General features: G+C 47.4%; 1 protein-coding gene and 1 long non-coding RNA gene across 4 annotated transcripts; one reads left to right on the top strand and one right to left on the bottom strand.

Moving 5' to 3' along the window:
• Positions 1-45,597: 45,597 nt before the first annotated feature.
• LOC119979058 lies at positions 45,598-47,389 on the bottom strand. The gene is made up of 2 exons (XR_005463630.1): positions 47,279-47,389; positions 45,598-45,871 (listed from the first exon to the last, which is right to left on the bottom strand). It is a non-coding gene; the product is annotated as an uncharacterized LOC119979058 (long non-coding RNA).
• Positions 46,761-272,055, top strand: abat (4-aminobutyrate aminotransferase). 3 transcript variants are annotated; one of them, XM_038821033.1, is made up of 16 exons: positions 46,761-46,934; positions 136,854-136,983; positions 160,551-160,648; positions 165,592-165,621; positions 197,768-197,885; positions 211,576-211,625; positions 238,325-238,405; positions 239,446-239,538; positions 243,158-243,220; positions 244,253-244,316; positions 248,570-248,718; positions 255,798-255,935; positions 266,391-266,558; positions 267,538-267,684; positions 270,026-270,137; positions 271,191-272,055. In XM_038821033.1, exons 2-16 carry the CDS (start codon positions 136,914-136,916, stop codon positions 271,310-271,312), a joined length of 1,503 nt encoding a protein of 500 aa, XP_038676961.1. In that variant the 5' UTR covers positions 46,761-46,934; positions 136,854-136,913; the 3' UTR covers positions 271,313-272,055. The 3 variants fall into 3 exon arrangements, with proteins under 3 accessions (XP_038676961.1, XP_038676963.1, XP_038676962.1); XM_038821035.1 differs by lacking the exon at positions 46,761-46,934 and adding an exon at positions 47,433-47,639; XM_038821034.1 differs by lacking the exon at positions 46,761-46,934 and adding an exon at positions 94,941-95,289.
• The last annotated feature ends 3,249 nt before the right edge of the window (positions 272,056-275,304 follow it).

The raw sequence follows: 275,304 nt of genomic DNA, 5'->3' as shown, positions 1-275,304 counted from the left end.
TTGTAGAACATCTTTGAGCTGCTACATTATTCTGTTCAGTACATTTTGTTGATTGGAACTTATTCATGCATATTGTAGGGATAATAATGTGATTTTATTCTTTGATTTTGAAAAAGATTTCATCCCTACATGCTTAGCTTTATATTTAATTTGAAGGGCTGTTTATCTTAATAAATGCAAGGCATAAACCATAGCTTTGTAAAGGAATTACATAGTTATTCCATCCTAGAAAAAAATATGACCAGAATTGAACACCCACAATGTAGAATTATGACTCTGACCCTTCTGACTCCCCAATATGCATACCCTTTTGAAAAATAAAGACCTGTCTTAGAAACGATAATCCGACACAAAATTAACTATCGCTTGGACAAGTGTAGATTAATTAAGGAAAGCTAACATGGATTTGTAAAGAAAAATCGTGTTTAATTAACTTGATTGAGTTTTTTACTGAAATAACAGAGGGTTGATGTGGCGGACATGCCAAAAGCCATTTGAAAAATGCAACACAATTGGCTTGCCAGAAAAATTGAGGCACATGACTTAAAAGGGACAGTGGCATCAAAGTTAGCCGAGTAACAGGAAACAAGAGTAGTAGTGAATGATTGTTTTTCAGACTGGTATACATTGAGGTTTGCCAGGGGTTGGTACAAGTTCCACTGCCTTTTATGATATATATTAATGACTTAAACTCGTGTGCAGAGGGCACAATTTCAAAATTTGCAGATGACACAAAACTAAGGAGGATAAGGATAGATTTCAAGAGGACTTCATCTCGTGGAACAAGCAAACAAGTGACAAATCAAATTTTAAGTATAAATGCATGAAGTGATACATTTTGATCGAATGTAGAGAAGCAATTTGAAGTAAAGGGTGCGATTTTAAAGTGGGAGCAGGAACAGAGAGACTTGGGCTATACTGGCACCAAATCATTGAAGGTAGCATCACAGTTTGAAAAAGTGGTTTAAAAAGGCATGTGGGGTCATGGTATATAGAGATTTGTAAAACAAAACCAAGAAGATTATTGTAAACATTTATAAGAAAAACTAGTTGAGTATTGTGTCCAATTCTGGGCACCGCACTTGTGGAAGGCTTCAGAGAGGGTGCAGGAAAGCATTACGACAATCGTTCCAGGGACTTGAGTTATGCAGAAAGATTGAAAAAGCTGCGATTGTTCTCCTTAGAGAAGAGAGGCTTAAGAGGAGGTTTGATAGAGGTGTCCAAATTCATGAAGGTCATGAAATAGTAGATAAGATTCCCGTACCAGCCTCCCCGGACAGGCGCCGGAATGTGGCGACTAGGGGCTTTTCACAGTAACTTCATTGAAGCCTACTCGTGACAATAAGCGATTTTCATTTTCAAGAGAAACTGTCCTGTTGGCGGAGAGGTCAAGAATTAGAAAATACTGATTGAAGGTGAATGGCAAAAGAAGTAATATGGCATGAGGAAGAACCTGTGTTTATGCAACAAGTGACTCCCTTGGAGTATGATGGAAGCTGATTCAAATGTAGCTTTCAAGAGGGAATTGGATAATCGCCTGAAGATAAAAAGGTTTGGGGGGAAAAAGCAGGGGGGTATGACCAGCAGAGTGGTGCTTACATAGACACAACAAGCCAAATTACCTAATTCTCTGCTGCAACTATATTATGAGTAAACCCTTCACACAAGTTTATCAATATTCATGGTTGGCTCAGGTTTTCGAGGCCTTCTGAATACCTTGATAGTCATGAGTGGTGGTGGAGGAAGAGGGTCAATCCGGGTAGGTGATCCTGGGGTTTCAGGAGTCGGGTGAATGAGTACGAATGGAGGTCTGGAAGGGTGAAATGATCACCAAGTCTGGGGGAATCAGTGACCTGGGGGGGGATTCGAGGGCTGCGGTTTGGCCTGAGGCCTTTCCAAGAGGCCTTGGATGTGGGGATCAAAGGCTTCAAAAGAAAATATAGGGGTGGTGTCACTGATTGTGGGAGTTACTCGAGCAGGAACGCTACATCCAGGAGATGTGTGTAAAGGCACTCAACCAGCAAGCCCCATTGAGATGCAGCTGCCAGGTTCCTTGAGGCTCAGAAAAACTTGGCTGACCACAGGTAACGTTGAAAAGAACAGCGCCAACTTATAAAATAGCCTTGAATGGAATTAAACATCCCAAAGTGCATCATTATACAACAGTATGACAACAAGCTACATATGGAGATATTAGATCAAATAACCAAAAGCTTGGTTAAAGTGTGGTGGCTCGAGACACATACTGGAGGCTTCCAGCAATTAATAAGGGGTTAACTGATGAAGGGCAAAGGCAGGTAAGTGACAGGCACAGAATTCAATACAAGTCCGGTATTGGTCATGGTTTGTGAACCCTCATGCGATTGGCCCCAATTCAGTCACGTGGCCATTAAGCCCGCCCCTTTAACAAGGCCGTGCTATACATCCTCTGCCTCCACCCCTTAAGTCCCTTATATATGTACTACACAAAATCCATAGAGTTATATACACTGCCAAGGACAACGGGAAAGAGTTCATCAAAAAGTCAATGTATCCGTAGACAACCGAGTCCTATTGGACCTCCGCAGTCCATTACAGGCTCAGCATCATTCATGGTAGTCAAGCCGTCAGCAGTCGGTGACACTTCAGGAGGCACCGCTTCAACGACAGAAGAACTGGCTGCACCAGCTTCCACAAGTGCAGCTGGCTGAGTGGATTCAGGAGTCCTCAGCTCCCTTTGGTCCGAAACGTATGCAGGAGTGTCCATAGTACCAGTAGAACTTTATGGCTCCAAATTGAAGGTCATCACACCCAACTCCTCAAGTGGTCAATGTGCTTTTTTGAAGTTCGCGATAATATGATCTCCTGTGGTACTGGTGGAAGCGGAATGCTCTTTGGCAGGGGAAGCCGGTTCAATGCATCTATATTAGTAAACTGCATGCATGGTCGATGTTGGAAAGCGTAATCGTAGGTCGCAAACAGCAAGGCACAATGTGCACAAAATTATACTGTCTACAAGTTTTGTTCCCATTTTCACGTTGCGCAGCCCCCCTCCACCCCACCCCCTCCCCGCAACAAATAACTCCTCATGCATGGCCATAAACAGTCCCCACCTTCTCTCAAAGCCCCCTGCTGAGCCCCTCAGTCCATACTTGATTTTCTCCAACCAGAGGAAGTCATACAGGTCCCCTAACCAGCACGGACATTGCCAACCACCATTCCAATAGAATTTTCCACCGGGCACTCAGAGAGGTGAAGGCCACAACATCGGCCTTTCTCCCCTCCATCAGCTCCAGCATCTCCGATATCCCAAAGATCACCACCACCCTAAGGAACACTTGACCTCCTCACCCACAACCTTTGTTAGTGTTCCGAACACTCCCGCCCAATAGCTCTCCAGCTTCTCATAGCCCCAAAACATGTATGCGTGATTTTCTGGCTCCTGCTCACACTCGTCTTCCACCCCCTGGAAGAACCCACTCATCCTCGCCCAGGTAATATGACCCTACATGCCACCTTAAACTGTTTCAGGCACACCCTCGCCCATGAGGAGGTCAATTTTACCCTGCGTAATGCCTCACTCCACACTCCCCAATTTATCTCTCCTCCCACTTCTCCTTGATCCTCACAACCTGAACAGCCCCTGCTCTCCCAATCATCCAATATATGTTCCCAATACTGCTCTCCCCTTCCACGTCTGGAAGCATCAACCGTTCCATTGGGGCATACTTCGGCAGCTTGCCGAACCCTTACTTGTAAATATCTAAATTTGCTTCCTCTTGGGAGCTCTACCCTTTCCCTCAGCTCCTCTATATTTGCAAACCACTCTTCCAAGTACAAACCTCACCAGCCCCACCTCTCTCCACTTCCTACACATACTGTCCATCCCCCCGACTCAAATCAATGGTTCTCACATAGCGGCGTTTGCATCAACATCCCCTCTATCCTAAAATGCCTCCTCAGCTAGTTCCACACCTTAATTGTGGACTATACAACCAGGCTCTCCATATATCTCCTTGGCACCAGCGGTAGCGCCGTCGTCCCCATAGCCCCCTACAGGCTTCTTCGTCCATCCTAAACCATTCTGCCCCCTCTCCCTTGCACCACTGCCTCACCTTCTCACCCTCGCCACCCAATAAAAGTGCAACAAGTTCAGGAACGCCAATCCACCCCCCCCCCCCCCCCCCCCCCCTTCTGCTTCTGCCTCTGCAACAGGGTCTAATTTACCCTTGGTTACTTCCCTGCCCATACGAACTCTGAAATAACTGTTTCCAACTTCCGAAAAAAGGCCTTTGGTACGGAAATCAGATGCGCCTGGAATATGTCTAAACCTTGGCAGGACATTCATTTTCACCACTTCGACCCTCTCTGCCAGAGTCAGATGCAGCATATCCCACCTCTTAAAATCCTCCCTGATCTCCTCCACCAGCTTTGTTAGGTTCCATTTATGCAGCATCGCCCACTCTCCCATCACCTGGATCTCCAAATACCTGACCCAGTGTTAATGTAAGCATACTTGTGACAATAATAAAGATTATTATTATTATTGGTCTTATAATGTTGAGTCATTGTCCATGGCTGTTTTAAACTGCAGGTGGGTACAGCTTTTAAAGCACTATAGTAACTACTTTTCAGAGTCTTTACACGTTTGTTACGAATTGGAGTGCTCCCATGGCAATGGCTGTCTTTAGCTCTTTGTCTCTAGTTTTGTGCAACAATTTACTCAAGGAACTATTCTGAGCCTTCACTGAGATATTGGAGGATTTTTGAATGTTTTTCGATTGACGACCAACTTTGTCTGAGATTTCTAAGCTATCCACTCCTTTTTTTCTTCCAGCAATCTTGGCCACCATGTGGTATGGCTTCGTTTCTGAACTGGGGCAGGCCGCAATTGTTTCAGAAACAGGCTACTTTGATTTTTTTACAGCACGTTGCTTTTTAAACTAGTCCTGGCCTAGAGCTGAATTTTGTGCTCACCCCTGCTAGGTTCTTTGTCGCTACATTCTGTGGGCATTCTCTATGTACATCCATGAAATGTTATGCAGCCATCAGCTGCATGGTGGAGTTTTTTCACTGCCTTCCTGCTTCCAGTTCTGCAATGGGGCTTCTTTCAAGCCATCTCTTTACGTGCTTTTAGTCAGTTCAGAATGCTGCTCCTTTAGTTTTCCAGCTTTTGAATTCCTGCTGCAGCTTCTCCGAGGTTGTGGGTTTTTCCATTAGTTGCCGCCATCTTGTATGTTGCATGTAGTTCTCACAAAGAGGTTTTTGAGTCTTGTATAGTTGAACATTAAGCATTTATTGATAACACATAACTATGCACATATAAAGAGGGTACTGCCTAAATTATGAGTTGACTCCATGCATGCTTCTACACAGGTCTCTGCCCAGTCCACAACTGACTTTCGTCTCGGGTCATGTGTCTCTTTACATCACACTATGGACAGTACTGTTCCCAGTCCCGCATTAATCCCTGCTATGCCAACTACGTTTTTACTATAGTCACCTTTCCATGATAAGCACCACATTGTTTATCATGTACAATGTACATTGTCCCACAGTACTGAACAGGAATTACCCAGCCACTTGTCTCCCATTATCTAGGCATATATATTATCCGTATGTAAAAAATGTAAAAGTCCCATTTGGTATATGGGCGGCACGGTAGCAGAGTAGTTAGCTATATATCATATTATATTATATCATTATAATAATAATCTATAAGAACAATAGGATATACCTGTGCATCCTGGATTTATTTGATTTGATTTATTGCCACATGTACCGAGGTACAGTGAAAAGTATTTTTCTGCGGCCAAGGGGACGTACATAGTATGTACGTAGTAGACTAGAAGAATAATCAACAGAGAACATTAACAAATTGTACATCGACAAACAGTGATTGGTTACAGTGCGGGACAAGGGGCCAAACAAAGCAAATACATGTGCAAGAGCAGCATAAGGCATTGTGAATAGTGTTCTTACAGGGAACAGATCAGTCTGAGGGAGAGTCGTTGAGGAGTCTTGTAGCTGTGGGGAAGAAGCTGTTCCTATGTCTGGACGTGCGGGTCTTCAGACTTCTGTACTTCTGCCTGATGGAAGGATCTGGAAGAACGCAATGCCTGGATGGGAGGGGCCTCTGATAATGCATTTACAGGACTTCAGCTGAATAGGAACAGAATCAAGACAAAACTCGGAGCAAGCTAGGTTTCCATGTCATAATAAAGATATATTGAGGAACCAGACCAATCCTTAATTCCCTCCTCTAAGTCCTCACGAAGAAACTATCTGAAATTTACTAATGAGTATAGCTCGAGGGATGAATGCTGCCTTACCCAACTCGCTGAACCGTCTTATCATAATTAGTCCGAATTGAAATAAATGGAATCTACAAATCTCAGATCAGTTGACTCTCGAGCTGATGAATAATTAATTGTTTCTCACCCAATCATCAATGAAGCTGCCAAATCACAAGTCGCACACTAAATCAGAATTATTGGTTCCAGATCACAAATTAAAATTAAATTTGGCTACATAAACACTTAATAGACATGAATAATGTTATTTTGGGTAAAGCGCCATAGTAATCATGGGCTGGATTTAACACTTGGACTGAAAGCAGGCAAGTCCCATTAAATCCAGTAGCTCACCTGCCCACCACTGACCTGCCCACAAATGTATTAGTGGCAGGGGTGCTGTCAATTGAGGCCCATGTGAACAATCAATGTCAACTTAAGCATCTCTTCCTGCCACCACCAGGGCATTTAACTGGCGGCAAGATATATCCATGCCAAGTGGCCAGCCCAGTAGGTTTCCCCGCACAGGTGGGCAAGGATGTCCCTCCTTAACTGGCCCCTGTGGTCCATTAGAGGGCCACCCCCAAGGTGTAACCCCACCCCAGATTGCCCTCCCCATGGCCTTAAAAAGCAGCTCCAACTCCCTTTGTTGAACTCCCTCAACCCTCAACCCTCAAAAAGTTAGAAATTTCCAATTCATCGATGCTCGTCTCCTCGCCACATTAATTCAGTACCAGTAGCGGCCACATTCTTACTGGTGGTGCCACTGGTAGATTGGGAGCTGCTGGCCTCTGATTGGCAGGCAGCACTCTGAAGTGGGGATTCCTGGGTTGGATTCTCCGCCCCGCCGCGCCACATTTCTGCCCCGACCCGTCGGCGGGATTCTCCGTTACGCCGGCCGGTCAATGGGGTTTCCCATTGTGGGGCAGCCCCACGCCGTCGGGAAAGCCCCCGGTGCTGGCAAAACGGAGAATCCCGCCGGCGGAGAATCCTGCCCCCCGTTCCTGAGTGGCGGAACACTCGCCTTCAGGCTGTTGACGGCCAAATGACTGTGGGGCAGCCATACTTTCCTGAGATGGGTTTCCACCCCCACTAATGTTTTACCCCAGAGAGACAGGTGCCATGGCCTCATGCAGCCCAACATAATTCAACTACTAATATGGAGGGCTGGACAAATGAATAGGAGACATGAGTTCAAATACTATCATGGGGACTAGAAGTTTAAATTCAATTAATTAAATAATATCTGGGATAAAAAAGCCTAGAGTCACTAATGATGACCATGTAACTACCCAATTACCATTAAAAAAAACATTTGTTTCAAGAATGTTCTTTCGGAAGGGAAACTTACCATCCTTACCCAAACTGACCTAATGTGACTTAAGACCCACAGCAATGTGGTTGACTCTTAACTGCCTTCTGAAATATTTGATTAAACTAATTTGGTTGTATTCATGAAAGTGGTTCAATGTCACCTTCACAAGGGCAAATGGCAATGTGCAATAAATTCAGACCTTACAAATACCACCCACATCCCATGATTATGTGTGGAGAGAAAATCAGTTACCTAACAGTGAAGTAACAATCCATTAATGAACAAAGTTGCCGAACAAAACAAGTACTAAAGATCACTACATAGAAACTTCAGTCAATCATGAATGCTTTGAGCAGGGTAATCTTTATTTCCTGGGAGCTTGTGGAGTTCTGCATCAGTGAACCCCTTTGCAGCACTGTTCCCTGATTCACTTTGTGGGGCACAGCAAAGGGCAAATCATATTCATAACTTTAAACATGCACTGTATTTGTTTGGAAGCTTCTAGAACTGCCTTTATTTATTTACAAAATTGACACTGGTGAATGTTAAAATGGCTGTCAAGAGTGTCAGGTGACATTTGCAACTTCAACCAAGACTATCCAACTTCTGAAAAGTTCTGAATTGAATTAAAATGGGTGTGGGTCTCCCCCTTGAATGGCCATGCCCAGACTGCACTCCATTATGGAATTCGTGTCTACCATTGTTTGAAGCTTACTCCAAACCACTGAGTCAATGGATTCCTCGACTTTATGGGCAGGCTTCTCCCATCTGGCCGTGGTGGGTTTCATGGCGAGTGGGAATAGAGAATAGAGCTGGAGTGAAAAATGTTAGAAACCTGCAGTGTAAAAAAACAAGCTGTAATTCTCCCAATCGCGGGTTAATGGCAGCTTGGTCTTCCCAGTGCCTGGTAGAGTGATCGCCATCTTGTATCACACCAACGGAAAATCAGGCAGGTCACAAAACTGTTTGAAAAGCAGTGACGTGCACAAGTCGGTCCTCAGTTCGCTTGGCACTTTGAGGTGAGTGCAGCTTACATAGCCTGCCAGTGCGCTGTGCCACTCTTGTTACGTTGAAAGGCACATTGTTGGGGAAGAACCATTCACACCCTCCAGCTCTATCCCAACGTTGTCTGCAAGAACAGCACTGTGCTGCTGGATTCATGTACCGCGCCCGCAGTTGGGGAGTGTCGGGGTCTCCTGCTCCCAGTGCCTGACACAGGTGTCTGTATGGACAGCACTGTACTATGGGACTCATGCAGCCTCCACTTTGATCAACTTGAAGTTCAAGCAGGGGTGAAGTGTGAGGTGAGGATAGGGTTGACAAAGACAATGGGGAGCAATGAGGAAGGAAGGCAGTGCAAAGGTGCGGGTGATAGAGCAAGCACAATGGGGGCAATGGGGAAGGATGGCTGACAAAGGTGTATTAAACACTGACCAACGAGGGGGATCAAATTGATATCACATGGTTCACTGGAAGGGAATGCACGCAGACTCTTGAATTGGCGAGAAAAATGCTTGTTAGAATGGGGCATTAGGGATGGTTCGCACAAAGACTCAGAGGGTGGGGATCTGGGGGGTCACTGTTGTCGTTATTCCTAATTGCAAAGGGGAACCCTACTTGTGACAATAAAGATTATTATTATTATCATTATTGTGTGGACCTCACAGGCAGAAGTCAGAGTGAGGAGATAGTGTGGAGGTGTACTGGGCATGCAGTAGGAGTAATTACTAAAATAAAAGCAAAATATTCAGATGCTGGAAATATAATAATAATAATCTTTATTATTGTCACAAGTAGGCTTACATTAATTACACTGCAATGAAGTTACTGTGAAAATCCCCCTAGTTGCCACATCCCGACGCCTTTTCGGGTACACTGAGGGAGAATTCAGAATGTCCAATTTACCTAACAGCTCGTCTTTCGGGGCTTGTGGGAGAAAACCAGAGCACCCGGAGGAAACCCACACAGACCCGGGGAGAATGTGCAGACTCCACACAGGCAGTAGCCCAAGCTGGGAATCGAACCCGGGTCCTTGGCGCTGTGAAGCAACAGTGTGATGCACGATCAATTGCACAAAGACGAGAGTTGAATACAACTGAGGCTTCCTACAGCAGCTGGCGAAATGGCTGCTGAATGGGGAGCACACATATTTATACTCCGCCTACTGGGCAGAGCCAGCAGGCAGTGGGCGCCGCCATCTTCCCCTCCTCGGACCACGCGCGGCCAGTGGGCGCTGCCATCTTACCCTCCTCGGACCATGTGCGGCCAGTGGGCGCCGCCATCTTCCCCTCCTCGGACCATGTGTGGCCCATGGGTAGTACAGGGTCTTATCACACACCTCCTAATATATACAACAGTCGTGATTACCACATTCAGCCCCTGTTAAAATTAAGTACGGTAGGGGTTGCGTAGAACTATATACAGAACATGTTTAGTATACAGAGGCAAATTAAAAAAAATTTTGAAGTCCAGTACATGGTGCTGTAACAGTCCCGAACCAATTACAGGTTTAGCCGGTCCGGGGCCTTGATCTGACATTGGGAGCGACGCAGTGGTGGCGGCGATTCCGGTGGTGGTCTGATCCTCAGTGAGTCCGGGTGCGTGCCGAAATCCTCCTCATCCTCGGGCGTGGGCGGGGGGGGGAGGACTGATGGTCCCGGGGAGGTGGCTGCTTGGTGCGCCGGGGGAGGCGAGGGTCCTGGAACGATGGTGGCGCCCATGTGCCATGGGGGAGACAAAATGGCGGCGCCTGATGATATTGGGGTGGACAAGATGGCGGCGCCCATGGGCCACACATGGTCCGAGGAGGGGAAGATGGCGGCGCCCACTGGCCGCACGTGGTCCGAGGAGGGTAAGATGGCAGCGCCCACTGGCCGCGCGTGGTCCGAGGAGGGGAAGATGGCGGCGCCCACTGTCTGTACGCGAGGGGGGTTGGAGCGATAGCAGCGACTGCGCGGGCCTGGCACACCGCAGCGAAGTGGCCCTTTCTGCCACTGGCCTTGCAAAGGGCGCTGCAGGCCGGGCAGCGTTGGCGGGGATGTTTCTGTTGCCCGCAAAAGTAACATCGGGGGCCCCCGGGGTTGGCTGGCTGGCGCGTGGCACAGGTGTAGGGTTGGCTGAGTGGGGTCCCCAGTGGGACGGCCGACGGTGGAGTCCACGATGCGTAGGAGGGGTGAGCCGCGGGGCTGGGGGTGTAGGCCTGAAGATTGCGCGACCATCATCGATAGTGCCAGCTTTTTGGTGTCTGCGAGGTCAAGTGTGGCCCCTTCTAAAAGTCGCTGGCGTATGAGGTCTGACCCTTCCCTGTAACGAAAGCGTCCGGCATGAGGAGTTTCGAATGTTCCGTGACCGTGACGGCCTGACAGTCACAGTCTGTGACCAGAAGAATTAAAGCACGCCAGAAATCTTCTACGGACTCACCAGGGAGTTGCCTACGAGTAGAGAGTACGTGTCTGGAGAAGAGCGTGTTTGTCCGCTGGGTGTAATTCTCTTTCAGTAGCGCCATGGCTTCATCGTAGGTCGGCGCGTCCTGGATAAGAGGAAATATTTTGGAGCTCAGCCACGAGTAGAGTATCTGGATCTTCTGAGCTTCCAGAATTGGGTCTGGTGCAGACCTGATGTAAGCTTCGAAACAAGCTAGCCAATGCTGAATGTCCTTTTTGGCGTCGCTTGATTGCGGATTCAGCTGCAGGCGATCCTGCTTGATGCGGAGGTCCATCTTCTGAAAACTTTAGTGTAATAAATTGATGCACAATCAATTGCACAAAGACGAGAGTTGAATCCAACTGAGGCTTTATTACACTAAGATGTGTGGCCTCCTACAGCAGCTGGCGAAATGGCTGCTGTATGGGAAGCACGCATATTTATACTCCGCCTACTGGGCGGAGCCAGCAGGCAGGGACTACCCCCATACCTGTAGTACAGGGTGCTACCACACATCTCCTAATATATACAACAGTGGTGATTACCACACAGTACGAATCTTGTAATCTGAAATAAAACAGAAAATGCTGCATTTACTCAGCAGGTCTAGCTGCATCTGTGAAAGAGAAACAATGTTAACATTGCAAGTCAGTATGACTTCTTCAGAGTTAAAGAGAGGGAGAAATGTGATTGGTATTATACTTTTAAAGAGGGGAGAGTGGAGCAGAATAGAAGGTCCGTGATAGGTGTGAGCTAGGAGAGATTGTACAAAGATGTTTGGGGTGCCCCAAACATCTGCTGAGTTTATCCAGTATTTTCTGTTTATATTACCGCACAAGCAACGACTAAGAGGATGGTGTACTCCAGCTGCAGGGAGGGGAAAGGGCTGTGTGCTCCATGGGAATAAAAGCACAGCTTGATGTACAGGTATGTCTCACAGTCACTGTCCCTGGGCTTGAGAGAATGGTAACGGAGCATTTGTAGCCTGTAGTTAGGGAAGATATACGACACGGCAGAGGTATGTGAAGCTCTCACGGGAGAGGGTTGGAATGCGCCCAAAACAATGGCATACAGTGTTATAGGAGAATAACAAGGGGGTAGTTCTGCATCAGGCACAATGCAGGCATGGCACCCAAAGCTGTGGAGGCCAACATTACCCACAGGTCTCTCAATTAGAGCTTCTCTTTCTGCACCCTTTACTTATTATCTTTGATGTTTCATGTCACATCTTGAAGTTCCAGTTAAAGTGGAGGCATGTGGACAGTGAGGGATGGAGCATCAAACATCATCCGAGAGGTGTAGCAGCGCCATTGTGAGGTCCCTTCCCAGAACACATCCATCAAAAACAAATAGAACTTTGGTTCTGTCCGGGAGGCGTATGATGAAGTGTGAGAGGATAGCTATGCTGGGCTATGGGGCTCCTTCTTGTGATGCACAGTCACTTATTGATGCCACTACAGTGGACAGGACCCATGCCAATTACAAAGGAGAGAGACCTCATTGTCCAGGAAGCAACTGAAAGCCAATCATTTCCTTCAGCACTGTTAAAGGGATAGACAAGACTCAATAGCCTCATATCAAAGTCTCAATATTGATAGAGTAAAAGGTAGGAATGCAGCCTTGGAAAATGAAGGCATTAGTGAAGGGGGCGCATCTGCATCATACTTGGCAAACCAACAATGAAGGGCATTCACAGATTCACAATGAATGCCTTTCCTCAGTGGCCACTCATTGACCATTAGCAACTGAAAGGTCATTAATATGCCACAAAGAATGGAGCACAGAGCTATTTTGGTTTAATCAACTCATTCACATTTTATCACTCCATAGAGGGCTCCAGATGTCGCATTTCTGGGAATCGAATGTGTGCGCCAGCTTCTCAGGGGAAAGACTGCATCAAGCACAATGCAAGCAAGGCACCCAAAGCTGTGGAAACCAGCATTTTCCACAGGTCTCTCAATTAGAGCTTCTCTTTCTGCACCCTTTAATTATTATCTTCCATGTTTCCTTTCTGAGGTAAGGTAAAATGATTCATGGATCCAAGGCTCAATGCCAAGTTTCTCAGGATCCTCATTTATGGGAAGAAGCAAAGGAAGGAGAGGCATCACTGTGGTAACTCCAGCAGGAGGCACCACATGGGGGTCATGGTCAAGGGGAGCAAGATCATGGCCAGGAGGGTGAGGGGGAGAGACCCAGACGACAGTGGAGGAGACTATCCACACTGAGGGTTATCATTGACGGGTATGCTACTTAGTGAGAGGCAGTGCTGGGCAGGCCTGCAATAGTTCCAAGAGCTTGTACGTTACATACGCCACATTCTTCATGAAAGCCTGACGCCACTCGGGATTGGAGGCTTCCTTCAGCCAGGGCCTTTGAAGGTGTTAGCAGCGCTCAATCTCTTTGCCTCTGACTCTTTCCAGGGAGCAACAGGGAACCTGTGCAGCATCTCTCAGTCCGGAGGTCACTGATGCCCTTCACAGCAATATCAGTCATTATGTCAGGATTGCTCTGGATGCACAGCGCTGAGGACACGGGTTCGATCCTGGCCCCGGGTCACTGTCTATGTGGAGTTTGCACATTCTCCCTGTGTCTGCATGGGTCTCACCCCCACAACCCAAAGATGTGCAGGTTAAGTGGATTGGCCACACTAAATAGCCCCTTAATTGAAATGAAATGAAAATGAAAATCACTTATTGTCACGAGTAGGCTTCAATGAAGTTACTGTGAAAAGCCCCTAGTCGCCACATTCCGGCGCCTGTCCGGGGAGGCTGGTACGGGAATCGAACCGTGCTGCTGGCCTGCTTGGTCTGCTTTAAAAGCCAGCGATTTAGCCTTGTGAGCTAAACCAGCCCCTAATTGGTAAGATGTTTTAAAAAAAAGTTTGCTCTGGATGAAGATAGCCAGGCTCAGAGACTCACTGGCTTTGCCGCTATCTGAGACTTCCCAAGAGTGCAGGTGCAATAGGCTGCACCCATGTGTCCACGGCACAGCCCCTCATGCCTATAAATGGCAACGGCAACCATTACATCAATCTACAACTACTGTCTGACCACTGGAAGCACATCCGCCATGTGTGCGCAAGGTATCCTGGGAGTTACTGTGACTCCTACATCCCTGGTGCCTGAGATTGTTAAGGAATCAGTACGACTGCAGGAATGGCTGCTTGGGGATTAAGAGTACACTCTGAAACACTGGCTGATGACTCCAGTGCTCACAGTCGTTACAAGGAGAGGTACAACACTGCCCACAACTCCACACGCTCCCTTATAGAGCAGACCATAGGATTTCTGAAGATGCGACCTGAGTTAGCTGCCCTTTCACTTTTTCTAATGTCAGACTGTGTGAAACTAAATGTCAGTCGTAGCTCTGCCAATATTAAACTAGTACTGTCACAAATTAATTTCAACCTTTGACACTCCTTGAAGGTACTTTGCACTGGTACGGCTATCTGTGCTACGTGAGCGTTCTTACACAACAGATACAATAAATCCTTCTGGTGGTTAACACAAGGAAACTATGAAGTACTGCTACTTCTACTCAAGAAAAAGCAAAATGATTGCTCAAGGCTGAGATAAACATATTTGTAATCGGTAAAGGAATCAAGGGTTATGGGGATAAGGCAAGAAAGTGGAGTTGAGGATTATCATATCAGACCAGTTGTAATCTCAGTGAATGGCAGATAAATCTTGATATGCCAAATGGCCTACGTCTGCTCCTACGCCTTATGGACTTATGTTTCTGAGTGAAAGGCTTGTCACTAATTGTATCAATCTTCCCAACAAGTTGGCACTGAAAGGTGGATTGCCGATCAGATGGCCTCTACATGTCCAAACTACCCCTCCCATCCCTACTACAGCTTTACTATTAACGAAGAAAAATTAAATATTTCAGGTGCTGGAAATCTGAAATAAGAACAGAAAATGCTGATAATACTCAGCAGGTTAGGCTGCATCGGCGGGGAGAAACGAAACAGGGAAATTAGGAGCATGTGTAGGCCATTCGGCCCCTTAAACGTGCTCCTCTTTAATATGACCATGGCTGATCCTCCACCTTCACGCCATAATTCTGCTTTTTCCTGTTGTCGCCTCTACCCCTTGAGTGTTCACAGCTGACATGTTACACAAACTACACAAGACTGACAGTATTCACTTAAAGACTCTATTTGTACTAATGTATCACAGAGTTCAAATTCGATAAATGTCACACAGACTATTTTGTCACGGCAGCAGGGTACAAGTGGCTAGCACTGTGGCCTCACAGCGCCAGAGTCCCAGGTTCGATTCCCTGCTGGGTCACTGTCTGTGCGGAGTCTGCACGTTCTCCCCGTGTATGCGTGGTTTTCCTCCGGGTGCTCCGGTTTCCTCCCACAATCCAAAGACGTGCAGGTTAGGTGGATTGGCCATGCTAAATTGCCCTTAGTGTCCGAAAAGGTTAGGTGGGGTTATTGGGTTAAGGGGATAGGGTGGAAGTGAGGGCTTAAGTGGGTCGGTGCAGACCCGATGGGCCAAATGGCCTCTTTCTGCACTGCATGTTCTATGTCACACAGATTCTTTAACTCAATGAACGTCATACAGACTCTTTAATTCAATATACTAATGAAAGTGGCTCAAGTCACAAATCAAACTCAAATATAACCCTTGCATAACAGGTGGCCAGACTCTTCTCTGGGGGTACTTCCCTGGTCTCCGATCCACTGACTCAAGGTCGACTTCTGCAATGGTTGTTCCCAGGGTTGTCAGTCTTGGGGCTTCGTTCTCTCATACATTTATACCAATTTCTTCAGTATTCTAGAATAACATATAAATAAGACCCTCATGTGGCTGAGATAATTCTTCCTGATGTCTGGCAAATAAGACACATCTATTTCATTACCCCTAAACAGTTTTTTTTTTTACCTTAACAGGTCTTTGCAACCACAAACGTGAGATGACCCTCCTGCTCAAGGTCTGCAAATATCTGCTCCAACATTCCTTCCTCCTTTTCGCTACAACATTGCTATATTTTGCTTATGACCCTTCTTGTGGTTTTCCATGATTGTTCACTTTTTATCGTAGCACTGAGCCAAATTTCCCATCATGCAATCTGGATCGGCTAGACTCTCCATTCCCCGTGACACCTTTGCTGTCTCAATATCTATCAATTTCCTCAAATATATTTGGTGGCTTGGCCTCCACAACCTTCAGTGGTACAGATTTCCACAGGTTCGCAACCCTCTGAGTGAAGACATTTCTCCTCATCTCAGTCCTAGATGACCTACCCTGCATCCTAAGACTGTGACTCCTTGTTCTAGACGCCTGTTCCCTGTCCCTTCAATCCAGGGGCAACATCATCTCTGAATCCACTTAACGTTTCGGGTGAAAAGTCAGGGATCTAAAGTGTTAACTCTGTTTTTTTTCTCCACAGATGCGACCTGCTGAGTATTTCCAGCATTTTCTGTGTTTTATTAACGCAGAGATATATTCAAATATGAGGCACTATTGTGACCTATATGAAAATGAGGGGTCATGGCCTGTTTACAACTTACTAAGTGACTAAGTGCTTTTTTCCCCCTGAATCTAAGCCAGAGTTAGTGACTTGACAAATTACATTCTTAGAAATTTGTATTGAGTGTTTGGAAGTCTGCATTGATTGTTCATTTACGAGCACTCTGTTCAATTGTTGATCTCCAAATTGCATGACCATCTGATGGCACGGTGGCACAGTGGTTAGCACTGCTGCCTCACAGCACCAGGGACCCGGATTCAATTCCGACCTTGTCTGTGTGGAGTTTGCATGTTCTCCCCATGTCTGCGTGGGTTTCCACTGGGCGCTTCGATTTCCTCCCATCGTCCAAAGATGTGCAGGTTAGGTGGATTGGCCATGCTAACTTGCCTCTTAGTGTTGAAAGATGTGTAGGTTAGCTGGGGGTACGGATATAGTGGGGGAATGTGTAATCAGCTGTGAGCTCCAGATCATTTACTGTTGTGTTCTAGAAAGCTGATTTATTTTTTTTATTTTTAAAATAATTTTTATTGAAAATTTTTTACAAAATATATAACAACAAACAGTAACAAACAGCAATAAAACAACATAATAAGCATAACACCCCCAAGACCGTCACAACGCATATATCGAGCCCCACCCCCCAAACCCGGTAAACAACAAGAGAACTTGAAAATAAATTTAATTAAATAAACATAGTCAACACGCCCCCCCCCCCCCCCCCCCCCCCGCCCCCGGGTTGCTGCTGCCGCTGACCTAGTTCCCTATCGCTGAGCCAGAAAGTCGAGAAAAGGCTGCCACCGCCTAAAGAACCCTTGTATCGATCCTCTCAGGGCGAATTTGACCTTCTCCAGCTTAATACAACCTGCCATGTCATTGATCCAGGTCTCCACTGTAGCAAGATCCTCTGCCAGGCTACTAGGGACGCAAAGGCCAAAACACCGGCCTGTCTCACCTCCTGCACTCCCGGCTCCACCGCAACCCCAGAAATCGTGAGTCCCCAGCCTGGCTTGACCCTGGATCCTACCACCCTCGACACCGTCCTCGCCACCCCCTTCCAGAACTCCTCCAGTGCCGGGCATGCCCAGAACATATGGGCATGGTTCGCTGGACTCCCCGAACACCTGTCACACCTGTCTTCGTCCCCAAAGAACCTACTTATCCTAGTCCCGGACATATGGGCCCGGTGCAGCACCTTGAATTGGATGAGGCTAAGCCGCGCACATGAGGAGGAAGAATTAACCTTCTCCAGGGCATCCGCCCATGTCCCATCCTCGATCTGCTCCCCCAGCTCCCCCTCCCACTTAGCCTTTAGCTCCTCTACTGACGCCTCCTCCACCTCCTGCGTTACCTTGTAGATATCAGATATCTTCCCATCCCCAACCCAGACCCCCGAAAGCACCCTGTCCCTCACCCCTCTCGCGGGCAGCAAAGGGAATCCCTCCACCTGCCGCCTAGCAAACGCCTTTACGTGCAGGTACCTGAACATGTTCCCCGAGGGGAGCTCAAATTTCTCCTCCAACTCTCCCAGGCTCGCAAACCTCCCGTCAATGAACAGATCCCTCAGCTTTCTGATGCCCGCTCTGTGCCACCCCAGGAACCCCCCATCAATTCTCCCCGGGACGAACCGATGGTCCCCCCTAGCGGAGCCTCCATCGAGCCCCCCACCTCCCCCCTATGTCGCCTCCACTGCTCCCAAATCTTGAGGGTAGCCGCCACCACCGGACTCGTGGTATACCTCATAGGAGGGAGCGTCAACGACGCCGTTATCAGGGCCCCCAGGCTTGTGCCTCCACAGGACACCATCTCCAACCTTTTCTATGCTGCCCCCTCCCCCTCCATCACCCACTTGCACACCATCGACACATTGGCCGCCCAATAATACCCCGAGAGGTTGGGTAATGCCAGCCCCCCACCATCTCTGCCCCGCTCCAAGAAGACCCTCTTCACCCTCGGGGTCCCATGCGCCCAAACAAAGCTCATGATGCTGCTAGTCACCCTCCTAAAAAAGGCCCTAGGGATAAGGATGGGCAAGCACTGAAAAAGGAACAAGAACCTCGGGAGCACCGTCATTTTGACGGACTGTACTCTACCCGCCAGCGATAGTGGCACCATGTCCCACCTTTTAAATTCCTCCTCCATCTGCTCCACAAGCCTGGTAAAATTAAGCTTGTGGAGAGTCCCCCAACTCCTGGCCACCTGCACCCCCAGGTACCTAAAACTCTTCACTGCCCTCTTAAATGGGAGCCTACCAATTCCCTCCTCCTGATCACCCGGGTGCACTACAAACACCTCGCTCTTACCCAGATTCAGCTTATAGCCCGAGAAGCCCCCAAACTCAGCCAACAGCTCCATCACCCCCGGCATTCCCCCCACTGGGTCCGCCACATACAGCAGCAGGTCGTCCGCATACAGCGATACCTGATGTTCCTCCCCACCCCGCACCAGACCTCTCCACCTCCCCGACTTCCTCAAAGCCATAGCCAGAGGTTCAATTGCCAGTGCAAAAAGCAAGGGGGACAGTGGGCACCCCTGCCTAGTCCCACGGTAGAGCCTGAAGTACTCTGACCTCCTTCCATTAGTAGCTACACTCGCCATCGGGGCCTCATAAAGCAACCTCACCCATTTGATGAACCCCTCCCCAAATCCAAACCTCTCCAGCACCTCCCACAGGTACTCCCACTCAACTCTATCAAAGGCCTTCACTGCATCTAGCGCCACCACTATCTCCGCCTCCCCTTCAACCGCCGGCATCATAATAACATTTAACAATCTCCGCACATTCGTGTTAAGCTGTCTTCCCTTGACAAATCCTGTCTGATCCTCATGTATCACCCCTGGCACACAGTCCTCTATCCTGGTGGCCAGGATCTTCGCCAGCAACTTAGCGTCCACATTGAGGAGCGAGATTGGCCTGTTTGATCCACACTCCAGGGGGTCCTTATCCCGCTTCAGGATCAAAGAAATCAGCGCCTGTGACATCGTCGGGGGCAAAGCCCCCCCCCCCCCCCCCCCCCTCCCATGCCTCATTGAAGGCTCGCACCAACAGGAGGCCCACCAGGTCCGCATACTTTTTATAAAATTCCACCGGGAACCCATCTGGCCCCGGCGCCTTCCCTGACTGCATTTGACCAATCCCCCTGACTAGCTCCTCCAACTCTATCGGCGCCCCCAGCCCCTCCACCAGCTCCTCCTGCACCTTTGGGAAACGTAGCCTGTTCAGAAAGCTCTCCATCGACCCCCCCCCGGTGGCTCCGACCGGTACAGTTCCTCGTAAAAGTCCCTAAAGACCCCGTTCACCTTTGCTCGCCTTCTCCCCATACTCATAAACCGTGCCTTGCGCCTTCCTCCACTGTATCTCCGCCTTTCTGGTGGTCAGCAAGTCTAACTTGGCCTACAAGCTACACCGTTCCCCCAACAATCCGTCCTCCGGGGCCTCCGCGTACCTCCTATCCACATCCAGGAGCTCCGCCACCAGTCTCTCCCTCTCCCTCCTTTCCCTATGGGCCCGGATGGAAATCAGCTCCCCCCAGATCACTGCCTTCAGAGCCTCCCAAACCATCCCCACCCAGACCTCCCCCATCTCGTTGGCCTCAAGGTACCCCTCAATACTTCCCCGGACCCTCCTACACACCTCCTCATCAGCCAGCAACCCCACGTCCAGACGCCACAGCGGGCGCTGGTCCCGCACCTCCCCATCTCCAGATCGACGCAGTGCGGAGCATGGTCTGAAATTGCTATGGCCGAATACTCGGCATCCTCCACCCTCGGGATCAATCCCCTGCTCAGAACGAAAACATCTATTCAGGAGTAAACCCTATGCACATGGGAGAAAAAGGAATACTCCCGCGCCCTCGGCCTCCCAAACCTCCAGGGATCCACCCCTCCCATCTGGTCCATAAACCCCCTCAGCACCTTGGCCGCCTCCGGCCTCCTACCCGTCCTTGAACTGGACTGGTCTAGTGGGGGATCCAGCACCGTGTTAAAGTCTCCCCTCATGATCAGGCCCCCCGCCTCCAGGTCCGGAATGCGGCCCAACATACGCCTCATAAAGCCAGCATCATCCCAATTCGGGGCATACACGTTTACCAGCACCACCTTCCCTCCCTGCAGCCTACCCTTCACCATAACAAATCTGCCCTCCTTGTCCGACACCACCTCAGCCGCCTCGAACGCCACCCTCTTCCCCACCAGAATTGCCACCCCCCGGTTCTTCGCGTCGAATCCTGAATGGAAAACCTGCCCCACCCACCCCTTCCTCAGCCGAACCTGGTCCGCCACCTTCAGGTGGGTCTCCTGGAGCATAGCCACGTCCACCTTCAGCCCCTTCAAATGAGAAAATACCCTAGCCCCCTTAACCGGCCCATTCAGCCCCCTCACGTTCCAGGTGATCAGCTGGATCAGAGGGCTCCCCGCCCCCCTCCCCCACCGACTAGCCATAGCTCATCGACTGCTCGCCCCAGGCCAGCACACCCTGCCCGACCCGTTCCCCATGATGATAGCGCCTCTCCTCTACCCTCCCGGCCCACACCAGCTCCTTCCTGGCCATTCCAGCAGCAACCCGGTATCCCCCCCCCCACCCCCCCACCACCCCCAGGCTAGGACCCCTCCTAGCCACGACGCACCCTCCATGGTACTTCCGTGAGTCAGCTGACTTCTGCTGACCCCGGCAACTCCCGCCAAAACCCGATCCCTCCTGCCACTCCTCCTTGGCACCACTCCAGCGCGGGAATAAACCAGTAGAGGCCACGCCCCCACCACCAGCTCCACCCCTCCTGCCCCGCAGCGCAGGAAACCAGAGGAAAGCCCGCGCTTTCACACTGCCCCACCCCACTCTTCTGACACAGCTCCCAAATTCCAGCTCCACCCCATCCCCCAGCCCTGTACAGAAAAAAAAACAAACCCCCAACATCCCCCACATAACACAAAACCATACCCAACAGAACCACCCGGAAACAGAGCAAGAACCAGCATAGAAAAAACATATCAAAATTACAAAAACAACAACAGCAAAAACAGCAACAACCGTAGTACACAAGACCCCGCAGCCCCCAAACCCTAGTTCGAGTCCAGCTTCTCCGCCTGCACAAAGGCCCACGCCTCCTCCGGGGACTCGAAGTAGTAATGCCGGTCCTTATATGTTACCCACAGACGTGCAGGCTGCAGCATTCCAAATTTCACCTGCTTGTCATGCAGCACCGCCTTCGTCCGGTTAAACCCGGCCCGCCGCTTAGCCACCTCCGCACTCCAGTCCTGGTAGATTTGCACTACCGAGTTCTCCCACTTGCTGCTCCTCTCCTTCTTGGCCCAGCGCAGCACACACTCCCGGTCACTGAACCGATGGAACCGCACCAGCACTGCCCGCGGGGGTTAATTCGCCTTGGGCCTCCTGGCCAGCACTCTGTGGGCTCCCTCATGCTCCAGGGGCAGATGGAAGGACCCCGCCCCCACCAACGAATTCAGCATCGTGGCAACATAGGACGGTAGATCCGAACCCTCCAGCCCCTCCGCAAGGCCCAGGATCCTCAAATTCTTCCGCCTCGTGCGAAAGTCCAGCTCCTCAAAGCGGTCTTGCCACTTTTTGTGAAGTGCCTCATGCATCTTCACCTTCCCCACGAGGACCACGGCCTCCTCCTCCCGATCAGCGGCCTGCTGCTGCAACTCCTGAATGGCTGCCCCCAGGGCTGCCTGGGTCTCAAGCAACTTGCTGGTAGTCGCCTTTGTGGTGAATGTGATTCACACCGGATTATAATCTGTATATACATGTGCCTATATTGTAAGTGCAGTTGCACTACCTGACCACCAGGGGGAGTAGCTCTGGGACTGCTCGAGAATTGTACTGGGCTTCTCCCTTGGTTCCGCCCAGGACTCCTCCCCCTGAGGCTGCTGTATAAAGATCAGTGCCACATGGTCAGCCGGCCAGTTCACCGAACGTTCAATGGCTAACCGGCTGGCTCTGTTGTGAGTATATTAAAACCGCTATTCTAATCCTACAAGCATGTGTCCGTAGAATTGTTGGTTCCAACAGCCTTCAGAGAGTCCAGCAACTCAGCCTTCAGCTCCGCAAAACAGCGCAGGAGAGCAGCTTGCTGCTCCTGCACCCACTGCCACCAATTCACGGGTGCTCCGCCGGCCGCCATTTTGTCCTCCTTCCCCCGCTTTTTCTGGGGAGCTGCTGCAGCCTTTTTCTTTGCCCCACTCCGGGTGCGCACCATAAATTCCGGGGAATGTTCCTCCAAGCACCTTCCCCCACCGGGAATCGTCGAAACAGTGCCGTTTGGGGCCCTGAAACAGGCCCGAAAGTCCTTTGATAGCGGGAGCTGCCGAACGTGCGGCTTAGCTCCGCATCACCGCAACCAGAAGTCCAGAAAGATGATTTATTAACAAACACGTGGAAAGATAACACAGGAACTTCATACAGGTCACAATCCTTCAAGCAGACACCCAAGTACATTTTGAATAACTTGAGCACTTCTGCCTTTACCAAATTTTCAGGCAGTGAGTTTCAGACCCCAACCAACCTCCGGTGAAAAATGTTTCCTCAACTCTCATCTAATCCTTGCAGTAATTAATTTAAAACTATGCGCCCTGGTTTTTGATTTCTCTGTTACAATAAATTGAATATCCCTATTTACTCTATCCAGGGCAGCCCCTTATACACCTCAGTTAAGTTGGCCCTCGGCATGAAATGAAATGAAATGAAAATCCCTTATTGGCACAAGTAGACTTCAAATGAAGTTACTGTGAAAAGTCCCTGGTCACCACATTTCGGCACCTGTTCGGGGAGGCTGGTACAGGAATTGAACCGTGCTGCTGGCCTGCCTTGGTCTGCTTTAAAAGCCAGCGATTTAGCTCACTGTGCTCAACCAGCCCCTACATCCTAAACAGAATCCTCTGTTTCAAGAAAAACAATCCCAGCTCAACCAGTCTTTCTTCATTGCTAAAATTTGCCAGTCCTGGCAACATCCTTAGAAATCCCCTCTACCCTTCTCCAGTGAAATCACATCTTTCTGTAGAGTGGTGACAAGAACTGCATGTCGTGCTCAACCTGTGGTCCAACTTGTGTTCATTGCTACCTCACAGCTGCTGTATTCTTTACCTCGGCTAATAAAGAACAGCATGGCATATGCCTTGTTAACCACCTTGTCGACCACTCCTGTGCTTTGTTGCTCCATACTACCCAGTACCTTCCTATTTATCGTGTATTCCCTTGCCTTGTTGCACTGCCCAAAATGTATTACCTCATACTTCTCATGATTAAATTCAGTTTTCCACTTCTCGGCCTAATTGACCAGTCAATGGGAGGCATGATAGCACAGTGATTAGTACTGTTGCTTCATGGCGCTATGGTCCCAGGTTCGATTGCCGGCTTGGGTCACTGTCTGTGCAGGGTCTGCACATTCACCATTTGTCTGCATGGGTTTCCTCCGGGTGCTCCGGTTTCCTCCCACAAGTTCCAAAGATGTCCCGTTAGGTAATTTGGACATTCTGAATTCTCCCTCCCTGTACCCGAACAGGCGCCGGAATATGGCGACTGCGGGCTTTTCACAGTAACTTCATTGCAGTCTTAAAGTAAACCTACTTGTGACAATAATGATTATTATTATTATATTATTATCTGTATCTTCACTCTAAAACTTTCCTCCCCATTATCAACAAGACAACCAATTTGTGTCATTTACAAACTTCTTTATTTAAATATATTGAATGTAAGTTCAATGTATGTAAATCATTTATAGAAACTACAAATAGCACAGTGGGCTGAACAGCTGGCTTGTAATGCAGAACAAAGCCAGCAGCACGGGTTCAATTCCTGTACCAGCCTCCCCGAACAGGCGACTAGGGGCTTTTCACAGTAACTTCATTGAAGCCAACATGTGACAGTAAGCAATTATTAAAAGCAAGGAATCGAGTTATTAAGCCCTGTGTAATGCCTTCAGTCACAGAAACACCCACCAAACTATTGCTTCCCATAATTGAGCCAGTTTTGAATCCAATACTCCACTTTACCTTGGATACTAAGTTTTTTTTTAACCAACCTGCCACGTGGGACCTTGACAAAATCCTTTCTGAAATCCAGGTGGACCATAGCCGTAGCATTGCCCTCATCAACCCTACTTGCCGTCTCCTCAAAAAATTCAATCAGAAGATTCAGACATGACCTTCCCTTAACAGATTTGTGAAGAATGGTCATCTGAGTAGCGTACAAGAGAAAAGTTCACATCCTAATTTGAGTAAGGCATCCTCGAGAAATACAGAGGGAAAAATGGGAAAAAAAAATTGGATTGTTAAATAACATGGGTGGCACTGTAGCACAGTGGTTAGCACTGTTGCTTCACAGCTCCAGGGTCCCAGGTTTGATTCCTGGCTTGGGTCACTGTCTGTGTGGAGTCTGCACCTTCTCCCCGTGTCTGCGTGTGTTTCCTCCGGGTGCTCCGGTTTCCTCCCACAGTCCAAAGATGTGCAGGTTAGATGGATTGGCCGTGTTAAATTGCCCTTAGTGTCCAAAAAAGTTAGGTGTGGTTACTGGGTTAGGGGGATCGGGTGGAGGTGTGGGCTTGGCAGGGTGCTCTTTCCAAGGGCCGGAGCAGACTCGATGGGCTGAATGGCTTCCTTCTTCACTGTAAATTCTATGATTCTATCAACATCCCAGCCAGTAAACTTGGCAATTATATTTAGAGTACATTTTGTGCTGCCAAACAGAAGCCAATGTCCAGGAAATATAAGTGGAAGATTCAAGTCTGTAATATAGCTTGAAATACGACCCACACTCCCTTCAAACGTGGCTTTCCAGCTGTAACCACATGCTCTTTATAGTTTGGCTGATATGAAATTGCAATTTCAGTTTGATCTTTATGTTTTGTTGAGTGGCCAGTAGATGGCAGGCTGCTTTTGCTGCAAATATAATTTCTAGTACCATATAGTTAAATGAGCCCAGCAAGGAACACAATGTAGCATAAATTTAGCATTCAAATTGAACAAAAACAACCATTTCATCACAATATAGATTGTGGCAGCTGTACAATCGCCATGGCAAATGGGAGATAACCTCAGCCCATCTGTTGGTGATTCACATTAACCCGAGCAATTTGAATATCTATTATAAAAGTGTTCACTGCTATCATCCATTCAAAATCCATTTGTGAGTGGGTCACTGCACTTCATTTCAAAATGCACTGAAAACTAATATCACCTGTCCTCAATGTGAAAATCCATAACAAGTTTGAACCATTGAAACTGAGTTCTAGTGATGATGTGATGGGACTTAGTAATTGGCACCTAGCATGCTCATAAATTACCAACTGTTTATTGCTGTAGTGTCTGGTTAACTGTGAGAATCCACCCAACACAACCCCCCCCCCCCCCCCCACCACACACACACATACACACCCTCCCCAATCAATTACTCATCTCTTTCCCTTGCTGTTAAAGGTTTGCAATTACCTCACTCTCTTGCCCATCCCTTTCCTGTTGCACATCATCATCTTCCTCCTCTCCCCTCTCTTCTACTTCTCTACCCATCGCTCCAGTCATTCCTTGCACTTCAATCCCATCACTCTCCCTCCTTTCTATTCCTTCCCTCCCTATACCGCTACCCCCCCCCCCTACCCCCCGCAATGCTCCTCACCTCTCTTCTCTCTGTCCCCTTGATTTCCTCACCTCACTCTACCTTGTTCGCTCCATATGGGTGCGATTCTCCGGAAAGATTTCTCAGTGTGGTAGCGAGTGGCAATTGCCAGCGAGGCCAGCAACGCAATTCAACGCTAATTGGTCTACTTAACGAGGCCTCACGGGCTTCTTGTCACAAAAACGGTTCGCCAGCTGATTCGCCACCTGATTCGCTGGGAACGTGCTCGCCAGCTCCCCGCTATCACAGTCGAGCAGCGTTTAAGCTGCACTTGATCAGTCAACCCCAGCCAGCTCACTAAAATGGCATTGAGGAGACTGTCATAATATACACTAGTATATCATGGTGCACATACTCTTATTGGGCGCACCGAATGAGGGGACGGCAACATCGACAAACGTACTGCGCAGGCGCGCACCAGCATGATCGCACCGCGCATGCGCGGTGGCACAACGCACGCACTGACGTGACAGCATGCGGCAACTGTGGCTCTGCCCATTTAAAGCGGCAGTGTGCTGCCAAATCCCGACGATGCCTGCAATGTGGCAAACTTGGCCACTCTGCTGCCTTATGCAGATCAACTCAACCTGCCAGCTTTCGTCGCTCCAGCCAGCCTCGCAGGGATGTCCGGGCCATTCAACCCACAGTCACCGAGCCCAATTCAGACCTGTCACCTGAGTTTGACACCGAAGACGGCATCATAACAAAAAACAGGGTGTCCCCGAAGCACAGAATCAAGCCTCTACCAATACACAGCATCGATCCGGATGATGAGTGGTGTGCCACCCTTACGGTCAACCAGAATTCATCGCCCACCTCAGAGACTAAACTTATGAACTTTACAAATTTATGGACTCTCTGAATTGTTTTGTTGTGTTGTTTGATCGTTTTCCTAGTTTGTATGTAATGTTGTTCTTGTTCCTCTTGTTGCATACTGTTTCTCTGCACCAGGCGCCTTCCCTTGTAAATAGCTTAGTTTTCATGTACATAATCCTGTAAAAATGTCTTCGCACCCCACACGTAGTTAGGAACATTATCACCACACATTATTTATTGCCAGTGTAGCCACCTGGGGTGGCCACTGCCCAACACAAAATGGAAGATTGCAAGGAATGCAGGGAAAATGGACATGTTGTAAAGCAAGCAGCTTGCAAAGTGCTTGTATATTGGGACGGCTGCAGAAACCAGTTTTGACTGCTGCAGAAACCAGACAGCACTGTGAAAAGAAACCAGTTAACATACTAATGAGGCGATACCGGGCTTCCCCAGATACAATGGAAACAAGTTAAACACAGATCGATACATTGAATGGGAGGCCAGACCTTTAGGCGTAAGAGAAGCCCAAATCAATAAGTCCCAAGAACCGCCCCAGTGACTGAGGAACTGCCCCATGATTGGGGGATTCAAACATATCGATTGGGTCTCTTCCCAATCGATATGTTTGAATCCCCAGGTGAGACAGCAGTCGGATGTCATCTGGATCCCAGGACCCAGCTGGGTCCAATCCTGATGCTGAGCCTCTGAAACAGGGTTACCCGGAGCTGATGGAGATGTTAGGGAGCAGCTGGGACATTCAAAGGGAAATGTCAGTATCACTCCAGCAGATCTATAGCAGCCTGGAGCAGTCCCAGAGGCAATGGTGCAGGAGATGGCGGCAGCAATGAGTGGCACCGAGGCCAACACTGCTAGTGACCGCTGTGGACAGCCTGATGCACGACGTCAGTACCATGAGTGGTGTCCAAGGCGTCACGCAGTTGATGACGACCATGGCTGAGGGTCTCAGCAGAATGTCAACCAGTACCAGGCTAACCTTGATGAGGTTCTGCGGGACATGTCCCGCTCTCAGATGGGAATGGCCGAGACACTGAGGAGCTTGTCCCAGTCCAGGTGGGCATGGCTGAGGCGCTGCAGAGCATGAGGAGCTTTGCTAAGGGTGTCGACACGATGGTGTGGACCATGGGGAACTGCCAAGCCTGACAGAGCCAGACGATGCAGGAGCAGCTGGGTCTCGAACCAGCTGCCCCTCCGTCCCAAGGGGGAACGCAGAGCCCTAAGGGCACCAATTGGGATGAGGGGACGCTGAGTGCCAGGCTGGACCCGTCCCATGGAATGGTGATGGTGGGCGCCAGCTGCCCCCTGATTCCACCCCTCTGATGAGGCCACGTCTCCAGGTCAGCACAATGGACTGGGTAGCACGGCTGTGCATGTGCCGCCAACAAGTGAGTCGGGGCCCTCCAGCCCCAGAGCCTCCACCTCTGATCTGCATCCTGGGGAGACACCTAGACGTAGTGGTAGAGGTAGGAGGGCCAAGCACGCCAAGCACCAGGAGAGGAGGTGTTGGGAGGTAGGTGGTGGGGGAGGGTATTGGGGCTGGGGGCTAGGGGGGGAAGCACCATTGGGTGTTGGGTATTGTACAGCACATAAAACTCCTTTTTGCACAACTTTTCTGATGCGTTTGTCACTTTCTTCTGCAATGCGGACCGATCTCTGGAGCCTTTGCCCATCTCTCCAGACATTCCCCCTCCTCATGACGCTCACCCACCCACCGTTTGGCGCCTGGTGCAGATCTCGTTTCTGGCCTTTCCCTCTAATCACCGGCCTCATTACGCTTGAACACGCACAACGAGGCTGGTGAATCATGCCCATAATCTCTCTTCCTCTTTCCAACCTCTCTTCCTCCCACCAACCTCTCTCCCACCCACCAACCTGTCTCTCCGTATTCTCCGCTCCCCGACGCCGGGATCGCGTTCAGCGACAGGGCAGAGAATCTGTTTTGGCGCCAAAATCGGGAGCGGCGCTGGTTTTTGAATTCTCCGCCCCTCCTGAAAAGCAGCATACTCTAGGAGTGCACAGTGCTGATTATCTACGGCCTCAGGTCATTGCCTAAGGCCCGCTAAGCGATGCTCCGTCCCCGTCCTGCCGAGTTCCCGACGGCGTGGCTTACGTGTGCTCATACTATTCGTGAACTCGGCATGGCGACTGCAGACTCAGTTCGGGGCCGCCACAGTCGGGGGAGGGCCGATCTGTGGGCAGGGGGGTCTTCATTCCAGGCTGGGGGCACTGTGGGTGGGCGGTCCGTGGCACGTGAGCGGCCGAAGGGGAGCACTACTTTGGTGGTCCAGGTCCGCGGGCTGAGTCCGTCATGGAATGGCCACTGCTGAGGGCGATATCGGCAGCTAGAGATATGAGCTCTACGCTGCCTCCCTGCGAGAACCCAGCAAAACGGGGAATCGGTGATCATTTTACGCCAGTTTTTCTGCCGTTTTCACGCCAGCATGGGACTCCCAAAGCAGAGAATCCAGCCCCCTTTATCTCGCCATCTCTCCATCTCCAATCTTTTCTTACTCTTGCTCTTCCCATTCTTTCTTTCTTCTCCTTCTCGCCCTTCTTTGTCCATCATTAGTTCAGATACCCACCCCACCACCACCCTCTGATCCAGCCTCAAAACTGTTGGGATGGTGACAAGCGTTGAAATATTCCAATTATCTTTCACTTATGTTTCTTTAGATCAGTGCGCCTTTTCTTCTTTGTTGTACACATGATAATAAACCTCAGTTCTTCTGGTTGCGGTGATGTGGAGCTAAGCCGCACGTTCGGTGGCTCACGCTATCTTCGGACTTTTGGGCTCTTTTAAGGGCCCGCAGCGGCGCTGGTTTTCCCGGTGTGGGAACACATCTGCTGCGCCTATCAGCCGGTGGATGGACTGGACCAGGAGCGGGGCGGTCAAAAAAATCGGCTTTGGAGCAGAGAAAGGTGCGAGGCAGGAAGAACAAGATGGCGGCGGGTGGGGAACTGGCAGCGTGGCAGCAGTGGGCGGAGGAGCAGCAGGAGCTGCTCCAGCGCTTCTTCAGAGAGCTGAAAGCAGAGCTGCTGGAACTGCTAAAGGCCTCACTGGATAAGCTCATGGCGACTCAGACGGCTCAGGGTGCAGAGATCCGCGAGTTACGGCAAAAGGCCTCGGAGAATGAGGATGAAATCCTAGACCTGGCAATGAAGGTGGAGTCACACGAGGCGCTCGACTAGAAATGGCAAGCGAGGATGGAGGAAATAGAGAACTGCTCGCGGCGGAAGAACTTGGGGATCCTGGGCCTCCCGGAGGGGCTGGAGGATTCGAACCTGGGGGCCTATGTGGTCTTGATGCTGAACTCGCTGATGGGAGCGGGGTCCTTCCAAGGGCCCTTGGTGCTGGAAGGTGTCCATCGGGTGTTGGTGAGGAAGCCTAGCCGAACGACCCGAGCCACCAAGGGCGGTGCTGGTCCATTTTCACCGCTTCGTCGACTGAGAATGCGTGCTGCGAAGGGCTAAAAAGGAGAGGAGCAGCAGGTGGGAGAATGCAGAGGTGCGGATTTATCATGACTGGAGCGCGGAGGTGGTGAAGAAAAGGGCTGGTTATAACCGGTCGAAGGCAGTGCTGCACAAGAGAGGGATGAAGTTTGGCCTGTTGCAGCCGGCACACCTCTGGGTCACTTATAAAGACCGCCAGTACTATTTTGACTCCCCGGAAGAGGCCTGGGCCTTTGTCCAGGCAGAGAAGCTGGACTCAAACTGAGGATTGAGGGAGGGGTTGGAGGCTGATGTACGTTGTCTGGAGGCTCTGTTCTCCCTTGTACTTTTCTGTTTTCTGTTGGGTTTTTTTGGGGTTTTTTATTTCAGTTCCTTTCTTTCTGTTGGAACGCTGGGGCGATGTTTTGTAGGCCCGTTGGGCCGTGCGCCTTTTTCTTTCCCGCGTTTTGGGTTCGGGGGCGGGGTTTAAGTTGGAAGCGCGGGCTTTTTCCCGTGCTGAAGTCGGAATGGGAGGGTTCTGTACCGGTCGGGGGGAGGGGTGGTTGGCTTACCCGGGGGGGGGATGGGGGAATCGTTGGGGTGGCGGGAGCAGCCGGGGTCAGCAGGAGCCGGCTGACTTACGGAAGTACAATGAGAGGGGCAACGCAGCTAGGGGGGCCCTAGCTAGGGAGGGGGGGGGGGGGTGAGAGAGGGGGGTGTTGGGGGGGGGGGAATAGGGGGGGTACCAGGTTGCTGCTGGAAGGGCCGTAGGGGAACAGATGGTGCTGGGGGGGGGGGTCGATATGAGGATCTGCCACCGTGGGGAACGAACCGTGTGGGTTTTGTGGGCACATGGTGGGTCGAGGGAGAGTTATGGCTGACCGGCGCAGAGGGAGGGGGAATAGCCCCCCGATTCAGCTGGTCACATGGAATGTAAGGGGGCTGAATGGGTCGGTTAAGCGGGCCCAGGTGGTTGCGCATTTGAAGGGGCTGGGGGCAGATGTGGCTATGCTCCAGGAAATGCACCTTAGGGTGGCGGATCAGGTAAGGCTGAGAAGGGGGTGGGTTGGGCAAGTGTTCCATTCGTGGTTGGATGCGAGGAACTGGGTGGTGGCGATTTTGGTGGGGAAGAGTGTGTCGTTTGTGGCATCGAGTGTGGTAGCGGATAGCTGTGGCAGATACGTTATGGTGAGCAGTAAGCTCCAGGGGGAGTGGGTGGTGCTGGTTAATGTGTACGCCCCAAATTGGGACGATGCAGGCTTCATGCGGCGCATGCTGGTCCGGATTCCAGATCTTGAGGCGGGGGGCTTGATAATGGGAGGAAATTTCAATACAGTGCTGGGCCCGGCACTGGATCGTTCTAGGTCCAGGATGGGTAAGAGGCCGGCAGCGGCCACAGTGCTGAGGGGGTTCATGGACCAGATGGGAGGGGTGGATCCTTGGACGTTTATGAGGCCAGGGGGTCGGGAGTTCTCGTTCTTCTCCCATGTCCATAAGGTTTACTCCCAGATTGACTATTTTGTCCTCAGCAGGGCGCGGATTCCGAGGGTGATAGGGGCGGAGTATTCGGCGATCGCCATATCTGACCACGCTCCGCATTGGGTGGACCTGGAGCTGGGGAAGGGGAAGGACCAATGCTCACTGTGGAGGTTACAGGTGGGGCTGCTGTCGGACGAGGAGGTATGTGGGCGGGTCTGGAGGTGCATAGTGGGGTATTTGGAAACTAATGGCAATGGGGAGGTGCAGGTGGGGATGGTCTGGGAGGCGCTGAAGGCGGTGGTTAGGGGGAACTGATTTCTATTAGGGTACACAGGGAGGGGGGGAAAAGGGAAAGGGAGAGGTTGGTGGAAGAAATGGTAAGGGTGGACAGGAGGTACGCGGAGGTCCCGGAAGAAGGGCTTTTGAAGAAGCGGCGTAGTCTCCAAGCGGAGTTTGACATATTGACCACCAGGAAAGTGGAGGTGCAGTAGAGGAGGGCGCAAGGGGTGGTATATGAGTACGGGAAGAAGGCGAGTCGGATGCTGGCCTACCAGCTCCGGAAGCGGGAGGCGGCGAGGGAGATAGGGGGAGTTAGGGACGAAGGAGGGAATCTGGTGCGGAGTGCAGGGGGCATTAACGGAGTGTTCAGGACCTTCTATGAAGAGTTATACCGGTCAGTGCCCCCTGGGGAGGAGGGTGGGATGGACCGCTTTTTGGACAAGCTGGAGTTCCCGAGAGTAGGGGAGGAGCAGACGGAGGGTCTGGGGGTGCTAGTCGAGCTGGAGGAGCTGGCCAATGTGATGGGGAGTATGCAGGCAGGGAAGGCACCGGGGCCTGATGGGTTCCCGGTGGAATTTTATGAGAAGTTTCCAGACCTGTTGGGCCCGGTGTTAGTGAGGACCTTGAATGAGGCCGGGGGGGGGGTGGGGGGGGGGGGGGGGGGGGCCTTGCCCCCGACGATGTCTAGGGCATTCATTTCATTGATTTTGAAGCGAGATAAGGACCCCCTCCAGTGTGGGTCTTACAGGCCGATATCGCTTCTCAATGTGGACGCGAAACTGCTGGCCAAGATACTGGCCAGGAGGGTGGAGGAGATGGTCCCACAGGTTATTCGCAAGGACCAAACGGGTTTTGTGAAGGGGAGGCAGTTGAACGTCAATGTGCGGCGGCTTCTCAACGTCATAACGTGCCGGCGGAGGACAGAGAGGCGGAGATAGTGGCATCGATGGATGCGGAGAAAGCCTTTGACAGGGTGGAGTGGAGCTACCTGTGGGAGGTATTGAGGAGGTTTGGGTTTGGTGAGGGATTTATTAGGTGGGTGAGGCTGTTGTATAATGCTCCGGTGGCGAGCGTGGTGACGAACAGGAGGAGGTCGGAGGACTTTCGGTTGTACCGGGGGAAAAGGCAGGGGTGCCCCTTGTCTCCTCTGCTGTTCGCGTTGGTGATTGAGCCCCTGGCTATGGCACTGAGGGAATCGAGGAACTGGAGGGGGATAGTGCGGGGGGGGGGGGGGGGGGGGGGGGGGGGGGGGGGGGAGCACCGGCTGTTGTTGTACGCGGACAATTTATTGTTGTGCATTGAAGATCCGGCAGGGGGGATGCCGGAGGTGATGAGGATTCTCTGGCTATAAGCTCAATGTGGGGAACAGTGAGCTGTTCGTGGTGCATATGGGGGACCAGGAGGAAGCAGATGGAGGAGGAGTTCAGGAGGTGGGATGCGTTGCCACTCTCCCTAGCGGGCAGGGTCCAGTCGGTTAAGATGACGGTGCTCCCGAGGTTTCTGTTCCACTTCCAGTGCTTACCCATCATGATCCCGAAGGCTTTCTTTAGGAGGGTCAGCAGGAGTATTATGGGGTTTGTGTGGGCGCAGAAGACCCTGAGGGTGAGGTGGGTATTTCTGGAGCAAGGTAGGGAAGTGGGTGGATTGGCACTGCCCAACCTGTGTGGGTATTACTGGGCTGCGAACGTGGCAATGATTCGGAGGTGGGTGATGGAGGGGGAGGGAGCCGCATGGAAGAGGATGGAGGCAGCATCCTGTGTGGGCACGAGCTTAGAGGCGCTGGTGACGGCAAGGTACTCTACGAGTCTGGTAGTGGTGGCTACCCTCAAAATCTGGGGGCAGTGGAGGCGACATAGGGGGGAAGTGAAGGCCTCAGTTTGGTCCCCGATACGGGGGAACCACCGGTTTGTACCAGGGAGGATAGATGGAGGGTTTTTGAGCTGGCACAGGGCAGGTATCAGGCGGATGGGGATCTCTTCCTTGACGGGAAGTTTGCGACCTTAGAGGAGTTGGAGGGAAAGTGGGGTCTCCCCCCAGGGAATACCATCAGGTATATGCAGATTAGGGCGTTTGTTAGGTGGCAGGTGGCAAAGTTTCCGCTATTGCCACCAAGGGGGGTTCAGGATAGGGTGCTCTGGGGGACGTGGGTCGGCGAGAGCAGGATCTTGGCAATTTATCAGGTGATGCAGGAGGAGGAGGAGGCCTCGGTGGAAGAGCTGAAAGCGAAGTGGGAGGAGGAGCTGGGAGAGGAGATAGATGAGGGGACGTGGGCAGACGCCCTGGGAAGGGTGAATTCCTCCTCCTCTTGCGCACGGCTTAGTCTAATCCAACGAAAGGTGCTGCATAGGGTGCATATGACTGGGACCAGGTTGAGCCGGTTCTTTGGGGGAGAGGACAGGTGTGGCAGGTGTTCGGGGAGCCCGGTGAATCACACACACATGTTTTGGGCGTGTCCGGCGTTGGAGGGCTTTTGGAAGGGGGTGGCGGGGACCTTGTCAAAGGTGGTTGGCTCCAGGATGGAACCAGGCTGGGGGCTCGCAATTTTTGGGGTAGCATCGGAGCCGGGAGTGCTGGAGGCGAAAGAAGCCGGCATTCTGGCCTTTGCGTCCCTGGTAGCCCGGCGCAGGATTCTATTACAGTGGAGGGACGCGAGGCCCCCGAGCCCGGAATCCTGGATCAGCGACATGGCTGGGTTCATTAAACTGGAGAGGGTCAAGTTTGTCCTGAGGGGGTCGGTGCAGGGGTTCTTCCGGCGGTGGCAGCCTTTTCTTGATTTCCTGGCAGAGCGTTAGAGGGTGGTCAACTTCAGCAGCAACCCAGGGGGGAGGGGGTGATTGTGGGGTGGGGGGTTATGGGTTTGTTACAGGGATTTGTTTTCATGATTCTATGCCTATTTTTTTTCTTGTTAATTTATTGATTTTGTATTTGGAGGGGGAGGTTACTGTTTTTCTTTGTTGGGATAAAAAATTTTGTTGAAAATTTGAATAAAATTTATTTTAAAAAAATGATAATAAACCTCAGCACCATCTATTACCCACCCCCTAACCACGCTGAGTACTTCAACTCCATAGAATTTTGAAGATTATAAAATTGTTTGAAAGCCATGGAAGTTGCAATAGGTGTGTGATCAGTACAAACTTTCTTTTCTTTTTTCTCTCCCTCCCTCTCTCGTTTTATGAATTAACTCAACACACATTTCCCCAAATAGAGCATTTAAAATTTGTTTTTACTCGAATAATTTTGAAATCAACTCAAGTAGATTTTAGTTGGACACCGTGATGCACGTTATCATCTGGCTCACTGAAATGCTGCTGAGGCATCTGGAGTATTGTACACATTGCAGAGTCCGGCAGCAGGATCTACTTTGAACTAACAAAGTGACTCATCTGGGCAAAAATAGAGTCCAAGCCCATGCTATTGTGAGTGGTCGTTCAACATTCTGAACTGCGTATTTTAGATTTTGTTCATTCCTTATTTTGGACGTTAGAACTTTTAATTCCTGTTGAGAAATAGGGCAGTGAAAATAATTGTTGCAAAAACATTTTGAGTCAACCGACTGGTCATCAACCAGCCGTGTGGATGAAATGTGTGACATGTACATTTAGATATGGCTTTGCTTCATTGTTTATGTTGACAACTTCCATGTGTTGGTGTAAAATGTGTTACTCTAAGTGTTACATGTTTGGAATCTGCCTCAGATATTGTCTCCAAAGTAATCGTCAAAGAATATATGCCTTTTATGGGTGTCAGTCTGTCTCAGCTCTGAGTCACTCCAGGACTTGAGCACAAAAATCCAGGCTGACCCTCCAGTGCAATACTGAGGAGTGCTGCACTGTTGGTGGTGCCAACTTTCAGATGAAATGTTAAACCCCACAGGCCCCGTCTGCCCTTGCACATTAGCTGCTGTGTTTCTTACGTTACAACATTAATTGTACTTCAGAAAAATACTCAATTTGCTGTAAAGCACACTACGATGTGAAAAGCGCCATATAAATGCAAGTCTTACTTTTCTTTTTGTTTAACTTAATCTCACTTCTCTCCTCAAAATTAGGGGGAAAAAGTAATGTGCCATTTTTAGGAGCTGTTTTTCTCCAGTTTTAAACTCTGGTTTTCTATCAAACCACTTACAACTCTAAAAGTTGACTTTGTGCCGATTTGAAACCTGCAACTTCTCTTCAAAACCTCACTCTTCATGGTCTTTTACTTTTCACCCTAATTTTCCAGGCAGTTTGGGGGCAGTGGCACCCAGTTCCATCCCGCTGTAATGGTTCACCAGTAGGAGGTCTGTCAATAAAACCACTATCTCTCATCCACTCTTTGGGATGGGAGCTTAAAGAAGGGGACCACCCTGACTAATGGTCCCTGGATGAGAGCATCAATGGTATCAGTTTGAAATGAACTGTGATCTATGGCATTCCACAAGTTGATCTGTGCAGCATGCAGCCTGCGCTGAATTCACTCTGTTTGAAAACATAGAAAAAAAACGTACTCAACTCTAAAATCCTTTCAAAGAAGAAAATAGCCAAAAGTCTTGAAATGTGACGGAAGGTTAGACCAGCAACATGGAGGTGACGAGCTCATAGCCAATTCTCGCAAGTTCGGAAATTTACTTTGTGGCTGGGACCATGAAAAGTCACTTAGAAAGCTGTCACGTCATCACAGTAACCCAACTGATGTGCTTCACGAAAAGGGCCCTGCCACTGCATCTCAGTCTGGCCTATGCTTGAATACACTATGGGGCTGATATTTTGAACGAGGGTTAGACAATAAATGCTGTTGTTGCCCATATCGAAGAACAAAAATAAAATGGAAACTATTGAATTAACCTTGTCTCATTATTAGTCCTCTGGCCTCTGAGCCTGGAGGCTGTGGGTTCAAAATCCATATCTTCAGCACATAATCTAAGCAGAAAATTTAGTGCAGTACGCAGGGAGTACTCTGTGCTGGTGGAGGCACTGCCGTCTGAAGGAGGCATTAAACTCAGGCTTTGTCTACTCGCTCAGCTGCTCGAGAAACTATCTCGCGGTACAACTCATATTAAAGCAAAAGTTATTTCAGTTTGCTGGCCAGCATGTAATTCTCAACCATCACAACATCTATCATGTATTTAGTTGCTTTATGTGTATCTTGTGGGCAAATTGGCTCCTGCATACAACAGTGGTTACACTGAAAAGGTAATTAATTGGCTGTGGAGCAATTGGCAGCCTCCTGAAGATGTGAAAGGTGCTATACAAATGCAATTACTTTATTATTCAGCATTTGATTGCGGAAATGGTTCACCCATTGAATGACTTTTTTACTTCTAGCAGCTGGGGTTTGAATCTATCTCTGACCACCACAGTGAATTCCATCTACTTCCCTGCCTATTGTACTGCTACATGAAAATACTTTGGAAAGCCTCATCCAAGGACGTGGCTGGTACAAGTTCAGAACTATAAATGGCACCCTATAGTTTCCACAGCAAAATCCTCAATTGAGAAGAAACTGTGGGCTTGTTAGTATATTGGAAGGAAACAGCACCCAAAGAGAAATCTCTCTGGCCTAAATTTCAATTGCTCGATCGACAATTGAGACCAGAACAATGGTGTGATTATAAGCAAGCAAAAGTACATGACAGATTACAATTTCCAAGAGGAACACAAATAGAACTTATCCATAATGGAGAACACGTCAGCCATGAAAGAACACCCACACTGCACTTTCTATTTGACTTTTATTTTCATTTCTAATCGTGCACAGCAGGCTCGGGTGTTACTCTGAAATTACAGAACAAAAACTGCCTATTTGATTCAACTGGCCTATGCCAGTGTTTGTCCTTGACACCAGCCCTACTTCTTACCCGACTGCATCTACCCCTATCAGCTTAGATTTGTATTCCTTTAACGCTCATGTATTTATCCAGCTTCTCCATTAAACTGAAAGAACAGGCACTCCCATAGCTTGAAGAGTTTATGGCAACCAATTTATGTTGCTGTGGAATACTGTAACTGCAAAAGCTCCACTGTCCTCTCATGTTTAATGTGTCCTGAGAATCCAGTTAGATAATATCTTCTGTGTCGCAGACTGATCTACGTAGACAATGTTACAATCCTACTTGGTGTTACTTCTGAATGGAAAGATTTCAGAATGGAACCCAACTCAAAAGATTATGGATGGGATTCTCCATTGCCCGACGCTGAAATTGGGAATGGCAATCGGGCGGAGAATAGCACCCGACGGCAAAATGGTGGCAGGTGCGGGTTTGACGCCGAATTACGATGCTCCGTCCCCTCCAAAACGGCGTCAATGTGACACGCGTTGTGCGTAGTTGCAACCGCATTCACATCTCATTATCGGGCCCACCCGCGATGCTCTGCCTTCGATGGGCCGAGTTCCCGACAGGGCAGTCCATGTGTGTTCTCAACAGTCGTGAACCTGACGTGGTGGCTGCAGAGAGAGAGGGGGCGTATGGACAGTGTCCAGCACCGCCGTACGTCGCCGACCGTTGTGCCACTGGCCAGGGGGCTTTGCCAGGGTTGGGGGAAATAGTGGGGGTTGGCCGAGAGGTATGCTGTGATGGGTATCTGTGCAGCACAACCAGCGCGATTGGTGCATGTATAGGGGTGTATAGTGTATGCGCGGCTGCAGCTTGTCAGCCCTGCACGTGTCCTTCACGGACCCGGTGAATCCCACATTGTTTTTCGAGTGTTCTGTGGGTGTTCCACGCGGCGCAGGTTCTAGCTCCTCACGGAATCGGTGTGGGTGTGGCGACGATTTTTTCGACGTGGAACTCCACAGATCCTCCATTGGCGCCAGCACTTAGATGCAGAAGCGGAGAATCCAGCCCTTTAACTTGCTTTTTTAAGAAAGCGTGAAGGAACAGAGTCTGTGGACTGCTAATTATCTTTTAACAACAAGAAAATTAAATAATTAAACAACAAAAGTTTGATTATAATGCTACGCAATAGTCCTCAACTTCCCCTTAGCTTTACAAATTTAATAATAATCTTCATTAGTGTCACAAATAGGCTTACATTAAATAGGCTGCAATGAAGTGAGACTTCCGGTGGCGGCCATGGAGTGACCAGTCGCACATTTGATAGCTCCCGCTCAAGGTGAATTTTTTCGGTCCTTTCCCCATTCAAAGGGTGGAATTTTGGATGGAAAAAGGTGTTGGAGTATCAGGAGAAAGTGTGACTCCTCTGGTGTGGTTGGTGGATGGATCCACAGACTAAGAGTGGGTCAAGAAGAAGGAAGCTGGTGAAGCAGGAGAATCTTTGTGCGACATAGGTCAAGGTGGTGAAGGGCAAAGGGCCTGTTCTGCCCGCCCAGTAGTCAACGGAGCAGCCGGTGGACTTCTTAAATGAGAAGTTCAGCCAGCAGAGAAGGGAAGCCCTAGAGCACCTGACCAAGGTGGTAGAGGCGTTCAAAGCAAGAATTGGCAGAATGGAGCAGAGGCTAAAGCCCCAGGGTCAGGCGATCCAAAAGGAGGAGGCAGTTGGGGAGAACAAGGAGCAGCTCGTCTCATTGGGGTAATGTGGGAGACCCAAAAGAGGCTGAAGAAGTAAGTGGGAGATCTAGAGAACCGCTCCAGAGGCAAAATTTGAGGATTGTGGGGATGCCCGAAGGCATTGAAGGAGCAGAGGTCGGCACGTAGGTGGCCAAGATGGTGGAAAAGCTGATTGAGGAGAGGACCTTTGACCGGCCTCTGTTAGTCGACCGAGCGTACAGGGCACTGGTGATGAGGTCACAGGCGGGCGAGCTGCCAGGGCGATGGTGGTGCCGTTGCACCTCTTCTTTGACAAAGAGAAGATCCTTTGCTGGGCGAGGCAGATGAAGAAGTGCACCTGGGAGGGGAGTGAGCTGAGGGTGTACGAAGACCTGGGTGCAGAGCAGGTGAAGAGGAGAGGCAGGTTTAATCAGGCCAAGGCTGCCCTCTTCAAGAAGGGGGTGAAGTTTGAACTGCTGTACCCGGCCCGCCTCTGGGTGACTTTCCAGAATCGAGTGTACTATTTTTATGCCAGAGGAGGCAATGGAATTTGTGAGAGACAATGGACTGGCAGGAGAAGGAGGAGTTTGAATTTTGGAAGAGGCGTGAGGAGGTGTTTTCGTTTGGTGGATGTTTGAGATTTTTTGGTGGCTTTTTCTCCTTTGAGATGTTTTGTTAGGCTTGGTGGCAGAGTGCTTGGGGAGTATCAAGGGTGAGCGCATCTCTTTCTGTTTTTTTGTTTTTTATTTGCTGAGGGGGTGAGGACGGAGAGGAGGGAGTCGGGGGGTAGGAGGTTGGGGGCCTTGGGCAGAGGCTGCCATGCTAACTGGGCGGGCTAATTAATGGGAGCGCAATGGGGGGGTGGTCAGGTGGTTGGTTTAGGGGAGGGGGATGGACTTGTTGTTTGGTTTGGGGGAGAGGGGGGATGGGGGAGGGGATGCTGACAAAGGTGTGGTTGTTGTGGTGCAGTTGGAAAAGGAGTGATGACGGTGGACGTCTGAGGGTGGGCCTGGAGGGTCGCGTGACATGGGCCAGGGGCAGGCCCGAAAAGGGATATGGTTGATTAGCAGGTGACAAAGGGATGGGGAACCCCCCTACTAGGTTGGTTATGTGGAACGTGAGGGGACTGAATGGGCCAGTCAAACAGTCACGTGTGTTCGCACTCTTGAGGAGTCTGAAGGCAGACGTGGCTTTTCTACAAGAGACGCATTTAAAGATAGGGGCTTAGACAAGGCTGAAGAAAGGATGGATAGAGCAGGTGTTCAATTCGGGACTGTACAGGGGAGTGGCGTTGCTGGTAAACAAGCGGGTGGCTTTTGAGGTGGGGAACATAGTGGCAGATTCGGAGGGGGTGGGTGGTTTGTGGTGGTTACTGGGAAGCTGGAGGGGATGCCGGTAGTCCTGCTAAATGTTTAGGTCCCAAACTGAGACAATGTGGAGTTTATGAGGCGGGTTTATGAGGAGGTTATATGAGTCGGAGAACCCGGTCGGTGGGGGGGAGGAGGGGGGGGATGCGCTGCTTCCTGGATGGGTTGGAGTTTCCCAGGGTGGATAAGGAGTTGGTGCAGGGATTGGGGGCCCCTATTGGGCTGAGGGAGGTGATGCAGAGTATGGGGGATATGCAGGCAGGGAAGGCCCTGGGTCTGGATGGGTTCCCAGTAGATTTCAATAAAATGTTTGGGGGAGATCTGTGGCCGCTGCTGGTGAGGGTATACAATCAGGTTATAGGGAAAGGGGGGAGCTCTCCCCTACACTATCACAGGCACCCATCTCCCCGCTACTGAAGAAAGATAAGGATCCGGAGCAGTGTAGATCCTACCATCTGATATTGTTGTTAAATGTGGATGCTAAGTTGTTGGCGAAGGTGTTGGCTTCGCGAATTGAGGACTGTGTCCCAGGGTATAGATAAGGACCAAATGGGCTTTGTGAAGGGGAGGCAGTTGTCAAGAAATGTCCGGAGGTTGCTTAACGTGATTATGATGCCCCCAGAAGGGCAGGAAGTGGAAGCGATGGATGTGGAGAAGGCTTTCACCCGGGTGGAGTGGGAATATCTGTGGGAGTTGTTGGGCTGGTTCAGAGCAGAGGGCAGGAGAGGGGGTTGGGTGGGGGCGAGTTTCAGATACTTGCGCATCCAGGTGAAGCTGGGTTGGGCGCAGCTGCATGAGTTCAATTTGGCTCGGTTGGTGGAGCAGATGAAGGGGATTTTAAGAGGTGGGATGTGCTCCCACTGTCATTGGTGGGACAAGTGCAGACAATGAAGATGATGGTGCTGTCAAGGTTCCAGTTCATATTTCAGAACCTTGTGATCTTTGTCCCAAAGTAATTCTTTAAGAAGGTTAATGCGTTGATCTCGGGGTTTGTGTGGGCGGGGAAGACCCTGTGGGACAAGCGGGTGTTTTTGGAGTGGGGATGAGGAGGAAGAGGGCTGGCATTGCCGAACATAATGAATTACTACTGGGCAGCTAACATCGCTATGGTCAGGAAATGGGTATGGGTAGAGGGGCAGAGGTCAGTATGGGCGCAGATGTAGGTGGCTTCTTGTAGGGGAATGAGTATAGGGGCATTGTTGACAGAGCCTCGGCCATTCTTACCAGTCAGGCACTCTGTGAGCCCAGTGGTGGATTTGAGACTGGAGGGTGCCTTGGTGTGGGCACCAATTTGTGATAATCATAGGTTTGCACTGGCGGGGGCGGGGGCGGGAGGAGAGGGGGGGGGGGGCAGCCAGGGATTGAGTGGTTTGGGGATCTGTTCATAGGGGCAGCTTTGCAAAATTTGAGGACGTGGAGGAGGAATATGAGCTGCCCATCAGGAATGGTTTTAGGTACACGCAGTCTGGGATTTCGTGAGGAGGGAGGCACCTTCCTTTCCTGGTTTGCTGCCTATGGTGCTGCAAGATAAGGTGTTGTCGATGGAGGCGGTAGGGGAGGAGAAGGTGTCCGAGGTTTACAAGGAGCTCGCAAACTGGGAGGAAGCCCTGATGGGGGATGTTAAACGGAAGTGAGATGAAGTGCTGGGGAAGAGGTGGAGGCCAGGATGTGGGAGGACGCCCTGCGGAGGGCGAATGCTTCCTCGTTGTGTGCAAGGCTCAATCTCATCCAGTTTAGATTAGTCCACAGAGCACATATGACGGTGGCAAGGATGAATAGGTTCTTTGAGGGAGTAGAGGACAGGAATGGGCAGTGTGCGGGGAGGCCTGCGAATCATGTCCACATATTTCGGGCATGTCCGAAACTGAAGGGGTTCTGGCATGGGTTTGCAAAAATAATGTCCCAGGTATTGGGGGTGAAGCTTGCCCCGAGTCCAGAGGAAGGGATATTTGGGGTGTCAGAAGACTCGGGAGTCCAGGAGGTGAGAGTGGCCAATGTTTTGGCCTTTGCCTCCCTGATAGCCTGGAGGCGGACTCGGAGCAGCTGAAAGCGGGTGTGTGAGTGGACACTCTGGCGGGATTCCTCATGTTGGAAAGGATCAAGTTCGGCTTGAGGGGTTGGTCGATGGGTTCGCCTGCTGGTGGACGCCATTCATTGACTTCTTTAAGGAGGATTGAGGTGTCAGCAGAGGGGAAAGGTGGGGGTAAGGGGGTTAAAATGGGGCAGGCACGACGGGAGGTGGGGTAGGGCAGGGGGCAGTGGGTGCTGGTTATTTACTATGTTGTACAATTTTGCTTCTGCTCGTATATGTTTTGTTTGTTGTTTGTTTATATAAATGCCTGAATAAAATATTTAAAAAAAACACTGCAATGAAGTTGCTGTGAAAATCCCCTAGTCGGCACATTCCGACGCCTGTTTGGCTACACTTGAGGAAGAATTCAGAATGTCTAATTCACCTAACACGCACTTCTTTCATGTACAGTTTTCAAAGACAACATTCCACTTTGAAACCACGTGGATAATGCCACTTAATTGATCTTCTGTGATTTTTTCTCTCACAATCCCCCCAGATGGTTGTCACGTGTGTTTCCGAACTCCACTCCCAAAAAGTCATGCTTTAAAGTCTTCTTTCAAATAATGCTTTCCTTCAACTGTTTTCATTAAGAATCTACCCTAGGTTTTCCAACTATCCTTTCAAAAAAAACTTCTGTTCCACTTTTAACAGAGGATCCAGAACCAGGATTTCTACCTCTCCTTTTCAGGCTTCCTTCATCTTGAATTGCAATACGCATCCTAAATTCTACACAAACCCAGGTACTTAGTCCCCAACAGAATACTAGATATTATAATAATAATAATCGCTTATTGTCACAAGTAGGCTTCAATGAAGTTACTGTGAAAAGCCCCTAGTCACCACATTCTGGCGCCTGTTCGGGTACTATTGCTTCAAAAACTGGAAATAAGAACACCAAACGTTATGGTTGGTTTAGATATGTGGCTTGTCTGTAGCCAACATCATCAGCTTTACTCTTCCCAGGTTTGACTTTGTCTTCCATGAACAGTATCCTGTTCTCAAGGCAGTTCCTCTTGTTCCTTTTTACCTCAATAATCCTGCAGCTTCTTTCCCATTCTTTGGTTTCTAGAAATAACTCATTTAGTTCATTTGGAGCTTTCTTTAGTGCACCTTAGTCCATTGTCTGGCTTTTCTGTCCAGGCAGAGCTGAGAGCCTTTCACCCTCTCATTTTCTAGCCCCAACTGCTATAAATCCAGCTAAAACTAAACTCAAAAAGTATTCCTTCCCTTAAGGTGTCCCTGGTTACTAAACAATGACTTTATATTTCTCCTAGCTTATTTTCATGCCATAATCCTCTCTAAGCATAACAAAAGCACAGTTTGAGCTGACCAAACCCCCACACATACAAACACCTTTGTTTAGCATGAATCTAATTATATGTTCACCCATCCTTACACAGAAACACTAAATTAAACCCACTTAAAGCTTATTTCTAACATTTAACAATACAAATATAGATCTCTTAAAACTACCTCTGTTTGACTGACAACAATTTAAATACTATTGCTCCTTTCGGAATGGCCATTTTGAAATGTCTGTCATGTTCTTTTTATTTTATTGAAGCACCTCAGAGTGCAACATGATCCATGTCGAAACCTTAAATATCATTGCATTTTCTGTGATTGCCATTTTGAAGTGTTTGTAATGTCTTTTCGGATATTTTATAAATAACATATATTTTTGAAAAACAGAAAACCTTGTGTATTGCACATTCTAACACCCTGGATTATGTGCCAAGGGACGCACTACAACTTGAGGCAATCACTTCAGTGGCGCAATGGGGAACATTTGCTGGAGATTTTGTAGAACCTCTTGGGCTGTATGCCTGACATTGAATGTACTTTGCAAATATCAAGAGTATTAAAATTGTATTGAGGTATCTCAGCGAGGAACATGCTGTGTAAAGGAAAGTTGAATTCTATTGCACTTTCTGTAATTATTTAGTTTGAAATGTTTTGCCCTCTGACTGTATGGAATGTATACTGCAAATATCAAGAAAATGACAATTGCAGAGGCACCTAGCTGAAGTACATAGTGTATAGAGACAAGTCGAATGTTATTGCACCTGCTGGAATTTTCAATTTGATATATTTTGTAATGTACTTTTACAAATTTTATGAATAAAAGTATTTTTGGGAAAAAAACATCTTCTAGGTTTCACTTCGCAATGGTCATGTCAAACTATAATTCACTGTAGAAGTGACTTATGCTATGACATGCATTTTTTCTATCAAGTGGGGAATCACATTGGATGTTGAACTTGCATGCAAACAATCTTGGTTGAACCACGATGGAACTGCCAAGTCAAAGATTAGCCTGTCTGTTTTCTTCTCTTTCCCCTCTTTGGAGGACAAGTCATTTGGAGTCACATTGGAGCAATTGCTACAAGTGCATCATATGTGCAAATGTTTGATAGGTAACAGAACCAACCATCTAGCAATTCAATAAGTATAGGAACCACTGCCCTTGTTGACGGCCAGTTTGACCACATATGTAATGACTTGGACTTTGCTCTACCAAATTTTAACAGACATGCACAATGATTCAGTGATGTTATTGTATTTGCTGTGAATGATTGACACATGTCTCAAACACGATCTTGCAATGGTTGGCACATTGAGGCACTTCAATGTTCGTTGCACCATGAACTATGGAACACCCGGGCAATTACTACTTTTTTTTCAGAGCAGGCCATTTCTAGAAAGTAAGGATAGTCCAATGATCTCGCCAATGTTAAATTGAAATACTGTGGAAAATAAATAATAAATCAAAATAAAGAAAAAAACAGAAGACTGGATAATCTCAGCAGGTCTGGCAGCATCTGTGGGGAGAGAAACAGAGGTTAATGTTTCCAGTTTTCGTAACTCTTCTCCAGAGAGCTCATAGTGCACAGCTGCTGCTGCACCTGCTGACTTCCCCGCCCTACCATTTTCTGTTTTTACTCCCACCAATACCAAAAAAGGGGGGAGGGTGGGATGGTAACATTTTGGGAAGGAGGAGGATACAGAAAAATTGCTACGTGGACGGCACAATTCCTAGCACTGCTGCCTCACAGCGCCAGTGACGCGGGTTCAATACCAGCTTCAGTGACTGCATGAAGCTTGCATGTTCTCCCCCATGTCTGCGTGAGTTTCCTCCGGGTGCTCTGGGTTGCATCCCATGCTCCAAAGATGTGCAGGTTAGGTGGATTGGCCATGCTGGTGGGCATGCTTAGTGTCCAGGGCTGTGCATGTTAGGCTACAGGGCTAGGGGGGGGGGGGGGGGGGGGGGGGGGGGGGCGTTCTTTCGGTAAGACGGTAGATGTAGACTCGATGGGCCGAATGGCCTCCTTCTGCACTGTCGGGGTTCTATGATAACATGCGCTGTGCGGAGAGATAGCCACACTGACACGTGTGTGTTTTTTTGATGCACGGGTGATGTGGAAATCATAGAAAGATGTAAACAATCTGCCTGCCCTGTTCAAGGCGCATTCAGCTGCCTGAATTTGTCTCGTTTTTGCAAAGCGACGCCAAGAGAACTTGACGAAGGGATGGATGGCAAAGTTATATATAAAAAAAACGTGTATGTGGAGCCGGCTTCCGATGGGGGGGGGGGGGGGAGGCTTGGGATTCGGGTGAACAGCAAAAACATATGACAGTGGGGTTTTGTTTGTCACTCACTGGCGGGGCTGAGGCGTCATTGGTCCGCACACTCTTCCGCCCCAGCTTGCAGTTTGACACTTGATTGAATTTGTGCAGCGACTCGAGGCTAATCATTAAACGACGCTGCTTACAATAACTGCTGTCTCACACCTCCTCACACTCACCCAGCCTCCCTCCCCACCCCCTCTCCCCCGCTCTCAGCTGCGAATGCTGATTCACGTCTGAAGGCGCAATCGGCAGAAGGTAAGCGCCGCCTGCTTTCTTATGCTGCCACAGATCTTTATTTCCTCTCACCGCTTCTTAAGTGTCGCGGAGCGGAGAGGGCGCTGAGCATCCAGCGGGGAATGCTTGTTGGTGCTGATGTTTAATTGTTTTTGAGGGGAGTCTGTGTGAGGGGGAGATGGGGTTGGCCACGGTTGGGTGTCGGGGGCTGGGGGGGGGGGGGGGGGGGGTGGACAATCCTGTCAGCTTGGGGGAGCTTCAGCCTCTACCCCTCCAGCAGGATCCGCTCTGTGGGAAATGGGCGGGCCGTGTGTGGTGTCTCCCCTCCCTCACCGCCCACCCACATACACACATTCAATACTCACAACCGCAGCGTTTTGTTCAGAGGACCGGCGAAACGGCTTGATGGATTGGAATTGCTTCGTTGACATTTCCCCCGGATTGCCTCTTTGAAGCATCCGGCCAAATGTGTAGATAATCGTGCTTTACGGGTGGAACCGCTCGCCGAGGCACGGGCCACACCGCAATTCCAGGAGTGTGTATGTGTGTGTGTGTGTGTAATGTTGGAAAGTGTCAAACCTTTTTCAGGATGTTTACAAGAATGGGACATCACTGCATGACCATGGAGATGTTATTGTGCAACGAGCTCTTCCCCTTTCCAAAGAGCAGTCGTGTCCCTTGTCATGGCTGTTGTCCTGCAATGAACTCCACTGTGTTATATGTCAGGTAATTTATAATGAATCTGAATCTATTTGTAATTTCATTCCTATCTCCAACTCCCCACCCATCTTGCCCCTCCGACCCACTCCCTCACCCCATTCTCATGTAAGTATTGACCATCCACCTTCCCTTATGGGCCCATTGTAAATGGTTATCCTTTCTGCACGGGTTTCCTCCCGGTGCTCTGAGTTTCCTCACACAAGTCCCAAAAGATATACTTGTTAAGTGAACTGGACATTCTGAATTCTCCCTCAGTGTACCCGAACAGGCATCAGAGTGTGGCAACTAGGGGATTTTCACAGTAACTTCATTGCAGTGTTAACACATTGCATGAAAGCAAATGTAATGTTAGCACTCTTGTCAACAGGGCTAGAATACAAGACCAGGGATGTACTTCTGAGGCTGTGTAAGGCTCTGGTCAGAACTCATTTGGAGTATTGTGAGCAGTTTTTGGCCCTGTATCTAAGGAAAGATGTGCTGGCCTTGGAAAGGGTCCAGAGGAGGTTCACAAGAATGATCCCTGGAATGAAGAGCTTGTCATATGAGGAACGGTTGAGGACTCTGGGTCTGTACTCATTGGAGTTTCAAAGGATGTGGGGGGATCTTATTGAAACTTACAGGATACTGAAAGGCCTGGATAGAGTGGACGTGGAGAGGATGTTTCCACTTGGAGGAAAAACAAGAACCAGAGAACACAATCTCAGACTAAAGGGACGATCCTTTAAAACAAAGATCAGGAGGAATTTCTTCAGCAAGAGGGTGGTGAATCTGTGGAACTCTTTGCCGCAGAAGGCTGTGGAGGCCAAATCACTGAGTGTCTTTAAGACAGAGATAGGTAGGTTCTTGATTGATAACGGGATCGGGGGTTATGGGGAGAAGGCAGGAGAATGGGGATGAGAAAAATATCAGCCATGATTGAATGGCGGAACAGACTCGATAGGCCGAGTGGCCTAATTCTGCTTCTATGACTTATGGTCTTAATGTAAGCCTACTTGTGACACTAATAAAGATTGTTATTATTATTATTTATTAGGTACAGTTCTCCTCCCATTCAAAATCTTAATCATTCCCCCCCCCCCTGAAAATTGGGAGTGTTTTAGAAACCAGCACAAAGCCATCAAAAAGTTGACAAAAAAGGGGAAAAAATAGAACGTGGCGGTAAATTAGCCAGAAATAAAAAACAAATTGTAAGAACATTTGTAAGTATATAAAAAGGACGAGTGTCTAAAGTAAATGTTTGTTCCTTAGGAACAGGGACAGAAACATATCATGGGGAATGAGGAAATGGCAGAGGCATTGAACAAACATTTTATGTCCGTCTTCATTGTTGAAGAGTCAAATTTCATAGCATAAATACCCAATCTAGGCATTAAAAGAGTGAAAGAATTAAGGAAATTAATAACAGCAGAACAAAGGACTAAAATCTGACAAATCCCTTGAACCTGATTGCCCACACCATGTGTTCTCAAAGAGAGAGCTTGAACAAAGTTTGTTGACTGGATCGACTCAAACATGGCATTGCAGGAAAGAAGGGCATGGATTCTGAAGGCAACAACACATTCAACGGTCAGAATTTTGCCAAATCACAAGTTGTCCCATCGCCGAGACCAAACCCGAGTGCCCAGCCCCTGTTGATGGACCACAGATCCCAGGCAAGATATCAATGGATGCAACCAATTAAAAGGCCACTTCTGGGACTGCTGTGAATAGAGCTCATTGAGCCTGCTCTGCCATTCAATACAAACATGGCTAATCATGGGGGGTTTCAACTCTATTTATGTGCCCGCTTCCCATATCACTTAATTACCCAAAAGACCTAAAGTCTGTCTGTCCCAGTATTAATGTTTTCAACTTTGGGGCATCCGCAACCCTTTGAGGTAGAGAATTCCAATGATTCACAACCCTTTGAGTGAAATAATTCCTCTTCACCTCAGTCCAAAATGTCTTGTGTTTTAGATTCCACGATCTCTCAGTGTTTACACTCTCAAGTGCCGACAGAATTTAGTTATGTTTCAAACAGATCACCTCTCATGTTACTAAACCCCCACTGAATAAACTCCAGCCTCTCATCAAGGGCAACCCCCTCATCCTAGGGACCAATTTAGTGAAGCTTCGCTGTACTGCTTCTAATACAAGTATATACGTTCTTAAATGTGGAGACCAAAACTGCACACAGTATTCCAGATGTGCGCAGAATTCTTCCATGGCAGGGGCAAGATGTGGAATGTTTCCGGCTGCTAGATTTATCATTGTACAATCTTTAAACATTTAACTTTGTACTTTGACCCTGTTTGCTCCTAGCCCTTGTTTCTGCCTTACACTTTTGCTTTCTGCCATTCTATATTTAATTCTATGCTTGTTTCCCTCTTTTCTGTCTCCCCATTTAGGTTCCTAACCCCTGCCCCTCTAGTTTGAACCCTCCCCAACAGCATGAGCAAATACTCCTGTGAGGATATTGACCTGGTCCTGTTGGTTTGCAACCCAACCAACTTGTACGGTTCCCATCTTTCCCAGAATCATTCCCAATGCTCCAGGAATCTAAATCCCTCCCTCCCACACCATTTCTCCAGCAACACATTCATCTTATTTGTTCGCTTATTCCTGATTTTGCTAGCAAATGGGATAATCCTGAGATTACCGCCTTTGAGGTCCTGCTTTTTAATTTATTTCCTAGCTCCATCTGTTATGGTTGCAGGACCTCATCCCTCTTCATACCTCCATTATTGGTACTAACATGGTCCACAGCCTCAGGCCGTCCACCATCCCCCTTCAGGATGCCATGCAGAATCTCAGTGACATCCTTGACCCTGGCATTAGGGAGGCAACAGAATATCCTAGTATCACGTCTGCAGCAGAAATGCCTATCTGTTTCCCTTATGATAGAATCCCCTAGCACTATTGGTACCCCACTCCCACTTCCGTGCACCTGAGATACCCGTAGTGCCACAGACTTGGCTCTTGCTGTATTCCCCTGAGAAACTACCTCCTCTAGCAGTATTCAAAACTGAAAACCTGTTTGAGAGGGAGATCGACCAGGGGACTGCTGCACAATCTGCCCAGTGCTTTCACTCTGGCTGGAAGTCACTCATTCCCTTTCAGTGCACTCTTTCTGAAATGTGATCACCTCACTGTCCACACTATCCACAAAGTTCTCCGTCTTGCAGATGCTCCACATTGATTCCAGCTGCTGCTCCAGATACGAAACATGGATTTGGAATGGTTACCGCTGGAGACACTTGCTGCACACATGGTCACCCTGGACACTGGAAGTGTCCCTGATTTCCTACATCACACAGGAGGAACATTCCACGTGGCTAAGCCACTACTTAACCTTAAATTACTCTGCTTATGTTTATTTTCTCTAGTTTAAAAAATATTAAATATACAAGCGATCTTACTTCTCATACCTGAAATACTACTTAATCTAAACTCTACTAATTTTTACTTTAAAAAGTGTACAGTAGAAAACTCACCCATAGCTTTTGTTTTATTGTATCTGCCCACCCCTCTAGGTGCTGCTGACTGCCTGTCTTACACACACATTTAGCACTGTTACATGTTTCATGCCAAGGTCATGCTGTAAACTAGGACTGCATACATGGGTAGAATCTTCCATTCTCAGTGGGTGTCCAATACACTGCCTGGAAAAGTGGTGAGACATCCGTGCTGATTCTGAGGAGGAAGACCTGCCATGTCGTCTACCCATCGGGCAGTGAAGTGGACAGTGATGGGCCTTCCACTCGATCGTCTCAGATTAGTGCAGATTTAGGGAACGCCCCCTCACCTCAAGCCGACATTCAGCCAGCACAGTTTTACCAATCATTGGCCACTTGAGGGACTCAAGTGGAAGCAGACCAGGAATGTCGACCCTGGGCCTTTTCATCCAGATCTTACTTCCAGCAAAGGCATGAAGCCGACGGATATTGGTCCAGATACAAACCACCAGATTTCCAGGCCCACCCGCCCACGTCCATGCCTCCTGTGGGGGGCTGATGATTCCATACAATGTCTGTGTGAAACTGGTTTGTGCAAAAGTCTTGAAGTCAGCAAACAGCCCTTCAGCACCTGCCACAGCACTTCCAGTAGGCATTGCAACTCAAAAAACCATAGAGTGGATCAAGCACTTGTAAAAAGAAATAAGCCAGCAACCAAGCTGTAAGTAATTGATGATCCTTTTAAATTGTGCTTGTGGGGACATCCTTCCTGCTGCTGAACACTCATTCAGTCGTGCAAGGTTAGGAGAGGATGTTGCCTGGAGCGTTGAGGCCCAAAATGGTACTGCTGACATCAAATTAGCATTGCACGCCGATTGCCATCATGATCATTTTGCTCTGCAGTGGATGCTCACTGTACATGCATTAATTAATGTGATGCCTGCCACAAAGTCACCTCACAAATGTGAGGTAGCACAGTGGTTAGCGCTGCTGCCTCACAGCGCCAGGAACCCGGGTTCAATTATAGCCTGGGGTGACTGTGTGGAGTTTGCACTTTCCCCCCATGTCTGCATGGGTTTCCTCCCACAGTCCAAAAATAGGCAGGTAGGTGGTTTGGCCATGCTAAATTGCCCCTTAATGTCCAAAATGGTTAGGTGCGGTTATGGAAATAGGGTGGGGGAATGGACCTAGGTAGGGCACATTTTCAGACGGTCAGTGTAGACTCGATGGGCCGCATGGCCTCATTCTGTACTGTAGGGATTCTATGATTCTATGTATGGCCATGTAGCCGATGCCATTTAGGAGCCTTAAGAGCATCCATGTCACTCAAAACACGACTGCTAACAAGTACAGTATCTCATTATGTTTGTGTGTATATGTTTGTGCAGAGCGGCCTATTGATTATTTTTCAAAGAAATTGAATTCTCACCAGAAAAAGTATTCAACGGATTAGAAGGAGACGTTGAGTGTGGTGCTAGCTTTGCAACATTTTCACATTTATTTTGATTTGATTTGATTTATTATTGTCACATGTATTAGCATACAGTGAAAAGTATTGTTTCTTGCATGCTGTACAAACAATGCATACCGTACATAAGGAAGGAAGGAGAGACTGCAGAATATAATGTTACAGTTATAGGAATGTGTAGAGAAAAGATCAACTTAATACGAGGTAGGTCCATTCAAAAGTCTGATGGCAGTAGGGAAGAAGCTGTTCTTGAGTCGGTTGGTACGTGACCTCAAATTTTGGTATCTTTTTCCTGACGGAAGGAAGTGGAAGAGATTATGTCCGGGGTGCGTGGGGTCCTTAATTATGCTGGCTGCCTTTCTGAGGCAGCGGGAATTATAGATAGAGTCAGTGGATGGGAGGCTGGTTTGCGTGATGGACTGGGCTACATACACAACCTTTTGCAGTTTCCTGCGGTCTTGGGTAGACAGCTCCATACCAAGCTGTGATACAACCAGAAAGAATGCTTTCTATGGTGCATCTGCAGAAGTTGGTGAGGGTCGTAGCTAACATGCCAAATTTCCTCAGTCTTCTGAGAAAGTAGAGTCGTTGGTGGGCTTTCTTAACTATATTGTCGGCATGAGGGGACCAAGACAGGCTGTTGGTGACCTGTACACCTAAAAACTTGAAGCTCTCGACCCTTTCTACTTTGTTCCTATTGATGTAGACAGGAGCATGTTCTCCACTATGCTTCCTGAAGTCAATGATAATCTCCTTTGTTTTGTTGACATTGAGGGAGAGATTATTGTCTTCGCACCAGTTCACCAGATTCTCTGGGCGCGATTCTCCGCACCTGCGGAAAATCGCGAAGTCGGCCGTGAAAACAGACGACTTTTGCGACGGCCCGACACGGCCCCGTTCCCGACGTATTCACGTCCGGGAAATGGGCTAGGAACGGAGCCGCGTCAATCACGTGCGCGATGACGCCGGAACGCGGCGACGACACAAACACGCCCACGTGAGGCCGCCCGACGCTGTAAAAAGGCGCGGGCGAGCACAGAAACTGTAGGCCAGGATGTCGGAGCAAGGGAGAGCAGCCCCGCGATTCTTGGAGGCTGACGTCGAGACGCTGCTGGATTCAATCGAGCAGAGGGGCATCATCTGCCCGCGTAGAGGGCATCGCCACCCTGCCAGCGCGGTGCGCCAGGCCTGGCGTGAAGTGGCTGCTGGCGTCAGTGCTGTGGGGCAGACCCCTCGCTCTGCAGAGCAATGTCGGAAGAAGATACACGACCTCACCAGGGCTGCCAGAGTAAGTGCCAAGAGGGTGCCCCCGGGTCACAACCATCCCTCCCCCCTTTACTTAATCACCCACCTTCCCCCCCCCCCCCCCCGGCACGGGGGGTGGAGGGGGATTGGGGGAGAGTGAGTTGAGGGTGGTTCACAAAGTAGTCACAGACCCAGCGCTCTGGCCCCCGTGGAGAGATGCAATGGTCTTATTACAACTTGACCCCCAAACTGTGCCAGTATCTGAATGGCCTGCTGATACCTGCCATATTGTAATGATCTACCTATGCCCCCTCCCCCAACAGGACAAGACCGCTCACAACACTCATGAGCGGAACAAGACTGGAGGGGGTTCGCCCATCCTGCACCCCCTCACCACGTTTGAGCAGAGGGCACTGGACCTTGTTGGGGGATCTGCCACCCGGGAGATCGCGCAATGTGAGGTTGGCGGAGCTGCAACAAGTGAGACAACCCTGCATGACAAACACCCCCCCCTCCCTCATCCTCTGTCCCTTCACACTCTGCCCACTGGAACACCTACCCCATCCTCTGTCCCTTCACACACCCTGCCCACTTGGACACCTCCCCCATCCTCTGTCCCTTCACACACCCTGCCCACTTGGACACCTCCCCCATCCTCTGTCCCTTCACACCCTGCCCACTGGGACCGTCCAGCGCCCGGCTGAGCGTCTCTAAATAACCCGTTTCATTCTCTTCCCGAGGATGTGATGCCGAACGACCAGGGCTGTCTGCCTCCAGGCGGACACAGGCATCTGCCCCCACCGCACCCAGGGCCGCACGACAGAGGGTGCCCGATCAGCGGGGAGTCCCATCCTCCCCAATCGAATCTGTGGAGCAGCATGCCCCGAGGGCGGCGAGAGAGGAAGAGAGAGAAATGGCCCGCGAACACCCTGCGGCCTCTCAGCGGGCCGATGACATAGAACATATAGAACATAGAACATAGAACAGTACAGCACAGAACAGGCCCTTCGGCCCTCGATGTTGTGCCGAGCAAATGATCACCCTACTTAAACCCTCGTAACCCGTATCCCAACAATCCCCCCATTAACCTTACACTACGGGCAATTTAGCCTGGCCAATCCACCTAACCCGCACATCTTTGGACTGTGGGAGGAAACCGGAGCACCCGGAGGAAACCCACGCACACACGGGGAGGACGTGCAGACTCCACACAGACAGTGACCCAGCCGGGAATCGAACCTGGGACCCTGGAGCTGTGAAGCATTGATGCTAACCACCATGCTACCGTGAGGCCCCCTATAGAGGAGGCGTCCACCCAAGACGACCTCAAGCTTGCGGCACAGCTGTCTCCCACACCATCCACCATCCCAGAGACACTCACCCCGGTTGGCCTATTTAGTGATGAGGCTCCTGGGTCACAGTCTGGGTCGCACATTACAGCTGAGCAGGTACAGCAGGTGGAGGTCGGAGCAGCCGTGGGCCTGGACTGGCGGAGGGCAGGCCAGGCCCAGGATCCAGCTGGCTCCCAGACGTTTTCCGAGTTCCTGGAGTTTCTCAACCCACCCGCACAGCCGATGCATCAAGAAACCCAGGGACACAATGACGGGATGAGGGTTGTCTTCCAGACTCTGCAGACGCTGTTAGAGGAGTCGAACCGCGTCCAGGAGCAGGGAGTAGTGCCGCTCATGGCAGCAACCCAGGCCGACACCGCACGGGTGGCATCCGCGGTGTAGGCAATGGGTCAGGTTATGCAAGGCGTTGGGCTTAATGTGCACGCGTCATCCTCGGCCCTGGACATGGTTGCCCTCTCACAGGCAGCAATGCGCCAGAGCCAACAGGACATTGATGGCGCGCTGCGGGCCTTGGCCGAGTCGCAGCACGCCATGGCACAGTCACAGCAGTCGATGGCACAGTCCCAGCAGTCAGTCGCGGAGAGCATCAACCGCCTGACACATGTGCTGGATGGCGTCGTGCACTCACAGGTTGAGATCGCACAGTCCCTGGCGGGAATGTCTAACTCCCTGGACTCCGTCTCTGCAAACCTTCGGATCCTGGTGGAACGTCATGTGGGGGTCGCATACCACCTGGATATTCATGGAGTATGTCCCCCTCCTGTTTGTGAACACCTCCCTGTCCCCTGCAGGCCTCCAGGACTGGAAGTGCCAGGTGTCGGTGGCGCGACGGGGCACCTCCCCGCTCGCACCTCTGTCCCAAAGTGAGGCCCAGGGGCCACCGGGCTCCCCGGGCCTCACTTTGGGACAGAGGTGCGAGCGGGGAGGTGCCCCGTCGCGCCACCGACACCTGGCGCCATGAGACGCCTGCAGAGCAGCCTGGCCCATCAAGGCCACCGTGTCTCCCCGGAGGAGGAGGTTTCGGGGCCCGTCCCATTAACTCCATCACGGGACGTCCCGGAATTCCCGGCCTCCCACCGTCCCATCCGTGGTGCATCGGGTGGGCAGCAGGCAGAGCAGGGTGGCACGTCACCCGAGACGCCTGCAGAGCAGCCTGGCCCATCAAGGCTGGGTCACCCCAGGAAACGCTTGCCGAAGGAGAAATGAGTCGAAGGGGGCGATTCGCAGCAATCCTCCTCCACTCCTGCTGTATCATCTGGGGAATCACTTAGAATTAGTGGTAGGGCCCGTAAGGCAACAAAGAGAGACACTGGGTAAGTTGGCATGGGTGAAGGACACAGTTTAGTTGTAGGGGCTAGGGCACCTGTAAATTATTGTTAACATTAAACGCACTGTTCCACCTTACTTGTAATACCGTGTGATTGTTCCACAGCCACAGGAATCGTGATGGTGACCGAGTGTTGCTGGGGTTGACGAGCGGTGAAACTGGAGCAGTGTACACTGAGAGGGGGTGTGGAGGGGGGGGCGGGGGGGGGGGGGGGGGGGGTTGTGGTGGTGGCAGTCGTGTGTTGACCCTCTGCACGGCTAGCGATGCAGGTGGTGGTTTGGTGTTCAGCGGGGACGTCGCATGCGACGCATGAACTGTGCTGCCACCAAGGCGTCGCGTGCCCGCTGTCCTCGCCGGGTCCGTCGTGCCGCCTCCTGGACATCACCAACACCTGGGTCGTGTCTGCGTGCTGCGCCCGCCACTCCGCCAGCCTCCTCCTCCTCCTCCCTCTCCTCCTCCTCCTCCTCCCTCTCCTCCTCCTCCTCCTCCTCCTCCTCCTCTGTGCTGGCACCACTGCCACTAGCTTCTCCCTCCGCCTCCTGCAGCAGGTCATCTCCCCTCTGCATCACAATGTTGTGCAGCGCACAGCAGACCACAACAATGCGAGCGACCCTGTCGGGCTGGTACTGCAGGGCCCCTCCGGAGCGGTCCAGGCACTCATCTTCAGGAGGCCAAGGCAGCGCTCCACCACACCCCTGGTTGCTGCATGGGCCTCATTGTATCGGGTTTCCGCATTGGTCTGAGGCCTCCGTATAGGCGTCATCAGCCAAGACCTCAGCGGATAACCCCTGTCGCCTAGCAATCAGCCCCTCAGCCGGGGGGGGGGGGGGGGGGGGGGGCGGTGGGGGAGGTGGTGGGTGGGGGGGGGGGGGGGAGGTGGTGGGGGGGGGAGGCGGGTGGGGGGTGGGGGAGGCGGTGGGGGGTGTGGGGGGAGGCGGGAGGCGGTGGGGGGTGGGGGGGGAGGCGGTGGGGGTGGGGGAGGCGGTGGCGGGTGGGGGGGAGGGGGTGGGGGGAGGCGGTGGGGGGGGGGGGGGGGAAGGCCGTGGGGGGTGGGGGAGGCGGTTGGGGGGGGGGAGGAGGCGGTGGGGGGGGGGGGGAGGAGGCGGTGGGGGGGAGGCGGTGGGGGAGGCGGTGGGGGGGGGGCGTCCCTCAAACATTGCAGGGATGTACGACTGCGCCAGTATGTAGGAGTCATGCACACTCCCTGGGAACCTTGCACAGACGTTCATGAACGTCATGTGGGGGTCGCATACCACCTGGATATTCATGGAGTATGTCCCCCTCCTGTTTGTGAACACGTCCCTGTCCCCTGCAGGCGGGCGCATGGGGACGTGACCACAATCGATTGCCCCCTGCACCGTCGGTATCTCGGCCACGCTGGCAAATCCACGGGCTTGTGAGTCTTGAGTTGCTCGGTCCTTGGGAAAGGTGATGTAGCGGTCCGCGATGGCATAGAGGGCGTCGGTCACATCCCGGATGCACCTGTGGACCGATGACTGGGAGATCCCGGAGAGGTCCCCACTCGGAGACTGGAAGGAACCGGTCGCGTAGAAGTTAAGAGCGACTGTCACCTTGATGGCAACCGGGATCGCGTGTCCTCCCCCCATTCCACGTGGGGCGAGGTGCGCCACGAGGTGACAGATATGTATCACCGTCCCCCTACTCAGCCGGAGTCTCCTCCTGCAGGTGATGTCCGTCATTGTTAGGAAAGAGATCCGGACACGGTACACACTTGGCCTTGGTCGTCGCCTCTGGCGCCGTGGCTGCACCCTCACTCTCTCCTCCTCCCTCTCCTCTTCCTCCCCCCCATGCTGCTCGACGACTGGCAACTCCTTGGCCCTTCTCTCTGCTGCTGCAGCTGGCCCTGCATCAACTGCGGGTTGTGGCTGTGGATGCTGCTGCATCTCCAAATGCAGTGCAGCGGCACCAACCACTGCGCAGAACATAGCCGTTCTGTTCGCAGACATTGTGCTAACCTACAGAAGGGTGATGGGGGGCAGAGAAACGGGACATGTTAGACGGAGATTAGTCGACACCTCGACAGCCGCCTGCCACGGGATACCTGTGTGTCCCGGTGGCCTGGTCGCGCTGCTGACACGCGGGCAGCCTAACCCCTGGTCACTTTCTGCATCCAACGGGCAGTTAACTACGTCCTCTTCACTGGTGCGTCAGTGGCCTGTGGCCGTAAGCCACAGGGCAACCAGCGGCCGTGTCCTCGTGTCCGGCACGCCATGGCATGGTGGCAGACATTTTGTAACCGGGGTTGGAAGAGTCACTCGCTCACTCTCTCCCTACCCCCCCCCATTCCCCCTCTGTCTCACCCACTCCCCCCTCTGTCTCCCCCACTCCCCTCTCTGTCTCCCCCACTTCCCCCTCTGTCTCCCCCACTTCCCCCTCAGTCTCCCCCACTCCCCCCTCCGTCTCCCCCACTCCGTCTCCCCCACCCCGTCTCCCCCACCCCCCTCCCGTTCTCGGGGATGCCTTCCCCGCTGTGGCCAGACTCCAGCAGTGCGCTGAGCGGTGCGCTCACCTCCTCGAAGCTCTCGTCAGCCAGCACGACTGGTTGACGAACTTCAAAAGCAGGTGTGTTGGCCGCCGTGAAAACATGGCGTGATGACGTTGGGACTTGGGCCCATCCGGGCCGGAGAATAGCGGGGGGCCAAAAAGTCGGGATTCTTGTCGTGTCGGGGGGTCTTTCGAGGCCTTTGCTGGGAATGCCGACGTGTAGTTTGTGCGGGGTTCGGAGAATAGCGGGAGGGCGTCGGACCGGCGCTGCCATGAAAATCTGCACGGCCCGCTATTCTCCGAACCGGCGTGAGAGCGGAGAATCGCGCCCCCTGTCTCATTTCCTATACTCTGTCTCGTCATTGTTTGAAATCCGACCCACTACGGTGGTGTCATCAGCAAATTTGAAAATAGAGTTGGAAGGGAATTTGGCCACACAGTCACAGGTGTATAAGGAGTATAGTAGGGGGCTGAGGACACAGCCTTGTGGGGCACCAGTGTTGAGGATTACATGACCAGCAGTCCGTCTGACACCATTATATATACTGATCATAATCCGTTGACGTTTTTGGAGTGATTCCGGAATAACAATGCAAGGCTGTTTCGCTGGAGTTTATTGTTACAGCCATTTCATTTAAAAATAGTACATGTGGCTGGACGAGAAAACGTGATAGCCGATGCTTTGCCACGAATGTGATGAATGGAAGCAATTTCAGATGGAGGAAGAAGAACGAACAAAAAATGGACTATATTGTTGAACCTATTTGTGTGTGTTGTTTGTTTTGAAATGAAAAATAATATTTACTGTGTGCATTTCTTAAAGGATAGTGAAAATGTGAAAAATGAAACCATCTTGAAGTTGATGGTTTATTTTTTTTTCTTGGGGGGAGATGTCATGTGAGAGTACCTTTTAAGAAATGGGTGTTTATAAATGGGTATGTATATAAACATCTGTATTGAGAGTACCTTTAAGAACTGGGTGTTTAAGAAATGTACCTTTAAGAAATGGGTGTTTATTACTGCAGTGATGTCAGAGTGGGTGGACCTGGGCTGTCTGTCAGCTTTTTACTTTTGTTTTAGGATGTTGCTGCAGGGTGTATTTTAGTTTCGTTTTCAGAGTTGGCTAGCTGCAGACACAGCCAGAAGGTGCATGAGTCTCTCACTGTAATCTAAAGAATGTAAAGAGATCCATTGGTGATTTAAACTATTAACTGCTCTCAGTAGTGACTTTAACCTGATGTGCTTCTGTTAAGAGTTCTTTTTTAAGTCTTCTGTCACAAGTAGGCACAATCGTTTATTGTCACAAGTAGGCTTCAAATGAAGTTACTGTGAAAAGCGACAGCTTAAGGATTACGTAGTGTTGTATTCTTTGGGGGTTGTATTTGAATTTATGGTTGCTAAGATGTTCACTGTATGTTTTAAAAAGGTTAACTTGAGTTCATAGAATAAACATTGTTTTGCTTTAACAAATACTTTTCCATTTCTGCTGTACCACACCTGTAGAGTGGGCCGTGTGCTCCCCATACCACAATCTATTAAAAGTTGTGGGTCAGGTGAACTCCATGATACACTTTGGGGTTCTCTAAACCCTGGCCCATAACAATCTCTGTGTGTACGCATGCGTGTGTTTTTCAGTTCCAGTCCAATCTGGTTGCAGTTAGCCTGGATAATTCCGTTGTTTGATCTATTTATATGTTAAAACCTAAGGCACAGAAAATCAGCTCCGGAAGTGGTGCACAATGGGCATAACTGCAGCAGCGTACTGTCATATGCAGTGCCTGCTATTTAGTTCCATTGGCTGCACATGATGGAATATCAGGTACTGCCGATCCAATATTGCCCATTCTGCACTGCCAGAGGAGTTGAAAATTTACCCCTGGTTTTCTCGGAATCTAGCCGAGGAAATGACTGGTGGAAAAAGGAAAAGTCGCTGTCATGGCACTGGAAGGATTGATTGAAATGAGGCACTGACATAGAACCTATTCAAAGGTATGAAGATTCTCATTTAATACCATGGATAACATTGCTGTATGTGTATGTGACTCATACTTTCTTATTTTTAATATACATTTTTAAAAATATAAATTTAGAGTACCCAATTATTTTTTTTCCAATTAAGGGGCAAGTTGGCATTGCCAATCCATCTAACCTGCACATCTTTTGGGTTGTGGGGGTGAGGCCCAAACAAACTTCCACTTTGAGGTGTTACTGGGTGTTAATGGTACGCTAAATTCATAACTATTGGCAAACAACCTCTCTAGCCTGGAAAAACTAATGTCATATTTGTGACATGTCAGATATCTGCATTCTGATCAATTAAAGATATTTTGACACATTTTAAAAGTTTCAGGCCCGTTAACACCAAAAAGTGGAGAATGTGCAAATTCCACACGGACAGTGACCCAGAGCCAGGATCAAACCCAAGGCAGCAGTACTAACCACTGCACCACCATGCCACCCCCGCGCATACTTTCTGATGATGTAGAATGCAAGCTGGTTCGAGCTGTATCAAATGTGAAGGATTTTGGTGTTAATTCGACCAATGGTGTTCCACTTTGTTGTTTTATGAATGCAGCTTGATTTGTAAACTGTGCTCATGATCACTGCTGCAACAATTTATTTTCTGTCTGTGTGTAGAAACACTGAGATAAATTGCAGCAGCACTACCAGCTACCAACACTGTGCCTGAATATAGCTAACTTCACACAGGCTAGCAATCAAACTCAACACGTTCTTAGTCTGTGCGGCTCATAGCACAGCGCTTCCCAAACTATTTCCTGCTGTGATCCCATTTTGAGACTCCCTGTGGGAGTTGTGAGAGTTGGAGAGGGGGGTTGGGCAGGTGGGAGGGTGCAACACGGCAGTGGAGAGACCTGTGAGAGCGCGGCGGGGGGGGGGGGGGGGGCAGGGAGGGGAATCTGTGGGTGCAGGGGACAGGAATATTTAATCTTCCTTTTTTTCAAAAATCTATCTTTTCAGTGTGATTTATTTTTACAGCAGGAGCCAGGCTTCAAACATAAGAACCACACCTACCATTTAAAGAGAGTGTGGTAAATGTGATTCACACTATATATAGTTGCCAATTTCACTCCATGTATATATGTTCGTTATCTACCCGTTGTAAGATCAATGCTGTATATAGTTGCCAATATAACTCCGTGTATATATGTTCACTATCCACCATTGCAAGTGCAGTTGCACTATCCGACCACCAGGGGGAGTCGCACTGGGAGTACGTGAGAGTTTGTACTGGGCTCCTCCCTTGGCTCCGCCCAGTGCTCCTCCCCCTGGGACTGATGTATAAAGATCAGTGCCTTAGAGCCAGCCTGCAGTTCATCTGGAGTTCAACGACGAATAGGCTGGCTCTGTTGTAGGTGTATTAAAGCCTCTGTTCAGATCCAACTACACGTGTTCGCTGAATTGATGGTTCCATCAGAGAGCATGGCTTAGAAGGCGCCTCACAGCAGATAACATTCAATCAGAGCTCTGTTGCAGTGACTGCATCTGCCCAGCTTATGAGAATCTCATAAGGTCGCGGCCCCCAGTTTGGGAAGCCCTGTCATAGCATTTTTGATAATATATTAATCCATTGTGTTGCCAGGAGCTGCACTAACATTGCTTTTGCATTGTTGCTTGTAAGACTGATACTTATCAATAATTTAAAAGAAACATACCTCAATCCCAAAATCTGTAAGATAGGGAATATTGAGACAGAGTTGAAATGGAAGAGTCTCGTGCTGTTGAACACATTGTAAATTGAATACATCAAAAGCTCAAGTTAACTTTTGCTTCAAAAGAGGACTGTTATTGAAGAAAGTATAATGTGTGGCGTGTACTTGCATCTGCTGTCAGTCTCGTGCTAATCAACAGGAATCTTGGGCGAGATTCTCCGCACTCTCGACGGTGCGGAGAATAGCGTGGCTCGTAAAATTTTACGGCCACGCTGTTCCGACGCCCTCCCGCTATTCTCCCCCCCCCCCCCACGCCCAACTCCCGACACGAATCGCTGCCGCCGTTTTTTTACGGCCGGCAGCGATTCACAGCTGATAGATGGGCCGAGTTCCCAGCCCTTTACGGCTGTTTTTACGAACGGCAAACACACCTGGTCTGGCCGTTCGTAAAAACGGCCGTAAACACTCGCATTTTATAACCATGGCACCGATTGGCACGGCAGTACCACGGCCGTGCCAAGGGTGCCATGGGCCCGCGATTGGTGGGCACCGATCGCGGGCAGAGGGCCCGATGCCCGCGCACTACTTCTCCTTCCGCCGCCCCGCAGTACCCATTCGCAGGGCGACTGAGGGGCATCCCGGCCCGCACATGCGCGGGTTTCGCGCAAATACGCGATGACGTCATCCGCGCATGCGCGGGTTGGAGTCTTCCAATCCGCGCATGCGCGGCTGACGTCATATGACGCGTCAGCCGGCGCAAACTCAGGCAAGCGGGCTTAACGAAATTCGTTAAGCCCGTGATGCCGGAGCTTACGGCGTCGGGCTGCTAACCCCGACCGGGGACCAGAATCGGTTCCCGGTCGGGAAGGGGGGGGCTTACGATTTCTCCCGTTTTGGGAGAATCGCGCCCCTTATTTTTAATAAACTGGATTTGTAAAGGTCTGCTGTCAAGCCCCGTTTGGGTAAGCATTTAGCAAAGCATGTGGAAAGCATAATATCATAAGGACTTCCCTTGCCACGCACCTATTCCAAAGGATCATAAATGCAAGGTTTATAAGTATTTTTGCAATGCTCTTTTATCGCCTGAGTAATTTGTTTCTAACTGTTAACAAATGGAAATGTTCTGTCATGAGATAATTATCAAAACAAAACTCACTTATTTCATTGCTGTGCATCAAACATGCTGCAAATTCCTCTTGCCATATGTCAACCTGGCAGGTACTTACTCCACTCAAAGTGATTCAAACTGTGGGGTAACTGTGTCAGTTTGGAAGCATAAGCAATGATTGAATCAAGGTTTACGTGCATGCCTTACATCAAAGTGGCTGATCTTTGTGAAGGTGGCTCCCATGCCACCGTCCGGCATTACCCACAGTGAGCGGATGGCTCATTGTCAAATAGCTGATGCATTGGCAGTGATTTTTCATCGATTAATGTCAGTGGATGGAAAGCACGGGCAGTTCACCAACACATTTCTGAGAAATCACAGGGCCTGAGAAAGTTATTGGGATAAACAGGACCATGAAACATTTCAGCACAGGAGATTGTTTTTAAGTTATGTTGCTGTTGTGGTCTCAACAGCCACTTGTCTGCCGTTCCATGTCTTAATAATGCACTGTGTGATTAACCAAATTGCTAATATCTTCCCTCATTCTTCAGTTGTTGAATCCCTTTAGTTTTGGATTCACCAACCCATTCAAAGATTTTCTTTCACTCTGCCATTGCTTTGAAAGACACTTTTAGATTCTTTCCTAAATCATCATTGTCCCAATGAGGAAAAAAATATATAATTTGTGAGTCCATTTTTACATAATTGGTCATTCCCGAAATAATTCTATGCTGTATTATTTCCATGGAGCAAACATCTAAGCTGTAATAGGATAATCAGAACTCCTTGGTGACCTAATGTTTTCTCCACGGTGATTCCATTTTGAGGCTTGAAGATTGTAGAAGTTAAGGATCACTTTCGGGCCAATGGCCCATATAATGTAGAATCCAATTTTCCCATTCTTTTCCACCTGAATTCCATCTTCACAGTATACTGGCACCTGGGTGCAGACAGGAACAGAGGCACGTGGCCGATAAAGCTGAGCATTGAGCCGAGTCGATATTTCCCTGGCACAGTCCTGCTACCAGGGAAATATTGTAGAGGTGGATAGATGCCGCTCCACTCAGGCACAATGAAGTCCCTTAATAACGGCCATTTACTGTTTTTCATTGGAATCGATTGTTTTCCACATGTTGCCGGTGCTAGCCCCTCCACAGTCGCTGCATCCGTCCAGGTTTGGCGCCAGTTTTGCTGTTGTGAAAGTTCATGAATTCTGCCTTGGCGTCAACACTTAGGGCTGGATTATCCAATTTTAAGGCTATGGCTGGAGCATGTAGGGCAGCACGGTAGCACAAGTGGTTAGCACTGTGGCTTCACAATGCCAGAGTCCCAGGTTCGATTTCCCACTGGGTCACTGTCTATGCGGAGTTTGCACATTCTCTCCGTGTCTGCACGGGTTTCCGCCGGGTGCTCCAGTTTCCTCCCACAGTCCAAAGATGGCAGGTTAGGTGGATTGGCCATGCTAAATTGCCCTTTGTGTCCAAAAATGGTTAGGAGGGGTTAATGGGTTAAGGGGATAGGGTGGAAGTGAGGGCTTAAGTGGGTCAGTGCAGACCCGATGGGCCAAATGGCCTCCTCCTGCACTGCATGTTCCATGTGTCTAAACGTACGACCAAAACGTCGGCGCCACACATGCACCGATACTCCGCCCAGTGGGTGGCTAGCAGCCTTACAACATGGCGCTGGGCGCGTGCGGACCCAGCCTGCCAGATAGTGCCCTCCCTGTAAACCCTCTTGCCACCCCCGGATCACCCTCCACCAGTCCTCCCAGCCCCTGCCGAAGCCTCCCCAGCCAGTGAAATGGCTCCCGCCCGAATGTGGCGGCGCTGGACACAGTCCGCAGATGCCATGCGAGGTCCCTGAAAACTGTGAGCACACATGCCTCACGTCGTCGGGATGTTGGCCCATTGGGGTGGATCATCAGGGGAGGGCTTCAGGTGACGTCCTATGGCCGTGCCAACGAGGTGCAGTGTACTCAGCGGTGATGCCGATTTTTGAGAGGGCGGAGCATTCAAAAAACAGCGCCGCACCCGATTTCGCCGTCAAAACGGATTCTCCCGCCAATCGCTGAATGCGATTTAATGCGATTTCGGCATCGGCAATCGGAGAATTCAGCCCTTAGTCTCAGAAATGGGGAATCCCGCCCAGGATCTCCTTGGTCTTGGCTGCACCGAGGTGTGCATTTCAAAACATTTAGAAATCTAATTACATAAGTAATATTAACAGATAATAATTGTTATTATCTGTTTCCCAATCTCAGCAAACTGCACCTCTGTGCGACAGGGGCTAGCAGAATCTGTAAAAGATGCACAGATCTCCAACAGTCAAATTAAAAATATAGCACAAAATATTTTAAATTTCTCAATAGCTCATGGGGAAGAAAATAAAGCATTCTAATGGGATGATCCATGGTGAAGCTCTGGACCTTTTAAAAATATCACTTTGATTTTCAAATGTCATTGTACAGAAGATGTAAATCTGCTGTCATAACCTCAGTGACCGGACTGTGCTGTCTATGCTCGTGTGCGCATATCCAAGCAGCACATAAAGTAATCCATCCCTTCTCCATGTACAATCACTAAGCATTTGCATTAGCCACAGAAAATGCTTCACCAGCTCACACATTGCAGAGGGAGGCATGAATATGAAATCAAGAAGCCCATTTGCTTAGATTAAACTATCCCGCATTTCATTTGAAGTCGTCAAATTAAAAATATTCCTTATGTCAGGGCTCCACTGATGGTTCGATGCGGCTGCTACAATGATTTCACTGTCTCCAATCGAGGGAGGAGATAAAAAGGCCAGAATCGCTGCAAGGAAGCTGTCGGGTGACTCAATTCAGCTTGATTCTCGATGCCCCGCACTTCTAGTTTATGCATGAAGATTACACTGACATTGCCAAGCGCAAACAAGTTATTTCATGCTCTGTTAAGAATAATCTGACCATAGTATTTCCATGATATGAATGATTAATTGTATTTCAGAACAGTGTAGGGATCCTGCAAGTACAGTTTTTGAGTCTCCCTCAGCTTCCAGCTGGGTTTCAGTTGCGCTGCCTGATTTAGCTATCTGTTTTAATATCCCTTTTCAGAGCACTGCCTCAGTTGCAGCACTTGCAATATGACCATCCAGTTGTACATATTCATTTCCATGACACTAGCTTTAATGATTTTTTGTTGATTGCGCGGCCTGTTATAATGTCATGTTTTTCAAACCACAACAATTGTAAAATGTCCTTGTTACAGCTGGTGAATAAGGAAGCCTCAGTGCTTATCCCTGGTGTCTGGCAGATATGTTCCTGTTGACTCTTGAGAAAACCTTTTTCATTGTATCCAATTAAGTTAACTGCAGGTTGGAATAGAACAATCATAGTATTGGCTCTACTGAGTTTTCAGTATGAATATGGAACTGATACAATCCAAGAGGGCACATAGCGCTGCCTCAACTTAAGGCAGGGATTTAAAATGAAGCCACAAAGGAACAGTATATCGATGACATTTAGTTTGCAAAATGCTGGAAAATTTATTTTAGCTTGCATGATAGTTAACATTATTGAATTAATGGCTACAATGAAAATCATGTACGATTACCTAAACTTGGCATCCAGTCTCGGATGAGCTGAAGCTGAATAGCTAAATCGGCAGACCCCAAATAACTTCCATGTCATTCCTACCAATTCCAACCTCTTCCTCAGCCACTATCCCATTGGGAATTAAACTGTTTGTGACCCTAGTATTTAATTCATCCCGAAGCTAATCTTTCAGTACCCTCCTCCTCACAAAGACCGTCTGTTTACTGATCTTCCAGTACCCTCCTCCTCACAAAGACCGTCTGTTTACTGATCTTCCAGTACCCTCATCCTCACAAAGACCGTCTGTTTGCACCTCTACCTCTGCCTCTACTTCAGTCGATCTGCTGCTAAAACACTCGATGCTAATATCACCTCCCAGTTTAACTACTTTAATATACTCCACTCCAGCCTCCCATTCTCCACCTGGGGCTGGTTTAGCACAGTGGGCTAAACAGCTGGCTTGTAATGCAGAACAATGCTAGCAGCGCGGGTTCAATTCCCGTACTGGCCTCCCCGGACAGGCGCCGGAATGTGGTGACTAGGGGCTTTTCATAGTAACTTAATTGAAGCCTACTTGTGACAATAAGCGATTATTATTATTATTACCTTCAGTAAACTTCCATTTATTCAAAACACAGATGCTCATATTATATCACACAATGTTCTGTTTTTTCATCATCCTTGTTTTAACCAATCTATATTGGGTACCAGTGTCCGAGTGCCTCAAATTTAAAATTTCCATTCTTATTTTTATGGTCTCACCATACCTATCTTTGTAACTTTTTCTGTACCAATCTGCAAGATGCACCACAACAACTCATCTATAGCACCTTCCGAATCTACGAGCTCTAACACCTATCAGGAGAAGGGCAGCAGACACCACTATCTGTAAATACCCCTCCAGGCGAACACACTATACTGATTTGAAACTGTATCATTGTTCCTTCACTGTCATGGTTTCCCTCCCTCACAGCGCTGGGACTGCAGCAGTTCAAGAAGGTGATTCGCCATCACCTTTTTAAGGGCACTCGAGAATGGGAAACAAATGCTGGTTTGCCAGCAACACCCCAATCCTGTGAAAGAATTAAAAACAGTTATCCGGACCTCCCACCTGAACTCTCCACTCCACTGACTCTGGAATCTTGTGCATTATGCCTCGCACCCCTGCCCCCACCTTCATTCATCGCAAGAAGGGTGATATTGCTGCCCATGCTCCATACTCCAGCAACTGCTCACTAACTTTTGCTTTCTTTCAGACCCTCCTTAAGACTAATTTATTTGGTCAGGCTTTTGGTTCCATCTCCTAATATCTCCGTCTGTATGTCAAATTCTTTATATTATGCCTTTCGGAAGCATTTTCGACGCATTTTTCACATTATTATCAGCGATACGATTTGGCCCAAGTGGACTGGGAACAACTACTTGCAGATACAATTGTGTCAGGGCAGTGGGAGGCCTTCAAGGAGGAGATAGCGAGAGTACAGGGCAAATATGTTCTCATAAAGACAAAGGGCTGGATTCACCGATTTTGGGGTTATCTCCAGAGGATCAGTGACGTTTTACGTGGGAAAAATCAACAAGGCCCCAGCGCCGATCCCCCGACCGGTAAGGGGCTAGCAGCCATGTAAAATGCATGACCATCCCGATATAAAAGCCTGGAGAATTGGCTGGTGCGTGGCCGCGCATGCGCACGGCGATAACCTGCAGCGGTCGCACCGTACCCCTGCCGGATAGTGCCCCCCTGATCAACCCCCCTTGCCATCCCCTGGTCACCCCCAACCAGCCCCCAGCCCTTGCCGAAGCCCCCCTGGCCAGCAGCACCACTCCCTCCTGACTGTGGCGGCGTTGGACACAGTCGCCAGCCACCACGCCGGGTTCACGATCGCCGAGACTATGAGTCAACCGCGCGGTCGGGAACTCAACCCATTGGTTGTGGAGCATCGGGGGAGGGCCCCTTGAGGCCATCCCAACGGCATGCGGTGTGCTCCTCGATTATGCTGTTTTGGAGGGGGCGGAGCATTCGAAAACAGGCGCCGTTCCCGATCCCACCGTAAAAAGGGTTTCTCCGCCCGATCGGCAATTATGAAATCGCCGTCGGGGAACTGAAAATCCTGCCCAAAGAGTTTGGACCAAGACCTGAGAACCCTGGATGCCAGATGACATAAAGGTCAGGATTACAAAAAAAAGAGAAGCTCATGGCATTTATAGAGGGCTCAATAGGGCAGATTCCCTAGAGGGGTATAAAAAGTACAGGGGGGGGGGGGGGGGGGGAACTTAAAAAAGAAATTAGGAAAGCTAAGTGAGTGCATGAAAAATCTTTCGTGGGTAGAATAATGGAAAACCCAAAGGTTTTTGAAAAATATATAAAGAGCAAGATAATAACTAGAGAAAGAATGGGGCCAGGTATGGACAATATAGGTAACCTGTGTATGGACCCAGAAGGCATGGATATAGTCCTCACTGAATACTCTGCGTGACCTTCACAATGGAAAAGGACAACAGGTGTAGACGTCAGGGTGGAGGACTACGAAATATTCCCAGAAATTTACACAGAGAGAGAGGGTATACTAGCAGGTTTAGCAGCCTTAAACGTGGATAAATGTATAAGCCCGGATGAGATGTATGGCTGTTGAGGGAGGCAAGGAAGGAGATATGAGTGGCATTGGCATTAATTTTAAAATCCTTTCTGGCCACAGATGAGATGCCAGAGGGCTGTAGGATAGCTGACATTGTCCCAGTGGTCAAAAGGGAGGTAGGGACAGACCAGGAAATTATAGTCTGACAGTTTAACCTCAATGATGGGAAGTTCCTGGAAATAATTCAGAGGGACAGAATATCTCTGCACTTGGATAGACATGGATTAATCAGGGATAGACCGCATGGATTTGTTCGGGAAGGTTGTGATTGACATTTTTTGAGGAGGTAACTCGAAGTGTTGACATAAGGTATTTGAGTGGCCTATATGGGTTTTAGCAAGGCTTTCAATAGATCTTCATAAGATCCCTCATGACAGACTGGTCAAGAAAATGAGGGCTGATGGAATCCAATACAAAGTGGCACATTGGACCCAAAAGTGGCTGAGAGGCAGGAAGCAAAGGATAATGGTAGAGGGATATCTCTATGACTGGAAGCCTATTTCCTGTAGGGTTCCACAGGGCTCAGTGCTATTTGTGGTGTACATTAATGCGTGTCGCGTCTTTTCGTCCGACGTAATTTCGTCCAACGACACTTCGTCCGCGTCTTTTGGTCCAACGTCTTTTTGTCCGCCCGTCTTTTGGTCCAACGTCACTTCGTCCAATTAACCAATTACAAATCAACTCCGTATAAAAGCATTTAATTGATAGAAAGCAGGCACAATACAGCAAGTGAATTTAATTGCTAAAATGCAAGTAATTGATGAAATGCAAGAAAAATGCAAGCTGAAAAATGCAGTTAAAAAGTTAAAAAATCTAAAAATGCATTTAAAAAGATCTAAAAGTTTACTAAGGATGAATTCCCGAAATTACTTAAAATTGATGTAAATTGTGAGCAACATTCCTCAAGAAATCAATTTTCGCTGTAGGAACATATTCAACGACCAATCTTTTGAGGCGTTCAGTTATTTTCTTGTATCGCGTACATGAAGTCGACTGATCTCCCCGAAGAATTTGAGCCTTTTTGCCTATTATTAGCCCTTCCTCTTCCTTCAGAGTTTTGATTAACCTCCAGATATTCAAATGAGCTCCACCCGCCGAACGCTTTATCGCAGAATGAAACCCCTCAGCAGCATTATTTGTTCTCGGTAGATCTTGTAGAACACGCTGATTAACATTCCATACAGCTGTCGGGAATGTAGGTGTTTCCTTCGTCTGGCACCACGTCCTCTCACAATGCCTATGTAAGTCAAGTCGAAGTAAACGATGAATTCAGCAGGTATTTCTTCATCGTCTATCAAATCTTCATAAGCCTCTTCGACATCTTCAATGGGGAGGAAAGCTAATGCTGAGAAACATCGAATTTTAAGACAGAATTCAGAGTCTGTGTTGTATTTTTTTTGAGGCCTAAATCGGTAATTTTTCGAAACACAGATTGGCTCAAATGAAACAAACATGCCACGACAGATGCATTAAGGAATGATGAATTAATTGCCTTGTGAACTGCAACTTCGAAATCTGCCATGATATCAATCGGATCTGCATTAGGTTGCATAATTTTCAATTGGTCAAAGAATAATTCGTATGTCTGCTTCCTTTTATTCGGCAGTAATGCAAAGACCCTTGGTAGATTGCTACCTTTAACTTGTACATGAATGCAGAACAGTTGAAACCACTGTTGTGGCACAATCTTGAATGTTCCATCACATGCCCAATGAGGATATGATGCTAAATCCTGAACAGCACTTTCTGATGCGAATACTGGTAAGCGCTGTTGATCCTCGACGCCCGAATCGTACCTCAGAAATTGCTCGCCATTGTCAAGTTTGCAATATTTTTCAGGTATTTCAAAACCGTGTCTAGCCACTGGATTAGCGGGAAATCCAGAATTTTTTTGTCGGCACCTTTGAATAGTCCTTGAGACGACGGGCAACCTTGGGAGTTGAGAGCAGGTATTTTCTGATAGCTGCGTAAACTTGGCCGCTAGTATGCTACGCGAACTTGCTGCTATGTTTTCCACCGCTTCAGGCTTTAACTTCTATTTCTATTTACAAAAGTTAAAGTGGAGTGGAGTGCTACTAAGCAAGTTTGGTCATGCTAAATTACTAAGCTACTAAAAAAGTCTTTGACAAAAAAAATCATCCGACAAAAACACGTAAAAAGTCACAAAAATTCTTTGACAAAAAAAACCATCCGACAAAAACACTTAAAAAGTCACAAAAATTCTTTGACAAAAAAAATCATCCGACAAAAACACGTAAAAAGTCACAAAAATTCTTTGACGAAGAAAATCATCCGACAAAAACACGTAAAAAGTCACAAAAATTCTTTGACGAAAAAAATCACCGGACAAAATGACGTTGGACCAAAAGACGAGCGGACAAAAAGACGTTGGACCAAAAGACGTGGACGAAGTGTCGTTGGACGAAATGACGTTGGACGAAATGACATAGCACCACATTAATGTTTTGGACTGATCTGTAGGGAGTACCATCAAGAAGTTCACAGATGACACGAAAATTGGTAGGGTGTTAAATAGTGAGGAGAACAGCCGTAGACTGCAGGAGGATATCAATGTCAGGTGGGTAGAGCAGTAGCAAATGGAATTCAACTTTGAAACGTGTGAGGCAATGTACTTGGGGAGGGCTAACAAGTATTACACTATGAATGGTAGGACCCTGAAAAGTACTGAAAATCAGAGGGACCATGGAGTACATATCCAAAGATCTGTGAAGTTGGCTGGACAGGTGGATAAGGTGATTAAGAAAGCCAATGGGTTGCTTGTCTTCATTAGCCAAGGCTTAGGATACCATAAGACCACAAGACATAGGAGCAGAATTAGCTGTTGTATTCTAGCTCTCTAGACATGAATACAGAGTTGTATTTGCCTACCTAACTGCCGACTGAACCTGCACGTTAACCTTAAGAGAATCTTCAACAAGGACTCCCAAGTCCCTGTGTGCTTCTGATTTCCCAAGCATTTCCCCATTTAGAAAATAGTCTATGCCTTAATTCCTCCTTCCAAAATGCAGAACCTCACACTTTTCCACATTGCATTCCACCTGCCACTTCTTTACCCACTCTCCTAGCCTGTCGAAGTCCTTCTGCAGCCCCCTTGCTTCATCAATACTACCTGTCCCTCTCCAGATCTTTGCATCATCTGCAAACTTAGCAACAGTGCCTTCAGTTCCTTCTTCCAGATCATTAATGTATTTTGTGAAAAGTTGTGGTCCCAACACGGACCCCTGAGGCACACCACTAGTCACCGGCTGCCATCCTGAAAAAGACCCCTTTATCCCCACTCTCTGCCTTCTGCTAGTCAGCCAATCTTCTATCTATGCCAGGATCTTATCCTTAACACCATGGGCCCTTAACTTATTTAACAGTCTCCTATGCAGTACCTTGTCAAAAGCCTTCTGGAAATCTAAATAAATCAAGTCCACTGGTTCTCCTTTGTCTAACTTCCTTGTTACCTCCTCAAAGAACTCTTAACAGATTTGTCAGACATGACCTCCCCTTGACAAAGCCGTGCTGACTCAGTCCTATTTTATCATGCACTTCCAAGTACTCCGCAATCTCATCTTTAATAATGGTCTCTAAAATCTTACCAATGACCGAAGTCAGGCTAACTGACCTATAATTTCCCGTCTTTTGCCACCCTCCCTTCTTAAACAGCAGTGTTACATTTGCCACTTTCCAGTCCTCTGGGGCCCTTCCTGCCTCCAGCGATACAAATGCAGGGAGGTCATGCTGGAAGTGTATAAAATGCTGGCTAAACCACAACAGGAGTACTGCGTGCAGTTCTGGTCACCACATTATAGGAAAATTATGATTTCACTGGAGAGGGTGCAGAGGAGATTGACCAGGTTGTTGCCTGGGCTGGAGGGTCTGAGCTATGATGAAAGATTTAATAGGCTGGGGCTGTTTTCCTTGGAGCAGTGAAGTTTGAGAGGGAACCTGATGGAGATGTATAAGATTATGAGGGGCATAGATAAGGTGGATAGGAAGACACATTTTCCATTAGTAGAGGGGTCAATTCGAGGGGGCATAGATTTCAGGTAAGAAGTAGGAGGCTAAGAGGGGAGTCTGGAACTCACTGCCTGAAAAGGTGGTCGAGTCAAAAACTCTTGTAACATTTAAGAAATATTTAGGTATTCACTTGTGCTGCCCTAACCTGCAGCTCTCTGGCCCAAGTGCTAGAAAATGGTATTTGTGCCGTCAGATCTTTGTTGACCGGCCTTGACACGATCGCCCAAATAACCCGTTCCGTGCTGTAAACGTCTATGAATCTATAATATCTATGAATGTTGTTATGAACATATTTTTTCTCCATTGCCTGACCCATCAAAGATGCATCATATAGTAATTTCCACAAAGAAAATATTAAGATTCCATCAACAGCACCGAGACATTTTGACTCACCTTAATTATTTTGTCGTTATATGCAGTTTTAACATTTTTGTTGCAATATTGGACAACCAAAATCTGAAGTCAGTATGTGATTCAGAACTATAGGAATTGTTTTCAACATATCTGCGTAGCCCACTTATTAACCGACCTGGGTTGAACTGGATCGGTAATGTTTTGACACGGCGTGATATGGTACATGTCCAATGCTACTTAAAGAGTAATGTTCCTTCTTTGGTGACAATCGTATAATAGGATTGGTTTAAATGGAAGACATTCAGTGCAATGATCATCATGCCATATATTATTTAATAAAATGTATTATATGTAAACGTGTCAATATATGTAGGGACCAGCCTGAGAACATATGAACCGTTGCAATATTCAAATCTGACTTTTTTGGCATCCATAAATTCATGGTTTGAATGACTTATGTTGAACAAAATGCATCAGCCGAACAAAAGAATAGCAGCAAAAGGTATGATCCAGTGTCTGAGAGTGTAATGTATCTTTAAGAATACATATCATTTTGACAATTGTGTTCTAAAAATCAAGATGATTGAGAGAATCCTGATGCTGATGACATTCTTTAATAGTATTTTGTGTCCCCCCCGCCCCAAAGAATGTGCACGTAGTTCAGATCAAAGCTTGGGGTAATTCTGTTCCACCTCAATGACAGTCGCTTTTTCTATGGGTTTTTCCATATTTGTTACCATAGAAACTACAGAATGGTTTCATCGAGAGTCGCCCTGTCAACTGGAAAACTGGATCTATTTCTCCTTTACATTATTTTTCCTCTTTGCGCTGTGGTTACCATAGTGATGCATCAGTGATACTCTCAATGTGTCTCTTATTCCTCCAAACAACAGTGAACGGACTAAGATCCCTATTTTACACATTGCAGAAAATCTATCTTGTGAGTGTTTTCTTTTTTTTAAATATAAATTTAGAGTACCCAATTATTTTTTCCAATTAAGGGGCAATTTAGCATATTCAATCCACCTACCCTGCACATCTTTGGGTTGTGGGGGTGAAACCCATGCAAACACGGGGAGAATGTGCAAACTCCACACGGACAGTGACCCAGAGCCGGGATCGAACCTGGGACCGCGGCGCCGTGAGACTGCAGTGCTACCACTGCACCACCGTGCTGCCCCTTGTAAGATTTTTCAATGATTAATGAGTGAGAGCAAGTTGTCAGTTTTTAGTGAGAAAACCTACCAATAATCATCATTATTTTGCATTCTAGAACATTGCATTCTGTGCAAAGACATGGACAATTGATGTAATGTATGTGGTATTTGCTATATAAGGATGGTGGATTTTGTTTTTGGGGGTTTCCAGCCATTTGGCACATTGTTTGGTAATTCATAATTCATAATACTCTGAAGCAAACTTTTTATCACCAACAGAGCTTCCTTTGCATTGTTCATGGTAAAGAGCATAGAAAGAAATGTAGATCATTCAGCACCTTGAGCCGGTTTCACGTCCATGTAAATTATGGCTGATCCGTATATTAATTCTATCAACCTGCCTTGGTCCTTCTACTCTTGATTCACCAGACAAACAAAAATACATCAACCTTAGCTTTTAAATATTCAATTGAGCTGGACCAACTTTTTGGATGAGTGAGTTATTGCTTTTAAATGGCTTAGCTCTAATTTTCAGTTTATTCCCCCATGTTTTGGATTTGTTCACCAGAGAAACAAATTTCTCCCGCCAATAATCTTCTCTACAGAAGAAAGTACGTGCCCAGTCTTTGCAACCTCTTCTTAAAAAGTCACTTTTTTAGTACAGCTATCATTTTGGTGAATCTGCACTGCATTTCCCCCCCAAGGCCAAAGCATTCCTTTCTGCGGCGAACTGCCCAGTACTTTATATTATTCCAGGTGCTATCTGAACAGAGCTCTCTACATAATGTCCACCCCTTTGTACCCTAGCCTCCGGAGCTAAATGCCAGCATTCCATTAGTCCTTTATCATTTTTGTAACTGCCCATCAGTTTTTAGCGATTTATGCACTTGGAGCCCTGTTTGTCTGCAGTTCCTAGCTTCTCAGCATTTAGAAAATGCTCTGATCTAACTTTCTTAGGTCCAAAGCGATACTTCCCTGAACCCCATCTGTCATGGTTTTGCCAACTTACCTGATTAATCAATGTCCTTTTGAAACTTTCCGCTCTCATCCACGCTATATCAGGAGTGACATGATACAATGATTCTCTGCTTGTAAAAGAAACCCTGATTTACCACACAAAATGTTCCCTTCCTAACAGCACTGTAGGTGTACCTACACCACATGGATGTAGCAGTTCAAGAAGGCAGCTCACTGCCACTTTCACAAGGGCAATTAGAGATGGCCAGTAGATACTGACCTTGCCATCAATGTCTGTCCTGTCAAATAATATAAAAAAAGATTTAAAATAGTCAAATCTCCTGGGGCTTTTGGGTTACACCCTAGGGTATTAAAAGGGGTAGATAAGGTACTTGCTGATATGTTAGTCAAGTTGTGTAAACAGCTCTCTATTCCTTCATCCAGGTCATTTATAAACGTAGTGAGAAGCTAAGGGACGATCTTCCGGAAAAATTTCCAAGTGTTGTAGCGAGCGAGAATTGCCATGTGTTTCCCGGCGTTCAGCCCAGCGAGGCTGGCAACACTATTCAATGTTAATTGCTCTACTTAATGAGGCCTCATGGGCTTCCCGTCCGAATGCCGCTTGCCAGCTGATTCGCCTTGACTGCGCTCGACAGCCCGCCGCTAACAGGTTCAAGCAGCACTTAGGTTGCCAACCCCAGCCAGCTCGCAACAATGGCGCTGAGGAGACCATCCCCAAGATTCAGGAATGCTGACCTGGGGAGGCTCCTGGACGCGGTGGAAGGCAGGAGGGAAGTCCTGTTCCCCCAATGGTCCCGCAGGGTGAGCCACAAGGCAGCCAGCGCCTCTACCTCTGATCTGCATCCTGGGGACACAACTAGACCTGGTGGTAAAGCTAGGAGGGCAAAGCACATCGAGGATCACTGAGGGCAATGTGGGAGGGGAGAACAGGGTGGTAGGGCGTGAGGGGGGAGATGCACCACCAGTAGAGTGGGGGCATATATTGAACAATAAACACCCTTGTGCACAACCAGTAGGAAGCCTCTGTCACTGTCTCTCGCAATGCATTTCCACGTGCAGGTGATGGGTGTGAGCGAGCATTCAACACACAGGTAGGAACCAGATTATGGCATAGATTGCAAAGCAGCAGTGCCCAGCTCTCTGTGGGTTATCATCACCCCCTGCCCTCGACAGTACCGACATAATCCCAGCACCCTGGAGCGATGTGACACATACCCTGGGAAAATGGGGAATGGGGTGGCGGGTGAGTATGAATGCGATGATGGACCAGGCCATGACCCAGGTGAATCAGGCCAGTATGAGGGCTCCCTGGCCCTCCAGACTTGCCGGGCCACTGTCTGTCCTGCAGCTTCTGGCTGGGCCTCAGGTTCCTCCAAGGTTTCGTCCTCCAGCCCCTGCTGATCCGGTGCCTCATCATCATCCTCGTCCCCGTCCTCCTCCTCTGAGTGGCCACATGTTCCTCGTCACCAACCTCCAGCTCATCGCTGCGCTGCTGTGCGAGGTTGTGGAGGACACAGCAGACCACAACAATGCGGGCGTACTGGTGGGAACCTCCGGAGTAGTCGAGGCAATGGAGCCACAGAGTCCGATGAATCGCTCAATGACAGTCCAGGTGGCTGCATGGGCCTTGTTGTAGCGGGTCTCCGCTTCAGTCTCCGGCCTCCATACTGACGTCATCAGCCAGATCCTCAGCACATATCCCTTATCCGCCAAGAGCCAGCCGTCCATCCTGGGGTGCTCCTCGGCAGGGATAACTGACTGCACAGTCCCCGGGACGCGGGCACACATGTGCATTATCTGCATCTGGTGGTCGCACACAAGCTGTATGTTGAGGTAGTGGAACCCCTTTCTGTTAACATAGGGCACCCCCAGATGGCCCGGTGCATGCATGGCATCTATGACTCCCTGGACCTAGCACATCCCGGCGATGGTGGAGAAACCTGCTGCCTGGCGATCCTGTTGGGCCTGGCCCATGTCAAAAACGATGTAGTCTTCCGCCCGGACATACAGGGCATTGGTGACCTGCTAGATGCACCTGTGGGCTGTGGCCATGAGATACCACACATGTCCCCACTCGAGCCCTGGAATGATCCTGTGGCATAAAAGTTCAGGACTACAGTGACCTTGCCAGCCACCGGGAGCGGGTGTCCTCCACCTCCATGTGGTGCCAAGTCCGGGAGGATATGGCACAGATGTCTTCTTGTTGAGGCGGAGCCTCCTGCGGCACAAGCTGTCCGTCATTTGTTCGAATGACCAGCGGTGCCTGTACACCCTGACCCGTCGTAGGACTCCCCCTCTGGGTTTCTCCCTAGCCGGGTGGGCGGCCCGGTCCTCAGGGTGTGGGACGGGGTCTTGCACATGGATCGCTGCCTCATCAATCTGCTGCTGCTGCCGTTTTCTCCAGCGTCTGGCCGAATCGCGCAACACCAGCATCACTAGGGCAACCTCTGCGTCCAACATCCCTGCCATAGCGTTCAATATCTGTAAGGCATTGGGAGAGGGTGTTAGACTGACAAACAGCGGTGGCTTCCACCCTGGGACCCTCCATTTCCCCCATTGATTTCCCCCCAACCACCCTACCCGGAACGCCCTCCCCACATACTTCGGACCGGGTGCTAGCCCCCTCCCCGTGGCACTCACCCACCCTCCGGCTGTGGACATGTCGCTGGAGCTGTGCCCAATTCCCTGGGTGTTTGGCTGTTGGCTGCTGCGTGTGTGGTGTTGCCTCCGGCAGTGTTCAGGTATGCTGTCCAGGCATCATGGTCTATTTGGGATGCCAGACAACAACTCCCACATGCTACATGGCCTGTCCAGCCTCGGGTATACACTTGGGTTATGTAAAGTGCTTACTTAACCACGATTGCTAATTCCCTATCCTTATTAAGGGAGATGTGCGTGGAAAGCTTTTTTACGCAGAGGGTGGTGGGTGCCTGGAATGCTTTGCCAGTGGAGGTGGTAGAGGCGGGTACGATAGCATCATTTAAGATGCATCTGGACAGATATATGAATGGGTGGGGAACAGAGAGAAGTAGACCTTGGAAAATAGGCAACAGGTTTAGATAAAGGATCTGGATCAGCGCAGGCTGGGAGGGCTGAAGGGCCTGTTCCTATGCTGTAATTTTCTTTGTTCTTGTTCATTTCTGAATTAATAGAGTGACGCTTTTCCAATCCAATGTGACAATTCTTAGCCGAGAATTTTGGAAGATCATGACTAACACATCATCAATTTCTTCATCTTCTTTTAATGCCCTGAAATGGAATCCACTAGACCGTAGAAATTTGACTAGCCTTAACATTTTTTAAAATATTCTTTCACAGGATGTGGGCATTGCAGGCCAGGCCAACATTTATTGCCCGTTCCTAATTGCCTTTGAGAAGGTGGTGGAGTCACCTTCTTGAACCTCTGCAGTCCATGTGTTGCAGGTACACCCACAGTTCTGTTGGGAAGGAAAAATCTCAATAGGTAAATTTCAGGATTTTTTTTAACAAGTAATGAATCATTATATTGTGTCACTCACAAAATTATTCTGCTGGCAAAGTGGAACTATCTCTGATCTTGCATATCCCAGACAACATGATACAAGTGCTTTAAGTAAATGTCCTGAGACTCATTAGAAGCTAATTGCTGAGAGGTAGATCCTGCAGTCGACCACAGATAAATTTCTGGGAAAGCTCCTGTGTAGAGAAGCAAATGCTTATAAGTGGCTAGCTTGATGAGGAGAAAAAAAAGGAAATGTGTCTCTGTGTATGTTTTAAAAGTACAAAGTCATTTTTAAATGATAAAGCATAATCTCTAACCTTTCATGAAGATATTATTGGACCTCCTGTGGCACTGATCAGAGTAAATTGGAGGATACAATATTATATAATTACAGGTGCTGTGGTGCGTTAGGCCAGAACCTTTATCTGATAAAAGTAAACAATCTGGTAATTTGAAGTTTATTATTTTGGTCAGAAAATGTTGCAGATTGGAATGTGTTGGCAGGACCAAGCTGTAGCTTAGAAAACAACTCAGATTTGTAAGGTTATTTTGTACTTCAGTGTCCGCATGCTGAAAAACCATCTTTAATATCTATCCAGATCGCTTATACCATTACCCGTGATGAATGGGTGTGCTGTCTTAAGGGTGGGGTGAATGTAGAAATAGTTATACATTATATTTTATATCTGTAGCAATAACCCGAGTTGAGGTATGTATTTATTGCAGTAATATTATTAAATATTCAATATGGTTTAGCTCATGTGGTGAGACAGCTGATTCATAAAGCAGAGTAAGGCCAGCAGCACAGGTTCAATTCTCGTATCTGCTGAGGTTGCTCATGAAAGCCCCTCCTTCTCAACCTCACCCCTCGCCTGAGGTGTGGTGATTCTCAGGTTAAGCCACCACCAGTCAGCTCTTCCCCTCAAAGGGGAAAGCAGCCAATGGTCATCTGGGACAATGTTGACTTCACCTTACCATTATCTTATTATTAAGGAATCTAGAGTATGTACCCAGACTGTGTATCTGCTAAGGCTGAAATTAAGGAGTCAGCAAAGAGTGAGGTAACTTTTGATTTTAATCACTTACTTGGTTTCAGATAAAGGGTTAATGGAATTGTGTTTTGATTGCTGGATATTTCATGGACTCTAGATAATTTAAGGGGGAATGGTGTTTAGTTCTAGCTAAACAGGTATGGAACACACTGAGACACAGATGATGTAATTAGCTTCAAAAATGTAGTTTTGAAGCTTGCCATAGGATTTGAGTTTGACAGGTTAGACTTGTACTAGATCTGCTCTTTATAGGAAGTTTCAAAACGTCTCAACTTAATTAAGCAAGCAAACATGTTTGTTAATTTTATTTACACCAAGTGGCATTTGAACTGTATTGGGTTGCTTAATTGGAGTTAGTAGCAGGTATAGGTAGTAAATTTAGGATTTTCCTTGTGTTTATAAACTGTTTAACAGATAATTGTAAAGCTATTTCTTTGATGTTAATGTGGTGTTTACTGTCATGTGAGAGTACCTTTAAGAAATGGGTGTTTATCAGTGATGTCAGAGTGTGGGTGGAGCTGGGCTGTCTGTCAGCTTTTTACTTTTGTTTTAGGCCGTTTGCTGCAGGGTGTGTTTTAGTTTCATTTTCAGAGCTGGATAGCTGCAGTCACAGCCAGAAGGGGTATGAGTCTCTCTCTCTAATCTAAAAACTGTAAATTGATCCTTTGGTGATTTAAAACTAATAACTGCTCTCAGTAGTGACTTTAACCTGATGTGCTTCAGTTAAAAGTTCTTTTTTATTTCTTATGGATATTAAAAGGACAGCTTAAGGATTACTTAGTTTTGTATTCTTTGAGGGTTGTATTTGAATTAATGGTTGCTAAGATGTTCACTGTATGTTTTAAAAAGGTTAACTTGAGTTCATAGAATAAACATTGTTTTGCTTTAAAAATACTTTTCCATTTCTGCTGTCCCACACCTGTAGAGTGGGCCGTGTGCTCCCCATACCACAATGTATTAAAAGTTGTGGGTCAGGTGAACTCCATGATACACTTTGGGGTTCTCTAACCCCTGGCCCATAACATTACATTAAAGTTTGTTTTAACATAAAAGATACCTAATGGTCAGAGTCATCATTCTTGAGATGAAATATTGTTTCCTCACAGTTTTACAAATTAGAAACTTTGTTTGGGGTTCTTGTCCGGTATCCTAGCAAATGTTGGGGCCTGGTCCAGTATCCTAACAAAGTGAGGTGGTAGCGTAGTGGTATTGTCACTGGACTAGTAATCCAGAGACCCAGGCTATTGCTCTGGGAACCTGTGTTTGAGACACACAATGGCAGATGGTGAAATTTGAATTCCACAAAAAAGGGGAATTAAAGGTCTAATGATGATTATGAAATCATTGTTGATTGTCGTAAAAACCCACCTGGTTCACTAATGTCCTTTAGGGAAGGAATATGCCATTCTTACTTGGTCTGGCTTACGTGCGATGTGGTTGATTCTGAAATGGCCTAGCAAGTCACTCAGTTCAAGGGCAATTAGGGAAGGGCAACAGATGCTGGCCTCAAATCCCATAAATGAATTTTTAAAAGCATGAATAGCTGTGTTGTCAGGGAAATGATTTACCAAATGTTACATTTATTTTTTTATCAATGCTTTCTCAATAGACACACCATGTTACACGTATTGAACATTATGGGGTAATTTTTCTGGTCCCGTAGCGGACGGGACGGAAAATTTGGCGCACCATTTAAAGGTCTGTTGACCATGGGCAGGCTCGATCGGAAAATAACGCGCTGTATATTTTTCAATTCATTCTTGGGATATCCTGTTGTTGGCATTTATTGTATCAGAGTGACATGGATGGTGGACCTTCTTGAAGATTCTTCCCTTCTACAACTAGATTCCATCCTCCTGAGTATCGAGAGGGCTATTTCCTTCTTCCTACTGCTACACACATATTCACTTTGATCAGTTTCAATCCAATTCGACGGTGGAGCGCACAAAAAGCTGCAGCACAATTATCCAAAATTTGTTTCCCAGTTGGGAGTCTCCACTCAGGTCAGCCATTGTGGGACAGTGAGTGCTTTTAATATTATAAGTGTGTATTATAGGGCACTTTGACAAAGTAAAGGAAACTCTTTCATGTACCTGATGCAGGCATTATCCACATGAGAATATGTGTTGCTGATGCTGTTAAAGAGAAATGGTATTCCATCTCTCAAAATGACATTCCCCACCTTGAGGAGATCAAAAACAAATTGAAGCATGTTTCCTTCTGCTGCACTGTACTTTTATCTCTTACAGTATGTAATAACCACAAAATGCTGCAAATACTGTAATGCTGGTCATTTATCAAGCTGAGTTGCACTTAAGAATGTGCACACGGTAGTGATGGATCTCAAAAAAATCTGCTGATTAATGCACTTGTACATAAGCATATGTATCATTTGGCACAAAGGTCTGTTCTGATATTTCTTAAGCATATCAAGGTGATTTGTACATTTCCTTCTAGGTTAGAAAAAATTGTGATTTGCAGGCTTGTAAATGTGATAATTTACTTTGTTATTTACATGTTTCAAGGTAATTATTTAGCTGGTTACCTTTAATTACTGAATTAGACAGAGTGGATAGTAAGAGGCTTTTCCCCAGGGTAGAGGAGTCAATTACTAGGGGGCATAGGTTTAAGGTGCGAGGGGCAAGGTTTAAAGTAGATGTACAAGGCAAGTTTTTTTTATACAGAGGGTAGTGGGTGCCTGGAACTCGCTGCCGGAGGTGGTGGAGGAAGCAGGGATAATAGTGACATTTAAGGGGCATCTTGATAAATACATGAATAGGATGGGAATAGAGGGATACGGACTCAGGAAGTGTAGAAGATTGTAGTTTAGTCAGGCAACATGGTCGGCACGGGCTTGGAGGGCCGAAGGGCCTGTTCCAGTGCTGTACTTTTCTTTGTTCTTTGTTTGTTCTAAAAAGCCTGATATTAATAGGGGTGCATGGGAGCTCGGTAGAGGATGTTAAATCTGGCAGGATTGGGGACATAGAGACCTATGTAATCTTAGTGACGAAGCCTCATTTAAATAAATGCAGATTCACATGTGGCCAAATGAACCGCCTGCCCGGCAGTCAAATGCAGGAACTTGGAGCAGGAGATCACAGAGATCAGTGGGGCAGCTAGTGCGGGGAGGAGACTTTTGTCCTGATCTGGGTAAAGATAGTAGCCAGGTGCCAAAAAAAACAGATCCAAAGCTTCCTGTGAGGATTGGCGGAGACTCTTCCCCCTCCTAACCAAACAAATAAATATTAAAAATAAATGCAAAATGTACCTTTGGGCCTCCTTTGACCCAGGACCTGTTGGAGGAGTTAAGCCAATCGCCTTCCTCAGGCCTTTGGATTGACATTTCAGGTGGAGTCATGGTGACATTGTGGTGAATGTAGGAAAATCAAATATACTCTATTAAATGTGGTTGGTACAGTAAGCGTTAAAAGCCTGGGTTAGTTTGTGACTGCTGCAGTCAGGTGTTTAAAAATCCTGGTTTGAAAGGCAGCAGGCTTTTTGGAGACATAGGTGCAATTAAAGCATCATAAATGTTGGGCTAATTAAATTTTGCTTGTATCAATGAGATTTCCTGGGGAGTAGATAATTAGAGACATGTGTTTAGTTTGGTAAGATTATGTAGTTAATGGGAGGAGCCAGAGTCTGAAGCAGTCTGGCTGTGGAGTTTGCAGTTTTTGAATTTAGTTAAAGATTTGACAGGGGACAGACCAACAGCTACTCTCAAAACAGTGAGTTAAAGAGTTGCCTGTGAACAGGACAACAGCAGTTCCTCAATGGCTGGTAGGTTAAATAGTGGTTTGTGACAAGAAAGAATCTGTAAGCTGGTTCCTGAAGAATATCTCTTTGTCAAAGCAGGGTATCCAAAACATCTTTATTAAGTAAGTATTCCCTGGTCTGCTAACTGTATTGAAAAGTGGATTTTGACTTGAGATGGGGTATATTTGAGTGGAGATAAAAGATAGCAATTAGGATTTAGTGTTTCAATGCAATGGTTAAGCATTGTTTAACTGGTAGTTATAAGATATGGGCGCGATTGAACAGAAATGAAACAGGAGTCCCTTGTCGACTGCGTTTAGCTGGATGTTACCACCAGGGTGTCCAGGTGGCACTGCCAGGGTGCCAAGGTGCCATTTGGGGTGCCAGTGTACCACCTTCCAGAGTCCTACCGCGCAGGAGTCTCCGATCGCCTGGGAGACCCGCCTATGGCATGGAATACGAGGAATTCCCAGGGAATTCCGATAATTGGCCATATTGCTTTATTTTATACCTTTAGTTTGGGGCCTTTTTTACTATTTGTTTTTGTAACTTTTTGTAAGCCTCACCTCCTGGCGCGCAATGGGGGCGGCACCAATCCGCATATGCGCAGTGGCTTTACAGAATGCGCCGGTCCCGGCGCAACATGGCGCAGGGGTTCTGGTGCCGGACGTGCAACAAAGTAGGCCCGGGAAGGTGGAAGAGGCTGACCAACCAATCGGTGGGCCAGCGGCCAGGTGTGGATTGCGCCGGCGGGACTCTGCTTTCTCTGCGTGGCCGCTCGGCCCATCCGGGCCGGAGAATCCGCGGCCCGGCCTCGTCCAGCGGCCCGCGACTGGTGCCACACCAAACGCGCCAGCACAAATGGCGCCGGTTTTCCGCACTTCGGAGAATTGCGCGCCGGCATCGGGGCGGCATGGCGCGGTTGCAGCGATTCTCCGGCCCGGCTGTTTAAATAACATGCAAACGTTACAGACAGAAATAAACGACTTCATCCATCGAGCCTGCGCCATAACATCATGGTGAGCTTAGCCACCACCGTCATTTACCATCAAACCCTAAACTCTAGGCGAGATAAAATAACGACAGAGTAAAATAACCTTGGTCAATTCGGAGAAAGAAATGTGAAATTCCTCTCTGACCCCAGAACGAATCAAGCATATATGCATGCCTCCTGATCCTCGCTACCTGCCTGAACTAGTCCATAAACCTGAAGCAAGTCTAATTACCTTCATTACCTTTAAGACTTTGATCAAATCTCCTCAGAGTCTGTGATTTTCTACAGTAAGAAGAGACAGCCGTTTAATCCGATTATGGCAATTCCCATCTACCCCCTTTTATCTTGTTCGGGTTTGCTGCTTTTCAGTCAAGCGCCTCTTCCTTCAACTTTTTCTTTTTCTGTTAACATATTTTGTCCAATTCACCCGGTGTTCCATTTTTAAATCTCTTCAGATTATGCTTTCCTCAGCTCGTTCCGTTCTATGTTGTTTCATCTTGATGTGGAGGCATGTATTGACACACAGCTCTTCTAAGTATTGGAGTTCAGTTCAGTGTAACATAGAGAATGTAATATAAAATGACACAGGAATTTAAGCATATTGGTTACAAGGCGACATGGAGCACTGGTCACATAACTTAGTTATATTTATACCATCACATGAGTGTGAATAGGAATAAGGATGGACTATTCAACTTTATTAGCTTGGTCCATCGTTCAGTTCGATTGTCACTGCTTTGTAGCTCAGCTTTGCTCCATAACCCTTGCCACCTTGCTTAACAAAAAGTCAGGAAAATTTCCGTCTCTGCCCAACCTCCTCAGGAGAGAATACCTGCAAAGGCGGGATCTTTATTGACGGGGACTTGTTGCAGGCTGGAGACTGGATAACCCACCTGGGAAGAAATGTGGAGGCAGCCACAGGAGCTGCTAGGTGTGGAGGCGAGCTGTTTAAAAGATCCACCTTGGTGCTTTGTGGCAAAAAGCACCATGTCCTCACCCCTCATGCCCCTTCATCCTACAAACACACCCCATGCCTCATCGATGTCACTTTATGCCCCACACACTCCCTATATCTCCTCATGCCTTCTATGCCAAGCTGTTCCTTCCACCCATACCCTCAGGCTCCTCATGTGCCCCCGCCAAGCTATGAACTTCCACCTAGCCCCTCATGCCCTCTGTGCCTCCTCATGACTCATATGCCAAATTATGGCACTTCCATCCCATTGACCCACTTTCTGGAACCAATACACCTTCCAGTGTATTGTGCGATGTGTAAACAAAATGGCTTTGCTGAGAGCACAGACAATTTTTACAATACAACATTGTAAAAGACAGCTCAGGCTCCATGATCTCTTTGGTTAATTTCAGAATGTTTGGTGACACAAGCTAAGAACTTTTAATGGTTTGTGGTTTGTGTTTTTTCAAATTTTAAAGAACCTGGGTGATTGACACTTTTATTAGCTTGCAGCCCACACTTTTTTTCAAGCAGAGGTGAACGTTATCAATGGATTACTTTGTTGCAAAGTATTTTTTTCCATATCTCACTATACAATCTGGGGTTCATTGGTTCTAGAAAGTGTACAGTGGGATAATGGGCATGGAAGTGCACAGGATGTACCAGGGGCCTGAGAGTGAAGGTGGAGGACAGATTGGCATGGGGGCAGGAGTAAACATAGGGGATGGGTGGAATGACAGAGCTTGGCATGGAAGCATGAAGGAACATAGGGGTGAGTGGGAGCAGAGCTTGGCCTCGGCTTCATGAGAAAGACAGAACTTACCTGTTAAAAGGTCCCTTCATGCCGTCTAGTGTCCACAAGTCCTCTAAGGTGCAGAGGAATAGGACATACTGATCTCCGCAATGGAACTGGCTAGATCAGGAATGCCAGATGTGGGCTCTTGGCAGGAACCAGCTCGTACTCTTTAAAGGCACACCCAAAAATGGGACAGCCCGGGAATTGGGTCAGAAATCCCAGAATCGCGACTCGCCCACTATTTATAAAAGGACTCACTTTTAGTAGCTGTACACTAGCTTTGAGTGACTTGTGTACATGTGTTCCTCCTGTTGCTGGTCCACAGATCTTGGTCTCGTGTCATGAAGAAAATATTTTGATTTATCATTCCCAGATTCAAACTGATTGACCTCAGACTTCCCCATTTGGGAACTATGGCACCATCTGCCATAGTTTTGCCCACTCGTTAGTCTTTCCATATAGTTGTAAATTGCTGCTCTTATTTACACAACATATTGAGCTTAGTGCCATCTGCAAACTCTTGTCCTTCATTCAACCACTAATATATATATGATATATATATAAACACCGGAGGCCTCGGTACAGATGCCTAATCACATCCCATGAATTAGTGGATGTTCCTTTTATCCCTATTCTCTCCTCTTCCAGCCCAACCATTTAGCAACCTATAAACCAAGGTTATCTTGAATTTAGTGTGCTATCATTTTTGTCAATAGATTTTTATGTAGAAAGTTATCAAATGCCATCTCTCAGTCCTCGGAGAGTTTGCAACATCTGAACCATTACATAATGATTTCTAGTTTTAACAAAACTGTGGATCTTTTTTGATTGTATTTGCGATTAACTAGAAATAGTACATAAAGGAAATCTTTATCCTTAACACATAACAACCAGAGGAAATCGTCCCCAGAATGGTAAAAAAAGAATAAAATTCTCTTTTGAGCATCAATTTTCAAATTTTGTGCAGAATGGATAGAAAACCTTAAACCTGAATAGTATACAGTCTCTCAGCATCATGGCTTGTGGCCAGATTTCCTGCTGGTGGTGTGAATTTAAATAATCCTCCCTTGATACCTTTGGCAAATTTGCAAGAAAAGGGACTTCACAACAAAAAGAAACGACTTACTTTAAACAGTTCAAACAGCATTGCTATTCTGGTAACTGATACCCTATAACAAGATACCTGTTTTTTAAATAGCGTGGGGTTATGAACAAGCTTCAAACTTTGCTGCCTGAATTTTGAAAAACTCAGCATATTTCCTGTGATGATTGCCAGGGTGCCAGGCTGGCCAGGGGACTGCTGGGTGCTCCCCTGCCTTATTCCTGACCACCTGGGGGTCCGTAATGGCCTGCGACACCCCACTAGGTACCATCACACCTGGTCCTCGTTTGTGGAAACCAGTACTAAACAACGCCCAGTTGAGGTCTTCCAGGCACGCCGGTTGACTCCTGGGCACTGGAGGAAAGCAGCTTTTGGCTATTTAAATTAACCTAATGGCCCATTTAAATATCACAATCTGGATCACGTCCAGTGAGGGCGTGATCCAGATTTCGGCAGGCGGAGCGAGTTGGGCAATCGGCCTTGCTTGGAAGCCGATTTTGGCTCTCGCGGGAAGGCGGGGGGGGGGGGGGGGGGGGGGGGGCAAGACGATGGCTAAATCATGCACTCAAATTTTGTTTTCCTGACATGTAGTTGATTAACTGGATATATTTGGTGTTTAACACTGCAAAATTTGATAATTCAGAAAATCGACATGTTGATCGCAATGTACAGTTAACTCGCATCAGGCTGTACCGCTGCAGGCAACATGCAAACTTTGTGCTATCCACTCATTTGAATCGTTAAATCATGCAGACAGCTGTGAAGGGGATGCAAGCCTGATAAGGTGATGCTAAATTGTGAGATGCTGGTCTGAGTTAAAGCTAGCCTGCACCATTTAAAGGAGAGGGGCATTTATCTGGAGTAGATGCTGGAAGTCAGTCTAAAAGTTACTCAAACCCGGTTTCTCCCTACTTTCTCAGCTCTGCAGCCTCTCTCACCCCCACAACCTCCAAACCTGGTTCCACAGGGATGGGGAAATGTGAGCCCTGGGTAGGGTGGCTCAAGATGTTCAATTATCTCATAGGAGTGATTAAAATCAGTGATTCACTGCTTGTGTAATATTTCACCAATAGCACCGGACCTCTTATCATTCACATACTCACAATCTCTATTAACCACAACTCATAACTAACATTCATAGCATCGTCCCACCCTCACAAATGTAGCACTGCTGCAAGCCTCACACCCATATCTCACATCTTGCACACACTGACAGCCATTCAATAATGACATCCATGTCACCCAAATACATTGCAGCACACTCCCTGACACACTTCCCGCTCTCTTGTAGGACAAGACAGCACCTAACCTTTGGGAGACAGGCCTGGGTGCGTGACCTTATCCCCAATGAGGAGACAGTGCTCATCATCATTGGAGCAATCAAGGTTGAGCCCATGGTGCAGATGAAACCAGCAAAGATGAAGGCGAGCTCATATTGAATTCTCTTTCTCACATCCCACTTTCCTCTTATTGCGCAATCTCTTTGGATTTACATGCTGCACCTCTTGCTTGCTCCCCTTCTCTCACCACAATGCTACCTTTGTGCCTTTCTCCATTCAGATAGCCAAGAACATCAATCTGACAAGGCAGTGCTGGAAGAGCAAAAAAACGACAATGAGAAAGAAACACCATCACTCGTTCTCCCAGTCAGCCAGCAGCTCAGAACTTTAGAGGGTAGCTTACTGCTGGAATTTCCAGGTGGGGAGACTTTGGGTACGGGTGGCTTGCAGCTATCAGACAGGACAGGGATAAAACAGGTACCAGCTAGCGTTCCCTCTGAACTGTGTGGTAGCCCAGCCACCCAAGATTCCCTGTGGACGTCACAGAGAGGATGGCTCCTTTAAATTACTTTATGTGTGCAGCTGCCTCAAGAAATTGAAAAGGGCTGTGCATTTAAACAAGCCATCCGTGCACTGAAACAAATCGGAGGAAACATTTGTGCCAGCTCGCCAGAGGATCAGGTCATGCAAGAGTCCTGCTGCAGAAGACTCAGATGAGGACTTCCTAGGCTGGCAAATAGGAGAAAGTTGATTGTTACGCACACTGAAATATTTCTGTCAGAAAGCCTACAGGAGCAAGAAAAAGAATGCCAAAAAGTAAGCACAGGGTATTGTGCAAAGCCCCAAACCCGTCCTTTCCAACATGGAGATTGTGTCCAGCTCCACTGAAATTCTTGTGGAACCAACCACGATACAACATCTAATGGCCCATGTCTTAGCTTCAATTGCAGAACAAGCAGAAACTACCCAACATCTGTGTGCTGCAACAGGAGCCCAGAGCACTGCCAGCATGTCTGCGGTGGGTAGGGGCTTCCAGGGTCCTAACTATCCTGCAACCCATTGGTCAGACTGCCGAGGTATCACTCCAGGGACGTGGCAGAATCGGGAAGCACATACCTGCTGTCCTCTCTCAGGATAACAACATTTATTCTTTCACCACTGCCAATCTGCCAGGGCTCTTGCTAGTGACCTTCAATCAAGCAGTCAAGACTGCTGCCACCCATGCCAAGGTGGTGCTTTCGAAGTCAGGTTTTCGCAGGCTAGAGATGCTCGAGGTCATTCTCCTAAGCTGTTGGCAGTTTCCTCTACTGAAAATGCACAGCTTTCTGCTCAATAAGGAGCACCAGGACAGAAAACACACAAGAAAGGCAGGCATTAAGGGTGATTGGTGACTATTTGAATACAATATGGCAATGCTTCATTTATACATTTGGTTTGCAGTATTTATTTTGTGTTCCTTTTATCTTCATATTGTGGCCAAGGGAACACTGTGATGGTTAGTAATAGAGGGAAGGCTAAATGTGGGATTTTCAGTGAATGGTGCGTGTGGTTGCATTTACTGGTATTGCTGTCAAATTAGTTGATCACAGACAACCTGGCAAGAATAGGGCTGTACTGGTTCCTGCTCGCTTACTCCTCCTCCTCAGCTGGCCACTATTCAGATGGTTCTAAGGGCTGTGCCCTCATGATGACAAGGTTATGCAGCATATAGCAAACTACCACTAATTTTGGCATGTGTATTGCAAGACTCTCCCAGGGCGGTCCAGGCAGTGGAAGCTTTGTTTAAGCAACCAAATGGCCCACTCAATGCTTTTTCAATTGGCTTTTATTATCTGCATTCTGCCGAGGAGCACATGGGTTACACATGGAAGTCAAGAGCCATGTGGTCAGTGGATAGCCCTTGTCACATGTAACCACGCTTTGGTTTGTCATTGTGGTTCAAATGTAGCTGGAACAATGTACTGCTGCAGAATGAAGGTATCATGACTTCTGCCAGGATTCCAGGCATGAGATCGCACAATAACTGACATGTACCAATATACAAACATTGGAATTAGGAGCAGGATTAGGCCATTCGGCCCCTCAGGCCCGCTCCGCCATTGAAAAGATTACAGCTGATCTGATTGTGGCCTCAATTTCACTTTCCAGCCTACCACTGATAACCTTGCACTGTCCTGTAAGGTAAGATTCTATCTACCTCAACCTTAAAAATATTCAATGATTCTGCTTCTATCACTCTTTGGGGAAGAGAGTTCCATAGACTTAGGACCCTCCAAGAGAAAATGTTCTCCACATGCCTGTCTTAAATGGGAGGCCCCTTATATTTAAACGATGTCCCCTAGTTCTAGTCTCTACCACAAGAGGAAACATCCTTTCAGCATCTACCACATCAAGTCCCCTCAGGATTTCAGATGTTTCAATAAGGTCACCTCTCAATCTACTAAACTCTTTTTTTCATAAACTCTTTTTATTTGTATTTTCAAGAATTATAAACAATTATGTACATCGCTGGTCATGTTCAATCACTGTACAATACAGAAAGGTTTGTCTTTTCCTTCCCTTGAGTTTTCCTATATCCAGTCTGCTGCCATCTGGCTCCATGTGGTCTCTCCCTGCCCCCCTCCCCCAGCCCACCCTTCCCGGTGTCCCCCCCTGTTTGGTCTGGGGAGGGGCGGGGGGTTCCCCCCTCACTTCCTCTCCCATTCCCTCCTCCTTATTTTCTTCCCCCTTTGGCTGCATTTTCCTTGTGGCGGGGAGGGATGGGGGGGTGGGGGGTTGCCCTCAGCATTGTTCTTTTATAGCACGGTAGCCTTGTGGATAGCACAATCGCTTCACAGCTCCAGGGTCCCAGGTTCGATTCCGGCTTGGGTCACTGTCTGTGCGGAGTCTGCACATCCTCCCCGTGTGTGCGTGGGTTTCCTCCGGGTGCTCCGGTTTCCTCCCACAGTCCAAAGATGTGCGGGTTAGGTGGATTGGCCATATAAATTGCCCTTAGTATCCAAAATTGCCCTTAGTGTTGGGTGGGGTTACTGGGTAATGAGGATAGGGTGGAGGTGTTGACCTTGGATAGGGGGTAGGGTGCTCTTTCCAAGAGCCGGTGCAGACTCGATGGGCCAAATGGCCTCCTTCTGCACTGTAAAAAATTCTATGTAAAATTCTAAAAAATTCTTCTATATCTCTCTAGCCCTTTCTCATCTTCTCCCCCCACCCTCCAGGTTGCATGTTCCTATGCTTTCCCCTTGCCTTTCTTTTCTTTTTCCTCTCTCTTTTCTTTCTAACTTTCCTTTTTCCCTATCTATTTATTGTTGCTGTCCTGGCCTCCATCAGGTTGTGGAACATGCCGGCGAACTGTCCCCATGCGTTTAGGAAATCTTCCTCCGACCCTCGGATGGCATATTTAATCTTCACCAGATGGAGGAATTCTGAGAGGTCAGCGAGCCAGTCTACAGCTCTAAATGGTGCTGCTGATTGCCAGCTGAGCAGGATTCTTTGGCACGCGACCAGGGAAGTGGGAACTAGGGCGTCGGCCCTCTTCCAATGTGTAGCTCTGGCTGCTCCGATACCCCGAAAATTGCCACTATCGGGCATGGCTTCACCCTCACCCCCACAACCTTGGAAATTGCCTCAGAGAAGGCTGTCCAGAACCCAGCAAGTTTGGGACAAGCCCAGAACATGTGGGTGTGGTTGGCTGGGCCCCGCTGGCACCGTTCATATTTATCCTCCACTGCCGGGAAAACCTGCTCATTCGGATTCTGGTCAGGTGTGCTCTGTGCACCACTTTGACCTGCATGAGGCTGTCTTGCGCAGAAGGAGGTGGAGTTAGCCCTGCTCAGTGCTTTGCTCCAGAGTCCCCACCCCACTTTTGTTCCCAGTTCATCCTCCCATTTCCGACTGGTCTCATCCAGTGGTGTTCAGGCTCTGTCCAGTAGCTCTCCATATATTTTCCCACAGTCCCCCTTCTTTATTGTCTGGATTTATCAGGTCCTCTAATAGTGTAGTCTCCAAGCTAAATTCTAATGGAAACAGGCCTAAGCTGAACAACCTTTTTTCATAAGATAACGCTCACACCCACCAGGGGAATAGAGTTAATGTCAGGGGCAGGAATTTTAGAGGGGATGTGAGGAAAACCCCTTTCACCCAGAGGGTGATGGGAGTTGGAATTTACTGCCTGAACGTGTGGTGGAGCAGATAAGAAATATTTAGATGTGCACTTGCGATGCCAAGGCACACAAGGCTATGGGCTGGTGTTGGAAAATGGGATTAGAATACTTAGATGGTTGCTTTTGACCAGCCTGATGTGATGGGCTGAAGACTTCTATGACCCTGTGACCTCCTCAATCCAGGACTCAAGTGAATCTTCCCTGAACTGCTTCTAATGCAATTATGTCCTTAAGTAAGGAGACCAAAACCGTACACATACCCTCAATGTGACTTTGCCAGCGTCTACATGGTAGCACAGTGCTTATCACTGTTGCTTCACAGCTCCAGGGTCCCATGTTCGATTCCCGGCTTGGGTCGCTGTCTGTGCGGAGTCTGCACGTGTCTACATGGGTTATCTCCGGGTGCCCCGGTTTCCTTCCACGAGTCCCTGAAAGACGTGCAGTTAGGTAAATTGGACATTCTGAATTATCCCTCCGTGTACCCAAACAGGCGCCGGAATGTGGCGACTAGGGGCTTTTCACAGTAACTTCATTGCAGTGTTAATGTAAAAGATTATTATTAAATGCAGCAAAATTTAAGTGTTACCGGGTCACATTTTGTGCAATAATTATCTATGGGCTCAGTGCGACCCATCTGTCCCCAACAGCAGATGCCATTGGCTGAGGTTTGTGTATTGCATGATTTAATGACATTAGGCTGAACTCGGGACTGCGTTCTGCGCCGACTGTTTTGCGAGATAAGAGAATTTCATTGCTTTAATTTCTGAAGTTTTGTTTGAGAAGCCTGGAATTTGTTTTGAAGCTGCTCACATAATTGACAGCAATGCTCCGTGGTTGTGAAAACTGAAGCTAATTAACATCCTAATGAGCTGTGTATAATCACAAGGCACGCAGAGATAACTGGCTCAATAGTTTCTCTTCTTCACAACTATGGAAAATAAAGTCCAGCGTTCCTGTTGGTGGGAAAATCTTTCCGACAAGCCCAATGCAGTTTTCAATTTCTTTCCTTGCGTCCACTTCACCTGATGATGACAGCAGTGGTCTCAGTGTGCTGCCTGTGTGATAATTTTCTGTGCCATTACATTGTACTCTGTTAAATGGTTTTCCAGCAGCAGGGGAAAACGTTGCACCCAGCTTGAATACAAAACAGCCTGCTGTACCTTTTAGAGCAGCAGCAATGCTTTTCACTCAATTATTTAACTTTAACAAATCGCATCCAGGAGTAATCTCCCGAGTCAAGTGATGAAGGTAAAAATGTTAACTATCATTGCAGGATCTGCTGATGTGTTTAGATTTCGGTAATTTTGCATTACCAGTAGATATGCATGCGTTTCGATGGTGACGATCGTTTTCTGATGTTGATTCATCACATACCTCGGAAAAGCCTGAATGGGATATTTGAATCGATGAAAATACCGGGGACGCAACCACAATCCTTGGCAAGACTTAATTCATCCTTGATTAGCACTCCCGAGGCAACCTTGCTTTCATGAAGCCATTTCGATACATGTGAGAAATTGACATGTTATTTTGACGCAGCACAGAATGACATTTTGATTGGGGTATCTTGGGAGTCCCTAACATATCTTAGTAATGGAAATGTCTTCATGGTGATATGATGTAACTAATTCCTCGCTGCTGCACCCTTTGGTTCATAACCTGAGGCAGTAGCAATTGTACATCATGCGTGGGATTTATTTTCCAGTCGAGACTGGGACTTGTCCCCGAGAAAATGTTGATGTGTAACACTTTATTTGATATCACTTCCATTATCCAAATGTTTTCTAATGTTACATGCCACTTCATGTCAGAGAATATATCCTACCACGGAGGACATAAAAATAACTTGCATATTTTGTAGCAATCTATTAGCATAGAAATACTTCCTCCTTGACTATTACAAAACCACTGTACATTTTTGTCCACTAAAGTTACATTTGGTGATATGAGCATGATACTCAACACCGGTTGCAACAATGTTTTAAATAGATTTTCACTTACGTTAAAATAGCTAAGGAGTATGCTACAAATGCTTTAAGTTGCTGATATTACCAACATTAATTTGACCTTCCCATGGATGTCACAATCTAATGGCGTAATGTAAAGAATAGCTTAGATTTACACTAACTGCCAAAGCTTTATTCTTGTCATTAGAAAATGGCTGGACACATTCCTATGTATTGTGTGATTTACGGTCTTGATGTTTCTGGGACTAGAATATGATGATATGTGATAGTTGGGATCAGGAATACATGTGGAATACATGAGGATCATAATTGGGGGGTAGGGTGGGGAGAGGTTATTGGCTGGAAACTGTCCCCGGTCTTGTGCCAACTGATGAGGTCTCACATTCAGTGGAAAATCGCAGTTGCATAGCCTGCTATTTCCTCCCACTAAAATGGACAGACTATTGCTGACAGTACATCTATCTAACCTGCCAGACCCCACTGGTAGAAAGTTCCATCTGGTGTGTATTTACATTTTCATGTTATTGGGGACTAAGAGCTATATTTAATCCCTAGCCGTATCCTAGCCTCCAAAAATAAAAAGTGGAAACACATGGATACACTTTCGCATACACTGCTGGTCCCTCTCTGACGAATGGACATTTAGCAAGGTATGGTGAAATCCTTGTACTTTGATTTGACTTCATTAGCAAGTAAAATTGAACTATTAAGTTTCTTAGTGTAAGGGATACAGATTCCAACATTAATTGGAGCGTGATTTAACGGGGGGGGCGGGGGGGGGGCGGGGGGGGGGGGGGGCTGTGGGGAGAAGAATGCGGGATTCTCCTGCTTTACCCGCCCGGTGACCGGAAATTCCCATCCGAGTTCAATGGAACGTTACATTGTCCGCGTCTCGCCCGTGGCGATCTTGCGCCGGACGAGGCGGCCCTATCAAATGGGGCTCTTTTTATTTGGCCTCAGTGAGGAACACCCACCAAGGCCAGACTTACTTTCATTCAGTGGCGTGCAGAGGTCTGGTGATGCCCGGGGCAAATCTTGATTGTATGCCCCAAAGACTCAAGTATAAGGCCTAATATACTGAGAAATATTATTAGAAAGGAAAACATTTTGAATATATAAACACAGATGAAACATGAAATAAACGCGTTATTCGATTTTAATATAAATCAATCAAATTTATTAAGTTCTTTTCCCCAAATGATACCTTCTGTCACAAAACACCTGAATTACTTCACTTTTTACATCAGCTGTGAGAAATTCTTTTTCAATGCTTATTAAAGCCAGGTTGGTCAGTCGCTCCTGTGACATAGAAGACCTCAGATATGTTTTTATTCATTTCAGTTTTGAAAATGACCTTTCACAACTTGCGACTGAAAATGCGATTGTAAGCAGTAATCTGTATGAAACACACAGCATCGGAAAGACATCCCTCCCATACTGCAGTAAAGACTCCAGAGCATCTTTAGGATCAGGGGAACTCTATTCCCTCCAGCTCGAAGGAGCATCACAAAATCAATAATTTTGTCATATAACTGAATTGCAACCACATCATTGTCATAATAATTTGCAAAGTCTGAACATTCCTTTTTTAATTTCTCTCTTTCTTGTTCATCTTCAATCACTACTGAATTCAAGTTCAGAAGAAAAGAAAATCGGTCACTGAGTCTTTGAAGACGGACACTGCGGTCTTCAATTTCAGTTTTTAATCTGTTCACAATCTCTACCATTACTCTATTCATTTCTTCTTGTGCCGTCAGTCCACTATCTCTTGCTTACTCTCCAGGCATTATTCTTCTTCTCCTTGTTCGTGCAATTGGTATTCCCCAATTTTCACAATATTCATTGGCTAAATCTATTGCATTGTGGATAATTTCGTCATTCTTCAAATTCAAGATATGAATAAGTCCTCTCAGATCACAAGAAGCTTCATGGAACCCCATTTTCGGATCCTGCAAACGTTTTGAGACTTTCTCCACTGATGATAAAACTGAGTACCAAAAATGTAATAAAGCTATAAACGGGAACTGTTGAATAGAGTTCAGTAGCGATCCTGCATCAGATTTAGTTTCCCTTGAAAATTCTCCTTCCAGCATGTGTTGAGGGCTTGCAATAACGTTGTCACACTCTTCGTGGATTACTTGCACAGCATCATGGCTGGAACTCCATCTTGTGTCACACTGTCTTTTCACAGTCCAAGTGACAAATGATTTTAACACTTCCCAACGAGAAGTAGATGAAGAAAAAAAAGTAAAGAGTTTTTCTAGAATGCCAAAAAATGTAACAACAACAGGTTGCACCTCACTTGCATGGACACAGGGCAAATTGAGGCTGTGGTTCTCGCAGTTCACAAACACAGCTTTTGGGTTAACATCAAGAATGTTTTGTTGAACACCTCCTCTCACTCCAGCCATAACTGCTGCGTTATCATATGCTTGACCACGACAGTCATTCATGGAAATTTTGTCTTCTTCCAATTTTTCCTGAATTTTATTTACCAGGCTGACTGCATCTTTCTTGTTGACTTGAAAAAATCCCAGAAATGTCTCCTTTATTTCTACTTTTATGTTTTCATCAATATGAACGTAACGCAGAATTTCAGAAACCTGATCTTCATGGGCAATATCTGGAGTTGAATCCAGCATTATGCTAAAATATTTTGCGTCCTTAATTTCGGAAATTATATTTTTATTGACAGTTTCACCAAGAAGATTGATTATTTCGTTTTGAATTCTGTTGGACAAGTAGGTGACACTTTTTGGTTTCTCTTTCCCTCTCTGCAAGTGTTTTGCTAAGATGTCACCATATTTGGCCAAAAGTCTGATTGTTGCTAGAAAGTTTCCTGTATTTTCACTGACTGTCTCCCCTGGCTCTGATAACCCAGATATTCCTTCTCCTCGATGTCCACGATAGGCCAGATTCTGTTTTGCCAGAAAGGATATAACCTCGACAATCCGTTCAGTTATAGCTTTCCATCTTTTCTTTTCAGCAGACATTTGCTGTTGAAGTTCAGCATCTATCATAGTTGAATGATGGAGTCGAACTACGAGGTTCAGGTATTCCCTCATGTGAGCTCTATGAGAAGAGCTTTTCTCATGGTCAAGTATTGTTGGATTTAATTTTCTCCAAGTTGAGAAACCGTCTTCCTTTCCAAAGTTTGACACAGACGATAAATGCTCCTTTGAAAACAAAAAGCAAACAAAACAGTAGCATGCTTTCCGATATGGAGAGTATAACAACCATTTTCTCTCCACAATTTCTCCATTTGTGGAAACTTTATCAAACCACTGTTTGGAAAATGATCTCCCATCCTTCTCAGCAAATGGACCACTTTTATTCTGATATCTTTCAGGGCCATGTTGTAATATTGTCATCTTCAAATGATCTGGAATCGGTTTCTTCAAACAGCCAAAATCGCTTCTTTACAAAAATATGCTAAAATCTTCTTTATTTTCTTCACATGGATCATCATCCTGACAACGAGACTGAGGAGAGAGAGTATTATGTTCTGACAGAGCTGAATCCGTATCAGAAAAATCCTTCTCTGCACACACATCATCTTTTACTTCTCCAGGTTCTCCTACTTCTTCTTTACTTCTTTATTTCCATGCATCTAATGCCCCTCTTTGATGGGACTCTTCTTCGACTCTGGCCCTCTTTTTTTTCCTGTTCTGTGCTCCACTCGGTTGTACACGAAATACTCGTAACATTTCATTTTCTATCTCAAAAACCGTAAGACGCATGAGAAAATGGGAAGAAAATGGTAAACAATCGGTCAGTTGCAGACGGATAAACCATATGTCATTTCTTTGTTCCTTCGTATCAAATTATTTCACACTGATTCTCCACTGATAATTTTGTGCAATTTATATCATAGAATTGCAAATTAGTGGTATCTGTATTCGAATATTAGCATGTTAAGGAATAAATGTCTCCTATTCCGAGATTAAATGCCATAGCAGTCCTCTGATCATCCAGGCTTCACTCTTACTACATCCCACGTAAATATTTCATTAAATATCACCAAAAAACTTATAAAAAACGTAGTTGCACCCGTTCTAGAGCTATTCACTGACCTCTTTATCTTTACAGTAAGAAGTCTTACAACACCAGGTTAAAGTCCAACAGGTTTGTTTCAAACACGAGCTTTCGGAGCACGGCTCCTTCTTCAGGTGAATCCATTCACCTGAAGAAGGAGCCGTGCTCCGAAAGCTCGTGTTTGAAACAAACCTGTTGGACTTTAACCTGGTGTTGTAAGACTTCTTACTGTGCTCACCCCAGTCCAACGCCGGCATCTCCACATCATGGCTCTTTATCTTTGCCATCTCTAAGGTATAGGACGGCTGCCTGAGGTTAAATTGCGCTGTATGTTAGTCAATTTCCCCTTAGCGCTGGGATTCTAGGGATATTGTTCTCTTCTTCAGTCATTTTGCTTTGCAGCAATGGGTGAGATGTTATGTCTCAAAAGTTGTGCCTCCCTCCTCTGCAACCCCCATGGAGAAGGATAAGAGCAGCAACGTCATGGAAATACTATTATGTCCCTTGTGGAAACAACTATAAACAACCCAACTAAGACCAATATACAAGACTTCACTTTTATATTAGCAATCACACCAAAATCAACGTAAATTAAACATGAATTAACAGGAAAATTGCAATAATATGACCGATAAATTACACATAGCAGATACAAAGACATATCTCACACATTTCGGTCAGCTCATTCAGCACGTATCGCTTTCATTTCAGCCACAATATCCTTCAAAACATTGAACTTCTTCAAATCAAATTCCATCTTCATTTCTCTAAAGCTTTAGCACCAAGTCTCATCAAACACCGGCATAACTTCACCCAATTTCCACAAATATAATTTTCACAGTCAACACATTTCCAGATCCCTTCTTCTTCACAAAACCCTGGTCATGTGGGGCCTGTTTTTGCACTATGCCAGTGCATAAAGGGTCCCCAAATCCAGATATAAAAGCTCTGTTCAAGATCCGAGCTCCAGCAGCTTGCAGTCAAGTCTCTGAGAATCTCCCTGGGCTTTAAGTATAAAGGGTAAGAGGGCAAAAGTTAAGAGGCCATGATGAATCTTTATAAAATACTGGTTCTGTCCCAAATGGGTGCCCCTGGCCCAAATGTCAAATTCTGGGCACGACAGTTTAGTAAGTTGACAGCTACAGAGAAGGTGCAGAGAAGAGTTATAAAATAGATCAAAAGATAAAGATAAAGAATAAATAAAACTCACCCATGGTGGCATTGCCGTCGATTCTGGAGAATTCGAGCCCTTTCTGTTCCCTCTCCAGGCTCCGAGTGCAAAGCCGCCTCTTCACCAGCGGCGAATGCGGTGCGCAGGCGCGCTCCACCCGACCGTGGTGCGCAGGCGCGCTCCACCCGACCGCGGTGCGCAGGCGCGCTCCACCCGACCGCGGTGCGCAGGCGCGCTCCACCCGACCGCGGTGCGCAGGCGTGCTCCGGCCGACCGCGGTGCACAGGCGCGCTCTGGCCGACCGCGGTGCGCAGCCGCGCTCCGGCCGACCGCGGTGCGCAGGCGCGCTCCGGCCGACCGCGGTGCGCAGGCTCGCTCCGGCCGACCGCGTGCGCAGGCGCGATCCATGCTCTGCACGCCACTGCCCCCATCCAATGGCTGCCCGGGGCCAGCGCACCGTCGGCCCCCCCCCTCTGCACGCCGCTGCCTTCATTTTTAAACTGTACCTGTTAGCGGCTCTTTGAGCCCTCCCTCACCCCACCTCATAAGGGATGGGCACCTCCAGGCCCAATCCCCAGCACTGCAAATGTGGCACCTGGGCACCCCACCTGGCACCCTGGCAGTGCCCATGCCAGCCTGGCAGTGCCAGGATGGTATTGCCAAGGTGCCTGGGTAGCAGTGGGAGTGTTAGGGTACCACCTTGGTGCCTCCGATTGCCTGGGAGACCCCTCCCCCAGGTGCTGTTAAGCCTGGTCCATGTTTATTTGGACCAGTGCAAAATTACACCATAGCGAGGTCTCCCAGGTGTGGGCATTCATTTCCAGCCCTTGGGAGAATCCGTGCCAACATATTTAAGTGAGCTGAACTGCTCACTTAAATATGTAAATCTGGATGACGCCTAGTGAGGGCAAGATCCAGATCGCAACGTCTTGTGAGATCTCATGAGGCGTTCCAAGTGTTGTACATCTTGCAAGAGGCCTCTCACGAGATTTAATGGCCTTGTCACGAATCCGAGTCGAGCGCGGCCTTCATTTAGCTATTCACTGACAAATCTGGCTGGACCACATAAAACACCATCAGTTTCTGCTGTCTTCTGCCAAAGCTAATTTACATCCCTACAGTGCCAAGTCCAGCTTCTCTTCCCCACCAGAAACAATTTTCAGATCCTCTCCCCTGATCCTTCCACCCTAATCTCCAGCCACATGGTAGAGGAGCTCGTGGATTTCTTTGTCACAAAGATTGAGATCATCCAATCAGCTGCCTGGGTCACTTCACTCCCCTCTCCCAGACCCCAAATGCCAACTTCACTTATTTTCCCCTGCCCTAGCTCTGAACTGAAACCTTTCTCAAGCTTCTCACCTACCTCCTCTTATGCTCTCTCAGAGCTCAGTGTGTTTGTTAGACCTACTCCCTTGGATCTACTCCTGCCAAACCATTGACCATCCAAATTCCTTCCCTGGCCTTCGTATTAACTGACATTTGTTAACAGCTCCTGCATCTGCTCAAATATGTTATCATCACCCATCTTCTCAAAAACCCACCATTTCACTCTCTGTTCTTGGGACCTACACATTTAGGAAGTTCTGCAACATGTTGTTACCGTCAAATTAGTACCCATCTTGGTGCAATTCCATGTTTGACCACCTTCAATTTGGTTTCTGTCTTTGTCACTGCACTGAACCAGCCCTTATCAAATTACATCCTATGTGACTGCAATGTGGTAAAATATCCCTCCTCATCCATCTCAACCTATCTGCAGCCTTTAGCATGATTGGCCACATTATCCATCCTCTGCATACTCTCGCCCATTGTCCTGCCATCTATTTACGGTTCTTACATGGGATCTGGGCATCACTGGCTAGGTCTGCACTTATACCCATCCCTGATTGCCCTTGAGAAAAAGGTGGTGGTGAGCTGCCTTCTTGAACCATTGCCGTCCATATTGTGTATGTACATCCATGGTGCTGTGAGGAAGAGAGATCCAGGACTTTGACCCAGCGACAGAGAAGGAATGGTGATATAGTTCCAAGTCAGGATGATGTGGACTGGGAGGGGAACTTGCAGGTGGAGCTGTTCCTATGCACCTGTTGAGTTCTAGGTGGTAAAGGAGAGCGGAGCTGGGAGGATTGCATGAAGAGCAAGAACGAGCAAGACTGAGAGTGGAGCCAGGGAGATAAAATAGAGTGGGAAAGAGTGAGACTGAGAGCGGAGCCAGGGAAGAAAATGTGTGCAAGAAAGGACAAGACTGAGAGAAGAGCTGGGGAAATAAAAATGTGCAAGAAAGAACAAAAGAATGAGACTGAGAGCGGAGCCGGGGAGATAAAAGAGTGCGAGAAAGAACGAGACTGAGGGGGGAGATGGAGAGATAAAAGAACGCGAAAAAGAACAAGACAGAGAGGAGCCAGAGAAATAAAAGAGTGAGACCGTGTACCAAACTTGGAGAGCGCATGAAAGAGGCAGACTGAGTGCTGAGCTGGGAGGATAAAAGAGCACGACATGGAGCGAGACTGGGAGCAGAGACAGGGAGATAAAGGAGCGCGAGAAAGAGTGAGACTGAGAGTGGAGCTGAGGAGATAAAAGAGCGTGAGTGAGAGCAGAGCCTGGAGGATAAAAAAGCATGAGAGAGTTAAGGCTTTGTGTCTTAATGAGCAAAGCATTAGCATTAAAATGGACAAATTAATTGCGCAAATAGATGTAAATGGGTATTATATTGTCAGGATCAGGGAGACATGGCTGCAGGGTGACCAGGGATGGGGTATTCAGTATTTATGAAGGACAGACAAAAAAGAAAAGGCTGTGGGGTTGCCCAGATTAAAGAGGAAATTAAGGCAATAGTGAGGAAGGACAATGTCTTCAATGATATGAAATCTATGTGGGTAGAGCTAAGAAACTCCAAGGAGCAAAAAAAATTAGTGGGGGTTGTATATAGACCCCCAAACTGTGGTGCTGATTATGAGAATAGCATTAAACAGGAAATTAGAGTCACTTGCAATAAAGGAGCTTCTGTAATTATGCGTGATTTTAATCTGTATATAGATTGGGCAAATCAAATTAGTAACAATACTATTGAGGAAGAATTCCTGGAGTGTATTCTAGAGAACAGGTGATCCTAGACTGGATATTGCATAATGATGAAGGAATAATTAGCAATCTAGGTGTGCGAGGCCCCTTGGGGATGATCAACCATAATATGATTCTTAATAAAAGCAAATTACTGCGAATGCTGGAATCTGAAACCAAAGAGAAAATGTTGGAAAATCTCAGCAGTTCTGGCAGCATCTGTAGAGAGAGAATAGAGCTAGCGTTTTGAGTCCAGATGACCTTTTGTCAAAGCAAATCTATGATTCTTCATCAAGATGGTGAGTGATGTAGTTGATTCTGAGCCTAGAGTCCTGAATCTAAATAAAGGAAACTACAATGGTATGTATTGTGGAATAATTCTTATAGATTAGAGGGTAGCTAATGTAACCCCACTATTTAAAGAGGGAGGCGGAGAGAAAACAAGGGATTATAGACCAGTCAGCCTGATGTCAGTAGTGGGGAAAATGCTAGAATCCATTATAAAGATTTAATAGCAGAGCAGTTGGAAAACAGTGGCAGGATCGAACAGAGTCAGCATGGATTTACGAAGGGAAATCATCCTTGACAAATCTGCTGGAATTCTTCAGAGATTAAACTAGTAGAGTTGACGAGGGGGAGCCAGTCAGTGAAAGTGGCGTATTTGGACTTTCAGAAGTCTTTTGACAACACAAGAATCCATAGACTCATAGAATTTAGTGTGCAGAAGGAGGCCATTCGACCCATCGAGTATGCACCTTGGAAAGAGTTCCCACACTTCTACCCTATCACCGTAACCCAGAGACTAGCGTGTAAAATTAAAGCACATGGGATTGGGGGTAGTTATTGAGATGGGCAGGAGGTTTAGAGGAGATGTAAGGAAAATCTTTTCACCCAGAGGGTGGTTGAAATATGAAACTCTACTTCCGGTGCCGGCTATGGAGGAGTAAGTCGCATATTTGGTGGCTCCCGCTCTGGACGGACTTTTGGACCTCTCCCCCGGACTTTTTTCCGGTTTTAAACAGTAAATTCAAAGGCTGAGGCAGTTGGGCACTGTTTCCTTGCATCGGTGTATGGAGAAAAGGACCAGAAGTGCACGGGAGGGCAGAAACAAGAAGTCAGTAACGAGCTGTGTTGAAGCTGCAGCGTGAAACAGTGTGGCCGAGGGCCGGACCCCTATGGTGGCAGCGCAGCGTCCAAACAGAGCCAGTGATGCAGGCCATTCAGGATGGTTTTGCCAGGCAGAAGCGGGAATGCTTGGACCCGATTAAAGAATCAATTGATCGGCTAGAGAGCAGACTGGACGCCCAGGACCAGGCGATTCAGAAGGTGGAGAAAGCGCTGCTTGAACAAGAGGAGCATCAAACAGCAGTGGAGCTGGACGTGGAGATGCTTCAGGAACAGCACAAAAGGCTCATGGAGAAGGTGGAGGACCTTGAGAACCAGTTGCACCGGCAGAACCTAAGAATTGTCGGGCTCCCGGAGGGAGCTGAGGGAGCAGATGCTGGCGCATACGTGGCGGGTATGTTCGAAACGCTGCTGGGGAAAGGGGCATTCCCCCGACTGTTGGAGGTGGACAGGGTGTACCGGGTGCTTGCTAGGAAGCCGCGGGCGGGAGAACCTCTGAGGGCAATGGTGGTGAGATTCCACAGGTTCAGGGACAAGGAATGCATTCTTCGGTGAGCTAAGTGCATATGGAGTTGCAAGTGGGATAACAGTATCCTGCGGGTGTACCAGGACCTGAGCATGGAGGTGGCGAGGAAGATGGCAGGCTTTAACCAAGTCAAGTCTATTTTCTTTAAGAAGCAGGTGAAGCTCAGTCTGCTGTATCCGGTGCATCTTTGGGTCATGCATGAGGACCAACATCACTACTTTGAGTCGCCCGATGAGGCACTGGACTTTGCGAAAAGAAAAGGACTGGTGGGAGTCTGAGAACCTTCGGACTTAGAGACAACTTGTTGGCCTATATTGGGCCCCCTTTTTTTTCTGTTTTTCTGTGGGGTTTTTGTTTGTTTTCTTCTTTTCTCCCCTTTGGTTTTTGGTGGGTTTTGTTTTCCTGTTGTTAAATTGGTTATGCCTTCTCGTATGGTTTTGTGTCTGTTTTTTGGAGCTCTGCTTAGGGAAAAAGGGGGAGGGGGAAAAGTCAATTATTCGTTTTTTGGTTCTTTTTCTCAGTAGATGTTGGCAATGTCCCTTTTGTGTTTTATCTTGTGTGTTTTTATTGATGTGCACGTTTGTGGGATGGAGACGTGCCTGTCTGAGTTTCGGTGGGTGGTGCTTTTATTTTTGTGTTTTCTTGCTGCTGGGTGTTCTTTTGGGGATTGTTGGATGAGGAAATTTGTTTACATGGGCGGGAGGGAGGGGAGCAAGGGAACAATAAGTGGGAGACTTCTTGGCGCCGCGAGCCACAAGCTAGCTGGGTGAGCTAGCTCACGGAAGCACAGTGGGGGAGGGGGGGGTGTATATGCTTAGTTCATTAGATGGGTTGGGTTTTAGTGTAGTGATGCTGGGGTGGGGGTGGGTTCTGCTGACGTGGGAGGGACTTCGATGGAAGGTCACTGAGGGGGTAGGGGGTGGGGGCAGCCATGGGGCGGGCCATAGGAGGCGCGTGCATGGGCTGGAGGGCGGTGCAAGAAAGGGGATGGCTGACCGGCGGGTGGGAGGGGGGGCACATTGCCCCCCCCCCCCCCCCCCAACTAGGGTGGTCACCTGGAATGTCCGGGGGCTAAATGGGCCGGTAAAGAGGGCACGTATGTTTGCCCACCCAAGGGGACTGAAGGCGGACGTAGTAATGCTGCAGGAGACACACCTTAAAGTAGTGGATCAGGTCAGGTTGAGGAAAGGCTGGATTAGTCAGGTTTTCCACTCGGGGCTGGATACAAAGACTAGAAGGGTTGCGATCCTGATTAACAAGCGGGTGGCATTTGAGATGGAGAGAATAGTCTCGGATGTGGGAGGTCGATATATCATGGTTAGCGGCAAGCTGCAGGGGATGAAGGTAGTGCTGGTCAATGTATATGCGCCAAATTGGGATGTTGGGGATTTTATAAAGAGGATGCTGGGGAAGATTCCGGACCTGGATTCACAAAGACTTATTATGGGAGGGGATTTTAATACGGTCATGCTCAAGAACGGGCAGGGTGCCAGCAATGGCAAAGGAGCTGAAAGGGTTCATGGAGCAGATTGGGGGGGGGGGGGGGGGGGGGGGGGGGGTTCGGTCCATGGAGATTTAGGCAGCCGAGGGCCAAGGAATTTTCTTTTTACTCCCATGTACATAAGGAGTATTCCCGGATCGATTTCTTTGTCGTGGGTAGGGCCCTATTGGCGGGGGTGGTGGACACGGGGTATTCAGCGATTATGATCTCGGACCATGCTCCGCACTGGGTGAACCTGTAGGTTAGTATGGATAGCAATCAGCGCCCGCAATGAAGGTTGGATGTAGGGCTATTGGCAGACGAAGCGGTGTTCGAGAGGCTGAGGAAGTGCATGCTGAACTACCTGCAGGTAAATGATACGGGGGAGGTCCCAGCAGCGGTGGTCTGGGAAGAGCTGAAGGCAGTGGTGAGAGGAGAGCTGAACTCGATCCAGGCTCACAGGGACAGGACGGATAGGGCAGAAACGGGCCGACTGGTAAAAGAGATTCTATGAGTTGGTAGGAGGTATGCGGAGGCTCCAAAGGCCGGGCTTTTAAGGGAACACCGGAGGCTACAGGCGGAATTTGATTTGTTAACCGCTGGGAGGGCAGTGGAACAGCTCAGAAAGGTGAAGGGGGCGATTTACGAGCCTGGGGAGAAGGCCAGCAGAATGCTTGCACAGCAGCTCAGAAAGAGGGAGACAGCTAGAGAAATAGGGAAAGTTATTGACGGGGATGGGAACTTAGTTGGGTACTCGGCAGGGGTGAGGAAAACCTTTCGGGATTTTTATAGCAGGGTGTACAGGTCGGAACCCCCTGAGGGGCCGGAGAGGATGAGGCACTTTTTGGATGGGCTGACTTTCCCAAAGGTGGATGGGGAGCTGGGTGAAGGGCTGGGGGCTGGAGCCCTTTGATATTGACTTTACTAGGCTGTGATCGACAGCCTAGTGATTCACAAAAGCCCAGAGAATATGGTGCCCAGCCTGTTAATAGGATGCAAATGGGTCTCAATGACCTATTTTCATCCCCCTGCTGGAGCGGGGCATGAACCTCGATACAGAGGCCAGCAGGGGACTGGAGCATTGGGAATGGATCAGCGGCAAGTTCCCGATGTGGCAGAGAATCCAGCCCAATATTTAGCTTTCAGTGGTGAGCGTAATGGGCAACTAATGTGGAAATGTGACTACTTCGTAATACTCACAGGGATACACAGTTTGAGATGTAATTTTCATAAAGCTAACGCTGGAGCTGTGCAAATTGACCAGAATTGTGCCACTTTGCAATTCACAGGGCATCTGTCCCTTGCCGCGAGTGGCTGGCTGCTTTGTGCATAAGTAATGGTGTAGAGTGTTCTGATAATGTTATTTTGGCCCATGGCTTGTAACCAATTCACTTTTCCATGAATGCCCATCCATTCTCCTCATGCAGAAAACAAATTGGATAACCCAGAAGTATCACGTATTCTAATATTTATCCGTTGCCACATTTATGTTCCACTTCTGTGAAGATCTCTGGTCCTGGAAACGGGGAGCTTTGAGGTCTTTTGGAAGCACTAGTGTTGGAGCAGCACAGTAGCACAAGTGATTAACACTGTGGTTTCACAGTGCCAGGGTCCCAGGTTCGATTCCCTGCTGGGTCACTGTCTGTGCAGAGTCTGCACGTTCTCCCAGTGTCTGCACGTTCTCCCCGTGTCTGCGTGGGTTTCCTCCGGCTGCTTCGGTTTCCTCCCACAGTCCAAAGATGTGCAGGTTAGGTGGACTGGCCATGATAAAATTGTCCTTAATTTATTAAAAAAGGTTAGGCGGGGTTATTGGGTTATGGGGCTAGAGTGGAAGTGAGGGCTTAAGTGGGTTGGTGCAGACTCAATGGCCCGAATGGCCTCCTTCGGCACTGTATGTTCTATGATTTGAAGAAGGTCACACTTGTGCCAATATAAACTTTATTGCTGGATATACAGGTTGAAATCTTAACTCTACTCAACAGCCAACTTGTATTTGTCGGCTGTCAATCCATTTTTTTCACTTGCTGATCTGTCGGCACCTTGGTAAGCCACACCGGCCAGGAAAAAATTGCTAGTTTAACGGGATTGTGCACACATCTTGCTACTGTCAGCACGGAGCTAGCAATGTAAATGCAGCCGAGCTAATGTGATCCTTGAGTGCAGTTATGTCATGTGTCTCAGCTGACTGAAAATCTCTGGACCTGTGGAGAGGGACAGGAGTTAGCATTTCAGGTGTTTCTCATTTTTTAAATCACTATCCACAGATGCCGACTGAATATTTCCAATGTACATTATCTTCCTTTCAGTACTTGTGTCTCGATCGCCAGTTTTATGGGTCAGGGCAGAAGCAATGGGAATTTCTCCAGAAACTGAGCAGTGTCACGAAGATGGAGGTGATTTTATCCGCAAAATCTCTCCTCCCAGAATTCACTTTTACATCAGCTCATCCCAGATGCTCCCTCTTGTCAGTTTTCAGTGTGGGTTTGCACGGCACACAAGCTTTCTTTCATGCTTGCTGCATCAGCTCCTCTTGTTCTCAATGTCCAAACATGCCAGGTTGGAAAAGGTTCATTTTTATTAGAAAGCTGACTCGGCCCCTGAGAAGCTGACTGTATAAATGCAGCCTCAAATATATGTTCACAACTTGAGAAGCAGTTGTTATTTCTTCGAGCTTAAGGCTAGATTACGACGTTTGGAGGGAAGACAGAAACAGGACAGAAACACAGATTGATCAATTAAAAAATATTTGCAGTCAATGCCAGGACCAGTGCTCCAGACACCTTTGCTGTTCTCACTCTGGAAATTCCAGTTTCATGTGTGTTAAGATTTTTTGATTCGGGGCCATAAATACCAAAGATAGGCTGTCGCAGTGGCGTGCGTGCGGGGGGGGGGGATGGTGCATTGGCCTCGGGCATCCATTGGATGGGGGCATCCAATCAGAGAAGGAAATAAAAAAAAAAATTTAAATTTAGATTACCCAATTATTTTTTTCAATTAAGGGGCAATTTAGCGTGGCCAATCCACCTACTCCGCACATTTTTTGGGTTGTGGGGGCAAAACCCACGCAGACACGGGGAGAATGTGCAAACTCCACACGGACAGTGACCCAGAGCCGGGATCGAACCTGGGACCTCATTTCCGTGAGGCGGTTGTGCTAACCACTAGGACACCGTGCTGCCCCAGAGAAGGAAATAAGACAGTAATTTTAAAATTTCAGCGGTGATAAATCAATTTTTGGAGGCTCACCGCACTGCAGAGGCAGTTGTTAGCCCTTTATTCCTTTAACATGGTGTACCCTTTCTGTCTAGAGAAAATGGTGCTTCTCCCCATCCCCCCACACGCATGCGCATGATGTACATTGTGCAACCATCAAAAGCAACAAGCAGACGTGGCTGTTCGTTCCTGCGTTTCCTCGAGTCATAACTTGTCTTTTCTTCAGCTTTTTGTGCATCTAGATTAGTTCTTTTACCTACTCAGGTCAGTGAATAGCTCTAGAACGGGTGCAACTACGTTTTTTATAGGTTTTTTGGTGATATTTAATGAAATATTTACGTGGGATGTAGTAAGAGTGAAGCCTGGATGATCAGAGGACTGCTATGGCATTTAATCTCGGAATAGGAGACATTATTCCTTGACATGCTAATATTCGAATGCAGATACCACTAATTTGCAAGTCTATGATATAAATTGCACAAAATTATCAGTGGAGAATCAGTGTGAAATAATTTGATACGAAGGAACAAAGAAATGAAATATGGTTTATCCGTCTGCAACTGACCGATTGTTTACCATTTTCTTCCCATTTTCTCATGCGTCTTACGGTTTTTGAGATAGAAAATGAAATGTTACGAGTATTTCGTGTACAACCGAGTGGAGCACAGAACAGGAAAAAAAAGAGGGCCAGAGTCGAAGAAGAGTCCCATCAAAGAGGGGTATTAGATGCATGGATAAAAAGAAGTAAAGAAGAAGTAGGAGAACCTGGAGAAGTAAAAGATGATGTGGGTGCAGAGAAGGATTTTTCTGATATGGATTCAGCTCTGTCAGAACATAATACTCTCTCTCCTCAGTCTTGTTGTCAGGATGATGATCCATGTGAAGAAAATAAAGAAGATTTTAGCATATTTTTGCAAAGAAGCGATTTTGGCTGTTTGAAGAAACCGTAGTTCGACTCCATCATTCAACTATGATAGATGCTGAACTTCAACAGCAAATGTCTGCTGAAAAGAAAAGATGGAAAGCTATAACTGAACGGATTGTCGAGGTTATATCCTTTCTGGCAAAACAGAATCTGGCCTATCGTGGACATCGAGGAGAAGGAATATCTGGGTTATCAGAGCCAGGGGAGACAGTCAGTGAAAATACAGGAAACTTTCTAGCAACAATTAGACTTTTGGCCAAATATGATGACATCTTAGCAAAACACTTGCAGAGAGGGAAAGAGAAACCAAAAAGTGTCACCTACTTGTCCAACAGAATTCAAAACGAAATAATCAATCTTCTTGGTGAAACTGTCAATAAAAACATAAAAGTAGAAATAAAGGAGACATTTCTGGGATTTTTTCAAGTCAACAAGAAAGATGCAGTCAGCCTGGTAAATAAAATTCAGGAAAAATTGGAAGAAGACAAAATTTCCATGAATGACTGTCGTGGTCAAGCATATGATAACGCAGCAGTTATGGCTGGAGTGAGAGGAGGTGTTCAACAAAAAATTCTTGAAGTTAACCCAAAGCTGTGTTTGTGAACTGCGAGAACCACAGCCTCAATTTGCCCTGTGTCCATGCAAGTGAGGTGCAACCTGTTGTTGTTACATTTTTTGGCATTCTAGAAAAACTCTTTACTTTTTTTTCTTCATCTACTTCTCGTTGGGAAATGTTAAAATCATTTGTCACTCGGACTGTGAAAAGACAGTGTGACACAAGATGGAATTCCAGCCATGATGCTGTGATACTGAAATGAATAAAAACATATCTGAGGTCTTCTATGTCACAGGAGCGACTGACCAACCTGGCTTTAATAAGCATTGAAAAAGAATTTCTCACAGCTGATGTAAAAGTGAAGTAATTCAGGTGTTTTGTGACAGGAGGTATCGGGCGAGATTCTCCCAAAACGGGAGACATCGTAAAGCTGGCGTCAAACCCGGGCGGGTTTGACGCCAGCGCGCCCCTTCCCGACCGGGAACCGATTCTGGTCCCCGGTCGGGGCTAGCAGCCCGACGCCGTAGGCTCCGGCATGACGGGCTTAACGAATATCGTTAAGCCCGCTTGCCGGAGTTAGCGCCGGCTGACGCGTCATATGACGTCAGCCGCGCATGCGCGGATTGGAAGACTCCAACCCGTGCATGCGCGGATGACGTCATCGCGTATTTGCGCGAAACCCGCGCATGCGCGGGCCGGGTTGCCCCTCAACCGCCCCGCGAATGGATACTGCGGGGCGGCGGAAGGACAAATAGTGCGAGGGCATCAGGCCTGCTGCCCGCGATCGGTGCCCACCAATCGCGGGCCCATGGCACCCTTGGCACGGCCGTGGTACTGCCGTGCCAATCGGGCTGAGTTTTGGCGGGCGACGCCGATGTACCTTTACTGGGCAATGCTGGTGGTTTGCATTTATACTTCCCATCTATAATTATATGTTATTGGATTATCTAATTACACATTATATTTGTTATTTTTTCCATAAGAGGCTGCATTGCTCTTTTGACATAACTTCATACATTTTGTCATTTTACCCCAGCAGATGGCAAATAGTGTCCTTGACCTCAAAGGCCGGTAGCTGGCACACTCAAAAACTGCCAGCAGTTGTCTGTAAAATCTACAGTTCCCTCATCTCTCCCACTGAGGTTCATAGACTGGCATAAGGCAATTATAGCACATTGTTTAAAATGTCCTTTAAATGTATTGCTATACCCTATGAAATAACTTTAGCATGATTCCTGAACTGCAGATACATCAGCAAAGTTTTTATCTGCTGGGTTCGCTATTCGCAAGCTATCCACTGCAAATCTCTGAATGTAGAAGTGTTTGCTGAAGTATTTAAGAATAGGGTATGGCTGTAAGTTAAAACATTGGGGTACAAATTCAGGTTGGGTGGTGCTAGCACCAAATTGGCAATAGCTGAGATCCATTTCTTTACAATTCAGGTCACCATGGCACTGGCTTTGCACCAATCCCCTAACTTGGATGGAATAGTTTTGACTTTGAAGGATAATGCCAGAGGTAGATTTCAGATCAAGCCATTAGGCAGCTCTTCCAATTTAAATTTGCACTGATGTCATTGGAAGGGAATATTGGGCAATTGTAAAATGGGTGACTGATCTGATATCGCCCATATATTATCCCTCATTGAGTGGAAACTGAGTGTCAAGGCATGAATTGTCTCTGAAGTGGTTGGACACCTCCTCCAAAGAGTCTCACTGCTTTTTGTTTGGGTTCAACCTTGACTCAAGATCCGGCCACATTTGACACTATATTTGCAGTTAAAGTGCAAAAGAAAGTTGCATTGCATTGACACCACTCTTACAGTGTGAACACATCCCGACAGATACTGCTGATCAATTTTAAACTGCACCTAGCTGAGGATGTTTAAATTGGAGGCTGGATGTAAAAATTGGGAAAATGTTATTTTTCCACTGACACTTCCATAAGATGAAAAAATTCATGAAGAATAAAATCTCATTTGGGAAATCTTCCATCTGAAATGTACAATCATCAATTCTCTTCAGTTAAATCATATAGAAAGAATTCACAAGATTCTGCATGGTCAGGCTCATCCAGTTGAAGTGTTTCCTTTGGTCACCCTCGTAGCTGACCTTCATAAAAGCTTCAAGTTCATTTACTGAGAGAAAAGCGAGAACCACAAATGTTTCCCTTTCTGTGCTCGAGAGCCGTGATTTCAGTATGATGATCTGCTTGACAAAGTCCAAAGATGTAACGTAAAGTCACCATAGTCCCAGATGACTATAGGCCCTTTGGAGGGGGAGAGCTGACTTGGTGGTGATTTAACCTGAGGACCACCACATCTCAAGCGAGGGGCAGGGTTGAGAAGGCGGGGCCTTCAGCGCAGTGGTTAGCACTGCTGCCTCATAGTGTCAAGGACCCAGGTTAATCCTGGCCCTGGGTCACTGTCCGTGTGGAGTTGCATATTCTCCCCATGTCTGCATGGGTCTCCCCAAGATGTGCAGGGTAAGTGGATTGGCCACAATAAATTGCCCCTTAATTCTGTACTGTAAGTTCTATGACTTGTAAAACAAAAATTGGGTACTCTAAATTTATTTAAAAAAAGAGAAGGCAGGCTTTCATGAATAACCTAAACTGATACAGAAATTGAACTCACACTACTGGCCTTACTCTGCATCACAAACCAGCTGTCTAGCCAAGTAGGCCCCCAGGTTAGGTGGATGGGCCATGCTAAGTTGCCCCTTAGTGTCCAACGATGTGCTGGTTAGGTGGATTAGTCACGATCAATGCGCAGGGTTACCAGAGTAGGGTGGGTTTAGTGGCCACAGAGGAGTCCAAAAGGAGACCACTCGTATTCAGTTCCCATCTGGGCCAGCTTTTATGCTGCTCACTCCACTGACGGCCCCTGCCCCTCAGCGGGGAAGCTCCTTTCTACGAAGCTCATGGGAAAATTAATTGTTCTATCCCCATAAGTCTTGTGCGTGTTATAACATCCCTCTCTCCCAAAGTCCGAAGACCTGTCAGAGGAGGGTGGAGCAGGAGGGCACCTGCTCTTTCTCACCCGTGGTTGCACCTCCTATGCCTGCGGGGCTGATCAGGAGGCTTATTTCTGGACGGCGAACGACTGTTCCATGCGAGGTGCTCTTCGGCTAGTTCACTGTCTGAAACCTCCGATGCCAGTGTCTCCATATCAGAGTCAGAGTCCTTGACCTTCTGCATGACTACATAGAGCCCCCCAGGGGGCAACGCCCTTGGATTATTTGACGGCGTGGCCCTCTAACTGGAAACTGGTACCTCCTGAGGAGTTTCGCGGAGAGCTAGTCTGCGTCTGAGGTGATCCACCTGCTTCATCACTCGATCCCGAGCTCGAACCTGGTAAAATTGTCCCTGTTTGTTGAACTACGGACCCAATTATTTTATTATAAAATAAACTACATACAGTACACTTCAGGTTCCAACCGGGGTTACTCTGCTCAGATCTATCTGGGCCAGCTTTAATGCTGGAGTCCATGTACTCCGCTGATGGGGCCCCACCCCTCAGCTGGGGAAGCTGATATTCTACGAAGCTCACAGAGAGGCTAATTGATCCGTCCCCATAGGTCTCATGTGAGATATAACAGTGGAGGAGTGGGCCTTTGTAGGGTGCTTTTTTTGGAGGGTCAGTGCAGACTTGATAGGCTGAATGGCCTCCTTCTGCACCATAGGGATTCTATAGAGCTTTGACTGAGGTTTTATTTCTTATAACCTGCCTGCTTACCACTGGCTGGGGACTAATGACAATCCCACAATCCTATGGGAGTATGAGCTTCCCCAACGAGGGGGGGCGGAGAAATCATTAGCAGATTCCCTGCCTAAATAGGGCTGGTCAGTTTGGAACCAGCAGAGAGAGAGGAGTGAGCAGCAAGGGAAGGGGTGTGTGTGTGTGTTGTGTGTGTGTGTGTGAGATTGTAAATAAATGTTATTTCTTTGCATTCTTAAAACTAGTGCTGGATTCTTCGTGGCCCTCACAAAATTATTATTGTGTAGTTAGAATTCAAATAGTTTCATGTTGAATGTAGGGCTACAGTGCAAACCTTGGAAATGTTTTTCTCACGTTCATTTTGATGGTATTGATGTGTCAGTTTGGATGTCTTTGAACAAAATACAGCAGCATCAAAACAGAGTAGCAATTATAATGTCTGAAGGTTACACTGTGCAAAAAAATGAAACTTTCAATTGATGTCACTCTTGTAGAATCATATAAAGGGAGAAATTAGACTCAGTAGCTAGTGCCTGTTGTTTTCAGTGATATTGGGTGCGATTCTCCGTCCAGGGCACCCGGATCGCATTCTCCGATGGGACGGAGAATCAGTCACGGGGCAAAATTGGGATCAACGCCTGGCTGAGACCCAAGCGTGATGCTTCAAACCCCTGAATCGATGTCCATGACCATGTCATGGGTCAAAACCCAATTTATTTTAGCCCATCAGCGTTAAAAATATTGTCTATTTGGAATTTGAGTACTCAAGTTCCCAAGGGTTAGCTGTTGTAATTCCGAAGTTAGGATAGATCCTGCAAGGCAAACATCCTGGAATTTGAAAGCACTTAAAGTAAACTAGAAAGTGATATATCTGATCATATTGTTCGATTGTTCCAAATAATTGTTCATTGTTTCAATAAATTCCAAATCAAAAACTTCTTGTTCAACTTAAAGTCACACAAATGCAAAATAGAAGAACATGGGCAAAAGAAAAGGAAATTGAGAGTACTCACAAGATATACATTGTCAAACTGGGGGTGTTTGGAGTGGAGTTCAGGGGGAGCCAATGTTTGAACTGTTACTGTTTTTAATCAAAATAAATGAACTGGGTAGGGGGGCGGCATGGTGGCGCAGTAGTTAGCACTGCTGCCTCACAGCACCGAGGACCTGGGTTCAATCCCAGCTCTGGGTCACAGTCTGTGTGGAGTTTGCACATTCTGCCCATGAGTGTGTGGGTCTCACCCCCACAAGTCAAAGATATGCAGGGTAGGTGGATCTGCCACACTAAATTGCCCCTTAATTGGAAAAAATAAAAAATAAATAAATAAACTGGCTTTCAAAATTCGTTAAAACTAAGAGCAGACAGAGCAATGTTGTAAAAGGATTTTGATCAGTTGTACCATGATGTGGACCAATGGAGTTCAGCAATGGAGTGTCGGCTTTTCGAGTGTCTATAACATTCCTTAACAATATTTGTGTGAGGGTAGTTGGGGTAACATCAGCTAACTTTTACTTTAAGAGATGTAAATGACAGAAAAAAAGAATAGTAATGTTGATGATCATCAGTTTTTGAAGCTCTAACTTGTGTTCAATGACTCCCTAAAATGAACACTTGTCTTCAGAAATCTGAATAATGGTGATCTGCTGTGCAAGGCAATTTGTTTCAGCTCAGAAGTTGGTCTTTTCACTGCTTCCAAGTGTTTCAACAGAGTCCTTAGATCTACCAATTAAATTTTCACGAGTTGTTTCCGTAAGTGATACTTCAGTAGCTTATTTTCTTTGCACCTTCAATCTACTTCCCAAGCAGCTTAATTAACATATCTGTTAACAGCAGATGGACAGTCCAAGGGATATAAGCAAGTTGTACGGGAGCCCTGTGTATATCTCATTTTTCCATTTTGGATACTGGCGAAGGCGATGGTTCCTCAGGGGAGTGCAGCCAGAAACATGTCTGTGCCCCCATGCATGGCTCAACTTTATAGGAGGGGAGAATGAAGACTGGGAGATCCATGGTGATAGGGAAGTCCATAGTTGGGATCAGACAGGCATTTCTACGGTAGAAAAAGTGACTCCAGGAAGCTTTCTTCCTTCCCTTGTACCAGGGTCAAGAATGTCACTGGGCAACTGCAGGTCATCCTTCTGGGGGAGGGTGAACAGGCAGGGGTCATGATCCATACTGATACCAGTAGCATAGGTAGGAAAAGGGATGAGGTCCTGAAAGCAGATTTTTGGGAATTAGGAAGGAAATTAAAAAGCATGACCTCAAGAGCAGTAATCTCATCCCAGGGCCACGTGCTACTGAGCAAAGGATAGGTGAATGACACGATTGAACAAGTGGCTGGAGAATTGGGATAGGAGGGAGTACATCCGATTTCTGAGGCACTGGGAGTGGTTCTGGGGCAGGTACAAGCTGGACGGTTTACATAGAACATAGAACATAGAACATAGAACGATACAGCGCAGTACAGGCCCTTCGGCCCTCGATGTTGCACCGACATGGAAAAAAAAAACTAAAGGCCATCTAACCTACACTATGCCCTTATCATCCATATGCTTATCCAATAAATTTTTAAATGCCCTCAATGTTGGCGAGTTCACTACTGTTGCAGGTAGGGCATTCCACGGCCTCACCACTCTTTGCGTAAAAAACCCACCTCTGACCTCTGTCCTATATCTATTACCCCTCAATTTAAGGCTATGTCCCCTCGTGCTAGCCACCTCCATCCGCGGGAGAAGGCTCTCGCTGTCCACCCTATCTAACCCTCTGATCATTTTGTATGCCTCTATTAAGTCACCTCTTAACCTTCTTCTCTCTAACGAAAACAACCTCAAGTCCATCAGCCTTTCCTCATAAGATTTTCCCTCCATACCAGGCAACATCCTGGTAAATCTCCTCTGCACCCGTTCCAAAGCTTCCACGTCCTTCCTATAATGAGGCGACCAGAACTGTACGCAATACTCCAAATGCGGCCGTACCAGAGTTTGGTACAGCTGCATCATGACCTCATGGCTCCGGAACTCAATCCCTCTACCAATAAAGGCCAACACACCATAGGCCTTCTTCACAACCCTATCAACCTGGGTGGCAACTTTCAGGGATCTATGTACATGGACACCGAGATCCCTCTGCTCATCCACACTACCAAGAATTTTACCATTAGCCAAATATTCCGCATTCCTGTTATTCTTTCCAAAGTGAATCACCTCACACTTCTCCACATTAAACTCCATTTGCCACCTCTCAGCCCAGCTCTGCAGCTTATCTATGTCCCTCTGTAACCTGCAACATCCTTCCGCACTGTCTACAACTCCACCGACTTTAGTGTCGTCTGCAAATTTACTCACCCATCCTTCTGCGCCCTCCTCTAGGTCATTATAAAAATGACAAACAGCAACGGCCCCAGAACAGATCCTTGTGGTACGCCACTCGTAACTGAACTCCATTCTGAACATTTCCCATCAACTACCACTCTCTGTCTTCTTTCAACTAGCCAATTTCTGATCCACATCTCTAAATCACCCTCAATCCCCAGCCTCCGTATTTTCTGCAATAGCCGACCGTGGGGAACCTTATCAAACGCTTTACTGAAATCCATATACACCACATCAACTGCTCTACCCTCGTCTACCTGTTCAGTCACCTTCTCAAAGAACTCGATAAGGTTTGTGAGGCATGACCTACCCTTCACAAAACCATGCTGACTATCCCTAATCATATTATTCCTATCTAGATGATTATAAATCGTATCTTTTATAATCCTCTCCAAGACTTTACCCACCACAGACGTTAGGCTCACCGGCCTATAGTTACCGGGGTTATCTCTACTCCCCTTCTTGAACAAAGGGACCACATTTGCTATCCTCCAGTCCTCTGGCACTATTCCTGTAGCCAATGATGACCTAAAAATCAAAGCCAAGGGCTCAGCAATCTCTTCCCTGGCTTCCCAGAGAATCCTAGGATAAATCCCATCCAGCCCCGGGGACTTATCTATTTTCACCTTGTCCAGAATTGCCAACACTTCTTCCCTACGCACCTCAATGCCATCTATTCTAATAGCCTGGGTCTCAGCATTCTCCTCCTCAATATTATCTTTTTCTTGAGTGAATACTGACGAAAAGTATTCATTTAGTATCTCGCTTATCTCCTCAGCCTCCACACACAACTTCCCACCACTGTCCTTGACTGGCCCTACTCTTACCCTAGTCATTCTTTTATTCCTGACATACCTATAGAAAGCTTTTGGGTTTTCCTTGATCCTACCTGCCAAAGACTTCTCATGTCCCCTCCTTGCTCGTCTCAGCTCTCTCTTTAGATCCTTCCTCGCTTCCTTGTAACTATCAAGCGCCCCAACTGAAACTTCACGCCTCATCTTCACATAGGCCTCCTTCTTCCTCTTAACAAGAGGTAACATCTTTACAGAACTGGGCAGATTTGCTGGTGCTGTAGGGGAAAGAGTTTAAACTAGCTTGTCGGGAGGGTTGGAACCTGAGGGGGGCCAGTGAATAGAACATAGAACAGTACAGCACAGAACAGGCCCTTCGGCCCTCAATGTTGTACCGAGCATTGTCCGAAATCAAGAGCAAGCTATCCCACTCCCTGTCATTCTGGTGTGCTCCATGTGCCTATCCAATAACCGCTTGAAAGTTCCTAAAGTGTCCGACTCCACTATCAGAGCAGGCAGTCCATTCCACACCCTAACCACTCTCTGAGTAAAGAACCTACCTCGAATATCCCTCCTATATCTCCCACCCTGAATCTTATAGTTATGCCCCCTTGCAACAGCTACATCCACCCGAGGAAATAGTCTCTGAATGTCCACTCTTATCTATCCCCCTCATCATCTTATAAACTTCTATTAAGTCGCCTCTCATCCTCCTCCGCTCCATAGAGAAAAGCCCTAACTCCCTCAACCTTTCCTCATTAGATCTATCCTGCAAACCAGGCAGCATCCTGGTAAATCTCCTTTGCACCCTTTCCAAAGCTTCCAAATCCTGCCTATAATGAGGTGACCAGAACTGCACACACTATTCCAAATGTGGTCTCACCAGGGTCATGCATAGTTGCAGCATAACCCTGCGGTTCTTAAACTCAAGCCCCCATTAATAAACGCTAACACACTATAAGCCTTCTTCACGGCTCTATCCACTTGAGTGGCAACCTTCAGAGTTCTGTGGACATGAACCCCAAGATCTCTCTGTTCCTCCACATTCCTCAGAACACTGCCGTTGACCCTGTAATCCGCATTCAAATTTTTTCTACGAAAATGAATCACCTCGCACTTATCAGGCTTAAACTCCATCTGCCATTTTTCGGACCAGCTCTGCATCCTATCAATGTCTCTTTGCAGCCTACGACAGCCCTCCACCTCATCCACTACTCCACCAATCTTGGTTTCATCAGCAAATTTACTGACCCACTCTTCAGCCCCCTCCTCCAAGTCATTGATAAAAATCACAAATAGCAGAGGACCCAGCACTGATCCCTGTGGTACACCGCTGGTAACTGGTCTCCAGTCCGAATAGTATGTTAATAGGCAGAGTCAGAGTAAGGGATAAAATAATGAAACCTGAATCATGGTTACTTCGCATGTAGATGAATGCACGGGGTATAGTAAATAAGATTGGGTGTTACAGGTGTAGATTGAGTTGTGGAATTATGAAGTTGTGAAAATAATGGAGACTTGGCTCAAGGAAGGGCAGGGCTGGCTGGGTGTTAAATATTCCAGGGTACAAGATATTCAGAAAATATTGGAAAGGAAGAAAATGAGGAAGGGTGGAGGTATTGGTTAAGGCAAGCATTGCAGTGCCGAAGAAAGAGATGTCACAGAGGGTTCAAGAACATAATCAATTTGGCGAGTGCCTAAGGAACAAAAAAGGATGCAATTGCATTGCTCAGCGTAGTCTATAGACCAGATCCTAATGGGGGACAATTTCAAAGTTTGCGGATGATATAAAACTTGTAAACATAGTAAACTGTGGAGGAGGACAGTGTAGAACTTCAAAAGGACGCAAACAAGTTGGTGGAATAGGCAGATAAGTGAAGGTGTTGGTTAATACGGAGAAGTATGAGGTGCTTCATTTCAGTAGGAAGAACATGGAAAGACTGTGTAAAATAATAAGTACAGTTCTGGAAGAATTGTGTGTATGTGTGCATAGATAGGGGAGGCAGGGGGCTAGTGGTGTTGCCACTGGACTAGTTATCCAGGGTCCCCATGGCAGACGGTGGAAATTGAACCCAATAAAAACTGGAATCAAAAGTCTAATGACGCCTATGAAACCACTGTTGATTGCCTTAAAAAACGCTACAAAGTTTAAAAAGAAAGAAACAGGACGGACCACCCAGCATTGATCTAGGCACTGGAAACGACAATGGCAAATCCAACCCTCTCAACCCTGCAAAGTCCTTCTTTCTAACAGCTGGGGGCTTTTTGCCAAAATTGGGAGAGCTATCTCATAGACTTGTCAAGCAACAGCCTGACATATTCATATCCATGGTTATTATAACGTCCCAGACACCACTATCGCCATCCCTCGATATGTCCTGTCTCACCGGCAGGACAGGCTCAGCAGAGGTGGCAGATCAGTGGGAGTGAGTTGCCCTGGGAGTCCTCAACATGAAGTCTCATGGCTTCAGGTCAAACATGAGCAGGGAAACATCCTGCTGATTACCGCGTACCGTCCACCGTAGGCTGATGAAACAGTACTCCTCCATGTTGAATACCACTTGGAGGAAGCACTGAGGGTGGCCGTGTCCTAAAGAACTGGGTCTGCTTGAGGTGGTGAAGGAACCAACAAGAGGGGAAAAATTAAAAGACCACATCCTCACCACCCTGCTTGCCACAGATGCATCTGTCCACTACAGTATCTGTAAGAGTGACCATCGCACAGTCCTTATGGAGACTAAGTCCTGCCTTCCCATTGAGGATACGCTCCATTGTGTTGTGTGGCACTACCATCATCCTAAGTGGGATAGATTCAGGAACAGATAGCGCAACTCAGGACTGAGCATTCATGAGACGCTGTGGGCCATCATCAGCAGCAGAATTATACTCAGCCACAACCTGTAATTCATGGCGTGGCATATCCCCCACTCTACCATTGTCACCAAGGCAGGGGGTCAACCCTGGTTCAATGAAGAGTGCAGGAGTAGCATGGTAGCACAGTGGTTAGGACTGTTGCTTCACAGCACCAGTGTCCCAGGTTCGATTCCCTGCTGGTGTCACTGTCTGTGCAGAGTCTGCACGTTCTCCCCGTGTCTGCGTGGGTTTTCTCCGGGTGCCCCAGTTTCCTCCCACAAGTCTGTTAGATAATTTGGACATTGCGACTTCTCCTGTGTACCCGAACAGGTGCCGGAATGTGGCGATTAGGGGCTTTTCACTGTAACTTCATTGCAGTGTTTTTTTTTTTTTTTCTTTTTTTTTTATAAATTTAGATTACCCAATTATTTTTTCCAATTAAGGGGCAATTTAGCGTGGCCAATCCACCTACTCTGCACATTTTTGGGTTGTGGGGGCGAAACCCACGCAGACACAGGGAGAATGTGCAAACTCCACACGGACAGTGACCCAGAGCCGGGATCGAACCTGGGACCTCAGCGCCGTGAGGCGGTTGTGCTAACCACTAGGCCACCGTGCTGCCCCATTGCAGTGTTAATGTAAACCAACTTGTGACAATAAAGATTAGTATTATTAGTAGAAAGGCATGCCAGGAACAACACCAGGCTTACCAAAAATGTGGTGTCAACCTGGTGAAGCTACAACACAGGACTAATGGAGCGGGTTGATGACGATAGTGTACTTGATGTGTACATAATGTTTGAAAAAATGCGACATAATTTAGCAAAATTGAAATCCATGGAATGAAAAGGGCAGTGGCAGTGAGAATGCAAGATTCAGTTGTCGGAGCTAGTAAGTTTGCAGTGGTTGACAGCCGAATCCCAGGATTGTGGAAGTGAAATTGAAAAGGGTACGGAAGAATCGGAGATGTAGCACATGAAGACCTAGGTGGTCACACCACAGCTGAAGGGAGTTAAGGAAGAGAATAGGTGACCACCAGGCAGACTAGAGAAACAGGTAGGTAGTTCAGGATGCAGCTGGGGTCCCGCGACCTGGATAGTGACCACAATATGGTGCAATTTAAGCTTGTTGTGGACAAAGAAAGAGACAAGTTGCAAAAAAGGTTTTGGATCGGGGAGGGTGGATTTTAGTAAAATAAGACAGGATCTGGCCAAGGTAGACTGGGAAGAGCTACTTCCATAGAAGAACAGTAGGGGTGCGTTCATAAAAGAAATGGGGAGTGTACAGGCCCAACATGTTCCCTCCAGGTTGATAGGAAGGAGTAACAAGCCCAGAGAACTATGAATGACCAGGTATATTCAGGATATGATGAAAAAGAAAAGAGAGGCTTTTAGCAAGTACAGATGGAGAAAATCAGCAGCGTATACAAATGCAGAGTGGAGCTCAAGAAAGTAATTCGGAGAGCAAAGAGGGGCTATAAGAAAGCTCTGGCTGGTAAAACCCCAAGATATTCCATAAGTATTTCAATGGGAAGAGGATAACAGGGGAAAAGGTAGGTTCCATTAAGGACTAAGGGGGCTATCTGTCTGTGGAGCCAGAGGACATTGGTAGGGCATTGAATGAATATTTCACATCTGTCTTCACGCAAGAGAATGAGGAGGTGGGCATGGAACTTGGGGAGAGAGACTTTGAGGTTCTTGAGCAAATTTGCGCAGGGAGTGATAAGGGAATGGACGTGTTGGCAGACTTAAATGTGGACATATCTCCAGGTCTGGATGAATTGTATGCCAGGCTGCTGTGCGAGGTGAAGAAGGAGATTGCAAGGGCACGGACCCATATTTTTAATTTCTCTCTGGCCATGGGAGAGGTGCTAGAGGAATAGAGAACAGCTAACATAGTTCCACTATTTAAGAATGGTTGCAGCTATATGCCAGGGAATGACAGACCAGTAAGTCTCACATCAGTGGTAGGGAAACTATTGGAGGAAATTCTGACGGTGAGGATCTATATCCACTTGGAGAGGCAAGGTTTGATCGGGGATAGTGAGCATGGCTTTGGCAGAGGGCAGTCATGCCTAACAAATTTGATTGAATTTTTTGACGAGGTGACCAGGTGTGTAGATGAGGGTAATGCAGTTGATATGGATTTCAGCAAAGCCGTTGACAAGGTCCCACATGGGATACTTATAAAGAAGGCAAATGCACATGGGACAGAGGGTAACTTGGTAAGGTGGATTTAAAATTGGCTTAGTTGTAGGAGACAGTGTGATGACAGATGGCTGCTTTAGTGACTGGAAGCCAGTGTCCAGTGGTGTACCTGATAGTGTGCTGGGTCCCCTATGGTTTGTAAATTTATTTAAATTACATAGATGACTATCTGGAGTTAGGATCAGTAAATTTGTGGAGGATGCAAAGATTGACCGGATGGTTAACAGTGAGGTTGGTATAGAAGGGATGGTCAAGTGGGCAGATAAGTGGTAGGTGGAATTTAACTCTGAAAAGTGTGAGGTGATACACTTTGGAAAGCGCAATTTGCCAAGTAAGTATTCAATGAATGGTCTGACACTGGGAAGTTCTGAGGAACAAATGGACCATGGCTTATTTATCCATAGATCTCTAAAGGCTGAAATGCAGGTGAAAAGGGCATATGGGACACGTTCCTTTATCAATCGAGGCATAGATTACAAAAGCAAGGAGGTCATGTTGGAGTTGTATAGAAGTTTGGTGAGGCCACAGCTGGAGTACTGTGTGCAGTTCTGGTCGCTGCATCATAGAAAGGATGTGATTGCACTGGAGGGGGTGTAGAGGAGATTCACCGGGATGTTGCCTAGGATGGAGCAATTAAGTTATGAAGAGAGGTTGGATAGGCTTGGGTTATTTTTGTGGGAGCAGAGAAAACTGAGCCTGATCAAGGTGTACAAGATTATGATGTCGTGGACAGGGTGGGTAGGGAGCAGCTGTTCCCATTAGGTGAAGGTCAGTCACGAAGGGACAGAATTTCAAGCTGAGGGGCTGGAGGCTTAGTGGGGATGTGAGAAAAAACGTTTTTACCCAGAGGGTGGTGACGGTCAGGAATGCACTGCCTGGGAGGGTGATAGAGGCAGGTTGCCTCACAGCCTTTTAAAAAGTAACTGAATGAGCACTTGGCACATCATAACATTCAAGGCCAAGGACCAAGTGCTGGCAAATTGGATTAGGTAAGTAGGTCAGGTTTCTTTTCATGCTTCGGTGCAGACCCGATGGGCCACAGGACCTATTCTGCACTGTGTGGTTCTGTGACTGTGGGGTGGAAATTAGGGAAAATGTTTTCCTGTTTGAGGCAAGGGCACAATATAGTAATGAGTGAATCAGAAAAAGGAATGAGGAAACCTGGGGCGTGATTCTCCCCTACCCGGCGGGGCGGAGGAGGGGGGGGGGGTCCCGGAGGGATGGAGTAGCGTGAACCACTCCGGCGTCGGGCCGCCCCAAAGGTGCGGAATCCTCCGCACCTTTAGGGGCCAAGCTCTCACATTTAGGGGCTAGGCCGGCGCCGGAGTGGTTTGCGCTCCGCCGGCCGGCGGGAAAGGCCTTTGGCGCCATGCCAGCCGGGGCCGAAGGGACTCCGCCAGCCGGCGGAAGGACGCGCATGCGCGGGGGTGCCAGTGGCTGCCGACATCATCCCCGCGCATGTGCAGGTGGGGTCAGCTCCACATCGGCCATTGCAGGGGCTGACACGGCCGACGCGGAGGGGAAAGAGTGCCCCCACGGCACAGGCCTACCCGCAGATCGGTGGGCCATGATCATGGGTCAGGCCACCGTGGGGGCATCCCCCCGGTGCCAGATCGCCCCGCGCCCCCCCCCCCCCCCCCCCGGCCAGGACCCCGGAGCCCACCTGCGCAGCCTGGTCCCGTCGGTAAGGGAGGTGGTTTAATTTACGCCGGCGGGACCGGCATTACAGCAGCGGGACTTCGGCCCATCGCAGGCCGGAGAATCACGGGGGGGGGGGGATCAGCGCGGTGCAATTCCAGCCCCCGCCGAATCTCCGGTGCCGGAGAATTTAGCGGCCGGCGGGTGCGGGATTCACCCCCCCCCCACCCCCCCGGCGATTCCCCAACCCGGCGGGGGATTGGAGAATCCCGCCCCTGAATTGGAAATTCACTGCATGCACCACCATCTATTGACAAGAGGTCAGAAAGGAGAGAACAGAAGCTATTGCAAAGTACTTACAACACAGAAACAACCATTCACCCAACAGCTCCATGCAATGTTTATGCTCCATATGATCTTTGACCATCCTCGTTAAAAATGCAAAATACCGCTATTTTCCTTGTTCAAGAGGGAAGCGAAGGTTAAATTGGGTAACCATATTAGATTAATTAATTTAACATCAGCTGTGGAAGAACATTAGTTTTTTGAATTTATGCGTTAATTTAGAAAAAGGTTAGATCTGATCAGGACTAGGTTACTCTCTATACATAGTAAATGGAAAAATCTGAAAGTCTTGAAAATAATAAATAATGTTTTCATGTCCAAAAGTATCCATCTATTCAGTTAACATTATACCAGTTTAATCTCTCTGCATAGTTGTGATTCCACATTCTGGCCTTGGATTCCATCCATGAGTCTGGTTCAAAGAGTGGGGAAAATTCCCGGATCCACGACCCCAATGTTTAAAATGGCTGCCTGGATGTCAGATTTTTGATCCTGGCGCAGGGAGGGTGAGGGGAGGCTAGATCAGAATTGGGGGCAGGTGACCCTGGAAATTGGGAGGAGGATACCAGCTGAGGGGCAGAAGGCCTACATTGAGGCTCCAGCACGGTGTCCAAAATTGAAAAAAATAACATGAAAATTCCTTCTAGCCCTCACCCCTTATACCCCTCGCCCACTGCTATACACTTTCTATGTGCTCCATCCATGCCACCTCATGCCTTGTTCCCTCACCGATAGCCCCTCATACCCTAAAATTAAAGCAAAATACTGCAGATGCTAGAAATCTGAGATATACAAAACAATGCTGGAAAGACTCAGCAGGTCCAGCAACATCTGTGAAGTGAGAAACAGTGTTAATGTTTCGAGCCTTTTTCAGAACTATCATATTGGACTTAAAATGTTACCTCTATTTCTCTATCCACAGACGCTGCTAGACCTAGTACTTTGTTTTTAGTTTAGATCTCCAGAACCTGCCGTATTTTGCTTTTATTATACAGGAATTCATAGTCAAACTTCAAAGAGTCCATAACCGTTTGTACCTCTCAATCAAACTGAAATGGCAGGCACTCGACTGTGATAATGGATGGTTGTGAAATTAGTCACACAGCAGTAATCCAATAATGGAAGCTCTCAGTCTTATATCATAGAACAAAATAGCAAGCAATGATTTTTTTTCAACACTCCAGTTTTTTCAAAGATTTGAAGAGTAATATTTCAAATGCTTGCCAGCCCTTGCTGACTGGTGCTTTTGACTGACCCTCTTGACACTTTTGCCAGGCCTTCTTGATACCTCTGACAGTTGATTATTACAGGTTTGTTGTCATTTATCTCAAGAGGGTTGGAATATAAAAGCAGCAATGTGCTACTGAGCCTTTATAAGGCTCTGGTTAGGCCCCATTTGGAGTACTGTGTTCAGTTTTGGGCCCCAGATCTCAAGAAGGACATACTGGCACTGGAGCGTGTCCAGCGGAGATTCACACGGATGATCCCTGGAATGGCGGGTCTAACATATGATGAACGGCTGAGGATCCTGGGATTGTATTCATTGGAGTTTAGAAGGTTAAGGGGAGATCTAATAGAAACTTACAAGATAATACATGGCTTAGAAAGGGGTGGACGCAAAGAAACTGTTTCCGTTAGGCGAGGAGACGAGGACCCGTGGGCACAGCCTTAGAATTAGAGGGGGTAAATTCAGAACAGAAATGCGGAGACATTTCTTCAGCCAGAGAGTGGTGGGCCTGTGGAATTCATTGCCGCGGAGTGCAGTGGAGGCCGGGACGCTAAATGGCTTCAAGGCAGAGATAGATAAATTCTTGATGTCGCGAGGAATTAAGGGCTATGGGGAGAATGCTGGTAGGTGGAGTTGAAATGCCCATCAGCCATGATTGAATGGTGGAGTGGACTCGATGGGCCGAATGGCCTTACTTCCACTCCTATGTCTTATGGTCTTATGGACACTTTGCCCATTTTAGAAATATATTGATTAAACTGTTTGTTGGTGGCTGTAGATTGCAATTATAACCATTGTGTTGAAACACTTGGAATTAGAACTTCCTAGTGTTAAAATATACCCACTATCACCAATGGTATATTGGTCCAGAATTTCTTTAATTATTCTTCTGGGGGTTCTTCCAGTGGCAGTTATGCAGCAGTAAGCCACACATGTGGGAGCTCCCGTTTTAAAGAGATTTTTCGGCTCTTTTGAGAGCCCAAAACGGAAATTTTTCGACGTCTCCCGGTGGGGGAAGGTGTGCTGAACGACTTTCCCTGCAGTCCATGACTCGAACTCGGAGTGGAAAGGTGGAAAAAACAGCAGCAGCTCCTCAGAAAAAACGGGGGAAGGGATCCAAGATGGCCACCGACAAAGCTCCAGAGGAGTGGAGACTCTGGGCCCAGAAACAACAAACTGATCTCCTGCGCTGCTTTAAAGAATTCAAGGATGAGTACTGAGCTCTCTGCAGGAAACAAACAGAAGGCTGTCAGAGATTCAGTCCACCCAGGGTGCTGCCATCAAGAAGTTACAGACGCAGGCCATTGAACGAGAGGAAGAGGCCGTGGTCCTCGTGAGTAAGGTGGAGGGGCACGAAGCACTCCACAAGAAGTGGCAGGAACGCTTTGAGGAGCTGGCTCACCGCATGAGGCGGAAAAACCTGCGGATCTTGGGCCTTGCAGAGGGGCTGGAGGGATCGGACCTGACAGCCTATGTGGCTGTAATGCTGAATTCGCTAGTGGGGGCCGGATCTCTCCATCTGCCCGTGGAGCTGGAGGGAGCGCACAGGGTGCCGGCCAGGAGGCCCAAGGAAGATGAACCCCCGCGTGCGGTGCTGGTGAGGTTCCACCGGTTCAGTGATCGGGAGTGCGTGCTGCGCTGGGCCAAGAAGGTGAAGAGCAGCAATTGGGAGAATGGGGTAGTGCGGATCTACCAGGACTGGAGTGCGGAGGTGGCTAAGCGGCGGTCCGGATTTAATCGGACGAAAGACGTGCTTTATAGAAAAAAGATAAAGTTCGGAATGTTGCCGCCCGCAGCGCCTGTGGGTACTTATTCGGACCGGCATTATTATTTCGATTCCCCGGAGGAGGCGTGGGCCTTCGTGCGGACGGAGAAACTGGACTTGAACTAGGGGTTGGGGGTTGCGAGGTCGGCTGTAAGATATTAGTGCTGGATTCTGCTGTTGCTGTGTTCTCTTTTTCTTCTGTTGTTTTCTTCTTGTTTTAGTACTTTTGCAATTTTGATATGGTTATTTACGGAGGGGTTGTTCTGCTATGTTTTTGTTTTTGTGCTGTGGGACATTGTCTGGGCTGTGTATCTTGAGGGGAGGGTCGGGGGGGTATGTTGTATTCTATGTCGGAGTGGGGGTATGGAGTGGGGCTGATATTTGGGAGCTGCGTCAGAAGGGTGTGGTGGAGCAGTGCGAAACCGCGGGCTTTCTGGGGGCTGGCCTGGGGCGGGCAGTCAACGGGCTATGGCTAGCCGACGGGGGAGGGGGGCGGGACGCCCTCTGATCCAGTTGGTCACCTGGAATGTGAGAGGGTTGAATGGGCCGGTGAAGCGGTCGAGGGTACTGGCTCACCTGAAGGGGCTAAAGGCGGATGTGGCAATGCTTCAGGAGACCCACCTGAGGGTGGCGGACCAGGTCCGCCTGAGGAAGGGATGGGTGGGGCAGGTTTCCACTCGGGGTTGGATGTGAGGAACCGGGGAGTGGCGATTCTGGTGGGGAAAAATGTGTTGTTTGAGGCATCGGAGGTGGTGGCGGATAAGGGGGGTAGGTATGTGATGGTTAGGGGCAGGCTACAAGGAGAGAAGGTGGTACTGGCTAGTGTGTATGCCCCAAATTGGGACGATGCGGGCTTTATGAGGCGTATGTTGGGACGGATCCCGGATCTGGAGGCGGAGGTCTGATCATAGGGGGGGACTTTAATACGGTGTTGGATCCTTCACTGGATCGGTCCAGCTCTAGGACGGGTAGGAGGCCGGCGGCGGCCAAGGTACTGAGAGGGTTTATGGACCAGATGGGTGGGGTGGATCCATGGAGGTTTGTAAGGCCGAGGGCACGCGAGTACTCTTTCTTCTCCCACGTACATAGGGTCTACTCTCGGATAGATTTCTTCGTGGTGAGTAGGGGACTGATTCCGAGAGTGGAGGAGGCCGAGTATTCGGCCATTGCAATCTCCGACCACGCTCCGCATTGGATAGAGTTGGAGATGGGAGAGGTGCGAGACCAACGTCCGTTGTGGCGGTTGGATGTGGGGTTGTTGGCGGAGGAGGAGGTGTGTAGGAGGGTCCGGGCAAGTATTGAGGGGTACCTTGAGGTTCAGGTGGGGATGGTCTGGGAAGCCCCGAAGGCAGTAATTCGTGGGGAGCTGATATCCATCCGGGCACACAGGGAGAGGAGCGAGAGGAGTGAGAGGGATAGACTGGTGAGAAAGATGCTGGAGGTGGACAGGAGGTATGCAGAGGCACCAGAGGAGGGACTGTTGGGGGAGAGGCGCAGCCTGCAGGCTAAATTTGATTTGCTGACCACTAGAAAGGCGGAGGCACAGTGGAGGAAGGCACAAGGGGCAGTGTACGAACATGGTGAAAAGGCGAGTAGGATGCTGGCTCATCAGCTCCGTAAGCGGGATGCGGCTAAGGAGATTGCTGGAGTGAGAGACAAGAGTGGGAATGTGGTGCGGAAGGGGGTAGAGGTGAATGAGGTCTTCAAGGACTTTTACGGGGAACTGTACCGGTCGGAGCCAACGGGGGAGAGGAGGGGAATGAAGAGGTTCCTCGACGGGCTTTCTTTCCCGAAGGTGCAGGAGGAGAAGGTGGAGGGGCTGGGTGCGCCGATTGAGCTGGAGGAGCTAGTTAAGGGGATCGGGCAGATGCAGTCAGGGAAGGCACCGGGGCCGGATGGGTTCCCGGTGGAATTTTATAAAAAGTTTGTGGACCTAGTGGGCCCCTTGCTGGTGCGGACACTCAACGAAGCGTGGGAAGGGGGGACTTTGCCCCCGACGATGTCACGGGCACTGATCTCGTTAATTTTAAAGAAGGACAAGGACCCCCAGCAGTGTGGTTCATACAGGCCCATATCTCTCCTCAACGTGGATGCTAAGGTGCTGGCAAAAATCCTGGCCACCAGGATAGAGGACTGTGTGCCAGGGGTTGTGCATGAGGACCAGACAGGTTTTGTGAAGGGAAGGCAGCTGAACACGAATGTGCGGAGATTGCTGAATGTCATTATGATGCCGGCGATTGAGGGGGAGGCAGAGATAGTGGTGGCGCTGGATGCGGAGAAGGCCTTCGATAGAGTGGAGTGGGGGTACCTATGGGAGGTGTTGGGGAGGTTTGGATTTGGTGAAGGGTTCATTAGATGGGTAAGGCTGCTATATGAGGCCCCGATGGCGTGCGTGGCCACGAATAGGAGGAGGTCGGAGTACTTCCGGCTTTACCGAGGGACTAGGCAGGGTTGCCCCTTGTCCCCCTTGTTGTTTGCACTGGCAATCGAGCCGCTGGCGATGGCATTGAGAGATTCAGAGAGGTGGAGAGGCTTGGTGCGAGGTGGAGAGGAACATAGGGTGTCGTTGTATGCCGACGACCTGTTACTGTATGTGGCGGACCCGGTGGGAGGGATGCCGGGAGTGATGGCCGAGTTTGGGACCTTCTCAGGTTATAAATTAAACTTAGGCAAGAGCGAGGTGTTTGTGGTGCACCCTGGAGACCAGGAGGAAGGAATTGGTAGGCTCCCGCTTAGGAGGGCAGGGGAGAGCTTTAGGTACCTGGGGGTGCAAGTGGCCAGGGACTGGGGGACTCTCCACAAGCATAACTTTACCAGACTGGTAGATCAGATGGAGGAGGAGTTCAGGAGGTGGGACATGCTGCCATTGTCGTTGGCGGGGAGGGTGCAGTCCGTCAAAATGACAGTGCTTCCGAGGTTCTTGTTCCTTTTTCAGTGCCTGCCCATATTTATCCCCAGGGCCTTCTTTAGGAGAGTGACCGGCAGTATTCTGAGCTTTGTGTGGGCACATGGGACTCCGAGAGTGAGGAGGGTGTTCCTGGAGCGAGGAAGGGATAGAGGCGGGCTGGCGCTGCCCAACCTTCTGGGGTACTATTGGGCAGCCAATGTGTCAATGGTGCGTAAATGGGTGATGGAGGGGGGAGGGGCGGCGTGGAAAAGAATGGAGATGGCGTCATGTAGGGGTACGAGCCTGGGTGCCATGGTAACGGCACCGTTGCCGCTCTCCCCCAAGAGGGTTACCACAAGCCCGGTGGTGGCGGCGACCCTAAGAATCTGGGGACAGTGGAGACGGCATCGGGGGGAAACAGGGGGCTCGATGGAGGCTCCACTGGGTGGCAACCATCGGTTCATCCCGGGGAACACGGATGGGGGATTCAGGGGATGGCAAAGGGCGGGCATCAGCAAATTGAGGGACCTGTTTATTGGCGGGAGGTTTGCGGGCCTGGGGGAACTGGAAGATAAATTTGGCCTTCCCCAGGGGAACATGTTCAGATACCTGCAGGTAAAGGCGTTTGCTAGGCGACAGGTAGAGGGATTCCCTTTGCTGCCCTCGCAGGGGACGATGGACAGAGTGCTTCGGGGGTGTGGGTAGGAGAGGGGAAGGTGTCTGACATCTATAAGGTAATGCAGGAGGTGGAGGAGTCGTCAGTGGAGGAGCTGAAGGCTAAATGGGAGGAGGAACTCGGGGAGCAGATAGAGGACGGGACTTGGGCGGAGGCCTTGGAGAGAGTCAACTCTTCCTCCTCATGTGCGAGGCTTAGTCTCATCCAATTTAAGGTGCTGCACCGGGCCCACATGTCCGGGACTAGGATGAGTAGGTTCTTCGGGGGTGAGGACAGGTGCACCAGATGTTCGGGGAGTCCTGCGAACCACGCCCATATGTTCTGGGCATGCCCAGCACTGGAAGAATTCTGGAAGGGGGTGGCGGGGACGGTGTCGAGGGTGGTTGGATCCAGGGTCAAGCCAGGGTGGGGACTCGCGATTTTTGGGGTTGGGGTGGAGCCGGAAGTGCAGGAGGCGAAAGAGGCCGGGGTCCTGGCCTTTGCGTCCCTAGTAGCCCATCGAAGGATTCTGCTACAGTGGAAGGATGCGAGGCCCCCAAGCGTGGAGACCTGGATCAGTGACATGGCGGGATTTATAAAATTGGAAAAGGTCAAATTTGCCCTGAGAGGATCAACACAAGGGTTCTATAAACGGTGGCAGCCTTTTCTGGACTTCCTGGCTCAGAGATAGGTAACTGGGTCAATAGCAGCAGCAACCCGGGCGGGGGGGGGGGGGGGGGGGGGGGGGGATGGGGGGGAAGGGGGGGGGGGGGGGGGGGGGGGGGGGGGGGGGGGGGGGGGGGGGGGGGTGGTTGTGCATTATGTAGGTTTATTGCCTGTAACTTCATAGGGTGTGTTAATATGCGTTGTTGTTTAATAAATGCTGTGGGTTGTTCATGGGGATGGGGCGAATGTATATGATTGTTAATATTGTTATTTTCGGTATTTTACTAAGGTGCGTTATTGTTGTATAAAATCAAAATTTCTCAATAAAAATTATTTTAAAAAAAAATTATTCTTCTGGGGAAGCAATATGGTTTTAATCGGACGATTAACAGTTGAACGTTATTCTTTAAATTCTGGTCTAGATCTTCCGCATTCTTTGTATAATGCACTCGTCAGTTTAAATGTGATCACATAACTTTTGTAACTATTCGTTATATGCATTTCTGCTGGGAATTCCCCCTGCTTGGCCTCAGACAGATTTTCAGTCGCAGCGCTGAGCTTTCTGGCGGTGTAGGTGACTCACAATTGGGCGCTGACAAGATCTTCCTGTCCCGCAGAAGGCAACAAGATGTTTTGAGTGGCTTGCCCGTGCCACCACATGGGGTTGCCTTTGGCGCGACAGAGATCCCCGCTGGTGGGAAGGGCCAGAAAATCCCACCCCGTGTTTTTGTAATTTTTCACTTTACGTAGGAGCTAGACTCAGATTGGTAATAAAAATTATCTTCCTTTTTGACCACATTTGTATAGTTACATCTTCTACACAAGGGAATATGATTGCTTGGGTTAACAACATCAGCAAGAGAATTAGCTTGGAAAAGTTGCAGCTGAAGGAGCTAAATTAATGAGCTTACATTTGAAAGGATAGTTACTGAAGCAACCTGAATTAACAAATGCTGCTGCACGTATTTTAGTTCTCTAATGATAGATGTGGGAAATGGTAATGTCACACAGGAGCAATAGAGGAGTAAGGCATATTGTTTTTCTTTGGTCTTCGGCCAGAGATGTCAGTGGCCTGGGATCCTGCAGTCCTTCAGGAGTGCACTTGAGGGGCCAGGCCACGGATGGCACAGGGGTCAATTACACTGTGCCAACCAACCCTGTTAGTGGAAAAACGTTTGTTGGATGGAATAGATGGAATTTATTCAGAATTTACTTGATTCTGAAAATTAGTGATGGAAGTAAAGTAACATTTTTTTCTATGCCACAGTCATCACTCAGCTCTGATCATAAAATATTACATTTCCCTTTCACCCAAAATTGATCTGTTTTGCTCTTTACTAAGAACTTATCTCATTCAACTATTCATTAAAGCTATTTATATATATTTACATGGCAAGGTATAGTTTTAAGTGTGTTTATTTTAATGTTTCTGTACCTGGAAGGGTAGCATGTAGTTAAGATTTATGCTGGTCAAAGGTGTTTGTATGTGTGAAGTTGGTTAAGTTCCAACTGCGTTTCTATTGCGTTTATGGAGAGGGATGCTGTGAACAATAAATAGAAACAGCAGAGGCATTGCTAAGCAACAGGAGGCCACTTTCCTTTGTTCTTAGTTTTAACTGGAAGCCAGATCAGTTGGTTTAGAAGGCTCGAGAGGGAACATCTCTCTTAGCTTTGCTAGAGGAAAAGCTGTACCACTGAGTAACGGTTAAGAAAACAAATGCAAACATCTGAAGAGCAGCTAGTTAAGGAAACTAGAGAACTGGAGAAACTAGCAAATTAAGAGAAGTTTCCAAGCATCTCCTTACAGTGCACAAGGAGAAAATTCACAGACATTAACTTGGGTTCAGAGCCGAGTGTGTGTATTTGACCACAGTCTACTTGTGCACTTAAAAAGGGACTTTTTTGTGTTAATGAGACCACTGTAGCTTAAGATGTCCTTTGTAATCCATGTTAATCTTTAAACCTGTGTATATTTGTTAAGATAATGGGAAGTAAGGGAGTATGGCATAATAATCCAATCTTTCATGTTTAATAAATGTTTCTTTCCTTGTCAAAACTAATTAGCAGCACTGTGGCTCTGTTCCTCCCCGTTTTATTTAAAAAAAAGATTAAACTTATAGTCTTTTGAGCCAGGGTTCCCATCCAGTTATAACTTCAGCTGGGATCGTGACAACAAGACGGCTGTTCATTAATCAGTCATAATTAATAAAAGCAATCAATAAAACATCCTATTTTGTGAATGAATGCTGTGAAAATTGATGATTTAACATGCCAAGAAAACTTCTGGTGCATTGAAAGAAATAAATAATTCTTCAAAGCCTTTTCTCTAAATGCACGGTTGAAGTGAAGATTTCTGTGACTCCAACTGCAATTCTGATGTTGCCTAAAGCATAAAGCTGTTGCATGTAGTGTCGGTCTTCCACCTAGCAGCATGATTGCATATTGACTTTGTTTTCTCTAATGCAAGACCTGTATGTAGATTTGTATTTAGCAGAATTGCTTGGGGAAGAAACCTATGCAGCACAAAATTAGAGTAAAACATCACAAATGGGCACTGAAAATCACTCCGTGCAACGCGGACAAAATGACGAGCCCCTCTTGAAGATGTTGTTTGTTTCTTCCTCTACAGAGCTGTCGGCTGGGAATCTGAATTGCACTGCCTGTGAACCTTCTGTCCTTGAAATCTAACATGGCTTCCACTCTCCTCTCTCGGCAACTTACTTACATATTGCAGCACAACCTGAAGTTTTCTCTGCCCCGTGAGTATTCTCTCATTCAATGCTAAGAAATTATATGATACAAAATGTAACCTAGGTTTTACAGCTTTTTTCAGCTTTTACATTTAGGTGGTTACTCAGTGGTCTGGGGCACAGCAGATGTCTCGGCCAATCATTCTTCCAGAAATGGCGATTTTTCTGCCACATGGTTAGCTAGCGAGTTGAGCCAATCTATTTGAAAAACAAGGAAAAGAATTGAGGAAATGAATACTTTCTGAAAAAGACGAAGGGCAGGTTTCCTACACCTGTTGGCAGAAATAAATAGAGACCAGACTTTCTATTCTATTTATTAGATGTTGGTTTGAGATTGGAAAGAACCCAATACTTTAGAACACTATAATAACGACACCAAACTACTCTTTTTCCTTCTATTAGTTCATGGGATGTGGGCATCACTGACTGGGCCAGCATTTATTGCCCATTCCTAATTGCCCTTCAGCCGAGAGTCAACCACATTGCTGTAAACCAGACCAGGTAAGGGTGGCAGATTTTCTTCCCTGAAGCACATTAGTGAGCCAGATGGGTTTCATGGAATTAAAAGTCTAATTCCAGACTTTTAGTGAATTCAAATTTCACCATCTGCTATTGGGATTTGAACCCCAGTCCCCAAATTATCCTGGGTCTCTGGATTACTAGTCCAGCGACAATGCCACTACTCCACCACCTTCGCACACTGCCATTGGTTACTGTGTATTGTATGACAAAAGTTCAATTGGACATCTGTCCAATTTAACTTAAAGATTATGAATTCTTTTATATTTTACAAGGATCCTTGGTAGATTTGGAAGAAATTGTTTATGTAACTGTGAAGGATATTCAGTTTTAAAAAAAAACATTTATTCTCCTTTTTCACATTTTCTCCCAAATTTACACCCACCAACAACAAACAATAATCAGTAACAAATATGTCAATCCCCATATCAATAACAACAATCCCATCCTCCCACCAAACCCCAAACATTAGCCCGCATGTTCACGCAAACAAATGATGAAAAGGAATTTGGGATTACCCATAGTCGCCATTAACACACAAAGTCCTCCTCCCCCAACCATCCCACCCACACGCCCCAACTAATGTTCAATGTTATCCAGTTCTTGAAAGTGCATAATGAATAATGCCCATGAATTGTAGAACCCCTCCAGTCTTCCCCTCAGTTCAAACTTAACCTTCTCAAGGGTCAAGAATTCCAACAAGTCCCCCCCGCCACGTCCGGGAACAGGGTGGAGGGGCTGCTCTCCAACCTATCAGGATCTGCCTTTGGGGAATCAACAAGGCAAAGGCTACAACATCTGCCTCCACACCCGTTTCCAACCCTAGCTGGTCCGACACCCCGAATATGGCCTCCCAGGGGCCCGAGTCCCGTTTCACATGCACCACTTCAGAAATTACCCTCAAAACCTCCTTCCAGTAATCCTCTAGCACTGGACAGGACCAAAACATATGAACGTGATTAGTGCCGTGCGCGCCCCCCCCCCCCCCCCCCCCCCCCCCCCCGGGCCAGCTCCACCGGGAAGCTCTGTATCTCCTTTCTGGCAAAATCTCAAACCTACAGGTGTCTAAACATTTTCCCCTGCTCCAGCCCATACTATGCTTCCAGCTCCTTCAATCCTGCAAGAAGGATATTCAGTTGATCCTGATTTTTAAATATTATAAAGAAAGCCTGCTTGTTGTAGTAACTTACATTAAAAGACCACAAAAGGTATTACACGTTGCTTCACCGAGGTGTATGAGAAACAGACAATCCACAGCTCTCCGGGTCCTTATCTCGCTTCTGGATGAGAGAGATTGATGGTTATGATAGCATTGGGGGAAGCACTCCTAAATCCTTGGATTAATTGAAAGCCTTAACCAATAGCGGTCCCACTAGCCCCGAAAACTTCTTATAAAATTCCACTGGGAATCCGTCAGGTTCCGTGGCCTTACCTGATTGCATTGCCCCCAATCCGTCTATCACTTCATCAAGCCCAATTGGGCCCCCAAGACTTCCACCAGCTCCGCAACTGCCTGCGGGAACTTAGCCTCTCCAGGAATTGGTTCATTCCCTCCTCCCCCGCAGGGGGTTCTGACTCATAAACGACTATAGAATTCACGAAACACGTCATTAATCGCCCCTGGGTCCCTCCCTACTTTCCCCCTCACATTCTTAATTTTTCCTATTTCTCTCGCCGCCTCCTGCTTCCTCAGCTGATGTGCCAGCATCCTGCTAGCTTTCTGCCCATCTTCACATACTGCCCCTTTTACCCTCCTCAGCTGTCCCTCCGCCTTGCCTGTGGAAAGCAGCCCAAAATCCATCTGAAGTCTCTGACGCTCCTTCAGGAGCTCCTCATTCGGAGACTCCGCGGGCGCGATTCTCCCAAACCGGAAGAAATCGTAAGGCTGGCGTCAAATCCGGACGGGTTTGACGCCAGCCCCCCCCTTCCCGACTGGGAACTGATTCTGGTCCCCGGTCGGGGCTAGCAGCCCGACGCCGTAAACTCCGGCATCACGGGCTTAACGAATTTCGTTAAGCCCGCTTGCCAGAGTTAGCGCCGGCTGACACGTCATATGACGTCAGCCGCGCATGCGCGGATTGGAAGACTCCAACCCGCGCATATGCGGATGACGTCATCGCGTATTTGCGCGAAACCCGCGCATGCGCGGGCCGGGATGCCCCTCAGCCGCCCCACGAATGGATACTGCGGGGCGGCGGAAGGACAAATAGTGCGCGGGCATCGGGCCCGCTGCCCGCGATCGGTGCCCACCGATCGCGGGCCCATGGCACCCTTGGCACGGCCGTGGTACTGCCGTGCCAATCGGTGCCATGGTTATAAAAAGCGAGAGTTTACGGCCGTTTTTACGAACGGCCAGACCAGGTGTGTTTGCCGTTCGTAAAAACAGCCGTAAAGGGCTGGGAACTCGGCCCATCCATCAGCTGTGAATCGCTGCCGGCCGTAAAAAAACGGCGGCAGCGATTCGTGTCGGGAGTTGGGCGTGGGGGGGGGGGGGGGGGAGAATAGCGGGAGGGCGTCGGAACAGCGTGGCCGTAAAATTTTACGAGCCACGCTATTCTCCGCACCGTCGGGAGTGCGGAGAATCGCGCCCCGCATATCTCCGATCCACCAGCAAGATTTCTCCTACTAACTTGTCCAGCTCCGCCCGTTCAGCCCCTTCCCTATGAGCCCGAATTTAAATATATTCCCCCCTGATGACTGCTTTCAATGCCTCCCACACCACACCAGTCTCTCCTGTGTCGTTGGTTTTTATATACCCACGAATGGCCTCCCTCACATATCTTGTCATCTGCTAACAGCCCTGCATCTAGCCTCCACTGTGGGCGCTAAGAATTTCCCGTGTTAACCTGTAGGTCTAGCCAATGTGGCGCATGGTCCGATACTACGATTGCTGAATCCTCTGTGTCCACCACCCCCGCTAACAATGTTTTGTCCAGCATTAAAAAAAAATCGAGCCTGGAGTACGCCTTGTGCACATGAATCAGGAGGGATTATTGGAGGAATCACTGATTGAGCTGGAGGTGATTTCAGAGAATTTTAAACTAGTCGGTAACAATAAATCAAATCAAATATGAATTTAGGTAATACTGCGTTCATAGCCCTGGTGAGATGTCTACTGTCATACTTGGAGACTGCAGCATTTTAGAATGATGTGCGTAATTCTCACATTTCACAATGTCATGCTGTCCTTATTGATTGCTCATTGCTCATGGCTGTTGAACTACATTTCAAGTCTCCCCAAAAGTGGAAGTAAAGGGGTTGTAAGGCATAATTTCTGTATCCGATATCTTCAGAGCAACCCAATACAGTCAAGCTTCATCTTCCATAAAAGATGTTAAACTGAGGCCCTGGGCTGGATTTGCCGCCGTCGGGATGCTCTGATTGCCGGCAGCCCTGGGGTTTCCCGACGGGATGGGGCTGGCCCACAATGGGAAACCCCATTGACCAGCCGGCGAAAAGGAGCATCCCACCGGCGTGCTTGACCAGAAATTTGGCGCGGTAGGTCGGAGAATCCAGCCCCGTCACTGCATTATTCTGACAGTAGCTGATATATGTATGCTTAATATAAAGAACAAAAGAACAAAGAAAAGTACAGCACTGGAACAGGCCCTTCGGCCCTCCAAGCCTGTGCCGACCATGCTGCCATCTAATCAACCTTCTCCACGTCCGGGGTCCGTATCCCTCCATTCTCATCCTATTCATGTAGTTGTCAAGATGCCCCTTAAACGTCACTATCTTACCAGCTTCCTTTACTTCCTCTGGCAGCGAGTCCCAGGCACCCACTACGCTCTGTGTACATCGCCTCAGATTTTGCCCCTCGCAGCTTAAATTTATGTCCCCAAATAATTGACTCTTCCACCCTGTGAAAAAGCTTCTGACTAACCACTCTGTCCATTTACCTCAATTTTGTAGACTTCTGTCAGATTGCCTCTCTCGTTCCAGTGAGAGCAAACATGTTTCTCCAACCTTTCCTCATACCTAATGCCCTCCATACCAGGCAACATCTTGGTAAACCTCTTTTGTACCATCTCCAAAGTCTCTACATCCTTCTTGTAGCGTGGCAACCAGAATTGAACACTATATTCTAAGTATGCCCTACTAATTAAGGTTCTATACAGCTGCAGCATGACTTGCCAATTTTTATCCTCAGTGCTCTGGCCGATGAAGGCAGGTATGCCGTATGCCTTCGTGACTACCTTCTCCACCTGCATTGCCACTTTCAGTGACCTGTGGACCTATACATCCAGATCCCTCTGCCTGTCAATACCCTTAAGGGTTATGCCATTTATTGTATATCTCCCACCTGTATTAGGCCTTCCAAAATGCATTATTTCACCTTTGTCCGGATTAAGCTCCATCTGCTATCTCTCCACTCAAGTCTCCAACTGATCTCTATCCTGCTGTGTGCTCTGACAGTCCTCTTCACTATCTGCAATTCCACCAACTTTTGTGTTGTCCACAAACTTACTCATCAAACCAGTTACATTTTTCCTCCAAATCAAAACAGCAAAGGTCCCACCACTGATCCATGAGGAACGCCATACTTGGCATTCATAAGAAATGGCAGCAAATCCTTCCTCGCAGCAATCAGTAGATAATGTCAATGAATCAACAAGTCATTGGCCCCACCCCTTGTTCAGGGGTCCGCTGGATATGGGGAAGCCAAAGTTTCCTGTCAAATGGTACAGATAGAGGCCAAAAGAGCACCCCAAATGGCACTTGCAGTAACTGGGCCCACACAACGAAGTGCCCTCCCACTGATACCACAGACCCTGACAGGATTCAGTGTTTGGGGAGTGGGGGGGGGGGGGGGGGGGGGGGGGGGGGGGGGGAGGCAACAAACCCTACCCAGAGAAACTGCCAAGATCACTTGACGTAGAATTTCAGGGTCACCACGATTTTTTTCCAGCCAATTCTATTTCATCTTATTTACAAGGCTTTTATTCAGTAGGCTTATTAAGGGTCACGGAGATAAGGCAGGAAAGTGGACTTAGTGAAAGTTAGATTGGCCATGGTCTTTTTAAATGGCGGAGCAGGCTCGAATGCTAAATGGCCTAATCCTGATCCTATATCCTATGGTCTTACAAATAAATCTTCTAGTTAAAGCAAAAAGGCTACATTACAACTGCTTTAAGCTAAATTAATTTTAATTATGTTATAGTTTATAAAAATTCTCCCAAGAATATGCTTTTAAATAATAATGGGAAAGTCCACAATTAAATGTGTCCCTATCTGCTCTACACTTTTGTGGATATAATTAAGATTTTTCTTAGGTCCTTTTCTTAGGTCCAGAGAAGGCCTGCTTGAGGTTCACAATGGCCACTTCTCTGAATGCTCTTTCACAGTTCATTGAGCTCCTCAAGCAACTTGCAGTTTTCAAAATCCAGGGAGAACAATTAAGGATAAATTCCTGATAACTTTTCTCATTGAGGCTAAAAAACTTAATTTTGGACGGTAATCTACTAATGCCTGCCAAATATTTGCTGAAAACCAATGCGGTCAATATTAAACGTCTCATTCGTGTCTTTACTTGTCCGGCAGTGCTGTTTCTCTATAGGCCTCGGAGATGGCAATCTATTCACAAGCAACACCTTTTGTTTTGACACACAGTATTGCATCAGACAATGACCTAGGGTGCCAAGTCAGTGGGTAGAGCTGGAGTGTAGCCTGCCAGCTGCACAACATACTTTTCCCGCCATATTATTTTGACACTCATAGAATTCCTACAGTGCAAAAGGAAGCTATTTGGCCCTTCGAGTCTGCACTGATCCTTGGAAAGAACACCATCCTTCAACCCATGCCTCCATCTTATCCCCCTGGGGGCAATATATCATGGCCAATCTATCTAACTGCACTTCTTTGGACTATGGGAGGAAACCCACACAGACGCAAGGAGAACGTGCAAACTCTACTCAGTCACCTGAGGCCAGAATTGAGCCGGGGTCCCTGGAGCTGTCAGGTGGCAGTGCTAACCACTGTATCACCATGCTGCCCAAACACTCAGTCAAAATAAACCCTAGGAGGCAGATCCGGAACCCACCCTGCCAGAAACATCAGCTTTCAAAAGAGCAGGTCGCCATCTTTAATGGTAAACAATGTGACGATACCGGATCAGACCCCAGTTTTTGTTCGGATACCAGACAAGAAACAATTTGCAATTTGTAAAACCGTGAGGAAGAATATTTCACCCCGGAGTAATGACTCTGACCAATAGGTATTTCTTATGCTAAAATAAACTTTAATTTAAATACAGAATTAACCGTATTATCAAAAAAACAGCTTTGCAATTAGCAGTTAAACTGATCTTAAATAAAAGGAAGAGCTTTAACTCACTATTTACACCTGCCACAATATATAAGCCACCCAATACAATTCAAAATTCACTCATAAACAACATTAGCAATCAGGGTTACCTGCTGTTCTCTGTGCTGGCCTTTGGAGAAAGAACCCTTTCAGAAGCAACCTGAAAATCCTTCTGTTTTGTCAGACTCAATGCTATGGCAAAAATTGCCACAACTACAGACAGACCTGGTTCCTCCCATTAATTACATCATCTGTATCCACAAAGATGTCCCATGACTTGCTTAGCTAGGACTAAACACCATTCCTCAAATTATCTACATCCCAGGGAACCACCTTTCTATAAATAATATTCCATTATTTTTAAGAACATTACTACAACGAAATATAAAATACAATATATAACCATTTACTACATTCTTTACAACAACCGCCCCCCACAAGGAAGCAGACATTTCTACCCTTCTACCCCTCTCCCGGTTCCCAGTCATGGAACACACTCCCCTTTCTTGGCATTGCCCCCGGCACTGCCCAGGCATGGCCTACTTCCTTTGGTGGCATCTCCAGCAAGTTCTGTTCGCCAGGTGCAGGTCGTGTGTGATCGGTTGTGATTCTTCATCGGTGTCCCCTCACGCTGACGTGAATGGACAGTCCAACATGGGGAAGCAATCAGGCATAAACACCATCTTCATTGCAAATGAGATGTAATGTCATTGGTTGAGGGGGGGGGGGGGTGCAGGTGCACAATCGAGTGGGAAATCCCACCTCCTTACTTCCTATCTCAAACTGTTGGCCAGGATGTTATCTTTGAGGAGGGAGAGATCGCCGGGACATTTCAGGTAAAGTTTACAATTGGGGAAATAGTGGCAAGAGGTCCATTGTGATGCAGCGTTTCACAAGGATTTCCAAGGCGACAGCATTTCTGCGTACTGTTCCCACACAGAGCCATGGGAGGGAGGAGGTGCTTCCTCACCTGCTCCTTTGTCACCAACTCCACAAGTTTCCTTGTGAGTATATAATAGAGTTCTTTGTTCTGGATATGGTATTGGTGTTACCATTTGTAGTGAAGTGAAGCCAGGACCCATAAGATCTGAAGGAGGATATGGAAGAAGGAAAGTGGTGATGAGGATTCCAGGACTATTGGCATATATGATGCTGCACGGGATAGTTGAAATAAAGCACTCTCGGGTGAGCTGTCCTTTGGGAGCTCTGGCCATCTGGAACATTTGTGATCGATGTTGCTCATGCCTTTCCTTCTCCTCCAAATGTTAAAAAGTGCCGGTTGCTCAGTCTTGTAAACCTAAGCAGCCCATAGCATGCAAATGTTCAAACGTGGTCAACAGTGGCACTGCAAACTCCTCCCAAACAATGTGGGAATTGCTTAAGTGTAGTAACGACATTATAGCTGTCGTCATACAACAGCTGTATGCCTGTGTCTTGGTTCCTGATGAGAGTCATGAGCCATGGCTGGAGGGCATCCCCTTTGTCGTCCCATAGCAAGCCCATGACCTGAAGTCTCTTTGGAATAAAAGCAACAAAGATGACTTGTGATAGATTAATGAATCAGGGCCTATGCCAGGAAACCAGACAGAGGCCTGCATGTTGCACATGGTCCACAACCTGTGATTATAGACCAGTTGGATGTTCGGACTCCCTTTCAACAACAACAACGCCTTTACTTAAAACCTATAAAATAGGAAAATGTTCCAGGTTGCTTCACAGGAGCATTATCCAACAAAATCTGACACCTGGCCACGTCGGGGACTATTAATGCAGGTGCTTAAATGATTGGACCAAGCTCTAGGTTTTAAGAAGCACCTCCGAGGACAAGAGGCAAATAGATGGAGAGGTTTAGGGAGAGACTTCCAGAGCTGAGAGTCTTGGCAGCAAGGGCAGCATGGTGGGGCAGTGGTTAGCATTGCTGCCTAAGGCGTGGAGGACCGGGTTCAATCTCAGCCCCGGGTCACTGTCTGTGTGGAGTTTGCACAATCTTCCCATGTCCGTGTGGGTCTTGCCCCCAACAACATCCGGGCCCAATCCCCAGCACAGGCACGATGCCACATGACCACAATGACACTTCAAGCCTGGCACCCTGGCAGTGCTCCTGTCAGCGCCACTTGGGCACCTGACCGTGCCAGTGGGGAGCCTGGGTAGCAGTGACAGGGTGCCTGTATGGCAATGCTATGGTGCCAGGCTGGTAGTGCCATGGTGTCCCAGTGGCATTGGGTTGCCAGGGTACCACCATGCCAGAACCCAACTACACAGGGGCCCCCAATCGCCTTGGGGTTCCCTTCCCAAGTACCAGTAAACTTGGTCCACGTTTGTGGGAACCAGTGCTAAACAACACCCACTCAGTGTCTGAGGTGAGGCCGTTAGATCCTGGGTGCTGATCCGGCACTGTGTAGATCTGGCTGGGTAGATCTGGTGAGACTAACTGCTCACTTGAATATTGAAACCTGGGTCCCACCCTCAAAGGGTGGGATCGTGAGGTCTCATGAGATCTTGCAAGGAATGATGAAGCCAGTAAATCTCGCTAGAGGCCTCTCTCGAGATTTACGAGCCTCGTTGTGTCCCAAGGCCCAGGTTGCAATGTTTCCATTACCATTTTGGTTTGTTGCAAACTGTTATCTTTCAAACAATTTGCTTTGTTTATTGGATCCCCTTCAACACTAATGAGACGCTTCGCATAGTGAAACTGCCTAGACAACAGTAACATCTGGCCCTCGGGAACCATGTTGTTGATTCTTAGCGAGTTGTAGCTTAGTTGCTTGATGCTCATCTCCTGAGTTTCTACTATAGAACATAGAAAATAAAACAGTACAGCAGAGTACAGGCCCTTCGGCCTACGATGTCTTGCCGACCATTTATCATAATCTAAGATCAACCTAACCTACACCCCTTCAATTTCCTGCTGCCCATGTGCCTGTCCCAAGAGTCGCTTAAATGTCTCTAATGACTGACTCCATTACGTCTGTTGGCAATGCATTCCACGCACCCACCACTCTGTGTAAAGAACCGACCTCTGACATCTCCCCTATACCTTCCTTCAATCACCTTAAAATTATGTCCCCTCGTGACAACCATTTCTGCCCTGGGGAAAAGTCTCTGGCTATCCACTCTATCCATGCCTCGCATCACCTTGTACACCTCTCTTCCTTTTTCGCTCCAATGAGAAAAGCCCTAGCTCCCTCAACCTTTCTTCATGAGACATGCCCTCCTGTCTAAGCAGCATCCTGGTAAATCTCCTCTGCATCCTCTCCAAAGCATCCACATCCTTCCTATAATGAGGCGACTAGAACTGGCCACAATATTCCAAGTGTGGTCTAACCAGGGTTTTATAAAGCTGCAGCAAAATCTTAAACTCAATCCCCTCTGTTAATGAAAGTCAACACACCATACGCCTTCTTAACAACCCTATCAACCTGGGTGGCAGCTTCGAGGGATCTATGTATGTGGACCCCAAGATCCTTTTGTTCCTCCACACTTCCAAGAATTCTGCCTTTAAAACTGTATTCAGCATTCAAATTCCACCTTTCAAAATGATCACTTCACATTTATCTAGTTTGAACTCCATCTGCCACTTCTCAGCCCAGCTCTGCACCCTGTCAATGTCCTGTTGTAACCTGCAACAACCCTCACCACGGAGGGCCGTGCCATAAATCTCAGTCGCCGGGCCTTGTCGTGGCATCAAGGTTCGGCGCACCGAGAATGACGCAGCCGGCGTGCCTAATGACGTCAGCCGCGCATACGTAGGTTGGCCGGCTCAAACCCGCGCATGCGCGGTTGCCGTCTTCCCCTCCGCTGCACATGGCGGCTTGATCTTGCGGGGTGGCAGAGGGGAAAGAGTGCGTCCCTTTGAAACGCCAGCCCGATGATCGGTGGGCACCGATCGTGGGCCAGTCCCCTCCCGAGCACGGTCGTGGTGCTCATTCCCTTCTCCGCCCCCCACAAGCCACAAAACAGCTGTCGGCGCCATGTTCACGCCGGCAGCAACCAGGTGTGGTTGCCGCCAGCGTGAACCGGTCGGGAACGGCAGACCGCTCGGCCCATCCGGGTCGGAGAATCTCCGAGCGGCGTGTCGCAAAATGCGACACACCAATTTGGGGGGGTGTGGGAGAATCGAGGGGGTGCCAGAGCGGCCCTCCCGCAAATCTCCCATCCGGCGTGGGAGCGGAGAATCGCACCCCCTATCTCTCAGAATCCTTTCCATATTTTGCTCACCATAGACGCAAGACTGACTGGTCTGTAATTCCCAGGGATTTCCCTACTCCCTTTCTTGAACAGGGGAACAATATTCACCTCTCTCCAATCATCTACTCTAGTGGAGTGAGGTTGCAAAGAATATCGCCAACGGCACAGCAATCTCCTCCCTCATTTCCCATGGGTATATCCCGTCAGGCCCAGGGGACTTATCCTGCCTGATGCTTTTCAAAATTTCCAGCACATCCTCCTTCTAAATATCAACCTGTTCGAGTCTATTAACCTGGTTCACGCTATTCTTATGAGCAACAAGGTCCCTCTCTCTCGTGAATACTGGAGCAAAATATTCATTTAGTGCCTCCACTATCTCCTCAGACTCTAGGCGCAAGTTCCCTTCACTGTCCCTGATCGGCCCTACTGTCACTCTAATCATCCTCTTATTTCTCACATAACTCTAGAATGCCTTGGGGTTTTCCCTAATCCTTCCCACCAGGGCTTTTTCATGCCCCTTCTAGCTCTCCTAAGTCCATTTTTGAGTTCCTTCCTGGCTACCTTGTAATCCTGTAGAACCGTGCCAGATCCTTGTTTTCTCAACCTTATGTAAGCTTCGTTTCACTAGTTCCCATCAATCTTGTGTGATTATGGGTTTTGGATTTGCAACTGCTGCACAGAATTTGAATGACAGTTGCTTTTGTGAGTGATATATTCCTCCACGTCTTCCATGTTCTGGCAATACATTGCATCGTGCCATCTTAACAAAAGATTGCAAATTACAAGAAGGATGAAGATCTGTACATTCAGCACTGTCTATCAATGATTGATGTGGGTACTGCATTTTGGCAGGGAGGGAAGAGTACATTTGTACTTTCTTTTCCTTCAGAAATTTAAATGGCTACATAGGAGTCAATGCACCGAATAGGGAAACATGATCCCTAACGGGAGGAATTGCAGCATTTAGATAAATCCTACTTGAAAAAAAGTGAGCTTTTCAAAAGTTACTGAAGTATGTTATCTAATTAGCAATGCTATGATGAGTCCACAGCCGTATGGTAGACCCACTTGTGTGCAATTTAATGTTGCTGGCATATCATCCCCAGCAAACCTAAATTGTCTTGTCATCAAAGACACTCTGGTGTAAATTTGGTGACCACTTAGATTTGATGGCATGGAAAACCCACATTCTTGTGGGTTTCACAGGTACTGACAGGGCTTCACTTCTATTGCATGAATCTTCATTTGGGCTCGCATTAAGATCAAATTAAATGAGGAATTACTGGTTACAGCCTTCCAGTGAGAGGTTTAGGCTGCGATTTAATGACCACATTGCACCGGAAAAGCAGCTCGCGCAGCGTGGCCAATAGAAGCCGGGAGACCCCGCTCCCATCATCTACCCACCTTGCAACACCTCATGAGATCTAACGGAATCTGGCGAGATGTTGCGATGTAAATCCCGCCCATTGTTAAGCGAGACAGCTCGTCTCACTTTATTGTGCAGATTCCCAAGGTACCAATCTCCATCGCCTCGGAGATGTCGGGCGTGTGCTGTTCAATACTGGTCTCCAGAAACGGGGACCATACTGAACAGCACTTGTGGGGGTCTCTCAGGGGATCGGAGGCCCACAGGTGCATGCGCTTTGGGCAGGGTGGCGGGTGGCACTGCTCGTGACACCTGGGCACCCAGGCATGGCCCACCTGGCAGTGCCACCTGGGTGCCAGCTTGGCACTGTCAAGGTGCCGAGTTGGCACTGCCTTTAATCGGACGTTTGCACGTTCTCTCCGTGTTTGCGTGGGATTCCACTGGGTGGTCCGGTTTCCTCCCACAGCCCTCAGTATTAATCCACCTCCATGAGGGTTAGAGAGGATAAAGACTGAGGCGGTGTCTGTAACAGACTGCACATGCACCCACCACCCTTTTAATGACAGCAGATTTCAGGGTATTCCTGTTTTCCACTATGGAGAAGCCAAACAAAACCATCAGCTTTGGGCATGGATTCTTTCTATCTGCTCAGTTGAACAGTTTAAATTTCTGATTAGTTAAATCTCTTTGGCTCCTGAGTGGATGAGTACCTTGGGGTGATTTTTAACTGCCTTTGCAGAGTTTCTGCCAGACTGATAAGATTAAAATATCCTTTTAAATCTTACTTTCTGCTGTTTTTAGCTGGCTGCATAAAGACAATGTAAACAAAGTGATAAATAACTCAACTGCTCAGCAAAGGACCACAAATATAATCAGAAGTCTCTAGAAACATTTGTTTTGCTCCAAATTTCCAATTTCTATTCGTGCTTACCTATATAGGGTTTAAAATATCATTTTTAACTGCCCTCTTTATATACAACAGAGCAGATATTGCACTTGGCTGTGCCATAGTAACCTGAACCATTGAAGTATGGTAAAGACTTGACGCATTAACTACTAAAATAACTGAAATGAATTAACTTTGCTTGAGTGAGACAGGAGCCCTTAATAAATAGTTTTATTTTTTAATTGAATAATTTTGAAAATCCTCGCTGGAATTGCACAGCCCACAGGTAACCACATCTTCTCCGTGCCAAAGTATAGAAGAGCACCAGTAATCATCAATTCTTTATTCACATATCTATACATTGCACAAACCAATGCTCCAGGTGAAAACACTATTCCAGAATAGTATCTATGGTTAAAATTAGATACAATCCTGTGCAAATGAAAGTGATGAGGATACTATCAATAACAGAACCATTAACGGATCTTTCTACTTTGACAGGAGCAGGAAAAGAAGGAGTATTGGATTGGCTGTCCCTTATACACACTGTCCAATTTTCCTTGCTATTTAAATCATTGGGTAGGAAAAACAGGCAGTTAATTGGGCTTGGAATTTCCTCAAACTGTCCCCACCCTGCCATCATAAAGCTGGCCACAGGAAGACAGAGTCTCAAGATAAAAGGTCAACTATTTAGGACTAAGATGAGGAGAAATTTCTCATTTGTGAATCTGTGGAATGGTCTACCACAGAAGGTTGTGGATGTTCCATTGCTGAGTATACCAAATGAATTCATTTATGTTTCCACACTGTGCGAAGCACACAGGCACAGAATTAAAAACAAAAACATCCAACAAAAACGTCAGACAAAGGGGCAACACGGTGGCGCAGTGGGTTAGCCCTGCAGCCTCATGGCGCCGAGGTCCCAGGTTCCATCCCGGCTCTGGGTCACCGTCCATGTGGAGTTTTCACATTCTCCCCGTGTTTGCGTAGGTTTCGCCCCCACAACCCAAAGATGTGCAGATTAGGTGGATTGGCCATGCTAAATTGCCCCTTAATTGGAAAAAATGAATTGGGTACTCTAAATTTATTTTAAAAAACAACGCCATACAATACATACATAGAAATCACACTATGTTTCAAACAAATCTTCTAAAAGTCACTACATTTCAACATTCACAGCAAAATTAGGCAAAGCATTCTAGGTATCAACAATTCCATGCAATTTCTTTTTCAGCAATTATGAAGACATGAACCAAATTTCTATATTTTATAATGATGACCACACAAAATGCTGTAATTGCAAGGAGAGCGTTTTTCAGGCATGGCAATAAACTTCAACTGTGTCAAAAATCAACTTTCTCTTCTCTGAGGATTGTAATCCAAGAATTCATAAAAGCTCCTCACAAGATATTCCCCACATGCCTTCCATTTTCCTTGTCACACGTCTTTGCACTTTCACTATATGTTGTGGCCATGTTTCGAGGCTGCATGCCGTTCCCTGTCTGTGGTAATCTCTGCTCCTGCTGATGTCAGTAGGAAGTCCCATCGAAACTACCCTGTGCGCCAGGAAAGTGGGAGTGTGCCACCGGCGACATCAGAGAATCCTGCCGTCAGCGAACAGCCGTATGTCTCTCTGAAAGTGTGGATTCCAAACACCGGATGCATACTCCTGATTTGGGTGTACCTGCTGCTGTAGAGTTTAAAATAAGCACTATACAGCCTGACTGAAAGTGGATGCATTCAGCACTCGCAAAACCTTTTCTGCCCCCGAGATAGGTAAATTGTTGGCCTCTCAGGGAATCAAGGAAAATGAGGAACAGGTGGGAAAGTTGAGTTGAAGCAGAAGATCAACCATGATCTTATTGAATGTGGAGCCGGCTTGAAGGGCCACATGTTGTAATACTGCTTCTATTTCTTATGTACTTAGATCTGGAGAATGTCCATTTTATTGAGTTGTCCTTGCTGCTCATGACAGAAAACCTTTTATTTTAATTTGTTGCTAGTGGCAGTGACTAATCCAAGCTTATTGTTCCACAGAAACCAATAGAACTTCCATAAGCAACAGTTCCTCATCTAGGCCCCTAAATGGGTGCCCATTTAGCATGGAAGACTTCACAGTCAAGCTCAATGTCCTCAATGATGGCCTAAATATCAGCTTTTACCAACAATTTGTTTTTACTCTTTTTCCCAATCCAAAGTCATTAAAGCTAACCATAGCTTCCCTAATGTTGGCCTGGATGAGATAAACCAATCCCATATTCATCAGAGATGTTCCCTGAGTCGCACTGATCAGCCCATTTAATTGCACACTTATTCTAACAGTATGCTGCTTGGACAAAGTTTTGTTTTTAACGCTACTTTTAATCCTTTATTGATACTGAACATCCCAATAAAGTCAAAATTCACCTTTCAATCCTTTATACTGTACATTTTTTTATAACCATATAACATTGAAGAAAAATAGAACATGTTTATATGTGCCTTATTATCATGAATTGCATATCTATTTTACCCAGAATTTTAAACTTATGAGATCACGTCTACACAAAACACATACACTGCCCCACCTGCGCGATTCTAGATTTTCATTCGAAATGAAAATCGCTTATTGTCACAAGTAGGCTTCAATGAAGTTACTGCGAAAAGCCCCTCGTCGCCACATTCCGGCACCTGTTCGGGGAAGCTGGTACGCCCTCCATTAACTGTAAACACCCAGAATGGTTACAACATAATCTTTTCTCAGTTGCCAAATATAAACTGTGCATTGCATTAGACTCAGGTTTCTGGCACTGGTTACAACATAAAGCTTACCCAATACTGTACTGATGTGCTGGATTTTTCTGATACTTTTAGTTGATTGTGAAGGAAGGAAATCAGAAAAAGCTAACTTGGCATTATTTTACTAACTTCATTTTGTTTCAACCTATTTACATATATCCTAAATTAATGGGCAAGGATTCAACTCCTTGAGTCACAAGCTTGCACTCAGCAGATGTGGCTGTCATGGATAGCAGCTATTTAATGTCTTGGGGTTTTCTGTTTTCTAAGAAACCTAATTCGATATGAAAGGAGTGACTTGACAGAAATAGCTGCTGTGTAATAGTTTAACTGTGGCCTGATGCTTCCATTAAGGCCCACAATCTGCTATAGCTGTCTTAATAACTTGAAGGAATATTTGAAATAATTTTTTTTAAAACATCACCACTAAACTTTGTGCATTCAAAATGAAAAAAGAAATATTATTGGCAGATTTGTGTCCAGTAAAATTCTTGATGTGTATGTGTAGTTCTATACTTCAAGCATATATACTCATATGGAATTACTCATATAAACTGGGCCAACACATTGTTGCTATTGGTTATACTCCAGGAAGAGGTTTACATGTGTACAGTAGTTGTCATTGGTGATCACCCTAAACCGCAATACTTTTATTTCACTCTTAAGAACTTCGGTAATATGAGAGCAATAGAAACATAATCTGCCTGCTTAGAGGAATAGATATTTAATATTCCAAACTATTGAAGTTACTCCGTAAATATTTTCTTGTTAACTCCTAACAAATGCTTAAATTACTTGTGGCACTGAACTGTGTGTGACTCAGATTAAACAGAGGGAAATGGAAAATAAAATAGGAGGGGATTCAATGTCAGTTTAATCACTGCGTTGTCTCACACCCATTCTCACACCCAGTCACTTCAGCATCCCATAATCATTACAGTTCAAATAAGACTTCATGAGCTGTTCTTTAATTCCCTCTTAAAGCTATTTGTACTGTTCTGCTTGTTTGTTGAATTAACCCGGAAGGTATATAGATTAGTGGGTGCTTTTCAAGGAACTATCTTGCAATAACCATGTAACAAAAGATATTTGTTACATATTGGGGCGATTTTGAGCCCACGTTAGCCATTAGTGAGAACAGTGATGCAGATCCTGAAAGAATCAGGAAACATGAATCTCGCCAGTGAGATTGCGATTTCTGATTTTCAACCCCTCTCCGGTACTGGCGGAATCACACAAAACATGCCTCGGCAACCTGGGAAATTCATTTCCTTTCTTAGTATATTTATTAAGATTTTATATTTTAAAAATTCACACAGCAAAGTTACAAATCAATACCATACAGAAAAAAGAAGCGACAAAACACAAAATAGGAAATCAATATCTAACCCATACCCCCAACGTCTCAGGCAACCTCCTGAGACACCAACGAGGGTGGGGGGGGGGGTTAACCCCCAGTCAATAAGGGGGGCATTTGACCTAGCCCAACAAAAAAACAGGATATCTACTAAGTACAGCACTCAGCTCATCCCCAAATCTCTATGCAGCTGGGGATCAAACCCAGCCTCTCCGAGGCCCCCCACATATGTCCTCAAAAGGAGGCACCTCCCTCACGGCATCGAGAACCCGGGTTCAATCCCAGCCCATGGTCACTCTCCATGTGGAGTTTGCACATTCTCCCTGTGTTTGCGTGGGTCTCACCCCACAACCCAAAGATGTGCAGGATAGGTGGACTGGCCACTGGCTAAAATTGCCCCTTAATTAGAATTTTATTTTTTTTAACAAAAGGAGGCACTTCCGATCCTCGGGGACAACAGAATACCGGCCATGAAAGCAGGCCTGGCCTAGCCCAGCACTGACCAAACAGAAAACTCAGGAAGTTATGTCCCCAGGACCTCCCACACAACCCAAAAACCCACACCCCGCCGAGCCTGCACCCACCCAAGCCCACCCAGGGCAATGCACCATCCCCACAAGGAGGGAAAGGGTAATTGCTCTAACCTTTTATATTGGCCTGGTATAGATAGATAGATAGAGATAGAGAAATACAGCACAGAACAGGCCCTTTGGCCCACGATGTTGCTCCAAACTTTTGTCCTAGGTTAATCAAAGAATTTTGGACAATTTTTCATGGCCAATCCACCCAACCTGCACATCTTTGGACTGTGGGAGGAAACCGGAGTACCCGGAGGAAACCCACGCAGTCACGGGGAGGATGTGCAGACTCCACACAGACAGTGACCCAAGTCGAAATCGAACTTGGGACCCTGGAGCTGTGAAGCAATTGTGCTATCCACAATGCTACCGTGCTGCCCTTAAGAAGTTAACCCACACTCCATTATTCTACACTAATCCATGTACCTATCCAATAGCCGCTTGAAGGTCCCTAACGTTTCCGACTCAACTACTTCCACAGGCAGTGCATTCCATGCCCCCACTACTCTCTGGGTAAAGAACCTACCTCTGACATCCCCTCTATATCTTCCACCATTTATCTTAAATTTATGTCCTCTTTAATGGTGTGTTCCACCTGGGGAAAAAGTCTCTGACTGTCTACTCTATCTATTCCCCTAATCATCTTATAAACCTCTATCAAGTCGCCCCTCATCCTTCTCCGTTCTAATGAGAAAAGGCCTAGCACCCTCAACCTTTCCTCGTATGACCTACTCTCCATTCCAGGCAACATCCTGGTAAATCTCCTTTGCACCTTTTCCAAAGCTTCCACATCCTTCCTAAAATGAGGCGACCAGAACTGCACACAGTACCCCAAATGTGGCCTGACCAAGGTTTTGTACAGCTGCATCATCACCTCATGGCTCTTAAATTCAATCCCTCTGCTAATGAACGCTAGCACACCATAGGCCTTCTTCACAGCTCTATCCACTTGAGTGGCAACTTTCAAAGATCTATGAACATAGACCCCAAGATCTCTTTGCTCCTCCACATTGCCAAGAACCCTACCGTTAACCCTGTATTCCGCATTCATATTTGTCCTTCCAAAATGGACAACCTCACACTTGTCAGGGTTAAACTCCATCTGCCACTTCTCAGCCCAGCTCTGCATTCTATCTATGTCTCTTTGAAGCCGACAACAGCCCTCCTCACTATCCACAACTCCACCAATCTTCGTATCATCTGCAAATTTACTGACCCACCCTTCAACTCCCTCATCCAAGTCGTTAATGAAAATCACAAACAGCAGAGGACCCAGAACTGATCCCTGCGGTACACCACTGATAACTGGGCTCCAGGCTGAATATTTGGCATCCACAACCACTCTCTGTCTTCTATCGGTTAGCCAGTTTGTTATCCAACTGGCCAAATTTCACACTATCCCATGCCTCCTTACTTTCCGCACAAGCCTACAATGGGGAACCTTATCAAATGCCTTACTAAAATCCATGTACACTACATCCACTGCTTTACCTTCATCCACATGCTTGGTTACCTCCTCAAAGAAGTCAATAAGACTTGTAAGGCAAGACTTACCCCTCACAATTCCGTGCTGACTAGCCCTAATCAAGCAGTTCCTTTCCAGATGCTCAGAAATCCTATCCCTCAGTACCTTTTCCATTACTTTGCCTACCACCGAAGTAAGGCTAACTGGCCTGTAATTCCCAGGGTTATCCCTATTCCCTTTTTTAAACAGGGGCACGACATTCGCCACTCTCCAATCCTCTGGTACTACCCCTGTTGACAGCGAGGACGAAAAGATCATTGCCAACGGCTCTGCAATTTCATTTCTTGCTTCCCATAGAATCCTTGGATATATCCCGTCAGGCCCGGGGGACTTGTCTATCCTCAAGTTTTTCAAAATGCACAACACATCTTCCTTCCTGACAAGTATCTCCTCGAGCTTATCAGTCTGTTTCACACTGTCCGCTCCAACAATATGGCCCCTCTCGTTTGTAAATACTGAAGAAAAATACTTGTTCAAGACCTCTCCTATCTCTTCAGACTCAATACACAATCTCCCGCTACTGTCCTTGATCGGGCCTACCCTCGCTCTAGTCATTCTCATATTTCTCACATATGTGTAAAAGGCCTTGGGGTTTTCCTTGATCCTACCTGCCAAAGATTTTTCATGCCCTGTGTTAGCTCTCCTAATCCCTTTCTTCAGTTCCCTCCTGGCTATCTTGTATCCCTCCAGCGCCCTATCTGAGCCTTGTTTCTTCAGCCTTACACAAGTCTCCTTCTTCCTCTTAACAAGACATTCAACCTCTCTTGTCAACCATGGTTCCCTCACTCGACCATCTCTTCCCTGCCTGACAGGGACATACATATCAAAGACACGCAGTACCTGTTCCTTGAACAAGTTCCACATTTCACTTGTGTCCTTCCCTGACAGCCTATGTTCCCAACTTCTACACTTCAATTCTTGTCTGACAGCATTGTATTTACCCTTCCCCCAATTATAAACCTTGCCCTATTGCACGCACCTATCCCTCTCCATAAGTAAAGTGAAAGTCACAGAATTGTGGTCACTACCTCCAAAATGCTCCCCCACTAACAAATCTATCACATGCCCTGGTTCATTACCAAGTACTAAATCCAATATGGCCTCCCCTCTGGTCGGACAATCTACATACCATGTTAGAAAAGCTTCCTGGACACACTGCACAAACACTACCCCATCCAAACTATTTGATCTAAAGATTTTCCACTCAATGTTTGGGAAGTTGAAGTCACCCATGACTACTACCCTGTGACTTCTGCACCTTTCCAAAATCTGTTTCCCAATCTGTTCCTCCACATATCTGCTGCTATTGGGGGGCCTATAGAAAACTCCCAACAAGGTGACTGCTCCTTTCCTATTTCTGACTTCAACCCATATTACCTCAGTAGGCAGATCCCCCTCGAACTGCCTTTCTGCAGCTGTTATACTATCTCTAATTAACAATGCCGCCACCACCCCCCCCCCCCCCCCCCCCACCTCTTTTATCATCCTTCCTAATCTTGTTAAAACATCTATAACCAGGGACCTCCAACAACCATTTCTGCCCCTCTTCTATCCAAGTTTCTGTGATGGTCACCACATCGTAGTCTCAAGTACCGATCCATGCCTTAAGTTCACCCACCTTATTCCTGATGCTTCTTGCATTAAAGTATACACACTTCAATCCAACTCCTTGCCTGAAAGTACTCTCCTGTGTCAGTGTTACCTTCCCCACTGCATCACTATGTGCTTTGGCGTCCTGAATATCGGCTTCCTTAGTTGCTGGACTACAAATCCGGTTCCCATTCCCCAGCCAAATTAGTTTAAACCCTCCCGAAGAGTACTAGAAAACCTCCCCCCCCAGGATATTGGTGCCCCTCTGGTTCAGATGCAACCCGTCCTGCTTGTACAGGTCCCACCTTCCCCAGAATGCGCTCCAATTATCCAAATACCTGAAGCCCTCCCTCCTACACCATTCCTGTAGCCACGTGTTCAACTGCACTCTCTCCCTATTCCTAGCCTCGCTATCACGTGGCACCGGCAACAAACCAGAGATAACTACTCTGTCTGTCCTGGCCTTTAACTTCCAGCCTAACTCCCTAAACTTGTTTATTACCTCCACACCCTTTTTCCTACCTACGTCGTTGGTACCAATGTGCACCACGACTTCTGGCTGCTCACCCTCCCCCTTCAGGATCCTGAAGACACGATCCGAGACATCCCTGGCCCTGGCACCCGGGAGGCAACATACCTTTCGGGAGTCTCGCTCGCGACCTCAGAATCTCCTATCTATTCCCCTAACCATTGAATCTCCTATTACTATTGCTTTTCTATGCTCCCCCCTTCCCTTCTGAGCCCCAGAGCCAGTCTCAGTGCCAGAGACCTGGCCGCTGGGGCCTTCCCCCGGTAGGTCATCCCCCCCAACAGCATCCAAAACGGTATACTTGTTTTGAAGGGGAACGGCCACAAGGGATCCCTGCACTGTCTTCCTGTTAGTTTTCTTTCCCCTGACTGTAACCCAGCTACTCTTGTTCAGTACCTTTGGTGTGGCTACCTCCCTGTAACTCTTCGCGAACACCCCCTGTGCCTCCCGGATGATCCGAAGTTCATCCAGCTCCAGCTCCAGTACCTTAACACGGTCTCTGAGGAGCTGGAGCTGGGTGCACTTCCCGCAGGTATATTCAGCGGGGACACCAGTGGTTTCCCTCACCACCCACATCCCACAGGAGGAGCATGCAACTGCCCTAGCCTCCATCCCCTCTTACTTTATAGAATTAGCTGCCCTGTAGACCAACTGGACCTCTGACTCTGCTTCCAGTCAGCTGTACTCTAAACCCCTGGCTCCCTTCACGCTCTTTGATAAATATAGGAAATTAAATGTCAGGAGCACCTTACTCCCTCCTTACCTAACTTCCTCAGTCACCAAACTCTCACTGTCGCACTCAAATGCCACAAGTTCAGCACTCTAGTGCAAACAAAGTCTGCACTGTAACTAGCTCCTATTTATGCTGTGCCTCTGAATAGTGGTCTAATGCAATTAACTAATTAACAAGCTCCAGCTGCAAGTAATTACAAGTAGAACCTTGTTTAAAGCTGATTCAAATATTCACCTTCTTATAGACCAAACAGCAACTTTTAAGTTAATTAACTAAATAAAAGAAATACTAGACTTTAAATAAAAATGAACCCTTATACTCCCTCAGTCACCAAACTCTCACTGTCGCACTCAGATGCCACAAGTTCAGCACTCTAGTGCAAACCTATATAAACAAAGTTGTACAAGACATAGACATAGAACAGTACAGCACAGAACAGGCCCTTCGGCCCTCGATGTTGTGCCGAGCAATGATCACCCTACTCAAACCCACGTATTCACCCTATACCCGTAACCGAACAACCCCCCCCCCCCCCCCCCCCCCCCACCTTACTTTTTTTTTAGGACACTACGGGCAATTTAGCGTGGCCAATCCACCTACCCTGCACATCTTTGGCTTGTAGGGGCGAAACCCAAGAAAACACAGGGAGAATGTGGAAACTCCACATAGACAGTGACCCAGAGCCGGGATCAAACCTGGGGCCTCGGCGCCGTGAGGCAGAGTGCTAACCACTGCACCGCCGTGCTGAAGGGGGCATAATTTTAAAGTGAAAGGCAGGATGTGTAGAGGGATTTAGAGGAAATAACCTTTCACCCAGAGGACTGTGGGAGTCTGGAATGCACTACCTGAGAGTATAGTTGAGGCAGGAAACCTCATAACCTTTAAAAAGTAGTTGAGCACTTGAAATGCCATAACATTCAAGGTTATGGGCCAAGTGCTGGGAAGTGGGATTAGTGTAGATATAAAATAGATTTTATGTCGGTGCAGGTTTGATGGGCTGAAGGGCCTTTTCTGTACTGTATGATCTATGCTTCTATGGAAACCTTCAAATTTAATGTAGATAAGCCAAAACCCAAATGTTGCCTGTAGTGGTCTACATTTTATGGAATGTGGAAACAATTATTTTTGTTAATGTACTTTAACCTTCAATGCAAGAGTATTGGAATAAGTATTATCAAAACATTGCAAGAAAGTTAATGATCATCATGGTTTAATTTTGTAAAGGGTCTCGATATGTTAGCCAGCCTGCAAACAAGACGGATGTGGATGTCGAGTTTGAAGGACCATTAATGAAAACCGAAGTACCGGGACCAAAATCTCGGGTATGTCAATGATACAGCATTTTGAAATTATATGAAATAACTTTGAGGGAATTGGTGAATGCAATGTGACAGTACACTGTTGTGGACCCATTTTCTTAATGGTCTATGCTACATGGGATTGAAATTCCACATTTACAATTGATTTGTAGGCATCAGTGACAAAAGACTACTTCCTGTGTCCAATCTGTTTCTGATTGCACAAAAGAAATCAGGTAATAGGATGGTGTTTCAGAACTGCCGTTCTGTGAAAGAACGAAAGTAATATAGGGAATAACAATAAGAGCAAATTATACCTTTCTGTGAAACTGCAGCTTAGTTCTAAAGCTAATTTGAATGCACATCCTATTGTGCAAAGGCACCTGGAGGAATATTGGTTAGTACGGATTGATAATGAAGTCATTGATTTTATGCTTCTTTTAAGTAACTTGTGCCATTTGTGCCAAATCTTGGGTCATTTGCATTGTTTAAATAGGTTTCTCCCTCGCGATCTCTCTTAATGTTGTTGAATCGCCGCTGTAGTGTGTGCTTTTCACATATCGTGGAGTCTGTGAAGTCAGTGAAATACACTGATGAATTGTTGGCATATTATAACCTCCACGCATTCTATAAAAACATGGGTCATAATCCATGTATGATTCTGAAGCACCATGAGGCTATTTGACTCCAGGGACATCACAGATACATTTGATTCTGTCCTTACCAGATATCCACACAAGGTACTGATGCAGGGGCATTATACCCGAGCTGATTTTTCCTATTCCTAACCAAGCTACACTGAGGCCCATCTTGGCATCCCGTGCACTGGCACAAGTGAGATCAGTTAGCTTAGCAGAGGCCTAGGACTAAACCGAGCATCTTTCTGGACTACAAAGTCTAACAATTCCCTGAAGAAACTAATTGCAGCATTTGAGAAGCTGTCAAATCACCCATTTATATCAAGGGTTTGATTTGTTTGACAACAGTGGAACCAGTGCTCATGCGCAAGGTTTTTCTACACGCTTTGTGGATCTAATTGAGATCTTCTCCCAATATTAATGAAAGTCTGGAGAGGTAGTTGTGTTTGTGTAGTGCCATATGACATTGTTGGAATGTATGAATGATGCTGACTTCTCAGGATGTTCCAGCTGACATGCCAGCAGGATTCCACAAATCGCAATGAGAAGACTGGCCGGTACAAATTACTTGAGGGTTAAATTATGGCACGGAAAAATTCCCCGATCGTCTTTCCTTTGGGCCATGGGATCCTTAAAAGTCCACCACAGCTGTCACAGGCAACTGAAGGCTTTGTGTGGCCCTGCAGCCATAATCTTCTGCCCTGAGGCTAGACTATTATCAACTGAGCCTAGTTCACATGTAAGCCAGTATTGTTCAAAGCCTGAATGCGACCAGACTCAATTTGGCAAACCTGATTCTAAAGACTAGCAAATTATTCATTTAGCCACTCACAGCACTCTCAGTTGGAGGCAGGAAGTGAAACACTGTTCATTGAGGGCAGCACTGTCTTTGATGACAATAGCACAGATTGTTTCTATTGCAGATTTTCTCCCAGTAGTGCGATTGAACTTTTAATAACATTAAAACGACATTAAATGCTATTGGAATTTCTGGGTTTCTCCTATATATTCCCTGGCCCTATGCACCACTTGTCTTTCCCATAAGTAAAGACTGTTGAGCAGCTTCCACCTCCGCTGCCTCAGATGAATGTTGGATATCTCCTGGAAAGACAGAGTGCGGAATGTGGAAATACACCACTGTGCAGGGAACCTGAGCATGTCTTCCCTCTTAATTCAGCAGAGACTCCATCAGCTGGGTCTTGTGAGCTGAGTGTATGATGGCTGCATCCCCAAAGACATGCTTTATAGCAAGCTTGCTATCCGCACAAGACCAACAGGTCACCCACGTCTGTGATACAAGGATGTCTGTCTGCAAGTGAGACTCCCAAGTTAATCGAGATCCTGTTGACGTATGGGAAGTCATCGCTGTTGATTGGAAAGCCTGGGATTTAGCAGTCGGGAAAATCATAGAAAAAGCAGGGGACAAAATAAATGACCAGATGGTGGGAAAGAGAGCCCGCCAGAAGAAAAAAACCCACCATTCGACCTCAGGCCAACGCTATTCATCTGTGATAGCTGCGGCAGGGGCTGTCACTGCCAAATCAGCCACAACAGACAACGTTCAATACAGCCTGATATTTGGCCTGGGCGAAGTCCATCATCTCCTGAGGTGGTTTGATGCTAATATGCATCACGTTTTTCTCCCATAAGTAAAGATCGCATCACTAGTGGCCAGGTTGTTCTGCTTCCCCACACCTAGTGCTGCACTAAGGCAGACTTTCGTCTGTTTGTATAGCTAGTTTTTCCAGGAACAGGTCACTGATCTGTCACCAGGGACTTATAGCTTTTGTGGCAGCACTCCACATCAAGCATGGCTGACCAGAAGTCCTGCTTACTCTTACCGTCAGCATGTTGGAAAGATTTTGCAGATTGACACTCCACCCCATTGGCCAAATAACAAACAAACCTCTGTTGACATCAAGTCTTGGGGTGGGACTCAAACCCGGAGTATCTGGCTCACAGTCGGGGAGGCTACCTACTCTGCCACCAGACCTCCCTTATCGGCTGGTGTTTTTATCAAATACCCAAGATCAAACACAAAATAACACGCCCCAGAGTTCTAAGAATGAGACCTCCCAGCTATATGGTTCAGATATGCAAGCCTTCACATGTGTTATCAGATATTTCTCCAACCCTCCAAAAGGCAGCGTAATGAAGGTAAATATGAAACAATATTTTTTATTTTGCAAACAATAAAACAATATCTGGGGGGCTGGTTAGCTCAGTTGGCTGGATGACGAGCGTATGGTTCGATTCCCATTCTGGCTGAGTTAAACTGACGAGATGCCTCCTCACTCTACCCTGGAGAGCGGAAGGCAATGAAAAATTATCCCTGACAAAATCTACCAAGGAAAACAGCTCAGGTTGAAGCATCAGCAGACAATGAGCCAAGGACCTGCTTCCATGACCGATTGAAAGTAGTATATAGAACAACAGCCATAGCAATCCTAACTTCAATTTGACTTCAGTCTGCATTTCCCTGATCCTTGTTTCAAATCCAATAATGGATCAGACTAACATTTCCTGTGGCCCACAGTCTTAAGAAAGTTTGCTTGAAGCCTTATGCTACTTCCTCTCAGCAGAACTTATTAACTTGACTTTTGATCCTGAACAAAGGTTTAGCCCTTAAAAGCATTCCCTGTCCAAGGATTAGTCAATAGAGGTGCAAACTTCACTAATTGTCCTTAGAGGCCCCTGGTAACTAGCTCATGTTGCTTTTGGAACTAATAGTATTATTCCAACACAAGTATTGCCAATCGGAAGATATCTTCTACCCCAACTCCTTTAACTTGAATAGATCATAGCCAAACTATTCCATGGCACAATGGTCAAAAGCTCTGAAGCACCATGCCTGCATTAGAATATTAACAAAGCTGAATAAGCATCACTGGCAGTATTGCAACATTGAGGGAACTGTAAAAGGTGCCAAGTCTCAACGAAAGAGGTGACATTCCTTTTGCCTTAAATGTGCCATAGCATCCCATCAGCAAATATAGAAAGTGCATTGGACCCACAGCCAATCCATGCAAGCAAGCAAAATGGCCTGCTACTGCTTGTTCTGTGGATATCTTCCCCAGGAGTGGCTGGTAGGTGGAAATAAAGTTCTACATCTTTGGCCGCCTCGAGATAGATTGTAAATTGCTTCCTGAGCAGAAATGTTTTTGAGTCTACAGAAAGTTGATTGGGAAAGTGATCCAAATTTGACATTCAGATGATGTTCTTTATTGACATTTGTTTTTGATTTTCAGGTAACACTTTCTGACCAAATTTCAGCTGGAGCCCTAGACAATTCATTGACAATTGCACCAAGAAGTACATAGCCCTAAACGTGACACCTCCAGCCTGTGCAAAGGAGGCACCCACAAAAAAGATTCCCCACACTCCCTTGCTGGGGCCTCTCTGACTGGTCCTTGCCAAGCTACCCTGATTTACTGGTGACCAACTGGCCTCCTCCTTCTGATTGGCTTGCAGCTTTGGGAGGGTGGGATATCCTCCCATATGGGGCAGAATCCATGACCTCAGACAGTGAACAGCCTGACAGCTATTAAATCTGATCATGACTTTCCTGTGGATTTGCTCCTGACATTTCAACCCAGTTTTGGGAGAGAGGTGGTGTGGCGGTAGGGGGGGCTGCAGAGCCACCGACTCCATTAAATATTTGACCATGGTTGGCAGAAATTCATTTTGAAAAGAAACATAGCTTATACTTGATAATTTCCCAGGTCAGGAAGTTAGAAAATGAGGCATTTAAATGAGGCGCATTCATTAAAATATGCCCGAATAGGCACACCACTTTCCATGCTGCTTTTCCACTTGGGAGTAATATTCAAGTCCAATATTTGTACAAATTGTGAGGGGACAAAAATAGTTCCTGCTCCTCGCGATATGAGCCGTAGTGAAATTTTACAAGTGAGAACTCTACGTGAGAAGAGTTTAACTTCACTGTGATACTCTACATAGTCACAACACATTGACACTCACTGTCATGCCCTACGCAATCAAAGCATTCAAGAGGGCATTAGAGGATTACTTGAATAGAAACGATATGCAGGGGTACGAGGAAGAAGCATGGGAATGGCACTGAGCTACAATGCACATTTGGAGAACCAGTGCAGACACAATGGGCCAAATGGTCTCCTTCTGTGCCGTAACAATCTTGTGATGAAGAATAGTAATATGAATGTAATCAGAGTGCTGCCACACCAATGGAGAAAGGGTCTGCGTGCGAGAGTGGAAGGGCAATGTTGCATTATTTCAGATTTATGTTGTTTTCCCCACTGAGATTTTGCCTGAACTCTCTGATCTTTATGTGTGTCTGGTTACTTACAGGATTTAATGAAGAAGCTGAATGAGTTACAGGTGAGCAACTAAATGTTACATCACGTTAACCATAATGAACTGTTTACTTGGAAGGACTTTGGAAATTGCAAAACTTGCACATCATCATCAATTGGCAGGATTGAGGGGTCTTACATTCACATGTCATATGGTTAAATCATCGGAAACTGTACAGATAAATTGGATTAAAACAGTGGTCGATAAACTCAGCCGGTTTGGCAGCATCTGTGCAGAGAGAGAAACAGAGTTAACACTTCGAGTCCATATGACCTACTTTTATTTCAACATTTTACTTCTGGATAAATTGAATTGTTGCTTTTGGGGACAACTTATTTCTTCTCCAAAAAATTTGCTTCATATTCCATGACTGATGAAGGACTACAACCATTTGTTGAAGGGTTTAAATTTGATGTAGCCACATAGGGAGAATCTTTCAATCTTCATGTTTTAATTTTTTTTAAATTGTATTTTATTCCAAATATATATAAAAAGTTACAACACATACACAATTCAGGAAACAAACTTCCCACAACTATACAATTTTTACAAATCTTCCTCCTTTTCCCAACAGTAAAAAGAAGAAAAAAAACCTCCTCATCAGAGGAAAAGAGGGCTGGTTTAGCACAGGATTTATAGGGGCTGGTTTAGCACAGGGTTAAATCGCTGGCTTTGAAAGCAGACCAAGGCAGGCAAGCAGCACGATTCAATTCCCGTACCTGCCTCCCCGAACATGTGTTGGAATGTGGCGACTAGGGGCTTTTCACAGTAACTTCATTTGAAGCCTACTTGTGACAATAAGCGATTTTCATTTCAAGAATACCCCCATCCCCTGCCCTCCAACACCCAATCTACCCGTATTCCCAATTACTTCAAAGTGCCAGCACCTCAGTCTCCCAAAACTGTTTGATTCAGTTCTCCCCCAGTTTACGTACCTTGATAAAGTTATTGCCCGCTTCTGAGGTCTCAAAATGGTACCCCCGGCCTTCATACATGACCCAAAGCTTCGCCGGGTAGAGCACTGATCCGCCATGGATACAGCACCGCCTTGGCCTTGTTGAACCCTGCACGCTGTTTTGCCAGTTCAGTTCCAAGCGCCTGGTATATTCAGACCTTGCTCCCCTCCCATTCGCAGTTGCGCTTCTCCCTGGCCCACTGCAGAATCTTTTCCTTCTCCACGAACTTGTGGAGCCTCATTATCACCGCCCACGGCGGCTCCTCCGCTCTAGGCTTCTGCCTCAGAGGCCTGTGCGCTTTGTCCACCTCAGAGGCCTTGTCCAGCACCCCCTCTGCCATCAGCCTCGCCAGTATCCTCAAAACTCCTTCAGGTAGGCGCACCATTTGCAGATTCTATCTTCTCGATCTATCTTCCTGCTTCTCCTTTGCTCTCAACGTCTTGCGAAGGTTTCCTAAGAGCCCCACCTCTGCCTCCAAAGCCACCACCTGATCGCTGTGGTCCGACATCACCCTCTCAATCTCTCTGATCTACGACCCCTGTACCTCCAAGCATTTCTCCACCCGTACAATCGAGCCTTTAGGGGTGCCACAGCTCCTTTGGCCTTCGAGCGATCCTCCTGCATCTCCTTCCTCTACTGGCGGAACTCTTCCTTGCTGAAGGCCATCAACTATTCCATCTGGGGCTTTGCTACTTGCACTTGCCCTTCCCCCTCCGCCATCCTTTCATTGGCTGCTGCGCCGCAGGTCTCTTCCAACTCCTTGGCCAGGTCTTTCACCTTCTTCTGTCGGGTTTGGTAACCAGCGGACATACCACTCCTCTGACCTTTAGTTACACTTTTCCGTCGAAGTTACACCCCATTTCAGGTAAAAAGAGCTCTTTTGTTCTTCAAGCACACACCACTCACACCATGCCACCACTGGAAGTCCATCTTCAAGTTTTAATGCCGTCATTGTGTTACAGATCAGAATCAGGGAGTCAATTGATAATATTCTTGGGGATTTTTGATGGGTGGAATCTAGCAAATTTATTCACATAGATGTTTAAATTTATAAATATTTATATTTACATATCACAGCACCACAGCAGAAAACAACACTACGGTGCTTTTAAGTCTGGGTCCTTAAGTTCCAATTGCTGCCCCTTCACCAAAGGTTGAAGAATATGGATCCAGGTCACTGAGTGAAAAATAACATTGTGTTGTATATGGGCGATGTTAAGGTCCCGGACCAAACCCCAACATTTATTATGATCTCGGACAAGAACCCCAAACTCATGTTTTTTGAATTTGTAAAACTGAGAAAAGGACACTTTACTCCAGGAGTCATTCCAGGACAAATCGGGATATGTTATGTTAAAACAAACTATTATTTACACAGGATTAAACTACATTAACGTCACAGAAACAATTACAATTCACAGTTAAACAATTATTAACACTAAAAGGAAACACTTTAACTTTTAGCTGATACCTTCTCCATCTCCAATCAAGCAAAACCCATCACAGGTCAAAAGCCACTTGTAAATGCTGTTAGCAAACACAGTGTTATCTTCTGTACACTTGAATGGAGAGTTATTGGAAATACTGCTCAAAGAGAGAGAAAGATCCTGTCCGGAGACAGCCTGTAGATCCTTGTCTGTGTCAAACCACTGCTTAACCTGGCGGCCTTTTACAGATGCTGCTGTCCAGCTCAAAGCTCCCAGCAAAATAAAACTAAACTACCTGCTACAGACCTGTCTCCTCCCATTAATTACATAATCTCCATACCACTAAATGGGTTATGACCATTTTACTCAGGCTAACGATAACTCCTCAATTATCTAAACCCGAGGGAACCTTCTTTCTATGAACAAAATTCCATTAGCCCTAAATATGTAAACAATATACACAGTTGGAATGAATGAAGATCTTACTTTTATGACATCCTAATTGCATCTTCTGCAGCCACAGTGTTTGGAAACCTTAACCTAGGATCTTTAATAATATTACTGCAACAGATATACATATATGAACTCAGGCTTTTAAAACATTACCACAACAGATATAAAATGCAATGCATATACCAATTCCTTACATTCACCACACTGACCTGAGCAGTTCCCAAATTATGATGAGTAAAGATGGTAAACTGTGCTCCTCATTGGTTTGGTATCTCCAAAGCCACTGACAAAACTGCTTTCTTTCACCAAGTTGTGGGACACCCGTAGACAGAAGTTATGCCTTGCTCACCATGCAGTGAGTTACCAACATAGGATTAACGCACTTGCTATACTTTGGGTTTTTTAAACAGTTGTTCCGAATCCAACGGTTATAGCATCTACCCATAGGTTCTGTGCCCATGTGATCAGATAGTGTATATCTTATAAATGATAACTGTTATCAGATTTAACAATTGGAGTTTACATAGAATTACATAAGAACATAAGAACTAGGAGCAGGAGTAGGCCATCTGGCCCTTCGAGCCCGCTCCGCCATTCAGTGAGATAATGGCTAATCTTTTGTGGACTCAGCTCCACTTTCCTGCCCGAACACCATAACCCTTTATTCCTTTAGTCTTCAAAAGACTGTCTATCTTTATCTTGAATACATTTAATAAAGGAGCCTCAACTGCTTCACTGGGCAGGGAATTCCATAGATTCACAACCCTTTGGGTGAAGAAGTTCCTCCTAAAGTCAGTCCTAAATCTACTTCCCCTTATTTTGAGGCTGTGCCCCATAGTTCTGCTTTCACCCGCCAGTGGAAACAACCTGTACACATCTATCTTATCTATTCCCTTCATAATTTTATATGCTCTATAAGCTCCCCCCCGAATGCTTCTAAATTCCAGTGAGTACAGCCCCAGTCTACTCGAGCTTTCCTCATAATTCAACCCCCTCAACTCTGGGATTAACCTAATGAATCTCCTCTGCACACTCTCCAGTGCCATTATAGAATTTCATAGAATTTACAGTGCAGAAGGAGGCCATTCGGCCCATCGAGTCTGCACCGGTCTTGGAAAGAGCACCCTACCCAAGGTCAACACCTCCACCCAAACCCAATAACCCAGTAACCCCACCCAACACTAAGGGCAATTTTGGTCACTAAAGGCAATTTATCATGGCCAATCCACCTAACCTGCACATCTTTGGACTGTGGGAGGAAACCCACGCTCACACGGGGAGGATGTGCAGACTCCGCACAGACAGTGACCCAAGCTGGAATCGAACCTGGGACCCTGGAGCTGTGAAACAATTGCGCTATCCACAATGCTACCGTGCTGTCCTTTCTCGGGTAAGGAGACCAAAACTGAACACAATACTCCAGGTGTGGCCTCACTAGCACCTTATACAGTTGCAGCATAACCTTCCTAGTCTTAAACTCTATCCCTCTGGCAATGAAGGACAAAACTCCATTTGCCTTCTTAATCACCTGTTGCACCTGTAAACCAACTTTTTGCGACTCATGCACTAGGACACCCAGGTCCCTCTGCACAGCAGCACGTTTTAATATTTTATCATTTAAATAGTAATCCCTTTTGCTGTTATTCCTACCAAAATGGTTAACCTCACATTTTTTAACATTGTATTCCATCTGCCAGACCATAGCCCATTCACTTAAACTATCCAAATCCCTCTGCAAACTTCCAGTATCCTTGCACTTTTTGCTTTACCACTCATCTTTGTGTCGTTTACAAAGTTGGACACATTGCACTTGGTCCCCAACTCCAGATCATTTATGTAAATTGTGAACAATTGTGGGCCCAACACTGATCCCTGAGGGACACCACTAGCTACTGATTGCCAACCAAGAAACACCCATTAATCCCCACTCTTTGCTTCCTATTAATTAACCAATGCTCTATCCATGCTACTACTTTACCCTTAACGCCATGCAGCATTATCTTATGCAGCAACCTTTTGTGTTGCACCTTGTCAAAAGCTTTCTGGAAATCCAGATATACCACATCCATAGGCTCCCCAATGTCCGCACTGGTAATGTCCTCGAAAAATTCCACTAAATTAGTCAGGCATGACCTGCCCTTTGTGCACCCATGCTGCGTCTGTCCAATTCGACAATTTCCATCCAGATGCCTCGCTATTTCTTCCTTTTTTTTTTAAATACTTTTTATTGAAGAAATTTTTCAGAGTACAAACATTTTAACCCCCCCTACATTTGAATTATATCAAAACAAAGTCAAACCCCCCTACTTAACAAGAATCCCCCCCACCTCCTACCCGCGCGCCACCCCCGCCTCCCCCCCCCCCGCCGACGAACCGGCCGCCAGACCATCTTGTCGTTTCTGGCAGTGTCCTCGGGCAGGCCTTGCCCGTGACACCACCGATACCATGTTTCCTTCGTTGTTATCCCCCCTCCCCCCCCCTCCCCTCCCCCACACCCTCCCCCCCCCCCCCTCCCTCCCGCCCTCCCCTCCCCTCCCGGGTTGCTGCTGTCACGACCTCAGTTTCTATCTCTGATCTAAGAGGTCCAGGAAGGGCTGCCATCGCCTGAAAAACCCCTGCACCGACCCCCTCAGGGCGAATTTGATTCTTTCCAATTGGATGAAGTTTGCCATGTCGTTTAACCAGGTGTTAACACTTGGAGGCCTTGCGTCCCTCCACTGAATCAAGATCCTCCTCCGAGCCACCAAGGACGCAAAGGCTAATATTCCAGCCTCCCTCGCCTCCTGTACCCCCGGCTCCACCCCAACCCCGAAGATCGCAAGTCCCCATCCTGGCTTGACCCTGGACCCCACCACTCTCGACACCGTCCCTGCCACCCCCTTCCAGAACTCCTCCAGTGCCGGACATGCCCAAAACATGTGTGCATGATTCGCAGGGCTTCCCGAACATCTGACACAAAAACCGACTCATCCTTGTCCCCGTCATGTGGGCTCTATGCAGTACCTTAAATTGAATGAGACTCAGTCTCGCACATGACGACGACGAGTTGACCCTCTCTAGGGCGTCTGCCCATGTCCCATCCTCTATCTGTTCCCCCAGCTCTACCTCCCACTTGTCTTTCAACTCCACTACTGGTACCTCCTCCACCTCCTGCATAATCTTATAAATGTCCGAGATCTTCCCCTCCCCGACCCAGACCCCTGATAGCACCCTATCACTCGCCCCCCTGTCGGGAAGCACGGGAAACCCCTCTACCTGTCGTCTGGCAAATGCCTTCACTTGGAGGTACCTGAACGTGTTCCCCGGGGGGAGCCCGAATTTCTCCTCCAGCTCTCCCAAGCTCGCAAACCTCCCCTCTATAAACAAGTCCTTCAGTTGCCTAATGCCCACCCTCTGCCAGCTCAGAAATCCCCCTCCTGTATTTCCCGGTGCAAATCTGTGGTTCCCTCTTAGTGGTGCCCTTATCAAACCCCCCACTTCCCCCCTGTGTCGCCTCCACTGCCCCCAGATCTTGAGGGTGGCCGCCACCACCGGGCTCGTGGTATACCTCGTGGGAGGGAGCGGCCATGGTGCCTTTACCAGTGCCCCTAAGCTTATGTTGCCACAGGACGCCCTCTCCATATGCTTCCAAGCTGCCCCCTCCCCTTCCATCATCCACTTTCGTACCATCGATGCATTTGCCGCCCAGTAATATCCTGAAAGATTGGGTAACGCCAGCCCTCCACTATCCCTACTCCGCTCCAAAAAGACCCTTCTAACTCTAGGGGTGCCATGTGCCCACACGTACCCCATGATACTACTCGTTATCTTCTTGAAAAAGGCCCTAGGGAGGAAGATGGGCAGACACTGGAACAAAAACAAGAACCTCGGGAGGACCGTCATTTTAACTGACTGCACCCTCCCTGCCAGCGACAGCGGCACCATGTCCCACCTCTTAAACTCCTCCTCCATCTGTTCCACCAGCCTAGAAAAGTTTAGCTTGTGGAGGGTCCCCCAGTTCTTTGCCACCTGCACCCCCAAGTACCTGAAACTTTTTACTGCTCTTTTGAAGGGGAGCCTCCCAATTCCCTCCCCCTGGTCTCCCGAGTGTATTACAAAGACCTCACTTTTCCCCAGATTTAATTTATATCCCGAAAAGTCCCCGAACTCCGCTAGTATTTCCATAACCTCCGGCATTCCCCCCTCCGGGTCTGCCACATACAGCAACAGGTCATCCGCATAGAGCGAGACCCGATGCTCCTCCCCTCCCCTTGTCAGTCCCCTCCACCCCCCTGAACCCCTCAGTGCCATCGCTAACGGTTCAATCGCTAATGCAAAGAGTAAGGGGGATAGGGGACATCCCTGCCTAGTACCTCGATGGAGCCCAAAATATTCTGACCTCCTCCCGTTTGTTACCACACTCGCCATCGGGGCCGAATAGAGCAGCTTTACCCACTTGATATATCCCTCCCCAAACCCAAACCCTTCCAACGTCTCCCACAAGTATTCCCACTCCACCCTATCGAATGCCTTCTCCGCGTCTAGCGCTACCACTATCTCCGCCTCCCCCTCCACTGCCGGCATCATGATCACGTTTAGCAATATCCGGACATTTGTGTTAAGTTGGCGTCCCTTCACGAACCCCGTCTGGTCTTCATGGATTACCCCTGGCACACAATCCTCTATCCTGGTTGCCAGGACCTTTGCTAACAGCTTGGCATCTACATTTAAGAGGGAGATAGGCCTGTAGGACCCGCACTGGACCGGGTCCTTGTCTCGCTTCAAAATCAAGGAGATCAGGGCCTGCGACATTGTTGGGGGCAAAACCCCCCCCTCGCGCGCCTCATTAAAGGCTCTCACCAGCACTGGGCCCACCAAGTCCACAAATTTCCTGTAAAACTCCACCGGGAACCCATCCGGCCCCGGCGCCTTCCCCGCCTGCATCTGGCCTATCCCTTTAATTAGCTCCTGCAGCTCTATCGGCGCCCCCAACCCTTCTACCAGCTCCTCCTGTACCTTTGGGAACCTCAATTTGTCGAGAAAGTTCTCCATTCCCCCTCTCCTCTTCGGCGGTTCAGACCTATACAATTCCCTGTAGAAGTCCCTGAAGACCCTTCGCTATTTCTTCCTTGATGATAGATTCCAGCATCTTCCCTACTACCGAAGTTAAGCTCACTGGCCTATAATTACCCGCTTTCTTCCAAGTTCTTCAGTTATGAAGTTGGAAAATAACAAAAACATTTCAGTCAGATTAAGTTTTTACGAATTAATCACTTAAGCTTTTAGTTGGCTGCTGAAGAAAAGTGCATTCAAATTTTAAGAAGCTGCTATTCAAGTAAACATACATTCAACAACTATCTGAAGTTATTTTGTACATAAGTATACCTTCAACACATACTGGATGAAGATATAATGCATAGGTGTACATTCCGGTGTACGCATTGAAGACTACATGCAAATAAGGAAGCATTTGTTTAGATATTTTTAGGTTATTGTTGGAGACTCTTTGGAGAGTAGATAATTTATGAGGGGTTGTATTTAGTCCTAGCTAAACAGGTCGTATAACATCTTAGTGGGATACAGATGATGCAATTACTGGGAGGAGCCAGGTCTGTCTACAGGTTTGTAGTTTGCCATAGGATTTGAGTCTGACAAGACAGAAGGGTTTTAAGTTGAACAGCAGTTTTGCCTAATGCTGTTCGGTATAGCAGAGTGTATCGGCTCTGCTCCTGGAAGGGTCTCTCTCTTCCAGAGTCTCTGTACAATTAAACAAGTTATCTGCTTGTTAATTTTATTTATAAGTGGCACTTGAGCTGTTGCTTGATTGGAGTTAGTAGCCGGTATAGGTAGTAAGTTCAAATTTTTCCTTGTGTTTAAGAACGTTTTAACTGACATTGTAGAGCTATTTTCTTTGATATCAATGTGGTTTAAATGAAAGTTTGTTTTAATATAAAAGATGTCTATTGGTCAGAGTCATCACTCCTGGTGTGAAGTATCCTTTTCCCACAGTTTTACAAATTTAAAATAGTTGTTTGGGGTTCTTGTCTGGTATCCTAACAAGTGTTGGCGTCTGGTCCAGCATCCCAACAATTCTATCCGATTGCTTGCATTGGGAATTATGTAGTTCTAGGAGCCCAGACAGCTGATTAGCCCTGGGTTCTGAGGGTTTGGTAATGGTGAGAAGGGCCCTGTATTCTGATTGTCATGTTGGCTGGAATTGTTCCTCCTATGTTTGTTTGCAAAGTTTATTTTGTCTTCTTAAGCAACCTGGGTATTTATGATCATGAGATTGATAATCTTCCGAAGGAATGCCTGAATTCCTGTCCAGAATGCCAGGATGTTATTGCAATGATCCGTTCCTGACTCAATATCCTTTGCTGTACTTTCTCCCTTAATAGGTAGTTCTGGGGGGGGGGGGGGGGGGGGGGGGGGGGGGGGGGGGGGGGGGGGGGGGAAGAGACATGTGGAGGTGGATCGTGATAGAGTCCAGGACAGTAGGTGACAGAGGCGAGAGGGATGGTGATATAGGGTGGGTCAAGGGTGATGGGAGTAGGATGGAAGTTGGTGGACCCTGTCCGGAAGGTGATGTGCACCATTTACCAAATTTTGTTTTAGAACATAGAACATAGAACAGTACAGCACAGAACAGGCCCTTCGGCCCTCGATGTTGTGCCGAGCCATGATCACCCTACTCAAACCCACGTATCCACCCTATACCCGTAACCGAACACCCCCCCTTAACCTTACCTTTTAGGACACTACGGGCAATTTAGTATGGCCAATCCACCTAACCCGCACATCTTTGGACTGTGGGAGGAAACCGGAGCACCCGGAGGAAACCCACGCACACACGGGGAGGACGTGCAGACTCCGCACAGACAGTGACACAGCCGGGAATCAAACCTGGGACCCTGGAGCTGTGAAGCATTTATGCTAACCACCATGCTACTGTACTGCCCAAAAAATAATTTTTATTGGAATTTTTTGAAAAATATATATCAACAGAACAATAATAACAATAACAATAATAATAAGAAACACCCCACGGCACCCGTAACAACGCATATAATAAACTCCCCCCCACCCCCCCCCCCCCCCAAACCCAATAAACAACAAAATAAATTAACAATAAGCAAATTAACTTAAACACTATCCCCCAAACCCCCCCCCCCCCCCCCGGGTTGCTGCTGCAGCTGACCTAATACCTTATCGTCGAGCCAGAAAGTCGAGGAAAGGCTGCCACCTCCTAAAGAACCTTTGTACCGACCCCCTCGGGGCGAATTTGACCCTCTCCAGCTGAATGAATCCCGCCATGTCATTAATCCAGGTCTCCACGCTCGGAGGTCTCGCATCTTTCCACTGCAGCAAGATCCTCCGCCGGGCTACTAGGGACGCAAAGGCCAAAACATCGGCCTCTTTCGCCTCCTGCACTCCCGGCTCCACCCCAACCCCAAATATCGCGAGTCCCCAGCCTGGCTTGACCCTGGATCCTACCACCCTCGACACCGTCCTCGCCACCCCCTTCCAGAACTCCTCCAGTGCCGGGCATGCCCAGAACATATGGACATGGTTCGCTGGACTCCCCGAACACCTGACACACCTGTCTTCGCCCCCAAAGAACCTACTCATCCTAGATCCGGAATGTGGGCCCGGTGCAGCACCTTGAACTGGATGAGACTAAGCCTCGCGTATGAAGAGGAGGAGTTCACCCTCTCCAGGGCGTCCGCTCATGTCCCCTCCTCAATCTGCTCCCCCAGCTCCACCTCCCATTTAGCCTTCAGCTCCTCTACCGACGCCTCCCCCACCTCCTGCATTACCTGGTAGATGTCAGACACCTTCCCATCTCTGACCCACGCCCCCGAAAGCACCCTATCCCTTACCCCCCGCGGGGGCAGCAAAGAGAACCCCTCCACCTGCCGCCTAGCAAACGCCTTGACCTGAAGGTTCCTGAACATATTCCCCGGGGGAGCTCAAACTTTTCCTCCAGTTCACCAAGGCTCGCGAATCTCCCGTCAATGAACAGGTCTCCCAATTTCCTAATGCCCGCCCTGTGCCACCCCAGGAACCCACCATCCATGTTCCCTGGAATAAACCGGTGGTCCCCCTGCAGCGGGGCCTCCACCGAGCCCCCCACTTCCCTCCTGTGTTGCCTCCACTGCCCCCAAATTTTGAGGGTAGCCGCCACCACCGGGCTCGTAGTGTACCTCGTTGGAGGGAGCGGCAGCGGCGCTGTTACCAGTGTATTCAGGCTCGTGCCTCCACAGGACGCCATCTCCATCCGTTTCCATGCTGCCCCCTCCCCATCCATTACCCACTTACATACCATCGAGACGTTAGCCGCCCAATAGTACCCAGAGAGGTTGGGCAGCGGCAGCCCCCCTCTATCCCTGCCCCGCTCCAAAAAGACCCTCCTTACCCCCGGAGTCCCATGCGCCCAAACAAATCCCAGAATGCTGCTGTTCACCTTCCTAAAAAGGCCCTCGGAACGAAAATGGGGAGGCACTGAAACAAAAACAAAAACCTCTGGAGCACCGTCATTTTAACGGACTGTACTCTACCCGCCAATGACAACGGCAGCATGTCCCACCTTTTAAATTCCTCCTCCATCTGCTCCACCAACCTAGTGAAATTGAGCTTGTGCAGAGTCCCCCAGCTCCTAGCCACCTGAACCCCTAGGTACCTAAAACTCCTAACTGCCCTCTTTAGCGGGAGCCTACCAATCCCCTCCTCCTGATCTCCCGGGTGTACGACAAACAGCTCACTCTTGCCAAGGTTCAATTTATATCCCGAGAAACTCCCGAACTCAGCAAGAATCTCCATCACCTCCGGCATTCCCCCCACCGGGTCTGCTACATACGACAGCAAGTCGTCCGCAAACAGCGACACTCGGTGCTCCTCCCCACCTCGCACCAAACCCCTCCACCTCCTCGACTCCCTGAGAGCCATGGCAAGAGGCTCAATTGCCAACGCAAACAGCAAGGGGGACAGGGGGCACCCCTGCCTCGTCCCACGGTGGAGCCTGAAGTACTCGGACCTCCTCCTATTCGTCGCTACACTCGCTATCGGGGCCTCATACAGCAACCTCACCCATTTAATAAACCCCACCCCAAACCCAAACCTCTCCAACACCTCCCACAAGTACCCCCACTCAACCCTGTCAAAGGCCTTCTCCGCATCCAATGCCACCACAATCTCCGCCTCCTTCTGCTGCCGGCATCATTATCACATTTAGCAGCCTTCGCACGTTAGTGTTCAGCTGCCTCGCCTTCACAAAACCCGTCTGATCTTCATGTACCACCCCCGGCACCCAGTCCTCTATTCTAGTGGCCAAGATCTTCGCCAGCAACTTGGCGTCTACATTCAGCAGTGAAATTGGCCTGTATGATCCGCACTGCAAGGAATCCTTATCACGCTTCAGGATCAGGGAGATTAGCGCCCTAGACATCGTCGGGGGCAGAACACCCCCCTTCCATGCCTCGCTGAAGGTCCTTTCCAACAAGGGGCCCAGCAGGTCCGCGTATTTCTTATAAAATTCAACTGGGATCCCATCCGGTCCCGGCGCCTTCCCCGGCTGCATGTGGCCAATCCCACTGACCAGCTCCTCCAACTCGATCGGCACCCCCAGTCCCTCCACCTGCTCCTCCTGCACCCTTGGAAATCGGAGCCTGTCCAAAACACTTTCCATTCCCCCTCCCACCGCCGGTGGCTCCGACTGGTACAGTTCCCTATAAAAGTCCCTAAAGACCTCATTGACCTCTGCCCCCTGCCGCACCACATTCCCATCTCTATCCTTCACTCCACCAATCTCCCTAGCCGCGTCCCGCCTACGAAGCTGATGCGCCAGCATCCTGCTCGCCTTCTCTCCATACTCATAGACCGCTCCCTGCGCCTTTCTCCACTGCGTCTCCGCCTTTCTGGTGGTCAATAAATCAAACTTGGCCTGCCAGCTATGCCGCTCCCCCAGCAATCCCTCCTCCGGGGCCTCTGCATACCTTCTATCCACACTCAAGAGCTCCTCCACCAGTCTCTCCCTCTCCCCCCTCTCCCTATGGACTCGGATGGAGATCAGCTCCCCCCTAATCACTGCCTTCAGAGCCTCCCACACCATCCCCACCTGGACCTCCCCAGTATCATTGACCTCGAGGTACCTCTCGATACATCCCCGAACCCTCCTACACACCTCCTCATCAGCCAACAACCCCACGTCCAGACGCCAAAGCGGGCGCTGGTCCCGCACCTCCCCCATCTCCAGATCCACCCAATGCGGAGCATGGTCCGAAATCGCAATAGCCGAATACTCTGCCTCCTCCACCCTCGGGACCAGTCCCCTACTCAAAACAAAGAAATCAATGCGGGAATAAAACCTGCGCACATGGGAGAAAAAAGAGTACTCCCGAGCCCTCGGCCTCCCGAAACCTCCAGGGATCCACTCCTCCCATCTGGTCCATAAACCCCCTCAACACCTTAGCCACCGCCGGCCTCCTGCCTGTCCTTGAACTAGAACGATCCAGTAGGGGACCCAGCACCGTATTGAAGTCCCCCCCATGATCAAGCCCCCCACCTTCAGGCCAGGAATGCGGCCCAACATACGCCTCATGAAACCAGCGTCATCCCAATTTGGGGCATACACATTAACCAACACCACCCTCTCCCCCTGCAGCTTACCGCTCACCATCACATATCTGCCGCCACTATCAGCCACAACCTCAGACGCCTCAAACGCCTCAAACGCCACCCTCTTCCCCACTAGGATCGCCACCCCCCGGTTCTTCGAGTCGAGCCCTGAGTGGAAAACCTGCCCCACCCACCCCTTCTTCAGACGGACCTGGTCTGCCACCTTCAGGTAGGTCTCCTGGAGCATGGCCACGTCCGCCTTCAGCCCCTTCAGATGAGAAAACACCTGGGCCCCATTTACCAAATTTGACATGACCACGCTGTTAGTCCCTCAAAGTGGGAGGAGGGTGGAGTTCAAGGTCAGCACAAGTGACTGAGTAAAATGTCATCCTATAATAATTATGAGACAACTGGAAGTCAACCATGCCCAGATGTGTTCTCCTCTCGATGGTGAAGCCCACACAGCAGCAAGTTTGTTTCTGACTCAGGAATCCCAGCACCATCGGCAGCTGACCTTCATTCTGTGCCATTTGTCATTGCCTGCAGTCTGAGGCAGCAATGAGGGGAAGGAGGGATGTGGATGTCTCCAATGAGCTCAGGTGGTGGGTTGCAGCCAACTTGAGATCCGAACCTCCATCCTCCCTGAGGAATGGTCATGGTTGACAAGGGCTTATGTGGTTAGTTTTTCTATGCTGCCAAGGCAATAATCTACCTTTGAGACTCTGGAGAGATTGGAGTCAAGTGGAAGTGTCGATGCTCTCACCACCCCGGTCAAAGAGCAATGTCTCCTTGCGCAGTCATGCATGAATGGGAGGAATACCCATCTCTGGTCCTCCAGGATGTCCTTCAACTGGAAGGGGTGGGGTGGGCATTAGGAATAATGCAGAGCTTCTGGCCTGTCTGCGTGACTGTCAGTTTGGACTCCCCTTAAATATGGCGCCAGAACCTTGGAACCCATGAGGTAACGGCGGGGGCTGGTGACTTTCTGCTCACCCTGCCACGTGATTCAACGTACTCCTTACAAATACAGAATTAATAAGCTGGACAACGGAAAATCACGTATGTTTGGCCATCCCGCCATCCAGCAGGAATTATGCTAACTTTCCTGCCTCCCACTGGACTGACTCCATGAGGGAAGATTCTGTGTAATGTTTCAGCTTTTGCATCTCAGACTTTGATTTACTGTGATTAGGAGAACATTTTCCTTTGTACAGAATGTTTGATACCAAAATCATTTCTAATCTAAGAGAAAATTGGATAAATATCTACAGCAGAGCAAGATATAAAGCTATGGAGACACAGCAGGACAATGGAAGCTGTTGCGGATTTCATTAGCAAAGTGCCAGCATTGATATAATAGGCCAAGTGGCCTCCTTCTGTGCTTTAAGTACCTTTCATAATCTGTTTTCTCTGACGAATCAGAGCACTTAGATGAAAAAAATGAGGGGCGGATTCAATCAAATCCCTGGGCTGAATTCTCCGCCATCGGGATTCTCCATTTCGCCGTCTGGTCAATATGGTTTCCCATTGTGGGGCAGCCCCACCCCGTCGGGAAACCCCGGGCTGCCGACAAAACGGAGAATCACAACGATGGATAATTCAGCCCAAGGATTTGATTGAAGATAGCAGAGAAAACTCAAAAGAAAACAAGAAATGCAAAGCTTTACAAAGTTTACCCATGAAAAATTGTAACCTTCAGTTTAGTAGCAATCCTGGAAGTTTAATTATCTTTAAAACCCTGGGCTGGATTCTCTGCTGGCGGGATGCTCCATTTTGCCAGCAGCCCGGGGGTTTCCTGATGGCGTGGGGCTGCCCCATAATGGGAAACCCCATTGACCAGCTGGCGTAACGGAGCATCCCGCCAGCAGGGTGAAACAGAAATGTGACGTGGCAGGACGGAGAATCCAGCCCATTACTAGGGAAAAACATCAGCAACTATGAAGGTTTTGGTGTTGTATCTCTAGCAGTGAAAATGTATATTTTCCTGTCAAAATGATTGAAAATGACAAGTTTATGAAATGATTTTCTGCGGGCAGTTGGACATGATCCAACAGATCCAAGGATTACCAATGGTGTTAAGACCCATGAGCATCGAAGAAAGTTCTTCCTATTAAAATAAACAGCTGTTAAAATATAGCTTGAGAGCTTCAGATAATTTTAATTCAGAGTAAACTAGATTTGCAAGCCTATTAAATATTTAATTTTTTTCTCTGCAAAGCAGGCCAGTAAGTCATCCCACTGTAATAGCATTCAATGTAGGGAATGAATTGCACTGATGTGAAGAAAAGTTATCACTGTCTTAAAAGCTAACCACTGCTGTTTCAGTACTGCGGGTAATCGCTGCAGTGAAATGAAATTGCATTGTTTAATCGCTTCTTCATGTTTCCCTTAAGTACAACTATTTCCTCGACCTTTATTGGATCTAACCATAGTCTGCTTTGACCCATTGACATTATTGACCTCACAGTCTTGTGAATTGAAATTATCACACTTCTTACAATATTACTGCTGTGTCTAGGAAGCTAAGCTTCCTCTTTTGTTACTATCAGTTCATTTCCGCTGACTCTTTCTGCTCACCCTTTATAAAGCTCACGTACTCTGGTGCCTTCAACTTTGCTTCGGTATCTGAGAATGCTCTTTGCGCTCCATCCTAGAATACAGGACAGCACAAAAAATTATAGCTTGCTGGAACCTTTTCTTGAAGTCACAACCTTTCTCAGTTGCCTTGCTTTGTGGTGCTTTTTCAGAGCTTCAATTGGCCAATGATTTCTAGTTTGCAAGAAGCTTTGGACAAAAGTAACCATACAGAACTGTTTGAAGAACATTAAAAAGTTCAGTGTTGTTGCAGAACAGTTTACTGTTGTGTAAAATGAGTGCAGGGTTAGTTGATTCTGTCATGGTCATGAAGCAGGAACATAGCCAAGGTCGTAATTTTGCTTCGGTAAACATTATCAACCTGTTTACAGTGAGTACAGTCGCACACATTTCTGTGATTTCACTATTATAATGCGTCATATGCACATTTTAGTAAATAACTGGAGCTGAAAGTCTCTTCCAGCATGCTCCACTGCCAGTTTAGCAGTAGGTTTACAAATTAGGCCAGGACGCTGACACATCTATTCCCAATCTTCCCCTATGGATTCCACAGGTATTGTTTTGGGCATAGCCTCCACCCACCCCAAACACAGCTCCTCACATCAAAGGGAGCATGGCTAGGAAAGGAATCCACCAGACGTCCAGTACAACCCAGTTAAAAGAAAGGTTAATCTTCTGATGGCTAGCTAAACTGCATGTCTGTGTCTTATCTTGGAGCCCAATGTAGATGAAAATTTGATCATACTTACTTCCTACATCATAGAAAGGAACCAATGCACATATTGACATCATCCAAGGACCCTAGTTCTCCTCTCCAGAGCAAGTGCCCCACATTAGTCTGACTTTCCCTCTCTGTTGAGTACCCTTAAGGCACTTGGCATTAGTACTATAAAGATGAGAAACCCCCCTGACCCTGTTTATCCTGGTAGGATTCTGTGATAACATGACCCCTCTAAGGGGTCCTTAATGGGCCATGTGACCCACCTGGAGCCTACGAGAACGGAGCGTACAAACCTCAGCCTATCTGGGGGCGATTCTCCGAGCCCCGTGTCGGGCCAGAGAATCGCCGCAACAGAGCCACGACTCCCCAACGCCGGCGTGTGATTCTCCAAGGTGCAGAAAATTGGTGCCATGTGCGCCGGCGCATTTGGCGTGGTGCTGGCCGCAGGCCGCTGGAATTGGCGGGGCCGCGCGGATACAATAGAGTCCCGCTGTGACGTTCACCCCTGGTTGCTGCCGGCGGGAACTCTGCGCGAACGGTCGGGGGGGGGGCTGCCTGTGGGGTGGGGGGGGGGGGGCTTCGATGGGGTCTGGCCCGCGATCAGGTCCCACCGATCGGCAGGCCGGCCTCTCCCCACCCCCCCCCCCACCCCCGGGCCTACTTTCTGGCGTGGCCGGCCCCTGAACACTGACGCCATGTTGAGTCTGGGCCGGCGTGCTAAAGAAGTCCCCACGCATGCGCAGGTTGGCGCGGCCCAACAGCGCATGCACGAGTTGGCGCAGCGCCCATTTGGTGCCAGGAAAGGAGGCTTGAGTGGCATGAACCGCTCCATGCTGGCTCCCTGTGGGGGCCAGAATCGGTCGTCCCCTTGCCCGATTTCGCACCATCGTAAAACGCGACGGCGTTCACGGCGGCGCGAACACTTGGGCTCCACATTGGAGAATCGCCCCCAGGTGTCCAGGCGTGGATTTGGCCGGTGGAGTATCGTCAGCGTAAGCTTGGGAGTTGAGGGAACTCGACCTGTGTTAGAGTTCTACTGTTCTGTATATGTTTAATACATAGTGCTTCTTTGTTTAATGAATCACTGTTGCGATTTAACACTGTCTCGTCGCTTCACCTCACATGACAACAGGTTAACACTGGAAGCCACCAATGGGCCAATCCCAACACTTAGACCACCGTCAAAGGTCTTTATTGTTGTTGGACACATTTATTGTATGGAAGTTTTCAGTTAAATTTTTCTCAGAGGCATATTTCTGAGTTGCACAGTCGATCTGAAGAGAGTCCGATGAGAACTGTCTCCTCAATTCCTGAACATCCGTTACTATTCTGTGGCCGCGATTCTCCGCTCCTGCGACAGAGTGCGGGCGCCGGTGGGAAAACGAGCGCGTTTTACCTCACTGCCGGTGCCCATTCCGAGACGGCATTCTCCGGCCGACAAGGGGGCTAGTAGGGGCGTGGCGGGAAGCGTCGGAGATCCGGCGCCATGTAAACAACGCGGCACTGCGGTATCTGCACATGCGCAGTTGGGCCGGCGCCAACTAGCACATGCACACTGGCCGTCATCCCCGCGCCTGCTCCAACACCAAATGGCACAGTGATCCAGGAGCTCGCGCAGAAGAAAAGAGGACCGCAGCCAGAGAGGCCGGCTCGCCGATCGGTGGGCCCCAGTCACGAGCCAGGACTGTACGGAGGGCGTCCCCGGGGTTGGATCCCCCCCACCCCTGGGCCCTTCAACCCCGAGGTCCCGCCGGCCCAGAGCATATTAGAACCAGTGGGACTCGGATTTTTTCGGACGGCCACTCGGCCCATACGGGCCGGAGAATCGCCACTGCGGCTGATTGTGGCGATTCTCCGTGCGGCCCGGCGCCATTCATGTGCGGCCATTTTCACAGGGTTAGGAGAATCGCTTACCGGCGTCGGGGCGGCGTGGCACGATTCACGTGGCGCCGTGGCGATTCTCCCACCCAGCGGGGGGGGTTTGGATAATCCCGCCCTGTATTTCTCAGGGCTGATAGTTTACCCAATGTCAATCACTTGTTTTATTACGACTGGCCAATGACTGCAGGATGAAGGCAACACGATAGCACAGTGGTTAGGATTGATGCCTACAGTGCTGAGGATCTGGGTTCGAATCCCGGCTCTGGGTCACTGTCCGTGTGGAGTTTGCACATTCTCCCCATGTCTGCGTGGTTTTCACACCCCCCCGACAACCCAAAAGATGTGCAAGTTAGGTGGATTGGCCATGATAAATTACCCCTTATTTGGAAAAAATAATTGGGTACTCTAAATGTTTTTTTAAAATGACTCAAGGATGGGCACCCAAGGTGATTCCTCCCCCTCCCGCCATGAGGTAATCTTTTATCTTATCTCGTGCCATTTGTTAACTCCTGGCAGACACTCGTAAAGGTAAAATAATCTTCACCATCTTGCATTTTCTGCCTCCGGGTGATCTCTGCAACCCTGCACTCATCTTACATAATAGGAACAGTCAAAATGGCAACACAAGGCTCCCTGAGAGCACAGTTCCCCTTGGTTATTATCTTTGCTTTACCTTGGCCATTGGCTATTCGGAGTATTTTTCTGAAGGGAGAAAGTATGTGACCTATTACTGGTTAATTATACAATGCCTGCTAATTCCAAAATATTCTTAAAGACACCAGGCAGGATTTACATCAGGCAATGGAGGCGATTAAAGACTTTATGGTGGAACAGTTGAGGAACAGTGGAGAACCTTCCAAGCGATTTTTCACAGTGCAAAGGTTTATACAAACAAAAAGGAAGGACGGTAGAAAGAGGGAAAATTGACCGTGGATATCTAAGGAAATAAGGGAGAGTATCAAATTGAAGGAAAAAGCATATAAAGTGGCAAAGATTGGTGGGAGACTAGAGGACTGGGAAATCTTTAGGGGACAACAGAAAGCTACTAAAAAAGCTATAAAGAAGAGTAAGATAGAGTATGAGAGTAAACTTGCTCAGAATATAAAAACAGACAGTAAAAGTTTTTACAAATATTTAAAACAAAAAAGAGTGGCTAAGGTAAATATTGGTCCTTTAGAGGATGAGAAGGGAGTTTTAATAATGGGAGATGAGGAAATGGCTGAGGAACTGAACAGGTTTTTTGGGTCGGTCTTCACAGTGGAAGACACAAATAACATGCCTGCGACCGATAGAAATGAGGCTATGACAGGTGAGGACCTTGAGAGGATTGTTATCACTAAGGAGGTAGTGATGGGCAAGCTAATGGGGCTAAAGGTAGACAAGTCTCCTGGCCCTGATGAAATGCATCCCAGAGTGCTAAAAGAGATGGCTAGGGAAATTGCAGATGCACTAATGATGATTTACCAAAATTCACTAGACTCTGGGGTGGTCCCGGGGGATTGGAAATTAGCAAACGTGACATCACTGTTTAAAAAAGGAGGTAGGCAGAGAGCAGGAAATTATAGGCCAGTGAGCTTAACTTCGGTAGTAGGGAAGATGCTGGAATCTATCATCAAGGAAGAAATAGCGAGGCATCTAGATAAAAATTGTCCCATTGGGCAGGCGCAGCATGGGTTCATAAAGGGCAGGTCGTGCCTAACTAATTTAGTGGAAGTTTTTGAGGACATTAGCAGTGCAGTAGATAACGGGGAGCCAATGGATGTGGTATATCTGGATTTCCAGAAAGCCTTTGACAAGGTGCCACACAAAAGGTTGCTGCATGAGATAAAGATGCATGGCATTAAGGGTAAAGTAGCATGGATAGTGGATTTTTTAATTAATAGAAAGCAAAGAGTGGGGATTAATGGGTGTTTCTCTGGTTGGCAATTAGTAGCTAGTGGTGTCCCTCAGGGATCCGTGTTGGGCCCACAATTTTTCACAATTTACATAGATAATTTGGAGTTGGGGACCAAGGGCAATGTGTCCAAGTTTGCAGGTGACACTAAGATGAGTGGTAAAGCGAAAAGTGCAGAGGATACTGGAAGTCTGCAGAGGGATTTGGATAGGTTAAGTGAACGGGCTAGGGTCTGGCAGATGGAATACAATGTTAACAAATGTGAGGTTAACCATTTTGGTAGGAATAACAGCAAACGGGATTATTATTTAAACGATAAAATATTAATGCATGCCGCTGTGCAGAGAGACCTGGGTGTGCTAGTGCATGAGTCACAGAAAGTTGGTTTACAGGTGCAACAGGTGATTAAGAAGGCAAATGGAATTTTGTCCTTCATTGCTAGAGGGATGGAGTTTAAGGCTAGGGAGGTTATGTTGCAATTGTATAAGGTGTTAGTGAGGCCACACCTGGAGTATTGTGTTCAGTTTTGGTCTCCTTACTTGAGAAAGGACATACTGGCACTGGAGGGTGTGCAGAGGAGATTCACTAGGTTAATCCCAGAGCTGAAGGGGTTGGATTATGAGGAGAGGTTGAGTAGACTGGGACTGTACTCGTTGGAATTTAGAAGGATGAGGGGGGATCTGATAGAAACATTTAAAATTATGAAGGGAATAGATAGGATAGATGCGGGCAGGTTGTTTCCACTGACGGGTGAAAGCAGAATTAGGGGAAATAGCCTCAAAATAAGGGGAAGTAGATGTAGGACTGAGTTTAGGAGGAACTTCTTCACCCAAAGGGGTGTGAATCTATGGAATTCCTTGCCCAGTGAAGCAGTTGAGGCTCCTTCATTAAATGTTTTTAAGGTAAAGATAGATAGTTTTTTGAAGAATGAAGGGATTAAGGGTTCTGGAGTTCAGGCCGGAAAGTGGAGCTGAGTTCACAAAAGATCAGCCATGATCTCATTGAATGGCGGAGCAGGTTTGAGGGGCCAGATGGCCTACTCCTGCTCCTAGTTCTTATGTTCTTATGATTGGATTTGGTGGTTTTTAAAGCAGCTAGGAAGGAAATTTTACAAAGAGAATGTTCTAATCTAGCAGATGGTAGCAGAGTGCCACAGGAATGACCACCAGGTAAAGAAACACTGAAGAAACTCCGCAGCTTCAGCTTTAGGTTTTCACAAAGTGGAAGTGTACTGAGCTATGGGACTTGTGATACAATTAGTTGCTTGTTATATGAAAGATCAAAGTTCAATCCTCATTAAATCCTAGTTTTCATTATGAAAAAGATTTGTACCGGCCAAGTTAAATAGTACAAAGGTGCCTTTGTTTGCCAGGAGTTGGCAGTACATCAAAATTATGCAACTGCAGTTCTCAAATTTTGGTGAGCTAGATATTTAAAGTTAAGTAAAATCTGTAAGAATAAGTACCTGATTATTTGAAATGTAAAGTAAAAAGACTGGTTGCCAAGCACTAGTATTAGTGGGAGGCACTTTTGTAAATTAGAGGCATCTGTGGTGGGACTGTAGTGCAGGAGAAGATGAGTGATCGCTGGCTATTGCTTTGTCCCCGCTCTTCCACAGTATCACAATGCAGTGAGGAAACCAAACCACTTTGTTACCTCTAACGTGCCTCAACTTTGAGTCCAGTTGGTGCATCTTTATTCAAAGGTAATCTTGCTCAATTTAGTAAAAGATTTTGATCTAAAACATGAGACTGGGCAGTGAACAGATAGGTATACTGTACAGTTAAGTTTTTTGCACTTAAAAACAATTTATTACCCTGACTTTAGTTTGTTCACAGTGCTTAACAGACTTCCTTTATCCATTTGAGTCCCTGCTTTGGGATCGGCAATTATGAATAAAATGATCAGCAATCTACTGCAGTTGCACATACACAGATAAAATTCCATTCTGAAGTACCATTGGTGCAATTGTTCTTTATTCTGGGTGGAAATACTTTGGCGGTCTTCACTATATTGCATTATCTGTCCCATGTTGATTTCCACAACCCAGTATAGCATCATCTTTACTTCCCAAACTGCCAAGCCAGAGCTAGAAAAGAGGAACAGTATGGAGTAAGTCATGGTGATAGAGTACATTGAGGCTGGAGTATAGAGCAAAAATACAAAAATGTGGCTGAAAGTGAAACAGGCATGGCTATGGAGTGGAACTGTGGGGAAGAAGCAGAGAGCTAGAGAGCATTGATATGGAGAGGAACTGGGGGAAGAAGCTGAGAGTTAGAGGGGAGGGTGTCAGACTTAAAATGCACAACTCAAGCAGCAAAATGGGATAGAGGCAGGGTGAGGAAAGGTGCAGCAGAACATAGGACACGTTTGGGCAGCAGACAGTAGGTCTGGTTGAGGATCAGAAGAAGTAGGGGCAGCACGGTAGCACAAGTGGATAGCACTGTGGCTTCACAGCGCCAGGGTCCTGTAGCGCTAACAATTATACTCAAAGCTGAGAGACTAGTACAATAGAGGCTTTATTGTTGTACGATGCTGTCCCTCCATCTGCAACTGTAGACTAAAGGTCTGAGTGACTCACATGCATATTTATACACAAGCTCCCTGTGGGTGGAGCTAGCCGGCAGGGGCTTACCAGAGGAACCTGTATTACAGGTACAGGCATACATCCCCCTACTGCAAGTACGCATAACTACTGTGGTTATATCACCACATTCACCCCCTGTAAAAAATGAGTCCGGCGGGGGTGACATGTAACTCTAATACAAAGGATGCTATTTACAAGAAGGGCCAAACAAGGAAAATCAAGAGTCCATCCGGTTAGCAGGTTACAGGTTGAGCCAAATCGGTGGTCGAACGTTCCACTGTGATCGGCGTAGCTTTGGTGGTGACGTCGGCACAGGCGGTGATAGCAACGATGGTGTTGGTGCTGGCTGCTGGCGGGATGACTTCGAGAGCGAGCCAAAATCTTCCGTGTCCTCCAGGGTGGGCAGGGGGATGAGGGATGGACCTGGTGGAGACGAATAGGGGGGCGCTGGGGTTGGCGCGGGGGCAGAAAGGGCGTGGGCAAGGGATCGGCACCTGAGGGAGCCAGGTCCCGGAGCGAGACTTTGTCCTGGCGGCCGTCGGGGAACTCCACGTAGGCATACTGAGGATTGGCGTGGAGGAGGCGTACTTTGTCCACCAGGGATTCCGCCTTGTGGTGCCGGACATGCCTACAGAGAAGGACTGGGCCCGGAGTCGTGAGCCACGTCGGGAGCGACACCCTGGATGTGGACTTCCTAGGGAAGGCAAAAACATGTTTATGGGGTGTACTGTTAGTTGCGGTGCACAGTAGCGACCGAATGGAATGGAGCGCATCAGGGAGGACCTGCTGCCAGCGAGCGGCTGGGAGGTTCCTGGACCGTAGGGCCAGCTGGACGGCCCTCCATACCGTCCCGTTCTCCCTCTCTACCTGCCCGTTTCCCCGGGGGTTGTAGTTTGTCGTCCTGCTGAAGGCGATACCCCTGCTGAGCAGGAAATGACGCAGCTCATCGCTCATGAATGAGGATCCCCTGTCACTGTGGATATAGTCGGGGAAACCGAACAGGGCGAAAATGGAATCCAGGGCCTTGATGATGGTGGCAGATGTCATATCCGGGCATGGGATGGCGAATGGGAACCTAGAAAATTCATCGACCACACTAAGGATGTAGGTGTTGCGGTCGGTGGAGGGAAGGGGCCCTTTGAAGTCCACGCTGAGGCGTTCAAAGGGGCGGGACGCTTTCACCAGGCGCGCGCGATCTGGCCGGTAGAAGTGCGGCTTGCACCCGGCACAGATCTGGCAGTCTCTGGTGACTGTCCGTACTTCCTCGACGGAGTAGGGCAGATTGCGGGCTTTGATTAGATGGTACAAGCGAGTGACCCCCGGATGGCAAAGGCTCTTGTGCAAGGCATGGAGCTGGTTCACTTGTGCGCTGGCACATGTACCTCGGGAGAGGGCGTCTGGGGGCTCGTTGAGTTTGCCGGGACGATACAAGATCTCGTAGTTAAAGGTGGAGAGCTCGATTCTCTACCGCAAGATTTTGCCATTCTTGATCTTGCCCCGCTGCGTGTTGTTGAACATGAAGGCTACCGACCGTTGGTCAGTGAGGAGAGTGAATCTCCTGCCGGCCAGGTAATGCCTCCATTGCTGCACCGCTTCAACGATTGCCTGGGCCTCCTTTTTAACAGAGGAATGCCGAATTTCGGAGGCGTGGAGGGTGCGTGAAAAGAATGCCACGGGTCTGCCTGCCTGATTCAGCGTGGCGGCAAGTGCGACATCTGAAGCGTCGCTCTCTACTTGGAAAGGCAGTGTCTCGTCTACTGCGTGCATCCCCGCCCTGGCTATGTCAGATCGAATGCAGGCGAAGGGCTGTTGTGCCTCGGCCGAGAGGGGAAAATGTGTGGACTGGATAAGTGGGCGGGCCTTGTCCGCGTATTGTGGGACCCACTGGGTGTAATAAGAAAAAAAAAACCAAGGCAGCGTTTGAGGGCCTTGGGGCAGTGGGGGATTGGGAGCTCCATGAGGTGGCGCATGCGATCGGGATCGGGGTCTGTGCGGAACATGCATTTCTCCTTGTTGTACGTGAGATTAAGGAGAGATGCGGTGTGGAGGAATTTATAAAGGTTGGCATCATGGTCCTGCTGGTCATGGCTGCAGATGGTGACATTGTCGAGGTACGGGAAGGTGGCCTGCAATCCGTACCGGTCAACCATTCGATCCATTTCTCGCTGAAATACCGAGACTCCATTCGTGATGCTGAAGGGAACCCTTAGAAATTGCTACAGACGACCGTCTGCCTCGAAGGCAGTGTAGGGACGGTCCAATTTACGGATGGGGAGCTGGTGGTAGGCGGATTTCAGGTCAATAGTAGACAAGACCCGGTACTGTGCAATCTAAGTGACCATCTCAGAAATGCGGGGGAGAGGTTGCGTGTACCAGTTGATGGTCTGGCTGTAGTCCACGAACATCCTGTGCTTCTCCCCGGTCTTAACCACTAGCACCTGAGCTCTCCAAGGGCTGTTGCTGGCCTTGATGATACCCTCCCGAAGCAGCCGCTGGACTTCGGACCTGATAAAGGCCTTGTCCTGGGTGCTGTACCGTCTGATCCTGGTGGCGACGGGCTTGCAATCTGTGGTCAGATTGGCAAAGAGTGAGGGAGGCTCGACCTTGAGGGTCACGAGGCCGCAAATGATGAGGGGAGGTAGTGGTCCGCTGAATTTGAGGGTGAGGCTCTGGAGATTGCACTGGAAATCCAGGCCTAGTAAGAGTGACGCGCAGAGGTTGGGGAGGATGTACAGACGGAAACGGTCGAATTCCACGCCCTGTGCAGTAAGTTTAACCAGGCAGAAACCCCGGATCGGGACAGAGTGGGACCCGGAGACGAGAGAGATTTGCCGGTTGGTGGGATGGACCGCAAGGGAATAGCGCCTTACCGTGTCCGGGTGGATGAAACTCTCGGTGTTCCCGGAGTCGATGAGGCAGGAGGTCACGTGGCCGTTGACCAGCACCGATGTGGAAGAGGGTGCCAGGTTGCGAGGACGGGACTGGTCGAGCGTAACGGAGGCGAACAACGGTCGATCGGCGGTTGAGTCAGATGAGTCCGACGAGGAGCGGTAGTGTCCCGTGGCCCCGTCCCGGGGAGAGGACAAAATGGCGGCATCTGGAGACAAGATGGCGACATCTGCAATACCTGTGGGTAAAATGGCGGCGCCCATGGAGCGCACATTGTGGGTCGGAACAAAATGGCGGCGCCCATGGAACGCACATGGCTGTGGTGGATGAAGATGGCGGCGCCCATGGAGCGCACGTGGCGGGGCAGCGAAAGATGGCGGCGCCCACTGATCGCATGTGGGGTCGGGGGAAGCGGACGGCGGGGCCCATTGAGCGAGCGGCTGAGGCGAGGGGACTGGGGGCACGATAGCGGCGACCGTCTGGGACTGACACACCGCTGCAAAGTGGCCTTTCTTGCCACAAGCTTTGCAGGTCGCGGTGCGGGCCGGGCAGCGCTGGCAGGGGTGCTTCTCGATTGAGGACCGCAGAAGTAACAGTGGGGACCCCAGGGGGTGCAGTGCGGTGGGCAACGCAGGAATAGTGCGCGGAGGCGGCTGCTGGGGGGGCCGTTTGCGGGGTCCACGAGGGGTAGGACGGGTGGGCCGAGTGGCTAGCGGAGTAAGTTCGCGCACTACGGGAAGCGGCCGTCATGGAAAGCGCCAGGGCCTTTGCGGCCGCGCGGTCAGAGGCGGCCCCTTCCAGCAGTCATTGCCGGATGGGGTCCGATGCAATGCCTGTAACAAAGGCATCGCGCATGAGTAAATCAGAATGTTCCGTGGCTGTGAGGGCCCGGCAGTCGCAGTCTCGTACCAGAGGTATAAGGGCCCTCCAGAAGTCCTCAATCGACTCACCCGGCTGCTGGACGTGAGTAGAAAGTTGATGCCTTGCAAACAGGGTGTTCACCAACGGTGCATAGTTCTCCTTGAGCAGTTCCATAGCTGTGGTGTAGTCAGTCGCATCTCGAATTAGCGGAAAGACACTGGAGCTAAGTCTGGAGTACAGGAGTTGCTTTTTCTGAGCCTCCGTCGCGGGAGGGTCCGCTGAAGAGATGTAGGCCTCGAAGACTGCGAGCCAGTGAACAAAGTATTTTCTGGCGTGAGGCGACTGCGGATCCAGCTGCAGACGGTCAGGCTTGATTCTGATGTCCATGGTGAATGGGAAATCGTACAACAATAAATTGTAGCGCTAACAATTATACTCAAAGCTGAGAGACTAGTACAATAGAGGCTTTATTGTTGTACGATGCTGTTCCTCCATCTGCAACTGTATACTAAAGGTCTGAGTGACTCACACGCATATTTATACACAAGCTCCCTGTGGGCGGAGCTAGCCGGCAGGGGCTTACCGGAGGAACCTGTATTACAGGTACAGGCATACATCCCCCTACTGCAAGTACGCATAACTACAGTGGTTATATCACCACAGGTCCCAGGTTCGATTCCCCGCTGGGTCACTGTCTGTGCGGAGTCTGCACGTTCTCCCCGTGTCTGCGTGGGTTTCCTCCGGGCGCTGCGGTTTCCTCCCACAGTCCAAAGACGTGCAGGTTAGATGGATTGGCCATGATAAATTGCTCTTAGTGACCAAAAAGGTTAAGAGGTGTTATTGGGTTATGGGAATAGGGTGGAAGTGAGTGTTTAAGTGGGTCGGTGCCGACTCGATGGGCCGAATTGCCTCCTTCTGCACTGTATGTTCTATGTTTAAGAAGCAGAGGGCAAGTTAGTACTTTGGAGCCAAGATTCAAAGGCCTGCCCATGGACTGAAGCAGAAGCACAATGCAGATTGAACAGAGATGACGGACAGTTTGAGGAATGGCGCAGAGGTATGACTTGTGGAATGATATTTACCGGGAGTTCCATTAACTCCCATTAATTGCTGGGGAGCTAAAGAACGAGTAGAATCACCATTGTGGGAAATAAAAATCAACGCCATTCACGACCGAAAGTAACCTCTGGCTGTTCAGCACCATGCTGCATTTTTGTTTAGTTTGATTTAATCTGCTTAAACAGAGACCGCAGTAGAGAAAAGGAACTCTTGTTTTAAAAAAAAACTCACCTCGGTATTTTAAAAGAAATACTTTAAAACTACATGAGAGGGGATAGTTATTGCCTTGATCTGTTTATGTGTAAGAATAATGTGATGTTCACCAGCTGGAGATTTGGATTTTCCAGTGTGAGTATGTTTACAGAAGGGTTGGCCAGCAAGGATGAAACTGAAACCAAATTATTTTCTGTGGTAATTTTCATTTGAATTTTTAGACAAGCTGACTGACTGATTTCTATTTGGAGATCAAATGGAGAGTGACTGTGACAAGCTTCTGGGGCCTGTCTACTAGGTTATAATGTGGCGGGCAGCCCAGCTCCTCCCCCCCCCCCCCCCCCCCCCCCCGGCCCTCAAAACCACCATTCCAGTAGCATGTTCTTTTTACAGAGGCTGCCCGTCATTGGCCAGTGGTGGGATTATTCAGTCCCACCGCTGTCCGCAGGTTTTCCTCCCGCTGTTTGCACCTTCCACTGTTGGGGCCCGCTATCGGAAGGACTGGAAGATCCCACCAGTAGGAACAGCCGGAACATATCGCCCCGCTATTATTTTTTAAGCCATGAATTAATTCTATCCTTGCAGTAGGCTGATGTGCTGACTAACCTTACTGCAAACCTGCTATAATGGTGTCAATTGAGGTCCCAAATGGCACACATGGTACACTCGTGGGCATATATGCACACTTCTGTTCATGGCCGCGCCAAAGTCATTTTGGTCAGTGTGTTCACACAAGCAAGTGTACACCAAAGTATGCAGAGTATGCTTGTCAGTCAGCATGTAATGTTGATTTGTCGTCAGTGGTGCCATTTTTGACCTGGCTCCTCCAGCGAATGCCCTCTCAACCTTGCACCAGTAAACCTTTGCTCAGCAGCAGGACCTCACCCTCCCACCAGCCGTACTTTTAAAAGCTTCAGGTAAGTTACTGATCGATTTCTACGATTCTTGTTGAGTTTCTAGAATTGTCTGGCGGGTTGTACTGTTAAAAATGGTGAAATCCACAAGGAATGTTGGGGCATGTGGCGTTCCGACTTAAAAAACTGGTCAGGCCATTTGCGGCCATACATGGGTGCAATAATTTGCATTGTCCGTGGCCCGCAGCAGGACAGGAAGAACAGGCAGAGGTGGCACAAAGGAGGGCAAGCTGCTCGAACGAGGAGGATTTTCAACAAAACCGGCCAGCTGTTGCAGCAAGGATGGCTACCTCGCAGCAGGGCAAGGACAGCTAGCGATTGTGAAAGTCACCCAGATCATGACCTTTAAGCATTGGGCTCCTTCCAGGCTGGAGCAGGCAATATTTGCAACATTTCCCAGGCTACCGTTCACTGTGACATCAGGGAGGTCACTGAGGCTTTGTTTGGAAAGGGATCAGAATATATTTAAATCTCTCTTTTTAAAAAAAAGTAAAATACTGTGAATTCTGGAAATTTGTAAGAAAAATAGAAAATGTTGGAAATACTCAGCCTTTCAGGGCGCCTCTGTGGAGAGAGAATCAGAGTTAATGCCTCAGGTGTGTGATTTTACATTGGACTATTGGAGTATTGAAGAAATGCTTCTGCTGCATGGGCTATTCTGGAGCCCTGTAGTGCTCATCAAATTGGTTCATTCATTCATTCATTGCAATCTGCTGTGTACTGCACAACAGCGCCATCATGAGGGCACAGCATTTGCTACTGGCTGTTAAGTGGGTACAACAGGATAGGAGATCCTTTTCCAGCCTCCCTGCTCATCATTAACTCATCTGACTGCGATGCTGGTGAAGGCAACCCCAGTTGGTCATTTACCAATTGTTCCAGATCTTTACTTCCCTCTGTGACTAACCATCACAGCTTCCTCATGGCCACAGTGCCAACATAAAAGTTCCCACCAAGCAATTGTTCCTTATTAACTTTATAAATGGAACCATTCAAAAGGCAACATATCACCCAAGTAATTAAGAAGTCAAATGGAATGCTGGTCTTTATTGGCAGGGGTGAAATATAAAAGTTGCTTTGTCTTATGAGGAAAGAATGAGAGGTGATCTTCTTGAAACATATAAGATTCTGAAGGTATTGACAAGATAGATGTTTCCTCTTGTGGGGGCATCCCCTTAAGATGTTAACAACCCCCCCTTCCTGCCTCTCCCCGACCTCCAAAGCTTAATCCCCCCACCACCCCTATCAACTCCTCCCTAGGGTGCCTGACACCTCCTTGCCCAAAAGTCGCAAACTGCTGTCCATGTTGTCATGAGGTTGCTTTTAGTTGTAGCGGTATCCACTACTGAGTTCTGACATTGCTGGATCTGCAAGAGCTGCCGGTCACTCAGACTGACACTCTTGAGGGCAGGATGACCTTCCACCAAGTCCCATGCTAAGCTTGTTGAGACCAGCCATGATGCATTATCACTGTAGGGTAGCCCTTTTTAAATGTGGCTGGCTTGTGACTGACTTTTCGGACAGGGGTGGGGTGGAGGGATCAATATGCGCCAACCCCCCACCCTGGGAAATGTGACCACATAAATCACCACAGCATAAACCACCACAATTCTAATAAATGGAATATGAGGGACTGCTTCAGCACCCCTAAAGCATCTCATTTGCATCTTCCATGCCACAGCCTGCAAAGAGGAAATTAAGTTGCATGCTGTCAAGAGGATTCATGCGGAGATAACAAGGTAGAACCAAGAATCATTCATGATAGATTCTCACTGCGCCACCCAGTGTTGTCCGCTGCTACCCACAACAACAACACAAACTGGTGGTGTGTTCTGGATTCTCACTGCACCACCCAGTGTAGTACGCTGCTACCCACAGCAACAGCATAATCTTGGTGTCTGCTGGTTGCCTTCATCTCATCCCATGAGTATTTTTTAATTTTTAAAAAACATTTTCCAATTAAGGGGTAATTTAACGTAGCCAATACACCTACTCAATGTAGACCTCAAGGGACAGTGAATTCGAACTTGCCTTAAGTTTTTTAATTTCACTGAACTCACTCAACATTAAAACACTGAGTAAATGAAACTAAACTTTCCTGAGAATTAAAGAATTATCATTCAGCCTGCAGTCAGTCTCCCAGAGAGACTACTGAAAACTAACACCAGTAATAACAACAACTTTCATACAGTATCTTAAACATAATAAAACATCCCACAGGGACATTAGAAACAATAAAATGACACCCTACCAACACAGGAGGAGGCATTAGTGCAGATGACCAATAGTTTGGTAGGAGTGTATTAATGAGTAGAGAGGAAAGATGTTTAGGGAGGGAATTCCAGAGCTTGTAGCCTAGGCAGCTGAAGACATGGACACAAATGGTGCAGTAGTAAGATTCAGAGGCCAGAATGAGAGAAGCGCAGATATCTCAGGGGGTGGGGCTGGAGGAGATTAGAGAGCTAGGGAGGGGTGAGGCTAGGCGGGATTTGAAAACAAGGATGAGAATTTTGCTTGACCTGGAAGAGCTGAGAGAGAAAAGGGTGTGTATTTGGTGACGGCAATTTTGCATTCTAGAATGGACCTCGAACAGTGCATTTTCCAGCTAGGAGCAAGACCTGATAATATTTCACATGGTCCAGCCAGATTTGAACGGGTAAATCGATTGTTTGTTATTTCTGTTTAAATCTGCCTCCTTTCAACTTAAGGGAATTCAGACAAGGGCCACACGGGAGATTGGCCAAATTGAGAGAGAGGAGTGATTTTAATGGGGATGACACGCATTAAAAGGCAGGGTGAGGGTCTAGTTGATCATACCAGTAGTTGCAAGTAGTGCCTCGGTGAACAACAACTTTTATACAAAGGCTAGCGTTAGCAATTCTGTACTGAAGCGCGGTCACATATTTCTGTCTTATACAATATGCTGTAACTCTACACACTCCTGAAATATTTAGACAGAAACGCCTACATTCCTCTTTTCGCTGCTGACATTTGAATTTTGAGACTTTACTGTTGTTGTGGGTTCTGCACTAAATGACAATCACTGAACAGCACCGTTGCCATTTTTAGAAATATGTTGCTCTATAACTGCAAAATAAATGTTGTTTCCTGTTCCTTCCCCCATCAGAACATAGATGCAGTGAATTTCTTCTGTGACTATGAGGAGAGCCGGGGTAACTACTTGGTGGATGTCGATGGCAACAGAATGCTTGATCTCTACACACAGATCTCTTCTATCCCTATTGGTAAGGGCCACATGTTATACTAGAAGCTATATTCCTCAGGAAGGGATATTTTAAAACCTGACAGTTCCATTTCTTGGCTGAATATCTTTCCTCAGAACATCATTGTTTGTGGAGATTCTAAATGTAAAATGTTGCTTATCCAGAGTATCTTCTCAGGGAACTAAATCTATGAATTACCTGCACCAAGTGTTGTCATTTCCATATACTCATCATATATAATCTTTTAAGCGTCACTCTAGATGAGAGTTGCCAATCCTCTTGAATTGTCCTCCGGGAGCTGGAAACGCACCTCCCAATGATGGCTATGCTGGAGATTTTCTGATGAACCATTCGCTGCACCCCACAAGAGGGCTACTAGAATCAGCATGAAGACTATATTGATATAGAAGGCCCGGGGCCGAGGGGTTTATCATTTCCTTTCCATTTCTTTGTCCTTCCTCTCCACACTGCACCATACTTATACATGTTGGCCCAGCCAAATCATTGATTGAAACAAAATTAAAATCAAACTGTTTTTTTGATGTTCACAGAGAGCATTGGTCACTCCCGTACCCCTCCAGTCTTTTCACAGGTAGTCCCTCCCCTAGCAAGCAGGATTCCACATGAGCAGTCTCAATACAAAATATAATTGATGTGCAGAGCGGTCTTACTGGTAAGGAGTTTTCTTTGTCACTCTTGCTGTGAGACTCCCTGACCGCCACAGACCTGAGGCCGCAAGCTCAAGTGTTTCTAACTATGCCCTTGGTTGGCACTGTAATTTTGGTGCTAAAGGAGCACACAAAAAAGCGCAATCAAATCTCTTTAAAATAAGCCTGAACTGGCAAATATCCCACAATGTTGTGGAAAGTCGATGTGATACAACCTCCTGAAATATTTATGGCAAGACTTGGCAGTCATGTTCTACAAACCCAAAACCTTTTTTAATCCCGCATCTGATCCAAAATAGGTTTCTGCAAACCCACATTTGAATATGTGAAAAGTCTAAACGGCCATTTCCTCCAACCTTCTTATAGCTTGGTAAAACCACTCAAAATCTTATTTTTTAATAAATTGAATACAAAAGATTTTTTTCTTCTGCAGAAACATGGGAAGAAACTCTGATTTCAGATTCACTATTCCACAATGCACATGAGAGACAGGGAACATTAACCTCCTATACATCAAAAGACTGCGACGTTCAATTACATTGTCCATATTCCGTTGTTAATTTTGAATTTCATAAGGACTCATTTGTTTAATTTATGTTCCTCCAACCTAATCGACACCATCAATCTGTAACTATCTGAAAAGCATTGGTATCAACCAATCTGGTATTCTACTGCAAACAACTAATTGAATTCAGCTGTTAAATACATCTTTAACATAATAAATGCCATCGCTATCTCCTTTCCTCCAAAACAAGAACCATTTCAAAAGTGTATCATTACACGGTGAAATTGAGTGTGACATAGGGGATTGCTTTATGCACTGCACAGAATGCTGAAAGAATTACTTTATATGGTGCATTGATCAGTAGAATCCTGTTAGAATACATAAAGGAAACATGATTTGACCAAGGGTTGCATCGTACTGGACTAGACTGCCAGCATATTAGAAGCAGGCTGGTTGAAAAATCCATTGATATTTAGTTTGACCTGGCAACTCAGACCTTCCTGTACACCCCCACTGTGCCCTCCACCCCCACACCAGCGACCCCTAAATAAAGAGACCCCCTGCTGAGACCCCCTAAATAAAGAGATCCCCACTGGGACCCCATAAATAATAAGATTCCCCAGAGACCCCCTGAATATAGAGACATCCTGCCAGAGACCCCCTAAAAATGGAGACCCCCCTCAAACCCCCAAAAATATGGAGTCCCCCCCACAAACTCTCCAAAAAAGAAACCCCTGTCAGGAAGCCCTCCGAAAGAGAGACATCTGTCTGGGAGCTGGAGAACAGTCCAGGCAGAGGCAATTAAAAAAATCACTGATTTAACACTTACCTGTGCAATACATCTGCTGGCTCAGACATGGAAGCACTGTCAACTCCTAGAAAGAAAAAACAAGTCTCCTGTGTTTAAACTCTGACCTGCAAGCCATTCATTCATTTCGCTTTGATATTGATTTTACTAGGCTGTGATTGACAGCTTCTCACACCAAAGTTGTCAGCATTATTCCATTCATCTTCCTTCATGGTTCAGTAGCTCTGAAGTGCTCTAACCGCGATGTTAAAAACAGCAAGCTTTGATTGACAGCTCCTGGACCACTTCAAATAAGAATTAAGCGCTGTCAATTTCTAGCTAACCATTTTAAAATCACTCAACCATGAAGAAAGGTGATTGAAAGCCACTTAATTCTGTTTAAAGGGTTTGGGGGGGGGGGGGTCAACCATGGAACTTTGCTATTGACTTACTTCAAAGCTTTGACAAAGGGACTTATGGACTCAAAACATTAGCTCTTTTCTCTCCTTACGGATGCTGCCAGATCTGCTGAGATTTTCCTGCATTTTCTCTTTTGGTTACATTTTCAACTCTGTGACTTTACTGCACCGCAATCGATTCTAGTTCCCTGTTTCCTCAGTTCTTTTAACTCCAGACTTCTTGGAAACTTCTCTTCATTTCTCCAGTTTTCTCAACTAGATGGACTTTAAGTTTCCGTCATCTGTTTTCTTAACATTACTGGTTTATTTGCTCTTCATGCCATGGCCCTCTCTAAGCACAATAGAATCACAGTTAGAATTGAAGCCAAACCCCACACATACAAACACCTTTCTCCAGCATGAATTTAACTCTAGGTTTTGCCCTTCTAATGTTTACCAATACAAATATAAATCCCTTAAAGCTACCTTTGTATTCCTAATACAGTATAGTCACTAGCAGCTATAGCGTTCTTCCAGAATATAGGCTGTCCAAATCCTTTTGAGTGACACTTCCTGTTTGGCATGTAATTTCAATCAGCAGGAAATTATTTCAGTATTCAGAGGTTTAGTGGGATGTTAAACAGAGAGTGTCACTAGTGAAAGAGTGGGCAGCAGCAATAGGAATGGTGACACAATGAGAGATCCACTGCAGCAGTGAAAAAAATAAGAGGTCAGTGGTCAATATTATATTATAATGTAAAACAGAACATTGATACATCGTTGTTAGATCTGTGACAAAATTAACTAGCATGCCTTCAGCTCCAAAGTGTAACCGGAGATGGCAATGCAACAAGCTGTTTATATTTCAACTTGCATTGTCGATAGTTCAGATTTAGATGTTGGTGAAGTTATTCTGTTTCATAGTTCACATCCTAATATCTGTCTTTTGGAGGTAGTTACTACTGTACATATCTAAATCCAGCATAAAATTAAAAGAATAATTTGCTCCATCTTTCATTCTCCGACAGATCTCACATAGAGTTCCTTTCATACTCTTATTTAGCTGGCAAAGTAAAGTGGTTGTAGCTGTGAATTTTTCTTTGGCACCTCTTGCTTTCTCTGTAACACCCAACTGAGATTTCAGTTACTTCAGTCTCCCGGGTTTACCTGATTTTCTTTCTGGGGTTCGGCCACAGATTACCCCCCAGTGATTGACTAGCAGAGAAACAAGCTCCAGGCCCACTTCTTCTTATCCCCAAGGTTAACTGAGGATGAACAAAATTCACTCGATCGTCTGAGTGAAATGATGTGATTAATTGCCTTGGGAAAAGGTAAACCTCAGGCGCTGAACCAATAGAGTTGCTAGCTTGCTGTGCAATGTTGTGACGTGTCTCCAGAGGCAGTCCAATAATATTACACCACGAGAGAAATTGGTCAGATCAAATCTTAAAAGGTACATAGTAGGATCAGTATTAACTGCACCCCCTCCCCACCCACCCCCACACACACACCTAAACTAGCCCCCATGCCACCCACCTGTCCAGGGTGGAAAGGTTAAAAATTAAAAACCTCAAAGCATTGCCCAAATTGGCCATTCCTGCAGTTGGCAATGGGCTATATGGAGCCTCGTTGTAATATCTTGGAGGACAGGATGCATTGTTATAATTAAATTGGGCTCCCACGGTGCAATCGAGAACCAGATTTAAATTCACCAGTTAAATTTAAACAGTTTTCCCAGGGTTCAGTAAAAGGGAGACAGGAGCAGCCAGCAGCAGGTAAGTGGGTTTTACCACTTTGCTTATGCACCAGGAGGAACAGGAATTCATTTCTCCCCTGCCCACCCAGTCTCTCAATCAAACCTTTTGCCACCTGTGGTTTATACTGGCTGCAACCTGTAATCCAAAACCTTGTAATCTCTCTTTTTTAAATTTAGAGTGCCCACTTAACTTTTTCCAATTAAGGGGCAATTTAGCGTGGCCAATCCACTTAGCCTGCACATCTTTGGATTGTGGTGGCAAAACCCAAGAGACACGGCAAGAATGTGCAAACTCCATAAGGACAGTGACCCAGAGCCAGGACCTCGGCGCCGTGAGACAGTAGTGCTAACCACTGCGCCACCATGCTGCCCCTTAATTTCTCATTATTGATTAATGGTCTGACTCCCACATCCCATCTTTTGCCCTGGGATCTGACTCGCTCCCATCCACCACACCCCCCCCCCCCCCCCTCTCATCGCCCCCAAATCTTCCAATTGCTAGCCTAAGACTTCCCACACCCTGCATTCCAGTCACCAGTCTGAGCCTCCCTGTCCTGTGGTCCCTCATACCTGATTGCAGGTCTAACATCTGGGCATAAACCCCCACAACCACCTCCCTTCTTCCAGTCAATCTTCCCGATAGCTGGTTAAATAACAGAATAAAGGAGTGATAATGAAGCCCCGCTGTTTAACGTTCAGTCCCATTAATTCCTCCAGAATTATTAGATTTAGTAATATTAATTTCCTTCAATTCCTCCTTCTCACTAGACTCTTGGTTCCCTAACATTTCTGGGAAGTTATGTGTGTCTTCTTCTGTGAAGACAGAACTAAAGTGGCTATTTAATTGCTCTGCCTATTGTTTGTCCACTTATAAATTCTCCATTTACTAACTGTAGGGCCTACATTTGTCTTCCGTAATCTTTTCTTTTTACATATTTATTGAAGCACTTACAGTCTGCTTTTATGCTCCTTAAAAGTTTACTCTCACACTCCCCTCTTAATCAATCTCCTGGTCCTCCTTTGTTGAATTCTAAACTGCTCCCAAACCTCAGGTCTGCTACTTTTTCTAGCAACTTTATATGATCCTCCTTGGGTCTAATAATATCCATAATTTAGTTTGTTCGCCATGGTTGGGTACTTTTCCTGTTGTATTTCTGCGCCATAAAGAAATAGAACATAGAACAGTACAGCACAGAACAGGCCCTTCGGCCCTCGATGTTGTGCCGAGCCATGATCACCCTACTCAAACCCACGTATCCACCCTATACCCGTAACCCAACAACCCCCCCCCCCCACCTTAACCTTACTTTTTTTTAGGACACTACGGGCAATTTAGCATGGCCAATCCACTTAACCCGCACATCTTTGGACTGTAGGAGGAAACCGGAGCACCCGGAGGAAACCCACGCACACACGGGGAGGATGTGCAGGCTCCGCACAGACAGTGACCCAGCCGGGAATCGAACCAGGGACCCTGGAGCTGTGAAGCATTTATGCTAACCACCATGCTACCGTGCTGCCCTGTGTAACAGGGCAAATGTGTAACAGTTGGCATACATACATTGTTCATTAAATATTAGCTATTGCTATCCACATGAAGGTCCCCAATCTATCTTAGCCAACTCACCCCTCATACCTTCATAGTTTCCTTTGTTTAGATTTATTATGGCAAAACTATGGCAGATGGAGTTCAATACCAGCAACCCTAGATTCGGATTGGACACTATCCAACCTAATAAAGAATTCTATCATATTATGGTCACAGTTCCCTAAAGGACACTGCGCAACAAGATTATTAATTAACCCCTTCTCATTGCACCATACCAAATCTGTGATAGCCTGTTACCGGCTGCATAAGCATGAGTGGGACATAGGCCTCTTTTGTATGTTTTGGTCTTTTTAATGATGTAGCACAGCTGTCATAAATTGGATACCTGCAGCCGATGGACTGCAGCTGTTCAAGGAGGCTGCTCACTACCATCTTCTCAAGGACAATTAGGGTTGGGCAACAAAGGGCAGCACGGTGGCACAGTGGGTTAGCATTGCTGCCTCATGGCGCTGAGGTGCCAGGTTCGATCCCGGCTCTGGGTCACTGTCCGTGTGGAGTTTGCACATTCTCCCAGTGTTTGTGTGGGTTTCTCCCCCACAACCCAAAGATGTGCAGGGTAGATCGATTGGCTATGCTAAATTGCCCCTTAATTGGAAAAAATGAATTGGATCTAAATTTATTTTTTTAAAAGGGATGTGCAACGAACACATTGCCAGCGATGCTTACATTCCATAAACAAACTTATAAAAAGAGAGTGAAGCAGATACTTTGAGAAATAATTCCAATATGAACCAGACCCATGGTATATGCTTTTCATCCTGTGCGAACACAAAGCAATTTCACTGATCACTGAGCTGCTGGTGAAACATTAAAATTAATCTCATATCCAATAATCCACCCACGCAATTTGTCGAATGCTAGCAAAGATTCTGAAGATGATAATATTTTGTTGAATAGATTGTGTCTCATGGGTATTGATGAATCCAGCACATTCAGCTCTCTAATCGAGTTTCAACAAATAATGATGATGCGCACATGAATAGAGTGAAATCAATGTGATGTGAAATGTAGTGAAATTTTAATTTGAAGAACACCCATACTGCCTTTATTCTCTTCATAAGTTAATGAGAATGGAGTGGGGCAAGGAAAGTTGTGGCCTCTGTGTTTGACAGGGGGGTTCTTTTATAGCTTGTTTATTCCTGCTGCATTGCCAGCTGAGCAGGATTCATCACTGAAATGTTTCCCCCACTGTGTTATTGCACGTGTCTCCTGTGCATGCCACCGGCACTTACAATTTTAATTGGAATTGCGTGGAAACCAGCAAAAGACAAGAGAGCGGAAGTCGCGCTCCCTTCCTGTCCTGCCACCGGGCACAGTTAGAATTCAGTCCTATTCGTGTGAAACAAATTCAAACAATATTTTCTTTCTGATGCAATATCAGCTGTCTTGTTTCATTTTTAATTTTATTCCTTTCTTCGAGTTACAAAACCAATGTGCAGAGTGGACAGGGGAAAGTCCCGAATTCATCTTCTTGCTTTCTCCAAAAAACAATTCAAATTCAAATTGAATCCAATTTATACCTCTCTCAAAGGAGGCATACTAGATCCAAGCTGACAAGAACAAACATTACTCCTGAACTCAGGCTTGATCTTAGCCAAAAGGTCGAGTTGTCTGTTGCCATACATATATGCTTTATTTTCAAGAGGTATCAGGTTAGATTTATCACTGGAAAGTTTACATTAAGCTTTAGCTGACCTTTTGTTTTAACTTAGCCTTACCTTATTTGGCAATTCATATCACTTCTTGCTTAAGGCTTCAGATTAAGTTATTTGTAACATTAGAACTTTTTATCCCTGGAATTAAGCATGATAGGGCAATTGGGTATGAGCATTAAATGCTGTCCTCGCCAGCGGCACCTATGTCCCATAAATTAATTTTGAAAAAGATTGCACAGATTACAGAAATTTTGCCCATTGTTTTCTGTTACACCACATGTTATTTCTAGTTGTCATTTCTTTTCCCCTTTTTTGAAAGTCAGTGTAAAGGGAGAGATGGTTAAGGAGAATTTGTGTGACTAAAAATGGAGAGTATGAGACATCAGCTATGTTGCAACACTGATGCCAATATCAAAGTTGCCGACTATGCGGTCATTTGTTTTGCAAATTTTAGAAATAAATATATTTATATCCTCCGCTGTAACTTTACATTAAAGGTAAAGGATATTCTGGAAGTTTTTCTGTAACAGACCAGGATCAGTTTAATGCCGTACTTGAAAAGTGTCCCCGAGTACTGCATTGATGTGTCAGCCTAGATTATTGTGCTCAAGTCCTATATTGGAGCTCGAACTTACAACCTCCCATTTCAGAGGGATAATTGCTTTGACCATCAAACTGATACAGTATTCTGCCATCAAGATGCTCATTTGTATCAGTGGTGATTGTAGCTGTGACCTTCCTACCCAGAGGTATTTTCCAAACTAGGGTGAAATTCGGATAGCAAATAATATGGTGATTGAAGGACTTGTAAATATTACTGAATTGTTAATAATTCCTTCTCCATGAAATGGATTATATCATCGCACAAAGTGAGACATAGTCAGAATATTTGCTCCCAGGTTGCCACTAACCAGCATTCACTAAGTTAGGAGGAACAGCCAATGATAGAAAGCTATAAATGTCAATAGTGATTAAGTGACTGGGGAAAACTATGGCAGATGGAGTTCAATACCAGCAAATGTGAGGCCATTGACATTGCATCAAGAAACATAAATTGGCATATTTATCAAACAGCAAAAAAATTAAACACTAGAGGTGCCAAAGAGACTCGGGAGTCCCAATTTCACAAATCATTAAAAACTGGATACAAATAGAAAAATATTTTCTTCTGTTTATTTATGCTGATATTAAAACTGTAAAGGGAAAATGGTATGTTTGCTTTCCTGGAAAGTTGAGATTAGATGGGCCGAATCTGAAATTTTCTTCTGATGTTTGTGGCTGAACAAAAAAAACATGTTGAGTTTTTGTTGAACAGAGGTTTTATTTCACCCTGTTTGTAGGAGGGTGGAAAGCCTAGGCGGAACCATTTATGACAGGGCCTTCCTCATTTTCCCAAAACCATTTTAATCCTCTGACTTTAATTTCACCTGAATGACCTGCAGAGTTGGATACATTTAAATGAAAAAATGATGTTGGCCTGGTAATGCAAGTCACATTTCTGCCCATTTTCTCCTCAGCGTTGCTGAGAGCGAATAATTCATCGCCAAAACAGGTGTGCAGCATTGCTAAAAGCGATGAAGCACCAGGAAAGATTTGAAGACCCAAAAGCCAGACTGGCAATTGAGAGAGGGATGAATTGTCAGGTTTTGAATTGTTGGGTGGTTGTTCTCTTCACCCGAGGATGAAAGATGTTTCTGTTCCTCAAGGCCTCTTTCTAAATTGCGATCGGCCTCTGCTTAATGCAACAACAGATTTCACCCATGGTACCATGCCTCTCCCCTGTCATGTCAAGTTCCCAAGTGCAGTTGGGAATACTCCTTTTGGAAAATGAGAATACGATGTCAGAAAACTTCCCTGGGTAAATAGCAGGTGAGTGGGAGGGCACAAGCCCTACCGCAACGTACTTCCGACATTCATGGTGAAGGGCGGCATGATAACACAGTGGTTAGCACTGTTGTGTTACAGTGCCAGGGACCCAGGTTCAAATCCTGGCTTGGGCCACTATCTGTGCGGAGTCTGCACATTCTCCCCAGCGTGGGTTTCCGCCGGGTGCTCCGGTTTCCTCCCACAGTCCAAAGATGTGCGGGTTAGGTGGCCTGGTCACGCTAAATTGTCACATAGTGTCCAAAGTTAGGTGGGTTGCTGGGTTGCGGGGATAGGGTGGAGGTGTGGTTTAGGTAGGGTGCTCTTTCAGGGGCTGGTGTGGACTCGATGGGCCGAATGCACTGTAAAGTCTGTGATCTATGATCCTATGAAAACCTCAAACTGACTATCCAGATTGTGCTTGTCTCTGACCACAAATAAACACATGTTCAGCTGTTTGGGCTGTTAGCGTAATGTGCAATTACATTTTCCGATGATGAATCGATTCTCTTATCTCTGGATTCAAAGAGTTCAGGACCATTGATTAAGCTTGAGTCGATTGGGCAGTTGTCAGGCAGTTTTTCGCCCAAATTTCCCTGTATCCTTCAGACATTTATCAGTACCAACAGGGGACTAATAGAGGTCTGTGCAGCGTGACAGAAGCTAGGCTCCATGTAACTTGGTGGAGGAAATGAAAGGACCGTTATGAATGGAATATTGGGCGGGATTCTCCGATCCTCCGCGCTCAACAGGCCGAGTGCCCGCCGTGTTCCGCTGAGTCCCGCCGGTATCATTTGCATATGGTCCTACCCGGCGGGACCTCGGCGTTTTGGCTGTGGGAGCCGTCCTGGTTGTTTGGGGGGGGGGGGGGAGCTGACTCCGGGAGGGGCCTCCAGGGTGGCCAGAGTCGCGCCGGGTCCCTGTATGGCTCCGCCATGCTGCCCAGGGGCTGGCCCAAAGACGGCCGTGGCACACATGCGCGGACCCGCGCTGGCCGTGGCGCGCATACGCGGACCCACTTCAGCCATGTAGGGCAGGCTTTCGGCGCCGGAGCAGCGCACAGAACTCTGGTTTCACATTAAGTTCTGCATGTGATTCTACAAAGTTAGTGTGAACACTCAGTGAAGTTGACTAGGTGGTGATCTGTTTTGCTTTGTAAAATTGTCATTAGGCACTTAGGTTTTATAACCAAGTTGAGTTCTGTTTGTCACCCAACTAAATTGCTGAAAATGCTGTGCTGGGATTAAGCATTCTAGTAACACACGCAACTGAACAATCGACAAATAAAGTTCTCCAGTACTAATGTTTGATGCAAGTGTCCTGTTCATTACTAAAGTATTCCATGTCCCCTCAATTGGGCCTGCAGGTAAAAACCACTGTCTGGCGCAGACCTACAGACGGATGATCATCCTGTTCTCAAATTTGTTTCTTAGTCTGTGCTGAGTTACCTGCTGTCAGCTGGAACTGCAGGAATTGCAGGAATTGCATGCCAATTGACTTTGAGCCTCCAGGTAGCGAGGGAAACAATCAGTCAAGTCCCCAGTTCCAGGTGAGTACTCAGGTTTGCCATGATAGAAACTCCAGGCGGGATTCTCTGATCCTGAGGCTAAACGTTGACGCCGTCGGGTTTCTCGACGCCGTCAACACGCTCCCAGTATCAGCAATTCTGGCCGATCCAGCTGTTGATCCGGCCGTGGAATGGGCGCTGGGGGATGCGCGCATGCGCAGTTGTTCTGGTGCGAACCGGCGCATGAGCAGTTCCACCGTCGTGATTTCTGCACATGCGCGGTGTCTTTCTTGTCCGCGCAGGCCACGTCGCAACATGGCGCATGTGTACAGGGGCCGGCGCGGAAGAAAGGAGGCTGGGAGACCGAGAGGCCGGCCCGCCGACCGGCAGGGCCCGAATCGCGGGCCAGGCCAATTCGGAGGCCCTCCCCCAGGGTCGGACCCCCCCCCCCCCCCCCCCCCCCCCCAACAGGCCGCACCCCTGACCCTTCCACGCTGAGTTCCCGCCGGCTGAGAGCAAGTGTGGACGGCACCGGCGGGACTCTGCGTTTCCACAATGGCCGCTCGGCCCACCCCGGCCCGTGAATCGGCACCGCGCCTACCACGCCGGTGCCAATGGGATTGATTCTCCGCTCTGCGGAGAAGCGCATGTCGGCGTCGGGCCAGCGTGGCGCGCTTCGCGCCCGTCGCGCGGATTCCCCGGGCTGAGAGAATCCCGACCTCCATTTCTGTGGATTTACTCTCCGTGGTCAGATTGCTTACTGGGATGCTGTGAAAGCACTCACTTATAAAATACTAACTAGCTGTGGGACTTTACTCCCAACACAACAGCAAAAATCGCTCCGTAATTCTCTCCACTAGTTAAATAAACAAACTCAAATCAGGAAATTCTACACAAGGGAAGACTTCAGACAAAATCAAAGGACAGTTGTAAACAAATACTTTAGAATCGTAAGGTAACATGCTGGGGATGACCTTTGACCAGAAGCATAACGAGCCAGCCATATAAATACTGTGGCTCCAACACTTAGGAGCGAGGAATCCTGTGGCGAGTAACTCAACTCCTGACTCCCCAAAGCCTAACCACAATCTCACCTAGAGAGCTAAGGTTAGCTTTCATTCAAAATTATGGGCGCGTTTTCTCACCGTGTTGCACCTGCTGCTGATCTCGTTACCCTGGATGCATAGCGAAAGTGGCCAAAATGGAGTTTATGCCGGGCGCTTGCACCCGACCCACTACGTCTGCAAGGGCGTGATCCAGATAGTCATATTTAAATGAGTTGTTAAGCTCATTTAAATATGCACAGCCTGTTTAAGACCACAGACTCCCTGCTCTTGGTATTCCCTGACCACACCGGCCAGGGGCAGTGCCCACATGTCAGGTTGGGTCTGCCAAGGGGTGGGGCTGAGGGGGGTCATACCTGTGAAAAGGTGTTGAAGCAGTGTTATCAAATATGTAGTCCTGGAGTTAAATTTGACTTCACTTCAATTCTGGGCAGATGCCCCGTTGGCACTGCCGTGATGCCCTGTTGGCACTGCCAGAGTGCGTATTTGGAATTGCCAGGGCCAGGCTGGCAGTGCCAAGCTGCCCATGTGCCAGGTTGGCACTGCAAAGGAACGGGGCCTTGAGGATATGTCCATGAAAGAGAGGATGAAGGGGGTTAGAGGGAGTCGCAGAAAGGTTGAGGATTGAAGGGGGATTCCTGAAAGTGGGGGGTTCCTGAAAATAGGGGTGGGGGCTGGGGCGGGTGTAGAGATCGGGGCAGCCTTTCAAAATGGTGCCCCGATCCATGAGAAGCTGGTCCTGCTGGTGAGCTCAGCTCCCCAGTACAGGAAAGCTTTCTAAGCGTGGCCTTGACAGGGAGAAACTCCACAAGGCCCCAAAAAATAGCTGTGTCATTGAATAGTGATGTCAATCTCGGCACTGCAGCTGTCGAGGAACACTCTGACGAATGTGCCCGAAGCAGATGTTTGCCCATGTGGATGGATTGTCATTATTTAACCATGCTGTTCTTGACTGTTGTGACTTTATTGTTGTTGTAATGAGGTTTCTGTAGTGGAATATGTTTTGAGACAAACTGAATAATCTGGCTATTACACGCATTCTTTGATTTGCAACTTAAAGATCTGAGGCTGGATTTTCTGTAGCCCGATGCCGAAATCGGGATCGACGCTCGGGTGGAAAATGGCTTCCGACGCCGGATCCGGGGCAGGCGGTGGTTTGACGGCAGCCCACGATGCGCCGCCGCCTCCAGACCAGCGTCATCGGGACAGGCGCCACACGCAGTCGCAAGGCCGTCGGCACGTCATCGGCCGGCCTACCCATGATGTTCCGTCCCCCATGATGTTCCGCCCCCATGATGTTCCGCCCCCATGATGTTCCGTCCCCCATGAGCCGAGTTCCGGACAGCGCGGGCCACGTGTGGTCCCAGCGGTCGGGAACCCTGCGCGACCAGTGCAGACCATCATCCCTGCGCATGCGTGGCCTGGGACTCAGCGATTCTCCGCCCGTTTTCCACGTGGTCTGCAGGTTGCTCACGTGGCGCCGTTGCTAGCCCCTCACTGTTCGCGCCAATTTTCCTGTTGTGAACTACCCGCAGATTCTCCGTTGGTGCCGGCACATAGCCGAGAATTTCGCCCCTGATAGCTTTCTTGTTACTTAGTTAAAAGAAACTTGCAGATCCTAAATTTAATTGTATGTGTTTAATTTAAAACAATATCTGTTTGAGACATACCAATAATTTTATGATTGATCGCCACCTGTTATCTAAATGCCAGTGCTTGGGGATGTCTGAATCTGAAATGGTTGTGTAGCATTATCTGCTAGACAAAAACTGGTTTGCATTTGATGTGTGAACTGGAGTTTCTTGACTCAAAATGTTGTAGAGTGTTTGAACTAAATATCCCAAGTTGCAATGAATATATATTCAAGGCATACTGATAATGTATTTTTTAATGTTACAGGTTACAACCATCCTGCGCTGGTGAAAGTACTGCAGAATCCACAGAATGTGGTAAGTATGTCCTTTCATTAATTGCCCTTGTTTATTTTCTTGCCCTCTTTGGGGCATAGCACACTAACCCCTTGCTGAGAGGCTGACCAATCAACTGTAATGTTCTGTCAGTGCAGCCACCAAACTAATAAGCACCATATTTGGAATGTCCATGAACAAATAGCCCTCGATCGTTTCGTCTGCCCTTTTCCTTAATGTCTCTCATGACAGGCACCTGGGGATAGGAATATACTATTTGGAGAAATGGGCCACACATCCCTGTATGCTGCCACCGGCTGATGCTACATCAATATTCTGCATCACACCACATTTTTATATTTTAAATTAAAACAAGAGTTAAGTTGGGATTTTGCAGTCTTCTACTTCCTTTAACCAAGAATATTTCACTGCTTTGTGTATGAATGCAGAGTAAGTAAATGTCGGTTCACTGCATGCATGTGAGAATTCAACTCCAAATTGTTAAGAATTTTTTTGTTTTTAAACTACAACATTTAGAACAATTTCCTCAGGATCAGATTGGAGCTTGCAATCTGATTTTTAAAGCTGGTTTAAAAATTCCAACTGATTCAACAATGTCCCCCAGGGAAGGAAACTTGTCACTCCGTCGACCTGCCCTACACATGACTCTGCTCCAGGCTATATGGTTGACCCAATGCCAGGGATGATTTTTAATTCTTCTTTAAACAGAATGAAAAAAAATCTCCTCATTTATGTACCGACTGGAAGACCTTCAGGAATCCATCATCCCATATTTTAAGCTACTCTATCGAGCAGGTGGTAATGAACCTTTCCAAAGCTAAAGGTTTATTTTTTACATATTGGATGGGATTTTCTAACCCTTCCTGCTGATGGGATCTTCCAGACCCGCCAAAGTTAAATTTGACTTTGCTTCAACTCTGGAGCAATGTCAGAGTTTCCAACTCAATTCTGGAGCAGTGACAGTTTCTGATGTACCATCAGTTGGACGCAAGACACGATGAAGATCCAAACTGTGGCTTTAATCAGCTAGTTGTTAGCCCGGTGGTCGACTACAGAGAAAGGCCGACCGCCGGGAAACCTGGGTACTTATACCCCACCTCGGAGGCGGGGTCTACTTGCCTCTCGACCAATTGGTGAGCAGTCACATGACTAGTCCCAGCCAATCAGACGAGAGGCACATGACCAGCCAGAGCCAATGGGAAACCAATGCTCTGCACCAATGGCAGTGCTCCCACTCATATCACCACAGTTTCCAACTCAATTCTGGAGTAATGGCAGAGTTTCCAACTCATCACACTACCCATCTGCCCAAAACCTGTTGAGTGTTAAAATCAGAGCTACCTTCAGTTAGAAAACAATTTTTACTACCTAAAAGGGCTTGGAAGAGGGGTGGCAATTGAGGCGGCATGTGGCAAGCGGTGAGGATTTGGGAGAGGGAAGCAGTGAGCGGGAGAGTCAGGAGAGTCAGCGAGTGAAACGGCAGTTTGCTTAAAAAAAAAACTGAGAATGCACAGTTAGCGCACTAAAGCAAAAATGGAGCTACCACCATTTGGGGAACTTCCCTAATTAATATAGCACATTGAAACAAAAACGTACCATTAGAAGGCACTTTGAACAGAAAATACCTGTATTACATACAATTCTGGGGCGGGATTCTCCCAACGGGAGACTAAGTGCCGACGCTGGAGTGAAAACCGGAGTGTTTCACTCCGGCGTCGGAGGCTAGACCCCTTCTGAGCCACCCCCCCCCCTCCGTGCTCGATCCTCCCTCCCCCCACTAGCCGCCCACGCAACGTTCGCGCGCTGTTCACGCCGGCAGCGACCAGTTGTGGTTGGAGCCGGTGTGATCCCGTCGTATTGGGCAGGCCGCTCGGCCCATCCGGGCTGGAGAATCGCCGCTCGCCCGTTACAAACGGCGAGCGCTGATTCTCCGAGCGGCCTGTCGTAAATCTCGGCATGCCGTTTTGGGGGAGGTGGGAGTATCACGTGCAGGTGCCGGGGCGGGACTTGTCCAGAGCTCCCACCCCCCCCCCCCCCCGCGATTTTCCCACCCGGCACGGGGAGGCGGAAAATTGCGCCCCAGGTCTCCGTATTCCAAAAAGAAAGTAGAGGCTCTGGAGAAGATTTACAAGCAATGTTCCCTCACACCACATGTTCTCACACAAGCCAAGAACCAACCAGCTTTTTTTAAGTTACTGTGTGTGCAGCCACGGCAAAATATTTAATAGGCACATGCACTTAAATGAAAAGGTCGCCCACAACACCAGAACTGAAAGGATATACTGTGGCAGCATAGTGGTATTGTCACTGGACTGGTGATCCGCAGTTCAGATCCTACCACATCAGATGGTGAAATTTGAATTCAATTGAAATCTGGAATTAAAATCCTAATGATGACCGTGAAACCATTGGTCGATTGTTTTTAAAACCCATCTGGTTCACTGATGTCCTTTAGAAAATCTGCCATCCTGGCCTGGTCTGGCGGTATGTGACTCCAGATTCACAACAATGTGGCTGACTCTGAAATGGAACAGCAAGTCACAGTGGTTAGCACTGCTGCCTACGGTGCTGAGCACCCGGGTTCGACTCCCGGCCCTGGGTCACTGTCCGTGTGGAGTTGTCAAATTCTCCCCGTGCCTGCATAGGTTTCACCCCACAACCCATAGATGTACAGATTTGATGGATTGGCACGCTAAATTGCCCCTTAATTGAAAAAAAAATTGGGTACTCTAAATTTAAGAGAAAAAAGAAAGAAAAACTGAGATAGACAGGAAGGTATTTAGCAGCGTCTTAAAGAAAAAGTGAGAGGGACATCTCTCTCCAGCGTTCAGGACCTAGGCAGCATGAGGCACAACTGCCAACGGTAGAGTGGTTAAATCAGGTATGCGCAAGAGACCAGAATTATGTGAGCACAGAGTTCTCAGAGGGTTTTCAAGCTGGAGGTGTTGCAGAGTTAGGAAGAGGGCAAGACCATGAAGGAATTTGAAAACCCAGGTGAGAATTTTAAAATCGAGATGTGGCTGGACCACAGAAAATTGTAAGTCAGAGAGCTCAGAGGTGATAGGTGAATAAGACTTGGGTGTGAGTTAGGATAAGGGGCAGGAGCAGATTTGGATGTGTTCAAGTTTAAGGAGGGTCAAAGATAGGAAGCTGGTAAGGAGAGTTTTGAAGTAGTTACCTAAAGAACAAATGGGGGGAAAGAATGGAGAAACCTTTTCTTGCACAGGAGCTCTGAGAACATGACACAGTGGTAGGAACAGAATTAATATTAACTTTTAACGGGAAAATGGATTAATACTTGAAAAAGAAAAATGTAAAAGATATATTGAAAGGGCAAGGAAATGGAACTAAATGGCACACACTTTCAGTGAACTAACACCAGCATAATAGACAGCGACTTCCCTTTGATGTTGCCTAATTCAAAAATGCTAAATCGCATGCTTTGTGTTAACGATAAAGGAAATCATGCAACATTCTAATGAGGAAGTAATTCAGGTGTCTCAACTACGGAAAACCAAGATGTTCGCAATTTAGTTTATTGAGAAATTCATGTAAAATGCCAAAGATAGGTCAGAATATCATGACAATTGAAAAGATTAGGAAATAAAGCAAGTCAAACCAAGATACTTTAGAAGGTTCTGCTCAGATAGCCACTGCACTGTTCACAGATTTCAACACAGTGGAGCTGGACGGGGAAGATAAAGCCCATAAATATGATAGTTCGGAGCTCGGGAGGAACAGTAGAGGAATGATAAGACAAACAATGACAATTGTACCAATGAATGAGGCAAGAAAGGACTTTAACAGAGAGAGAAGTTGGAGACTGGAATGAGAGAAGGGATCACTTTAAGTGGTGTAATAATCTCCTTAGATATGGAAGCACTGTAATGATAGCGGAACCTAAAGAATAAATGTGATAGAAAATTCTAGAAACTGTTAAGAATTGCACGAAGGAGGCTGGAAAAGAAACCATGCCACTAAATGGCAAATCTGGTTATGAAATGGGAATGGAGAACTTTTGTGGAAGAGAAAAAAATAACACTGGACAAAAATGATTAAAAAGAAACCAATTACTCACATGACCTTGTAAATTATTCCAGGTAAATAAAAATGTTTCACGTAGGTAAAAACAATACATATATAAGTAATAAATAAAACGTTAATATTTTGTCTCAATGATGTTTGACGTTTAATAGTTCTGTTTTCTATTTCAAAAAAGGGATCAAATTAATAAACAAAAGAATTCTATTTAAAGAATCCACATATTGATATATAATTCTAAAACCACATACTATATTAACAGATCTATTTACCGATTTATGAAGGAATAGTCCACCATGACTTCTTTCCTGAATCTTTTTTCAATTATCGTCACAAGTAGGCTTACATTAACACTGCAATGAAGTTACTGTGAAAATCCCCTCGGCGCCACACTCCGGCGCCTGTTCAGGTATACTGAGGGAAAATTCAGAATGTCCAATTCACCTAACAAACGCGGCATTCGGGACTTGTGGGAGGAAACCGGAGCACCCGGAGGAAACCCACGCAGACGTGGGGAGAACGTGCAGTCTCCACACAAACAGTGGTCCAAGCAGGAATCGAGCCTGGGACTGTGGCGCTGTGAAGCAACAGTGCCACCCACTGTGCTGCTTGAAGATTCATCGGTAGAGTCACTGACCATCTTTGGGGAAACATCAGTTACGGAGGAACCCACAATTCTCCTCCACCCCATATGGCTCCACAACCTCTGCAGATTGGCCTTCAGTGGACAGAGGGGTCTGCACATCCTCCCCGTGTGTGCATGAGTTTCCTCCGGGTGCTCCGGTTTCCTCCCACAGTCCAAAGATGTGCAGGTTAGGTGGATTGGCCATGATAAATTGCCCTTAGTGTCCAAAATTGCCCTTAGTGTTGGGCGGGGTTACTGGGTTATGGGGATAGGGTGGAGATGTTGACCTTGGGTAGGGTGCTCTTTCCAAGAGCCGGTGCAGACTCGATGGGACGAATGGCCTCCTTCTGCACTGTAAATTCTATGAAATCCTGGAGATCCAAGGAGGAGGGTTGGTGATTTCCCACTGGCACAGTGAGCAGGTTAACTAGTGAGGCAAACCATTCTGCCAACGGTGCCCCACCAAAGAGCACAATATTATGCAACATCATCCTGTCACTGTGCAGCGAGAATTGAAGGGGCCTGGTAAATTCGGCTTGAAGTCAATCTGAATATACTAATGAAAATTTAAATGTGCTAATCTGGTTCACACCCTTACGGGCATGAACCAGATTACATCACCGGCCAGGGGCAGGAGAATCTCAAAATGAGTTCTTCCTGGCGCAAATCAGGATACGGCCCTCCCGCGAGTCATAGCCTGATTTGTGCTTGCACAAGCAGGGCTGGAGAATAGCCCCCAACATTTTCAATGTTAGGTCCTTTAATCTGCAAGCACTGTGTGATTTACAATCAGACTGTTCCATCCAACAACTGGTTCACAGTAGGAACAACAGAAAGCTGTGGATACAAAACATAATTTGGGTAACTTCCAGGGTGCAAGCTGGAATAATTGGAGATGATTTTCATGCGATTTACCTGACATAAACAAAGTGACAATGGCCTCCAAATACTATTTATAACTTTGCCCAATGATGCAGCTAGTATCATTTCCAAAGGGGGCTAATACCGGATATATTAAAGCAGTAACCCTTAGTTTTAATTTTTTTGCCCTCCAGGGGTATATTATTTTGATGTGTTTTTGGCCATCTGTGGAACACTTGATCATTGTGTTGATTGCAATTTACTAACCTAAACAGTTTCTGCAGGTTAATTCAGTTTTAATTTGTAAAAACGGTCCTCCTGAAAATATGTCAATTCTTTGTTAATGACTAATTGACAACTAAAACAGCAACAACTTGCATTTTGTACAGCACCTTTAACAGTGACAATTGTCTCAAAGTACGGCTAAAAATGGATACTGAGTCAATGAAGGAGCTATTAGGAAGGCAGGCAGCTGGCGATGTTTACAGATTTAGGGGAGGGGTTCAGGTCACAGGGCATTGGCACAGCCACCAAAGATGGGGTTTAAGGAGAGAGGAGATGCACATAGTCAAGCAAATAGAGAATCCATTTGAGGGATTTTGTATGGGTTGGGTGGGGGAGTGCGGTGAAACAAAAAGAGACTTGAAAATGCAGCTGACAATTTTACATTAAAAAATTTCAAGGACAGAAAGCCAATGCAAGTCAGTGAGAATGAAAGTGATAGGCAGGCAGGAATTGGTGAAAGATAAAGAGACCAGTCAGGTGGACACTGGAGTCTCAGCTTTATTGGCAGCAAATTGACTGAGGTAGTAACAGAGATGGACAATGATATGGAGCTGGTAATAGGCTGTGGTGATATGAGTGGGAGCACTGCCATTGGTGCAGAGCATTGGTTTCCCATTGGCTCTGGCTGGTCATGTGCCTCTCGTCTGATTGGCTGGGACTAGTCATGTGACTGCTCACCAATTGGTCGAGAGGCAAGTAGACCCCGCCTCCGAGGCAGGGTATAAGTACCCAGATTTCCTGGCAGTCGGCCTTTCTCTGTAGTCGACCACTGGGCTAACAACTAGCTGATTAAAGACACAGTTTGGATCTTCATCCAGTCTCGCGTCCAATTGATGGTACATCAAGGCTTTCAGTTTGATGTATACGATGCAAGAAGCTTGTCTCAGGGTTGAACAGTCTGCCAGAGTTGTGAACAGTCTAGTTCAGCCTGTCACTGGAGCTGGAAAAGCTCATGAAAGTGTGTCAGAAGTCTGAATGATGGAAATTGTAGGGGGTTGAGTGATGATTTGAGAAATTGTTGAAGCTACTGGTGTAGTTATTAGAATATTACATTTGAGGATGCATTCACTGACCATGACGATTTCTGTGAGGTTATTGATCTTCTTGCAGCACTTCATCCATGCCCTTTGAACCTGACTCCACAGTTGTCTTCCCACTGCCTTTTGACTGTATCTGAAGGGTCTGCTGACCCCCAGCAGGCACAGGGGACGCGATTCTCCGATGCTGCGCCGCATCGGGAAAGCCGTCGTGAACTCGGCCGAGTTCCACGACGGCGCGAAACGGCCCCGATCTCGATCGATTCTGGCCCCGGAAATGGGCTAGGAGCGGGGCCGCACGAAACACGGGGGGGGGGGGGGGGGGGGGGTGTGACGTCTGAACCCCGCGATGCCCGAATGACGCCGCTCTGCGTCGTAAAAGGGCGTGAGCGACAACAACATGGAGGGGGGTGAAAATGTCGTAGCCACGGAGGGCCGCCCCGAGGGTCGGTGAGACTGACCTCGAGACCCTCACCGATGAGGTGGCGCAGCGCGGGGCATCATCCGCCCAAGACGAGGACATCGCCACCCTTCCAGCGTTGTGCAACGGCCTGGCGTGAGGTGGGCACGGCAGTCAGTGCTGTGGGGAAGACCCCTCGGTCTGGGGAGCAGTGCCGCAAGAAGCTCCACGACCTCACCAGGGCTGCCAGGGTAAGTGCCACGAGGGTGCCCCCGGGTCACAACCATCCCCCCCCCCCCCCCCCATGTCCCTCATCACCCACCTCCCGCCCGGGCACAAGGGGGAGGGGAGGGGGGGGCGAGAGTGAGTGGAGGGTGGTTAACAAAGTTGTCACAGACCCACATGAGCGCTGCGACCCCCTGGAGAGGTGCCATGGTGTAGCTGCAACTTTCCCCCAACCTGTGCCAATATCTGAACGCCCTGATGATACCCGCCTAATTGTGATGCTCTATCTATGCCCCCCCCAACAGGACAAGGGTGCTCACAACAGCCAGGAGCGCAACAGAACCGGAGGGGGTTCACCCATTCTGCACCCCCTGACAGTGTTTGAGCAGAGGGCACTGGACCTTGCTGGGGATCTGCCACCTGGGAGGTCGTGCAATGCGAGGTTGGAGGTGCAGAACCAAGTAAGACAACCCTGCATGACAACCACCCCCAGCCCATCCTCTGTCCCCTCACACTCTGCCCACTGGAACCCCCATCCTCTGTCCCCTCACACTCTGCCCACTGGACCATCCTCCGCCGGAGGATGTCTCTGTCCCTGAGTGTGTCTAACTAACCCCGTATTATTCTGTTCCCTAGGGCGTGCTGACAAACGTCCAGGGCCGTCTGGTGCCACACACAGGCGACCATCCGCGATGACCACCGCACCCAGGGCCGCACGCCAGAGGGTGGCAGGAGGTCAGCCAGGAGTACCATCCTCCAAATCTGGGACTCTCGAGCAGGACGCACAGAGGACGGCGACGCCATCAACGGACTCACCTGACGCAGAACCAGACATGGTGTGGTGATCCACCATGTAATTGTGTGTGTGCCTGTATTAGGGGATGTACAGCAGTACCTGTATTACAGGTTCCTCGGAAGCCCCTGCTGGCTAGCTCCGCCCACAAGGAGCCGTATAAATATGTATGAGTTCTCCTGAGCAGCCATTCTACCAGCTGCAGTTGGAGGATAAACATCTAACTGTAATGAAGCCTCTCTTGTACCCATTCGTGTCTTTAGTACAATTGATAGCGCATCAATTTATTACAGTTAGATTTTCCGCATCATGGACATCAGGATCAAACCAGATCGCTTGCAGCTGGATCCGCAATCGCCGAACGCCAGAAAGGACTTTACTCACTGGCTGGCTTGCTTCGAGGCCTATATCAACTCAGCGACCCCCGAGCCGACGGAAGCTCAGAAAATCCAGGTTCTCTACTCAAGGTTGAGCTCCAGCGTGTTCCCACTGATACAGGACGCACCGAGTTATGCAGGCACCATGGAACTCCTTAAAGAAAACTACGTTCAGAAGATGAACACTCTATTTGTAAGACATGTACTCGTGACCCGCTTACAACTACCTGGTGAGTCGATTGAAGACTTCTGGTGGGCCCTTACCCCTCTCGTACAGGACTGCAGCTGCCAGGCCGTCACGGCCACGGAACATTCCAATCTCCTCATGCGTGATGCATTCGTGACGGGGATTGCATCGGACACCATCCGGCAACGACTGCTGGAAGGGGCCGCGCTCGACCTAACGGAGACGAAAGCTTTAGCGCTCTCCATGACGGTCGCTTCTCGTAATGTTCAGTCCTACCCCGCTCGCTGCACGGCCCACCCATCCTACCCCTCGTGGACCCCGCAACCAACCCCCCGACTGGGGCCTCTCCTGCACAATATGCCCGCACTGCCGCCACACCGCGCACTCTGGGGGTCCCCGCTGCTACTTCTGCGGCCAATAGAAGCACCCCCGCCAGCGCTGCCAGGCCCGCGCCGCCACCTGTAAATCCTGCGGCAAGAAGGGCCACTTTGCAGAGGTGTGCCAGGCCCGATTTCTCTCCCTTCCCTCAGCCGATCGCACAATGGGCGCCGCCATCGTCTGCTCCTGGGGCCACGTATGACCAGTGGGCGCCGCCATCTTCTCCCCCCCAGGTCCACGTGTGGCCCGTGGGTGCCGCCATCTTGCGCCGCCCCCACAACGTGCGCACCATAGGCGCCGCCATCTAATCCCCCCAGGTCTACGTGCGGCCAGTGGGCGCCGCCATCTTGCCCCGCCCCCACAACGTACGCACCATGGGTGCCGCCATCTTGCACCATGCCCGCAACGTGCGCTGCATGGGCGCCGCCATCTTCTCCTCCACAGGTCCTTCGGGCGCCACCATTTTGTCTCCCCTTGGGACTGGACCGCTGGACCCGGGTCGCTGCCGCTCGTCATCAGGCTCCTCGGACAGTCACCTGCTGCTCGCCTCCATGACGCTGGACCAGTCCCGTCCTCACAACCTGGCTACCGCTTCGACAACGGTGCTAATCAACGGCCACGCGACCTCCTGCCTACTAGACTCCGGGAGCACCAATAGCTTCATCCACCCGGACACGGTAAGGCGCTGCTCCCTCGCGGTCCATCCCGCCAACCAGCGGATCTCCCTGGCCTCCGGATCCCACTCTGTCCCGATCTGGGGTTTCTGTGTGGTCAACCTCACCGTGCAAGGGGTTGAATTCAGCGGTTTCCGCCTGTACATTCTCCCCAATCTCTGTGCTACACTATTACTGGGCCTGGATTTTCAATGTACCCACCAGAGCCTCACCCTCAAATTCGGCGGGCCCCTACCCCCACTCACCATTTGCGGTCTCACGACCCTCAAGGTTGACCCTCCCTCCCTCTTTGCCAAACTGACTGCAGATTGCAAGCCCGTCGCCACCAGGAGCAGATGGTACCGCACCCAGGACAAGGCCTTCATCAGGTCCGAAGTCCAGCGGCTGCTTAGGGAGGGTATTATCGAGGCCAGCAATAGCCCCTGGAGAGCCCAAGTGGTAGTGGTTAAAACTGGGGAGAAACACAGAACTATAGCCAGACCATCAATCGGTACACGCAGCTCGACACGTACCCCCTCCCTCGCATATCTGATATGGTCAATCAGATTGCACAGTACCGGGTCTTCTCGACGATTGACCTTAAATCCGCCTACCACCAGCTCTCCATCCACAAATCGGACCGTCCTTACACTGCCTTCGAGGCGGACGGTTGCCTCTATCAATTTTTTGGGGTTCCCTTCGGCATCACTAATGGGGTCTCGATATTCCAAAGAGAAATGGACCGAATGGTTGACCGGTACGGACTGCGGGCCACGTTTCCGTACTTAGATAATGTCACCATCTGCGGCCATGACCAGCAGGACCACGACGCCAACCTTGCCAAATTTCTCCACACCGCATCTCTTCTCAACCTCACTTACAACAAGGAGAAGTGCGTGTTCAGCACTAACCGCTTGGCCATCCTTGGCTACGTAGTCCAAAACGGACTCCTGGGGCCCGATCCCGACTGCATGCACCCCCTCATGGAGTTCCCCCTTCCCCACTGCCCCAAGGCCCTCAAACGCTGCCTGGGGTTCTTCTCCTACTACGCCCAGTGGGTCCCACAATACGCGGACAAGGCCCGCCCACTGATACAGTCCATTCGATTTCCCCTCACGGCCGAGGCACAACAGGCCTTTGCGCGTATTAGAGCAGACATAGCCAAGGCCAGGATGCATGCAGTAGATAAGACATTGCCCTTTCAAGTAGAGAGCGACGCTTCAGATGTCGCCCTTGCCGCCACTCTAAACCAGGCAGGCCCACCCGTGGCATTCCTTTCCCGCACCCTCCATGCCTCCGAAATTCGACATTCGTCCGTTGAAAAGGAGGCCCAGGCGATCGTTGAAGCGGTGCGGCACTGGAGGCATAACCTGGCCGGCAGGAGATTCACTCTCCTCACTGACCAGCGGTCGGTAGCCTTCATGTTCAACAACACGCAGCGGGGCAAGATCAAAAATGATAAAATCTTGAGGTGGAGAATCGAGCTCCCCACCTATAATTACGAGATTGTGTATTGCCCCGGCTAGCTCAACGAGCCCCCAGACGCCCTCTCCCGAGGTACATGTGCCAGCGCACAAGTAGACCAGCTTTGTGCCCTGCACGACAGCCGTTGTCACCCGGGGTTCACTCGGTTGTACCACTTCATCAAAGCCCGCAATTTGCCCTACTCCGTCGAGGAAGTACGGACAGTCACCAGAGACTGCCAGGTCTGTGCGGAGTGCATGCCGCACCTCTACTGGCCAGACCGTGTGCGCCTGGTGAAAGCGTCCCGCCCCTTTGAACGCCTCAGCGTGGATTTCAAAGGGCGCCTCCCCTCCACCGACCACAACACCTACATCCTTAGTGTGGTCGATGAATTCCCTAGGTTCCCATTCGCCATCCCATGCCCGGATATGACGTCTGCCACCGTTATCAAGGCCCTCGATTCCATATTCGCTCTGTTTGGTTTCCCCGACTACATCCACAGTGACAGGGGATCCTCATTCATGAGTGATAAGCTGCGTCAGTTCCTGTTCAGCAGGGGTATCGCCTCCAGCAGGACGACCAGCTACAACCCTCGGGGAAACGGGCAGGTAGAGAGGGAGAACGGGACGGTTTGGAGGGCCGTCCAGCTGGCCCTACGGTCCAGAAACCTCCCAGCCGCTCGCTGGCAGCAGGTCCTCCCGGATGCATTGCACTCCATCCGGTCTCTACTATGCACTGCCACGAATCACACACCCCATGAACGTGTTTTTACCTTCTCTAGGAAGTCCACATCAGGGGTGTCGCTCCCGACTTGGCTCGCAGCTCCAGGACTGGTTCTACTGCGTAGGCATGTCCGACTCCACAAGGCGGACCCCTTGGTGGACAGGGTACGCCTACTCCACGCAAACCCCCAGTATCCCTACGTGGAGTTCCCTGACGACCGCCAGGATACGGTCTCGCTCAGGGACCTGGCTCCCACGGGTGCCAATCCCACTCCCACACACCTCCCCATCCACGCGCCACCCGCGCTCCCAACACCAGCCCCACCTGGTCCACCCCTCCTTCCCTTGCCCACGCTAGAGGACGAGGAAGATTTTGGCACGCTCCTGGAGTCATCCAGCTACTGGCCAGCACCAACACCGCCAGCATCGGCGCCGTCGATGCCGCCACCGCCTGTACAGACATCTCCACCACTGTTACGTTGCTCCCAGCGAACCGTCAGACCACTTAACCTCTGACGGGCACTGGGTTACAAGATGGACACATAATTTTTTTCCCTCCCCTCTGTAAATAATTCACAATTTTATATATAGTTCCACGCCACCCCCGCCGAACTCATTTTTAACAGGGGGTGAATGTGGTGCTCCACCATGTAATTGTGTGTGTGCCTGTATTAGGGGATGTACAGCAGTACCTGTAATACAGGCTCGTCAGGAGCCCCTGCTGGCTAGCTCCGCCCACAAGGAGCCGTATAAATATGTATGAGTTCTCCTGAGCAGCCATTCTACCAGCTGCAGTCGGAGGATAAACATCTAACCCTAATTTGGCATTTGGAGTAAGTGAGTCAGCTCTAGTGAATAAAATTTTTACTGCCGTAAACCTCATGGTCCTGTGCTTCGTCATTATAGATAAACATCTAACTGTAATAAAGCCTCTCTTGTACCCGTTCGTGTCTTTAGTACAATTGATAGCGCATCACATGGTCCGCGTGCGCCTTGCGCTGGGATATGACTGGGACCAGGACACTCCTGATTTTTTGACAGACGAGGACCTAGAGCTTGCGGCACTGCTGTCTCCCACACCATTCACCATCCCAGACAAACTCACTTCGGTTGGGCAATTAAGTGATGAGGCTCCTAGGTCACGGTCTGGTGTGCACCACACAGCTGAGCCGGTACAGCAGGTGGAGGTCGGAGCAGCCGAGGGGCTGGACGGTCGGAGGGCAGCCCTGGCCCAGCATCCAGCTGGTGGCCAGACATTTCCCGGGTTCCTGGATTTACTCAACCCACCCGGACAGCCGACGCAATCTGAAACCCAGGGACACAATGACGGGATGAGGGCCGTCTTCCAGCAGCTGCAGACGTAGTTAGAGGAGTCAAACCGTGTCCAGGAGCAGGGAGTGGTGCCGCTCATGGCAGCCACCCAAGCCGACACCGCATGGGTGGCGTCCGCGGTCGAGGCAATGGGTGAAACAATATCGGCCATGGGTCAGGTTATGCAAGGCATTGGGCTTAATGTGCACGCGCCATCCATGGCCCTGGAGAGGGCTGCCCTCTCACATGCAGCAATGCACCAGAGCCAACATGACATTGCTGGCGCGGTGCGGGCCCTGGCCGAGTCTCACCAGGCCATGGCCCAGTCCGCCATGGCACAGTCCCAGCAGGCCATGGCACAGTCCCAGCAGTCAGTCGCGGAGAGTATCAACCGCCTGACGCACATGCTGAATGGCATCGCGCACTCACAGGTTGAGGTCACACAGTCCCTGGCGGGAATGTCTCACTCCCTGGACTCCGTCTCAGCGAACCTTCGGACCCTGGTCGATACCATTGCAGGCCTCCAGGACTGGCAGCGCCAGGTGTCGGTGGGGCGACAGGGCACCTCCCCACTCGCACCTCCGTCCCACAGTGATGCCCAGGGTCCACCGGGCTCCCCGAGGGAGGAGGTTCTGCGGCCCGTCCCATTAACTCCATCACGGGACGTCCCTGAACGCTCGGCCTCCCCCCGTCCCATCCCTGGTGCAGTGGGCAGAGCAGGGTGGCACCACGTCAACTGAAACGCCCGCGGAGCAGCCTGGCCCATCAAGGCCGGGTCGCCCCAGGAAACAAGTGCCGACAGGGAGACATGTCGCGGGGCGTGATTCTCAGCAGTCTGCCTCCACTCCTGCTGTACCATCTGGGGATTCACTTAGACGAAGTGGTAGGGCCCGTAAGGCAAAGAAAAGGAACACATAGTAAGTTGGCACGGGTGAAGGGCACAGTTTAGTTGTAGGGGCTAGGGCATCTGTACTTAATATTTACCATTAAACTCACTGTTGCACCTAACTTGTAAGACTGTGATTTTTCCGTGGCCACGGGGATCGTGATGGTGACCGAGTGTCGCTGGGGTTGACGAGCGGTGAAATTTCGGTGCCGGGTGTGCAGTCCCTTCCCTCCCCACCCCCTCCCACAGCTACCCCATGCGGGCACATGATGGAGTGTCCCTGACGAACTCAGCGACCACCGAGATGGATGGTTCAGCTATTGCCATGAGTCAGACTTTGTCTAACGATTCTGAGCTCACAGCTCATCGCAGAGCGGGCTGTCATCATTCCACATGGCACTGATCACACCTGCTGATACAGCCATCAGTGTCGTGCCATACCGTTTTGCCGCAGTAGTAAGGGTGATCTCGAAGTGGAGCAGTGTACACGGTGCGGGGGGGGGGGGGGGGGGGGGGGGTTGGTATTGGGAGTTGTGTGCTGACCGTCTGCACGACTGGCGATGCAGGTGGTTGTGTTCAACGGTGCCGTCGCATGCGACGCATGAATCTTGCAGCCCACCAACGCGTCGCATGCCCGCTGTCCTCGCCGGTGCCGTCGTGCAGCCTCCTGGACATTACAAGCACCCGGGTCATGTGTGTGCTGCACCCGACGCACCACCAACCTCCTCCGCCTCCGTGTTGGCACCACTGCCAGTGGCTTCTCCCTCCGACTCCTCCACCAGGGCATCTCCCCTCTGCATCGCGATGTAGTGCAGTGCACAGCAGACCACGACAATGCGAGCGACCCTGTCGGGCTGGTACTGCAGGGCCCCGCCAGAGCGGTCCAGGCACCTGAATCGCATTTTCAGAAGACTAAAGCAGCGCTCCACCGCACCCCTGGTTGCTGCATGGGCCTCATTGTAAAGGGTCTCCGCGTTGGTCTGAGGCCTCCGTATAAGCATCATCATGGGATAGTGGGAAATTTGGCCAGTTGGATAACAAACTGGCTAACCGATAGAAGACAGAGAGTTGTGGTGGATGGCAAATATTCAGCCTGGAGCCCAGTTATCAGTGGCGTACCGCAGGGATCAGTTCTGGGTCCTCTGCTGTTTGTGATTTTCATTAACGACTTGGATGAGGGAGTTGAAGGGTGGGTCAGTAAATTTGCAGATGATACGAAGATTGGTGGAGTTGTGGATAGTGAGGAGGGCTGTTGTCGGCTTCAAAGAGACATAGATAGAATGCAGAGCTGGGCTGAGAAGTGGCAGATGGAGTTTAACCCTGACAAGTGTGAGGTTGTCCATTTTGGAAGGACAAATCTGAATGCGGAATACAGGGTTAATGGTAGGGTTCTTGGCAATGTGGAGGAGCAGAGAGATCTTGGGGTCTATGTTCATAGTTCTTTGAAAGTTGCCACTCAAGTGGATAGAGCTGTGCAGAAGGCCTATGGTGTGCTAGCGTTCATTAGCAGAGGGATTGAATTTAAGAGCCGTGAGGTGATGATGCAGCTTTACAAAACCTTGGTCAGGCCACATTTGGAGTACTGTGTGCAGTTCTGGTCACCTCATTTTAGGAAGGATGTAGAAGCTTTGGAAAAGGTGCAAAGGAGATTTACCAGGATGTTGCCTGGAATGGAGAGTAGGTCATACGAGGAAAGGTTGAGGGTGCTAGGCCTTTTCTCATTAGAACGGAGAAGGATGAGGGGCGACTTGATAGAGGTTTATAAGATGATCAGGGGAATAGATAGAGTAGACAGTCAGAGACTTTTTCCCCGGGTGGAACACACCATTACAAGGGGACATAAATTTAAGATAAATGGTGGAAGATATAGAGGGGATGTCAGAGGTAGGTTCTTTACCCAGAGAGTAGTGGGGGCATGGAATGCACTGCCTGTGGTAGTAGTTGAGTCGGAAAATTTATGGACCTTCAAGCGGCTATTGGATAGGTACTTAGATTAGGGTAGAATAAGGGAGTGTAGGTTAACTTCTTAAGGGCAGCACGGTAGCATTGTGGATAGCACAATTGCTTCACAGCTCCAGGGTCCCAAGTTCGATTTCGACTTGGGTCACTGTCTGTGTGGAGTCTGCACATCCTCCCCGTGACTGCGTGGGTTTCCTCCGGGTACTCCGGTTTCCTCCCACAGTCCAAAGATGTGCAGGTTGGGTGGATTGGCCATGAAAAATTGTCCAAAATTCTATGATTAACCTAGGACAAAAGTTCGGCGCAACATCGTGGGCCGAAGGGCCTGTTCTGTGCTGTATTTCTCTATTTCTCTATATCTATATCAGTCAAGACCTCAGTGGATAACCCCTGTCGCCCAGCAACCAGCCCCTCAGCCGGGGGGGCCGTCCCTCAAACATAGCAGGGAGGAACGACTGCGCAGGAATGTACGCATCATGCACACTCCCAGGGAACCTTGCGCACACGTGCATGATCTTCATGTGGGGGTCGCATACCACCTGGATGTTCATGGAGTATGTCCCCCTCCTGTTTGTTAACACTTCCCTGTTGCCTGCCGGCAGGCGCATGGACACGTGAACACAATAAATTACTCCCTGGACCATCGGTATCCCGGCCACGTTGGTAAATACACGGGCTCGTGCTTCTTGATTTGCTCGGTCCTCGGGAAAGGTGATGTAGCGGTCGGCGATGGCAAACAGGGCGTCGGTCACATCCCGGATGCACCTGTGGACCAATGCCTGTGATATCCCGGATAGGTCCCCACTCGGAGACTGGAAGGAGCCGGTAGCATAAAAGTTAAGTGCCACCGTCACCTTGACGGCACCTTGACGGCACATATCTGTCACCTTGTGGCGCACCTCGCCCCACGTGGAACGGGAGGAGGAGTCGGAAGTCGGAGGGATAAGTGGGAGGGGGGGGGAGAGGGAGAAGTGGGGGGGAGGTGGGGCGAGGTGCGCCACAAGGTGACAGATATGTGCGACTGTCTCTCTGCTCAACCGGAGTCTCCTCCTGCAACTGTGTCCGGCAGTGTCTCAAAAGAGATCCGGGCACGGAACACCCTAGGCTTCGATTGTCGCCTCTGGCACCCTGGTTCCACCATCAATGTCTCCTCCTCCTCCTCCCCTACCCCCCCCCCCCATGCTGCTCGACGACAGGCCACTCCGCGGCCACATTCCCTCCGCTGCTGCAGCTGCCCCTGCATCCACTGTTGGATGTCGCTGTGGACGCTGCTGGCTGTCCAACTGCAGTGCTGTGGCCCCAACCGCTGCGGTGAACATCGCCGTTCGGTTCGAATACATTCTGGTCACCTACAGAAGGGTGGTGGGGGGCAGAGAAACGACATGTTAAATGGAGGTTATTCGACACCTCGGCAGCCGCCGGCCACGGATATCTGTGTGTCCCGGTGGCCTGGTCGCGCTGCTGACATGCGGCCAGCCTAACCCCTGGTCACTTTCTGCATCCAACGGTCAGTTAAGAATGTCCTCCTCACCGGTGCGTCAGTGGCCTGTGCCCATCAGCCACAGGGCAACCAGCGGCCGTGTCCTCGTCACTGTCCTGCCATGGCAGGGCAGCTGAGATGTTGCAGCCGGGAGTGGGCGACCCACTCCACTCACTCCCTCTCCCACCTCCACTCCCTCCCTCTCCCACCTCCACTCACTCACTCTCCCCCCTCCACTACTCCCTCTCTCCCCTCCCCCTCCACTACTTACTCTCCCCCTCCACTACTCCCTCACCCCCCTCCCACCCTCTCCCCCTCCCACCTCCACTCACTCACTCTCCCCCCTCCACTACTCCCTCTCTCCCCTCCCCCCTCCACTACTTACTCTCCCCCCTCCACTACTCCCTCACCCCCCTCCCACCCTCTCCCCCTCCCACCTCCACTCACTCACTCTCCCCCCTCCCTCCCACTACTCACTCTCCCCCCCCCCTCCACTACTCCCTCTCTCCCCTCCCACTTCTCCCTCTCCCCCCTCCCACATCTCCCTCTCCTCCCCCCCACTTCTCCCTCTCCCCCCCCCTCCCACTTATCCCTCTCCCCCCCCCCCCAACCCTCTTCCCCACCCCCCCCTCCTCCTACTCGCTCTCTCCCCCCCCCCCCCCTCCCCCGGCCGCTGTGTTCTCGGGGATGCCTTCCCCAGTTTGCGGAGACTCCGGGACAGTCCGCTCACCTCCTCACTGCTCGTCAGCCAGCACGACTGGCTGACAACTTTAAAAAGCAGGAGTGAACGGCGACGGCGTGAACTGGCGTCATGACGTCGGGACTTCGGCCCATCCGGACCGGAGAATAGCGGGGGTGCCGGAGAATCGCCATTTTGGGCGCATCGGGCGATTCTCCGTGTTTTTGCGCGCGAAACACGATGGAACACATTTGGCCGTTTGGGAGAATAGCGGGAGCACGTCGGACCGGTGTCACGTGAAAAACTGGCGCGGCCCGCTATTCTCCCAACCGGCGTGGCATCGGAGAATCGCGCCTAGGGTATCTCTTCCCCTTTTCACCTCCTCCACCAAGACCGGATTTGCGCTCTCCCCAGTTTGGCATTCCTCAGTCTTTCCAGGGTCAGATTCTTTTCAATCACAATCCCAGCCACGATTGCCTTCCCCTTTAAGAGATGCCAGCTCACTTTTAGCATTGCAGATTAGATTTAAGCAGTGCTAGTCTCTCGTGATATTGCCCACATTGCTGATTCATCCAGCCAGCAGATAGCACATGCTGTACACAGACTTTATTCAAGTGAGCCAGCAGCATGAAGTTGGCGTACTGCCTCCAGCTGCTTTAGCACAGTGGGCTGAACAGCTGGCTTGAAATGCAGAACAAGGCCAGCAGCGCGGGTACCGGCCTCCCCGAACAGGTGCCGGATTGTGGCGACTAGGGGCTTTTCACAATAACCTCATTGAAGCCTACTTGTGACAATAAGCGATTATTATTATTATAAACAGGAGCAGGTTAACTGCACATCACTGTCTCCAATGTGCGTTCAGGGGCCATACAATTTAAGCTACTTTGTGCCTTATTAAGGATTCATAAATGTAATTGTTAATAGGAACACAGGAATAGGGGTAGGCCATTTAGCCCCTCAAGCCTGCCCCACCATTCAATTAGATCATAGCTGATCTGTGGCCTAACTCCATGGGCGGAATTCTCCGCTCCCCACGTGGCGTGGGAGAATCGTGGGAGGGCCTCTCGACATTTGTTACGCCCCTTGGCACCCCCAGCGTTCCCCCCCCCCCCCCCCCCCGGCACCGCTCGGAAAAATCACCGCTCGCCATTTTTCACGGCGAACGGCGATTCTCCGAGCCCGATGGGCCGAGCGGCCGGCCCTTCACGCCCGTTTCACCACGGCAGCAACCACACCTGGTCGCTGCATTCGTGAAACGGGCGCCGGATGCCCGTTTGGGGCATCCAGGGGCCCGATTGGGACGTGAACACCGCGACTGTGCTCCTGAGGGGACAGGCCCGCGATCAGTGCCCACCGATCGTCGGGTCTGCATCCAAAACGGACGCATTCTTTCCCCTCCACCGCCCGGCAAGATCAAACCGCCACGTCTTGCCGGGCGGCGGTGGAGAAAGACGGCACCGCGCATGCGTGGGTTTGCGTCGTCTGCGCGCTGATGTCATCCGCGAAGCGCCGTTCGGGCGTCATTTCCGGCAGCCGGGAACGATGGGGGCCCGCTCCTAGCCCCCCGGGTGGGTGTGAATTAGGTGCGGGGAGCGGGCCCCGAGGCCGTCGTGAACCTCGGCCGAGTTCACGACGGCCTCCGCGATTTTTGGAGCCGGCGGAGCATACCACCCCACATACCTGTGTTTCGCTCGTATCACGTAATATTTTTGCTTAACAAGAATCTATCCATCTTAGATTTAAAATTAACAAGTGTTCTAGCTTTAACGGTTGTTTGTGGGGGAAAGTTCCAAAACAGATCTAATTTGAGAAATCTCTTCTCGTAATTCAACACCTGTAATTCAGGTATCATTATTGTAAACCCACATTGCACTCTCTCCAACGCCAAAATATCCTTCCTAAGGTGTGCTGCCCAGAACTGCTCACAGTACTCCAAGTGGGGTCTAACCAGGGTTTTGTATGGTTGCAGCTTAGCCCCTGTGTCTTTATATCGCAATCCTCTAGATATAAAGGCTGGCATTCCATTAGCCTTTTTGATTATTTTCTGCACTTGTCCCTGCCGTTTTAAGGACAAATGTGCCTGAACCCCCAAGTCTCTTTGGGAACCTACTACAACTAACCTCTTTCCATTTAGAAAGTACTCTGTTCTATCCTTTTTTGGTTCAAAATGGATAACCTCACACTCGCTTATATTAAATTCCATCTGCCACAATCTTGCCCATTCACCTAGTCTGTCAATATATCCTTGCAATTTTATGCTATCATCTCATAAAGGATATTACACTCTATAGGACATCTGATGACCATAAGTTTCTAATCGAATGCCTGCAAAGTTCTATGGGCAGTTGAAGCCTAATGAACGAAGAGTACCAATTGTTCACCACTGACCTCAGGATCTTCAGCTTTCCCAATATTTAGCTGGAGGAAACTGCACCTCATCCAATCCCAGATGTCAATTAGTCTGACAGCAAGAAGTACTGGGGAGTCGAGAGGAACATGTGGAATCTGACCTCATGTCGGTGGATGATGATCGCAAGAGCTAGGAGATAGGTGAGGAATCAGAGAAGGCGCAAGAATGGATATTTTGGAGAATTCTAAAGTGGTAGTGCAAAGGTAGGAATAAAAACCATTGTGAGATATCCTCCAGTGAGGCTCTGATAGACAAATGTAACAAGACAGGCTCTCGAAGGTTAGCAGGGTATTGCCTTTCAATTCTTTGTTTACTGATTGACTCATAGGCATACCTAAACTTCACTGAATTAGCCTCTTGTGTGCAAATGCTGTTGGTCTCTATTTTTCATCAGTTACAGAAGCTGGTGCTATAAATCATAGTGATTTACACTACGCAATGACTTCTATCTATTTGTCAGAATTATCTATTTAATTAGCCAGCTGACATCAGTTGGGTGTCCAAACGTGGTAACAGTGATAAGAGAAGGTGTAGTAAATTGGAATATACATTAAAATTCTGACAGACAGAAGATGCAGGAAACTGGCAGTTGCTTTTCTGTCCAATAGTTTAAATATTTGGCCGTATAAATTTCTTGGAAGGTGAAAAGTATTTGACCCATAAAATTCTTCTATTAGATTTTAAATATTTAAATTTTACTACCTTTTTAAATTTAAACAGCCTGTAATAAGTCCACAGAGGCAGAAGTCCCATCAACAGAATTCCTTTTATTTACAAACCCAACAGCTGAACAACCATGACAGTTGTTGGGGCAGCAAGGTAGCACAGTGGTTAGCATTGTCGCTTCACAGCTCCAGGGTCCCAGGTTCGATTCCCGGCTTGGGTCACTGTCTGTGCGGAGTCTGCACGTTCTCCCCGTGTGTGCGTGGGTTTCCACCGGGTGCTCCGGTTTCCTCCCACAGTCCAAAGATGTGCAGGTTAGGTGGATTGGCCATGATAATTTGCCCTTAGTGTCTAAAGGGGTTGGGTGGGGTTGCTGGGTTACGTGTATGGGGCGGAGTTCTGGGATTACATGGGGTGCTCTTTCCAAGGGCCGGTGCAGGCTCGATGGGCCAAATGGCCTCCTTCTGCACTGTATGTTCTATGACCATTCTGTCTACACCAGAAGTGCAGAGGATCTGACACTCCCTGTTATATACACAGAAAGGGATTCCCTGATTGGGCCACTAATCAGGGAACTCGTATTCAATCTCAAAAGCCTGGTCTAAGTTATTACAAGCCTTATTCCAGTCACCTTTGCTGTGATCTTAATGCTCCTACAAACATGAAATAGCTTAATAGTGGCAGATATATTAGTAGCCAGTTTGAGGACTGATGTTAGGCTGTTAGGCTTTTTGGTGATTCACTTAATTGAATTTTAAAAAGTGATGGCTTGGATTTAAATGCTGTTCTTTCCATTTACCTGGGAGATAATTGATGAATATTGGACCCGATGTTGCAATGGTTGATGTTTGACGGCGAACTATTGCTGTTCACCAACGTTGCCCCTGTAAAATTGACCACGATTGCAGGATTTAGTGCATGGACAGTTTACTGAAATCCTGAAGCTGTTGGCCGTCACTCACTAATCTACCACAGGTTGTGCTGTGGACCCTCCTCCTCCTTGTCCACTTCCCTCCTCCTGAACCAGCAAACACTGAGGCTGGTTGATCTAGTCACTAGATTCTAGTGAGTACTCCCCTTTTCTAAGATTGTCATATTGCAGAGAAGATTCACCCTTGTGCATTCCTTTGGTGCCTGTCTTTCATGTGTCTTTTCCTGACCTAGTACTACGACATGCTGCTATCCCCATGGCTGCAGCATGGCTGATGGGAAGCTGCAGATTTCCACTGGGGAAACTCAGATGGCCATTGCAGGGAGACCTTGAGGAAATCCGGCCTTAGTAGCCTGGCTTCAGACTGCAGCACCATGGCATGTCTGGGCTACCTGTCTCGCAGGCACTCAGAAAGATACGAGTGGAGCAGCAGTGGTGGGAGGATGCAGTGCTGAGAGAGGACAGGAGGTTTGTTCTCCCTGAGCAATCCCAGCAATATGTTGGAGGACAGATTGCTGGACTGCTGCGATACCCCTTGCACACAGCCAGGTGGCAGTTGTCTAAGCTTGCATGACAGCACTCTGATGTGTGACTTCTTTTTGTGCTGTGACGGAAGCAGAGGCGTCAGCCGTTAGACCCGGCATCTTGGTTGGATCCACAAGTGTTTCCATGGAGTTACTGAAAGGAGGGCACCAAGTTCTAATAATAATAATCGCGTATTGTCACAAGTAGGCTTCAATAAAGTTACTGTGAAAAGCCCCTAGTCGCCACATTCAGGCACCTGTGGGATGAAGGGCAAGTGGGATATGAAAAGGAGAAATTGATACAACCATGCCATGATCTTCGACCAGTTTCTGTCCCATGTTGGTCACAGCCCCAGACATAACCGTGGGGTAAGGATATGGTACTGTGACGTTCCCCTGCCAGTTATGCACCACCTTTCTTGTAAGAGAGAGGGAAGTATGTTTAGTAACTTGAGGAAGCCAGCGACAAGAGAACAGAGGTTTATTTATTTATTTATTTATTTATAAATTTAGAGTACCCAATTCATTTTTCCAATTAAGGGGCAATTTAGCGCGGCCAATCCACCTACCCTGCACATCTTTGGGGGCGAAACCCACGCAAACACGGGGAGAATGTGCAAACTCCACACGGACAGTGACCCAGAACCGGGATCGAACCTGGGACCTCGGCTCCCGTGAGGCAGCAGGGCTAACCCACTGTGCCACCGTGCTGCCCAACAGAGGTTTAACTATATACAATATTCTACTCAAGCCAGCATCTCGCTCTCAGTACAGTCCTTGTTGGGATAACTAACCACACCAGGCCCTGCTTTGGGCTGGCTATTTGTTTGTAATGAGCTCCAGCTGGGTGGCCTCGACCCCCTATCTGGGAAGCTTGTACTCCACAGGTCCTACAGGGAGATCAACAATGGTTTCCCTGTGGTCCGCGTGGGGGTTATAACTGTATGTCAATGAGTATGGATGATGTAGTCATCATGGGCAAATGGCAGTATTACAAACTTTACACTGCGTCACATAAGCAGCAAGTAATTCATATTTTTTTTAAAGTCACAGCTACACTGACACTAAATGTGAGACTTGCAGCAGTGCTAAGTGTATGAAAGTGAGGCAAACTATGAATATTAGGTATGAGGTCTTAATTAATTGGGATTGCTGGTAGGTGAGTGATGGGGGGCATGGTGAATGAGCACTGATTGAGAAACGTGGTGCAATCATTGGAATATTGCATTTGGGGATGCATTTATTGGCCTTGACTCCTGCTGTGAGGTCAATGAACGTCTTGCAGCACTGAAACCAGGGCCTATGAGCTGTACCAGTGGCATTCACTGCCTCACTGATCTGATCCCACTGCCTTTCGAGTTTGTATCTGAAGGGCTTCCTGACCCCCTGCAGATGGATACCATTTCCCTGCAGCTCCTCGACCAAGGCCTTCAGTGCAGCATTGGAAGAGCGCAGGCTCCAAGAGTTTCCAATGTGTGCCATTCTTGTTTCCTCCTGTGTCAATCAACAGTTTTGCAATGATTACCAGCTCCAGTGACAACGCAATTCTTCTTTAAGAGGGGCAATCTGAATTTAAGTAGCAAGGGCTAGCTTGAGCACATTCTAGCGTCTCATGATTTTGTGTTTTAGATGCAGCCAATGCAGCCACTGGCTAAACGCTACAATCATCTAACTTAGTACAATGTTTGTGTGCTGCCTCTATCGATAGCAATGGGCATGAGCTAATAACGCGGTGTGGTCCCTCCGCTCATTTTCCAGTTTCACCAAGTTACGCAATCTAATAGTTTTCTAAAAACTTACTGTTCACATTTGTGACGTTAGCATTACAAAATTGTTCCAATAGGGACTGGTAGTTCGGTATAGACTCCAACCTATTTTGAGTAAGGTCATGGAGATGTACTAGAGTAACAATATAAAAACCTTATGCTTAGTACAAGCCTCAGCCTCTAAATGTAACACTTTAAAGTAACAACAAACCACACTGTTCATGTACCAATCCAGGAAATTGTTGGCAACAGGAACATGCAAGCCAGAGGGTATTAGTGCGGTCTCCAATCCAAATAAATGGGGAGGGTTAGTGGCAGGAAAGCCATGCAGCTCTAAAACCATTGGCCAAATCCAAATGATGGTTGGTATGAATGGAGACGGGTGGTCAACCAGCATTGTGGTGACCCCATGTAACATGGGAAAAAGTTGAAAGAGAGAGAAATCCCAATTGGTGTACATACAGAGCGAGAACAAAGTAAACGGACTGGATTTACTGGTCCTGCCAAAGTCGACCTCCTGCTAAGGATTTCCTGGTGGTGGGGTGGGTGAGCCATGCGAAACACCGTAGAGTTCAGCCACTGGCTAGTTGCATCCGCCATGGGAAAACCCACTGTGGTGTGGCCAGAAAATCCAAGAGCAATAACTTTCATCCCTTCAAATAACCTTGCCTGTCCACTTAAAGAAAGTTCTAACAGCAAACGCAATTTGTGTGTAATAGATATTTGGATGTTCCAATTTAAATTACTTAGTCACAACAACCAAATAATTGCCCAAACATGGTAGCCAACTTTGCCACTAAATCTATAACCATTCTCCAATGAGCAGTGCCACAGGAGATCATCAAACTACAGCATATTAAGCTGAAGCAAATGTCAATATAGTATTGAAATGTATTTGATCTTTGAATCACAGAATCATACAGCACAGGAGGAGGCCATTTAGTCCATTGGGCTTGTGTCCTGTGTCAACACTTTGAAAAAGCTCTACGTATTGTCTCACAACCTTGCTCCTTCTCCATAGCCCTGGGATTTTTCTCTCTTTAAATATTTACCCAAATACCTGTAGATCACGATTGAATCCGCTTCCACCACTCATTATGTGGAACATTCCAGATCATAGAAACTCATGGCCCTTCTGGTTCTTTTGCCAATTAACCTCAAAGCTGTGGCTTTGGTTATCCACCCTCCTGCCAGTGAAAACTTTCACCCTCTTCAAAGTCCTCAAATTTTGACCATTTCTGTCAAACATTCTTGTAACCTTCCATATCCCATGAAGAACAATCCCAACTTCTCAAGTCTTCCCACAATGCTCATCCCTGGCACTATCCTGGCACGATCCCCTCTGCACCCTCTTCAAGGTCTGACATCCTAAAGTGTGATGCCCAAAATTACACAGTATTCCAGCTGAGGTCTAACAAGTATTTTATGAAAATTTAGCATAACCTCCTTTCTCCTTCTACTTTATACATCGACTCATAAAACCCAAAAGTGCAAATGTTTTTTTGGCAGCTACACCAACTTGCCCTGCCATCCATAAATCATAGAATTTACAGTGCAGAAGGAAGCCATTTGGCCCATCGAGTCCACACCAGCCCTTACAAAGAGCACCCTACTCAAGCCCACGTCTCCACCCTATCCCTGTAACACAACAACCCCCACTTAAACTTTTTGGACACTAAGGGAAATTTAGTATGGCCAAACTACCTAACCTGCGCATCTTTGGACTGTGGGAGGAAACCGGTGCACCTGGAGGAAACCCACGCAGACACGGGGAGAACGTGCAGACTCCACACAGTCAGTGAACCAAGCCAGGGATCCTGGAGCTGTGAAGCAACTGTGCTAATCACTATCGTGCTGCCCTAAAGACTTGTGACTGTACAGCCCCAGGTCTATGTTCCCATGCCCCCTTTAAAATTGTATCATTTAGTTCAGGCCGACTCTCCTCATTCTTACCATTGTCGCTCATGCAAGATAATATTGCTTATTGATCTGCGTACATGCTTGTTTTTACTGTGCTACTTTTGAAAGGGACATTGACTATTTCATGTTTTGTTCTATCACAGAGCACTTTCATAAACAGACCAGCTCTGGGATGCCTGCCTCCTGAGAATTATGTTCAGAAACTGTCTGAGACACTACTTTCAGTAAGTTCGACTGTGTGGTGGGAGGGGCACGGAGGGGTGGGGGGTTAACAGCATTTCAAGCTATATGAAGCACAGCTCAATTGCATAGAGTGGAGCAGTTCTGTTTCACCTCTCAGTGAATACCGTCTCACACCAAAGTCAAAAAGGCTAAATAAATTATTACCCCTTAGAACAAAGAACAAAGAAAAGTACAGCACAGGAACACGCCCTTCGGCCCCCCAAGACTGTGCGAACCATTCTGCCGGTCTAACCTAAAACCTTCCACACTTCAGAGGTTCGTATCCCTCTATTTCCATCCTATTCGTGTATTTATCAAGATGCCCCTTAAACATACCTGCTTCAACCAACTCCTCCGGAAACGGGTTCCAGGCACCCACTATCCTCCGTCTAAAAAACTTCTCTCGCACATCTCCTCTAAACTTTTCCTCTCGCACCTTAAACCTATGTCCCCTAGTAATAGACTCTTCCACCCTGGGGAAAAGCTTCTGACTATCCACTCTGTCCATGCACTTAATAATTTTGTAGACTTCTATCAGGTCGCCCCTCAACCTTCATCATTCTAATGAGAACAAACCGAGTTTATCTAACCTCTCACCATAGCTAATGCCTCTAGTTAAATGAACAAAGTTATGTTGAATTCCAGTAACATAATTATCTCAAGATAACAGCTCATTCAGTTATCTGTTACCATACTGCACATCAACTGTACACACCAAGGATTTAGTTGCAGCGCCTTTTACTGCATTCGAAAGAACAAATTAATTAGAGCCATCAAGGCTATGGATTTCTCTGCAATTAAACAAATAACAAACACAACCCTCCACATGAACCGGCACCTTCACTCGAGACAAAGAAACACCAGTGTTAAATGAGCCAAAGCAAATTCTTTGATGGCCCCATGTGACCAAGTTGAAAGCAATGACTAAGATGACTGTCTGTAAATGGTTATAGATCACAGACCATTAGTATTACCTGTTTTTGTTCTTGCATTGCCAGAATGAATGTGTTGTCTTTGAGTTTCTAATGTTTTTCCTCATCAGATTGCTCCAAAAGGTTTGAAGCAAGTACAAACTATGGCATGTGGCTCCTGTTCCAATGAAAATGCCTTCAAAGCAGCTTGCATCTGGTATCGAGTAAGTGAAAAAATTGGCACCATCCTTTGAAATGTGTCTATTTAAATGTAATCTGTGAATACACCTGTGACTGTGTCAAACAAGAATATTAATGGGGACTTTTACACAATCTCAGTGAAGGGATATATCTGTTGCTTTAAAACTAGCTGAGTGTTTTGTTAGAATATTTCAATTATCAGTAGCTTAGTTAGTGAAATAAATTCATTTGCATTTTTCTGGGTTGTTAATTGGTAAAGTGCGTTTGCATGAGCAGTGACGGAGATGAAAACCTCTCTGTTAGATTTAAGAATCCTAAACAAAATGAAATTGAATAATTTTTAATAAATATTTTAATTGAGATTTTAGAACATTTACAAAAAGACCATACATTAACATATCATAGCAGGAATAGCCCCCTCCCCCCACGCCAATATCAATTAACCCCCCTCCCCCTCATCGCATCCCCCTCAACTGTTTAAGTGTTTCATTGGCATCATATTCTGTATTACATATTTTCAGTGTTTAGTTATTTACATGTGTTGGCCCAGCAAAAAGAAAAGATGGGAGAGGGAGGCATTACATGTGGGGTACCTCACCTCTGTCCCATCCCCCATTTTGGGTGTACAATGCAGGGCGAGTTTGGCCTGTGCTTGCGCCCACTCTGACCTGGGTCCTTTTGACCCTGCCATCGGGGCCTTCATCTGTGGCCTTGCCTTTAGCCCCCATTGTCTGCCCCAGCTGTTTCCGTACCTGCCCCCCCCCCCTTCACCCCTCCCCTTCTTCCCTCGCCTTATTCTTTGGTGCTTTAGTTGCCTTCTGTGGAGCCCCTCCCCCTCACTCTATTGGCTGTTGACTACAAACAGGTCCTGGAACAAGTTGGTGACTGGCTTCCATGCCTTATGAAAGTCTCTTCCGATCCCTGGATGGTGAATTTAATTTTCTCCAGGTGGAGAGGTTCCGACAGGTTGGCCAGCCAAACAGCAGCTTTGGGTGGTGCTGCTGATTGCCAGCCTAGCAGGATTCTTACGCGGATGATTAGGGAGGTCAAGGCAAGGGCATCAGTCCCCCCTCCCCATGAATTGTTCTGGATGGTCTGACACCCCGAAGACTGCTACTTTCAGGCATGGTTCCAACTTCACACCCACAATCTTGGACATTGCTTCAAAGAAGGCTGACCAGAACCCAGCAAGTCAGAACATGCAGATGTGGTTGGCCGGCCCTTCTTGGCACCATTCATATTTGTCCTCCACCTCCGAGAGGAACCTGCTCATTCGGGTTCTAGTTAGGTGTCCTCTGTGCACCACTTTCAGTTATCTTAGGCTTAGCCTTGCGCATGAGAAGGCGATAACCCAGCAGAGTGGGCAACACCACCATTTCATTCAGAAACTGTAAGCATCACATGTGAGGGAAATGTAAATAACATCATCACTGCTCCCTATTTTGTTAGACAGCAGCACTTGGTAACGATTCTGCTATTTCTATTTGTACTTCCTTTCAGCCCATCTTTTGTTGCTTTACTTGTTCCATTACCAACTTCTTTTGTGTTGCACCATTTCCCCAGCCTTGCTCCCTATCATAGGCCTTCCCTTTAGCTTTTTAGCTGCCACCCCACCTCAATTTTTTTTAAACAACTGCAACCCTCCTCACAAACCTTAACTAGAGAATAAAGAATGTGTGTTATACGATCCCAAGCAAAGCTTTGATGATGCTCTGTGATCTTGTGACCAAGTTGAAAGCTATGACCCTCTCCCTGTTTCTGTATTTGCTGAAAATGTGTTACATTCCTGACTTTTCCCTGCCTTGGTGAAAACCTATTGACCTGAAACGTTAACTCTGTTTCTCTCTCTATAGATGCTGCCTGACCTGAGTATTTCCAACATTTTCTGTTATTGTTTCAAATTTCCATCAATCGCAGATTTTTGGCTTTTTTTCCTAGAGAAATGGAAACACATAATGAGAGTATTAGATCTTTTCATAAGTTGGAAGCACATTGAAGGAACATTATTCTGTACCTGGTCATGTTTTACCTGTCCAAGGAATGCTTGATGCTGAATCTGTCAAAATAAATCAGGGGCGCGATTCTTCGCAAATGCGGAGAGTCGTAAAGGCTGCCGTGAAACTGGCCGTGTTTCACGGCAGCCTCCGCGCCCCCTCCCGGGACCCGATTCTCCCCCCCGGGCGGGGATAGCAGCGCGGCCCCGTGAAGCATGGCATCGCGGGCTTAGCGACGGTTGCTAAGCCCGTGCGCCAAGCGTCACGGCGGCTGACATGCACGATGACATCACCCGCGCATGCGCGGGTTGGACGGCTCCAACCCGCGCATGCGCGGATGACGTCAAACCCGTGCATGCGCGGGCCGTCATGCCCCTCAGCAGGCCCACGGACTGATCCTGCAGGGCGGCGGAGGAACAATTAGTGCGTGGGTATCGGACCCGCTGCCCGCGATCAGTGGGCACCGATCGCGGGCCCATGCCACCCTTGGCACGGCCGTGCCAATCGGTGCCATGGTTGTCCGGGACGGCACTTTGCGGCCGTTTTCACGAACGGTGAGAGCAGGTGTGTTTGCGTTCGTGAAAACGGCCGTAAAGGCCTGGGAACTCGGCCCATTGGCCAGGGGAGAACTGCTGTTCGCCGTAAAAAATGGCGAGCAGCGATTCGTGTCATGGGGCGGCCGTGGGGGGGGGAGAATAGCGGGAGGTCGGGAAAAATGTCGGGAAGGCCCTCCCGCTATTCTCCGACCCGTCGTGGGCAGCGGAGAATCGCGCCCCAGGTGTGCCATTCCTCAGCATCCCCTTCAACTTAAACATGCACCAAAAAATATTTAATTCAATTTTCAGAATACCTTAAGTTGTCAAGTCCTGATCAATAATAGACACCAGAAAGATCACATCATTAAATTAATTCATGATTTGCAGATTTGTGGGGAGAGAAGAAAACACAACACTAATTGAACATTGAATAATAAAAACTTTACTGTACTTTAGAATAAATGCTCTGCCTATTTATTTTTGGAACGAAAGAAATACACATTTCCCACCTTTCTCATACACATCTGCAGTGGTTTGAAAATCATAATCCACAACTTTATTTTCTGGCTGATATACTTTTTCGGAATGAGTGAGAAAGTTCCATGCAGATAACAATTAAGAACCTATATCACGGGATTGTGCTGTGCTGTCAGTCCATTTAAAGTCATAAATAGAAGCAAGACATTTAAGTTTTAACTCCAAGACGACTGCCTCTAGAGGAAACTGGCCAGAATTAACTTTTCCCACCGGCAGCGTCCCCACCCCCCCCCCCCCCCCCCCCCCCCAAATCCATGGGTTTTCCGGTGGTGTGGGGTGACTTCGATAGGAAATCCCATCGACAAAGGGCGGGAAGATAGAGCCCCGCCGCCAGCGAACGGCATGCCACCGAGAAGCACGTGGCTGGGAGAATCCCGCCCGCTATCTCTTCAGGTAGTTCCCGGCAATTCTGAAGGCAGCTGTATCATATAATTAAACTATTGGTAGCAATAATATTGTATGGGAAATGCACCACTAGATGTATTTTATACTGGGTATCTGCTCTCGCTGGTGACAAACCGGCCAATGTAGAATATAAACAAATTGCCACGTGTAACTGTTCTCTTTTTCTGTAGAACAAGGAAAGGGGGAATGCTATACACACAAAAGAAGAACTGGAATCTTGTATGGTCAACCAGGTACGCGCTGAAATTCTAAAGCCTGTTCAAATTTTAAAATTTGATATTCCTCTTATGCCAACTCCGTGGGAAATTATAATCAGTTGGTGAATAAATTTGTTTTTAATTTCTTTTATTTTTGTTCCCTTCCTCACTTGGAAAATTAAGTGATTAATTGCACTGCCTTACTGAACTAGCAGTTATGTTGCTTAACCTGATTAGAACTTTCCTGTGTTTTGTTTCATTTTTGTGAACAAACGGACATCTGAACAATCAAGAAAAATGGTATAGGCTCAATATAACTGCTTCCATCTATTTTACATGTTTTCACATGTATGCTTAGAAATAATCCTTTTTTAAATATATTTTATACTGTGAGACGTCTACCATCACTCTGGTGTATATTTAGTCTTTTGACAACTCCATTGCTTTCCTGGCCACCCTCCCATTTTCAACGCTCTGTAAAACCAGTTCTTGTCTGTCAATAATGCAATCGAGAGGCCTAGCACTCTTCATCGGGGAAGCATTGCTCGGAGCGATCACTTCCTGTATACAACAGGACTAAATCTGGCCAACTCAGAAGCTATAATCAGATTACCACAGACATTCTGGTGCACCTCAGAGTCACAGCAGTTTGTGAAGAGGTTCCATTACTTTTTGTGAATTGCAAATGCTACCGGCATGTAGAGGACCGGAAGAAGATTAGACGGAGAAGTGATTCTCAAACCAATTGCATGTTGCCTTCAGATGAATCTGTTCATCTGCTAACTGAAAACAGAAAAATCAGGAGTACATGAAGAGATCTGGTTCTCCCTCCCTCTCTTTTTTGGCATGCGTTAAATTCCCCTTCACCGCCATCTGACATATGTCTCCATAATTCTGCAAATCTCAAAAGTAGATAAATTGATAGATTTGTGTGGTGCAAGGTTTGCAATTAATATAGGAAGAAATTTATAGTAAGAATCCAAAATCCAGGCCATTTAAAAAACAGGATCCAATGAACAGTGTCACCTGGTGGCTATAGAGATCTAATCTTACTGCTTCTTTCTTTAGGCGCCTGGCAGCCCAGACATAACAATCCTATCCTTCATGGGTGCTTTTCATGGAAGAACTTTTGGTAAGAAAAATGCTATCCATTTTTAAATTAATGTATTACTTAAGCAAAGAAAATAGATTGAATGATTACATATCACAATAGAATAAACAATATTTAAAAGGAGCCCTAGAAAACTGGAGTCAAAACTGGTAATTAGGGATCAAATTCTCCTCTGGTTGGAGTCATAACTAGCTCAAAGGAAGATGATTGTGTTCTTCTGAATGATCTCAGTTTCCGGGCATCACTGCAGATGTTCCTTCAGGTAGTGTCCTAGATACATCCATCTTCAGCTGCTTCATCGATGACCTTCCTTCCATTATAAGGTCAGAAGTGGGGATGTTCACTGATGATTGTGCAGTGTTCAGCACCAATTCACAACTTCTTGGATACTAATGCAGTCAATGTCCAAATGCAGCAAGGCTATGACAATGTCTAGGTTTGGAATGACAAGTGGCAAGTAACATTCGCACCACACTAAGTGACAGGCAATGATAATTTCCAAGAGAGAATCTTACCATTGCGCTTGACATTCAGTGGCATTACTGTCGCTGAATCCCCCACTATTAACACCCTGCGGAAACTGAACTGGACTCGCCGTATAAATACTGGAGTTACCAGAGCAGGTCAGAGGCTAGGAATCCTGCAATGAATAACTCACCTACTGACTCCCCAAAGCTTGGGCACCATCTGTAAGGCACAGGTCAGAGGTGTGATGGAATACACTCCACTTCCTTGGCTGAGTGCAGCTCCAAAAACACTTCAGAAGTTCGATACCATCAAAGACAAAGCAGCCCCACTTGATTGGCATCCCATTGACAAACATTCACTCTCTCCACACCAATAAACAATAGCAGCAGTGTGTATCATCTGCAAGATGCGCTGCAGCAACTCAAAAGGCATCTTAGACAGCACTTTCCAAACTCACAACTGCTACCATCTAAAAGGACATGGGCATCAAAAACCGAGAACACCACCATTTTGAATTTCCCCTCCAAATCACTCACCATTCTGACTTGGAAATATATCGCCGTTCCTTCACTGTTGCTGGGTCAAAATTTCAGAACATTCTCCCTATCAGCACTGCGGGTGTACCTACACCACTTGGACTGCAGCGGTTCAAGAAGGCCTCTCACCATCACTGTCTCAAGGGCAATTAGAGATGGGCAACAATTGCTGGCCTAGCCAGCAACTTTCACATCTCACAAATGAAAAAAAAATTTTTTCCATTTCCCCAAAATAAAATTTGTCGTGGTCTAAATTAGGTTTACAATGCATATATATAAATGCACAAAGCACAGGAAGTAAGATTGGTGAGTGCCAGGGACATAGCCAGGTGGGAATATGATGCTGTGGTGATATCAGATACCTGGCTCCAAAATGGTAGGACTAGGGGTGGGGGGAGTGAGCATAGGGACAGCTGAAGGATGGAGTGGGGTCCACCAAACCGAGAAGAAAAGCATAGACAGTCACAGAAAGGGAGAATGCCAAGGAAGGCTGATTGGCAGGACCACCTCAGTTCTCTGGGACTTTTGCAGTTGTTTTAAAAGGTGTTAGGCCCACTAACCTTCACCCCCCCTCAACATTCACCCCATGGTCCCTCATACCTCTATACCAACTCATACCTCCCAACCTCCCCCAAACCACAATATACCTCTATGTCAACTACATAGCCACTCACAAAGTATCCATCAGGGGAAGATCTCAAGAGTCCTGTAGAGATGAAAAACAAACTTCTGATGATCACAACAGCTCTCACGTCTACATGCTGATTGTGAAAAAAGATCTCATTCGTAATCCTTTTCAAAGCTATTAAATCTCAAAAAAATATTTTCACTGATCACAACAAAGGCAGGTAATCCTTAAATAGCCTTTTTAAGCGATCAACAAACTGTGAATGCAGAACCCTTGCTGCAACAATTGAAGCTTTTGAAACTCGACGAAGCATTCATAATGATAGCCCTTGGGAAAATGTCTACCCTGCATCTGTCAAGCAAAGCAGTCCAGCAGAGGTTTTTTTCATAAACTCACTGGCATCTGCAGCCTGTTTTTTTTTCAAAGTTTAAAGAGCAAGCAATTTAAAAAACATCAGATCATGACAAATATACAGACCTTATCCGCCCTTCAAGAGCATTTATGTCTACTCCGTCAATTCATAATTCCAACACTGTAGCCAAAATAGGATTTGTTTCAATGTTAACTAATTTTAAATGTACCAACAGATTTTTAATTCGTGCCTCGTTTTGGGCTGGATATGAGGGCATGACTTTTGAATCCAGGTCCCCCTGCCTTCTGCAAAGGTCCATGAAGTTTTTGCAACACGTCAAAAATCCCCCCCAGTGGTTTTCAGGACAGATAGGAAAAGAGAAGGGTGGCAATATTGATTAAGGAGAATAATTCAGTGTTGGAGAGAGGGATTGGCCTTGAGGGGCCAAGGACATGAGATTACTGTTTAGAGTTAGGAAAGAGTTGTGGTACCATTACATTGAGTGTATTTTATAGGCTATTTATTCATGGAAAAGATACAGAGAAAATTTGCAGGGAAATTAGAGAGATGCAATAACCATAGAGTAATGGTAGGGGAGACTTTTATCCCAATATGAACTGTATAGTAATAGTGTAAAGGGTAGAGAAGGAGGAGAATTTCTAAAATGTGTTCAGGAATTTTTTCGAGGTCAGTATGTTTCCAACGCAATGAGGACAAATTTGGTGTGTAAAAAAGATCAAGTGTCAGTGGAGGAGCTACTAGGGGCCAGAAATCTTAGTGTCCTTATGTTTAGGTTAGCAATGGAAAGGAAGAAGGAGCAATCTAGAATGGTGATACTTTAATGGGGGAGGGCCACTTTCAGTGGAGTGAGAAAAGTTCTTGCCCAGTTAAATTGGAATTCAAGATTGGTAGCAAAACTGTTGCAGAGCAATGGGCTGTATTTAAAGACGAGATGGTTTAAGTACTGTCAAGGTACATTACAACAAGGGGAAAAGGAGGACAACCAAAGTAAAAGCACCTTGGATGGTGAAAGTGTGTTAAAGTAAGATGTTGGGGAAAAAAGGGTGAAGTTGACAAATATCAGGTTGATAATACAAGTGAGAATTAGGCTGAATATAGTTCAGAGGGGAAGTGAAAAAGGAGGAAAGAGAGGATATGAGAAGGAACTTGCAACTATTATCAAAAGGAATTCAAAAGCCTTCCTTGGGCATATACATAGTAAAAGGGTAGCAAGAGGATGGGTGGAGACCTATACATCAAGTTATAGTTAAAGTATTGTTAAAATACCAAATTAATACTTTGTATCTATCCCTATCGAGGAAGACAATGCGGCCAAAGGCATAGTGAGAGAAGGGGGCTAACAATTGATAAAAAGTAGATATTAGCAAGTGTGGCTATATTTCAGTTATGTAGATAGATGGGAGAAGCTGGGATTGATCATCCTGGAGAAGGCAAAATTGGGACTAGGTACTCAAAGTCATTTGGGGCCTAGACAGAGTAGATAGGAGGAAATTGTTCCCATTGGCAAAAATGCTGAGAAAATCATTTGAAGGCAAATGATCAAAGAATCAACGACAGCAAGAGGAATTTATTTTAATGCAGCAAGTAGTTAGGATCTGAGGTAGATTCAATATGGTGCTCAAAAGAGAATTGTTATTACCTGAAGAGAAAGAAAATGCATGGATACAGAAAGGGCATGGGAGTAGGACTAGTGGAGTTGCTCTAGCAAAGAGACAGCACAGGCATGATGTGCCAAGTGTCCTCCTGTGCTGTACCATTCTATAATCCGATGGTGTGATGAAGTGTATTTTTGTTTCTATCACCGTATTCAGTTTTACTCCAGTCTCTCACTCCTTAAGCATACAGTTTTGTAAAAGAGGGTATTTCTCATTGTTTGCCACTGACCATTTCTGCTGCGTATACAAGAAGCTTTGTTTATTTTCTACCTTTCTCCCAGCAAAACGCAGGAAGACTGTATGTAAATAATTCTGATAAATGTGTAATTTGTCACAAACTAGATTTGAGTATGTCTAAAGTTTTGTATGTTTATCCCCCAAGTAATCTATGGGCTAGTCTAAGCACTGAACAATATACTAACTTAAAAAGGGTTGACTCTCAAAATCTTTATGTTGAGCACAAGGGTGAAAATTAAACATTTGTAATGTATATTGTTTCTGATTTGCAGTATTTGTGCAATTATCTAGATTGGTTTAAAATAATTTACTTAAGTAATAAAATTTCAATGTGCTATATCTCAGAATGATTTTCCTTTTCCTTTATATGTCTGCAGGCTGCTTGACAGCAACCCATTCTAAGGCTGTTCACAAATTGGACATCCCAGCCTTTGATTGGCCCACAGCTCCATTTCCAATACTGAAATATCCTCTGGAAGAGTTTGTGAGGGAGAATGCACAGGAAGAAGACAGGTGCTTGGAAGAGGTAGATTTCAATTTTCAACTATTTGACGTTTGTCAGAAAAATACAGGACTGCTTTCCTTTTAGTTACTTTCCTTTCCCTGTTTCAACCTCAGTTGATGTTAAAACTGGATGGGAAAATTCCAGAATGGAACTCGGCTTACAACTTTTACTTTTTTTCTATAAAACCTGGAGGAACAGAATCACAGAACTGCTAAATAGTTTCAACAACAAGAAAAAAAATTATTAAGCATTAAGTGTTGGATTATTAAACAATACTCCTTTACTTCCCCTCTTAGGTAAACAAACACTCACAGATTTAAAGATTAACATGGATTACATAGTATATCTTAAGCTATAATGGTCTCATTAACACCAAAAGGCCTTTTTAAGCACACAAGATGATTATGATCAAATGCACATTCCGCTCTGAGCCAAAGTTAATGTCTGTGACTTTCTCCTCAGAATTGCTCCCCCTCCCCACGGATATCAATGGTCCTTTCAACTTGTGTTCCACAGGCTGTAATAAAATCTCACAAGCCTGAAAATCACTTCAGATATCTTACTGGTATCTCAGCTTTCTTCACGCTCAGTCTGTCTTTATTGAATAGTGATCTCTGTTCTTGGAATTTTAACCTCAGGCTTCTTGGAAACTTAGTTTCATTTCTCTAGTTTCCTCAACTAGTTTCTCTTCAGATCTCTGTACTTATTGTCTTAACCGTTCTCCATGGTATGACTTTCCTTCCAGCAAAAGATATTCTCTCTCTAGCCTTCTGAACCAATTGCTTCTACAGAGCTGCCATCTCTCTCACTACCTATCTTCAATTGTCCACAAATTATCTAAACTAAAATGTAAAAGTTTTGCTATCTAACAAAACTCCAGTTGCTAAGCAACCACTGCTGGTTTATTTCTTCATGCCGTAGCCCTCTCTAAGCACCATAGAAACACAGTTGGAACTTAGTTAACACTCACACATTCAATATTAACCAGCATGAATCTAACTATAGGTTTTACCCATCCAGACACAGAAACATTAAACTAAACATACTTAGAAATAAGGGGCGGGATTCTCTGGGCTCCCGCGTGTTTCCCGGTGGCAGGAGACAGCGCACCATTTGCTGGCGGTGGGATTTTCTGCTCCCGCCACTGTCAATGGGAATTCTAATGGAAGCCACCGCACGTCGCCCGGAAACCCGCGGGCAGGGGTGTGCTGCCGGCGGCACCAGAGAACCCCGCTGCCAGCAAACAGCCGGAGAATTCCGACCAAGGTGTAGTTTTAATGTTTACCAATACAAATCTCTCATTCCCTTAAAACTGTCTTTGTTTTACTAAAAACCCTGAGTTTAATTTTTTATATTTATTCTATTTTTGTTCATTTAAATTGATTTGAATTTTCTGTGATCTGCTCTGAACTAATACAACGGTCTAAAGAAAATCTCTATTGTTCATGATTGAACTGTGCTGGGCCACTAAACGTGAAGGGTTCACTCAAAGATTTGGTTTGGTCCTGATCCACATTCTGCTGGTTTCACCAGTTGAGTCTTCTCAAGGTGGATAGGCGTGAAATCATAGGAATTCAAACTGGAACTTTTGATGTGTGGGCCGGAGTTTTTCAGCTGTTGCCACTGGCAGGATCTTCTGGTCCGGAAGTCAGTGACCTGTGGCGGCAGAGGGCATGATGAAATGAAATGAAAATCGCTTATTGTCACAAGTAGGCTTCAAATGAAGTTACTGTGAAAAGCCCCTAGTCACCACATTCCGGCACATGTTCGGGGTGGCCGGTATGGGAATTGAACCGTGCTGCTGGCCTCCCTTGGTCTGCTTTCAAAGCCAGCGATTTAGCCCTGTGCTAAACCAGCCCCTAGGGGAGCCAATGGGAGCAGTGGCGAGCCCAGACGATCCTACCACTGGCTGATGCCGGGTCACTTCTGCCATCTCAAGACACGCCATGGAGGTGGTGGAAAATGCTGCCCATTATTTATTTGCATCTCTGAATATCTGGTTCAGATTTGGGTGTCATGATAGAAAAAAAAACTTTCTTATACACATTTTATAGCTGCTGTTTGCTGTTTCTCAGCTCACTCTACAGCTCAACCTATTGCAGGAATGCATATTACAGAGCAACGAGCTTTTAAAGCACCCGTGAAGCCCCTAAACACACCATTTGCAGATGTTGGAAATCTGAACAAAATAACACGCAAAGTAATCAAATTAGGAACAATTTCTATTAAGTCATGCCTTTGAACCTCACCCAGTGAAAATCTCGGCATTTGTGCACTATTTCTTGTGTATTCTGGTAGCATTGACGATTGAACATCTGATACCAGACCGAATGATAAGATTCCAACTCTGATATAGGACAATAAATCAAAACCTGTATTAAAAATTTAAGTCACACCATATTTTTCTGTGTAGTAATTGGTCATGAGGGATGAAGAGAGAAGTAAGGAGGTTCCTTTGTGGGCAGAGGGAAATGGATTTTATTGAGTAAGAGGAGAAAACAAAACAATAATAATTTTCAGGGAAAAAGTGAGAAGGTTGAGAAATTTGCGAATGGTTGGCACCAGAGCAGTTAAAAAATAAAATTGGGTGTTGTGCTCGGAACGGGCACCTGAAGTTGCAGGCACAAGAATATTGACTCCTATTGAATTACACACCTTATTCAGCCCACAAGAAATAGAAACAGGAGTAGGCCATTCGGCACCTCAAGCCTGCTCCACCATTCAATTAAATCACAACTGATCCGACATTCCTCATGTCCACTTTCAGAGTACAGGAGGGAGGTAGAGAACCTAGTGGAATGGTGTAACAACAACAATCTCTGCCTCAACGTCAGCAAAACTAAAGACTTCAGGAAATAAAGTGTCGTACATATCCCTGTCTGCATCAATGATGCTGAGGTGGAAATAGTTGACAGCTTCAAATTCCTAGGTGTGCACATCACCAGCAATCTGTCCTGGTCCACCCACGTCAGCGCTACGACCAAAAAGGCACAACAGTGCCTATACTTCCTCAGGAAATGAAGGAAATTCAGCGTTTCCACATTGACACAACCCAATTTTTACAGATGCACCATAGTAAGCATGCTGTCTGGCTGCATCACAGCCTGGTATGGCAACGGCTCAGCCCAAGACCGTAAGAAACTACAGAGAGTCATGAACATAGCCCAGTCCATCATCCAAAACCTCCTCCCATCCATGGACTCTGGCGACACGTCCTGCGTGTTTCTCGGTGGTGAGAGGGGGTTCACTAGTGGCAGGATTTTCTGTTCCTGAGGCTGTCAATTGGATTTCCCATTGAAGCCACCCCATGCCATCGGGAAACCAATGGGTGGCAGTGTGTATAATCAAAGACCCCCTCCCACCCAGGTTATTCACTCTTCCAACTTCTTCCATCGGGCAGGAGATACAAAAGGCTGTTACCAGACTCCTGAATGACTCTCGTATGGATTGAACTGATCTCTTCACACATCTTCTCTACTGAGTAGTACTACACATCGTATGCTCACCCAATGCCTGTAGCTATGTATTTACATTGTGTCTTTATGTATGTCCTATGTTTTTCATGTATGGAATGATCTGTCTGGACTATATGCAGAACAATACTTTTCACTGTACTTCAGTACACATGACAATAAGTCAAAATCTAAAATAGAAATAGAAATCCTGCCCTTTCCCCAGAATCCTTGATTCCCTTACTGATCAAGAACCTGTCTATCTCAACCTTAAATATGCACATGGACTCTGCCCACACAGCTCTCTGCAGGATGGTATGAGAGAAGAAATACCTTCTCATCTCAGTCTTAAATTGGCACCACTTTACTCTGAGACTATGATCTCTGGTCCTAGACTCTCGCATGATGAGAAAACTCCTCTCCGCATTTACCTTGTGTCAAGCCACTTAAAGATATATTTCAATGAGATCACCTCTCATTCTTATAAATTCCAATGAGTAAGACAATCCCTCCGTACTGCCGATCATTCTAGTGAACCTTCTCTGAATCACCACCAATGGAATAATGGGCAAGATCCCCTGCCTCCCATCAGCCATGTGTTTCTCGGCAGCGAGAGGTGGTTCCCTGGTGGCGGGATTCACTGTTCCTGCCGCGGTCAATTTTATTTTGCATTGAAGCCACCCCATGCCGCGGGGAAACCAATGGGTGGCAGTGCCCTATTGGCAGGACCAGAGAATCCCGCCACCATCGAGCGGACAGAGAATTCCAGCTGACATCAGTCCTTAACTAAGGAGGCTAAAACTGCTCACAGTACTCCATATGACCATAAGATGTAGGAGCAGAATTAGGCCATTCAGCCCATCGGGTCTGCCCTGTCATTCGATCATGACTCATACGTTTATCATCCCCATCCTCCTGCCTTCTCCCCATAACCCCCGATCCCCTTATTAACAAGAACCTACCCATCTCTGTCTTAAAGACACTCAGTGACTTGGCCTCTGCGGCAATGAGTTCCACAGACTCACCACCCTCTGGCTGAAGAAACTCCCCCTCAGCTAAGTGTTAAAGTCTCTTCAGTCTGAGGCTATGCCCTTTGGGTTCCAGTCTCTCCTACCAGTGGAAACATCTTCACCACTCTATCTAGGCCTCTCAGTTTTCTATAATTTTCAATGAGATTCCCCCTCACCTTTCTAAACTTCATTAAACAGCCCTCTCAAAATGAATGCCAACATTCCATTTGCTTTCCTAACTGCCAGCTGAACCTGCATGTTAACCTTAAGAGAATCCTGAACTAGGGGTCCTAAGTCCCTTTGTGCTTCAGATTTCCGAAGCCATTCCCCATTTAGAAAATGGTCTATGTCTCTATTCTTCCGACAAGATTGCATAACCTCACACCTTTCCACATATCATTCCATCTGCCACTTCTTTGCCCACTCTCCTAGCCTATCCAAGTCGTTTTGCAGTCTGCCCGCTTCCTCAAAGCTACCTGTCACTCAACATATCTTTGTGTCATCCGCAAACTTAGCAACAATGCCCTCAGTTCTTTATTTGAGATTGTTAATGTATATGGTAAATAGTTGTGGTCTCGAAACTGCGGAACACCACTAGTCACTGGTTGCCATCCTGAAAAGATCCCTTTATTCCCACTCTCTGCCTTTTACCAGTCAGCCAATCCTCTATCCATGATAGTACCTTGCTCCTAACACGAGGGGCTCGAAGGTTTATTTAGCAGCCTCCTGTATGACACTTTGTCAAAGGCCTTCTGGAAATCCAATGAGATCACATCCACTGGATCTTCTTTGTCTAACTTCCTTGTTACCTCCTCAAAGAATTCTAACAGATTTGTCAGGCATGACCTACCCTTGACGAAGGCATGCTGACTCAGCCCTATTTTACCATGCACTTCCAAGTACTCCGTCATCTCATCCTCAATAATGGACTGCAAATTGTTCCCAATGAATGGAGTCAGGCTAAGCAGCTTAAAGTTCCCTGTCTTCTGCCTCACTCCCTTCTTGATCAGGGATATTACATTAGCCATTTTCCAGTCCTCCAGGGACCCTCCCTGACTCCTGTGATTCCTGAAAGATCACCACCAATGCCTCCACAATCTCCTCAGCTATCCCCTTCAGAACCATTGGGCGTAGTCCATCTGGACTGTATTATTTATCCACCTTCAGTGCTTTCATTTTCCGCAGAACCTTCTCATTAGTGATGGCCACTATACTTACCTCTGCCCCCTGATTTGCTTGAAGATCTAGTATGCCATGTGTCTTCCACTCTGAAGACTGATGCAAAGTACCTATTCAGTTCCTCAGCCATTTCTTTGTTCCCCATTACTACCTCTCCAGCCTCATTTTCCAGTACTCCAATGTCCACTCTTGCCTCTCTCTTACCTTTTATATATAAAAACACCTCTTGCAATCTTCTTTTATATTACTAGCTAGCTTGCACTCATATTTCATCTTCTCTCTTATTGTTTTATATAATCTTTATAATCTTTATTATTGTCATAAGTATGCTTACATTAACACCGCAATTACATTACTGCGAAAATACCCTAGTTGCCACACTCCGGCACCTCTTCAGGTACACTGAGAGAAAATTCAGAATATCCAATTCATCTAACAAGCACGCCTTTCAGGACTTGTGATAGGAAACCAGAGCACCCAGAGGAAACCCATGCAGAAACGGGGAGAACATGCAGACTCTGCACAGACAGTGACCCAAGCCAGGAATTGAACCTTGTCCTTTGCTTGTTTTCAAACGGATCTTCCACTAGGTTCCCACTAATCCTCGTCATATTGGAGCCACCTATGCTTCCTTGCTCCACATAAATGTAACTTTTAGAAAAAAATCCTTCCTTCTCATCAATGGCTTTCACCTTTCACTTTGACAAGAAAGGAAGACCTAGAAAAACTGAACAGAGTATTGTCAGCACATGCTCCATCCGCCCAGTTGTTAACTAGTTACCTGAAATAGAAATTAGTACCTGGATTGAAATATTCAAAGGATCCAGGTGCACACCCTGCCGACACCAGTCAGTCAGCAATAGGCAGGCAATCTAGGTAAGGGACACTGAACATGAGTTTGTTTGGTGCGAGTTGTGGGCTCAGGGTTTGAAGTTTGACAGGGTGTTCAGGGGAGGAGGTGCACTATTTTGCTGATTTCGTTTATTCTGCTCAGAATGGGCTGATATTATGTGAATAAATGTGTAGGTATTGGCTGAATATGCGCCTTTGGTAAGAATGGATTCCACATGTACTGACCTGTACTAGATGAGTCACAGACTGCATAAAACAGGTTGAAGTGTTTTTGATCACTTTGTTGACAAGACTGATCAGGACTGAAATATGGGTGGGTTATAATTGGTCAACAATTATTCTTGAGGGTTAGATAAGTAGCCTAAATTATCAACCCTGAATAATAGAGTTCTCAGTAACCACTGTAGCAGGAGCGATTGCTTATACCCTGCAACTGAAATACTTATTTCTGTAATATTGATACAATATAGAGCATATTGTATACAGGGAAATGAAAGTAATTTCATCAATTGTGTTGCTCATCGTGTGGATCATCACCGAATCAAGAATATATGTTTTGCAAGAGTGATTTTTGTTGAAATAAATTTGTACTCTGACCCACTCTCAGGTGGAAGACTTGATAGTAAAGTTCAGAAAGAAGGGAAGAAATGTGGCTGCAATTATCATTGAGCCAATCCAGTCCGAGGGTGGAGACAACCATGCATCAGACGACTTCTTCAGGAAACTACGGAACGTTGCCAAAAAGGTACCTGCCATCCTCTTCCTGAAAAACAGAAATGGAGCTGATTGATGCGTTCTGGCGCACCCTCAGCTCATCGGAAATGTTTATACTTTTTTTTTTAAAGAGATCCTGCAGAACTGGCTCCCAAATTTCACCCAGCATCACTCATTCACACTGCAGCCCAAGCCCTTCCCATGCGCAGGGCCCTCAGGACCTGAATCTGTAATTGGTACAAATTCTTTATTTGGTGGATTTGGATTATTGCTCAGGGCTAATCTTTAACGTTTCTCGCTGTTTTTCTTCCATAAAAGCTGAGGAAAGCTGATGGTGTTTGAAACTACCGGTTTTATTTAAATGAATTGTTAAAAGTCCAGCTTTTCAAACAAAGAAAAGAAAGACTTGCATTTATATTCTGTCTTCCACAGACTCGGGCATCATCACTCCTTTGAAGAAGGTAAGAAATAGGGGCACGTATAGTCCATATGGCCATTGCATCTGCTCTGCCACTCAATAAGTTAATTCAAAACTTCTAGATCAATTTTGCTTACCCTAGCTCCACATTTCTTGACATCCTTTATTCCCAAAATGCCAGACTTGAATATCTACTGTCATGGAACTGTCAAACCACAGGAGAAGTAAAGGTTTTTTAAAAAAAGGACATTGAAGCACTCAGGTTTTTTTTTAAAAAGAAGAAGCAGTGAGCCCTGATTTAGGCCCTGAGATGGAAGCTAATATACAGAAATTCATTTTTTTGCGCTTGAATGTTCTCTGGAAAGGTACTAATAAAAACCAGTATTAGTCAGCTCACAAAAGGGATAGAGTGCAAGGTTTATTATATTTTTCTCATTATTTGAGGAGAGATGTGAAAACCAGGTGAAATCGCACTGGCTGATTATTAAGTTATGTCTGACATTCAGCTCTTTTGAAGTCAGTGGAATTGAATATTGGGTACAACAGATGAAAGAGGAAATGTCGTTCTTTTGTACAAGATGTCAACTTGGATAATTGCTTCATCTCTGCATATCCAATACTGTCTTATAACAATAGGTTTGTCCTTGATGGTTTCCAGCCATCCTGTCATCAACAGCTGCTGCAGCACTTGGAGACTTGCAACTCATTGTGTAGTGTGTTTGATCTCAGCAAGATCCTGGTTTGTTGGATTCAATCTCTCTTCTGGGTTGATGATTTTCAGAGTATGTTGCGTTGTTACTTCTTCTTATTGAATCTGGAAGATTTCACACTCTGGATCATCAACTTTCTTCAAAGGGAGTGCAACTCTCAACAGCATATCAGCGATGTACATCTGCTTCCCTTGCTTGTACCCCACACCCACATGATGTCTGCAAATGAAGTAATATATTTTCCGCCTGCTTCAGAGCAGATAGAAGCGGCTTGAGAAAAAATCTTTGAAGTGGTTTGTGATCAGACTCTACCATCACTTTCCTATTCCCAAACAGGTACTGATTGAAACAATCACAAACAAAGATCAGAGCCAGGCACTTTTTCTTATTTTGTGCAAATCATCATTCAGTTTGCATGGACACTCTTGTCACAAATACAACTGGTAGTCCTTGCTGCATGAGAATTGCTCCATGTCCTGCTTCACTGGCATCACAGTACAGAGTGAACGTCATTGACATCATAGTATCTCAGCACTGTGGTTGTCGTCACTATTAGTTGGCTGATTCAAATGAAAGCTGCTTCTTGTTCTGTGCCCCAATACCACTGAACATCCTTTGCAGTGAGCGTGGGTGGAGGTTCACTCTCTTGGCGACAATTGGGCCAGAACTTGGCTAGGTAGTTCACAAAGCCTACAAACATCTGATGGTTGCTGCATCTCTGCTACAGTTCATACTTCATGAGGATCAGAGCAAAGTCCTTTCACTGTCTGTACATGACCCATGTAGTTGACTTCAGTCATCTTCCGTTGCAGGTTTTTCTTGTTCAGCTTCATGTTCAGCTAGCGAGCTCTCTCTAGCAGTCTCACGAGATTCTGATCATGCACCTGCCATGGGAGTGTCCCTTTTAAGAAATGTTCTTGGCTTATCACATGGCTTCAGTGATGTCATTGTGTGGGTGGACCTGGGCGGTGGCTCTGAGTTTTTACTTTCGTTTTTGAGTTTGGAGCTGGCTGTGGCTCTGAGTTTTACTTTCACTTTGAGTTTGACCTGGTTTTATACTGCACAAGTTGAAAAGAAGTGTCTCTCTATCTTAATTTTAAAAAGCTGTTTCCTGACTGCTTGATAACTTGAAAAGGGATAATTGCTTTCTAGAAGGAATTCAAACCAGCTGTTTTGGAAAGGAAAACAAGAGTATCAATACCAGGTCTTGAGTGCTGTGTGCTGGGCCACACCTTTGAAAAGGTGATTCTGGTTTATGGGATCTTGTTATTAAATTGGAACAGTTAAAAGGGGAATTTATTAAGGGTTATACATAGATTACTGTAGCTGTGTGGGGTATTTATGTTTGTAGTTGATTAAAATGCTTACTGTGTGTGTTTATAAAAATGTTAACTAAATTCTTGGAATAAAGCTTGTTTTTGATTAAAAGCGCCTAAGACCTCTGTTGAATAGCACCTGAAAGGCGCAAGCCCTTGTGCTCATCGTAACCAAAATCAATAAACAGTTGTCGGTCAGGTGAACTCCATGATGTACTTTGGAGTTTTCTAAACCCTGGCTCATAACAGTCCACAATAGCTTCTTCTATCATGTCTCCACATCCACAAACTAGCAGGTTCACCACGATCACTGCCACTCTTCGAAAATCACCGACTACCTCATGTTGTTTGCCAATATGCCAAACAGCATGCACAGTCATTTGCACCTTCTAGTTACATCCACTGATAAAGTAAGGAAACTGCTGCTTTCATTCTACTTCACTTGCCAGTATTCATCCTTTTGTGCATCGGGTGATAAAAATCTTTGCCTTAGCAAGTTGTGGTAAAGGTTATTCAATGATTATTAAGATCTTGTCAAAGCTTTATTGAGGTCCTTTGGATCCATGCACACTCTCAACATATTAACGTGATGCTCCTCTTCTGCAGTGATCTTTCCAATCGTCTCAAACCATTTTTGACCTTGAGACGTCATGGTGGTAACCTGTTCTCGGATGTAGAGTGATTCGTCATAATCGTTGTTCGGCACCCTCTAGCAACTATCAATCTAGGCTTCCTTATCTTCTTCCAGAAAAACACTTGCGTGCAAAGTGATCCGGCTCCTTGGCGTTAGAATATATTTCCCCGATGACTTCTGGTGGAGCTCTGTAGGGGGAAGACGTGCACGGGGCAGCTCCCGTTATAGGACTAAACTTTCAGGGTCTTTTTTTCCGTTTTGTTTGTTTAGTCCCGGGGGTATTTCTATTCTAAAGAAAGAATCCACGCAGCGCTCCCCCCGAAGGTACGAACAGGAAAAAATAAAGCCGCACGGGACCGGACCGACGGTAAGCTGAGGCCCGTGGGAGAGGAGCCGGAGAATATTAAAAAAGGCTCAGAAGGAGCCGAGGAGAGTCGCGACCCCGGACACAACTAGTGTCTAAGAGCGCAAGCCCCCCCCAACCAAGCCCCCCCCCCATCCTGCACAGCAGAACGTGGGTGGTAGAAGAGAAGTGGCAGCCCGGACTGCGAAGCCAGAGACTCAAGCGCTCTGGAGCGGAGCCAGCGAGCAGAAGAGAGAGAGGGGTGGACTCCCCCCCCCCCCCCCCCCCCCCCCCCCGCCGCAACGGACCGGCAGCGACCACGTGGTGAGCGGCGAGACAAAGAGGGACTCCGGTCCGCACCAGGAAACATCTCTCCCAAACCCTCCTGACCCAGTGAGAAGGAAGGAGGAAAAAAAGAGAAGAAGGGGGAGAAATAAAAGTAAATAAATAAATAAAGAGACAAGGAAAGAGAGAAAGGAAGGAACGGAGGGAGGGAACCAACCACAACACCCCCCCCCCCCCCAACAGAAAAAAAGGGAAATCCGAAGCCCGAGGCAGACCCAGCGAGAGCAGAGGAGTGGAGAAAGTGAGAGCAACCTCAGGGTAAGGAACAGCAGAGGGGAAAGAAAGAGGGACAGACAGATGGCTGGAGGAAAGAAAAATACCAAGGTGAAGGGACAGCGATGCGCAAGCAGCAGCAAGGGTAAGGCGCATGAGCGGCGGGCGCGCAGGCAGACGGCCCCACAAGATGAGACGGAGGTACAGGCGAGCCTGAAAGGGAAAACGATGGCAGTCCAAGCAGCGGATCGTGAGCAGGACGCAGCGACCAGCATAAAGGAGGCGCTCTAGTCGGAGCTCCAAGCAATGATGAAGGAGACGCACAAAATGCAGCAGACCATTGAAGGCCTGGAAAGGGAAGTAAAGGCGCAGAAAAAACAATTCTGGAGTTTGAGCGGGCCGCCTCGGACCAGAGCGACAGGGTGATAACCCTAGAAGCTGAGGCCAAAAGGTTAGTAACGGCCCAGGGGAGCCTAAGAGGGAAAGTGAAGGAGCAGGAAAATAGGTCCATGCGGCAAAACATTAAAATAGTGGGTCTGCCAGAGGGGATAGAGGACAGAGACCCAACAAGCTACATCACCCAAATGATGGGCAAGCTAGTGGGAAAGGAGGTATTCCCAAACCCACCGGAAATAGACAGGGCGCACAGGTCGCTCCGACCCAAGCCCAAATCCGGGGACCAGCCCAGAGCAATTATTGCGAAGCTGCACCGGTTCCAAGACCGGGAGAGAATCCTGAAGTGGGCCCGACAAACAAAACAGAGCACGTGGGAAGGGAAGACCATAAGGGTGTATCAGGACATTGGGGCGGACCTGCCCAAAAAAAGGGCTGAATTCAACAAGGCAAAATCAGCACTGCACAAAAGCTGTACTTTAACACCCCAGTGGCGGCTGATGAGTTCGTCAAGCTGTGGTAGGAGCACACGCAACCGCAATGAAAGACACGGGGACGGAAAAGGAAGGGAATACCAGAACAAAGAGCGGAGGACAGACCGCAAACAAGGACAATGGACTCATGAACTGTGCACATATGTGTTAAGCCTTGCGCGGGACTGTGCTGTCTTGCCTCAGAGCTGGTCTCCTCCCTCAATGCAATGGGGGGGGGGGGGGGGGGGGGGGAGTGGAGCGAGGGAAATGAGGGTGAGGAAAGCAAACAGGAGGGCGAGACAAGGGCCAGTACTGGGCGAATTCTGGGAGGAGGGCCACCGTACTAGCGAGGAAGGCCAGCACGGGAGGGCAGGAAGGAAGGAGGGCCGCGGCGCCCCTCTCAGGGGACGGGGAGCATCTCGCACAAGGAGGGAAGGGGGGCTGCAGGGGGGGAAACAAAGGGGCAGGGGCTGGGGGGGGGAGAGGAGTCTGGGGGAGAACGCAGAACAAAAGAGAAGCAAAGAGAAGGGTGAGATAGTGAAGCAGTACAGACATCGGCCTCAGCGGGCTGGGAGCAGGGTGAGGAACCAAGAGGGCGGCGCAAACAGCCACTCGAGAGGGCATCAGGGTGGAAGGAGACCCCGGAGCGCAGGGGCGCACCCGTGTGGCGCACACACAGCTGGTGGCCACATTGGGTGCCCCCTGGGCAAAGGGAAACCCCTGAGCGCTGGGGCCCGACCCCATGGTGGGTGCGGTGACCCTGGCCATTTTGGACGGCCCCCTAGCAAAGGGAAACATGCAGGGCCGTGTCCACCAGGTAAGTATGGGTGATCCCACAGGACCGGGGGGCCAAGAACCCCCCACCAGGATTGTTACCTGGAATGTAAGGGGATTCAGTAGCCCAGTGAAAAGATCCAGAGTGTTCGCCCACCTAAGAAGCCTAAAAGCAGACATAATCTACCTACAAGAGACGCACCTGAGGGAGAAGGACCGACTGCTGGTAAGGAAGGGCTGGGTGGGACGGACGTACCACTCATGCTACGGGACAAGGGCTAGGGGGGTAGCAATATTCATTAGCAAAAGGACAAGGTTTACGGGAATTCAGATAGTTACGGACCCAGGGGGAAGGTACGTCATGGTCAGCAGTGTCCTGGAAGGAGCACCTATCGTACTGGTAAATGTGTACGCTCCCAACTGGGATGACTCACAATTCATAAAGAAGACCATAGCGGAAATCCCCGACCTTGACACACACCGACTGATTATGGGGGGGTGACTTTAACTGAGTGCTGGACCCACTGACCGACCGATCAAACCCCAGAACGGGGAAAACGGCTGGCATGGCAAGGGAGCTAGGGGCCTTCATGGAACAGATGGGGGCAGTGGACCCATGGCGGTTCCTGCACCCGGGGTAAAGGAGTTCTCGTTCTCTTCACAGGTGCACAAGGTATACACCCGTATCGACTTCTTTGCAGTGGGGAAATCGGTACTTCCAGGGATCACGGGAACGGACTACTCTGCGATCGTTATCTCCGACCACGCTCCACATTATATGGATGTGAGGTTGGAGACAGGCCGGGCCCAGCGCCCCACATGGAGGCTGGACACGGACCTCCTGGCTGACAAGGCTTTCTGCCAAAAAATATCGCACGCCATAGGCGATTACGTTAGTAACAGCCAAAACGGGGAGGTTTCACCCTCCACATTTTGGAAGTCACTGAAGGCCGTGATCAAAGGAGAGATCATAGCCGACAAGGCAGGTAGAGATAGGGAAGAGAGGGTGGCCAGGCAACAGCTAGTGGACTCCATTCTGGAAGTCGATTAAAAACAATACTCCGAGGCCCCGACCGGAGAGCTGCTGGCGGAGAGGAAAAAGCTGCAAATGGACTTTAACTTGCTAACCACTGGGAAAGTAGTTACCAACTTTGCCAGACACGGGGGACCTTCTACGAACACGGAGACAAGGCTGGCCACCCATTGGCTCACCAGCTGAGAAAGCAGGCAGCCACAAGGGAAACAGCGCAGGTTAAGGATAGCAAAGTCTTCCTCTTCCTGTTTAGATCCATTCTGATCTGCATCCCCAAAGCCTTTTTCCAAAACGTAGACAAGCTAATCATGGCATTTGTGTTGGGAGGGAGGGAGGGGGGGGGGGGGGGGGGGGGGGGGGGGGTAAGAACCCGAGAATTCCCAAACAGACACCGCAAAGAGGGAAAGTCAGAGGGGGCCTGGCTCTATCGAACTTGCAATACTACCACTGGGCAGCAACGGCAGAAAAAGTGAGGGGACACAGATTGGGTACAAATGGAGGAGGCATCCTGTAAAGGAACAACCCTCCGGGCCTTGGCCATAGCAGCACTCCCATCCTCCTCAACAAGGTATACAACAAGCCCAGTGGTAGCGGCCACGCTTAGAACGTGGACCCAGTTGAGGCAGCACTTTGCGATATGGCCCTCATCTGCGGCAACCACAGATTCCCCCCAGCCATGCTAGATACCACCTTCAAAAGATGGAGGCGGGACGGGGACACACTGGCGGTCAGAGACTTCTATGTAGGGCGCAGACTGGTGACACTGGATGAACTGACGAGGAAGTGGAAACTATCAAGAGGACAGGAATTGAGACACCTCCAAATAAAGCACTTCCTCCGCAAGGAGACAGTAGGGTACACCGGGGCCCCAGAAAGCACACTGCGAGATGACCTGATAGGCACAAGCAGCGAGAAGGGGGGCTGTGTAGGAAATATACGGACAGCTACTGGGCAGAGCCCGAACATTACTGGACGGGACCAGACAAAAATGGGAGGATGAACTGGGGGCAGAGGAAGGATGGGGACTCTGGAGCGAAGCACTGAGCAGGGTGAGCTCCACCTCCTTCTGCGCAAGGCTAAGCCTACTGCAGCTCAAAGTGGTGCACAAAGTGCACCTGACCAGAACCCGAATAAGCAGGTTCTTCCCAGAGGTGGAGGACAAATGTGAACGGTGCCAGAGGGGCCTTGCCAGCCATACCCACAGGTTTTGGGCTTGCCCCAAGCTTGCTGGGTTCTGGACAGCCTTCTCCGAGCAATGTCCAAGTTTGTGGGGGTGAGGGTGAAGCCATGCCCAATAGTGGCAATCTTCGGGGTATCGGAGCAGCCAGAACTACAGATGAGGAAGGGGGCCAACGCCCATGCTTTCGCTTTATCGCACGCCGGAGAATCCTGCTCGGCTGGCAATCGGCAGCACTACCCAAAGCTGCAGACTGGCTCGCTGACCTCTCGGAATTTCTCCACCTGGAGAAGATTAAGTACACCATCTGAGCGCCAGAGGAAGGCTTCCTGGATACTTGGGGGCAGTTCGTTGGCCTGTTCCAAAACCTGTTCGAGGCCAGCAATGAGGAGTAAGCCAGGGAAAAAAAAAGATGAAGAACCAAAGGGGGGGGGGGGGGGGGAATATAAAATTGGGGAAACCACAAGAGAAGGGGAAGGGTGCTAAAACCAATGGGAGGGGGGGGGGGGAGGAAGGAGGGATATCATAAACAGATACAGAGCGCAGCAAAATGTACATACAGTTAGTCAAATGAAGGACAAAACAAATCTCTGTAAAATAAAGCAAATTAGCGCGGGCAAGAAAAATGTAATGTATATAAGTAACAACTGTTTAGAAATATGAGAAAAGCCAATAAAAAGATTTTCGAAAAGAAACTTTCAAAAGCATTAATATTGTAAAAAGTACAAGAAACTGTCTATTGTTTACCAATGAAAATAGTAAGCGGTTCAATATAGTGTTATCAAGTAATTTTTTGTTTATTATAAATAAAATTACTCATGGGTGATGGACTAAAAAAAAGAATACTATTACCTCCACACTGGATAGACTTCCTTTTCTTTTGTGTGGTTTTGGCCACAATAATTATATCCAATACTCTGGCCTTGATCTTCCTGCTGGCCCCTGCTGTAAATATTACTTCCTTTTCACCATTGTTTTGCGCTCAGCAGGCATGGACTGCCTCTCTGTATAGCGCAAAGTTTCATCAGTTCTCCCATCGAGCTCACTCGGCTAAATCGCTGGCTTTTAAAGCAGACCAAGCAGGCCAGCAGCACGGTTCGATTCCCGTACCAGCCTCCCCGGACAGGTGCCGGAATGTGGCGACTAGGGGCTTTTCACGGTAACTTCATTGAAGCCTACTCGTGACAATAAGTGATTTTCATTTTTTTTTTCATTTCATCGATACTCTCCAGCTGATGATTAACAAGGTCAGTGCTTGTAAATATTTTAATAGTTTTCACGAGAGTGGGTTTCTCTTCTCTCCACAAACTTGTTCTCAGACAATCCTATCGCTGATGAGATCATCATTCAGTTGCCTGAACTCACAAGAGTCAGCTAGATGTCTCAGTGCAGTCACGTACAGATCACCCCTCTTCCTGAGCTCCGGCACTAAACATTTAGCGTTCATAAATAACATTGGTAGAGCGTTCAAATGGGGTCTTTGAGGCATCCAAAATGTCACAAGATTGGCCTTTTTTGCACCTCCATGAGGTCTAGTGTGAAATGCACCTTGTGGCAGTCTTTCCCCCAGCACTGATAACTGCTACTCATATTTGTTCAAGTTTCTTTTCCAACTCTGTCTCACCTCTCCGCCCTGTGCCCTGGCATGGCGGGGGGGGGGGGACCTGTTGGAATCCTTGACCCTTGAGAAGGTTAAGTTTGAACTGAGGGGAAGGATGGATGGGTTCTACAATTCATGGGCATAATTCATTATGCATTTTCAAGAACTGGATAACATCGAACATTAGTTGGGGGGGGTTGGGTGGGAGGGTTGGGGGGCGGTGTGTGTTAATGGTGGCTATGGATGATTCCTGATTCATTTTTGTCATTTGTTTATGTGAACATGCAGGCAAATGTTTGGGGTTTGGTGGGAAGATGGGATCGTTGTTATTGATATGGGGATTGACATATTTGTTTCTGATTATTGTTTATTGTTGGTGTAAATTTGGGAGAAAATGTGAAAAAGGAGAATAAAAAATATTTTTTTAAAAACAGGAACAGACGATCACCATTAGTCTGCCTGTGTATCTATAGCATGCTGTTTTGTTATGATGACTCCATTGTTATGGCATGTATATCTCACATGAAGTGCCTAATTAGGTATGAACTTGCCTAAGTACTCCCACTGGCTTTGGTTTATTGCTTTCACAACCCAACCACAACTGCTATTGCATTATCATATTTGAAGCGGAAACTAATATCCTATTGCTGAAATATTAGTCATAAAAATAAAGTGAGTGTAATAAGTTTTGTTTCCTCCTCTCATTAAACAGTTGCAAATTGTCCACTTCTAATACTTGTTGTGCAACAGAAAAATTGTGTGGGGGGGATTCAGCACATGATAAAAATATAGAAATGGTCTCTGTGTTCAGAAAATATTGGCTTTCTTACCTCTCTATCTATAATGGGTCAGTAATGGGAATTGCTATTCACTGATGGTGCATTCGTTCACTTTGTCACTTTTCATTTTGGTTTCTTATTGCTTATTCTCTGTAACATGCAGATCAGCTTAACTTTACCTCTTGTCACATTGTGTTTATCATTGCCTCAAACGTATGAAATTTTGGCTTTTTGTCCCTCTCCTATCTTATCCCGTCCACCTGAAACTGCTCAATCAGCATGGCTGTGCGTTCCTGTGTGACGAAGTACAGACGGGAGGAGGCAGCACAGGCAAGTTTTGGGCTCACGAACACTGGGGCCTGGATGATCCAGCAGACATTGTCACCTTCAGTAAGAAACTGCTATCCGGAGGCTACTTCTACAAGGATGAGCTAAGACCTGACATGGTGAGCGCTTGTGATAAAGCATAGTTTTATATCTGTAAACTAGATTGGTGGAAGCATTTGTCTTTGTACACTTCCAACAAAACAATGGGAGGTAAATTTATTAGCCAGAATATTTTCTCACATGCAATGGAATGTTACAATACTTTATGGGGAGAGTTTTTAGTTCCCTGTGAGGGGTGCACTGGTATCATTCTGCACCCAGGTTGTTTCCTATCAGAGGTGGCATGCTTAGTGGTCAGGCTGAGGTAGGGATGGTGGCAGCAGTCCCCACCCACAAGAGGGCAACTAACCTTGTAAAAGACCTTTTAAGGCCAATTGTCACAGGCTTCTCAGGACCAGATCTGAGGCCCAATGCTCCTCACCTGTCGGTTGCAGTCACAGGCTTCCCTTCACAGTGCCAGCCCAGCTGCCAAGGACAGTTTCATTAGTTGGAGAGAGGGCACATCCTTCTTGGGGTGCTCCCTCTTGCTTACCTGTAAAGACAGCAGTGGGGAAAACCTCCTGTTGGCGCTCCAAGAATCACAATTAGTTGCACAGAAAGCCTGACTTGACTATTAATTGGCAAATATTACTGCCAGGTGGTTGTTCCTCAACGTATGGTTTCTGACTCCCACTTGCCCCAGATGTTGATAGTCCTGAAGCCCCCAAAGAAAATCCTGCCCATAGTTTCTTTAAATTCTGCTGATATTTGTGCAATTATATCCCAGCATTACTCACTGCTTCCAGAATAAAAGGGAAAAGCAAAATATACCACAGTAATGAAAAGGGTTCCATTTCTCTGCATCCTTTATCCTTTTAAAAAGATTATTGAACCTTTTACACAAAGAACTTTGGTGTAGATATATTCCGGAATAGAACTCTGAATATAATACAAATGAGTTGATCAGTATTTTTGTTTTTAGTAAGCACTCTCGTTTATCACATTGTATTTTTTTTTCTGTTAAAATCTTATATTCTGGACATTGCATTTGTGTTACAGCCCTATAGAATTTTCAACACATGGCTAGGAGACCCTTCAAAAAATCTCATGTTTTCTGAAGTACTTAATGTTATTAAGAGAGAAAAGCTCTTGGACAACGTCAACGCAAGTGGCAAGATCCTATTACAGGGTCTTAAAGATTTACAGGTAATAATTAGTGTGCTTAAAAATCTGGAACAAATGCTGCCTTTTTTTTTGCATCCAGTTCTGGTTTAGCTCACTCGGCTAAATCGTTGGCTTTTAAAGCAGACCAACAGCACGGTTCGATTCCCGTACCAGCCTCCCCGGACAGACGCCGGAATGTGGCGACTAGGGGCTTTTCACAGTAACTTTGTTGAAGTCTACTCGGGACAATATGCGATTTTCATTTCATTTCATTTTCAATATATTGAGATGCGATGTATGTTAGTCACCTGAAATGTTTTTACAATTTATTTAACAAGTGTTGTTACAATTAACCAATTAAAGGTGTGACTGTTGCATTTAGAGTGGAGTGGCTCATTGCAACACCAATGCAGTGTCAAATTTGATTTGATTTATTGACACATGTACCGAAGTACAGTGAACAGTGTTTTTCTGCGGCCAAGGGAACGTACACATTACATATATAGTAGACAAAAAAAAGAATCATCAACATAGAACATTGACAAATGGTGCACCGACAATCCGTAATTGGTTACAGTGCGGAACAAAGGACCAAACAATGCAAATGCAACAGCAGCATAGGACTTTGTGAATAGTGTTCTTACAGGGAACAGATCAGTCTGACGGAGAGTTGTGAGGAGTCTAGTAGCTGTAGGGAAGAAGCTATTCCTATGTCTGAATGTATCGTTCTTCAGACTTCTGTATCTTCTGCCTGACGGAAGCCCCACATGACAATTGGGTTAATATGAAATATAGCCATTTTATATTCTGTAAAACCAGTCCAACTACTGCAGAGATCTGAAGTTAGCTGCAAATCAAATATAAAACTCCTCTGATTCACTTAGGCCGACTGCCAGGGAGACATGTCATTTTTAGTAAATCTCAGCAGCTTTCCATTTGAATTAATCAGGAATGTTGCAACACTAGCACAGGATAAAAGCCCTGCAAGTCATTAAAAATATTACTGTGATAACAGAGACCAAGTGCAGTTTCAGATATCCCTCATGGTAATTCAGAGCGGTATTGTTGGAAATCCAAAAATAGTTTATGCCCAAGTGTGCGGCCGCAGGATACCGGGTAAATGGGAGGTGTTATGTTAATACTGGACTTTTAAATGAGAATGGGGAGGAGGCTCAAATCAAACATTTTTGATAATTTTTTTCACCATGTGGAATTTAATAATTATGCGACAACGTTTTGCAGTTGTCTCGGAGCAATAGCACACAAGGTAGACAGAATACCATATATGTGCATGTAAAATTCAAATTGACCCATGATGTTTCGCAAAAAAAAGGTTTTTCCACATACCTCATGTGAATGTTAACCCTACTTCAGGTATCAAAGTCCAAAAATGTGCAAACTGAAGTATAATCTGTACAATTACATCACAAACCTCAATTCATTATTCATTAAAGCAGTTTGTACTCGTCAATTAAGCAGGAAGAATGTAGGTTGATTTTGATTTTTGGGGGGGAATAAGGTAACAGATCAAAGAGTAACAAACAGCGCATGTGAAAATAGGATGTCGAGACCAACCTCCAGAGCAAACCCTGAATGTACCCCTGGGTCTTTGTGTCCTCAGTCATTGCCGTCAGCCTTCCTGAGCAGACCTTGCCCATTGTGCCCTTGCGAATGCCTACTCAGTGCAATACCCCTGTACCACGGCTTAAGTCAAGGGCTGGGAGCGTCAGTGACTTTTTCCAATGGCACAGCCCTTCCCTTTCCCCGACCCCTGAGAAGCACTGAAAATCCCCCCAGGCCTCATCTCCACATGAGGACACCCTGAATCATGCAGTGTAGCACTACTACCATAACAGACTAATGACAGGTCTAGCAACCCAAAACTAGGCTTAGCGTATCACTCGGTCCTTAATCACCATCAAGGAAAGCAAGTAAACCTAATTCAGGGCAGACTTTAGGAAGGAATGTCAGGAGCAGTACTAGGTATACCTTAAAATGAGATATAAATATAGTACAGTTATGGCACAGAAGTGCACAATGCCGATAAAAGGCAAACATCAAGTGTTGATCCATGCCACATCAGTTGTGAATAGAAGCAGACAACAAGGCAACAGAAAGAGGCAACTTATTCAGCTGAACTCAGTAGGTCCAATGTACATATCCATGTAAATAAAGTTATATTCAAAATATGGAAGGTACAATACAATCAGATAAAAGTACAGGGCACCTTAATTTGAGCAAATCATAGCTTTTAAAATATTCAATCGATTTACACAAAAGGTTTTCACAATTATCAGCAGTGCATTTGCCAAATATGTACTTCCATTGTTTATTGCCGCCACACTAACATGTTGATGGATTTAAATACCGTGTTCCTTTTCAGGTTCTCTATCCACACATCCTGAATAAAGCCAGGGGGAAGGGGACATTCTGCTCTATAGATGCACCCAATGAAGCAATAAGGAATCAACTTGTCTTGAAAATGAGAAATAAAGGTAGGATGGATAATATCAAACACAAGACAAATTTAATAAATTCAATTTCACATGTTTCAAAATTAGAGCACAATTAGTTTTGCCTTGAGATTGAGGTTCAAAAAAATGCAATACAGTAATTTTTGCTGCTGCCCACAGTGCGGCCAGCCATGTAACTTGAAGTTGTAAATCAACCAATATTGAGGTAAACATTTCTACTCCACCTAATAAATGGAGTAACTTATGTAGATGGGGCAGAATCCTGTTACATCAAATCCCCTTCTCTTTGTCAGTTTCCGGCCAATAGTAGAGACAAATGTACAATGTGCTTGCCAACTAACGGAATGTGACAACACGTGCAAAGGAGGGGAATAGTTTGCAATCATGTTAAAATTGTAATATCTATAATCTTGCATTGTTTAAAGTCTCAAGAGGTGTTAAAAGTAAAAAGGGTGAGTTGCCCTGCTGCAATCCAATGGAAAATGCAGCCCTTCTTCCAAATCTTCTTTATTATTGTCACAGGTAGGCTTACATTAACACTGCACTGAAGTTACTGTGAAAATCCCCTAGTCGCCACACTACAGCACCTGTTCGGGTATACTGAGAGAGAATTCAGAATGTCCAATTCACCAACAAGCACGTCTTTCGGGACTTGTGAGGAAACTGGAGCACCCGGAGGAAACCCACGCAGACACAGGGAGAACGTGCAGACTCCGCACAGACAGTGACCCAAGCAGGATCCGAACCTGGGACCCTGGTGCTGTGAAGCAACAGTGCTAACCACTGTGCAAATCATATCATGATGCAATATTGGCATGCCAGCTATCACCCAGAGGTGCAGTACATTATGTGGTGTTTATCCAATTTATGTAAGTAACCTAATCCTGGTAAGTGAACCAGAATGGAATCTGGAGAGAAAATTCAATCCCAATCTACTCTTGCTCCAGCCCAAAAGTCTTGCAAAAGGATTTCAGGGGTACTTTCTATACTTAAATGGACTAGGCTTGACCAAATAAACAAGTGATCTAGATTAGTTATTCTATAAGTTTGACCATTTGACTTTTCTCCCATTAGGTATCGTACTTGGCGGCTGTGGAGAAAAGTCCATTCGTTTCCGTCCTGCTTTGGTGTTCAAGCCACACCATGCACATCTGTTCCTTAATGCTTTCAATGATATTCTGGGTGCCCACAAATAAAAATATGAAGCAAGAGACAGCACAAAGGGATCCACAGCACATTATCATACTATTTTACAGTTTGCAATCTAGTGATCTTACAAATTATGTAACCATTTGTTCAACATTAATATCCACCATTTCCATCAATATTTTAAAAATCAGTAAACGTGAGTTTGACCTCTACAGTCATTTTAAATGTGTAATTAGTGTAACATTTAACATTCTGTTCCACTAATATGAATATACATCTAATAATGTGACCAAGAAATCAGTGTTAATTTTCCATTGTCAGATGCCTTGTGTGTAATGGTGCAAGTTGAACAATATTTCGTTAATGTAACTTCAGTTTCATAATTAATCTGTTAAACATTTTTGTAATTTTTACTGATGTTTTGTATCACATGATGGATGTCAATTAATGACATTCATGACATATAGTAGGATATTTGCAATCTGTTCTAAAATGCTCCACACACTACCTTGTGAATTAATGGTGGATTACGGCAAAATCATTTCTGTTCAATTTAAACATGTTATGCATTTACTATGTCAAATAACCAGAAAGCCTAGTTGTTTTGAGTAAGATGTGTCTTAAGCTTGGCCAATTCACCGTACATAGAAATTAATATAAATTTATTCACCCTGGCCATCTATATATTCCAATAAAATTATGTTTCTCCAAATGTTATATATTATTGAAAAAGATGATCTAGAATTGTACCCTATGTTTTCATTAAACTAATAAAGTACATTTACTGGTGTTTTTTGTGTAAACAAGAGAAGTGTTGGAAAAAGGAACATGTTTCTACTTCAATCAGCCCTGTACTGCTGACATTACACATTCACAGAGCAGGTATAATATAGATTTGTTTTACAAGTAGTACTTACTTTATTGTAAGTGACCAACAAACTGTATGTGGTACATACTTCAAGGGTCTGACAGTGACCTGTTACCCTTGACTCGATGATTCAAACACAAGAAATATTAGAAATGAGACAACGGGGGCAGCACGGTGGCACAGTGGTTAACATTGCTGCCTACGGTGCTGAGGACCCGGGTTCGCATCCTGGTCCTGGGTCACTGTCCGTGTGGAGTTTGCACATTCTCCCCGTGTCTGCGTGGGTTTCACCCCCACAACCCAAAAGATGTGCAGGGTAGGTAGATTGGCCACTCTAAATTGCCCCTTAATTGGAAAAAATAATTGGGTACTCTAAATTTATTTTTAAAAAAAGAAATGAGACAACACTCAAAAGCTCAAATTGAACAGCAATGTCTATACTAGATTTGGTAGGAATACTAGTGAACAATACAATTCGCTTGTTACAATATCCTCATTAGCAATTTGCCTGTTAGCAATACACCCAGTAGTTAAGACGACATTACAAGATATTATACATATAAACAGTAAGCAGTCAAGCTCCTGCTGATCATTCCTTCCAGAGGTTGACCACAGTGCTTAGGCTAAGCACCAAATAAGCTTTTTTCAATTATCTTAAAATCCTTCTTTGCAAGGTGGGCAGCATGTTTAGTTGACAAGATCGTATTATTGTATCAAAAATCGAGCTTAAGCTACAATCGTCCAATGAAGCGTTTCTTTGTTCACACCACAACATTAGATATTTCTTAACAATGAGCATATGTTCAAAACCTCCTGTCATGTGAGAGTACCTCTAAGAAATTGGTGTTTATCAGTGATGTCAGAGTGTGGGTGGAGCTGGGCTGTCTGTCAGCTTTTTACTTTTGTTGTAGGCTGTTCCCTGCAGGGTGTTTTATAGTTTTGTTTTCAGTGTTGGAGCTGAAGCCAGACAAAGCAGATGTACTGCTGTTCTCTCTGCCATGAAAAGACTATCTCTTGATCATTTCCTGAATTCAGAATTATAAATGTTCTCTTTAGTGAATGTAAACCTAATGTGCTTCTGTTAAAAGGTGTTTCTTTTGTCTTCTGGATATTGTTTAGGAGGTTATTAAGGATTACTTAATGACTTATTGTTGTATTCTTTGGGGGTTTTATTTGAATTGATGGTTGCTAAGATGTTCACTGTAAGTTTTAAAAAGGTTAACTTGAGTTCATAGAATAAACATTGTTTTGCTTTAAAAAATACTTTTCGATTTCTGCTGTACCACACCTGTAGAGTGGGCCATGTGCTCCCCATACCACAATCTACAAAACGTTGTGGGTCAGGTGAACTCCATGATACACTTTGGGGTTCTCTACACCCTGGCCCATAACAAATTGGGGGCTCGTCTGGGATAAAAACCTATCTATTGGCTTGGCTGAGTGAACTTAAAAACAGGTGTGGTATTGTAGTTTAAGTGGGGAGTGTGTTGTGGACAATGGCTCTTTCAGAGGCTCTGACGTTTTTGGGGGGTGGAGACAGTCACACGCAGTACCTTACGGACAGAGACTAAAAGCAGACTGTTAGATTTGGCACAAACATTGCAGTTAACATTAACTGTCAAAATGCGAAAAGACAAGGTAATTATAGCATTGGCTAAGTATTTAATGTTGCTTAAGATACAGTTTGACACATTGGAAATGGCAAAAATTCAGTTACAAATTAAACAAATGGAACATGAGAAATAATTAAAGCAGCTTGAATACGAAAGAAAGGAAAAAGAAAGAGAGAGAGCAGCAAAAACCCAGAAAGAGATAGAAAAGAAAAAGAGAGGAGAAAAGAAAGAGTAGCCTTAGCAGAACAAAAAGAAAGAAAGGGTGAAACAGATCAGGGAAAAAGATAAAGAGTATTTGAACTTCAGAAAATGGCCATGAAACATGACAGTCAGTTAAAATTGGCAGACGTAAAGGGAAACGTACAGTTGGATGACAGTGATGAGGATAGTGAGAAAGAGCGTCAAAGTCGAAGGCTTGGTGGGAATCAATTTAAATATGTCCCAGCATTGCCACGGTTTGATGAGAAGGAGATAGAAGCCTTTTTCATTTCAAGGTAGCTAAGCAAATGAAATGGCCACAGGACATGTTAGTATTACTGATTCAAACAAAGCTGATAGGTAGGGCTAATGAAGTGTATCTGGGACGTATGAGGAGGTGAAAAAATCCATTACGAGTGCATATGAACTAGTGCCTGAAGCATACAGACAAAGGTTTAGAAATTTAAGGAAAGAATTTGGTCAAACATTCATGGAGTTTGAAAGGCACAAACAGAGTAATTTGATAGGTGGATAAGGGCTTTGAAAATAGACGAAACGTATGAAGCTCTCAGAGAAATTATGCTTTTGGAGGAGTTCAAAAATTCAATTCCTGATGTAGTGAGAACTCATAGAATATAGAATAGTACAACACAGAACAGGCCCTTCGGCCCTCGATGTTGTGCCGAGCATTGACCAAAACCAAGATCAAGCTATCCCACTCCCTGTCAATCTAATAGAATATGTGGAAGATCAGTAGGTTAAAACTGAGAGATTAGCAGCTAATTATCAATAAGCAGATGATTATTAAATAGTTCATAAATCAAAGCTTGGTTTCCGACATCAGTTTCAGCCTGTGAAGAATAGAAACTGGGGACATGTGAAATACTCAAGTGGTAAAAGTAAAGGTGATCTGATGGGAGATAATAAGGAGAGTGTACCTCAGATTAAAAAAGAAATCCAGGAGGGTGGAAAAGGAATGAAAAGTTTCAAATGTTTTCACTGTAATAAACTCGGCCATGTAAAGTCACAGTGTCGGTGGTTAACGAAAAGCACTGGGAAGGCTGATGTGGTAAAACAGGATAAGACAGTGGGGTTTGTTAAAGTGGTAAAGGAAAGCCCAAGTGAAGCGAAGGAGGGGCAAAAGGTACAGCCTGATCAATAGGTGATTGATAAGGTGCCAGATCTCTTTAAAGAATTGTGTGGGTAAAGTTTACTCATGTGTATCAGAAGGAGCAGGTAAAGAAGTCACAATTTTAAGAGATACGGGAGCTAGTCAATCTACAATGGTAAGAGATGAGGAGTTATGTAATTTGGGAAGAATATTGCCAGAGAAGGTGGTAATATGTGGCATTTAGGGTGA

This window comes from Scyliorhinus canicula, chromosome 15 (assembly GCF_902713615.1).
Source record: "Scyliorhinus canicula chromosome 15, sScyCan1.1, whole genome shotgun sequence".
Taxonomy (NCBI): domain Eukaryota; kingdom Metazoa; phylum Chordata; class Chondrichthyes; order Carcharhiniformes; family Scyliorhinidae; genus Scyliorhinus; species Scyliorhinus canicula.
Note: the sequence above shows the minus strand (reverse complement) of the source record. Positions and strands in the feature narration are given on the sequence as shown.

Bases quoted from the DNA above. Each gene is read 5' to 3' on its own strand.
- abat (XM_038821033.1), top strand. From the start codon at position 136,914: ATGGCTTCCACTCTCCTCTCTCGGCAACTTACTTACATATTGCAGCAC. The intron at 160,649-165,591 runs GTATGTCAATGA...GGTTACTTACAG, and splicing joins TACCGGGACCAAAATCTCGG to GATTTAATGAAGAAGCTGAA. The intron at 270,138-271,190 runs GTAGGATGGATA...TTCTCCCATTAG, and splicing joins CTTGAAAATGAGAAATAAAG to GTATCGTACTTGGCGGCTGT.